This window comes from Aptenodytes patagonicus, chromosome 2 (genome assembly GCF_965638725.1).
Source record: "Aptenodytes patagonicus chromosome 2, bAptPat1.pri.cur, whole genome shotgun sequence".
In the NCBI taxonomy this organism is placed as follows: Eukaryota; Metazoa; Chordata; class Aves; order Sphenisciformes; family Spheniscidae; genus Aptenodytes; species Aptenodytes patagonicus.
The window spans coordinates 39,344,218-39,621,530 of NC_134950.1; the positions used below are offsets into that span (position 1 = coordinate 39,344,218).

At 41.4% G+C, this 277,313-nt stretch overlaps 4 protein-coding genes, 1 long non-coding RNA gene and 25 other non-coding genes across 38 annotated transcripts; 25 read left to right on the forward strand and 5 right to left on the reverse strand.

Annotated features, from left to right (window-relative positions):
- The first annotated feature begins 13,498 nt into the window (after nucleotides 1-13,498).
- TRNAR-ACG (transfer RNA arginine (anticodon ACG)) lies at nucleotides 13,499-13,571 on the forward strand. The gene has a single exon. It is a non-coding gene; the product is annotated as a tRNA-Arg (tRNA).
- A 2,029-nt stretch (nucleotides 13,572-15,600) lies between these two features.
- TRNAY-GUA (transfer RNA tyrosine (anticodon GUA)) lies at nucleotides 15,601-15,691 on the reverse strand. Its single transcript is given in 2 exon segments — nucleotides 15,601-15,636; nucleotides 15,655-15,691. It is a non-coding gene; the product is annotated as a tRNA-Tyr (tRNA).
- A 178-nt stretch (nucleotides 15,692-15,869) lies between these two features.
- On the forward strand, nucleotides 15,870-15,942 carry TRNAR-ACG (transfer RNA arginine (anticodon ACG)). Its single transcript has one exon. It is a non-coding gene; the product is annotated as a tRNA-Arg (tRNA).
- Nucleotides 15,943-17,036: 1,094 nt separating this feature from the next.
- Nucleotides 17,037-17,109, reverse strand: TRNAR-ACG (transfer RNA arginine (anticodon ACG)). Its single transcript has one exon. It is a non-coding gene; the product is annotated as a tRNA-Arg (tRNA).
- Nucleotides 17,110-17,485: 376 nt separating this feature from the next.
- Nucleotides 17,486-17,576, forward strand: TRNAY-GUA (transfer RNA tyrosine (anticodon GUA)). Its single transcript is given in 2 exon segments — nucleotides 17,486-17,522; nucleotides 17,541-17,576. It is a non-coding gene; the product is annotated as a tRNA-Tyr (tRNA).
- A 5,103-nt stretch (nucleotides 17,577-22,679) lies between these two features.
- DNAJC5B (DnaJ heat shock protein family (Hsp40) member C5 beta) lies at nucleotides 22,680-51,262 on the reverse strand. The gene is made up of 4 exons (XM_076332201.1): nucleotides 51,156-51,262; nucleotides 32,566-32,779; nucleotides 28,379-28,553; nucleotides 22,680-22,774 (listed from the first exon to the last, which is right to left on the reverse strand). Exons 1-4 carry the CDS (start codon nucleotides 51,260-51,262, stop codon nucleotides 22,680-22,682), a joined length of 591 nt encoding a protein of 196 aa, XP_076188316.1.
- On the forward strand, nucleotides 35,511-35,599 carry TRNAY-GUA (transfer RNA tyrosine (anticodon GUA)). The gene is given in 2 exon segments: nucleotides 35,511-35,547; nucleotides 35,564-35,599. It is a non-coding gene; the product is annotated as a tRNA-Tyr (tRNA).
- TRNAA-AGC (transfer RNA alanine (anticodon AGC)) lies at nucleotides 35,927-35,999 on the forward strand. Its single transcript has one exon. It is a non-coding gene; the product is annotated as a tRNA-Ala (tRNA).
- TRNAY-GUA (transfer RNA tyrosine (anticodon GUA)) lies at nucleotides 36,743-36,831 on the forward strand. The gene is given in 2 exon segments: nucleotides 36,743-36,779; nucleotides 36,796-36,831. It is a non-coding gene; the product is annotated as a tRNA-Tyr (tRNA).
- On the forward strand, nucleotides 37,159-37,231 carry TRNAA-AGC (transfer RNA alanine (anticodon AGC)). Its single transcript has one exon. It is a non-coding gene; the product is annotated as a tRNA-Ala (tRNA).
- On the forward strand, nucleotides 37,975-38,063 carry TRNAY-GUA (transfer RNA tyrosine (anticodon GUA)). Its single transcript is given in 2 exon segments — nucleotides 37,975-38,011; nucleotides 38,028-38,063. It is a non-coding gene; the product is annotated as a tRNA-Tyr (tRNA).
- Nucleotides 38,391-38,463, forward strand: TRNAA-AGC (transfer RNA alanine (anticodon AGC)). Its single transcript has one exon. It is a non-coding gene; the product is annotated as a tRNA-Ala (tRNA).
- TRNAY-GUA (transfer RNA tyrosine (anticodon GUA)) lies at nucleotides 39,207-39,295 on the forward strand. Its single transcript is given in 2 exon segments — nucleotides 39,207-39,243; nucleotides 39,260-39,295. It is a non-coding gene; the product is annotated as a tRNA-Tyr (tRNA).
- Nucleotides 39,623-39,695, forward strand: TRNAA-AGC (transfer RNA alanine (anticodon AGC)). The gene has a single exon. It is a non-coding gene; the product is annotated as a tRNA-Ala (tRNA).
- Nucleotides 40,439-40,527, forward strand: TRNAY-GUA (transfer RNA tyrosine (anticodon GUA)). Its single transcript is given in 2 exon segments — nucleotides 40,439-40,475; nucleotides 40,492-40,527. It is a non-coding gene; the product is annotated as a tRNA-Tyr (tRNA).
- TRNAA-AGC (transfer RNA alanine (anticodon AGC)) lies at nucleotides 40,855-40,927 on the forward strand. The gene has a single exon. It is a non-coding gene; the product is annotated as a tRNA-Ala (tRNA).
- On the forward strand, nucleotides 41,671-41,759 carry TRNAY-GUA (transfer RNA tyrosine (anticodon GUA)). The gene is given in 2 exon segments: nucleotides 41,671-41,707; nucleotides 41,724-41,759. It is a non-coding gene; the product is annotated as a tRNA-Tyr (tRNA).
- TRNAA-AGC (transfer RNA alanine (anticodon AGC)) lies at nucleotides 42,083-42,155 on the forward strand. Its single transcript has one exon. It is a non-coding gene; the product is annotated as a tRNA-Ala (tRNA).
- Nucleotides 42,899-42,987, forward strand: TRNAY-GUA (transfer RNA tyrosine (anticodon GUA)). The gene is given in 2 exon segments: nucleotides 42,899-42,935; nucleotides 42,952-42,987. It is a non-coding gene; the product is annotated as a tRNA-Tyr (tRNA).
- TRNAA-AGC (transfer RNA alanine (anticodon AGC)) lies at nucleotides 43,315-43,387 on the forward strand. Its single transcript has one exon. It is a non-coding gene; the product is annotated as a tRNA-Ala (tRNA).
- TRNAY-GUA (transfer RNA tyrosine (anticodon GUA)) lies at nucleotides 44,131-44,219 on the forward strand. Its single transcript is given in 2 exon segments — nucleotides 44,131-44,167; nucleotides 44,184-44,219. It is a non-coding gene; the product is annotated as a tRNA-Tyr (tRNA).
- On the forward strand, nucleotides 44,547-44,619 carry TRNAA-AGC (transfer RNA alanine (anticodon AGC)). The gene has a single exon. It is a non-coding gene; the product is annotated as a tRNA-Ala (tRNA).
- TRNAY-GUA (transfer RNA tyrosine (anticodon GUA)) lies at nucleotides 45,363-45,451 on the forward strand. The gene is given in 2 exon segments: nucleotides 45,363-45,399; nucleotides 45,416-45,451. It is a non-coding gene; the product is annotated as a tRNA-Tyr (tRNA).
- On the forward strand, nucleotides 45,771-45,843 carry TRNAA-AGC (transfer RNA alanine (anticodon AGC)). The gene has a single exon. It is a non-coding gene; the product is annotated as a tRNA-Ala (tRNA).
- Nucleotides 48,325-48,413, forward strand: TRNAY-GUA (transfer RNA tyrosine (anticodon GUA)). Its single transcript is given in 2 exon segments — nucleotides 48,325-48,361; nucleotides 48,378-48,413. It is a non-coding gene; the product is annotated as a tRNA-Tyr (tRNA).
- TRNAA-AGC (transfer RNA alanine (anticodon AGC)) lies at nucleotides 48,749-48,821 on the forward strand. The gene has a single exon. It is a non-coding gene; the product is annotated as a tRNA-Ala (tRNA).
- Nucleotides 51,263-67,203: 15,941 nt separating the features above from the next.
- On the reverse strand, nucleotides 67,204-73,559 carry LOC143156328 (uncharacterized). The gene is made up of 3 exons (XR_012994610.1): nucleotides 73,441-73,559; nucleotides 71,966-72,111; nucleotides 67,204-70,674 (listed from the first exon to the last, which is right to left on the reverse strand). It is a non-coding gene; the product is annotated as an uncharacterized LOC143156328 (long non-coding RNA).
- Nucleotides 73,560-74,120: 561 nt separating this feature from the next.
- PDE7A (phosphodiesterase 7A) lies at nucleotides 74,121-152,966 on the forward strand. 3 transcript variants are annotated; one of them, XM_076329628.1, is made up of 13 exons: nucleotides 74,121-74,293; nucleotides 116,893-116,953; nucleotides 124,583-124,666; nucleotides 137,855-138,006; nucleotides 139,711-139,774; nucleotides 142,098-142,193; nucleotides 145,295-145,395; nucleotides 147,274-147,405; nucleotides 147,736-147,827; nucleotides 148,452-148,596; nucleotides 149,467-149,563; nucleotides 150,576-150,656; nucleotides 152,002-152,966. In XM_076329628.1, the coding sequence occupies exons 1-13, from the start codon at nucleotides 74,156-74,158 to the stop codon at nucleotides 152,211-152,213; spliced, it is 1,455 nt and encodes a 484-aa protein (XP_076185743.1). In that variant the 5' UTR covers nucleotides 74,121-74,155; the 3' UTR covers nucleotides 152,214-152,966. The 3 variants fall into 3 exon arrangements, with proteins under 3 accessions (XP_076185743.1, XP_076185745.1, XP_076185744.1); XM_076329629.1 differs by lacking the exon at nucleotides 74,121-74,293 and adding an exon at nucleotides 109,309-109,439; XM_076329630.1 differs by lacking the exon at nucleotides 124,583-124,666.
- Nucleotides 152,967-156,014: 3,048 nt separating this feature from the next.
- Nucleotides 156,015-182,847, reverse strand: MTFR1 (mitochondrial fission regulator 1). 3 transcript variants are annotated; one of them, XM_076329637.1, is made up of 8 exons: nucleotides 182,772-182,847; nucleotides 175,711-175,853; nucleotides 172,152-172,250; nucleotides 166,057-166,175; nucleotides 161,816-162,054; nucleotides 159,741-159,993; nucleotides 159,389-159,557; nucleotides 156,015-157,737 (listed from the first exon to the last, which is right to left on the reverse strand). In XM_076329637.1, the coding sequence occupies exons 2-8, from the start codon at nucleotides 175,774-175,776 to the stop codon at nucleotides 157,678-157,680; spliced, it is 1,005 nt and encodes a 334-aa protein (XP_076185752.1). In that variant the 5' UTR covers nucleotides 175,777-175,853; nucleotides 182,772-182,847; the 3' UTR covers nucleotides 156,015-157,677. The 3 variants fall into 3 exon arrangements, with proteins under 3 accessions (XP_076185752.1, XP_076185753.1, XP_076185754.1); XM_076329638.1 differs by lacking the exon at nucleotides 182,772-182,847 and adding an exon at nucleotides 182,367-182,443; XM_076329639.1 differs by lacking the exon at nucleotides 182,772-182,847 and adding an exon at nucleotides 182,337-182,349.
- Nucleotides 182,845-218,923, forward strand: ARMC1 (armadillo repeat containing 1). 5 transcript variants are annotated; one of them, XM_076329634.1, is made up of 7 exons: nucleotides 182,845-182,880; nucleotides 186,089-186,292; nucleotides 190,504-190,595; nucleotides 212,164-212,353; nucleotides 215,851-215,967; nucleotides 216,055-216,129; nucleotides 216,698-218,923. In XM_076329634.1, the coding sequence occupies exons 2-7, from the start codon at nucleotides 186,101-186,103 to the stop codon at nucleotides 216,887-216,889; spliced, it is 858 nt and encodes a 285-aa protein (XP_076185749.1). In that variant the 5' UTR covers nucleotides 182,845-182,880; nucleotides 186,089-186,100; the 3' UTR covers nucleotides 216,890-218,923. The 5 variants fall into 5 exon arrangements, with proteins under 5 accessions (XP_076185749.1, XP_076185751.1, XP_076185747.1 ...); XM_076329632.1 differs by lacking the exon at nucleotides 182,845-182,880 and adding an exon at nucleotides 183,586-183,881; XM_076329631.1 differs by lacking the exon at nucleotides 182,845-182,880 and adding an exon at nucleotides 183,586-183,881 and having other exon boundaries at nucleotides 186,092-186,292.
- Nucleotides 218,924-277,313: the final 58,390 nt, after the last annotated feature.

The following is a 277,313-nucleotide window of genomic DNA, read 5'->3' on the forward strand; positions in this document are numbered from 1 at the left end:
TAGCTTAGTTAAACCTGTTTGAAATCACACCTTTGCTTTGACTGCCTGGTGCAGACAAGAGCTCAGAGCCGAGCGGGAGAAGCTGCTCTGGCAGCTGAGCCGTGGACAGCTGGGGCTTTGGCAGGGCTGGCGGGGAGCCTTTCCTGGCAGCAGCAATAAGATACTTCTCTTCTTCCCCTCCCCTCTGTGGCTGGGTCAGAGGTGACTTTTGCATCTGGAGGAATTTGAATGCCTCATTCCTACCCTCCTAACTCTGAGTCAGCTGCCCCTTGTGCATCAAAACCTGCTTTAATAAGGGGCTTTGAATTAGCTGAGGAAAGCTGTCCTCTCCTGGCGAGGCAGGCACTTCCACCTCACTGCACAGGCAGAAACAGAGAGATTCTGGGAGGAAAAGCTGAAGGTTAGAAATGTCAGTACACAGAAACACCTGCATATGGTGATGTAGGGAAGGCGGTGTTCACGGTATGGAAAAAAGCTGGGGGATCATGCCATTGTGTTGGCCCTTTGGACAATGAACTGAGGCACCTCTCAGGGTGTAACATGCCTCTGCGATGTAATTCTGGTGAATTTATACTTACCTGTGTTAGCCCACAAAAGCCTTCTGTTAACAGGCTGAGCGTGACACCTGATGCCTCTACAGAGGCATCTGTGGCATCAGACTGGCCACAAGGCAAGGGACAGTCTGCTGCTGGTTTTCCCCTTTTCTGTGTGCTGAAGCACGCTAACATGGAACAGATAATAAACAGCACAACCACAAAAAGGAGCCCACAAAACAAAGATAAACCCACCTTCTGCAGCCAGGCCTAAGCTGAAATATTTTTCTGACAGGAATATGTAGTTCAGACTTGTGAAAAATTAGTACAGCTTTTCCTGTCAAAGTATTATGAACCGCAGCAGTGATTGCTAGGTAAGGAAATGCAGAGGCTCGGCCACGCTTGTGAAGGCTGGATGAGAAGTGCCAGGAAAGCCACGTGTTGTACGACTGCACTGCAACATGGAGGAAGAAAAGAGCAAAGCCCAAGAAGCTGTGGTGCCACAGGACGATCCTGCAGCTGGTCTTCAGCAGGGATTGCTTAGGCCGGACTTCAAAGGACTCACACTGAGAAAGAGCCCAGCACCCTCCTGTCTCTCCCTGGCAGCCCTGTCACCCTCCTCTTCCTCCCCTTCCACACCTGCAAGGGAAGACCACCAGCATGCACAGCTGTCCACCTCCAAAGAGTCATCAAGCCAAGCCATCTCTCAAGGGACTAACAAAGGGCAAGAGGATCTGCTTTAAGCCCCCTCCTGGACAGAAACTCTGGATGTCTGCCAGCCATCACCAAGAAGAAAATATCATTTTTTAATGATTTTTTTTCAGTATTGTTTGCCCGGGAATGTTACCTGATTCGTTGACGCAACCAGAACACTAGTTCCTAGAGATACGCTTGCTTTTACAGACATTGCTTCTAACTTGTCTATTTTTGCAGCTGAGTAACTGCTTGTGGGTTGTGGACTGATGGCCAGGAGAGCCTGGAAGGCTGGCTGCAAAGCACTGGGTTTAGGAGAGGGATTTAGAGGAGGAAGGAGAGGCTGAGCAATGTCCAGGTTCAGGTTTCAATGCCATAATGACATCCCTGAGTTTTGCATTCACAGAATTCCCCTCTGCAACCTCTTATCTTGTACCAGTGCTGTGAAGCTCTCCTGTGTCAGTCACAGAAAATCTGCCCTGTGGCTCCCTTGCATGACTGGAAAACAAAGAGAAAAAGCGTATTTTTGCCAGAGGATAACTCCCATGTGACTTACCTCCTCACTGAGCCCAGCAGAGACAAAGCCGGCTCTGCAAGCATGAGGCTCCTTGCTCAGGCATCCTCACCTGGACATGGTGGGTGGCATGGAGCATCCTGGTCCATGGGGTGACGGTACCCTGGCCTGCCACCACCCCACCTCCTGCCTGTTCTCGGGGATGAGCGAGCACCCTGCCACGCCTGCCACCCAGCCCAGGGGTGGGCAGACCCCTCCACCGGCAGCTGCCTAAGGCAGGTGGGCAGCTGCCCATCGTCCCCTGGGCAGGGATTGACACCTGCTCCCACCCTGCTGCCTCCAGCAGCTCCCCGCACTCCCAAGGCTGGTGGGGCTCACCCAAGCGCTTTGTGCGAGAGCTCACCTGCTGGAAGAGGACAAGGCTGGCAGGCACCCGTGTGGGGCAAGAGAGGGGAGCAGCCACTGCCACTGTGCGGGGGGACCCCCGGACCCACCTGCCTGTCTCCCTCCAGCTTTGCCCTGCCTTGCTCACCTCTGGCGAGAAGTCCTGGCTGCCCAAGCAATACAGCAAACTAATAAAAATGAGGCTGCTGCCTCCATTTCTGCCCACCCGAATGTGAGATTTAGAGTAAAATGACAATGCGGCGTTCCCCTCTCCCCATTCCTGCTAACTCTGCTTGTTGTTTTGACTTTTACATTTTTAGCCAAGCATCCCTCGGGGGGCAGGGAGGAGGCTCTCCACCCATCTCACCTTTCGTCTGTGCCCATTTACCCTGCAGTGAGCAGTCCTCAGCAGCGGATGGTGAGCACCGGCATTCCCACCTACAACAGGCATGTTGCAGAAACTCAGATTTCACTTACATTTGCAACAACTTACTAAGCAGATGAGCCAGCTATAAGATGAAGCACTCCTACCTATACAAGTGCAAACTGCAACTGGTATCTTGCATTTCATGATTTTACTGTGATCACTAAACATCCCACGATAAATACCGAAACTACCCTTGTACGTGACTCAATTTATGCAGCAAAGGAGCCTTTGCAACAGAGACAAGTGCTTCCAAAAACAGTTGCCTTTTGAGACTGATATTTTCCCACTCAACATATATATTCGTCTTTGCGTACCTCATGTACGATGATAGGCCATATGCGGTCAGTATTTGGAGACCTTCTAAAAACAATCTGAGAGATGGTTTCAGGTCTCCAGGAAAATGGACCAGCACAGGAGCTAATGACATCTTCCAAAATTTCCTTTTGCCCATACAAAATCACAGCAGCAGGGGCAAGCTCAAAGCATTTCTAAGGGTGAGTCACTGGGAGCACATCAAATGTGCAGGAGCACACAATTTCAGGGACAAGCTACAAAGACCAGTCAGAGGGATGATGTCTGCCCTTTTCTTTTGAATAGGCGATGGACACTGACCTGAGCTGAATCGTGCTCAAAAGCAGCCCTCTCTGGGCTTATCCATGCTCAAGGAGCTTCCATGGTTTGCAGCAAACAGACAGAAACATGGGATAAATGGGCAGATGAACTACATTATAATTTCTGTTCCAGATTCATCAGCAGTACCAACATAAATTATAGTAGGCAAACCTCAGAGATTTGGATAAAAAGACCCTGAAACAGGCAGAGTCCATGGATGAACTCCATTGGGGAATCACCTCCACATGCCGTGGCTCTGTTGCCGGCAGGACGCCAAGCCATGGTGTTGCTGCTCCCAGCTGCCTGCCTGGGAGAAGGATGGTCCTGTGGCTTCCTGCTGCCCCCCAGCAATGCCAGCAGGCCAGCATGGACCTGAGTGTCACCTGGCTTCAGGGGCCACAGGGAAACAGAAGGCCCTCCCAAAAGAAAGTCCTGGTTTCCTCACAGTCCTCGAGGTCAGGATGAGAAATGGTGGTCAGGCCATACCCTTCAGGGAGGCAGGGCAACCTCGAACGGTGATTAAGACGAGGCGTTTATCATCTTCCCTGCAATTATCTGTATTCTCAAAAGTCTCAAAATCAGTGAGCCTGAAAAGACAGGCTGCCGGTGCTGTGGAAAAACAAACATGAGATTAGCGGTTCAGCATCTCCCCGAGCAATACACAACTTTACAAGCCCAGAGGTTCCCAAGCCCTCATCTCCTCAATACATTACTGCTAGAAAGAGATCTACATTTCACATGCAAGGCATAACAGTATGTCCAAAGCACTGCATGAAGGAAGTGCTGCATGTGGGGAAGAAATAGCCCCGCACTACTGCCTACCTAAAAATAGGTCCTCTCCAGGGCTAGGGACAAGTTTCACAGATAACAGGCACAGGCTTGCTTTTCCACACCCCCAAATATGCCCTGCGATGAGAATAAGACGTGAAGGAAGAAAGGATATAAATAAAACAAAACCAGTTAGAAAAATGGGAGAACACACCGGTTGGAAAAGTGGGAGAATCCCACTTCCTCTTGGAAAGTAGTGACCAAGTGCTTTACTATTTTGGCACAGTCCCCCGCTTTTCAAATGCAGCCCTGACCCTTTCCCCTCTACTTTGCTATCACAGCATCCCATGGGAGCCTGTTTGTAAATCATCGCTACATGTCTCCCCTGCTAGCTGAGAGGAAGGAATGATGGCTCCTCCCCGAGTTCCTGCATTTTTCAGAGTAACACGGCTGTTTAGTGCTGGGTTAGCAGTGGAGGAGTCCGTGCTGTGACAGAAGGGCTGGACACAGGTGGCACAGCCAGGACAGTGCTAGGGGGCCTCCCGAGCACAGCAGAATTTAAGGAAAAGGTAATCGCAGAGTTTTAATAGTAGGAATTTTGACTGGGGGACAGATCTGATTTCTGACCTGGCCTTAACAGGCCGTAGCACTCCCCTTTAAACCCTGCTGCCATGACCCCAGCTCTGTCGTTAGGAAAGGAGAGTGATGTTCAATAGAGAAGCGACTTGCATGTCACAGCACAGATCCAGCTTAGGCTTCCCAGCTGGTGTCAGCTCATCACTTCGCAGAGATACAGCCCTGTCCCAGTGTCATGTTTCTCCCCAGCCTTGGTCTGCTCAACATAAGCCACTCTTGATGCTATTTCAGTATGTCCCCTCCATAGCTCAGCTGGCAGAGCAGAGGAGCACGGGTATTTTTTCTCCAGGACAATGCTGAGTTCTGTAGTTCAAAGGAGAGACTGGTTTTAAGGTTATATTCAGCACATGACTTTACACCATGTCAGAGACCTGCTGAGACTCCGTCCCAGCTCCCTAGGCTGGTCTAGGTTATGTTTTCATCCATCCCCATCTTGAGGGTCATTCCTCCAGGACAGAATAGAGATTCAGTGCTGGAAGATAAAGGATAAAACATTATGGCGTTACAGCTAAACAAAAATACTGTGCGTGTGGGCAGGAAGGTTTTCACACAGCAAGGCATTACCTGAACCGGTCAAGCGCCCGCTTAGCACGTGACTGGTGACAGATGTGGTACCTCTGTCCTTTAGCTTTTTTTTCAAACTAACTCCTCCGTTTTCCTTTCATGTGTTCCTTTGCCCTGTAAATGCTCTTTAGGCATATAGCAAAACCAGCATGACTATTCATTTCTGAGTGCCAATGTCTTTTTTTCCTTTGAAAGTCGGATTAGAAAAGCAAGTTTACCTTTTGGCCATTTTCCAGCCAAGTTCTTTCCCCCACTCCCTCATGTGAGATTCACGTGAGCATAGGGGAGCACAATGCATGAGAGAGAAATGCAGGTGTTTGCAAGGACAACAGCAGCTGGAAAAGCCTTCAAGCTGGGCAGGAGCTGAATGAACACACTTTAAGCTATGATCAGGGATGCCATCTGCTGTGACATTGTGTTCATTGTACCAAGCAGCAGTCTATTAGGTTAACGTCCTTTTGAATTATCACTTCAAGAAGCATCTCAAGCACGCCGGCCCACATCCACATACATGGTGTTGCGTCCCCCTCTCCCATCAGGCTGTTCCCCAGGAGTCAGACTTTCTGATTCTGGCTGAGTTTAGGGAATGTAAGGTAAGAAAGGGCAGACAGCAAGTCCTTTTGCCACAAAACAAATCAGATTTTGGGTGCCTTTTCAAAGTCTTTGACCTTGCCAGCTTTGCAGTAAAGTTTGTGTTTTGCATGGAAAACCAGGGTCGGGCTGCCTGAGGGTGCACTTATTGCACCGTGAAGTCCTACACCCCTGCAGTCAGGGTTGGGCAATATGAACATGTAGTTCATGGCAGCAAACTGCATCACAGTAATCTGTTAGCATGATCTGCGGAGAAGACAAAGAGTTTGGGGCTTTCTCTCCTCCCTCACCCCCATTCTCCCCCTGCTTCTACCTCACCTAGCCAAGCACAGCCTGCCCCCAGCCCAGAAGGTGACTCCTGGTGACTCCAGCCATCAAGCAGGGAGGGAGGCTGCTCTGGCGCTGTGTGCAAGGGAAGGAGTGCTGCTGTGAGCTGGCAACGCCTGACCTCCCTTGTCCTACCTCTGTGGTCAGGAAGCTGGAAAAACAGGGCACCGCCGACCCCATGTCCCCCTGCCACAGCCACACTTTGGATCAGGAGAAGGCGGCTGGGGGAGGAGAGGAGGGGCATGTGCGGGGTGCAGGGAGGGCTGGGATGTGTGGCAAAGCAGAGCGTAGGATCGGTGCCAGCGCTGCTGTGCATTTCCGTTATCACAGCACTTACAGTTGCGCTGCTAGCGAAGCACATGGCCGACTCCATGTAGTCTGCAAGAAAGAAGAGGTGGTGCAACAAAGTCAGTTGTCTGATGGATCTGCTTATTGCAAGTTTTGCCTCTTTGTGTCACTTGCGTCACTGTTTTTCTAATGCCATGGGGTCGTATCTCCCTCATCTCTGCCCTGTTGCAGGTGTGCAGGGAATCTTACTTCAGGGAAACCTTGGGAGGTGACAAGCTGAAGCTGTACACAGCGTGTTTCTGCTGCTTCAGATAATCCCAAAGACTGTAATGCAAACATGAGAGGGGTGATAATAGATTTATGTATGAGTAGACTACTGTGCTGCCTTTGGCTGGGATAATTTTCTTCATAGTAGCTGGTATGGGGCTATGTTTTGGATTTGTGCTGAAAACAGTGCTGATAACACAGGGATGTTTTTGTTATTGCTGAGCAGTGCTGACACAGAGTCAAGGCCTTTTCTGCTTCTCATACCACCCCACCGGCGAGTAGGCTGGGGGTGCACAAGAAGTTGGGAGGGGACACAGCCGGGACAGCTGACCCCAACTGACCAAAGGGATATTCCACACCATATGACGTCATGCTCAGCATAGAAAGCTGGGGGAAGAAGAAGGAAGGCAGGGATGTTTGGAGTGATGGCGTTTGTCTTCCTAAGTAACCATTGCGCGTGATGGAGCCCTGCTTTCCTGGACACGGCTGAACACCTGCCTGCTGATGGGAAGGAGTGAATGAATTCCTTGTTTTGCTTTGCTTGTGTGGCTTTTGCTTTAGCTATTAAACTGTCTTTATCTCAACCCACGAGTTTTCTCACTTCTACCCTTCTGATTCTCTCCCCCATCCCACTGGGGGGGAGTGAGCGAGCAGCTGGGTGGTGCTTAGTTGCCAGCTGGGGTTAAACCACGACAACTACAAATCATATCTCTTCCAGTTACCTACGCAGTATGGTCTTGGTGCTACTTCCATCCCTAATCATTGCTATGAAGCACTTCACAGCAAGGCAACAGCTTCACAGCAGCATCACCTTGTGCAGAAATTTGTATTCAAGGTGCCTTTTAGGCCTTGGTTCCCCATATTCCAGAGTGATGTGTCTGCCACTTGCCATCACGCTGCTGGGACTGGGGCTGCTACGGGATCCCACCAGGAGTCAGTCTCCGGACCACATCTCTCATCCTTTGACAGCTCAGCTCCCAGGGTGGAGGGCTGTGGTGCTTTCAGGGTAACCTACTGGTTTAATTCCAACTCAAAGGAGAGGGGGTTTTGGGGTGGGCAGGAAGGCTTTTGCTCATCAGTGGGCTGCTTATCCTACCCCCGACAGACACCATGAGGAACCTCAGGAGTTGCCAGCGCCTGGGGCCAATCTCCGATTCCACACCAAACAGCAGAGGATGCCTCTGCCATCCCTGACCTCCACCAGAGGTACTCACCAGATACCTCGCTCCTGCAGCCAAAATGGGGCAGGCATGGCTACTGCTATCCTTCAACACTCTGGAGAACGTGCCAGGGAGCCCGATATGAGTTAGGTGGCCACAGGGTAACAGTTCATTCAGCAAGCAATGCCAACGGGCGACCAGTAACACTGAAATCCCACTTAATCCAGGAGAGATGAAGCAAAAATGCAAATAAAATAATTTATCCATGAAAAATCCATTAATATCCATCCAAAACAGATGATATTTATGGAATACTTAAGAAAGCTAAACACATTCCTACTCTTACCCGTCTAAACTGGCAAGACCTCTGTCTCTCTAATCACCTGTCACCGGCTGGTGTGCAGGTGATTGCCCTGAGAAGGTACAGTGCTTCCTACAGAGTAATTCATGGCTCAGGTTGCATTCATTAGGGTGGTCCTAATATGTTAGGTCTCATAGCCAATTCCTTGGGCTTCTGGCAGACTTTAATCTGAAATGCATCCAGACTGGCTACTCATTCCCAGGAACTGAAGTCAGCCATCGTTCACTTCCAGGGAAGTATAAATGTCTCTATATCAAGCCAGGTGTCACCCAGTCAGGCATCAACTTCTTGCCTTGAAGAAAGTGGCAACGCTCCCATCCTTCCTCTGGTGATTTAACATGCTCCCGTGTGAAATGCTCTTTATGCTGACCCTCACAGGTTGCACCAGGCTGGAAATTGAGAAATGAAGTGTCTGAAGATGTGTAGAGCAGGAAGCTCCACCTTTTTCCACCTTGGTGATCCCATTTTCATCCTTTCCCTCACTTTACAGCTAGGGAGCAATTCTGAGGGAAGTGTGCCCATCCAGCATGTGGGAGGCAGTGGGATCGGTGTGTCTGCTCTCCAGCCCCAGGCTGGTGTTGTCCCCACTCCTCCCCTGGCCCCACGCACTGCAGGAACTATGCAGGGGGGCAGAAAGGTGCCTGGGCCGTTTCCTTCCAGTTTAGGGAGGAAACTGTGCTGCCAGTGGGCTAATGGGTATCTCTGTGTGGTCCCTATGTGGGGCCACTTCGTAAAACTGGAAGGAGAAAGTTTGCAGAGGCAAGTAGAAGATGTGAAGGGAAAAAGACGCAATAACAGGGTAAGAAAGCAGTAAGCACACAGTAGTCCCAGGATGTCCTCTGTGTTGAATAAGAACTGCTGCCTTTAAACTGATTCCCCACAGCCCAGCACAATCCCCCCATCTCCTCTTCTACTTCACAGCACCACAGCAACCCACTTTTCCTCCTTCCCACATCAACCTTCAGCTCCTTTATCCTCTACCATGAAGGGAGTGGACTGTCTCACCCTCTCCCTGAAAAGACAAGTCCCACAAACCAAAGAGTAGCCTCCACTCGTGCGGGCAGAAACCGCTCCCCTTGCTCCTGATCCCAGCATCAGCTTCAAGCAAGACATCCTCTCCAAACCAAGGCTGACTAGCTGCACACAGTTTGCTGTGTGCCCACCAGAATAATGATAGCAGGCAGGGCAAAGAAGAGATGTTTACATTATTGCAGAACAAAGAGGTTGGGGGGAAAAAAAAAAGAAAAAAAGAAAAAAAGAAAATGGTGGCATTCAGGCATTGAGCCAGTGCCTTTCCCATGACAGCACTCCGGCTGAGCACTTGAGCCAAGGTATTGTTAGTGGGCCAGGTAATGCTAAAAGAATGAAATCATTCGAATCTTTGCCAAGAGGAAGGGCCAGCGCATCTCCTGGATAGGGAAGAAATAGGAGGAGCTCCATGCTAAAGCGGTGGACCTCCCTGGAAGGGAAGAATTTGTTTCTTTAGGAGGAAACTAGACATGAGAGGTGCTTTGTTCCCCCATGAGGAAATACTTCTCGGTCAACACAGCCTGAGGTGTAAGGTGTGGAGGAAGGTAGGCTCTCTGCTCCTCACTGTGTCAGAAGAGCCTGCGGCAAAATGCCTGGATATGAGGGAATGGCCTTGCTGATTTAATCTTCAAAGCCAGTAACTGAAGCCTGGTTTTCTCTCATTTCTCCACCTACCTCTTTATAAGTTTATCTATCTTGGCAGCTGTGAGTAGATGTTTTTATTTGCTTTTTGTCTTAACCTGTCTTGAATTAAGTATGATTTTGGTGTAATTGGATACTAATGACTTGTTCCTTGCCAAAGGATGTGGTAAATCTCCACGTAGAGCTTCAGGCACCTTACAAGCACTCTGGGTTGCCAGCTTGTTCTCCATAATACCCAAAGCATTACTGAATGCACCCTCTGTCAGCAGTAGGGCCCCACTGGACCCACAATAACCAGGAGGGAAGAAGTGTCTTCCAGGGATGGGAGCAACCAAGAAGACCTGAATCCCAGGGGCTTCTGCAGGGTTTGTTGGAGGATTTATGATTTGGTGAAAGACCACGTGGTTCTTGCACCATGTGCTGAGCAAGAAGAAAGGAGAGAATCCCCCACCAGCCAGAACTGAACCGGCAACTTAAGTTTGTAAAAAACTACATATATTTGTAGCCTGCCTCGCTGCCAGGAGAGCTATCAAAAGAAGTTAGGAGCAGCCACCAAAGGTAGGCTTGGCATGCTGTCAGGCAGACTCATCCTTCCCTACCTGCCCACCCCTTTGTATCACCCCTTCTCATTTCCAGCTCTTACCCATATTCATCCCCTCCCCGGGCCACTAGCCTGATTTCCCAGCTCTGGCTCCAGCTTCCTCCAGGCATGAGGATGGTTCCCTGCTTGACCAAGGTTTTGCCTCAAATCATTATTCCTGGCTGCAGCCCTGTCCTGGGTTCGAGCAGGGCCCATCTCACTGGGATCTGCTTTCCGAATTGCAGTGCACCACAACACAGCTGTTCTTGCATGCAGTACGTGCTCCGTCAGCCAAAACTGAGTGGCCTTGTTTGCTCAGAGCAATTCTGTTAGAAGTGCATGGAAATCTGAGAAACTACTCTTTTCTGACATCATCCTTTGTCCCATCATCGCAGCAGGGGTGATCCCTGGGATCTCTGAGCAAATACATGGGAGCCCTCTATCCTGCCTGGCCCGGGCATGCGGTGGATCATCTCTCTGGCTGCCAACTGGAGGAATAGGTGCAAATCCAAGCTGCCCAACTAGAAAAAGGCATTACCCCCACCCCCACAAACTCCTGTTTGCAATTACATTCTTCCTGTTGTTATATGCCCACCAGCCATTTGGACACACTCACCCCTTTAATTCACTTTGTGGCTTTTCAAGGTTAATTCAGGGGAAAAAAACAAAACCCATCTGCAAAAGAGGACCCATTTGCAAGTCTCTGCTTATGAAGGAGCTGCTCCCCTCCATGCTTACCCCTCTGTGCTGGCCTGGGGCAATCAGGAGCAATTTGGCCTTGTCTTCACCGCCCACCTTACTAGCACCTGCAAAAAATAAAGAGAGCAAGAAGGAAAATGAAGAGAGGGTGGAAATAACAGATGGAAAGTGAGGTGTCTGTGCACGCAGACAGCAGCTCTACCTCTCACCCACTGGATACCTTCTCCACTTCTCACACCTTGCTCCCACTCCATGTCTTGTGCTTCATTGTCTCAGCACGACACTCCTCCTTCGGGCTGCAGTTTGACAAGCAACTGCAGGTGGCTGAGCTGCTCTGGGCAGTGGGATGGGGCAGCCTGTGCCTCTCACCTTCCTCGTGCTGGCCCTGGCTGCAAGGTCTGGTCCCCTCGTTTGCACCAGCTGAGCTGATTCGCCTCACTGACCGTTAGAAAATTCCCCGCTGACCGTTAGAAAATTCCCCGCTTCTTTGCTGGATTATCAAGTTGACTCAGGTGCCGGGGGTGACCACAGACCAGTGACAAGGCAAGTTGTGTAGCTGAGCACAGTGGAGAAGAGGGGAGGAGAAGTGAGACCTTGTTGCTTTGGAGCAAGGAGCTGCTAAACTGGCTCATCCTCCTTTCAAACTTCACCCTCAACATCCTCATTGTTATCCAGAATGTAATACCTTCAGTACCCCACAAGATGGTCCATGACCTGAAGGAGCACTCACAAGCAAGTGAAGCCAAAAGCCATCACTTATCACCGTAGTCTGGCAAAATCACCGCTGCTGAGGGAGGTATGGTAGCAATGCGTGTTCAGATAGGGTTGTGGTGATTAACGTTCGTCTCCAACAGCTCCCGGCATTTTCCCTGGCAGCAGGTTAGGTGAATCCCATCCTGCTCCTAAGGAATGGAAAGAAGAGTCATTCATGTTTTTCCATGCTCCCTAATGTCCAAAGCCAGCTAACTGTTTTTTTGTCTGTTTTTTTGTTTGCCTAATGAAGCTAGGGCTAACTAAGCAGAGTTTGTTTTCAGTAGCCAGGCTCTCTTTGGTACAGACCTGTTTATGAGAGCCTGAATGGACAAGTGTCAGGCCAGAAATCAAACAGCAATCAAAGGCTATCATCGGAAAGAACCCAGCAGCTCACCGACACCCAGGTTATTATCAGTGATGGGCCAACACGTTTGGCTGCCGTAAGGTCAGTGAAGGGCTCAGAAAAGCAGGCAGCAAGTGTCACCAAGAAGTCCTGAGGCTGAATCCAAAATGTTACTAATCTGTGAGGTGTTCCCTGGCTCTCCCTGGAAAAGCAAAGCTTACTTTGCATCTGATTGACAAGGAAAAACTGGAGCACAAGTTCTGGGATGTTGCGGCCTTTGCAGAGCATACCAAATGACCAAGACCACAGCCACCGGGGCACTGGTCTCCTTCCTGAAGCACCAACATGGTGCTTTGTATGGATTCAAAGGCAAAGCCCACCTTGGCAGTCCAAAGAGAATTGTCTGAGCTGCAGGAAGAAAATACGGGGTACAGACCAAGAGTAACTCAGAGCTTGGGGCAGGAACTAACATGCAGGCGTGAGACAGGCACGTCGTAACGGGAGAGGTATCGGTGTGACAGTGGAGTGGGGGTTACCTGGAAGACAAGGTGCTGATGCTATCTTAGTACCTTCAGAGCTGCCCTTATCCCTCTGAATAGATCAGCTCTGCGCTGCGCCACACAGCCTGTCCCAGCCCTGCAGGCCTTGTCTGTCTGCTCTGGGCCCTTATGCAGAAGCAGGACCAAGCGTGGGGTGAAGGCTACAAGGCTCTTCTGCTACAGCATCGTGGAAGCAGAGGCAGATCCCACCTCCTCCTCCCAGCAGCTGGAATTCCTCCTCCAGACACCACAAGAGCAGACAGGCTCTGCTGGGGTTTGGGGGAACAGAGTTTATGAGCAAAGGGGCATGACACAACTCCCAGCATTTAGGAACTGGATGATATTATGATGTTTGTCTTTTTTCCTTTCAGCATAGATATTGCAGCAGGTGACATGATGTGACTTGTTCCCAGCTTGTACTTGCAAAGCTCTTCATCACGGTGGAGCAACATCAGATACGGAGCTTGGACCCGGATGCCGGGTGGGAAAGCGGGATTTCCACCACGCAACCTTCACCCGCCGCTGGAGAATTTCGGTGTGTGTCCTGTCCCCCCGTCCCCCCCCAGCCCAGGAACAATGGTGCGGCAAAGATTAGGGATGGGAGCAGCATCAGAGACCCAACACTCGGGGACTGTGTGTTGGCTGTGCAGGACTTTGCTCCTGCCCTGCAGCCCCGCGTTTTGGCAGTGTTGGGCGTCGGGGCCGCCCCCCCCGGGGCTCCCGGGGGGAGCCCCGGGGGGGCGGCCCCGACGCCCAACACCTCCCGCGCTGCAAACCACTGTCGCTAGGGGCCAGTGGCGCAATGGATAACGCGTCTGACTACGGATCAGAAGATTGTAGGTTCGACTCCTGCCTGGCTCGCTTATTTAACTTTTACGCCCCCTCTCGCCTTCCCGGCCCCCGTTTCCCCTGAGGTTCCCACCCGAACCGGGCATGGATAGAGGGAAAATTGGGAAGCTCGGGGGGTGTGTGTGTGGAAAAACAGTTGGAAAGCGGGAGGTGTGGATTTCCTCATTAAGGGATTCGTTTAATTAAGTTGGTACCCACACATCCTGCTCAGCATCCTCGGGAGCTTTCAACTGGGTCAACTCCATCTCCAAAGAGATTTATTTTAAAAAAATCTTGCTTATTATATGGATCTTTCCCAACCCCACCAGGAATCTCCAGCACCCAAGTCTATTCCCAGCATCTTCCAGTTTTCCACTGTCATGCTCCGACTCGGCTGACCCCAGAGGGTGCCTGCTCATCTGGCTCCTGCTGCTGAAACGAGGTAGGTTTGGCTGCTCTGGGGAACGTCCTGGGGAGCTAAAAATCATGTCTAAGTGCCCAGGACGTCAGTCGAGAGAACTGCTGTTAGCTGAGTGATAACTGGATAGATCTGGTGACCCTGAAATCCCACTTAACTCAAGCCAGGTGAAGAGTAGGTACAGATAGAAGCGTGTGTTTATAATATCCAAAATAGATTCACTGACAAGAGTACCTAAGTCAAGAAATAATAAAGTTTCAGATACTAAAAAAAATCAGGAAAGATGCGCTCTCGTTTCCAGGGGTTTCCCACCTATGTGGTCAGCAGGACATCTTGTCCATGCACATGCCACATATCTCAAACTGCATCCATCAGCCAGCACCTCGTCATACAGGAACATTTTCACCATCTCTCCTTGGAAATCCTCCAGGCAGTCTGAAAATTTTCATCCTCATACTCTTAACTCCCCTGAGATTTGTTCTATTTCCCCTTTCTCCAGGAGAAGAGACAGCTTTTGCTTGAAATGCAAACAAACCTTTTCTTACAACACGGGAGCTGAAAAGTTCTTTTCGTTGGAGCAGGTGTCCCCTCCTGTACCCGTCAGGCCATTTAACAACCCCTGATGCATCTGTTTGCCTGCCCGCCACGCTCTGGTGACCCAGTGTATCAGAGTGAAATGTCTTATGAATGGGGTTTATATAATCTCTGGCATCTTCCGTTATTAAGTGCTACAAATGATTGAATAGGATACATGCACACAGCTTGTTATTGGCCCTTGCTGGAGACCAGATACAGAAATAATTAAACACTTGCAGGTGACTGGTCACCAATACTTTGCTCCTAAATGAAGTATTTAGTAAGCTACACTATCATCCAGGCACTGTAATAGGCTGTTATTGTAGTAAAAAGCATTTAGTACATTTAAAAACATGAGCATGTCCTAGAAGAGTGGGAAGCCGAGCCAAGCAGTTACATTAATGTTACAGGGCCATAGCTCAAGAGGCAGAATGGTTGTTTAGCATACAGCAAGTCCTGAGATTGGTGCCTACATTTTTCCAGGGTTTGAGTTTAGTTGTTTTGTTTGTTTTTCCTGGCTTGCATTCTGTTTTATTTTTATCTTTTTTTTTTCTTTTTCTCTGCATTCCTTTTCACTTATTGGTGATAGACAGTTACACAGAAACGCATGCATGTCAACACTTTCTGGGTGGGTGGGAGAGAAAAAATATCTCGGAGATGGACATGGAGGGGGAAAGGAGATGGTCCCTTCTCCAGAAGAAACTCTGGGTGTGCTTTTATTTTGTGAGCTATCCTTTAGGACAAGGAAAAAGGGGTGCCACTGAATGAGTGAAAAGGAGTGAAGGAGTTTGCATGAACTTCTGCAAAAAGTAGGAGCAGAGACATTTATATAGGAAGGAGTGAATCGTAACCAAGAAAAAAATCAGTCTTGTAGCCCTGGATGGAGTCTGTGCCCTGTCCCACACCGGGGAGTGGCAAAGGGATGCGCTTTTGGACTGTGGATTCAGGTTTGACTCCTAGTTTATGCAAACGCGTACCCGGCGGCCGCGCCCCCGGCCATCACCGAGGGGCCGAAAAAAGTCAAATTCCCCTGGGAGGGGAAAAAAAAGAAAAAAAAGATTCAGCGTCTCCTTCGAGCCGGAATCGAACCAGCGACCTAAGGATTCCCGCGGGGCAGCGCCTCTACAGTCCTCCGCTCTACCAGCTGAGCTATCGAAGGGACCCGCTTGCTGCCGCCCAGCGGCCGCCCCAGGTGCCACCCCAGCCCGCGCGGAGTTTTGAGCATGCGCTTTGCGAGGGCAGCGGTCGGGCGGGCTGAGCAGCGCATGCGCGCAGCGTGCCTGCGGTGGGAGAGGGGTTTGCTGAGCGGGCGGCGGCTCGGCTAGCGTCCGCGTGCAGGGCCAGTGGCGCAATGGATAACGCGTCTGACTACGGATCAGAAGACTGTAGGTTCGACTCCTGCCTGGCTCGGGTACCTTTTGGTGCCTCGGTTCGCCTCGCCAACGCCGCGTTTTCACTCGCCCGCGGAGAGGAAAACCAAACCGGCCTGGCCTCTCTCCCTCCCCGGCGGGCATCCCGGGGTGGGCGCCAAAACCCCATCGTGCTTACATAGAAACTTGCAGGGCACGGTGCCCTTAGATGTGCCCCTTTTTCCCTTTGAAACAGACGTCCGCCAAGTTACGTGTTCCCCAGGAGGTGCTCCTGACATGGCTCCCAATGGCGGCTACATGAGTCTGAGCACCAAGCGGAAAAATGAGGGTCTCCAGGGCTGGTGGGGTGCCCTTTCCTTGCGCCGCCTCTCGCCTGCCTGCACATCCTTGTATCGTGACCGTCACCAGCGCCGTTCACAGACGTGGCAAAACAAAGGATGGCGATTCCAAACGTTAGCAGCACTAACGAGCTACCTCTCGGTTATCTGTTCGTAACAGCACGAACCAATTTTTATAGTAAACTCGCACTGAATCCACAGACTGCGGTTACTCCGAGGCTGTGGACTAGTCTCAAATCTCATCACTGGGGGTGCCTTCCTCGCCGCTCCCGGTTGCGAGCCGTTCTTTACGCGCCGCGTAGCCTTTATATAGGTCAAAAATGGGTTTTTGCAAAATCACACACTTTTCATTCAACTGCACAACAAGGATGCTCTCGCACTTCTCACGACTAACGGATAATCACTCTGAAAACAATAGTCTTCATCACAGCAGTGCTGCTTGCTGCCTTCAGAGACCTCGCGGTTATTTTACGTGATGTCATTCGTAAGACTAACCGTACTGTGTCAGGCCAATGATGAGCACAGTGCTCCTCTCCCAGGGCCTAAAGGATTTTTCCCCATGTGAGTTAATTGGGTTAATTTGTTGGCACAGTTAATGCATTTGACAAGGCGTGTATTTAGATCGTTTGAGAAGGTTAAGCCTAGATGGCGTTTTACAGTTTCTACAGTTGTCTTTTCTGCTTTGGGACACAAAATAATCCCGTGATGTGCCGGGCGTATAAAAGGTGTTAAACGATGAGCTCAGACGAAAACGAACGATCCCCCCGTGCGTGCGTGACAGGATGAAAAACGAATGCGAGCCAGGCAGGAGTCGAACCTACAATCTTCTGATCCGTAGTCAGACGCGTTATCCATTGCGCCACTGGCCCCGCACAGCGGCACCTTCTCCTCCCTCTCCTGTAGACCCCAACACCCGAGCGCAGCGCCGCGCCCCGCCCCGGCGGACCCCGGCGGACCCCGCCGGACCCGGCCGGACCCGGCCGGCCGCTCTCCCGCCCCGCCGCGGCAGGCACGGGCCCAGGGCCCCCCCGCCCCGCACCCCCGCACGGCACAGCGCAGCGCATGCGCGCCCCGCCCCGCCCCGCCGGCAGGAGGCGCTCGCGGCAGACCCTGCCTCGCCCCGCGGCGAGCCCTGGCCGGGGCTGACGCCCGCCCTAGCGCTGTGCGCCCCGCGCATGCGCCGCGCGGCGCCTACGCGAGCCGTGCTGTGTTCTTGTGGCGTGGCGGCGGGACGACATGCAGGCCCCTTCGATAGCTCAGCTGGTAGAGCGGAGGACTGTAGAGGCATTGCCCCACGGGAATCCTTAGGTCGCTGGTTCGATTCCGGCTCGAAGGAGATGCCAAGTTTTTACTTTTTCCCCCTCATGCAAAGGCTTTTCTTTAATCAGTTGCAGATACGGTTGTTTTTCTCTACGAGATCCAGCTGCGTTGCAAACCGAGCCTCTTCTGCTGTGACTCGCTGACTTTCAGCAGGAGCTGTTGCTACGGGAGCAGAGGACGCCTGCTGTGTGACTGCCAACACCTCGTTAATTTTTAAAGGAAAACAAGATGTATGTTGTTCTTACTCCAGCTTACCACAAACCCTCACAAAGCAAGTTAGTGCAGGAGGATACCTGTTGAGATCCCTTCGTCTCATCGCAGTTAATTAAGTTGTTGAAATTCGGAGGGATTTTTTTCCAAACCTCCTCTCCTCTCCCCGAAATGTCTAGACACTATTTTTCCAGGCTAAGGAAGTATCTGTACATTTACATACTGCCACAATAGGAATACATTGTCAAATCCAGCCAGGTGGTACTTAGCACGTGTTATCTCTCTCCACTAGTGGGAAATCGCGTGTCTTTACCAGCATCTTTCTGAGATTATCTTGTAGGTGTGGGTTACCACGCAGTTGTCCCATACTATTGCCTTCCCAACCCTGGGACAGGTGACACTGGCACGAAGGACTGAGTCCTCTTGTATGAAATTCCTGCACCCGTTCGTCCCTCTCAAAGTGAAAGGAGATGCTGGATGTGATGATTTAGCTGACTTCAGTTCAGGGAGAGAAGGAAGGGGATTACTTTCATCCGCGGTCTTTCTCCTCGCTTTGTAACAGCACGATGAACATTTTCTTGTCTATAGAAAATGATAGTATGGAAAAAGAAATCAGTAATTTTAGCTGTGCTCAGTTTTGCATGCTTCATAATTTTTCTTTAATAATTTTATTCTAAAAAGAGGCAAAAATGTAATTTGTTTTGACTGAAATCATACCCATACTTTGGGTATTAATTCTTAGGGAAGGTAAACAATGAAATTAAATGACATACAGTTATGTTTGATGTTTTTTGGATGAAGCAGAGTGGTTTATCCTATCAACTTGTTGTGGGGAGAAACGTGCACAAACTACCTAAATAACTGGTTATGTTGATGGCAGGCCTAAATCTTCTGTGATTTTTCTTCCATTCAGTATTTTGAGTGAGTCAGGGTATGAGTTAATATCTAAGCATGCTAAAGGACAGCTCTTTGAGAATACATCCCGCTGAAACAGCTGCCCCCTGTCCATTTTTCAAATGCTTGGGCTTCTGTGGTCACAGAGACTGGATACCATCCTAGTGAGAAATATTCCCGTCCCGTAGCAGGCCCAGTCTATCTGGCACTCTGCACTGGCTCTCAGACAGCTGCAAAACCCCCGAGTGAGACGCTGGCCCCAGGGAAGTTGACGGGACATCTGCCATTGTCCTCTGCAGCATCACGGTTTCACTCTCTGCGCGCACCCCTTGCCGGGGGAAATCGTTCCGTATAGGAACTGATGCCAGTAAAACTACTGTGTTATATCACTCCATCACACTGCTGAATTTTTTTATGTAGACAAGCATTCTGCATTATAGAAAGGATTTGCAATGTGCGGCTATACCTTTGGCTGCTTTGCATAGGTAGGGTACATCTGCTGCAACCCAAGACCCGGGTTCCTCTCTGAGGAAACCCTGAGTTGCCGCTTGCCACTTGTCAGGGTGCAAAGCCGTAATTTTGGACAGCTGTCTCAACAGCTTTTCTACCTGTTACTGGAATGAAGTTGTTGATCGCGTGGAAAAGTAAAGGGCGTGCTACAATTCATACATACAACCTTTATTAGTCAGAGTGGTTGACAGCAAAGGTAGATCTGAATATGTAGTACTTTACATATAAATAAATGCGGCAAAACAGAACAAAATTTTGAGGATCTGTACATTTTGAGAAAGTTAATGGGTGTGCAACTGAACTTTACACAGAAACAGATCATGTAAGCATAGCTATGTTCACGTTAGGAACTTATCTGAAAAGCAAACAAATGAGTAAAAATCACATTGAAGAGCCAAGTCCTGAAATCCTTATTCATCCTTTCTCCACGTGTCCCCAGAATAGCTAGTCCTGACAGCAGCGAGAGGCAAATGCTCTGGTACTCTGAAAACTAAGTTTCCTCTTTGGAATTAAACCATGGGTTCAGACACTCAGATTTTTAAGCTGCAAGTCCTGGAGAACCCACTCAGAGCCTTGGTCATTGGTTTGTTCTGAGGTTTTTGGCTAACTGAGATAATACATTGTGGATCTTCTGTACAGATCCTCATGTCAGTAAAAGGGCTTTGCAAACATGCGGCAGCTTGTCCATCTTTGCATCACACTGTGAGATCGAGTCATAAATCTTTCCCAAGATTTCCCAAGAAAAATCTCTCATTTAGAAAGGGTGAATAAGAACCACCATCTTGAGCCCATGGACATAATTTTCTTGATTTCAGTAAGCTTTGGCTCTGGCCCATAGAGTGGGGTCTGGAGGGACATCGAAGGTGTTGCATATGAAAAAAATTCCCCAATTGCTTTTGCTAATCTGGGATTTACCTTTCCCTCCCTGGCTTTAGGCCTGATCTGTAGCTGTTGTTGAAATCAAGGGTGCAATTCTCAGTGAGTTCCATGGGAGCAGGAGGGATTTCACGCGGGAAAGGATTCCACGTACAATGTGTAGCTTTACACTAGACTTCTCTCCAAATGCCTTTTCCATCTCTGCTGGAAATAGTCACTACATAGCATGTGCACACTGTCGCAGTGAATGTCTCTACCAGACAGCAAAATTTAAGAAATCACTTAGCCTGCAGATATGTCACATATTACGTGCTCTCCCTACTCCTTTGTTGGGTGATAACATCTTACACCAGAGTAAACACCGTGCGAAAGGGAATAGCGAGGAAAGCCAAAAGACGTGTGTGTGCGCGTGTGTGCGCTGGGGCGAGTGGGTGCTGGTGTCCCCCGGCACGTACCCAGTGGGCTGCGCCCTGCCCGTCTCGCAGCACTAGCACCCTGACACCCACGCCGTCTGATCTGGCCACCCAGCGGGAAGATCTGCGGCACTCGGCTGCCGCTGGGAACGTGCCTTCTGGGGTCACGTCTCCACAGCGGCAGGATGGTGTCGCCAGCTCCCCTCCCCTGGGAGCACCGGGAGGGATGGGCACATCCCCCTGGTGCCGCTGGGCAGGCAGGACGGCAGTCTGGATTTATGTACGTAGGAGTGGCCTCCAAATTTATTTGCAAGACGCAACTGAGGACAAAGAAGAGCCCATGGGTAGGAGGGGAGCGAGTGCCTGTCCACAGCCCCAGCCATGCCGGGACTTCCCCTCTCCTCTGAAGCAGAAAAATAGGGCTATTTCTGACGGCAATGTGAGCATTAGCTGGCCCAGGTGCCTGCGCCTGGGGAACAGATACATAACCTGAACTGGAATTAATGGCTTTTAAAATGTCCATGTGTTATAGGAACTTTAAAGAAATGTTAAAAGTACTATTTCCTGACTTTGGAGTTACAGCTAGTGCGATGAAACACACTTTTTTCCCATATATTTAGCTGCCACTGAATGACATTTGATGTGAAAGGTGAGAATAGAAGGAAGACAATAATGTTTCACAACCACAGAATCCAATTTTAAGGAAGGGAGTAACACTTTTGACTAGCTATATATTCATTGGTCTATATAATTCAGTGGTACATTACGTCCCCCTTTGGACTGCAGCACTGTGATTAGAGGAGCAAAAATAGCAAATGCACAGAACTGACAATGATTGATGTAACATGATCAATAAAGAGAAATTCAGCTGTCTAAGGCTTAAACTACTATGTCAAACCAGTGAAGTGCTAAGTTTAAGATCTCAGAGGTATTTCTTTAGCTCTTACAAATTAGAAGCCTAATTTCTTCATGCTTGCTTTAGCCACACCACACTATCTCCACTGACTTGTGCAGCGGTACACCTGAACGTACATCTCTTCCCTACCTCTTTATTTATAATCACGCCATGTGCTCTTAAAGCCCCTGCGCCTGGGGCAGAGGGGAGGACCCAGGCTCACCCCGATGAGCCAGGCTGAGGAGGACGGTCGCTCCTCTGCTGCTTGCCTGACCTGCCAAATCCTTGCTGCTCCTGCAGCCCCGGTGCCAGTGCTGGCGCGATGGCTCCTAGCCCAGTGCCAGCGGGGCAGCGGAGCTGGCAGCCAGGGGCATGGCGGAATAAGCAAGCCAGCAGAAAGCTGTTGGCTGGGGACCAATTCCCAGCACATTGCAGCTGCAGCCGGAGAAGCCGGGGCTGCCCAGCATGGGCGGCAGGCCCGTCCAGGCTGGAATGGGGGAGATTTGCCATGGGACTGTCACCGGCTACGGGGAGAGGAGAGGGGCTCTGGGGCAGCCCAGGGCCAGCCTCCCCCTCCATAGGGTGTTTGCCCACTGTCTCCCAGGTTTGCAACTTGTGCAGGGGAGGACACAGAGCCTATGTGTGCTTCTGGTGCTGGATGAGGCTCCTGGATTTGGAGTGGCCTGCGTTGTAACCACCAGCAGAATGATCCCCGAGCACTTTGTCCTGGCTTGGGTTTATAATTGCTGGGGCTGGGCCCCAGCAAGCTGCCAGCTGCTTTCCAAAGAGCATTTCTTCTCTGGGAAGGACAGCCGCGTCTGCCTCGCCACCGACTTTCCCTCTGAGATCTGCTAAAGAGCGTTTCCAGGGCTCTCTCACAGGAACATTTCACATCCAGCAAAACTGCTGCACGCGAGGAGCGTTCCTCGGGCAGGGAGAGACAGAGCGGTGTGTCTGGAGAGGGACTCGGGACTGTGTCCGAAAGGTGAAACCTCAGCTGAGGGCAGCGAGGAGAGCAATCATACCAAAGGGAGTATTATTAGAGGGAAAGACCATGCTGAGCCTGGCAGTTTGAAGCCGTGAGAGACCAGCGTGTTGGTCTGTAGAGCTCTGTACTGGCCACAGGTATCTCCTTGCAGAGTGTAGATATCAACCTACTTGAAGCGGCCTAGAGAGAGATTCTGCCTTGATAGGAAATTACTCTCAGGTTACTCTTGATTAGCTTAAAGACAACTACAAATACAGGCTGCACAGCTTATCACGTGTTTTTTTCTCTCTGTGACACTTAGTGGGAAGCACCAACAGGTCGTGTTTGCCCGCTCTAGGAGTCTGTGCGATAGTTCCGATGGCTGTCCCCTATTAGCTGTGTCTTCTCGGTTGCGTTAGTCGGCTGAAGTACGATAGGAGTTTCTCCATCTAAATTGGGGAGGAAGACAGAAAATACTTTACAAATCCTTCGCTTGCTACCAAAGTCAAATTTGTCGTTAGCACCACAACATTTCGTCTGCTGTTGTGGCTATGGCTTAATCTTGGCTTCACAGACAGCTGTGTGCGCACTGAAGAGGCAGCAATGCCCACACCGATTCTACAAATGCTCTTACTCCTTGTCCACGTGTAATGGCAGATTTCTGGGTGACTATTGCTGTTGTTACTAAACTGGACATTAGCTGTACCTGGTGCTTTGCAGAGATTGCAAGATAAGGGTCCTTGCCTGTTCCAATTGCAAGTGCTTGTTCCTGCAAATGTCTGAATATAATGAGCGCTGTTGTGAGTCAGCAAGCACTAACCTTGACAGTCTTCGCAAGAATGGGCCAGAAATGAGTCTTGAAGAAGGCAAAGTTAACAGTAAAGAAAGAAGAGAGTTAAAAGGAAAAAAATGCATGAGCAGTAATTCACTTGAGAGGGAAGAAATCAGATATATCCTGAAAGCCAGCTAGTTAAATAAAAATGTTAAATTGCATTTTGAAGTCTTATGTAATATATATACAATAGGATTTTGAGAATTACTGTTTTAATGAGTTTGGAACTGCCAAAACCTCATATTATCACTATATATATAAATCCTTACTGCTTTGCACTTTCTCATTCCGTGCAGTTACGTGTTTGGTTTCCCAATATACCTGTAAAAAATGCAGTTGTTGTAGAGCGGAGGAAAGTGAAGTCCTTACAGAGTTCCCTGACGGCTGTTGTGTTCCCTCTGATAATGAACAAGGTTTGGCTGCCCTTCTCCTGGGCCTCTTTCCAACCCACCATTTTTGGGGGAGGAGGGGTCTCAAGACTCAGAGACTGACTTTTAAAGGTTCAGCCATCCCAGTGAAGTGTTTTCATATGAAAAATTCTGGACTATCTGTATCTTGATACTAGCACAGCCTTCACAGTAATTGAATACAAATGATGACTTTTTTTGCCGAATGACCGAATGTTCAGAAGAAAACTCATCTGACATTTCCTCCTGTTTACATGACAGTTGATGGGATGAATCATGGGCAAAAGATGTAATGTACAGGAGTAACTTTACCCAGAGCAGGAATCTAATTGCATGCCATACGGCTTTCCCTCAGTGGGGGTAGAACAACTTTGACTCTGTCAAGGTGAAAGGCAAGAATGATTAAATGCCAAGCAGCTTCTCTGTATGGGCAATTCCGTATTTAGACACAAGGTCAAAGACAGACATGTTTCGTAACTTCTAAAATTATATGAGTAATTAATGCTTAGAGCTCAACTCAGGCGCAGATCAGTTTGGCAGTTCCAATCCATTTTTAAGTTGCGATGTATTTTCTAGATTTCTGAGCAGTACTCCCTCCCACCCGCTCCTGCCTCCAAGTTGTTCATTTTAGGGAGGATTGTTGACGGCGGGCGGAGGCTAGCCGTTCATTTTGCTGTGATACCCAGATGTGCAACAAAATAGGACCCACTGCAAATCTGCCGCATTGCTTCCAGCTGATCTGCAGACAGTTCTGAGCTGACACCTTCCCCAAGTATTTTGCTGCCCACATCCTTCTAAGATTTATGATTTTTTTTTATCAGAACAAGGACCCATGGTATAATAAACTGTACAAATATAGCCTGCTAATGGAGAGCTGCAGAATGGAGGTGCGGCAGAATTCACAGTTTAAACTGCTTTCTATAGATAGCTCTTGCCCACTGTTCGCCTACATTGGTATCATATGGAGTGCGGAGGAGACAATGAAGTGCTAGAAACTTATTGCTTCTGAGTTGGGAAAGTATTTTGTTATTCAGGTTCTTTTTTCTTTTTTTTTTCTCCCCTCTCCCAGATGTCATTTTCTCTAAAATGAAAGTTGGTCTAGAAATGCCTTGCTTTGTTGTTACGATGATAACCAAACAGGAGAGGAGGACAAACCTGCCAAACTGCTTGAGTGCATCATTACAGCCTGAAGTACCAAGGCAATCCAAATTCCAACGGCACCTCCTCTGGGACCACAAAAGTCAACAAAAGGTTTGCCATCGACTTCTGTGGAAGCAAAATCTGGCAACCTGCCCCGTGTGTGCGAGTGAAAGTGATGAACCGTTGCATGTATCCGTGCTGCAGACAAGCGAGTGATACTTCCCTCTGCCAGTGCATTTTTGCAGGTCACCCGTAACATCATGGCATGATACCACAGATTACCCTACTTTACACTTTCTTAATGTCATGTTTGATCTGAAACCCTAAAAAATGTCATGTTGAAAATGTAATAATCCAAATGTAAGACTTATTTTGGAAAGTGATCATCCATTGTACGTTAGGCCACAGTCCTCTGTGGTACAAATCAGTAGTCGTGAGAAGAAATCACTGTAACCTAAGTACAGGCCAGGGCTTGCAAATCCCTAAGTTCCTTTCGTTCTGACGGTCATGCTACCCATGGAAGTACCTGCTCTAAAACAAATCTCTCACGGTAGATATTCAACTAGCTGAGCATTAGAACTAGTCAAATATATTTGGATAAAACTTTCTTCTAGAGGAATATGCCATTTTATCAGAATTGAAGCCTTTGACATGGTTGTGTTGATTTCAGTGACAACTCACTTTGCTTTTACATTTTAGGGAATGGATCACTGAATTTTTGGCCTCACATCTCTTTTTTTCACTAATGATTATGTTTTATGGTATGTTAATTTGAGGGATGAAATCAACTGTGTAACACCTTAATTTTGTTAAGGAGAAATGTGAGGGACTCTGAAAATTATGACTGTTGTGCCAGCTCAAAAGATGAAGTCTAAATCTCAGCTCCCACAACATGCATATTGTCTCTTCTGTGCAGGACGGCCAGCTCCAAGTAGCTCCCACTGAGCGCAGCAACAACTGGTGGAGACCTGCTCTCAGAGGTTTTTAGCATCAGGAATGCTGATGTTTTATCAATGTTGCATTCCTCAGAAAAGCAATGACTGACTACAAAATATTTGGATAAATTAAAGTATGGCCTTAGCTTGAGAATACACATTTTGACCTTAGCAAAAAAGTTCTGGCTAGCAATAACATAGATACTGGGGACAGCAGGAAGAAAAGAAATTAATTACCAGGTAGAATGCTCAGTCTGTGGGCAGAGGGCATGCGAAGAATTTGGATCCTAATAGGATTTCCTCTTCCAAAATGAAATCTGCTGCAGGAGTGATTACAGTTTGTTTCTGAATTACCTGCAGGAGCATTTCTATAATTTACATAAAGGAAGCCATGAGTATTCATTTCTATGGCCCAACATTTGAAAATGTCTGGTGGAAAAGCCCAATCTTTGCCATTCTAAGTCAGCTGCATCTTTTTGGCCAGCATCCCTAAAATTTGGGGGGGGGGGGGGGGAGGGAGAGGGAGGAAGTGCAGTTTGAGCTGGTTATCATTCATTTTTCTAAATGCGGTGCCTATTTTCCTTTCAGCTGCAGAAAAGATGCTCACATTATCCTCTGTCATGAAGTTTTTACTTTTATTCCTGATACATTGCTCTTTTTTAATCTAATTTTAAAATATAGAGAATTCTACTCTACTGAGACAAGCTGGTTTTGATTGGTAGGAAAATGTAGCAAGACTGAAGAGAAGGGTAGGAAAGGTAGAAATATCTAGTTTTCTCCAGGCCCTACCTATATACTTAATATTGTCTTCAAAATACTTAAAACACATAATTCCACATTCTGTTTATTTTTCAGACTGGTACTTCGCTAAACATTTTAAATTATTTGTTAAAATTGATATCTCAGTGAGACTTTGTGGGAGTAAAGGGATGGGAAGGTGGCCTAAAATTACTGAATACCAGTAAATACCACCTGTGCTGGAAGGAGGGAGAAATTTTTTTTCTGCCACTGCGGAATTTTGTGCTGGATTTTGAGAGAGAGCAAAATACCTGCCAGATTACAAAAAAAGGCAGAATTAAAAAATCCTTATTCTTCAAAGTTCCATCTTCATGTTTCAAACTTGGCTTTGGTGTCACAGACCCATAAATATCAAGACCCATTTTAGATTTGCACTTTTCAGGTGCCTCATGTTGTAGACTATATTACATTTTTTTCACATAACACATTGTGGTTATAAAGCTTTCACTAATAGTTTTTATTGCCTTTGCAGAGACAGAACAAGTATGATCAATTTTTAAGCTGACTGTATTTACCTTGATACGCCTCTAGGCAAAACCAATTTAAAAACGTCACCACACGTTGGCATATCAGTTATATAAATAGCATTTGTTTCAGCTACTACAAGTGTTTTGTTGCATATTTAAGGAAGGGTAAATTTGTGTGAAAATTTTTTGGGAAAAAAAAATTCTTCCTGCTAAGGGAACATGACATTTGCAATCTGGCAGTGCTAATTTGAGCATAATAAACATAAGAATATAACAGCGTAAGACCTTCCATAAGAATGGAAGAGAAAAAGAGTGAGCTGACTGCTTAGGTCTTTCCTCATAAAAAAAGCATAATCCTAATCATAGTTTATATAAATTTGCGGCTGAAAAGTGGCCTAGGTCTTCCCCTAATACCTTGGCCTCTTATTGCTGGAGCAAGGATCATTGCCTCTCTCAGCCTGTCCTGCAAGTGTCCAAATCTAACCAGTTTGAGATGTTTCTGCTCCCCCTGAAGATGAAGGCAAAACTCTGCCCCACTTCAGCAGATTAGGACAGGGCTCTTTGCTCAAAACACGTAAGCCATGCTAGTGTCAAATTAGGAAATCACCACCATCATCTTTTGGTATAGCCAAAACCTGAGTATGCAGCCGGCGGATGCAGCAAAGCCGAGAAAAGAGGGTGACATGCTGCGAAGGGGGTCCTGCTGCCCCCAGCCCGTGTTCCCAGCTGGGTGCTCTTGCTCCCTTCTTTGAGCTGGCATTAGCACTTGGCCTGCCCCACTGTGAAGCACAGCAGGGAGTTAAATGGGCAGGGAACTACACACATTTTTGAGAGGATTAGTTTTCACCTGGATTGAATCCAAGATCTGGCTCCTGGTAAGGCACTACAATTGCTACTGCCAGTGCAGAAGAGAGCAAGCAGCTTGGGGGCTGGATGGGAGAGGGGCAGACCGCGGCAGCTCGATGCAAACTGTCTTAGGTTACTGCACAACCTTACTGTTGGAAACTTTGCATCTTTTCTTGAAGCCTTTTCTTGAATGGGTACAGTTGGCCCATCACAGTCAGTGATAAATTTTACATGAATAAAAACCGAATGACAGTTCAGGCAGATCAGATGGGGCAAGCACCAGTCCAGGCAGAGCCTAATCTATAAGTACAGGATCTAGGATGTGAAGCAACGTGGGCATGGGGGCTAGAGGGTGAACATTGTCTCTTAAGAAGAGCCCTGAGACTTGCAATGTTTAAGTGTCTCATAAGAGATACAGGAGATATTTAATTGTTAGTGCCATAAGTTTAGTTTTTCATTAACACTCAACTTGGAAGTTCATCAGGTCATGGAGTTAGCTGGAGTGAATTGGCACGTCTCCACTGATGTCTGGAAGCAGCCTCAGGATCGTGAGCAGAACATCTGGCCTACAGGCTTTAAAGATTGTTTTGAACAGCTTTGCCACACAGTAAGCCCCTATAATACACACCTCTTTCCATGTCGTTCTTAATTTGCTCTTCCAAATCTTCTGGAGACACACAAAACTCCTGCTCTTCCCCTTCGGGTGCTTTGGGTTTACACTTTCCACAGCAGCAGTTGAAGCAGCAGCAGAGGCAGCAGCAGAGGTAGCAGCCCGTCAGCAGGCCACAGACTGCAAACAGGCCCTGGGTTAAACACAGCAGGAGGAAAACCCCGTAAGCAATGACCTTCCTGAAACTTGTGGCAGTCTCTTACAGCTGAAGGCAGATTGTCAAAGGAACTCGGGTTCCCAAGTGCTTGGCACTCAGAGGAGTCCAGCCACTGGCCAAGTGCCTAAACAAGGGCCAGATCTTCCAGAGTCCTCCTCATCCACCAGCTTCTACTTGCCACTCAGGACCATGTCCACAAAGAAGATACCAACCAACAGGCCCCTGCATGCTCAACTTTTGAAAGTCTGTCTTCAGCTGATGGCCCTCAGAAAAAACTTCCAGGCGGTATGCAAAACCCCACCCACCTTAAAATGACTCATTTCCATCTTAAAAATGACTCATTTGCCCAAGATCTTTTTCACAAACACTTATTTACTGGCAGGTTCTTGTCAATAATAAAGCCAAAAGAAAAAGAAGCAAAGACCCAGATGCATCCCACATAACTTTAGGCACTGAACTAAGGCATCCAAATTAGGACTGTAATGCCCGTGGGCTCCCCGATGGTAAGTTGAAAGCCCTTCCAGAGTGTGATTCAGCCCCAGGGGGATTTGAATTGCCCATTGGGGGTGTCTGTCTCTCTCCCCATTAGCCTGTGCAGGAGCATACAGGTGACAACTCCTAAATTAGACTCCTCGGGCTGTGGTTTCTTGATCTGGGGACTCAGGCAGCAAGAAGTTCCCACCTGCATCGCCCTCTGCTCACTCCTGTCCCTGTGGCACAAAGCGTGGAGGCTTCAGCAGAGCCAGCACAACTGCTGAGACCAGAGATCTCAGCCAGATTCAACAGCCAGAAGATTTTAATTTACAGAGCTTTTCTTCCTCCAGACCAGCTCACTGCCTGGGTTCACAGCACAGCTCCACAGCTGCTTGCGTTGGGGGCTGCGTGCCATGTCGCGGCAGTGGGACGGGGGCCTGCAGAAGGGGAGCCCTTAGGCTGGCATTGCCGCCCCATGCTCCATGGGTGTATGACAGCAGCCTGGCTCCTGACCCGGGGTGGATCCAGGCCTGCACTGAGATGTTTGTGGTAGAGGAGAAACCTCCACATGTCATCGTGGACATAGTGGTGTAAGACTAAAGGAAAGCCAGTGACAATCCTGAAAGGGGAATCAAGGCTGATATGTGGAACGTGTCTGTAGAGACAGCACAGCTTTGTGGCCACCAGCTACACGTAAGTTAACGTGAAGGTACACCCAGGCTTTAGCATTATAGTTATACAGTCTGCCCTTTACTAACTATTTGTTATATTCATAAGAAAACATGCCACTGAGGAAAAAAGCAAGCACAAATGTCAGGATATTGTCAAACTTTGACAATGAAGCTATGTAAATAACACTCAGTTATGTATGCGTGTCTCAGACGATGTTAGTGGGGGCCGACTGGAGCATCTTTGAAGGTAATAAGACTATTTATGTGCCTAATATTAATACAGGCATGCATCAAGAGTGAACAAGGTGGTTTTAAATGAAAAGAAGGACTCTGACTTTTTCTTTTAAAATGTTTTCTGTCCAACGGACACCCAAAACTGTTCTAAATGCTGTAACCCCTAAAATAAGTTATCTGACTGTTTATCATTTATGTCATAACGAAGAATAAATCACCACAATGGATAGAATGAAAAAAGACAAAATAAAAGTGTATAGAGGGAAAAAATACTTGAATCTATTCGTGATACCTTAAATGTTTCAAGATTTCTTGTGCTTATATTATCATAGTTAGTAAATCAAGAATCAGTTTATTGATGTGATCAATAAACTGTCTTCATGGTAGAGGGAGAATTGCTTTTTGCTAAAACAGTTAAATGAACAGTGCCTATGCCTGCCAGTGGAGAAGCAGTTAAAGTTCCCATTACCCATGTCAGTATGTTCCCAGTTTAATATGCCTGCTAAGAAGTCTGGCACTCCGAAAAAAAGTAATTTTCACTTTGCGTTTCTCCTTTCATTTGAGTTTCGTTACTTCTAATGATACACCTCCTCACAATCGTCGGATTTTCTGAGTATGAGTGTGATAGGAAAGAGGATTTACCAGGAATGTTTGTAGTTGAAGAGAAGATAACGAGTGAAAGCTGTGGTCCCTACTGTCTTCTACCTGAATGCAGGAAATTAAGGGTCCAGAGGTCATCTGCAGATGATGCCTCAGATTCAGATAGTATTATGATGGCCAATATAAAAATCTAAAACTGACCCAGCATTTGTGCATGAGTTAAAAAGAGATGAGGAATAGTGAGCTCAGCTTGCAAAGAACACTTGGTGGCCCGTTTATGCTTTGGAGGTGGCAAGATTTTGGGTTGGGGGAGGGATAGAGAGACCACCTGTGACAATCCTCAAATGAGTCTATATGCATATTTTGGATTTTTTGCACCGGATTCTTAAAAACCAGGAAGCAGTGATTACTTTTGCTGGGATATTCATCATATCTCACCTCACCTCTGGGATACAGCTTCCTTGAAACAATCCACACGTTCCTCCTTTAGCTGCTAGGGACTTACTAGCTTCTCTCTGTACTCTCCAGTGCTCTCATGAGTCAAAATCACAGCAGTTATTTCTGTTCCTGATTTTCTAACCACAAAGGATTTTATACTTCATAAAACCTCCATTAAAGATCGGTAAGCAGAAGAGGAAATGAAAGCTAAAAAACCAGCAAACAGTGAAGAAAACCTTGTTTAGCAAGACTGTTAAAGGAGTCAATACTGCTGCTCTCTCAGCTCTAGGGCAATGCTTCCTGGCATCTGAACCATGACAAAGAGGCCGAAGGAGAGGGTGGAGAGCAAAGACAAGAGGGAATGATCCAGCAGGAGAAGACAGTGACTGTGGTGGGGAGTCCAGCCTGCAGCAGGAGCCAGCTACAGCAGCTGCCAGCAGGCAGCCGCCAGCCTGCTTCTGAGGGTGCGACCGTGCCTTTGAGCATTCATTAGTTTCACTCACTGTTCTGCATTTGAGCAGCTTCCATCTCATCCTGATTCAGCAGACAAATTATGCTTCTCAGACCCAGAAATTGCCCAAGTGACTTCCCAGTTTGAAAGGGGACTGCGGGGCAGTGAAGCACTGCCCTGATCCGTGCTGAATACAGGAATCCATGTTCTACGGTTCTCAGATCAAAGCTGTCATAGTGTGATTGCCTCACACAGTACAGGTCATGTTCCTAATGTATTCCACGGGAGTCCTTGCTTTCCTGTGCTTCTATTGCTGGAAATAGGTGGGGACAGCATGGATTTTGCACATTTGCAATTCTGTTGGTTTGTTACATTTCTGTAACATTCCAATAATTGCTGAAACACTCGAATCTGAGGTATGCAAACATCAGAGGACACCAGTGACATAAGAGAACACATGAACACAGCTCCTTCATGACTAGAACAGCCCATGATGTGTTTTGCCTTGAGCAATATGCCAGTTTTTGATGTACCATTCTCTTCCTTTCCTACTCTCTTCCTCCACTCCACCCTTCTCACCTTTTCTTCCACTTCCTTTCTCTCACCCCCTCGCCAGGGCACATATATGACACCACAATCACAGACTGTAATGTATTATTATTGCTTACTTACGCTCTGTGCTATATATAGCAAAGAACACAGCTAAATTTGTACTGTAATAGCTTATTAACTGGTTGTCACATAAGCGGGACTTCTTGGTTTTGAACAATGAGTCATTTTTATTTAGTCATTGCTGAAAAGAAAGTCAAAATTAACCTGGAGCACTAGATTCAAATTTAATTAATGTCTGAAAGTGTTACAAAACATGCACTCTATTTAACTATTTACCAAGTTAAAAAGAAAACATTCTTTATTAGCACTATTCTGAGCTGATGTTACATTCTGCCACTGTCGATTTTCCAGATAATGTTTTTTAATTAAGCTTTTAGTAGCGGTTTAGATTCAGATCTTACTATTTGTTAAGCCTGGAGAGAGACCATGTTTTTCAGGGGGTTCCTTGTGTGTGTAATTGTCTGTGTGCGTTGTAACACTTGATTTCCAACAGAAAATAACAGCTTACCTTTGCCCACCAGCTTGAGAGCATGAAGTAGGTGTTAACATTTTCCTCACCAAACTGTTCTGCCACATAGAGCCCTAATGAACCATACTTGTCATATATGTTTCGCTTGGACAGATCAGTCAGTGTTGCATGGGCATTGTTAATCTCTTTAAATTTTTCTGCAGCCTCTGGGTTGTCTGGATTCTTGTCAGGATGATATTTCAAAGCCAGTTTTCTTAAACATGGAAAAAAAAAGAAACCAGAAGGAAAAGAAATCATCTGTATGTGTGCATGTATACAGACACTTACAAAACATTACAAAATATTTTAGTAGAGATATAATCATTCTGAACAGTGTGTCCAGCCTTCTTTTTTCCAGCTCTGATGTACTCAGTGGAAGAAAAGTGACACAAAGTGACTGAACGTGAGAGTTTTGGTAAAAGAGGTGTTCCTGTTACACTGAGCATGAACTTTGTGTATTGATACCTAGTCAGCTACCATGTTAAAGAGACAGTGATATATGCTGAAAGCACAGATTGCAGCATGATAATAAATCACACGCATTTGCTGCATTATGATTGCCAACTGATTTGCATAATTTAGCAGGTTTCAACAAAGATAAAGATTTTTTAAAGGTTGTTTGAAAACATGATGATCACACTGTTTACCCCATCAACATTACCTTCTTTATAGCAAAGGAAATAATTCTGTATTTGATTGCCTATCAATAGTAGCTATATTAAAATTTTGTAAACAGTGTCTGTGTTTGCAGAAGCCCAGACAGTGATGATGGAAAACACACTTAGGAGTTGCAATAGAAAGGAAGCATCTTTCTGAAGCACAAGGTGGAAAAGCGTAGTGAGTTAGCCCCAGTTTCAAGTGTCTGTCTTTGGGCCTAATTCTCCACTGTCACACTTCTGAGACAGTCCTTAAAGCAGTGGAAGCTGATTGTCAGCTGTTTAGGGCTGGTTATGCTGGTGGGAAGCCCTTGCTGGGACAGGGCTTAGTACTGTCTTTTTCCCGACTATGCAGCGCTACGGCATCTGAGGACAGGTACAGCTTGAAAGGAACAGTGTGGGACTATTGGCTCACGGACAGTGCTGGGGAAGCACAGCTTGGAGAAGAAGGGTTTGGAGCACTGGCAGTGTGAGTTCACACGTTCTTGCAAAACAAGCATAGACAGCAGTGTATGTTTTAAAAAATCTGCACTCCCTTTGAAGAACTGGCAATAAGATTTTTCCAGGACATTTATTTAATGACTAGTGCTGACCTCTAGTGGCATCAAAAGTGATTTAGTAGTGTTTTAAATTCCGTGATCCTCACCTCAGTCAAGCTATGTTGCATTTTGTAAATATTCTCTCCAAGTGTTTCAGGAGCTAACCGTGACTGTTACACCAAAAAATATTATTTGTGGTGTGAAGGCAGTGTGTCCATACTTCTAACAAATTTATCCTGAGAGTAGGGTCTTGTTTGACTTTCCAGTTAAGTCCCTGTACAGGTTATTCCCCCAATAAAATATAACTGCTTTGCTCCTGATGACAGTTCCTGCCTTGGAGACATTCTGACAGTATCAAGACTGATATGAGCCTGGGAACAGCCTCTGCCAACAATCTCTTCAGTTCTGTATGCTGAACCCAATTCATCTTCTCATAGATAATAAATAAATCCTTAAACATGTCTCTGATGGCATGAAGGGGTTCACGTTCAGTCATATTTAATATACTGTGCCTGTGGTACCCTAAACATAAATTTTCAGTCATATTTAACATGTGGTACCTTCAATATAATAAAAGACGAAATAGGAGAACTGGAAAAACAAGCTAAGTCTTGCATGACTAATGACATTATGTGCCATCCAAGTTTTTAAGTAGCTTATGCAATCTATCCCTTTTCTTAGCTGGAAACAAACCCCATCAATTAGAATTAAAAAAAAAGGGAGAGGTATTACTTTCAAAACCCGTGCGTGGTTGCAGGCATTGGACAGTCAATCTCCAGCCTTTCTTTCTTTTCCCACAAACCCAAAGACATCTTCTGCCCTCTCCATATTCCAAACAGTCTCATAAAAAATAAGAATTTGAACAAAATGCAGTTTCCAAAAGGTGAAAAAAAATTAGTTGCACACTCACTTTACTTAGTATTGTTTTAGAATACTAACAGAATTACTTTTAATATAGTACAGTTAACAAAAGATGAGATATGTTCTTATTTTGATTTTGGGAAAACTGTCCTCACAAAAATACTACATTAACAAAACAACTCCCTGCACATGAAGATGACATATACTAATTGTAGATGATTTAGTAATGTGAAAGATCTATATACTGGTAGTGCAATTCATATGAGTGAGAAAAAGCACTCCGTTAGGTCCAACCCAAGAAACAATAAAAGTAAGGACAAGAACTATGTGACATAAAAAAAGTATCAGCTCTACAGAAGCTTCCCCCTGGGTGCCTGAAAAAGTGATGTTCTTAGTTATGTGATAATTGTGGTTCATAATGAGTAAAGAAAAAGTAAGAAGACAAAAAACGGAAAGTGAAATGAACAAGGAGTTTGTTGGCTACTTCCCATACCAAATGCATGGATTTATATCCATTCAGATTTTGCTCATGATGAATGGCCTTCTCCTTCACCACCTTGGGACCACTGGCAAATGCAGCCTTTCACAGCAGCAAGCAATGTGACGTGTTTGGGAGAGCAAAGTGACAACAAGCAGAGAAATAGCCATGCCACAAGATGGATGGGGCACTCATGGAAATGAAGTCAGAGAAATAGGCTCAGCACCTCTGTCAGTGGGAGGCTTAGCATAAGAGGTGAGATCAGGCTAGATTGTCCTGGAGGGGTGGGTCTGATCAGGGTACATCTGCATGGAGGGAGCAACATTTTGAAGGCAGGAAAATATGTTGCAAAGGAAGAGAGATGGCTGGGATATGGACTATTGAAGAGGGTCAGACACAGTCTCACCATTCCCTTCGATAGCTCAGCTGGTAGAGCGGAGGACTGTAGGCTCCCTTGCACGGCCATCCTTAGGTCGCTGGTTCAACTCCGGCTCGAAGGAGTGCCCTTTTGGCTCTGGCCCAGACCCTGCGGCACCTCTGCCTTCCGGCCCTGCCCGGGTGGCTCCCCTTCAAGGGCTGCCCAGCCTTGAACTCTTGCCTCTGGTGGGGAAGACGACCAGCCAAGGCGGTTTTGGATTAACCCTGGGCTGGGGGTGGTGGTCCCGAGCATTGGTGTTGTCAGCACCAGCAGGAAAGTAAGTGGGTGGGTGGGTGGGTGGTGGTGTGAGAGCGAGGCGGACGGGAGGCCCAGGCTTTGGGTGCAGGGCAGCCTGGGTCAGGGGTGGGCGCCTGGGAGGGGAGAGGACCTCAGGCAGAGGCCGTGGGCTGGGGAATTAGCTCAAGTGGTAGAGCGCTCGCTTAGCATGTGAGAGGCAGCGGGATCGATGCCCGCATTCTCCAACGCTTTTCGTTCCCCTTGCCTGGACGCGGGGCCCTCTGCCTGGGGTCCTCTGTCCTCTGGGGGCCGTGGGAGCTCGCAGTGCACCCAGACAGCAGAGAGTAGGGCAACATCCCGGGGTGTAACAAGAGCAGCACGGGCAGTTTAACAGGGGACCTTATTTTCTCCCTCCTTGCTTGACAGACAGCAGTTGCCATCTCAAGTGCTGCGTCCAGCTTTGAGCTCCCCTGTACGGGACAGACGTCAATGAAATGGAGCAACTTCAGTGGAGGGCCACCAAGAAGCTCAGGGAATGGAGGGGTTTCTGTGTGAGGACGGGCTGAGGACACTGGGCGTGTTCAGCCTGGAGAAAGAGAAGTTCAGAGGGCTTCCGCGAGACCTTCCGGCACTTAGGAGGAGGTTACTGAGCAGAGGAAATGCTGTCCTTTCGTCTGGTGCTTGACCAGAGGGCAAAGGACAGCACAGTGAAACTGGATCAAGATAAGTTGCATCGGGCTATGGGTGGGCTTTTTTTGGGCCTGAGGAGAGTCCGGCTGTAGAAGATGAGGTCCAAGGAGCTTGTGGAGTTTTTCCGTTTGGGGGTTTGCATGATTTGATGGGCTAAAGGGTTGAGCAAGGTGGTGTGATGTTGGAGCGGAGGCTGTTTGAAGCAGGATGTTGGAGTAGAGGCATCGTTCGACGCTTTGCGCGGAGAAGCGTTGGATGAGCGTGTGCTGGGCGAGGTGCTGGGCTGGGCCCCATGATTCCTTCGATAGCTCAGCTGGTAGAGCGGAGGACTGTAGGCTCCCTTGCACGGCCATCCTTAGGTCGCTGGTTCAACTCCGGCTCGAAGGAGTGCCCTTTTGGCTCTGGCCCAGACCCTGCGGCACCTCTGCCTTCCGGCCCTGCCCGGGTGGCTCCCCTTCAAGGGCTGCCCAGCCTTGAACTCTTGCCTCTGGTGGGGAAGACGACCAGCCAAGGCGGTTTTGGATTAACCCTGGGCTGGGGGTGGTGGTCCCGAGCATTGGTGTTGTCAGCACCAGCAGGAAAGTAAGTGGGTGGGTGGGTGGGTGGTGGTGTGAGAGCGAGGCGGACGGGAGGCCCAGGCTTTGGGTGCAGGGCAGCCTGGGTCAGGGGTGGGCGCCTGGGAGGGGAGAGGACCTCAGGCAGAGGCCGTGGGCTGGGGAATTAGCTCAAGTGGTAGAGCGCTCGCTTAGCATGTGAGAGGCAGCGGGATCGATGCCCGCATTCTCCAACGCTTTTCGTTCCCCTTGCCTGGACGCGGGGCCCTCTGCCTGGGGTCCTCTGTCCTCTGGGGGCCGTGGGAGCTCGCAGTGCACCCAGACAGCAGAGAGTAGGGCAACATCCCGGGGTGTAACAAGAGCAGCACGGGCAGTTTAACAGGGGACCTTATTTTCTCCCTCCTTGCTTGACAGACAGCAGTTGCCATCTCAAGTGCTGCGTCCAGCTTTGAGCTCCCCTGTACGGGACAGACGTCAATGAAATGGAGCAACTTCAGTGGAGGGCCACCAAGAAGCTCAGGGAATGGAGGGGTTTCTGTGTGAGGACGGGCTGAGGACACTGGGCGTGTTCAGCCTGGAGAAAGAGAAGTTCAGAGGGCTTCCGCGAGACCTTCCGGCACTTAGGAGGAGGTTACTGAGCAGAGGAAATGCTGTCCTTTCGTCTGGTGCTTGACCAGAGGGCAAAGGACAGCACAGTGAAACTGGATCAAGATAAGTTGCAGCGGGCTATGGGTGGGCTTTTTTTGGGCCTGAGGAGAGTCCGGCTGTAGAAGATGAGGTCCAAGGAGCTTGTGGAGTTTTTCCGTTTGGGGGTTTGCATGATTTGATGGGCTAAAGGGTTGAGCAAGGTGGTGTGATGTTGGAGCGGAGGCTGTTTGAAGCAGGATGTTGGAGTAGAGGCATCGTTCGACGCTTTGCGCGGAGAAGCGTTGGATGAGCGTGTGCTGGGCGAGGTGCTGGGCTGGGCCCCATGATTCCTTCGATAGCTCAGCTGGTAGAGCGGAGGACTGTAGGCTCCCTTGCACGGCCATCCTTAGGTCGCTGGTTCAACTCCGGCTCGAAGGAGTGCCCTTTTGGCTCTGGCCCAGACCCTGCGGCACCTCTGCCTTCCGGCCCTGCCCGGGTGGCTCCCCTTCAAGGGCTGCCCAGCCTTGAACTCTTGCCTCTGGTGGGGAAGACGACCAGCCAAGGCGGTTTTGGATTAACCCTGGGCTGGGGGTGGTGGTCCCGAGCATTGGTGTTGTCAGCACCAGCAGGAAAGTAAGTGGGTGGGTGGGTGGGTGGTGGTGTGAGAGCGAGGCGGACGGGAGGCCCAGGCTTTGGGTGCAGGGCAGCCTGGGTCAGGGGTGGGCGCCTGGGAGGGGAGAGGACCTCAGGCAGAGGCCGTGGGCTGGGGAATTAGCTCAAGTGGTAGAGCGCTCGCTTAGCATGTGAGAGGCAGCGGGATCGATGCCCGCATTCTCCAACGCTTTTCGTTCCCCTTGCCTGGACGCGGGGCCCTCTGCCTGGGGTCCTCTGTCCTCTGGGGGCCGTGGGAGCTCGCAGTGCACCCAGACAGCAGAGAGTAGGGCAACATCCCGGGGTGTAACAAGAGCAGCACGGGCAGTTTAACAGGGGACCTTATTTTCTCCCTCCTTGCTTGACAGACAGCAGTTGCCATCTCAAGTGCTGCGTCCAGCTTTGAGCTCCCCTGTACGGGACAGACGTCAATGAAATGGAGCAACTTCAGTGGAGGGCCACCAAGAAGCTCAGGGAATGGAGGGGTTTCTGTGTGAGGACGGGCTGAGGACACTGGGCGTGTTCAGCCTGGAGAAAGAGAAGTTCAGAGGGCTTCCGCGAGACCTTCCGGCACTTAGGAGGAGGTTACTGAGCAGAGGAAATGCTGTCCTTTCGTCTGGTGCTTGACCAGAGGGCAAAGGACAGCACAGTGAAACTGGATCAAGATAAGTTGCATCGGGCTATGGGTGGGCTTTTTTTGGGCCTGAGGAGAGTCCGGCTGTAGAAGATGAGGTCCAAGGAGCTTGTGGAGTTTTTCCGTTTGGGGGTTTGCATGATTTGATGGGCTAAAGGGTTGAGCAAGGTGGTGTGATGTTGGAGCGGAGGCTGTTTGAAGCAGGATGTTGGAGTAGAGGCATCGTTCGACGCTTTGCACGGAGAAGCGTTGGGTGAGCGTGTGCTGGGCGAGGTGCTGGGCTGGGCCCCATGATTCCTTCGATAGCTCAGCTGGTAGAGCGGAGGACTGTAGGCTCCCTTGCACGGCCATCCTTAGGTCGCTGGTTCAACTCCGGCTCGAAGGAGTGCCCTTTTGGCTCTGGCCCAGACCCTGCGGCACCTCTGCCTTCCGGCCCTGCCCGGGTGGCTCCCCTTCAAGGGCTGCCCAGCCTTGAACTCTTGCCTCTGGTGGGGAAGACGACCAGCCAAGGCGGTTTTGGATTAACCCTGGGCTGGGGGTGGTGGTCCCGAGCATTGGTGTTGTCAGCACCAGCAGGAAAGTAAGTGGGTGGGTGGGTGGGTGGTGGTGTGAGAGCGAGGCGGACGGGAGGCCCAGGCTTTGGGTGCAGGGCAGCCTGGGTCAGGGGTGGGCGCCTGGGAGGGGAGAGGACCTCAGGCAGAGGCCGTGGGCTGGGGAATTAGCTCAAGTGGTAGAGCGCTCGCTTAGCATGTGAGAGGCAGCGGGATCGATGCCCGCATTCTCCAACGCTTTTCGTTCCCCTTGCCTGGACGCGGGGCCCTCTACCTGGGGTCCTCTGTCCTCTGGGGGCCGTGGGAGCTCGCAGTGCACCCAGACAGCAGAGAGTAGGGCAACATCCCGGGGTGTAACAAGAGCAGCACGGGCAGTTTAACAGGGGACCTTATTTTCTCCCTCCTTGCTTGACAGACAGCAGTTGCCATCTCAAGTGCTGCGTCCAGCTTTGAGCTCCCCTGTACGGGACAGACGTCAATGAAATGGAGCAACTTCAGTGGAGGGCCACCAAGAAGCTCAGGGAATGGAGGGGTTTCTGTGTGAGGACGGGCTGAGGACACTGGGCGTGTTCAGCCTGGAGAAAGAGAAGTTCAGAGGGCTTCCGCGAGACCTTCCGGCACTTAGGAGGAGGTTACTGAGCGGAGGAAATGCTGTCCTTTCGTCTGGTGCTTGACCAGAGGGCAAAGGACAGCACAGTGAAACTGGATCAAGATAAGTTGCAGCGGGCTATGGGTGGGCTTTTTTTGGGCCTGAGGAGAGTCCGGCTGTAGAAGATGAGGTCCAAGGAGCTTGTGGAGTTTTTCCGTTTGGGGGTTTGCATGATTTGATGGGCTAAAGGGTTGAGCAAGGTGGTGTGATGTTGGAGCGGAGGCTGTTTGAAGCAGGATGTTGGAGTAGAGGCATCGTTCGACGCTTTGCGCGGAGAAGCGTTGGATGAGCGTGTGCTGGGCGAGGTGCTGGGCTGGGCCCCATGATTCCTTCGATAGCTCAGCTGGTAGAGCGGAGGACTGTAGGCTCCCTTGCACGGCCATCCTTAGGTCGCTGGTTCAACTCCGGCTCGAAGGAGTGCCCTTTTGGCTCTGGCCCAGACCCTGCGGCACCTCTGCCTTCCGGCCCTGCCCGGGTGGCTCCCCTTCAAGGGCTGCCCAGCCTTGAACTCTTGCCTCTGGTGGGGAAGACGACCAGCCAAGGCGGTTTTGGATTAACCCTGGGCTGGGGGTGGTGGTCCCGAGCATTGGTGTTGTCAGCACCAGCAGGAAAGTAAGTGGGTGGGTGGGTGGGTGGTGGTGTGAGAGCGAGGCGGACGGGAGGCCCAGGCTTTGGGTGCAGGGCAGCCTGGGTCAGGGGTGGGCGCCTGGGAGGGGAGAGGACCTCAGGCAGAGGCCGTGGGCTGGGGAATTAGCTCAAGTGGTAGAGCGCTCGCTTAGCATGTGAGAGGCAGCGGGATCGATGCCCGCATTCTCCAACGCTTTTCGTTCCCCTTGCCTGGACGCGGGGCCCTCTGCCTGGGGTCCTCTGTCCTCTGGGGGCCGTGGGAGCTCGCAGTGCACCCAGACAGCAGAGAGTAGGGCAACATCCCGGGGTGTAACAAGAGCAGCACGGGCAGTTTAACAGGGGACCTTATTTTCTCCCTCCTTGCTTGACAGACAGCAGTTGCCATCTCAAGTGCTGCGTCCAGCTTTGAGCTCCCCTGTACGGGACAGACGTCAATGAAATGGAGCAACTTCAGTGGAGGGCCACCAAGAAGCTCAGGGAATGGAGGGGTTTCTGTGTGAGGACGGGCTGAGGACACTGGGCGTGTTCAGCCTGGAGAAAGAGAAGTTCAGAGGGCTTCCGCGAGACCTTCCGGCACTTAGGAGGAGGTTACTGAGCAGAGGAAATGCTGTCCTTTCGTCTGGTGCTTGACCAGAGGGCAAAGGACAGCACAGTGAAACTGGATCAAGATAAGTTGCAGCGGGCTATGGGTGGGCTTTTTTTGGGCCTGAGGAGAGTCCGGCTGTAGAAGATGAGGTCCAAGGAGCTTGTGGAGTTTTTCCGTTTGGGGGTTTGCATGATTTGATGGGCTAAAGGGTTGAGCAAGGTGGTGTGATGTTGGAGCGGAGGCTGTTTGAAGCAGGATGTTGGAGTAGAGGCATCGTTCGACGCTTTGCACGGAGAAGCGTTGGGTGAGCGTGTGCTGGGCGAGGTGCTGGGCTGGGCCCCATGATTCCTTCGATAGCTCAGCTGGTAGAGCGGAGGACTGTAGGCTCCCTTGCACGGCCATCCTTAGGTCGCTGGTTCAACTCCGGCTCGAAGGAGTGCCCTTTTGGCTCTGGCCCAGACCCTGCGGCACCTCTGCCTTCCGGCCCTGCCCGGGTGGCTCCCCTTCAAGGGCTGCCCAGCCTTGAACTCTTGCCTCTGGTGGGGAAGACGACCAGCCAAGGCGGTTTTGGATTAACCCTGGGCTGGGGGTGGTGGTCCCGAGCATTGGTGTTGTCAGCACCAGCAGGAAAGTAAGTGGGTGGGTGGGTGGTGGTGTGAGAGCGAGGCGGACGGGAGGCCCAGGCTTTGGGTGCAGGGCAGCCTGGGTCAGGGGTGGGCGCCTGGGAGGGGAGAGGACCTCAGGCAGAGGCCGTGGGCTGGGGAATTAGCTCAAGTGGTAGAGCGCTCGCTTAGCATGTGAGAGGCAGCGGGATCGATGCCCGCATTCTCCAACGCTTTTCGTTCCCCTTGCCTGGACGCGGGGCCCTCTGCCTGGGGTCCTCTGTCCTCTGGGGGCCGTGGGAGCTCGCAGTGCACCCAGACAGCAGAGAGTAGGGCAACATCCCGGGGTGTAACAAGAGCAGCACGGGCAGTTTAACAGGGGACCTTATTTTCTCCCTCCTTGCTTGACAGACAGCAGTTGCCATCTCAAGTGCTGCGTCCAGCTTTGAGCTCCCCTGTACGGGACAGACGTCAATGAAATGGAGCAACTTCAGTGGAGGGCCACCAAGAAGCTCAGGGAATGGAGGGGTTTCTGTGTGAGGACGGGCTGAGGACACTGGGCGTGTTCAGCCTGGAGAAAGAGAAGTTCAGAGGGCTTCCGCGAGACCTTCCGGCACTTAGGAGGAGGTTACTGAGCGGAGGAAATGCTGTCCTTTCGTCTGGTGCTTGACCAGAGGGCAAAGGACAGCACAGTGAAACTGGATCAAGATAAGTTGCAGCGGGCTATGGGTGGGCTTTTTTTGGGCCTGAGGAGAGTCCGGCTGTAGAAGATGAGGTCCAAGGAGCTTGTGGAGTTTTTCCGTTTGGGGGTTTGCATGATTTGATGGGCTAAAGGGTTGAGCAAGGTGGTGTGATGTTGGAGCGGAGGCTGTTTGAAGCAGGATGTTGGAGTAGAGGCATCGTTCGACGCTTTGCACGGAGAAGCGTTGGGTGAGCGTGTGCTGGGCGAGGTGCTGGGCTGGGCCCCATGATTCCTTCGATAGCTCAGCTGGTAGAGCGGAGGACTGTAGGCTCCCTTGCACGGCCATCCTTAGGTCGCTGGTTCAACTCCGGCTCGAAGGAGTGCCCTTTTGGCTCTGGCCCAGACCCTGCGGCACCTCTGCCTTCCGGCCCTGCCCGGGTGGCTCCCCTTCAAGGGCTGCCCAGCCTTGAACTCTTGCCTCTGGTGGGGAAGACGACCAGCCAAGGCGGTTTTGGATTAACCCTGGGCTGGGGGTGGTGGTCCCGAGCATTGGTGTTGTCAGCACCAGCAGGAAAGTAAGTGGGTGGGTGGGTGGGTGGTGGTGTGAGAGCGAGGCGGACGGGAGGCCCAGGCTTTGGGTGCAGGGCAGCCTGGGTCAGGGGTGGGCGCCTGGGAGGGGAGAGGACCTCAGGCAGAGGCCGTGGGCTGGGGAATTAGCTCAAGTGGTAGAGCGCTCGCTTAGCATGTGAGAGGCAGCGGGATCGATGCCCGCATTCTCCAACGCTTTTCGTTCCCCTTGCCTGGACGCGGGGCCCTCTGCCTGGGGTCCTCTGTCCTCTGGGGGCCGTGGGAGCTCGCAGTGCACCCAGACAGCAGAGAGTAGGGCAACATCCCGGGGTGTAACAAGAGCAGCACGGGCAGTTTAACAGGGGACCTTATTTTCTCCCTCCTTGCTTGACAGACAGCAGTTGCCATCTCAAGTGCTGCGTCCAGCTTTGAGCTCCCCTGTACGGGACAGACGTCAATGAAATGGAGCAACTTCAGTGGAGGGCCACCAAGAAGCTCAGGGAATGGAGGGGTTTCTGTGTGAGGACGGGCTGAGGACACTGGGCGTGTTCAGCCTGGAGAAAGAGAAGTTCAGAGGGCTTCCGCGAGACCTTCCGGCACTTAGGAGGAGGTTACTGAGCGGAGGAAATGCTGTCCTTTCGTCTGGTGCTTGACCAGAGGGCAAAGGACAGCACAGTGAAACTGGATCAAGATAAGTTGCAGCGGGCTATGGGTGGGCTTTTTTTGGGCCTGAGGAGAGTCCGGCTGTAGAAGATGAGGTCCAAGGAGCTTGTGGAGTTTTTCCGTTTGGGGGTTTGCATGATTTGATGGGCTAAAGGGTTGAGCAAGGTGGTGTGATGTTGGAGCGGAGGCTGTTTGAAGCAGGATGTTGGAGTAGAGGCATCGTTCGACGCTTTGCGCGGAGAAGCGTTGGATGAGCGTGTGCTGGGCGAGGTGCTGGGCTGGGCCCCATGATTCCTTCGATAGCTCAGCTGGTAGAGCGGAGGACTGTAGGCTCCCTTGCACGGCCATCCTTAGGTCGCTGGTTCAACTCCGGCTCGAAGGAGTGCCCTTTTGGCTCTGGCCCAGACCCTGCGGCACCTCTGCCTTCCGGCCCTGCCCGGGTGGCTCCCCTTCAAGGGCTGCCCAGCCTTGAACTCTTGCCTCTGGTGGGGAAGACGACCAGCCAAGGCGGTTTTGGATTAACCCTGGGCTGGGGGTGGTGGTCCCGAGCATTGGTGTTGTCAGCACCAGCAGGAAAGTAAGTGGGTGGGTGGGTGGGTGGTGGTGTGAGAGCGAGGCGGACGGGAGGCCCAGGCTTTGGGTGCAGGGCAGCCTGGGTCAGGGGTGGGCGCCTGGGAGGGGAGAGGACCTCAGGCAGAGGCCGTGGGCTGGGGAATTAGCTCAAGTGGTAGAGCGCTCGCTTAGCATGTGAGAGGCAGCGGGATCGATGCCCGCATTCTCCAACGCTTTTCGTTCCCCTTGCCTGGACGCGGGGCCCTCTGCCTGGGGTCCTCTGTCCTCTGGGGGCCGTGGGAGCTCGCAGTGCACCCAGACAGCAGAGAGTAGGGCAACATCCCGGGGTGTAACAAGAGCAGCACGGGCAGTTTAACAGGGGACCTTATTTTCTCCCTCCTTGCTTGACAGACAGCAGTTGCCATCTCAAGTGCTGCGTCCAGCTTTGAGCTCCCCTGTACGGGACAGACGTCAATGAAATGGAGCAACTTCAGTGGAGGGCCACCAAGAAGCTCAGGGAATGGAGGGGTTTCTGTGTGAGGACGGGCTGAGGACACTGGGCGTGTTCAGCCTGGAGAAAGAGAAGTTCAGAGGGCTTCCGCGAGACCTTCCGGCACTTAGGAGGAGGTTACTGAGCGGAGGAAATGCTGTCCTTTCGTCTGGTGCTTGACCAGAGGGCAAAGGACAGCACAGTGAAACTGGATCAAGATAAGTTGCAGCGGGCTATGGGTGGGCTTTTTTTGGGCCTGAGGAGAGTCCGGCTGTAGAAGATGAGGTCCAAGGAGCTTGTGGAGTTTTTCCGTTTGGGGGTTTGCATGATTTGATGGGCTAAAGGGTTGAGCAAGGTGGTGTGATGTTGGAGCGGAGGCTGTTTGAAGCAGGATGTTGGAGTAGAGGCATCGTTCGACGCTTTGCACGGAGAAGCGTTGGGTGAGCGTGTGCTGGGCGAGGTGCTGGGCTGGGCCCCATGATTCCTTCGATAGCTCAGCTGGTAGAGCGGAGGACTGTAGGCTCCCTTGCACGGCCATCCTTAGGTCGCTGGTTCAACTCCGGCTCGAAGGAGTGCCCTTTTGGCTCTGGCCCAGACCCTGCGGCACCTCTGCCTTCCGGCCCTGCCCGGGTGGCTCCCCTTCAAGGGCTGCCCAGCCTTGAACTCTTGCCTCTGGTGGGGAAGACGACCAGCCAAGGCGGTTTTGGATTAACCCTGGGCTGGGGGTGGTGGTCCCGAGCATTGGTGTTGTCAGCACCAGCAGGAAAGTAAGTGGGTGGGTGGTGGTGTGAGAGCGAGGCGGGCGGGAGGCCCAGGCTTTGGGTGCAGGGCAGCCTGGGTCAGGGGTGGGCGCCTGGGAGGGGAGAGGACCTCAGGCAGAGGCCGTGGGCTGGGGAATTAGCTCAAGTGGTAGAGCGCTCGCTTAGCATGTGAGAGGCAGCGGGATCGATGCCCGCATTCTCCAACGCTTTTCGTTCCCCTTGCCTGGACGCGGGGCCCTCTGCCTGGGGTCCTCCGTCCTCTGGGGGCCGTGGGAGCTCGCAGTGCACCCAGACAGCAGAGAGTAGGGCAACATCCCGGGGTGTAACAAGAGCAGCACGGGCAGTTTAACAGGGGACCTTATTTTCTCCCTCCTTGCTTGACAGACAGCAGTTGCCATCTCAAGTGCTGCGTCCAGCTTTGAGCTCCCCTGTACGGGACAGACGTCAATGAAATGGAGCAACTTCAGTGGAGGGCCACCAAGAAGCTCAGGGAATGGAGGGGTTTCTGTGTGAGGACGGGCTGAGGACACTGGGCGTGTTCAGCCTGGAGAAAGAGAAGTTCAGAGGGCTTCCGCGAGACCTTCCGGCACTTAGGAGGAGGTTACTGAGCGGAGGAAATGCTGTCCTTTCGTCTGGTGCTTGACCAGAGGGCAAAGGACAGCACAGTGAAACTGGATCAAGATAAGTTGCAGCGGGCTATGGGTGGGCTTTTTTTGGGCCTGAGGAGAGTCCGGCTGTAGGAGATCATAGAATCATAGAATCATTAAGGTTGGAAAAGACCTCTAAGATCATCGAGTCCAACCGTCAACCCAACACCAACACCCACTAAACCATGTCCCTAAGTGCCTCATCTACTCGTCTTTTAAATACCTCCAGGGATGGGGACCTAACCACTTCCCTGGGCAGCCTGTTCCAATGTTTAACCACTCCTTCAGTAAAGAAATTTTTCCTGACATCCAATCTAAATCTCCCCTGGCACAACTTGAGGCCATTTCCTCTCGTCCTATCACTTGTTACATGGGAGAAGAGACCGACACCCACCTCGCTACAACGTCCTTTCAGGTAGTTGTAGAGAGCGATGAGGTCTCCCCTGAGCCTCCTCTTCTCCAGGCTAAACAACCCCAGTTCCCTCAGCCGCTCCTCAGAAGACTTGTTCTCCAGACCCTTCACCAGCTTCGTTGCCCTTCTCTGGACACGCTCCAGCACCTCAACGTCCTTCTTGTAGTGAGGGGCCCAAAACTGAACACAGTGTTTGAGGTGCAGCCTCACCAGTGCCGAGTACAGGGGCACGATCACTTCCCTACTCCTGCTGGCCACACTATTTCTGATACAGGCCAGGATGCCATTGGCCTTCTTGGCCGCCTGGGCGCACTGCCGGCTCATATTCAGCCGGCTGTTGACCAACACCCCCAGGTCCTTTTCCGCCAGGCAGCTTTCCAGCCACTCTTCCCCAAGCCTGTAGCGCTGCATGGGGGTGTTGTGGCCGAAGTGCAGGACCCGGCACTTGGCCTTGTTGAACCTCATACAATTGGCCTGGGCCCATCGATCCAGCCTGTCCAGGTCCCTCTGCAGAGCCTTCCTACCCTCGAGCAGATCAACACTCCCACCCAACTTGGTGTCGCCTGCAAACTTACTGAGGGTGCACTCGATCCCCTCATCCAGATCATCGATAAAGATATTGAACAAGACCGGCCCCAAAACTGAGCCCTGGGGAACACCGCTCGTGACCGGCCACCAACTGGATTTAACTCCATTCACCACAACTCTCTGGGCCCGGCCGCCCAGCCAGGTTTTCACCCAGCGCAGAGTCCACCTGCCTAAGCCGTGAGCCGCCAGCTTCTCTAGGAGAATGCTGTGGGAGATGGTGTCAAAGGCCTTGCTGAAGTCCAGGTAGACCACATCCACAGCCTTTCCCTCATCCACTAGGCGAGTCACCTGGTCATAGAAGGAGATCAGGTTGGTCAAGCAGGACCTGCCTCTCATGAATCCGTGCTGGCTAGGCCGGATCCCCTGGTTGTCCCGCTCATGCCTTGTGAGCGCCCTCAAGATGAACCGCTCCATAATCTTCCCCGGCACCGAGGTCAGGCTGACAGGCCTGTAGTTCCCCAGATCCTCCTTCTGGCCCTTCTTGTAGATGGGCGTCACATTGGCAAGCCTCCAGTCGTCCGGGTCCTCCCCTGTTAACCAGGACTGCTGATAAATGATGGAGAGTGGCTTGGCGAGCACCTCCGCCAGCTCCCTCAGCACTCTCGGGTGGATCCCATCCGGCCCCATAGACTTGTGAGCGTCCAGGTGGCGTAGCAGGTCATTGACTGCTTCCTCTTGGATTATGGGGGGTTCATCCTGCTCACCGTCCCTGTCTTCCAGCTCGGGGGGCCGAGTACCCTGAGGATAACTGGTCTGCCTGTTAAAGACTGAGGCAAAGAAGGCATTGAGTACCTCAGCCTTTTCCTCATCCTCGGTGACAATGTTCCCCCCAAGATGAGGTCCAAGGAGCTTGTGGAGTTTTTCCGTTTGGGGGTTTGCATGATTTGATGGGCTAAAGGGTTGAGCAAGGTGGTGTGATGTTGGAGCGGAGGCTGTTTGAAGCAGGATGTTGGAGTAGAGGCATCGTTCTACGCTTTGCGCGGAGAAGCGTTGGGTGAGCGTGTGCTGGGCGAGGTGCTGGGCTGGGCCCCATGATTCCTTCGATAGCTCAGCTGGTAGAGCGGAGGACTGTAGGCTCCCTTGCACGGCCATCCTTAGGTCGCTGGTTCAACTCCGGCTCGAAGGAGTGCCCTTTTGGCTCTGGCCCAGACCCTGCGGCACCTCTGCCTTCCGGCCCTGCCCGGGTGGCTCCCCTTCAAGGGCTGCCCAGCCTTGAACTCTTGCCTCTGGTGGGGAAGACGACCAGCCAAGGCGGTTTTGGATTAACCCTGGGCTGGGGGTGGTGGTCCCGAGCATTGGTGTTGTCAGCACCAGCAGGAAAGTAAGTGGGTGGGTGGGTGGGTGGGTGGGTGGTGGTGTGAGAGCGAGGCGGGCGGGAGGCCCAGGCTTTGGGTGCAGGGCAGCCTGGGTCAGGGGTGGGCGCCTGGGAGGGGAGAGGACCTCAGGCAGAGGCCGTGGGCTGGGGAATTAGCTCAAGTGGTAGAGCGCTCGCTTAGCATGTGAGAGGCAGCGGGATCGATGCCCGCATTCTCCAACGCTTTTCGTTCCCCTTGCCTGGACACAGGGCCCTCTGCCTGGGGCCTGAGTTCGACATGTTTCCAGAGGAGCAGAGCATACAGGACTGTATCAGGAGTAGCACAGGCCATTGGCATAATCATAGGTAAGTGTTTATCCGTCTTCGATTGGCAGCCATTAAATGTCATTCAGTGTACTGTACACATTTTGTAATAACATTCTAAATCACCAATGTGTACTCTCTCATCGAGGTGTCTATATATATGTTTTTTTGTAAATAGTCCATCAAACTAGATTGTTTCATCCTCTGACGAAAACTTAAGAAATACGGTATCTTTCTGCATATTACTTCACTATCAGACGGGAAAGCTGAAGTCAAAGCACAGTTTAAGTTATTACGCTAAAAAAGTTTCTAAAGATTTTTTTTTGTAGTGTATTGGACATAAACAGATCTCCTTTTAAATTCTGCTTATTAGAAGCCTGTTAGCTTTACTCCTTGATAAATTAGACTCTGCCAAACTCCAAATAAAAGCACAGAGAGGTACCTCTGTCATGTTTATTAAAAAGTAAATTTTGCCCTGGGCTGTTGTAGTATGATTAATACTGACTTAATTAATAATGGCAGGAAACTCAGAATCAGGTATTGCTAGTTTTATACCTTGTACTAAAGAATACCAGTTCAGCAGCAAATTTTTGGATTAGCATAAATTAAAAGATAATTAAATGAAATCTATGAAACTGACTCATCATTTTACCTTGCAAATATTTACAGCTACTCCATTAAAAGTGAATCCCTCTGACATTTCCACTTTAGTCAGAAGCAGCCTTTTTTTTGCTATAATTACTAATAAAGATGGATAAAGCACCACTGTCAGTTTTACCATAGATCACTTTGTAAATCATCCTTCTTCATGTTCAGCATTAAATATAGTTAATTCCATTCTACATTCTTCCATGACAACTCTCTCCTTCGGGGATTAAGGAAGGCCTCTTTTCCATAAATTTACATGTAAAAGCAAGAGGAAAACATAAAGTTTGATACAGAAGACGGTTTCTGCAGCCAGGCTATACTACAGGGACACGGAAGGTGCAAGTCATGAGTGAATTTGATACTGTAGTAAGTTTATCCCCCAGTGGTATAGTTATGCAAGACAACAGAATCATGAGATGTCAATAGTTTTCCTTCCGTGGTGTGAAGAGTTTGAACATTCACTGCTTCTCCCACTTCCTTCAAATATATGCCTTTAGGAACAGAAAGCAGGAAAGATGCAATTTGTTCAAAAACACAGAGGACTGAGTCCCAACAAAATTCAAACTAAACAATGATGCAAGTAGATCTATTTCACAACCTCTTTTTCAGTTCAAATATATTCTTGTATTTGATAGGAAAAGCAAGTTGTGTTAAAGTTTGACTGGTAATACAGTGCAACCAACAACACCCAGAATTATGCTGTAATAAAAGTTTTACTATATTTATTAAACCTGCCAGTACGTGTGGCATATTTCGATGTCAAGAACATCTATTTGACTCATGACATTTAAAGTTCTTTCGCTTTTTAATAGCAACAGCAGATTTAAGAGCAAAATGACCCATAAAATCTTCTAGTCTTACTTCTAGGACTTGTTACATTTCAGCAATAAAGTACTTTTCATCATTTTGATAACTTGTGTTTGAGTAAAACTTATGTTAAAGTCCTCTCTTCTTTTTCAATAGAGAATCTACCATTTCCTGTGCCAGCATGTTTCAGTGGTTGGCTATGCTCACTGTTAAAACCATGTACCTCTTTTTCAGCTCAAATTGCTTTCAGATTCCGAGCACTGCTTTTGGTTATGCCTGCCTTCATAAAGTGAAGAACCCTCTCACACCTAGCATTTTTCCCCTTCAAAGGTATTACACACTATAATCCAAAAATCTATTGGTCGTCTTCTTTATGACAAGATAAACTGATCGAACTCCTTATGTCTCTTACTCTAGCTCTTGAATCGTTGTTATAGCACTTTTTTGCATTGACTTTACTTTTCAACATGCTTCAGGAAAAGTTGTTAACACAAGAACTGGGTGCAGTATTCAAAGACTGCACTTTGCAAGCATAGTCTGCATTATCTTATCCTAAGAGTCTTACCTCTCATTCAGCTAGATAAAAACATTTTAGATGAAGCACACAGATTGCTTGTGGGATGAAATCAATAGATTCACACTGCATCATCTCTGATTCTTTTCAGGCTCACGGTGCAAAAAAAAAAATTGTAACAATGAATGTCTACAGTGCAGGTAACTCAAAAGGTTTTACCATCATAATCATGCCAGACACACAAGCATTTTTAGACATGTTGCAAAGCACATTTTACATACCTGTAGGACTTCTTAATCTCATCATGTGTTGCTCCCTTCTCTAGGGCCAGGATTTCATATAACGCTTCCCCTGATGTTGACAAAGCACGTTGCCTTTGTTCAGCCATGTTAGCAGTGCATTACTAAAGCTGCTAATGTAGAACAGAATTTAAAATAGCAGGGACTGCCAGTATGTATAGATAATATTTTTTATTGTTCATTTTAATAGATTTTAATCAGGTAGTAAAAGGTTAAAAATATGTGAAAGTGAAACTAGAATAAAATCTCCTCTAAATTATCCTTCATCCCTTAAGATATTTTAAAATTATTTGAGAAAATGGAAAAGCAAAAAAACAAAGAAGAGAAGCTCTTGTGTTAGGTATCACTGTTCATATTAAAGGCTTGATGTTGCTCTCACTGAAATGAATGGCTAAATTTCCTGCAGCATTAATCATAGACACATAGAATCATAGAATAGTTTGGGTTGGAAGGGACCTCTAAAGGTCATCTAGTCCAACCCCCCTGCCGTGGGCAGGGATATCTTCAACTAGATCAGGTTGCTCAGAGCCCCGTCCAACCTGACCTTGAACGTTTCCAGGGATGAGGCATCCACCACCTCTCTGGGAAACCTGTGCCCGTGTTTCACCACCCTCAGCATAAAACATTTCTTCCTTATATCTAGTCTCAATCTACCCCCCTTTAGTTTAAAGCCATTCCCCCTTGTCCTGTCGCAACAGGCCCTGCTAAAAAGTTTGCCACCATCTTTTTTATAAGCCCCCTTTAAGTACTGATAGGCTGCAATAAGGTCTCCCCAAAGCCTTCTCTTCTCTAGGCTGAACAACCCCAACTCTCTCAGCCTTTCTTCATAGGAGAGGTGTTCCATCCCCCTGATCATTTTCATGGCCCTCTTCTAGACCCGCTCCAACAGGTCCATGTCTTTCCTGTGCTGAGGGCTCCAGAGCTGGACACAGTACTCCAGGTGGGGTCTCACCAGAGCAGAGTAGAGGGGCAGAATCACCTCCCTCGACCTGCTGGTCACACTTCTTTTGATGCAGCCCAGGATACGGTTGGCCTTCTGGGCCAATGCCTGCCATACTAATGCCTGCACATAGTATTTCCAGCTAGTTTTATTTGTGTTTGTTTACATGTACCTTTTCTAAGTCTTAGAAGAATAATTCTACCATTTGTTAAGGCTATTGGCTTCTTGCAGTGGGGTAAGAGCTTTGTACCTCTGAGTATAACCTAATGCAACACAGCAGTGAATTTTTCCTTTCTCAACACAAGGACTCAGATTCAGTCTAACCAATCTTAGGTGCCTAATTTGAGCGATTAAGTTTGAAGCTTAGTCAAACTAGACTCCTTATATTGTCAACAGACAGACATACATACTCAGAGGACAATTAACCAAGCACTTTCTCCCTATTACCTCTACAGCGTGCTCAGGATGACTGCATTCCCAACTCATGTGCCTGAGGACAGGTGGAATGAATCTGGACCTAGGCAAGGAGACTAGATACAAAGAATTGACCTCAGTATTACAAAAGTAACCATTTATTGCAAACTTATGCATGGGAAATACTGACGTCAATCAGGGTCCTATCTTATTTGAGGTACAAGACTTGGGGCTGAATTCATGAGCTCGTGATAAATTTAACAAGGTGCCCTTACAGTATAGTGCAAATAAAGGCTAAGCATTGGCTGACAGATTTAGTCCACTTAAGATCTATCATTCATTCCTTCATGCATCACAGAGGCAAAGCAGACAAACAAGTGATTCTCCACTGAATGGCTCTACTACCTCCTTACGGTTCATAGATCATCCTTCTGGATTTGAAGAACCAAACATTTTAAAACCAGACCTAGCTAATGGTAGGCAACGACATGAAGAAACTCACATAAACCATAATTTAAAACACCAGGTATGGATACCTATCCTTCATAAGAGAAAGCTGCAGCTCTTTGGTGGCAGACTTGCCACAACAAAACTCTCATCACAACCTCTTTATTTCTTTGTATGTTGCACCCTTCTCCAAACGCTGAGAAGTGATCACAGAAAAAGTCTAAAAGTGAGCTGTAACCCCAGCCATAAGAAAAATTTCTGAGAACCTGTTTTGTTAGATAAGACTACTCACTCTGCTATTTCAACCTTCTCATTGCTGAGCTAGAAACACTATCTTGCCATTATTCATATATTATTTACTAGGCCACATTTTGGTTCAGAACCAGCCATGTAAAACTTTAAAGCTCTTCAGCTTTGTTCAGTACCAAAAAGAAAGTCAAATACCATGTAAGTACACACAGAAATATAATAAACTGAGTAATTCTGGCACATAGTATCTGATTTACTAAAAGACCTAAATTTATTCATATTTACTTTGATATTTTCTTTTTCTTAGTAAGCTAACACACAATTTAGGGTCTTGTGATCTGCTGAAAAAAATGCCTTTCTACCTTTAAGTGTCATACACAAAACTTCAACTAAATGGACTGAACTTTTGTTTTTAAAGTAACAATTAAGAATGAAATTATGTATGAGCATACAGATATTACTTTACCACCTGCAGTAGTTACAATGCTACTTGTTAATAATGGTATGTCCAGAGCATATTTAAAATAATCCTGGGATCTATCCTGGTCACACTAGAATCATGCAAGGCACATCAAGCCTGTTAATGCACAAGATAATGGTAGGCAACCATGTGAAGTCACAGATACAGAGCATTACTTAAAAATTCCATTACACAATACTGATTAGCTACATGGCAACCCTGAAGCATAAAACAAAATTAAAGTTATGATGGATTTTATTCTGAAGAACTAAAAAGTAATGTAATTTGTACTTTCTAATAAAATAATTTTAAAAACCCAGTCAGCTATGGAAATTTGAACTCACTAGCCTATTCAGTCTTTTAGTGATTAATCACCTTGAAGGTCTAACTACTCAAAGTTATTTCTTACTTATTTAAAGCAGTCCTATAAAATACTAAAAGCACAATGAGATGACACTTTTCTAGAAAAAAGTTATGCTCTCTTTATTAAGGAAGATATAACAGTTACAATTTTAGTACTAGATCCATTCCTGATGGCTGAATTTACATTAGAATCCTATTTTCAAGCTATGTATTTTTGTTCCAGTGGAACAAAAATAGAAAATATTGCTTACTTCTTTGACTGACAATAAAATATATTAAAAGATAATCCAAATTCTGATAACAATTCCATATCTCCTAAGAGGACGGGACCTCAGTTAACTTCAACTTTTTCTGTGCAAATTTTATACTATCCAGGATGAACTATCTTATACAGAGGCTGTAATAATATGCATTTTTTCTACCATACCCATAATTCATCTGGATTTGTGCTGAAAAATAAGGCAAGGTGAATCAAATAACATACCTGCTTCAAAAAGTGATGGAACACAGTCTGGCATGTACGAACTCACAGCATTATCAGTTCAGTGCCTTGATGTCTTTATGCTGATATAATCCAAAAGGAAAGAAGCAAGTGCCACCAGAAGCCCCGTTCCATGGAAAGCGGCTGCTGCTTTTCATCCTTCACAATCAAGGTTAAACAGGTCAGTGGAGTCTGATTACTTTTTGTTTGTTTGCTCGGTATCCAGTTGGTTATCTCTCAGGAAGACCTATGAAAGAACGAATAAAACATTCATGAGCCTAAAGGCTGATATATCTGAGAGTTAATGACACCAAAAAATATGGGACATCTGTGTATTTAGTTAGTTGTTCTGTGCTTTACTCTTGATGGGGTCTTGAGTTTGTCTTTTTTTCTGCAAACAAATGTATGAAATTTGTTTAAAGATACAACAGCCTTGTTCTAAAGTTCACTTCTCTGAGACCAGCCATGGCTTAGGTTTCCTATATAGTTTCTTCCAGAACAAGATTAACTGAAGAAGACCCTTTAGGACTCCTGAGTTCTTGTAAAATTTTATATCAAAACAGAAGATGTATTTCTCTTACTCTGATAGAGCTACTCCTCTAACTTATACCATTAAAAAGCCTGGAGAGCCATTCCTTTCCATTTGGAATAGGGAAGACTGCAAATGCTGGAGACTTAAAAAAGAAATTGTTCTTGGGGCATCATCCTTGGAACCAAATAGTTCATCCTTCAAACTCAAAAAGTTCATCTCCCAGTGTCGTGGTTTAACCCCAGTGGGCAACCAAGCACCACACAGCCGCTTGCTTACCCTCCCCTCCCCCCCGGTGGGATGGGGGAGAGAATTGGAAGGGCAAAAGTAAGAAAACTCGTGGGTTGAGATAAGAACAGTTTAATAATTGAAATAAAATAATAATAACAACAACAATAATAATAATTAAAAAAATGTAATGAAAAGGAAAACAACAAAAAAAGAGAGAGAGGAACAAAACCCAGGAAAAACAAATGATGCAACCACTCACCACCCACCGACCGATGTCCAGCCAGTCCCCGAGCAGCGATCACTGCTCCCCGGCCAACTCCCCCAAGTTTATGCACTGAGCATGACATCACATGGTATGGAATATCCCTTTGGCCAGTTTGGGTCAGCTGTCCCGGCTATGCTCCCTCCCAGCTTCTTGTGCACCTCCTCGCTGGCAGAGCGTGGGAAGCTGAAAAGTCCTTGACCAGTGTAAGCACTGCTTAGCAACAACTAAAACATCAGTGTGTTATCAACATTATTCTGATGCTAAATCCAAAACACAGCGCTGTACCAGCTACTAGGAGGAAAATTAACTCTGTCCCAGCTGAAACCAGGACACCCAGATCACCCAATTCCAAACAATATGTTTTTGTGGTGGATTGACCTTGGCCAGCTGCCAGACCCCCACCCAGCCACTTTCTCACTCCTCCTCCTCAACAGGACAAGGGGAGAAAATAAGATGAAAATCTTGTGTTGCGGTGAGTTCATATGCTTCCGCCTCACAGTCCTCCCACCCTGCTCCGGCGTGGGTCCTTCCCACAGGCTGCAGTCCTTCACGAACTGCTCCACTGTGAGTCCTCCATGGGCCACGGTTCCTGTCAGGAGAACCTGCTCCTGGTGTGGGCTCCTTTCCACGGATTGCAGTTCCTTCAGGAAATATCCACCTTGTCTGGCATGGGGTGGATGGGCTGCTGTGTGGATATCTGCTCTGATGTGGTCCTCCCCACAGGCTGCAGAGAAATACCTGCTCCACCATGGCCTTCTCCACAGGCTGAACGGAAATACGTGCTCCACCATGGTCTCTTCCATGGGCTGAAGGGAAATACCTGCTCTACCATGATCCTTTCTAGGGGCTGCAGGGGTATCTCTGCTCCGGCGCCTGGAGCACCGACTCCTCCTCCTTCTTCTTTGACCTTGGTGACCACAGGGCTGTTTCTCACACTTTTTTTCCTCGCTCCTCACTGCCGTGCAGTTTTGCTCTTTCTTAAATACGTTTTCCCAGAGGTGCCACCAGCTTGGCCGATGGGGTCAGCTGTGTCCTGCGGTGGGTCTGTTGTGGAGCTGGCAGTATCCAGCCTGGGGCAGCCCCTAACCTCCTCCCACAGGGATCCCCTACAGCCCCCCGCTACCTAATCCTTGCCACAGACATCCAGTACAGTTTTACACAGACTGCATTCCTGCAAACAGATTCATGGAGCCCCATAACCCAGGTAAAGTCTGCTTCAGCAAGAGTCAGTGAGTTTGTGCTTGGATTCTACTGCAAGACTGGAACAATAAATCAATAAATTTTTGAAAACCAGGCATAATTTATTACAATCACATGAAAATACTATTTATGAAAAAGGAAGCAAACCGTGTGACAGCTGATGAAAAAAATTAAGTGGATGCTTTTTAATGTGAAGCATGTGATTTGAACATTTCTCTTGTTTTTAGGTATATTCTTTATTTTCAAACATTCCCTCAAATTTCAGCTTTGGATGAGGATAAAGCAAGGCATATTTCAACCTAAAATGTGAGTGTTTTTCATAATTATGAGAAGTCAAAATAGCATAGTCAAAATATCTTTTCCAGGACATTAACAACAGATTAGGTACAGCTAATTCTATTATGTTGTATGAACACAATAAACCAGATTATTCAATCAGCTTTGTGTGGTGCTCAGTTTCCAGCTGAGGTTAAACCATGACACTTGCAAAACAAACAAACAAACAAGTACATGTTTTAATGGTAAGAAGAAATTAAGGGGAAAAAATATAAAAGGAAGAAAATAAAATCACTTTGAGGTTACCCAAATCCTCTGTACTTATAAACATCCTTTTGTCAAGAAAAACATCACTCACTGTTCTGCAATCTTGTCACATAGCTAGACCTACAGTTCTGTGTGAATACAGCTCCCTCTGGTGTGTTGAGCTAGCACTGCTCTGGAACCTATACTGCTTTTCTTATAAGCACTCTTGTTTTGTTTGAAGGAAATGAACACAATCTCTGCAAATCTGCTTCTTTTCCTTTGGGGATTCTACATCCTAAGCACATCCTAATGAATCTTTAAAAGACTCAAACTTTAATTAGTTGTCATAACTCTTTTGTCAGATCAGCTATATAATTTTGAAGAATAAAACGTATAATTTAATACCTATTCACTCTTCTCATTAATTTTTATTTTTTGTATCATAACACCTAATAGTGCACCACAACCCCACTGTGGCAGGCAATGCAAAACTAAAAGACAGTCCTAGTCCCAAAAGACCTTGTATCTAAAAAGTCTTACTTACACTTTCCATTTAATTTATACGTTGTATGCATTTCAAAACAGACAAATCAGAACATGCCTGGAAATGTAAAGTTGCGTATCAGCCTATAAAAATTTGAAACATGGCCCAGACAGAGCAGGAGGTCCGGGGTTGCTTCAGAAGCCTCCAGTTGCACACAACCAGAGCTCAAGGTTGAAGAACTCTGAGTCACTCCGGTCCTTCCTCCCACCGCTCCCTCCTTTTCCTGGCTCATAGCGAGTTCAGGAACTAAGAGCCTGGAGCTGAAAGACTGGTAGGTACACACACATGCATGAAAGGACTGGCATCATTGCCCAACAGCGGTGTGAATTTTTAGCTTCCAAGGCAAGGAAAGACAATTTTTAAAAGCTGAATTGTGTTCTTAGTTTGTTGAATCTGGCAGTGTTAATATTGACATCATCAAAGCATGTAGGAGATACAAGTGGTCAGATAGAGCACTCCTGACCTTCATGGAGAACCTACAGCTTCTGACTCTTTCTTCCAATGGTGACAGGGAAAGAGAATCTCTGATTTTACTCAGAGGAATTTGGGGAATGAAATAAATTATCTTGCTGACGTGCTTTAGTAAAGCCAGCAGGTTAAGGGAGGTGATCCTTCCCCTCTACTCAGCACTGGTGAGGCCACGCCTGGAGTGCTGTGTCCAGATCAGGGCCCCCAGTACAAGAGAGACATGGGCATGCTGGAGAGAGTCCAGCAAAGGGCCACGAAGATGATGAAGGGACTGGAGCATGTCTCCTCTGAGGAAAGGCTGAGAGAACGGGGACTGTTCAGCCTGGAGAAGGGATGGCTCAGGGGGATCTCATCAATGTATATAAATACCTGAAGGGCGGATGCATAGAGGACAGAGCCAGACTCTTTTCAGTGGTGCCCAGTGACAGGACCAGAGGCAACGGGCACAAACTGAAACACAGGAGGTTCCCTCTGAATATCAGGAAACACTTTTTCTCTGTGAGGGTGACCGAGCACTGGCACAGGTTACCCAGAGAGGTTGTGGAGTTGCCATCCTTGGAAATCTTCAAAAGCCGCCTGGACATGCTCCTGGGCAACTGGCTCTAGGTGGCCCTACTTCCTTTCCCCAAAACTTCCCTATTGTGATTACTATTATCACTAATTTCTGTGCCTTGTTCTGCAAAAAAGGTGATAAGAACATCAGCAAGGATGTTGGAATTTATATTGGTGACTGAGCAGAAGCGACAAGAGAAAGAAGGCAGGTGAGGAGACTGAAACAAGAGCTCTTCCTAGTTGATGACTTTTCACAGGTGAATGAATGGCAGTGAAAAAAACAAAGACCCAAAACAAGGACAGCGTGAGGATATGAGTAAAGTACAGTAAGCTGATGAGATGAGGGAACACGTACACTGAGAAAGGGTGTATACAGTGGTAGTGTGTACTGTTTTTTCACTCTTTGGGCAGGATCTATCTTTTATTTTATTTTTGAATAGTGTGCTATGGTGATGTCAACATTAATAACACCCAGCTGAGCAAGATAATCAAAGGGCAAAAGACTGAGCAAGTGGAAAAGGGTGCTTCTGCCAAGATGTGCTGGGCCTCTGGCTCAGGCACAGGGATTGGTTTTTGTTAACAAGGGAAGAGTACTTCTGAGGCAGCTATGTCCCAAAATGTTCTTGTCATTTCTTTTTAGCCAGTTCTGCTTCACATGCTCCTGGACATGTATTGTCCTGCCTGAACTGTATTGCATGCTGCCTGTTAGATATTCAACCAATCTCCTGAAGAGAGGATTTGTTTAAGGTCCGTTCTTCAGAGCGAGCCTTTTAAGATTTCAGATGTGCCCAACAATTCTACAGCAAGAAAGTACATTCCTCTTGCCACACTTCTGTGTTACAGAATAGGTGGTGTCATTATGGCTTCAAAAGTAATAACAGAATTGATTTAAATAACATGATTGCATTGCATCCTTTTTTAAATACATGTAACTATATTGGAAGGAAGGTATTCCATCTGGTAACCCATCTGCAACTCCATCTATACAAGAAGTAAGTATTCATAAGAGAACATTCATATATTTGAATTCTCTGAACATATTGTGACCTTCTGTTACTATTCACATAGAGCATCTCAATTTAAATATATGTTGGGTTTTTAATATCTTTCAACAACTGCAGTATTGGAAAAAAGTAGCAAGCTCAAGAAGTATGAACCTTAAATGAACAGTCTGTTGCACATCCAAATTGCTCATGCATTTACGTGGTCAGTTTGACACAGAGAAGCAATCCAGAACTGTAACTTCCTACCTCATTCCAGCAAATCCAGTCCAAAGGCTTGGTGGACTACCTAAGTGATATGCATATAAACATTTTTTCCCCCTGAAAATTAAATTAGAGGCTTAAAAATGAAGTTTTAAGTAATACTAGTATACTTAACTTTTTCAACAAGATACTCAGTGGAACACTGGGAATTTTATTTTCATCTGCAGTTTGGGAGAAAGTTCCGTCTACCCTCCCTAATTTAAAGTGGGTCATGGAGGTAGCCATAACTAAGACGTAAACCATAATAATCTCTCTGGCTTTAATTTAAATTTCTTTCTGAAAAGCAAAGGATAGGAAGTCCCTAGTTTATATAGCTTTGACAACTCAGAGGTGAGTTACCTAGGACTTCAAGTAAAAGTGAAGTAAAAGAGTCCCCTAGTTCCTTATTTAGGCAGTGCCTTGGTAATTTATTTTGCAAACAGCTGTAGCACTTTAAGGCATTATTCTACCACTTCTTATCGTAAGTTAACAAACCGATAGTTTTGGTAGCAGGGGTATTCATTTTAGCACAGCCTAATCAGCTACAGCTAAGAATCAGTAAGATTAGCTTGAACAGTATAAATGAGTGCTTTGAACTACTTTTACGCTCATTTTACCAGAAATGAATTAACAGTGCCAGTACCACATCTTCTCGGTACCTGCTCCTGGGAATCAACAGCTGCTTTCAGTCCTCCCCACCAGGTACAACCTTTCTCCAGCACCTAACAGTTCTCTCCACCCATTCCTCCTTCACATAGTTTTCTTAAACCACTCTTTGATACCTCCTGCAGTCTTTGTCTAAGCAAACTCTTTCCTGAAATCCCCGACATAGCCCTCAGTTCCATCCTGCACCAACCTCCTAACTATTCTCTCCCAAATTCCTACAAGCTGGCTCCTTACCAAAATTGTCCCCAGGAGGGAGGGGATGCAGCAGGGGAGATGGCAGTCAGTAGCCGTTTCTTTTTAAAGCTTCATTAATCCTCACATAGGATTTATTACCCTGTCTTAGAAAGCCTCACTTAATTGATGGCTGAGAAAGGTAAACTCTTTCTAAAGTGCTGATGAGTAACTATCTTATCTGGCTATCCAGATCCAGATAGGAATGCCTACCCAGTGGCTGAGTTAAAAATCAAAGAATTAAAGCAATATGCAATCCCAGGAGTAGAGGAATTACAGATTAATGAATGAGAAGACAAAAGTCTCAGATATATTTTTTTTCTGAATGTCACTTACTGGGAGAAAGTAAAAATTCCTAAAAATGTATTTAATTAGAATAAATATTTCACCAATAGAGTAAAGAAGCAAAAACATAAACATGAATGCTATTCTCCACATACTAGGCGTAGAAAAAGCCACTGGAAATATTTCCCAATAATTCAGCAGACTAACATTTCAGTAAATTAGTGGCTTCATTGTTAACCATTTATCACAACTGTTCTTAGGGTTTTTTTTTCCCCCCCTTATTATGACAAGACCTTTCAGCTGGAAAATACTCAGAGACACTCAGAGTCTGAACCCGTGGGCTTACAGTTGGCTCAAGTCAATCTGAGGGCTGCCATCAAAGGAGCGGTCCAAACTTTCACTGATTTTTTTTCTTATTATTATTTTTTTTTCTTAGTTCTCAGTTAAATCAGCTTGCTAGTCTGACTCACTCCATGATGGGCACCATTACTAGAGCTGATGTGATGGAAGTGGTGACATCACACCTTTTCAGCAGCAGTAGTGTCTTATGTTGTCTTCAGCTCACCACAAAACCGCACCTTAAAAAGTATATAGGGGCCAGAATACCGTACAAGTGCGAAGCACAAGTAAATTCTGTGGAAAATAGCACGAATTAGAAGAACTAAGACCCCTCCGGACTAGTCTGTCGCTATAGGATAGGCCAATGTTTGACAGCATATTAAACATTTTGGAGGCTTCTGCTGCCAGCTTTACCGTGCCATGGATGCGTGACACAATGTGCTGTTCCCGTTGAAACGCTCTCTGCCAATTCAATTTGTTCAAAAAAAACTTTGACAGGACAACTTTGCCCCGGCGGGATGACTGCTACAACAGGCATCGGTTGCCCACACAGCCCTAACCCTCTGTGGTTCCAGCACCGCGTGTTCCTCTCCAACCAGGATAAAAGCAGACAGGCAGCATAAAATCCTCATGAAGCGCTCTGCTAATTTGACAAAAATGTAATCATGTGCCCACACCCGATCCAGATCAAATTTGTACTGCTGGGTGATGTGGCATGGCCCAGAGCCAGCGGTAATGATTGTGGAACCACAGCGCTCGGCTAAGGCTTCTCCTGCAGATGAATTACCTGTACAGGAGACTGTAAATACAGAATGTGGCCTATCACTGTGGAAACAGTTTGTGCAGGCTCTCCAGGACATGCCCCGATCCGCACAAGAGAGACCTAGCATAATCCCTTGCCAAACCACCTTTCTTTCTGCCCTTAGAGGGAGGGTGCTGGGTTAGCCTCTGACAGAGAGCATTAAGCAGGGGAGGGGAAAAAAAAAGGAAATTACATGTCTGAGGTTTTTCTTTCGGGCAAGTCTCTTATAAAAATAAAGGAGTGTGCAAATGTCTTTGTTTCCCTGCCAACTTTCATAAGAACTAATTAAGACCAAGGACAGCTTCATTTTCCTGTTTATTTCACACTGAGAACAGCTAAGGAATTTAACCTATTGATGATTTTGCAGCTGCCTGCTCTAATTTGTGTATACAATCATAGAATCATTTAGGTTGGAAAAGACCCTTAAGATCATCAAGTCCAACCGTTAACCTAGCACTGCCAAGTCCACCACTAAACCATGTCCCTAAGCGCCACGTCTACACGTCTTTTAAATACCTCCAGGGACAGTGACTCAACCACTTCCCTGGGCGGCCTCTTCCAATGCTTGACAATCCTTCTGGTGAAGAAATTTTTCCTCACATCCAATCTAAACCTCCCCTGGCACAACTTGAGGCCATTTCCTCTCATCCTATCGCTGGTTACTTGGGAGAAGAGACCAACACCCACCTCGCTACAACCTCCTTTCAGGTAGTTGTAGAGAGCGATAAGGTCTCCCCTCAGCCTCCTTTTCTCCAGGCTAAACAACCCCAGTTCCCTCAGCCGCTCCTCAGAAGACTTGTTCTCCAGACCCCTCACCAGCCTCGTTGCCTTCCTTTGGACGCGCAAATGACTGAGAAACAAAAAGTTACTGTAACAGCAACGAGTTGCCAAAGCCGTGGAGCGGTCACTGGTGCGTGATCCAGCTGTGTGATCAAACTTCAGTTAGGCGGCTGTGACAACAAAGCACGGGCTGTCCTTTGGAGCAAGAAACCAGTATTAAAATTATGGCCGCTGCTTAGTAGTTGCTTATTTCCAAGTTGGCTGATTTGTCCATAATAAGGTCAATATAATTGTAAAGGTATAGAGTGCTGGCATTTATTCCCTGCTAAAGAACATCATGCACTTTACAACTTTATGATTTATCTATTGATTGCAGTAGAAAATTCAGGCCATAAAATTCAGTGGTAATTGCTATCAATACATGAAGAATTATGCTTTACCAGAAAACAATCTTCAGGGGTAAATATTCACAGGCCTTAGCATAACTCCTATTTCTTATTTCAGGCAAATTGATTACAAGGCATTATATGATATCGAAGAGTCCTATGGACTTTATGGAAATCATACAGAATTCAGTGAAGAATTTTACGGCTGCTATAAAACCTATAAATTAATTTTTAATGTCCCTTTGATTCAGAAGGTGAGATCCCAGCCCTCTATAAATCAGTGACAGAACTCCCGATTGAGATTGACAGAAAATGAACACCCAATCATTTGCAGCTCTCATTTATAAAATTTTCCATAAATTACTCTACGTGACCGGGGAACCTTACAGCTTTTACTCACACTAAATTCTACAGGTCTTTTTTTCAAAAGTGGGGGGGAGGATGATTCATTTCAGGGGAAGCGAGGTGCTTTATTTTCTTGCTTTCCTTAAAAACCAGCTCTTCAAACTTTTAGATGTTATTTCAAACTATTATTTCAAAACAAGTTACGAATATTAGACAGGGATTCCCAAACTGCGGTATCCTAGCACCGGAGTACCTAAGCTACTTAAGAAGACATGTACAGTCCTTGGGAGCTACAGCACCACCCATCCCCAGCCAGGGTTAACCCTGCGTCAGCTCACGCGTGAAGCTTTGTACAATTCTAACAAATGGAAACTAGAATATCGAATAACAGCTAACTCTCCAAACTTGCACTGTTACATGTGTATTCTATTCCAGACTCACAAACCTGGAGATGTGAAGCTTCTCCTGGGAAGCTGGGCAAAAGCCTTCTCCTTACAGCAAGCAGAAATTGGCCACCAGCACCCTCTGGCTGGAATGTGGCAGTATTATAAAGGCTTCCAGTGTGTGCATGGAGTCTATGCCATGGAAAGGGGAAATGACTTGCTGCGGTATGTATGTCGTATCAGAGCAGAACAGAATCCATATCATGTATTACTTGGTAACAGTCTGCTGCTAGTGTTCGGTCACATCGCAATCTCCCCTGCTGGTGCTAGGCACCTGCCTTTGTAATCTTTCATCATCAACTTTTGATGTCACAATTCAAAATAGACAATTTGCAATAACGGATTTCACCAGTTCTTCCTTTTCCTATTTGCATGTTATTTAAAAGACACGGGCAATTTAAATTAATCTATTATTACAAATTACATACAAAACAATGTTTGTTCCTACACTTGATGTATGGCAATTATAAGTAAGTCTGCATGATGAACATTTGTTCATTTTTTTCCAAGTGGCGTTTAGAAAGATCTATTTCATCAATTGTTTCCGCAAATGGATATTCATGCATATAGACACGATAAAGTGACAAGAAAACAAAAATATATCTGAAAATTGAATGACAAAGCAATTATGCTTTGAATTTATATGTTGTTTGGGAGCGTAGCTTCACGCTGTACATTTTTTTCCGTATCTTGCAATAAACCAGTCACTTGTAATGCAAATGGTATTGACTTGCAGTGTTTTAGTATTAGTTCTGACTTCTAACAAATTAAAGTCAATTCTCCCATTATCTGGGAATTGATTATCTCGGCTACAGATGCGATGATGTGTAGCTTGCCCACAGATCATCCAGTTCAAGGTCAGCAGCAATATAACCAATCTTTCACCAAATTAAGCTATTTGGGCCTATTGGTTCTCAAATATTTGTGCTCCGCAGTAAAGTATCAGGATCTTTCTTTGGAAGCTTTACACTCTTTTTGTCTTTTTAGACAAATTACAGGTACTGCAGAATATGTTTTTTCTACTTATTTTGTGTAATCATGAATTGAGTGTATAAGCAAAACCTCCTGCATACAACTGAGCAGATGTCACGGTTTTCCCTGGTTTTAGGTATTCTATAAAACATGCTGTCTTGCAGGTTTTGAACAATTTGCAAACTAGTATATTTATTCACTTTTTTTTACATTTTAGAACGAAATTGCTTAGTGAAGAATTATATTAACAAATATTAAGAATCCAAAGTGAGATCAAACATTATAGAAGTTGCTTATGTTCTTAGGCCTATCCTTGAAAAAAGTATTCTACAAACTTCTAGTCACATAATTTAACCTAGAAAAATGCTGACATGGTATTGATTTATGTAGATTTAACTGATGTTCTGACACATGACTAGAGGGTGTTCTCCACAATCCCAACTCAGCGGGAGCATGTAATAACATGCATAAAATTAAGCATATACTTTGTACCACTAATACTTTATGCCAATTAACCCATCTTTTTGCCGCAAATTCTGCTATGCCTGTCTTGTATCATGAACATATGTTACATATATATTCCACATGTTACATATTCCATATATATGTTATACATTCCACATATCTGTTATATATTTCAATACATTATACATATATTCCAAAGAATATCTTTACGTGAGATTTTTTAAAACTAGATTTTCTAAAATGAACTACTTTTTGAATTATACAGTATCTGAGTAATCCCTTACATAATCCTAATTTACACCATGTAGGTGAGCTTTTATGATACAGACGATGTGGTCTAACTGTGGGCTGACTCCAAAAGGGGCACTCCCATCGCCAGTTATATATCTGCACCTTGTACCAGCTGTGCTGTTTGGCTGGCCCCACTTTTTTGGGAGGGAGCTAAGGTTCATCTTCTGCCAGCTTAACTCCCTAAACTCTCTTGGCTTACCCTAGAGCTGAGCATCAGTACTAGTACGTGCAAACAGCCAGGAGGAGTGAGACGGAGTGGCATGGCCCCTCGGCATAGCAGCATCTAACTTAGCACCGATGTATTTTAAAACCACATTTCCAGTGCACTCCACACCATTAAGAGGCCCAGCCTCTGCGCTTTAGTGCTTGCAGTAAACAAACCCCCACCCTCAGCTTTTAAACAAGAGACTCGTCTCTAATTAAATGCAAAGCTGCTTTTAAGAAATCGATTGAAAAATGTTCTCCTAGTACTCAGACTGGCTTTTATCTGAACATTTTTTATCAGAGTTAATCCTTTTAGTATGCACTTGTTTTACAAGAACACTTTTCTTTCATTTGGTCAAGACAAAGGAATTCAGGAATTTCTGTAAACTAACCCTCCCATCGCTTTGTTGCATTTTTGTTGACATATTGGCAACATTCCTTCCAGTTTTAATTCGATTAAGCACACAGAAATTTAGTGAGTTGTAAATCAGACAGGATTCCAGCTACCTTTTTGCTATTGTTAAAAACAAAAGGTCTAGCAAAGAATAAACCTAAATAAAACCAGAGGTAGTCTCTTGAAAGTAATGAAATCTTCTCGCTGCATTTGCTCAGGTAGTTAATGGGAAGACTGGCAGAATGACAGATGTTTTTCCAGACTTTCAGGGAGAAGTCATGCTAATGCTAACCCCGACACATTCTTTCCTTCACGAAGAAATGTCAGGATGCTACATGGTGGAAAAACATGAGCCGCTGCAAATATTAATCCTCTCACTTCTGTTCATCTGAATGGGATTACCTTCTACTGCTATAGGTTTTGATAGAAGAGCAGTCCCACCAATTAGCTAAAAAGCAAGCACAAAAAGATGAAACACCTGATTCATTTTTGATGCAAGCTCAAATTTAATGGAGAAACTGAAGTACTATATTTGAGCATCTTTTGAAAAGGCAGAAAAAATAACTACTTGGAATATAATGGAGTAATTTAATTCGAATACTAATTAGTATACATTTTTACTACTAATGTGATCCTCTGAATGCAATTGTTAATTCTAATCGTAGTTAATATTTATTTCAACTTAACTCTTTTTGTGAGGGAATAATTGCACAAAATGACACTTCAGTAAAAATAAAATTGAACAGTAAAAAAGCCAAAGTGCAAGAGGAAGGTAGACGTAAGAGAAAGACTGCTAGGTTCCTGGGGGTAGTCATTCAAATTATCAGATATGCAAATGCTGCAAGTTACTCCAGTTCCCATTTCTGATTTGCTTCATCCACCAAAGGGAGACTGTTGTTAATGTGTCCTTTTTGTTGCTAGAAATTTTCCAATAATTTTAGCGTATATAAAAAAGCAACTATTCTACATTCTCATACAAATAAGCTTCTGCAACAAGGGAGTGTGCTCATCTTTAACATAACCAGAAATAAATTAAAATGTTCTTTGTCTGAAAAATTCTAGTGTTATTAAGAAAGGTCTCATTTTTGAGCTTTAGATAACAGACTGCTTTCCTTTAGTTTTTGACAACACAACACAGTGAGCTTAATAAGACACTGTTGCCTCAGCCTCGTTGGTAAGCAGGAACTTTAGCTCATTATTTCACTTCTAGCAGTATTTGATATTCTCAGTTTTAATATTACAAGACACATTTACCATATGCCAATAGGCCAGTAAAGAATCAGATGGGACACCAGGAATCTTTTGAACCTAAAAACAACTTCCAAAGCCAAACCTAACTCTCAGTCCCTAATTATGGGACTGCTTACTTAATTTTTTTAAACACACCAGTCAAAATTGCTTTAAAAAAATCCTTAAGACTGTGCTGAAAATCACACCTTCATGTAAAGAAATCTAGACAGGATGTGCAATTTTAATGAGGTATTGGGGCAACATATAAAACATTAAAAAAAGTTACAAAGTCAAATAAAAATAAATCACTACATTTTCTAAAGACAGAACAGGTGATTGATGCTCCACAGCTTATCACGGAGGCTACTAGGTACTGTATGCTGAATGGCATGTTGAGAAATGATTCAGCTGACCAACGTGCAATGCATTCATTACATCTGTTCACAGGGGTCCAAACCCACTTCCATTACCAACACAAAAAGCTGTGAATTTTCAGCTTCTACTAACACCGTTAAACTTGTAAGCTGCACCTCTGAAACTGCACCTGGGGTTCTCATATCCTCCCACTCTGGTATTAAAAATATTCTATGCATCAGCTGTTATTATGCATGTAAAGATGACACAAAGAGAAGCTTTCTCCACAGGCTTATGCTGACACCAACGCCCTTAGTCACTTTAACACTACTGTAGTATGAGGATTTTTGTCCAGACAACCGTAATCACTGAGAAAACCAGAACTTCAATGGCTGAGACCATTTAAGCTGTGTGCGTGCTAGCAAGTTTTCTTCAAATGCTCCAAGAAAGGCATTTAAGAAAGAATAAGAGTGTGAAAAGAATCACCTTTTCACGCTGTTATTCCCAATAGTATCTTCAGTGGAGTTACAAAAAGCTGTCTTTGAACCGGTATTAAACTTTTGACAGTCTGCAGCTGTGTTCAGAACTGACTTTTGTTAGCCTGTTTCCACAGTCAGTCCCTGTTTCTGGAGGCTACAACTTGTCAGTAAAACTCTAGTCTTAAATTAAGCACAGAGAGGGATTCTTAGGGCTGGAAACAAAGAAAAACTGAAATCCTCTGGGATCGCTTTTTTTAACTTTCTGCTCCAGTTTGCTGGTTTTGGCGCAGAATTGGTACGTGCCCATTAGCCAATGTCAGTTTACTGAAATTGAAGTTATTACAAATATTGAAAATATTCTAAATAGTTTTCAATATAATATTCAAAATACCAGAAATTGAAGTAAAAGCAAACAAGCAGTCTGCCCAAGGAAGTCAAACCAACTTAATATGCCTCTCCAGCAGGGTGACAAAACCTGTAGTTAATGGGAACACGGTACATGTGACACAGCTCGTCTTCACCGACACTGCCCTTCTACACGGCCCACCCTGACACTACCATAAACAAAATCACCTATCCCACTTCATCTGATAAACTTCACGGACACAAACCGAAGTGTCTAAATTAGGAGCAAGGCTGCGCTGTGTTCCTTCTTTTCAGTGAAGAGAAAGGCAACTTCAAAGAATAACTTGAATGGCCTGCTGTCTTTCCCTTAATTATTGACTATGAAATCAGCCTTAGGCAACTACTCTCTAGGTTAAGCCTCTAAAGTTAGGAAAGATGAACCTGGGCCACAGAGTAGATAAAGCTACTGCAATATGGGTGCAGAAATGATTGGAAACCATTCCCAGAGGAGTTAGCAAGCGTTGACAGGATATACTAAATACCATTCTTCAGGTCTCTTCCAGATCTTGGACTCCCTCATTCATAGAATTTTCATTGCTGACCTGACTGTTTTTGAGAGCATGCTTATTAAATTTGCAGATGACAGAGAGCCAGGAAAGACTGCAAGTATATTGAAAGACAGGACCAGTATTCAATCTTGACCAACTGAAAAAAACGGGTTGAGGAAATCACAGTGCACTCAGGTAAAGGCAAGTGCAAATTATCCCACTCAGGAAGGACTAACACACTGAGGGTATGGCTAAAAGTTCTGCAGAAAATGATCTGGGCGTGCAGGGGATGGCAAACCAAACAGGAGTCAAGGATGTCGTACTGCCACAAAAATTCAAACAAGCCCGACGCAGACCCAGGGCAAGGCAGAGGGAAGGGACACACCAAATAGGGACAGGAGTACGCTTCAACTGGGCTGCCAGATGTCTGGAAGTCCTATGGAAATATATAGTGTTCACTCAGACAGTAACTCTGGGCAGAAAAAAAGGATGTATCTGGATATGTGCCAGAGAAACGGCACACGCCAAAAACAATGTGTAAAAACGCAGTTACTGAGGACATAACAAATGAAAAGACATTTTCCTGTCTATAGAAATAAACCCTGCCTTTTATACCATGTAACTTCTTCAGGTAAGAAAAGCTAAAAACTCTCTTGTGCTTGTCTTCATCATGTACCTGAACAAATAAGTATTTCCTGTGTTCTTAGGGTGTTTTCGAAGTACAAGCATGTTATGCCTTTGAGGATCCTTATTTTCTGTTTTGTGTAAGAACGTGGGAAAAGCATCCTCTTCTGTTCAGACTGTTCAGTTCTGCCAGTGTTAGCTGGCTGTGCCCCAGCGGCACTCCATGCCGTGCGGTTAGCCCAGCAGAATGTCTCGCTGGTGTACCTGTGTGATGTCATCCTCTTTTCACAGTAACCAGGAAACTAAACTAACTCTGATTTTGTGATCTTCCATCTCTCCGGTTTCACGAGTGCTCCTCTTTGTGATAAATCCAGTCATCAGTAACGCTTCTTCCTTGCTGGACAGCACCCTGAAAATGAGAACGATGCGTAAAAGACATTAACTGTAAATGTGAAAAGAATCATTGAAACTTTATTGATGCTCCCTAAATTAGAATAAATTCTGATGGGTAGTCTCTATTAAAGGCTGTATCTGCCACAATAAAGCAGCCACAATACACAGGCCGTGTTCACGTAGGTGAACTAGGGCACCTCATGATGTCATATGATGCATTTAAGGAGTGCAGCACCGTGGTGCTCAAAGAACTCCATGGTTCACAAGGAAAAAAAATTAAAACAAAATGTTGTGAATGAACACTTTGGTGTTGCTATGCCTCTGTAACAAAAATAAATAAAAACCTCCTTCCTGTGCTACAAGCTCTTAACTTGCAGCAAGACAAGACAGCAGACAGAATAGGCAGGATATAAGGTATAGAACATGTATTCTTTTTGTAACAAATGTATTTAGGCTGAAAATATGTGACTTACGCCGTAATTCTAAGGCTTTGTCTATCATCCTGAGGTGGGATTCTTCCTCATAAACTTGTACAAGAAATCATCACCTGGCTAATATTAGTAACTTCTGTATTAAAAATAGTAATTTGTGTCCTGAGAGCAGAACACTTATGGAATCAGTCACTGCCTAGAAAAATCTATGCTTACTTCATAAGAATGTATTTCAGATTCCTTAAAGGTGTTTATGTAACATTAATTAGAGATCAAAGATAATTTGATTATTAGCGAGGGAAAATGCTGATTATGTTATTTAAGGATATACTGGCTCAGACTGACTGCTATATGACCTTAAAGAACTAGTTTCAGCTAGTCAGATGGAAAGTATGTAGAGCTGATAGGAACCGTAAAACACATTATCAACAATCTTTATTTATAGTTTGACTTTGTAGGATTGAAATATATACTATGTATATGCAGTGAAATTAAGATTATGCTTTTTTTTCCATACAAAACATGATATATTGTTCATAAATTCGATTTTAGACTGACTAGGGTAAAAATCCTCCTACCTGAGTACAGAAAACTGATTTGTTATTAGCAAGAAAGAACCAAATGTAATTTTGAAAAATGAATAGGGGAGAGAAATCCTGACTCCAGTGAAGCTGGTGGAGTTCTATCAGTAACTTAAATGCACTGTTGATTTAATGTAAGCAGGCCAAATATGAGTAAACTGTCAGAGAATGCAGAAGAAAACCTGACATACCTTAATTACTGGGGAAAAAAAAAGGCCGAGTATGTTGTTTTACTGTGAATTATTACGTGATTATATATTTTGAATTATTGCATGCATATATTATAAAATCATACTGTGAATGCTTGTAACATTTTTATTTCACGAAACGGGAGAAAAACAGCTGAAGAAAGCTTTTAAGATGAGGCAGTTGATCCAGTGTCCTCTCTCATGTGTCCATACGTCCTTGTGGCCCGCCATGAGACAACGTGGGGTTGCCGTTCTGCAAAAGAACAAGGTGCATTTGTTAACTTCGTAGCTCAGAGTAAAATGGCCATCAGTCCACATCTATAAAACCTCATTTCTACAATTAGTTTAAACAGATGAAAATCCTCCACACAAACCACCTATTCTTTCCAAATGGGTTCCTCCAAAGCCATGTCATTGCCTATAAATAACCATTATCATGTGAAATCTAAACCTTTCTGCCAGTAAGCAAGCACTTAGAAGAACAATGTATTATGCAAAATTAAATGACTCATTTTGCAAAATCTGATTTTTAAGTGGGTACAGGCACTTCATATATTATTCAAAGAACAGAAACGTTCCCTTACCTATCACGCTATATTTAGGATTTTTTTATGACAGAGAAATAAAAGAGATGAAAGGATGGAAAAAAGCAGCTGCAGGGAGAGACAAAGGGAGGCTTAGTCCTAAAAAATGAACCAAAGTTTAGTCCTAACTGTCCCAGCTAATGTGATGTACATTAGCCATGGACCAGATCACCTCATGAATTATTCTACTTCTTCCTTAAAGTCCAATTCCCGGAACTGTGTGGCTTGCCAGGAATTTAATTTTTTACCCTAACAAAAATTACATGGTTTTACTTCTTCGTCTTGCAAAAAACCACCCCTCCGCACTCTAAAAAATGAACAGCAAGAATTCAAATGCAAATACAAACTCCTCCGTGTATTGCTTTTGATAGATAATGCATTTTAAACAAAACCGTCTTTCCGTGTTCCAGTTCCGAGTAGCCGCGCAAGCCGGGCGTTCAAGGGCAGGCCGTACCGACCGGTGCCCAGTCTCCCGCGGAAACAGCCGGAGAAGCCGGATCCCGCCCTGGGCAGACCGCCGCCCCCTCAGCGAGGCTCCCCCAGCCCTCAGGGCACAGCCTGGTGGGGGGTGACCGAGTCACGCCCCCCCCCGCCCCCCGCCACGACCGCCTTCCCCGCCCGGGGGCTCCGACCCTCGGCGTCCCCCGGGCCCGGCCCCCTCGGGCCTCGCCCGAGCAGCGCCGGGCACGGCACGTGCTCATCCCGCCGGGCGGCCGGGAGGAAGGAAGGGAGGGAGGGAGGAGGGAAGGAAGGAGACGCCGGCTCCCGCCCCTGCGCGGGCAGCGCTGCCGGCCGTGAGGCGTGGCGCAGCCCGCCCGCCCAACCGTCCGTCCCCCCCCGCCCAGCCTCGGCCCCGGCCTCGCCACCGGCCGCGGCCGCCACCGAAGGCGCGAAAAGGAGGGCGCATGCGCCTGCCGCGGCGCGCGGGGCCCGCTGGCGCCGCCGAGCCACCCTGCTGCGCACGGGCGGGCGGGAGGAAGGGGAGAGTGGGTAGTTACGTGATGACGCTCTGCGTGTCGCCAGTCGCGCGACCCACGCAGAGTCCGTCGGGCTTGTGCCTCCTCCTGGGCCAGTGCGCTCGGGGCTGTTCCGAGTGGGGGCGGGCGGGGCGAAGGCTTCCTCCTCCCTCCTCCTCCTTCTCCTCCCCTCCTCCTCCTCCCTCCTCCTCCCTCCTCCTCCCCGGGTCCCCTCTCCGAGGGCCCGGCCCCTTCCCCCCGGCGGAGCGGGGCCGTGCGGCGGCGCCTCCTCCTCCTCCTCCCGGCCGTGCCGGACAATAGGGGCGAGCGCGGCGTGTGTCTCACCCAAAGCGGCCCCCCCAGGCCGGCCTCGCCTCCATGCGCGGCGCCGGGCAGCGGGGCTGACAGCGGCTCCCGCCGGCAGCAGCGAGGCCGAGGGAGCGGCGGCGGCCGCGGGCTCCGGGCCGGGACTCGCCGCCTCGGGCGCTGACAGAGGCGTCCCGCTTCGCCGCCTCCCCCTCGCTGCCGGCGGCGGTTCCCGCCAGGCTTTGGCGGCGGAGGACAAAGGCCCGGGGCCCGGCGCGGCCCGGCCCGACCCCCCGGGGGGTGCGGGAGCGGTGAGGAGGCGCCGGGCCCCCGCGGGGTTTCGCCGCGGGCTTCCCCCCCGCCGCCCCGCTGCGGCGAGCCCTGCGCGGGCAGGTGCGGCGGCGGGCGAGGCCGCTGCCCTGCGGGGGGTCGGCTCACGGAGGCTTCTTCAATGGAAGTATGTTACCAGTTGCCGGTGCTGCCGCTGGACAGGCCGGTGCCGCAGCACGTCCTCAGCCGCAGGGGGGCCATCAGCTTCAGCTCCAGCTCCGCGCTCTTCGGCTGCCCCAACCCCCGGCAGCTCTCGCAGGTAGGCACCGCCACCGGGCCCGCCGGCTCCCGCCTCTCCGCGGCGGCGGCGGGGTCTGCGCCGGCTTGGCGTCCCGCCGGTCCCCTGTTCGGGCGGGCGGCCCCGGCCAGCCCCCGCCGTGCCGCTGCCGGGGGCCGGGGCCTGCTTTTGGTGTCAGTAGGGGGCTGGTGGTGCCGGAGAGGTGCGGCGGGGGTGGGCTGGCGGCGGAGCTGCCCCCGCGGGCGCCCGGAGAGCTGCGCCGGGGGGCGGCGGCGGCAGGGGCGAGCGGCCTGCCTCCCCGGCCGAGCCGCCGGTCGCGCCTTTCCCGCCTGCTGCCAAGTACCGGTGCCGGTGACGAGAAAATACAGCATTTTACAGGTTTATGGCTAGTTATTGTCGCGGTTATCTTTTTAGCATTGGTTGTAATGCGAGCGGTGAACTCCTTGGGGTTTCTTTCCAGAGCCAGTGAATTATTTGTTTCTTCTCTGATTTTTAAACTAGGGTGGTTTTCGAGCTTTTTAGCTTGGGCTTTCTTTGAAGGGTCTAAGTTTCCTATGGGGTTGCCAAAAGCTGCAGTGACTTTATTGAAATAATGAACATGCACTGCAGTGTTTTGTTTGGGATGCTAAGCTATTTTTCCCTCCAACTATTAAGACTTGGCAATCCGTCTAGAAAGAGACAAAGATCCTTGACTTTTTCATTTCCACGGTATTGTTCCCTGCCCACATTACATCAGTCACAAGATGAACTATACTGTATTTTGTTTCATCTGATCGTGTTGGAAATACTACAAAAAGGGTCATTATAACTCAGGACAAAAGGGAGGTTTTTCTTGTGAACACTGTCCTAAATTTCTGAATATGCATTAGTATGGTTTCCCAGCAAACAGTGATAAAATTATATTCTGGCAGAAGTCTCTGGAGAAAATTTGGAATTCTGGTGGAAAGCATGTGTTTTGGTGGGAAGTCAGCCGGTTTTGGCTTCTAGGGATTTCCTATGATGTCTAGATTGAGAGGTCTGTTTCAGTGCTCTGAAGTATGTTGTCCTTACAGTAGATGTTGTCTTCGCTCTTTGCATGTGTAATGGTCATTTTTTGTTGTTGATATTTTTGGGGTACCTTACTAAGTTATTCTGCTTTTTCATGACTTGCTCTGCTTCATATATGCATATATAGAAAATATAGAGCTACCAGTCTCTTTTGGCTTTGTCCCTGGTTTGGTAGCAGTGAAGCTCTGTGTGTATGTGCGCATTAGGCATGTGTATGTTTAGGAAGGAAGAATCAACAAAATGCTGTGTTAATGACCAGGAATTTGAATGCATATGGAAATAATTATTAGTAAGCAAATGAAGATGAACATATGTTGACAACCCTCTCTTCCCTGAGTATGAATGTAATAATTGACAAAAACTTTGTTTTTATGACAAATTAGTTTTCCACTTAGCAACTGGGTTAGGATGTTTTCCATTTGTACTGCTTGATCTGAGTTGTACTTGGTGATGGTGAATTTTCCATACGTATAAGTCGTCTTGAAAGTCCAACCTAATGTAGCATGTTTTGTCCTGTGCAAATAAGAGCAGAGTCTCTCTTGTTTGAAGTATTCATGGTCGTCTGGGAAAAGGAATAGGCAAAATGGTCAAGGTGATGTATTGTATTTATTCCTTTTCTGCGTGGTCTCCAGAGCAGGTGACGCATGAAGTCTATACAAGCTTATCAAATGAAATATGGTATTGACATTTAAGTATTTTTTTTTTCCAACTTTCAAGCTTCTCAATGGATTCCTTGTTTTCTGACCAATATGCTGCAGGTACATTAGAGTGAGTCACAGGGAGAGGTGCTTGAATAACTTGTAAAAAAGTGGAAACTATATGTATGCTTGACGAAGTAGTATTTCCTTTGAGTAAACCAGAGAAATAAGCTTATGCATTAATAAAAGGGAATTAGGATATTTAAGTGAGGAAATCTTCGCTAATATCAGCCAGTTGATTAGAGTACAGCTATGTTTTGCTGTCTTTTACCTTTTTTTCCTTTCCTTGAAGTCTCCTACACATAATAGGATGTGAATGTCTACCAGGCCTGCAATCACAGGCTGGTGTAAATGGTGGAATAAGAAGCATCAACAGTGAGATTAATGATTCTATGTAGCTTCTGAACTTAATTTCACCTTGCAAGTCTCCTGTAAGGCTCCTAGTATTCCAGTTCCATTGCTGGTCAAAGAGGTCTGAACCCTTACCAGTCGTTTTAAGTCTTCTGCTCGGGCGAGCTTTGAGCAATAGGAGTAAAACTGGAGATGTGTATTAGCAAACTCAAGAAGTCGGTATGTACAGCCAGCATTTTACAGTTAATACACGTTTGGCAGATTTTCTTAAAAGATGTAAGGTCTTGAAAATTGAATTCACACTTATAGATTAAAAGTGAAATGATTTAGGCATAAGACATTTTAGGCTTATCCTTTCAGCAAGGGGGTATTTACATGGGAAACACAGGTGAGACAAATGCATGCTACATTAGACATAGCATTTAATTGTGATAATGCTAAGCAGGCAAATATTTATCTCTTTTAATAAGTGAAATTTCAGTTTAATATTTTGTTAAAAGTTTCACTAAATGGGTTCAAAATGGGCGCTCTGTTGCTTTTTTAAAGCTTAAATAAAGTGGTGCTGGAAATGACCTCAAGAATTCTGGTCTACTCCTCTCAGCCCCAGGAAGGATAAATTGTACTTACAGATTTATTAGCAGATGTTTGTCTAATCTGTTTGCTTAATCTGTTTTTTAAGATACAGTCCTATGAGATGTGGTGAGCTGACATAACTCATTGTTGCTGAGGGTTAAAGTCCTGACATTGGGCATGTATTATTACTACTTCCTTTGTGCCATCTCTGATGCTTGTCAGGTGTTTGCTGATTCAGTTCACTAAACCAGCAGAAAACTAATATAAGCAGGAAACTGGGTAGCTGGCTGCCATCTCTTTGAATAAAATAGGCTTGCTTGGTGAAGTTTGTCAGAACTGATTTAAAGGAGGCTTTTGAAACCTATAAAAGCCTCAGATAATAGAAATTACGCAATCTCACTAGGCAACTTAACTGTTGTTAATAGTGCTTAACTGTTCTTGTCATGAGGGTTCTTTCCTAATACTGAATTTAGATCTTCCTTGTGGCAATTTACACCTGTTACTATCCCCAGTAAATGTAGAGAAAAACTTATTCCTTTTTTCTTTGCAGTTTTCTTTTATGTATGAATTATTTCCCTGTAGTCATCTTTTCTTTAATTTCAAAGTGTTAACAGCAAAAATAGTAAAAGTGACATCTGTTACCTGGAGGTTATGTGTGATATTTATTGTTCAAGTCCAGTCAAGTGAAAAGCTGCTATTGTACAGGTTTATACAATTGTTTGAGTTAATAATTGTCTTTGAACATGAAATAATTTTAAATGCTAGTGTTAAAAGCTGTTTTTAAGGGCACTTGAATGGGTAACTGTTGAAATGACTAGGACATTTCACACTAGTGAGTTTGAATTTAGGTTCACTTGTGAGATCAAGTGGATGTTAAGTAGTACCTGGGATCATATGCTTAGGGTGTTGTCGTGGTTTAATCTCAGTCGGCAACTAAGCACCACACAGCCGCTTGCTCACTCCCCCCACCTGGTGGGATGGGGGAGAGAATTGGAAGAGCACAAGTGAGAAAAAACTTGTGGGTTGAGATAAAAAACAGTTAAATAATTGAAATAAAATGATAATAATAATATGATAATAATAATAATACACAAAGCAAGTGATGCACAGTACAATTGCTCACTACCTGCTGACCGATGCCCAGCCAGTCCCTGAGCAGCGGCCCCCCCGGCCAGCTTTCCCCAGTTTATGTACTGAGCATGACATCACATGGTATGGAATGTCCCTTTGGCCAGTTTGGCTGTGCCCCCTCCCAGCTTCTTGTGCACCTCCAGCCTTCTCAGTCGGTAGAGCATGGAAAACTAAAAAGTCCTTGGCTAGTGTAAGCATTACCTAGCAACAACTAAAACATCGGTGTGTTATCAACTTTGTTCTCATCCTAAATCCAAAACACTGTACCAGCTACTAGAAAGGAAATTAACTCTATCCCTGCCGAAACCAGGACAGGTGTTCATTCCAAATGTTACAAAATTATGTTTTTTAAATTAAAGCTGAGCTTTCGGAGGATGATTTTGGATTCTTTGCCTCATCTGGTTTTTAACTTGTGTTGTTAATAGTAGTAAAAAAGAGTTTCTAAAACTGTCCTTACTTAGTGTGAAAATTTTTAGTCTGATTTTTTTAATGAATAATGGTTTATAATGAAAACCACTTTAGAAACGTAGCTGCAAGCACTTTCAGATTATATGTCCTGTGTTGCACTCCCCCCCAACCTCCCCCCAAAAGTTGAATTGACATAAACATATCACAAATGAGTAAGAAAACTTCCTAACCTGCTATTTTTGACTAATTTCTAGCCTTCTACCTTGTAACTGGTTCTGCACTTTCTTCAGTACCTCCAAAAATGGCATCAGCGGTATCTAGTAGCAGAGTCTGAATAGAAGTAAAGATCTAGTTTTGGTCATTCTGTCCTTAAACGTTTGAATTTGATGATGGTAAAGGAAGATACCTCTTAAGGATGAAATTGCATGAAGAGGGAATGGAGCATATTTGCTATTATTAGAGAAGACTTCATTTGAATCTCAGAAATGTAGGCACTAAGTCTCTACCTGAAGTACCAAGTATTACTGTGTACCAGGTAGTACCACATACTGCTGCCCTGGCATTTGATCATCTAGTTCATGATCCCCCTTTATTGCATGTCCATTTCATGCATTTAAGCAATATAGCATCATGCTTTGTGGCTCTCCGTGTTATATGCACCTGAACAGTAGACTGCAGACCATGCACGTGGAATCATAGATTTGGCTTGAAGAGGATGCAGTGGGGAAGAGAGTTGCTAAGAGCAGCTGGAAGTGTACTACACTGGTGGATTCTTCAGTGAAGGGTACACACTTCCTCTGAAAAATGTATTCCCTGACATCAGCTGAGTGCTTTGGCTACCTTTTGCTGTGTAACTCCTCTTTTCAGTGTTTGTCACCTGATGTGATCCAAATGTGTTTCGCTCTGCATGTAGCATTACAAGTTACAAGACGATAGTTTTTATGGTCTGAACATAGGCATTGGTCTTTAATCCCACGGTTGCACCTTTTTGTTGGGAGAAGTGTTGGCATGACCTATTTTTCCCTTGCAGCTACTCATTTCTGCTCCTGTATTTTCCTCCTAGTTGTGTCAACTTTTTTTTTGATCAGGTTATTTTTCAGCCCTAGCTGATTCATAGTACAGTTTTACAAATGATCGTGCCTGTTAGTAAGGAGGAAGCAGTACACCACAACGCTAGACCAGGAGTAACGAGGGGTGGGGAGACAAAAGGAATGCCTTAGGTTGGCTCTGCTATTGAATGTGGAACCTTACCCTAAATCCCTTTCTTTCCTCATCCGCTGTTTTTCATAACTTTTCTTTTATACCTTTCTAATCCTCTCCGTCAGTGTTTCTCAGTTGCTTCCTCTTTTATTAGCTTTCTCCTGCCGTTTCCCATATCTCTGCTGCATGAATAATTAACAAGTTAAAATAATGAAATAATTTTTATGATGTGATTCCTAGCCTCTGGAATTAATTCTGTGTGTTGCTGCTATGCTTGCCATTCCCTTCTTCTTGTATTTATTGTGTCTGGTTGCTGAGATTGCATCTGTTCATATGAGAGGCAGAGACTGACTCTGACGCTATGCACAGCACAAGTTCTGATTGGGGATTTCGTGCACTACAGTAATTTTATGTGGCTGTTCATTTTTCAAATGCTCTCTGAGTTTTATGACCAATTAACTTTTTCATATGTTGTAGTGTAAAGCAACATTGGTACTTTCATTCTGCAAAAGGTCATAGCAGCTTATTTCATGGCCTATAATTGCCTATGTAAGATCTAAGCAGAATAATAGTTTAAAGTCCCCATTAATTAGATTGTCTTAAATCATCAGAAGTCAATTCTTCTCTGTCCAGATTTCGTAATAGTATGTCTTGTGCTTTGTATGAACCTCAATTTTCTGATGCTATCTTTAAAGAGAAATTGGTTTGAAAAGAGAGATTGTAGCTATGTGCCCCTAAGTTGTGAAATACTGAATTTTAACCATAGAACAATTTAACAAGAAGTTGGCATTAGTATATGAATATTCAATATTCTATATGAACTAATAATGTAGTAATGTAATGCAAATACAGGTTGTTGGAATTAGAAGTGTTTTGTATGGGATGTCTGTTTCAGCAGCTTTTCTTTAAAAAAACAAACAAACTGTATTTGCTAAGTAAGTCTGGTTTTTTAGGTTGCTTTTCTCAAGCAACCATATCCAAATTGGATTAATTCTGAGTCAATATGGTAATATGCTCAATTATGAGGTAAAATAAAGTATCATAAAAATCATGTAATTTTCTGACATTTCTGTCGTTCTACTGTTTTGGCATGTGGAAAATAATGTTGAGGACATCTGCAGTTTGAATCCTTGTTTCTTCAGTTCTTTTATGCAAAGCCTGTGCGGGGAAGAAATCCCTGGTAATAGTTAGAATGGTGATTTGTTAGAACAGTTCTCAGTCATGTCAATGACCATTGTCTTATTGTTTTCATGTTTCCCTCATCACTCAGTATCTACAAATTTCCACTTGTTTTCAGCTAAAATTGTAGGTTTCTGAATATACTCAGTCATTTTCTAGCATAGAGGATCTCAGAGTCATGACTGTATTTCCAGATCCTGCCAGGTTATGGCTCATGTATAAGAAACACCTTTTGGATTGGACTAAACCTGTTGTATTTGCCTTTCTTAAAAATTCACTGAATCTGCATTAAAATAGTGAGTAATTTGGCAGCTCAAATTGGATTTCCCCCGTTGCCTCCCCCCCCTCCCCCCGAACTGTGAAACCAAAGTAACTTGGTTGTCCTTTACTGTGTAAATCTTTGTTAACACACTTCAATACTTTCCACATGTGAATTGGTACAGTTGGGTGTCTAAGATGTAAATTCATGTATCTCATGATATGATTAAAGGAATGTGGTGTATTCTGCTAGTTAGAATGTCCTTTCCTTGTAAGTGAAGGACAGAGGATGGACATGCTAAAAACTTGCAAGAGTTTCATCTTAATCTTGGAAGTCATACTAAATAATGTATTTAGTGCAAATAGTCCTTTGTGTGCATTCACAGGTAAATGACATGTTCAGTTCTGCTTGAGAAAATTCTTTTGTGTGAGCAAATACAAATGCTTGGTGTGTGCACACACATGCACGTAGGGTCTTACAGGAAGCATGTGTCTGGGGCCAGGAATTGAACGTAGACCTCTCAAATTCCAGTTCAGTGTTATGCACAGAAACCCTCACAGGAAAACTTGGAAGAATTTGTGTTTCATTAGATGTGAAGTTTTCCTCAGTTTGTTCTGATTATGTCATTACCAAGTAACTGCAGTGTAAATAAGCACCCCTTGTAATCCAGCAAGGCAGCCTGCCAAAGACAAAATATTTTATTATAAAAATGCAGTTCTGGAAAACTGGATTTAAGGGTTAGCTGGGGAATTGTTTATTTGTATGTTTGCATCCTAGGTGTATTGTAAGGAATTTGTAGCCAAATATTTTGTTTTCTTTCTGGTCAAAAATAAATCTGTGGCTGTTACCTCACCTTCCCTGCCCTCCTCCCTTCCATACCCGGAGAATTTTTTTATTTCTGTTGCAGCAGTCTAACTCCTGTTTTCCTCCCACTTCCCCTCGCTTTGTACACCTGTGATAACAGCAGTCCGATTTATTATCTTCCTGACCACACTCCCACAATAATTATAATTAAAGAGATTCCTGGAGTCTGCTTTTCATTGCAAGGTAGAGGGCAAATTCTTTTCTCGTCTCCTAGCTGAAAGCGTGAAGGAGCCAAAATTTGCAGCAGGCCCTCCTTCTCTGCCTGCCTGAGCATCAGAAAGAGTATGCTGCAATGAGAATAACGAAGACAGCTCTGTATTAGCAGAAGATTTTACTATTTCTCCCACTCCTTGCTGCCAGATGAGATACGTGGAGAGAGAGAGGCTATTTCCTCTACCAGTGATTTCCCCCCCCCCCCCCCCCCCCCCCATAGCAGGCATAGCTGGAGGCTAGTCTGACTAGTAAAATTGGGTATTTAATACATGTGAAATACAAGCGGTTGCCCACTTTAGGGCAAGGGGTCAGTTCTATCCCAAAGGGAAAAAAAAACAAAGGAAAAGATACAGGAACCTATTCCAAGGCTGTGAGGGAAACGGCTATAATGGGAAGCTTGAGACTTCAGTAGGCTGATCAGCCTTGGTACAGGAAAGGTTTAGCATCTTTGTGCACAGTCTGTCTGATGTGGTGGTTTAGTTGTCTTAGAAATTGAGGTATGTATGGTGTTGGGATGCTGACAAGCAAGTGATTTCCTGAGAGACTCAGTTATATATCTAGATCAGAAAAAGTTAACACTCTTACAAAAAATACTCTGTTTTTTGATAGTGTAGTCCGGTAGTGGAGGGACCATAGCTGTCATGGCAGGAGTGACGCTGGCCTGTGTTATTTCTTGCTTTACATTTGTAGCTAATACATTCTATATATCGATGTTGCAGTTAACGGCGCGCTGAGGAGGTTTCACATTTAGTCAGGCACGAACTCGCACTTCCATTTTTTTTAAACTTTTCAGTAAAGTTCCTGTGCAACAGTAATCTGAAACGTGTATGAGTAGTGGGCGTCTTGTCAGTAGTGCCCTGCCTTAGCTTCTCTTTTGGAATGGTAAAGCCTGTAACCAGTTTTCGTAAAGTCTGGAGTACTTAAATTTCCTTGATTTGTTATCTGTGGAATTTTAGACTTCAGATTTCAGCAACTGCAATAATTGAGCTCTTTCTGATACTGGGCAAAGAAAAATCTATACAGTTTCTTTTACAGCTGCAAATGTGGTGTGAGACTGCTAAATACAAAATGTCTACGTATGGAAGTAAAGGCGAGGAGTTTTCTTTGATGTTCTTGCTTATTGTGAGAGATCTAGAGAGTAACTTTATGGAGTTTTGTTCTGTCATTTCTTATGTTGTAAAGTCTGAGCTATGTTTCCTTTAGCGTGGTGATAATAGGAATTGCTGCACTTCTCACTCGACTTAAACAATATATTTAATCAGCTTTTCCTAGCTTGTTTTCATTTGGACAAATAAACTGATTACATCTTTGTCCAGATAAAAAGTCTAGTATTTAGCCCACAAATTGACAGAGGAAATGGTAGAACTTTATCTATTGCCTGAATTTAAAAAAAAGAAAAAAAGAAATGAACTTGAGTTTTTTATCTTGAGAATCCCATAATGTCCCAAATACAAAAAAAAATTGTTGTCCACCCCAATTTTTTATCTTCTCCTTTCAAAAAGGATACTGGTTCTCTTCTGAATATAGTCATCCTGCTTATATCTTTGTCACTTCAGATTATTGTGAGAGTTTTGCAACCTACCATAAATGAAGACTAGAAGTTAAACAGAGAAAATTGCAGGTACTAAATTCCTTAAGTTTTGCTTGCAGGGAATGTGTTGGGCTTGTACTCTGTGATCTGTATTGAGTTTTAGGCTCTCTTAAGGAGGAGAAAGGCTTCATTTCCCTAGGAGTGTTGAATGGTTGAAGCTATGGTTACCTTGGTGTTTTTCTTTTTCATGTGATATTATGGCATTATTTTTGCCAGTGCCCTCCAGCTTAAATTGAGGCCCAAAGGCATGTTTTGTGTCTTAATAAAAGGCCCTTGGTTAAAATTCTTTGCCTATCACCTTTTGATACAATAGACTGTAAGTGAAATAATCTGCTGTGCACTACAAGGCTAATCCATTTTCACGAGCTTTTTAGGAAAGATGATTTGAGAGGATTAGACGAGTTATTATTCATGAGTGGTTGACTAAGTAGGAAAGACTATTATGACTAATGAAGTTTAAGACTTTTTTCTTTATCCTTAATAATGTATTCAAATGAAAGCATAGGAAGGAGGCTATATACTAAAAAATCTGGTTGTACTGAAACCAATTTGGGAGCCAGGAGGTCAAATTTTTTTCTTATGCTGAACGTGGCAGATGGTCTGGTTAGGGTGGAAGGAGCCAAAGATCGGTAAGCTAAAGAATATATCTTAAGCTCATTTCTTACTGTAATAATACACGTTACAGAAGGTTTTGTTTCTGACACTCCTCAAATTAAGATTGTTAAAGTTAAGTACGATGGTTTTTGTATTTAATGTGTCATGAAAATAGAGGGCAATTTCTTTAATTCTACCTTGTTTCACACTCTGTGCTGCTGCGCTTAGTGCTTGGAGAGGCATGGTGGTTGACGATTATCGTTGACTGGAGCCATAGTTTTTATTACTAATATTATTTTAAGCAGAAATTCTTCTTTTTCAGAGAAGAATTTTATTTAATGTCTGCAGTCATAGTTCCAAGGTGCTTTTAGTGTTAAATGTAAGCAGTATTGCTTGCACAGTAATTGCTTTTAGCTGCATATCTTTACTCCTCTTGTGCTGACATTTGCACTCCTCTGACCCCACAGAAAGCCAGTGTACCAAGCTACGGCAGCAGAAAGCCCTTTCCTTTTTGTAGCAGTAATTTTCTGCCTATTTGGCTTTCCCTGGCTTTCTTGCAGGATCTGAGGAGTGTTGGTGCAAGGGAAGGAGCAGGGACGTGCAGTCAGAGGCAGCACAATGTGTGGCAACACTGACTCAAGTTGTTACCACTGCAGTTGGAGGAATATCCAGAACAGCTGACAACTGTGTGGAATTGTTTCACTTTCTCCCCAAACAGGAGTGGGCTGAATAATCGCCTGGTGTTATTCAAATTAACTAATGCACTGTATTCTGCTATTTAGTAGTATTGAAAAAGTGTTGTGCACCCCTTGTCTTTTATACATTAGTATTCACATAACTTCAAAATCTGTAATTTCATCTTTATTAGATAAGTCCATGCTTCTGTATTTTTCAGGTATTGGATAGACTTGACTTGGTAAAAAGAACATTTTAAAAGAGCTGTTGTTAACCTTTGAACAAGTGCTTGATAAAGTACATTGTCAGAAGAATCTAGATTTCTTCCTCTTTTTTTTAACCGTAAAACATCCAGTTTGGAAATTTGGTTTAATAGACTTCTTCAAAACATGAAATTTTGTTTTTGTTTTTCTCATGTGTATGAATAGTACATTTAGAAATAATGTGCAAATGAAAGGTTATTTTCATGTGAAACTGAAAGTGTCTTTCCTCTCTGCATTTTTTTACTGAAAAGTAGCTATGGTTGTTACAGTTTATAAATGAAATCTGTCAGAACATGAGGATCAATACTGTCTTTTGTCTTTGGAGAATTGCTTAGAGTACTTAAAAGGCCTGCTTGCGTGTGTGTGTGTATATACATGAAAATAAATATATAGATATATATGAAAATGTGGTAACTGAACAAGGGTATGGTGGGTGCTGCATAGATTCAGAAAAGAGAAAAATGGTATTCATTGTACCATTTGCTACTGTGTTGTCCTGTGTCCAGCAACTCACAGGACAAAATCATATCCTAAATGTATCAATTTCTGGAAGACTTGTTGCTTTCACTTGATTTTTCTGAGCAAGAACTTCATACTTACTGTAAATGATAAAGGCTAGCAATCTAGTAAGGTTTTAGAAGCACTTGGTCAGAATGAACAATAGATAAGGACGCATAGTTTTACACTGTTGTAAGTGCTTCAGGATGATGTCAGGTAACCGTTGACGTTGTTCTTTTTAGTCTCTCCCCCCCGCCCTTCCTCCAGATTCCTAGTTGCTAGATATCTCCTTCAAACTTTGTAGAGCTTGCCCTGAAGCATGTCTTAGGCCAAGGACAGTCGTACCATAATAGCTGTTCTCTATGTTACTGAGTTGCCAAGTCAAACAAATTTGGATTGACTGAGTACATGTGTGCACAGTTGTTCAGCCATCCGTTTCTGCTGAATTTAGTAGAGCACACAGTATGCTGATTATGTTGATTGGCAGAATTATTTTGAATCCCAGCCTGAAGTGCATCCAGTTCTGTGGAGGTATTTGTGGTTAGGTTCATTAGGGGCCTGTGTGGAACTCAACCCCTGTCCAAGGAGAAGTGCCTTGAGGGAGTTCGGATGCCATATGCTGGTCTGCCCAGTGCAGCACCGTGAGAACATTACCGGGAACTGTCAACATACAGGAGATAAGATAGGCTGTACTGCTGATACATTTGCTGGATCATGATAGAAGAGAAGAAGCTGCGGTGATAAATGTATTGGCTTCCATTTCATGCATGCTGGCATTTGTGAGAAGAGAATTGATCAGTAGCACATGATTGTTCTGCAGATGAAGTAAAACTTGAGGGTGGAAAAAGTGATGTGTGTGGGCATCCTTTCTTAGTAGCTCTTCACGTTTGCTGTAGAAGATGCCGTGTAAAGGTCTTGCCTGAAGTTTCCTTTGTAATGTTTGTGAGAACAAAGAATCAAGGACTGACTAAAGGCAGTGTACTAGAGTTGTGCCACCAGCACCTTCCGGGGTTTGTCCCCCTTCAGAGAAGGTGAAGACTAGATAATTTGTGTGAAGTGCTTGATGGCAGACTATTACCTCTGCATTTTGTGAGATTGTTTTGAAAGCAATATGGTTTTGTTGAATGCACACATTGATCCCCATCTGTTTCATCTGTTATATTTTCTCACCTCTACTGCCTGGTTTGTGGCATTACTTTCTTCGCATTCCTACATGGTGGCCCAGGCCCAGATACAGCCTCTCAAACCCTCTGTGAAAGTTTTAGGTGTCTTTATGGGGCCCAGTACTTCACCTCACTCCAAAAGTGCCAGTGAAAACAAGTTTGGTAAATAAAGGAAACGGATCCATTGCAGAAATGTGGATTATTTATTATAGTAATATGTAATAAAATTTTAAGCAGATCTCTGCTTTTTATGAATTCCACTGATTTCATTGCTTTGGGAAAAAGAAGGAAGCACCTCTGGTCAGGAGTAGAAAATTGTGAACTTCTAGGGCTTCCATGGACGCCTAGGCTTGTGTGTGTTGTCATGCAGCGGTGTATACTTTCATTCCCGCTTCTCACGAAGCAATATTCTTTGCTGGCTATGGGCTGTGCCACTAATTCTGTGCAGGGGATGAAAAAAAGATCGTGCTGCAGAGAGTATGGCAGCGCCTACACACTACAGAAAGGCCTCTAGTGAGGCAGTAGTTGCTGAGTTACGGTTTCCAACATTGAGCTTGCTTCTCAATCGCTTCTTCAGCGTCTCTGTATCAATTTTCTCACCCTTGTTGAAACCATATAGTGGCCTCCAGCACTGCCGCAGCAGTGAGACAGCTCTTACTCTTTTGTTGCAGTGGTCTTCTAAGCCTCTCTTGCAGCCTCACAAGGATGCGAACTGCTTCACTTCCATTTGGTCAGTGGTATTGTCTCTCAGTTGATATAATTATCTGTGCTCCCAGTTTGGGCCCCCTGTGCTGCTGCTTTGCCTCACAATTCCAGCAGATCCAGGACTGCTGCCTGCACGCAACTAGGATAAAGGGGCTGCATTTGAGGTATGCCTAGCACATAATTCACTGGCAGTTTCAGTCGCCCTACCTCTGGATTGTGGGCTGACTTTGCGTGGGCGCAAGATACAATACTAGATGTAAGAACTTGTGCTCTAAGTATGGAGTGACAGTGTCTTTTGGAGCATGGTTGTTAAAGTGCTCAGTAATTGGGGAAGAGAGGTAGTTGTTGGTTAGAGTTGTAGTGACTTAACTTGAAAAAGGAAGGACACAGGGAGAGAGAGAATCTTTGTTTCGGAAGTGAGCCTGATTCTACTGAGCGTTCAGATGGAGAGTATGGTTACAGTTTCTAGTTTCTGTAGCTTTTTCCAAAACCTTACTCTTCCTTTGACTGCCGTGAGTCTTCTGAACACCTAAGTCAACCAATAGAGAGTATAGGCCTGAAATAGTTTATAAAGGGGGACTGTGAAATGTGCTTTTGTCCTTAGTCCACAGTTTAGCGATTGGAAGGGGTTTGGTAAAAGCACCAGAGCAATGATATCTGGAGGACTAACAAGGAAGCTGCCAATGTGGGTTACTTAGACCCATAACAAACTGAAATAATTCAAAGTAGGGTTTCATCCCATGAACAAACTGACCTGGCAAAAAAACCTTATATGCAGGCAAAGGAATTGACATCCTATTGTTGCAGTACTTTTTTTAATACCTTCTTTTTTATATTCAATCCCAGGCATCCTGCAGGTTTTTACTGTTTTATCAGTCCATGGTCCTACACTTTCTAGTTCAGGAAAAAGAAACAGTGAAAACTCATCGGTGCATTCACAATGTAACATTTGGGTTTAACAGAGATAGGAGATTTGCAATTCTGAAGGCATATGAAAAGTTTGTGTAGTTAAAATGGATATTTAGTGGTTATGTTCTTTAGTTTTGTAACATGCAGGTCTAAATATTATGTGAGTTTTACCCTACCTAAATACTTTTTTTTCAGTTTGCAGTTCTGAACTAGATGTAAGTGTAACTAGCTAGCACGCACACTTGGCTGAAATGTGCAAGGGTTGTCTGTGTTTTAAATCTCTCAGCACTGTTATGAAAAATAATGTTAAAATAAAATCAGGAATCAAAATACTGTTAAACCTCTGCTCTAGGGCTGAGGAATTATACAAGAACTGTAGGTGAAATAAGGGACTTTGTCATCTCTGCCCTAACAGCAGTGACCTCTCATGTCCTGTGTGATCTGATTGAAAGGTGCTGCTGAAGCGTCCATCTCCTCCAGCATCTCTGTTCCCATCTCAGCTATGCAGATACGCAGAAGTGTATCCCTTCACTTAGCTGTTTTTGGAATCTTTCCTCCTTCAGAAATCCCCTTTCCAAGTCTTACAGGCTCTTCTATAGGCTTGTCTGTCTACCATAGAATGTGGTAGTTCTGCTCCTATACTTTTGAGGGGAAGAGGGACTCGTGCTTAGGGGAAAAGAGCCTGGTCAGTCTGTAATCCTTCACACTGCTGTTTGAGACAAAAAAGGGTTGAGAATCATAGAATCATAGAATCATTGAGGTTGGAAAAGACCTCTAAGATCATCGAGTCCAACCGTCAACCCAACACCACCATGCCCACTAAACCATGTCCCTAAGCGCCTCATCTACACGTCTTTTAAATACCTCCAGGGATGGGGACTCCACCACTTCCCTGGGCAGCCTGTTCCAATGTTTCACCACTCTTTCAGTAAAGAAATTTTTCCTTACATCCAATCTAAACCTCCCCTGGTACAACTTGAGGCCATTTCCTCTCGTCCTATCACTTGTTACTTCGGAGAAAAGACCAACACCCACCTCGCTACAACCTCCTTTCAGGTAGTTGTAGAGAGCGATGAGGTCTCCCCTCAGCCTCCTTTTCTCCAGGCTAAACAACCCCAGTTCCCTCAGCCGCTCCTCAGAAGACTTGTTCTCCAGACCCCTCACCAGCCTCGTTGACCTTCTCTGGACACGCTCCAGAGAATGAAGACATACATAAATATTCTGGGGTCTGATGATGCAAGCTGGGGCCCAGGACCAGTAATACAGAATTACTGGTGCAGATACTGTAGTAGGCATTAGTGCTCAACTCTTTGGTTTTGCTTCCCCTTTTAACTGCAGTGTACTCTTGTAGTATACTGCTTTTTCACTAAATGAAAATAATGCATTTATGCTTATTTGTGAAAAATTACTCTGAGATAAGGACATGTCTTTCATAATAGCTTTTTTATGCTAGATCTCTAACACTTGCTTAAGCCTCCAGCAGCAGCCGTGGGTTATTCTGATTCCTGGGCATGCTTTTTGCTACAGAGAGCAACATGATGACTTCTACCTCTTTAGATCAGAGAAAGAATCTCTGGTTGGTGGGCTTTAAAATAAAATGTTATCTTAGTATTCCATGGACATTAAAATGCTGTTGGCCTGCTAAAGGAACTGCATTTATCTTTCATGAACGTTCATCTTTGAGTACGTTTCAAGTATTTAAGTACCAAATTATTCTGTTTGAGTGTTTTTAATAGGCATTCTGCTAAGGGAAGACTGGAGGACTGCCAAGCTGCTTGTTTCTAAAGTTCTCAAGCAGTGTTTGTGAAGCTAGCTAGTGGACAGATGCATAAGGGCTGTGCTTGGTAATGCTGACTCTTCATCATACTATGCGAAAACTCCAATAATCAGTCCGTCATACTCACAAAATGGAGCACATAGAAGTTTGCATCTCCTACTGTCTTGTCTAAGAATGCTTTTTTTTTTACCTCACAACTTTAACTAGAATTCATCAAGCAAATATGTAGTGTTTAGGAGGAGTGTGAGCTGTGCTTTTTGACGTTAAAGACACAGAGGTAAAATATTTCAACAGTAGTGTGAAGGAGAAAAAAGCTGTTTGAATGTGTAAAACTAGCAGGAAAGATAGGTAAAATGCATAGCAGAGCCTGTAATGTAAAAGGAAAAAATTTTTTGGGGGGGTGTTCTTGTGTAGGCTTTTCAAATATTTGAGATAGGAGTTCCTATATAATGGTATTTAAGAACTATGTATGCTTTGGTCTTGCCCTTGATTCCTTGTAAGGGTACAAAAGGTGGCCCAAGTGCAGCCCTCTGCTGGTTTCTGTTGCGGGTAGTAAGGGGACAGAGTAGATAATTCATTCATTCTCTCTGTCAGGTGCACATACACAGGCACACACTTCAACAAGAAATAAAGGCAAAAAAAATGTAGTGTGGATGGACAAGCTTTGGAATTAAGAATTTTCAGGTTTGCTACTTTAAATTGTCCTGCAATCACAGACCAAATTATGGCAAAAGGATGCCTTCTTGAAGATGATTAAGGAGTTTTAAGTATTCGAAGAGCAGCTCTTGAGGCCATGGGGCACAAATTAGTTCTAATTAGCCCATGGTGGAATGTGTCATTGAGGTTTTTAAAACTTTCTGTTCTATAAGGTAGAAATCCCAGCATGTTTCTCAAGATGTCTCTCCATGTTAAAATCCACACAACACCACCTGGAGGGTTGTTCTTTAAATTGCCAGTCTGCTTTGTGATGTGTATCTCCAAAGCCAGCTGACAATTCAAAGCGGTTGAACATCTGCAGGGACCACATTACATGAATGTCGGTTCTTCCCACGTGTTCAAATGAACCTGGTGTGGCTGTACTGTATCTTCTTAATCAGCTTTGTCCAGCCATCTAGGTGATTTGTCTTTGGAAGTGATGTCAGTTACTTAAGAATTTGTGGTACCTCATGTATGGGCAAGGAAAGTGCGGCTGTAAGAAACTGAGCAGGAGGAACGGAAGCTGAAGAAGCTGGTGATTAAGTTCCCTTCTGGAAGATGAGACCTACAGAATGTCTACAGTATTGGGTCTCCCTGCAAATGGGTTTCAGAGTGTGCAGATTAAGTGGAAAAAAAAAAAAGTCATTTTCCTCTGAAGTGAACTTCTAGGCTTGTTTTTGGTGGGTCTGTGTTGTTTTTTTTGGAAAAGCAAAGTAACTGATTTTATGGGTAATACTAGCTGCCTTGGTGTTGCTTGGAATATAGGCACGACTGTGCATTGAAAGCTTACAGAGCAGCACTCCAGAAGCTGTATCTGTACTGACAAATGTAAACAACTCCAGCTGCAACTTGAATATTTTTTACTGTCTCAGAGTTTCCAAGTTCACATAAGCTGGTTAAATTCTTTCCTTAAAAGTTAACTGTTGTACAAGTATGATACATTCATTATAATTTGCAGATAGTATTGATTTAAATAACTTGATTTAAAAAATGCTTTATGCGTCACGGCAGATAAAAATTATTTTTGTATCCTATTGCTTTCATTCAAGTACAATAGGTAAAGCATCATAATTACAGCTATTGGAATACACAAGTTTTTTGTTCCCAGGCTTTTATTCATATTAGTGGAGGGCATTAAGGTTAAGAGAATGCTCTCTTATTTTTTATTCAGTCCCCCTTTTTTTCAGCTTTCATTTAAAGATTGCATGTTTTCAATAACTCTTCAGATTTCAGATCAAACGCTCAGTATTTCTGTAACAATTAACTTTGGTTAGTGTTTTTCTGTTGGTGGAAAAGGGAAGTGAAAGTCTTATTTTAGTGTCTTTAAATTACAAACATTGATAGATGTTGCATCATCAAAATGGTGGGTAATTATTACATTTTCAGGTGTTTTATGCTTTCTCAAACAGGTTTTTATCTTAGCCATTATATTATAACCAAGTATATTATTCCGATAGTATTTTGGCATGGGTTGGTGCTATTTCTGAAAGCAGTCTCTTTATAGAGGATTTCTAAGGGAGTTTGAGGATCTGTTCTTTCAGGGATGGCTGGGGGACAGAAAGAGCCTTAGCAGTTAATGCCTGACTACACTTTTTCTGTACTGTTACAAGAAGCTTTTTGTGTGGATTAATGATTTTGGTTTCATCAACAGAGAGACTGTTCTTTTACCAGCACAATAAAGAATCTAATGTAAAATCATCACACAGATCCAGAATCTGGCATCCTTGATATCTTAGAGACCTTCATTCTGACATATGAATTAAGTTGTGAGCTGTTGATATTCTGCAGAAATCTAGACAGGAGTGCAAGGAAAAAACCCGATGGCATACCTGAGGAGGATTCTGTAGATTTAGAAGGCACCTAAATCAAGATGCTGAAGATAGTTTTATCAATTTTGTTAAAGATTAAACTGTCTTTGTAGGTAGTGAATTAGCCTTTTATATCAACAGATATAATGGGCCTGTTACTTCATTGACGATCATTAGAGGATTGATGTGCTGTTTAGGTGTATTACAGTTCTTGGCTATTTGGAAAGCTTAAGATATGAATCTGTGTAATACTTGACATCATGCATTGCTTCTAGCTATTAATTTCTTTTCTTGCCTGATCTGATGATGCTTTGATGCGTTTAGTGCTGGATACTTTTTGGCAGCTTGCCTGTCAGTTTTGACCAGAGGTACAAAAAAATGCTATTCTAGAAAGAAAGATTACCTTCTTCCCCGTTGCCTCCCCCTCCCCCAAAAAATAATTTTTTCAGGAACGTGGATTAATATCAGATATGGCAAGGTCTCTTACCTACACTGAAATGATGCACGTACACATCAAGGAAATGAGTCACCTAGTATTCTCTATTGGAGTAAGTGGTTAGGAATCTGAGGAGCCTTCTGCGCATATAGCAGGCTTTGATGCACAGATTTAGTGCATACATGTAGGTTGTTCCCATAATCATAAGCTCACTGAGTCTGTTCTAGACTTTATCACATCAAATTATCTCAGTGCCCAGAGCGTGCTGATTTGCTGTGTGTGATACCAAGTTGCTCTCTGAAGAATATCCAGATATCTGGCAGTCCAGATTGATAAATGTAGGGAAATTGGATAGGTTACTTTTTAAGAACTTTGTCCAAACTGGTGTGGTTCATAGATGTGCTATTGCATATGCATGCCAAAATGGAAGCTGTCAGGCAGGGGGGAAAAGCAGTCTACTTGCTGCTTGTTGAGGGGGCAAGAGTATGCCTGGCTTCTCTTCTGGCTCCCTGTTTGTGTGAACTGTGAAGTGGAGCCCAAGTTTCTTCTGGATTAATCTGGTGGTGGTGGTGAGGCTTAGCTCCTACCTCAGTTAATTGTCATGAGTGGCAGTTAAAGAAAAGCCCATGGATGTTGTCTCCTCCTTCATAGGGTACACATGCTGTGTACATTTATGGATTCATGAATTCAGTCACTCCTCTGAGCTCCTGCAAAGAGTTGGGTTACTCTTTGACTTTGCAAAATGTTTGCTCGTCTTATTTCAGGAGAAGCTCTTAGGCCTTGTTACAAGCCTGAGGTGGTTTTCCCCAGCCTTCCATTTTCTAAATTCTTGGTTAATGAACTATCTTACTGTCAGGTTTCCTGAGCAGTTTGCAGACCTTGTTAAAAAGAAAGGTTTCACTGCAGTACAAAAGCTAAAAGGTAAGAGCAACTAAGTAGCACTGTTGAATAGGCCATCTTCTTTGGGCTTGAGGAACATTCATGTATATTCTTCAGAAATCTGTAGGTTGGTTGTAGTTTTGCTAGTGCAAGAAAAAGGTAGGAAGTGAAACCCATTGAAGTTGAAAGTGAGTAAACAAACCTCTATCAAATACATAATGTAACCTGGGGGGAAAAAACCCAAATATGGTTCCTTGAAAACTATATTTCTGTCTCAAAAATTTGTTCAGACCTTCCCCCCCATTTTTTCTGTCTTGAGAGCAAACAAAAATGATAAGCAGTTTTGATGTTGAGCTTTCTCACTTATTTTTAGTTTCATCTGAAGTGCAGCAGGGGTACTTTCAGTTCACTGGGTTTCTTACATTTCACCCTTTTGTATGTTTGAAATAACAAAAAACCTGGCAGTTATAGAAATAACCACCCTTTCAGTTTTAAAGGAAGAATCTCAAACTGTTGCACAGAAATTAACCATAGATGTTAGGGGAAAAAAATACCGAAGCAATTAATCAGGTGAGTTTGTCAGGATATATTTTATAGTACAAAATGTCCAGGAAAAAATAAAGTAAAATAAGTATGTTATGATAATTTGGTTAGAGAATAAAAGTTAAATTCCTCTTTTGAGGGGTTTGTGATGTAATTTATATGGAAGAGGGGGTTGGGGGCTGATAAGCTACTTGCTTAATTTTGCGTATGGAATTCCATTTTATATGGAATGATTTTCATGAAAATATTGTGAGATTATCTAGCTAATCTCATCTGCCAGTGGAAAATAGCTTATTGTCCCTTCACCTGTTTTTGTGGGGGATGTTTTTGTGACCTTCATAACTCTGCATTCAAAGAAATTCTTTAGCTTCTAGATGTCTTTATTTTTTTTTCTACAAAAAAAAGAAAATGCTGTAGTAAAGAAAATATAGTGTTTCGATGCAAACTGAAATTTATCCTGAGTGTTTCACAGATGTATGCTGGTTTTTAAACATAACCATATTTTTCTCTAATGCAATGATAGACTTGCCTTTCTAAGCCTTGAAGAAGTTACAATGCTGATTTCAAAGCTGTCTTTCCGTTATCTGTTCCAACATGTGATAATAGATACCTACTTGCAAAAAATTAAGTTTTTGACTCCAGTGCCTCTCTTCAGGAGCCCTGCATTTGTATGAGCTTATCCCACTCCTTCTCAACATGTCTGGAATCAGGAAGAAGTAGAATAATATATATTGCCTTAGGGCACACCATGCCTCGGTGGAAGGCTGAAAGCTGTGCAGCTGAAGGGGGGCAAGCCTCCTGTGTCACTCGTCCACAGTACGTGGGAGGCTGGAGCCGGGAAAGGAGTTCAGCTTATTAGTTGTACTTCTTCCTACTTCTCAAATGTTGAGTGTTGTTACATTGAAACCTGTTTTGCAAAATTAGGGAATAAAAAGATCTAATAATGTCAGTGCCTTGAGGTGTGAGTCAACACCAGCCCTGGGTGTTGTACCCCACACATACATACTGTAACAGACAGCATAGCAATCTCTCAGTTCAAGGTGATCTTGAAGCGCTTACAATAGTAGTCTTGTACCGGTAAACACAAGCCATAACCTGACAACGAGAGGTGTCAGTTTTTCAGATAAACTGCCCTATACCTGTGGATTTGAGAGCATTAAGCAATTATTTTTATTAAACAAGGAAACTTAATTATAGCGATGTTTAGTCTCATTGTAATTATTACAAAGGTTCTTAGGAGGCTTTCCGGCACTCTGCTGTGCTCTTGCGGCTAACCTGTTCAAAGCTTTGTGCAATGTTAAATTTGCAGAGTCAAAGGCATTTTGGTGTGAACTGTGCACTTGAAGACTTATTCTCATCGCTAAGGACAGATTGCTTTATGGCTAATGCCCTGTCCACGCCTAGCCCCGATTACTTTACCGCTTACAACTCTAGTAGGCATTGTGTGTTGAACTAACCTGCCTAGAGGAAGCCAGTTCAGAGAAGTTCTAAACCCAGGAGTTTTAAACGTTTTTATTGAACTTTTGAGTTTGTAGATAATAGAAGCAGCCAATCCAGTGCAGAAAGTTCAGTTGTTCAGGTAAAAGCGTAAGTAGCTCAGGTCAAGAAGGATAAAAATGCATCAGTATACATAACTACTTTAATTTTTTTTTTGCATTGTACTGCTTTCTGTAAAAAGTTGGTACTCGCTCGTTAAGAATGATTGCTTTAAATTTGTGCATTGGTTTCCAAATACAGCTTATATGCTGAGTGTATTTGTATATCTCTATGTAAAGATTTATTGCTCTATTGCTTGGGATACATTTTCAATTTGTTAATTTTTAAAATAGATTTTTAATTTGTTTTCTATTGTTAGAACGTGATAATTTATATAGTTTATATCTTAAAACAGCAGAAGTGGCCTCTGAGATGAATCTAGAGTTTGCAACTTCTTTGGGAAGTTATGTGGGTAAAGTGTGTTCTGACCCAATAAAATTTCATAGTTTAGTTGTTTGTTGGTTTGTTTTTTTTTTTTTTTTTAAATTGAAAGAAAACAAAAAACTATGACACAATGGTTTTCTTCCCTTATGGATATAATTCTAAAGAGAAGCACAGCATTTAGGAAATATGCATTTGGATTGCCTGTGCAATCCATGTTAACATCCTTAAATTAAAACCTCACAATGCATTAATGTTGTTAATATTTTCCAGGAAATCTCTGCCTCCTTTATGGCACAAAATGTACTTGCTTGTGTTGTGAGAAGCGTTATAACCATTCCTTGTGTTTTTTTGTTGAAGAAGAATGGAGGATTGTGTGTACTTATAAGGCAGTTAAATGCCACTCTGGAGAAAAAGATATTTCTCATGCTTCCATCTTGTAATTGCTTATTAGTGCAGACATGTAAATTAAGCTTTTCCTCGATCATGATTGTGTGCTTCTCATTTGTTAAGTGCTTGATGTGAGATCTTGCAGCCTGATTTGACTTTCCTACCCTCTTCGTCCCCTCCACCTGCTCCCAACAGAGGAGAAAGCTGAGGCTGTGGAGCTATGCTTACATGAGGGCTGTATGTGATTAAAAAATTGGAATAATACAATTCTAGCAGTCTTAAATTGGGTGCCCAGAGGGACTGATGTTTGGGCTCTGATCTCTTTGTGCTGGGCTGGGGTTTTGAAGATGAGTACTTGTGAAGTGCTCTGGCATTTCTGATGAGTGCTTTAGAGAAGCCACTGAGAAAATTAATTCTGCCTTTGGAGTTTGAGCATTTGGCAATACGTGAAGCCAACTGCCATTTCAGACCTCTCACTTTTCTTTTTAAGTAAAGAATTGTGACTTAATTACGGGAGTAACAACCTATGTGCATAAATTGACTTGGGAGCTCTGTGGAAAACCAGCATGAATCTTACTCTTGGTCCATTAAAAAAAAAAAGTATATGGTGTAAGAGAATTTAGTTAAGATGCACCAGTACTCTTTTTTTTCTTTTTTTTTTTGGGGTGTGTGTGTGTAAAATTAAGGACATCATAAGTATGAATTATAAGCAGCTGACTATGTTGGCTAATGATTTATTGCTATGAATACCTTTAAGTTCAGGATATTTTCAAAAATGTCTGTATCATTTGTCTAGAAGGACGTGTCTGAAACACCCTTGAAAGAAGTAGAAATTACTTAGTAGCAATCCTCATCTGTCTCAAAGCAGAATAAAAGTTCAGTGTTGAAAATCAATTGATCTGTTATCTTCAGGATTTGAAAAGTTTTTGCTTTTCACAGTTCAGAAAGTGAATGAAAGACCAAGAGTTAGGCTTTTCACCAGGCTGATGGGTCAGCCACAGTACGTGGTACTTTTCCTTCCCTGTTCCCCTGCAGTATTATTTGGTGGGATGTGATACAAAAGAGGGGACAGTAGGATGAGAGTGAGTTCTTTCATTACACATGGAAAATTTTGGTTAGAAGCATGAGGAACGACTTGTAATTTTGTGTAGGAAGCAGTAAAGAAAAAGTTGGGTTAATTGTGGTGGAAGCAAACCGATTTATAGCATGGGAAGCAAGGCTCTGCTGTGTATGTCACAGGTTGGCTCCCCATGTTACCTCCCAAAATCAGGGATCTTGAGCTACAGGCTAGCGTTGCATTTCTTTCTATTTTTTCTAGTAAGTCTTTGGGGGTAGGCTCAGTGCTTCCAGTACTGTTCCCTTCAGGAGCAATGACATCCATATTCAGTAACTATTTTAAAGCGAAGAATCTTTTTAGTGTTTTCTATTATTCTTTTGTTCTGATCTTTAGTTCTACGTGCTCATCTATATTTCCATAAGTCTTAAAATTCCTTCATAAGGTAAGAAAGGCTTTAATTATATTGAGGCTCGTGTCTGTCTTCCATCATATTTGGAGAAGCAGCTGACAGCAGATCCTCCTTCCCCCCAGAGAATGGAGCAAGCGGTGCTGTACGCCTCTTGATCTGCAGACTCCCAGCTCTGACGGAGTGATGAGGAGCCTGGAAGTATGCTACGGTCGCGCAAGTTACTCCTCTCTTTCTCTTCCCTCATTTTCCGAATGTGTTTCGGAGGATGATTATGTAGCTTAATTGTTTTGCCATTCTGCTGCTTTCCAAAAGTCCCTCTCTAAAATTAGATCACTACATTCATAAGGAAATTATGATCCGATATACTAGACTTTGCCCTTACTGCCTAAGTCATGTAACATTAATGAAATTGTGTCTTAATGTTATTAGTTTGTCATGCATAGACAGCACAAATTTAGTACTGGAGATAATCCCGTAGCAAGCTGAAATGGCTTCTCACAGAACAACGGGATGATTAGTGACACCGAATTTGAAGACAAAACTGGGATCTGGTAATAAAAACTTTTGTGACTTCTGAAATGTTAAATGCTTTCAAATGTACTAAGCTGAACTACTATTCAGGGTTCTCAGTGAAAATGAAAGGTTTTAACACCAGCTTGTGTGCAAACAGAATACTGCAAGCGGCCTAAACCCAAGACTTCAAATAATAAATTCACCCGAAGTAGCTAACTGTTGCCTTAATTAGATACAGCTTCAAAGCGTATGCTAAGATTTTTCCACTACAGCTTTTCATCACTTCCACAAGTTCAGCACGCCCTATACAGATGCTTAATTTGTATGCTGGGCCCTGTGATAAAGCTATTTCTGTCGATGAGATTCCAAAATTATAGGCACTGATGTCAATGCAGATGAGGTTAGCCTAATTTGGTCAGGAGAGGGCTATGCCATGCAAAATCTTCTTTACATGGGCACATAAAGGCCAGTGCCAAGACTGACAGGTGTCCAGTGGGTGGCAAGGAGCTTCAGAGATAAACATTCTTGTTGCTACTGCTACAATTCTTGCTTCTTTAAGAAACAATGTAACAATTATATGGCTTATTTTCAGTATCCCTGCAGGATAACTAAGTAAAATGGAAATGGAAGTTAATTTTACAAATGTAAATCTTTTAAATCCTAACAAAATAACTTTTTTTTATGCTAGGTTCTTAAATTCAATTTCTGTGTAATGTTAAAGCTCAACAATGAAAGTAGCATCTTGTTACCTTCAAAAATGGATTATTAAGTTCAGCGGTATTCTGCTGTGAAATCCCTGTAAGAAAAATTACTTGAAAGTGGTTTTTAATTGTAGGAGGTCTCGGAATGTTGTAAATGCAATAAAATGCACACTCAGGTTGAATAATGAGAACAACTGTATTTTTGAGAAGGCTGTAGAAGGATACTAGTTGTAGTTGAAGTCCCTGAACTTTTTTCCTGCTAGCTTTCCACCTTTTTTCTATGTCAATGTGTCAGCTGTGAAGTGTATCAAAAATGTGTTATTCTATTAATAGAACACTTTCTTTATATGCCTGTTCCCGTACCTCCTTCCATGCCTCCCCCTAATAGGAGATTGCAATCATATGGATATTTTTTTTTGCCTGGGAATTTTTTTTATATTAGTTTTGAGCTTGTAATTCTTCTGTTCCTTTGTCAGCTATCTCTGTCTTAGTACTGATGTATTTAAAAAAAAAAACCTAAACAACTCTTTCTTTGTATCCATAAGAAAAAATATCTTATGCTGACATCTCTGTAACAGAAGGCTGAACCTTTTCAGTGTATTTCAGTCTCAAACACAGTAGTCTTTTTCAGTTTAACACCTGCAGACATAAGCCACAACACTACTAAAAAACTCTCTCTGTTGCTGGGTCAGCTTTATCTATAGTGGGGGTGAGATGCTGAAATAAGTAGATTAGGTTTTTGATGAAAAGTGTTTGGATGCATGGATTGCTGGCACCCATGTGCTAACAGAATATTAATGGAAGGGAATAACTATGTTTTACAAATGTGTTAATGTCTAAAATATCTGTTTTGCATGAAAATGCCTTTAAAAACTTGCTAATAAAGCTTAATAAAGCATTCACTGTAAGAAATTTGCATCTGCTGCAGGTCAGAGAAGGAGACTTTAGAAGTACGTAAGATGGGGTTGTATCGGTAGCCTGGAAAGTGAGGGAAGGTGTTGCAATGGCAGGTGTTGAACTGTGGCATTTGGAAGGTTAGGGTTTTCAGCTTACAGTCTCATTAGAGTCCTTCCAAGTTTAAGTAGTTCAGCTGAAATTGGTCTGCTTAACCAGTTCAGTTGAAATTGGTCAGCTTAACCCTAATGCCATCGGTTTAATTGGTTCTTGGGGAAAATGCATGGAAGACTGCAAGCATTTTTGGGTATGGTGCGTAAGCAAGTTCTGAAATAAATGATTAGTGCAGATGACTCTCCAGATGAATTTTCTCCGGAAAGAATATTGTAGCAAAAACTAACTCTGCTAATGTTGTGGTTTGTTTTTCGGTTTGGTTTTCTCTTCCCTGCCCCCCCCCCCAGTTTAAAATGTTACATTTTTGAGGTGGAAGATGATGAATGTAGTTGGCCAATGTAACTTCACTTAACCTTTTTTGTACTTCAGATACTATGTGATGCTGCTTAGTTATGTGCTTTGCTTTTTTGTGAAATGCTTGGACACGGCCAGTCTGATCTTTCTCTGAATCTCTTTAATCTTTATAAACTCTGCAGTGACTGTTTAAGTTAATTATTATTTTCATCTGTAATGCCATCATATTTTAAATAAAATACTGTATTGATTTGTGGATTTGACAGCAGATGGTGTAACCAATTTCAGTGTTTGTCCTGTGTAGTCATTGAGTTATTTTAATGGAAATGATTACAGAATAGGAAAATAAAAGCTAGGCTTGATTTATTTCAGATGTTCTGTTGCCATCTCTGCTTAATTTATTAATGTGAAACTTCCAGCTTTCCTGTTGAAATTTAATCTTTTTTGACAACGTAATATTTTCATGTTTTTTGTGATGGCTAACGGAACTAGAAACAAAGATGATTTTATTGCTGCCTTTTTAATGTTTAGCATATTTTTGGAGCTTTAGCATATGCCTGTGTACCTGGGGAAATGCTGAAATGTGTTTTTTCTGTGGGAACTCTTAAATTTTTTTAAAATAAAATTTGAAAATTTTATCTAAAATCCTTGCATAAATACCTGCTTGTAATAAAGGGAAGCTGTGTTGCCTGGGGAGTCTCAACAGATGTCAGTATTTTAATTTTGTGTAAACTACTCTTTAAATACTTCCTACAAAGTGAATTGAATTGTGTATGAGGGGGTTAAAAGTACCTTTTAGCAGTGTCGGAGTAGTGAAAACGTGCTAGTCAAGAACCAGGCAGGCAGATGTTATTGAGGCTGAGAGGGAAGTGAGCCCCCCTAGTTATGGGAGATTACCCATCACCTGGGAGCTGAATAGAAGCTCTTAAGTTTTTTTTTTATTCAATCTATTAATTTCTGTTTGCTTTTCATGTCTGAATGAGAGAGAAGTCAGGGAGCAAGTCAAAAGGAGCAGCTCACGTTGTACCCTGCCCTTTTAGCCTTCATTCGTTGCACTGCGTTGCTCTCTTCTCCGAGTTCATGAGCTAGACAGACACATCTGTGGAAATTCATACATACAGCTGCTGTCTGGGGAGGCCCCGATTGCTTCCTGTGCTCCCCCTTTCCACACACAGGCTTCTAGGAGCTGTGAAACTGCAGAGGTGAGCTAGTAGTGTTCATATAAGAATAAAAGTTATTGGAGAAGCTTCTCTCCAAGGAAAAAAGCTTAAGCCTTGAATTTAGAGGACAAACTTCTTGTGTCCTTTGCGTCTTCTGTAGATAATTTATGAAGAATTATAAGATGCAACTACTGTGACTTAAATTTCTGTAATTTCCTTTTCTGATGTGGTGATGTGTTGACAATTTTGTGATGTTGTCTTTCTGTGAGATTGTAACCTCAATGTTTTTTTTATTTAGGTTTCCAGTTAAGACAGACAGTAAGACAGTCTTTCACTGTTCAAAGGATGTGCTTCAGAAATAGAACATAAATGTTTTATTACAAAGTCTAAAACATTGGTAGCTTTTCTTGTCACACATTACTATTCATCTGTTTTCACTTACATAGCCAGGTTACTTGAAATATGTGAAGTATGTGGGAATTGAAATTAGGCTTTATTTGCTTCCAATATACCATTCAATCTTTGAAGGTGTGTTTAATAGTAACTCATGGTAAACTGGTAACAGTTTAATTTTAATTAACAGTTTAATTTTAATTAACAGTTTAATTTTAATTAACAGTTTAATTTTAATTAACAGTTTAATTTTAATTAACAGTTTAATTTTAATTAACAGTTTAATTAGTTACAGGTAACTGGTAAACATAGTAACATGGTAAACATGGTAACTCAGAGCAGCTAAAACTCAATTTCTTGCATCTCACCTTCTCACCTTCAGAACAGTCTATCAATGCATTGCAGTCTGAGGCCCTGATGGTACTTTGCCTTATAACAATGGTGTCATTTTTTAACTCTTCAAAATCATGGATGAAGGCATTCATATTGAACTCAAACTGGTCCAGTTTCTTGCTGTGTCACAGACCTTTTGTGAATGAGCAGACGACAGTATCTGCCAACAGGTGTGGACAGACGCAAGCTGATGTAGACCAGCCCTGGCTGAGCATCTGTACAGCCGTGCTAAAATGGTTCTCTGTCCAAGGTAATAAGCCTCACTACATCCGACAGACAGTTGAAAAATAAGTATTTCCTAAATAACACATGACAAATACATGTGTGTAGACTGTTACCTCAACTTTTTAATACTTTTTTTCTTTCTTTAAAGAGCGTTTGGTAAAAGTGGAGTATAGCTTCTTGCCAATATCTCTTCCCTGGAGAGAAGCGGAAATCTAAGTTCTGTGGTTTTAAACAAAGCCCTAAAATGCAATAGTAAGTAAGCAGACTCAGAAAATGGGTGTCTGAAAAAAAATTGAGAAAGAATATTGTAGAACTTCAGTTCTTTGGCTGGGTACATTTTCCTAAGAACAAGGGTTATATGGTACAAACCGGCACAGTGACAAATGATCCAATTTAGATCCTTTTAAATGTATAATGGTATGTTCTTTGTAGAAACTCTGAGATTTACTATGTTAGGCAAAACAAATCACCAGAAGATTAACTAAAGTTCATGAGATGACAGAGGCACTGAGAGTATTCTCATTTGTATTGGAAAAGAAGCATTTTAGAAAGAAGTAATCTGTTTCTAGATGTTTAATCTATGCAAGGAAATTAAAAATGCTTTCTTATCCACCCCTCAACTAAGATACGTGCATTTTTGCCATATCACTTTTTCAGAGTTACACAGCCATTTCTATTAACCTGTGTAAGTATGATGTTGAGCAAATAAGATGAAAGGTTAAAAATGGCCATCAGAAAAATGCAGTGTTTAATAATGTGCTTACTTTGGCAAAGACTTATGTGATTTGTTTATAAAATATAGAATACCTCTTACCCCTTTTGGAAATGCAGTGCATGCGGGATGATCCTGATAGTTTTCTATTGCTACATTAGAGTAGCTGATGAATGAGTGGTGGTATGGAAATACAGGTTGTTGGCTTCCTTTCACTCATTGAGATTGGATCCTTTCTTTTCTAAGGGGGGTTCTTTCTTTTTCTATCTTATTGAAGACTGAAATGGAAGAGTTCTAAAAATGAAAAGTGGTCTTTAAGGAAATTGCCAAATTCTGCCTTCTGGATCTGTAGCCGTCCTTGGCTTTGGAAGTTCACGTTCTGGAGTTCTAAGCCCTTGGTTTAAGATCAGCCAGCCTTTTGAGTTTAGTTGCAATGGGTTAGGAAGTAATGATGATTTATATGTGTTAACGAAGGTGAATTTTGCCACCTTTCTTTAATTTTTCATGTTTGCTTATTGCTTACTGGCTGATATGTAGCTTTATGTGGTTGTCACCATCCCTGGAGATATTTAAAAGATGTGTAGATGTGGCATTTAGGGACATGGTTTAGTGGTGGACTTGGCAGTGTTACGTTTACGGTTGGACTCAATTATCTTAAAGGTCTTTTCTAAACTAAATGATTCTATGATTTTATTAATAGCAGCTAGAAAAGTTGGAATCTTGTACCTAGTTGCAACACAGGCTAAGATGGCAAATCTTTTAAATAAGAAGCTGACTTGAAAGTAAAATGCTTAGATAACATTTTAAATTAAGACATAAACAGAAGTAGCATTTGTAAAAGTTGGTCATTGTGTATACGTTGTGAAATTCTGAAAGGTCTGCTCTCAGTATCTGTAAAAATAATGGTGTATTTTCCTCTTATTTTTTCCTTGAGTGCAGTGTTTAGTGGTTGGGTTGGGCTGCAGCAATAGCTACCCACATTTGTACAAGAATACTTCTCGCAGATTACCATTTAATTATTCTTTGTAGTGAAGTCTGCTGGAGAGAGAGATCACGCATGATAGATAATGAGGCAGGGAGAAAAGCGAAGAAAAGATGGAAATTATTTGAGAGCTGTGTGGGTTGTGTTTTTTTCACTATGTGCTGATGAATTGGTGAATGATAGGCTTATTCCTCTGCTGTCTTTACATGCTGTTAATATAAATACGGTTAAGTTCCCCGACTGGTCCATAACAGGTAATATGCCAGTCAGGAGTGTATCCTAGAAATCAGTGTGCCGCAAGCCACTGTTCTGTGCCTGTTCTGGAAGGGGTTTTTGAAGGGCAAAGGGGACTCCATGGAGATCTCATTTCTGGGCCAGTTGTACAAGTACATGCATGTGAAATCAGGTCATTCTGGCAAGTAGGAGTGATTAGCGATGGGCCTCAAACTTCTGTGTAAAAACTCATGTGGTGATGGAGATCTGTGAAGCCCTGCTGCGTTTAAACAGGAGCATCATGTGAGACCCAATAATGTCTGTGAAATACGGTGCTGTTGCTTCAGCTCTGGATTTCCTGTAGGTGTTATTGAAATGTTTTTTTTTTTTTTTGGGGGGGGGGAGCATTTAAAGACAGTTCTGTACATATAGTAGTTACTGAGGTTTGTAAGGCAATGCTGAGTCATTATTCAGGACTGCTGAAATTTATTTAAAAAAGGGTTGGAACAGATGGGTATTTAGAAATACACAAGTAAAACTGGGATCCTGTACTTGGTACTTCAAATAAGAGTACGCTAATAGGAAATACTGGGTTTCCATGTGGAGCCTTGAAGATATCTAGGAGCGTATATGGAAATAATTGGATCCTTGCAAATCACTGTGGCACATTAATGGAAAGCTGCTTTTAATCGGTGGGAGCTGATGCCATGTGATGCTAGTTTCACAATGAGAGCAAACTGGTATCTTTAGCAAATTCCTTAGTGGAATCTTTGTAACAACTGTTGCAAGACCCCAGGTGCTTTCTGCTGTATTGATAATGAATTCCTGTCTTACAAGGAATTACACAGAAAGGTTTACTCAGCAAATGCAAAAATTGTAGCAAAACATGCCTTTGACTGCTTAGATGCCTCTACCATGTCATCAAAGTCATTGGGATATTTATGTTTGTTTGGAAATGGGAAGAGACAGCAATTGCACATTTGAGCTGGGAACTAGATAATGACTTGTATGCTATATTTGAGTGTTAAGTACTGGAAATCTTGCCTTATCAAACATGGTATTTTTGCGTGCATTGAGAAAATGAATTTTAGAAAAACTGAAAAAGAATATCCTAAAAAGCAGGGAAGAAAAAGAGAAGAAGTAAGAAAATGAAACAGCCTTAGGAACTTCCATAATTTTTAAAAGACAAAAAAATGCAATGTATGATAGCCATTCTTTCTGGTGTGCTCCTTCATTTCAAGATGAAGCTGAGACTGATGGTGATGCCCACAGCCCAAGGGTCACTGATTGCACTCCAGAACTTAGGTTACTACCTAAGATAGATACATGATAGATAACGAGGCAGGGAGAAAAGTGAAGAAAAGATGGAAATTAGTTGAGAGCTGTGTGGGTTGTGTTTTTTTCACTACGTGCTGATGAATTGGTGAATGATAGGCTTATTCCTCTGCTGTCTTTACATGCTGTTAATATAAATACGGTTAAGCATGTTATCATGCTTATTATTAATAGGTAGCATGTTATCACAGAGGGAATTTAGTACTATCTTATTTTTATGTAGACTTGTATCTGAGGGTTTACCATACTTGATAATGACCTTGAATAATTTCTTTCATATACTTGTAAAACATCATTTATTTCACCTTCAAATTGTTAATGGGATTATTTAAAGCAGTACTTTCCCCAAAAGAAGCACTTTAGCTTCTTTGTTGATTTCTTATACTTCTCATACAAATCAGTGCACTTTTTGGTCTTCTGTCTCCAAATTAAGAATCCTATTTCTGAAACAGTCTTTCCATTTCCAAGCCATAGTTAAAACAAATAATGTTGTAGTGGCGCTTAACAGATGGGCAGATATTTTTATTCCTGTGTTCTGGTATTAAACTTATGCATGAGACAATAGTTTTAAGAAAAACTTTCAGTAAGAGAAGGCTAATTAATTAAACCACTTACTATTGGAAGACAAAAGAGGAAAGGGTGGTTACTTTGTATCACTGTTTTCTAAGATAATGTTGTGTTTCCGATATTGGTGGAAGAAGGGCTTGCTCCATGCACCCAGGATAAGACCATTCACAGACTCCAAGAACATCTTCATGTGTTTTGAGACAGGAAAACAGAGAAGGCTGATCAGGGATTGAAAATAGTGGTGACGGAGAGAAATGCTTGACCTTTCAAAGAGTATAAGGCTATTTGTGTTAGAGTTTTATTTGGAGGAGAGTTCAGTCTTGAAGCAAATCACCTCATTGTCCCTGTTTGTCATGCCCATTTATTTGTTTTCCAGAGTGGTTTCGGTATGTGCTAACTAGGCTCCTTTCAAAAGAAACTAAGCCATTCCACTCCTTGCGTGCACCAAATGTACTCTAATCTTTGATAGGGTCATAGAGGTTTGACCAGTTATCAGTCATTTTTGGCAGCTTTGAACCTCCTGTGGTGGGGTCCAGTTCAGGAAGTTTGAGTAAATGTGGCCTGCAAAAAAAGCCTCCTGGGCTTCATATAGTATAGGTGTAAAGACCTCAGCAGCAGCTGTGTTTTGATCTGCTCCAGTTGTGCCAAATTGCTAATGCAGATATAGCCTAATGCCATTTATTGTGGGTTTTTGTTTTTTTTTTAAAGTAACATCAGACTGGTGATGACTAATTGTCAGGGTGTCTTAACCTTGTCGAGTGTTTGGAGATGGTAATGTTTTTAAATCTACCTCAGTTTGTATTTTGGGTGGAACTTGGCAGACCTTTAGGTAAGTGCTGTATTCATTAAGTGAGGTACCAGAAAGTCTATTCTGAATGTTCTTGCCTTTGTTTTTGATCTGACTGGTTTTCAGGGGCATGGGGAGGGGAGAGAGCAGAAGGTATGTGTTTGGAATGTAATGGTGCTGTAAGAACCCACAGCTGGTGCCGAGATCGTGATTATGGCTTAGCCAGCACAAATATTTGGGAATCATATTATAAAATAACAAAAAGCCCTATCCCAGTTACTGAGTCTTCTCCTTCATTCAGTAAATATCTGCTGTGGTATGTGTCCCCTTTTCCTGTGGGTAGGAGGAAATTCATTTCTCAGTGCTAAAGTTACTCCTTTTGTAATCTGTGCTAACTTGTATTTTGCGCACATATTGGAATTTGCAATATGATCATCTTATAATAAAAAAATAATCATAGGAGGAGCAGAATCTTCATATAATTTATCTTTCAATTATTCAACTTCATCCTTTTAAACTCAGTATCCCACACGCTGTTCCTTTTTTCCCTCCGTAGCTGCTTTTTTTCCAAACTATTTGAGATTTCTTTGTATTTCTGAAATGAAACATTTTGTCAGCTTAAAATGACGAAAATGGAAATGAATCTCAAAGCTGCACCAAGTACATAGGACTGCTTGGCTGCATAATCAGGGCTCTTAGAGGAAGTTAGTCTGCTTTCCAACCCTGGAAAGTGCCGGGGGGTGGTGGGGTGGGTGTGAGGGGGATTGTAGGCAAGTTCAACCCTTGGAGCAATAAACCGAAGCAACATGCCAGTTCAGGCATGAGTATGTGTGGCTAGAAGGGTAGTGTGAAGGATGGCTTGGTATTTAGTGGACAAAAGAAGAGATCAGAGAATCATGACTGGTTTCAATGATTGCGTGTATTCAGTGCGTTAACTTTCTTTCATTAACATTGCTTTTATAGCAACCTACTATAAATAATCTTGAAATACGTTTTGAAGTTCAGTTCATAGCAGTTCTCCAGGTGGCAGAGATAAAAGGAACTTCTGAGTATCAGCTGTGGTGAAATCTGCTGGAAACAGGCTCTTGATAGCATTTAAAGGCAAGGCAGTATCCTGAATTAGCTCAGGTGGTTTGAGTACTGGAGTTTGATCCTGTAGTCTAGCACACTTTGCTGTATAAAAATGTGTTATAAAGGCATGTAATCGCAGTTTTTCATTTCCCTTAGCGTTTCTGTAGGGTTTCGCAAGGTTTTACTATTTGCCGTGTCCTCCGGTTGTAAAACTCTCTCGTTGAGTGGGGAGTTGGCAGCGGGGCGTACGGGGCAGCGCTGCTCCGCGGAGCGAGTGGCTGGGCGGTCAGACGGCTGCAGCCTTCGCGCAGCTGCTGGCGGTGCAGGCAGCGCGCGCCCGCCCGCCCGCCTTCTGCCTTACCGCTGCGCGCCACTGCTCGGGCTCTTCAGCCCTCACACAGCTTCCAGCCCTGGCGGGGATCGGGGAGGAGAGTATGCTTCAGGTCTTCGGGGTGATCCAATGGGAATTGCATTGATCTGGTGTTTAGCTCTGATCCTTATCAAATGGGTTACTTCTAAGGTAGGCTGGTTTATTATTCTGTTTTGACTAACTGGGTTTATAAGTAGCCTGAGAGAAAACAAGTCATTAAGAACTTCACGAGTACTTATTTTTCCTTTTTATAGCTAATCTGTTTTGGAAACACATCATTCGTCATTTAAAATTGTGTTTCTTAAGTGTTCATACATGATTTTGCAGCTCTCGACTTTTGCCTGCCTTGAAGTGGGAAGAGTGTATTTGTAGCAGTGCCAGTTAGGAGACGGGGAAAAGGGGACTGAAATGGCTTCTGAATGGCAGGCGTTTGCTTGCCTCCTTTACTAACAGATCTTCAATTTTATAGCTCTTCAAAGGCTTTGTGAAAATAAGGAAAAACAATTTTAAAGATAGTGAGAATAATACAAATTAGTGTGTTTTGCTTCCTGGACAGGATATCCTTTTTGTGTTGTTGATTTCAGGGTTACGGGAGTGGAACCTACCAGTTTTGTTTGCTTAGGTGAAGAACTGGCTACTTCGCTTACTTTGTAGCCTTTCCATTTGAGATGCCTGTGTTTTGAAAAATGCGTGCTAATGTTAGACAAAATTGGGAGTTCCTATTCTCTCATTCTAAAGAACGTAAGTGTCCCCATAATGTATATTGTGGTAGTACATAAAGGTGGGATTGGTGCCTGGAGATGAGACCAGGCTCTTCTCAGCATAGCTGTCTAACCTGCAATTAATTCCAGAAGGAGAAATAAATTTAAGTTTAGGATTGTGAAGGAGGGCCAGAACCATTGGAGAGAATGAGGGAAACTGGGGAAAAAAAGAAAAAAAAAAAAAAGACTTCATGCATTTATATATAGATAGATTTTTTTATTAATACACAATTTTAACATTTTTGTACAATTAACAGGAGAATCTGAACAAATATGAGTTTGAATTTGTTGTCAAAACAAGCTTTGCCAGGTATCCATGCCTGAACTCTCCAGTCATTGCCAATGACACAGTTCTAAATTTACTTAAAGCCAAAACGGTCAGGCTTAGTTGCTAGTACTTGTGATAACTTTTGTCACATCAAGAAAAAGATCAGGATACCCTAATGGATGTTCACTTGTGACTGAAGGCATATTCTAAATGCCAAAGTTTTACAGCTGGTGTGCTAGCCTAGCACATCATCTGCATTTTACTGGTATACTGTCAAATTGCTGGTTTTCTGAAACTTGACATAAAAAGCCTGCTCAAGGATTATGTCTAATTCAGTTCGGTCAAAGATTCTGTTAGGTGGGAAAAATAGGAATTCCAGGTAGCTGACATAACACGGTTAAGCATAAAAACCTCTGCTACTTATGGTTGTGTTCTTAAATGTGCTAACGGTTGTTTCTTTTAAATAATTTTTTTTTGTGTTCATCCAATTATCCTATTTTTGCTGTTGCTTTTGAGTCCTTCTGCCATTCTGATTTAGTTTCTAAAGGTAATACCCCTGTGTGTTTCTGTCCTCACTTAAGTCAATCACTTATGCTTTTTTTTAACTATGCTTTCTTTTCTGATCAGTTTTCAAGCTTTTGTTTTGTATATTTTTGTTAAATCTTGAAGTTTTTATGTTGATAAAACTTTGGGCAAATCTTACGATGCCACATGATATACAACTAAGGTGTATAAGAGAAAATACCTTACAGATGCTTGTTAGATGTCTATATCACTAACGTTGATAACTATCATTCAAACAATAGCTAAGTTCATAAATGATTGCCATCTGTCTTGGGAGACGATCATGTGAAATAGCTTTATATGGAAGAAAATATTAAAATTATCACATTCAGATATTTGAAGGGGTGTGTGTGTGTGTCTTATTGCTGATTATTATTGCCTTCCTGAAATTAACTATATTTTCTTATCGCTGGTTTGATAAACTTTCAAAATACTGCTTTGAACTCCAGTGAAATACTTAGAAAATAGTAGTAGGACTGTTTTGCAGTGGCTTGCCTGAGTTCAACGACGGTTTCTTAGAGTGCTTTAAAAGAACATTTTCCAGTACTTTAGTGAGTAAAAACTTGGTGATGTCTTGTGGAAAACTGTGGATCTTACATTAGCATGGAACTTTTAATTACTTGAAATAATTCTAAGAATTATAATAAATGACAGTCTCACTTTTGAAATCCAATATTAGTTGGAGAAATCCGGTCTAATTAGTTTGTCATTCTAGGGACTTCTAGTTGATGAACTGTCTTAGAATCTTAAATAGTTTCCAAGTGTGTATATTTGGGGCAGCATAACCAATAAATTGCAGGTGCCATGATATAACAACTTCTCCAAACTTGTTCTCAATTTCTCTTCCTGAAAACAATCCTTTGATTGTTGGGCAAATAACTTGGGCAGAAAAGCCAAGTAGGTGAAAACACCTGACTGGTTGTGTTGCTGTCCTCTGGCTTTTCTTTCCCAGCTTCTGAATAAACAACTGAGTCACAAAATGAGGGTGTTGTACTCCATCAAAAAGCATAGAGAGTTCTTTCTGATGCGAGGTAATGAATTTTGAAGGCCAACAGCTCTACCAGTTTCTTTGTGCTGTTACAGAATGAGACCATGTCCTGTTTTCGGCTGGGATAGAGTTAATTTTCTTCCTAGTAGCTGGTGCAGTGCTGTGTTTTGGATTAAGGATGAGAATAGTGTTGATAACACACCGATGTTTTAGTTGTTGCTAAGCAGTGCTTACACTGGTCAAGGACTTTTCCGCTTCCCATGCTCTACTGACTGAGAAGGCTGGAGGTGCACAAGAAGCTGGGAGGGGGCACAGCCAGGACAGCTGACCCAAACTGGCCAAGGGGACATTCCATACCATGTGACGTCATGCTCAGTACATAAACTGGGGAAAGCTGGCTGGGGGGGCCGCTGCTCAGGGACTGGCTGGGCATCAGTCAGCAGGTGGTGAGCAATTGCATTGTGCATCACTTGCTTTGTATATTCTTTTATTATTCTTGTTATTATTATTACTATTTTATTTCAACTATTAAACTGTTCTTATCTCAACCCACGAGTTTTCTCACTTCTACTCTTCTGATTCTCTCCCCCATCCCACCGAGGGGGGGGGAGGGGAGTGAGCGAGCGGCTGTGTGGTGCTCAGTTGCCAGCTGGGGTTAAACCACGACAGACCAGCAATTGTTTCGCTTGACAGTCTGAAAGCTGGCTAGCTGGCGCTTGCCAAAATGAAGTGCTCGACCGTAATGCTGGTGCTCTGCTCTGAACTGGATCGGGAAGGCTTTGTGATAAAACTGATACATTAATGGAAACATTTCTGTTTGGCACAAACAGCAGCAGGTGCTCTGTTTCCAAGTGTTATGTGTATATGCTGTACTCCCTAGCATCACTGAAGCGGTTTCCCTTTGAAGATATATCTGTGTGCTATTTTGGCATGTCGTTCCCGTTGCATGGCCTTTAATAACTTCCTATACTCTTTGAAAAGATTTTCAGAAAGATCTGACTTGAATCTATCTTTTGGCAGATACTCCCTTCACCTATTTTTGTGAAGTTCCTTGTATTGTTGTTGTTATTCAAGGATTAATGGATCTTCCACTTTAGTTTGAACTTCTTCCATTCACTTTCCATAAAGATGTGACAAAAGAGAGGAGAAATGAAAGCTTTTCTTACTGTATTGCCCTTTGGAAGAATAAATGACCTTCTAATATGAAACTGAAATTTAAGGTGAGGTTTTCAAAGTGGAAGTCCAGTGTAAACAATCCTTCCCAGTCACGTTTCTGACATGTCTTCGCTGCTGAGGCAAAACAGCACACCCAGTTCAGATGGCTGTACTCATGTCTGGAAAAGAGCGGAGTGGTTAAGAACCTCACCTAATCATTTGAGGAATTTGTTGAATCACTTGGAGTCCAGCAGATATTCCCACCAGACCAAGTTGTCCTTGTGCTTGAAAAGGGAACCTGCCTAAACACATGAGGACTGTCTTCAGTTTGAGCACTAGTAATTCTGTCTGCCTGTTGGAATGATGCTTATTTGTTTGAGACTTGTACAGAGGGTCAAGGAGTTCAATATGCTTTACAGTTGTTAACAGGTACAAAGCTTCAGGTAGATGAAAGAGGTGGCAGAGATCTAGAAATAAAATTTTACGCTAAATGAGTTAACAATATTAACAATAACGTGATATTTTGAAGTGCCGTAAGTCAAGCTCTGTCTGTGAAATTTTTAGCAAAGGTTTCTGTAGGCTGATACAGTGAACGCTACAGTCATCTCGACTGTGTAAGGAAGGTAAATTTTTAGTGTAAGTATAGTCTTGATGTCTTGGTGTAGGCTACAGAGAGTGGGCCTTCTTTGATTAGCAGTGAGGGAGGAGGCATTTGTGGCAGTCACTGAGGGTAGAATCCTGGTGGTTAAATTGTTTGAACCGTTGAGTGCTTTACAGGAACTTTAGTTCTTCTAGATGTATTTGCCTTTCCACTTACAAATTCGCTGCACGTGACAGTTCACATCTCAGTAGAAGCTGATGTATTAAATCCGGTCTTTGTTTGCTGGATTTAAAAAGTGGAATCTGGGCAGAGTATCTTAAAGAACCACAGGCAGGGTGGATCGAATTACTTGTCTTTTTGCCTTTTTTTTTTTCTTTTCTTTCTAGAGTGGTGTAGGGGGGTAGTATAACTAATATGCTGACAGTATTATTTGAAGTGGGAAAATAGGTGATATACCTCAACCTGGGGTACATAGTCTGTTACCTATTCAGAGCGTGAGCTAACACAAAGCAATCCATGGCTGAGTGAGCGTAATATTTAATTTACCTACCTACCACACATTGCTAAAAACCTCTATCATTAGCTCCCTCCTCTGACTGTCCACCACAGTGCTCCTAACTATCTGTACCTCGCTTATTTGCCTGATCTAACGGTATGAGGTCTGACCACTCATCACCCACCCTGTATCTGTCCCTTGGTGGAGCTTGCTAATAAGTGTTTTCCTCTTACCTATTTTATTTAACAAATTTTAATGAATGAAGTATGTTTAGGACCTCTACCCTTTTAGCAAAATTAGCTGAATGGTCCTACTACTTTTGAAGTATTAATAAGGTTTACACAATAAATTGTCTCTTTTTCCTTAGGAAACCAAATTTTAAAAGGATTTGATTGTTCAAAGATTCCTATGAGATCTTTGAGAGTCCTTGCAGAACGAAATCACTTGTTTATATATGCTATTAGTTTATGTTTTTAAAAATGTGCTTTGTGTTTGATATCATACATGGATGTACTACTTTAACTAGCAAATGATATTTTAGCTTTTAGAGAGCAAGTAATATTTTTAGAATCAACATATCAAAAGGATTTATTTTTCAGTAAATTCTTGCATATTGTTTTCCTTCTCAGAGACTAATGCTCCATTTGGGCATGGTTCTTCTAGCTGCATGTGTGCTTAGCTTTCTCCTGTATTAGATTACAGAACTGTACTGGACATGTCCAGAAATCTGTGATAGACAGGTGCAAATTGCAAGTTAGCACTAAATTACATCACTGATTGTGCCTAGTCAGTGATACGAAATGTTCCAGGCTACTGAAAATATATTCAGCTGAGTTTTGCTAAAATTCAAAGGTAGGTTGTATGAAGAAATTTGAAAATGTTAGTGGGAAATCAGCATCATTTTCTGGCTGATGAGATGATTGCTGCCTATCCCATCAGGACAGGCACATTGCTGTGATAAATGCTGTACAAACGTATTTCAAGGGAAGGATTATTTGCATGGTTTATGATCTTCCAAGAAAATACAGAATAAAAGCTAAGACAACATAAAAGTGCTGTACAGGGAGTTCCTCCTTGTAGTCTTTACAACAGCTACTATAATTGGACCCCATTTGGAGCTAGGTCTTTGGTCATTTCTGTAATTAAATATTAAGCTTGCCTTTAGAAAAACTTTTCTGACTTCAAGTATAAGGTTTTTTCTTGTTTTAACATTAAGAATATTAAAAAAATGAAGTGTAACTTCTGGGTTTGGAGTCAACACATCAGTTGTACAAATCATGCTGATAGAGGTTATTAATCTCTAGTCTTTCTTTGTGTGCATTCAATTTGCTCTATAGATAGATATTTGTAAGTAACTTTGCCTTTTTTCCCCCTTCCAAGTAATTTGTTTCTTTATCTCTTTTTCTTTCTTTTAGAATTCTTCTCAATGTCCAACATCTATTTTTCTGTCCTGTTCCCTAACATCGTTTGGTTTCCCATCTTTTGAACTTGTGCATTTTCAGGCTGTTGTGTGTCCCTGGTGTAGTGTTGTTCCTGCTACACAGAGGAAAAAATGGGTGACTGCGTTCACCTCCAGGCTGGCTTTTATCTGAAGTTCTCAAAGGGGTATGATAACCTTTTGTGGCACCCAGGACTTCACTGTCCTCAGTGTAAATAAGAAGTGTGGTGGACATGGAAAGGTCATAGGAATTTTTAATGTGCACACACACACACAAAATCTTATTTCTTTAAAAAACAATTGTTGTGAACCGGCAAAATTAAAGTCGGGTTGTGAAGGTGATTCTCTGATCCTAGGGTTAAGAAATAACATTAATGAAGGCCCTAGGAAGTGGCAGGAGATGGTGAAAGTACAGTAAAGGCAAGGTGTGAGGCTGGGTGCTAGGTTGTACCAAGCTTTGAAGACAACATGATGCCAGTGTTGTGTAACTATGAGAACATTCCCCCAGTTTTTAGCTGGGGGGGGACCAGTTCACCACACTTGTGGGAGACTTCCTGAATTATAACTATTATCGCATTAGCTGAATAAGTATGGAACATACATATTTTTTGTAGGTAAGAAATACAGCCTATATGGGAGTATTTCAGTGTCATGCACAGATAGCTTGATGACTCTTTTAGACTTTTATCATCAAATGTGAAATACCACTTGCTTATTTTCTTTAAAATACCTTTATGTATTACATCCTGCCTCAGTGGTACCTCAATTTGCCTGTAGAAGGTACTGGGTAGAATGAAAGTAGCATGTGGCAGCCAAGTCCTGCCCTTGCAGAATATAGGTTGAATTCCTAGGACTGCAGTAATGGTGTCGTTTGAGTTCTTTTACTACTTTTAAATCTACTTTTAGCTTTGCAAGATGGAAATACCCATAGGTAAAAGTAAATAAACAAATAAACCAGGAACTGCAAGTATTTAAGTATTACATTCTAGAAGGCTATGAGGAGCACATTTTTTGTCTGCGTAATCTTGTTCTGTGTATTTTTTTTATTGTGAGGAATGATTGAGGAGCATCAGGAAAGAAATTTAGGGGGGATATTTTTTTCCACACTCTGGTCCTGTTTTTCATAATCTCTTCACTACCAATTCCTGTCCTTCCTTTGTCCCCTCCTAAAACAAAATCAGTATATATATATATTTGAAAGATGTATGTTCAAATTTCCAAAATTAATTTTGAGAGTTAAATTGGAAATGGACAACTGATACTTTATTTTCATTTCAGTTTGAAAGTGATTCAGTTCTAACTTGCATAAAATATACCTTTTTTCTTTTGCAGAGACGTGGAGCAATCTCCTATGACAGCTCTGATCAGACTGCGTTGTACATTCGTATGCTAGGTAAGCATAGCAGTTTCTATATTGCAGAGTTCTAATGTTTATGATTGATTTAAAATAATTATTTTTTTATATTTGAGTATTGAATTCTTAAACTTATGATTCCCTTTCTCCTGGATAATATTCTGGTTAGATTCTTTAGAAGAGTTTGGGTTCTTTTGTGTTGACTTGGGTTTTTTGGTTGTTTGCCTTTTTTTCTTTTTTTTTCCCAGTTAACCGTTGTGTCAGTTGTTTTACTCCTATATTTAAAAAAAAAAAAAGTTCTTATAATTAATGTAATGTGTTTGGTAGAAGTTAAGTTTTCCAGGTGACTCATGATTGATCTTTATTTCTGTGATGGAATTTATCACCTCTGCGTGGTATCCTTCTGGTTAAAACTGTAGCTTAGAGAACATTTGTGTGAGAGTTACCACACACTTCTAAAAACTTCAATACTGCGTCTCTGAAATGTTCAAGGTGTTCTTAAAATAATTGTATGATTTTAAACAATACTTCTCTTATTAATCCTAGAAGATGACTTGAGAAGTGAAAGGACACATGACAGGGCCAGTAGTTTAGTCAACTTACTGAAGAATGTTTCCAGAGTAGCAACTAAATAAAGGGTAAAGCCGAATTAAAATGAAAGAAGAGTATTGGGAGGGGCAAGCACCTGGGGGAGACCTTCTGTGGTAGTGAGTGCATGGAGGGAGTTGAGGTCAGTCATTGAGGGGAGAAAGATGCAAAGCTCTTGCAGATCTGGCTGCCGGATTCAGTACTTCCCGCACCTCTTCTGGAGGCTGCCAGTGGTGCAGATGGCATGGGGACTGTGTATATATGCTGAGTCTGTTTCACTGCAAAATTATGCCACTTAATTTAAGCCATCTTGAGCTATGATTTTGTGTTGAAATGGACTATGAATGCTTGCATGATGTCTCGAATGGCTCAATGAACATCAACAGCTAGTGATTATAAATTCTTAACTGGCTCCAACTAAATCAGCCAGAACATGTCTTTTTATGCCCTGAGTCTTTTCAATTTAGTTGGGTATTGTACATATGAAAGTCCCCAGAAATTCATAACTGTGTTGTCTATGAATTTAAAGTCGTAAGCTATATGCATGTGTACACATGTGTGTGTATATATATGAATTTATAGTCACAACCTACATATGTAGGCATACGTGTGCGTATGTATATATAAATCCAATTTTGACTTAGCATTTTTGCATTTTTGTTTTTCAATTATTTTGATTTTTTAAGTTTGTGAAGTTGTTAATACTATAGCACTGACTGTCTACAGAAGGATTTTTGATAAGAGAATGTAATTACTTTGGAGATTTAAGAGGAGGAGGACAGAAGATGCTGGCTTCTAAATGTTTATTGAAAAAGCTGCTGTTTTTTTTGTTGGAAATAGGTTTATTTCATTTTCAAAAGTTAAAATAACTTTTTCATTTTTAATCATCCTTCTTGCAGGATGAACACTAGAATTCTTCAAAATGGGATTTTTCTGCTCTAGTCATAAGAATAAGAAAGTAAATTCAGGCCTAAGGTAGTTTTGTTTCCTTCATTTTGTGATACTTTTTTTTAAAAGCTAAATTTATTTTGTGCTGTAATTAGAAAATACAAATTTTTTTCTGCTTCAGAATCCTACAAATTGAGTACTTTCAATTCCACAACAGGGGAAATATGTATTAATTTATTTAAAAAAGGCACTGATATACTTGAATTAAAGTTACTGTAAGTATATGTGTGTTTATCTTTTTAAAATTAATCTGCTAGTGATAGAAACTCAGCTTGTAAGAAAATAATTCTTAATTTCTGGGGAGAATAGTCTGATTTCTTTTGCTACTTTGGAAGTTTAACTGTACCATGAAGTAGTTAGGCCCATCATTTCTGCAGAAGGGTTTGTGGTAATACTCAAGAAATCTAGAGGAAAGCAAAGCATGACCTCCTGGGGTTCTTGGTATATAGACCTGAACTGAGGGAAAAATCTCATTTGTTTTGCAGTCTTTCTTTGACTATTCTCATAGGCGGAACTGGAATATATTCAGAACGTGATGCTAAGTAAATTAAATTTTCACTTGTTCTCTCACTGGAATTAATTACTGGACTATGTGATTGGTGCTTGTTACAAATAGCATAACTCTTGCTGGCATTTGTTGCTTTTCAATGATGCTAGCTATCCAGAGGCAGTAAGTCTTTTAAAGTATTGACCTCTTCTAACTTTGGCTGGGGGGAGGAGGGTACCAACAAGCAAACAAATATTGCTCATTGGATGTTTGAATCAGTATGTTAAATTTTTATTACTTTCTCACTTGTTGGTGATCGCTTTGTTTTCCCGAATGTTACGTACACTATACTGTACAAGTTAGCAACTATTTATAGATTTATTACTGTTGTATTTGTAAATGGACTGTAAAAAAGACCAGCCTGAAAGCTGAACAGTTGGACACATGGGTATGTAGAAACATTCATATCGGAGTAGATTCAAGAATGAATATATTCTGTTAGAATTTTTTGCAAGAAATGTGAAGTGTTGCATTGCCCATACAGTATTGTGAAGGTTTTGGTTTTTTTATTTATCTTAGTACACTTTAGCAGAGTAAGCTGTGAGGAATCCTCAGCTGTAACTCAATGGGAAGTTAGGCACAGTCATGAGACGTTTTGCCTTTTACTTGGTTGGTTATTATTCCAAACAGACTGTATCTACTAATAAAATGTACCTCGATAAGGTGTTTATTTTAGCAGACCAAAAATATAAAGCTAATGGTATCTAGGACACCTCCCTCTGCCTCTGTTTAGTTGTGCTGGCTGTAGAGTTGCTTCCTTTTATGTTTTCAGGGTGTTCCAATGGGAATCTAATGCAAATTCATTTGCACCAAGTAAATAGAAATTCCTGTGGTATGGCAGTGTTTCCAGGTTCAATTTAAAAGATCAAATTTTAGGGGCACACAAAATAAACAACTGTCTTCATCAGTATCGATATAAACAAACAGCATTGAGTCTAATGACTCATCTGTCATACCCCATTCCCAAAATATACACTGAGCCACTCCCGAGTGGCTTATTTACTATTTTTAAAATATAGATACAGATGCGGCATTGTAGAATTTTTCTTTTAAGACCTTGGAAGGGCTAATATATCTGCATCACCTCAGTCAGCTACTTCTCTCAGCAGCTATGAGGAATTCTCAAAATTTCTTGTAAGTGCTTCTGTGTAATCTTGATACTTTATTGATTTTTCTCTTCTTTGCTCTTCTGGTTTCTTGTTGTTTTATATTGCCTGCAAGTTTTGCTACTGTGCATGGGGTAGAAAGAGTGGGGCGCTGACTGCTTGCATTGGTGAGCATGCACCTCTCAACTAAAACTGGAGGATTTTACCCTCCTTTAGAGGTCTTGATCACTTCAAATAGGAAATAGTGGAGGCCAGCTACTGTGTAATGCAGGTGCACGCTCTTCTCCGGTAGCGGTTGTTATGTTGTATTCCTTTTGCTTTAATTCCGGAATATTCGGCTGACCTGTCATCTGTTTCTCCAACAAATTTAATAGGAACTTTAATCTGTGAAGCTAGTAATTCTTTCTGGAAATCCTGCTCTCCACAACTTCATGGCTTTGGCTTGGGTGGTTTACCTTGAGGTGGCTGTCGTAATTTCTGCTCCCAGCTGTCCTCCGTGATCTCTGAGATTTCTGCCCCTGCTCCAGAAGGCCTCAGCTCCCCAAGCAGCTGCTGCATTGTTACTGTGCCACACTGGAGTGTTAGGGTAGCACGAAGTATGTGCTGTGTAACCCTAATGCCCAGGGATGTCAGCTATGGCATTTCAGCTGCCTCGTAAGTATCAGAGCTGTCCTTGCGGTGTGAGCAGGAATCTGAGAGGGGTGGGAACTAAATGATCTGTCTCAAGGTAAGTTTTGTTACAGCCCTGATTCCTTTTCAGCTTTCAGTTGTAGCTGCAAACCTCCCTCTTACATTCCTTCTTCCACTATTTATTCAGTCTTCAATTGAGTTTCTGCCTGTATGGCCTTTGTCTTAAAAAATGCAAGCAATCCTGGTCACGTAGAACTATTCTGGAAAAAAATCTGTTGGCTGAGTATTTAACTAGATATTTTGTCATGTTTGTGCACAAAATCAGATTTTGAAAGGAAGGCTTCATGTTTTTTAAATCTTTCTCTTGATTCTTTGGATTTACAGAAACTCTCAAAGAGGGAAAAAAATTGTTCCTGGAAGTCCACTGTCATTAAGATGCTGAACGTTAAGGTGTTCCCCTTAGGAAACAGGAGTCTTTTCAGAGTGGCTAAAGAAGAGACACTTAAGATAAAAACTGTCAGCTTGCTACCACTTCCGCCCCCCCTCCCCCGCAAGGGAATTTACCTATAAGCAAATGGTGCGATCTGATGGTTTCAAAAGGTTTTGTAACCACTTTGATATTTTTTTAAAAGGCCTAAATAAATGAAAACTATTCATAAGTTCTTTTGTTTTAGGTGTTGAATTTTAATTATCTTTCAGCTACCATAATAACGATTGGCTCTGAGGTTGGACTTCTGTTGCTGTTTGAAGGAATTATGTAACAGCGTCTTTTTGTCTGATAAAAGTAATCTTAAATCTGAAATGTCTTGTGCCTTTTTTTAAGTTACCTATGATAATAAACATGTGTCTTCCTTAAAATTAAATTCTGTATAATTTCAGAGTCATAGGGTTACAAAAACTTGTGCAGGATTTCCCGAGCAAATCGATGCGAGTATGTTATGTTGTGTGCAAGCACAATGAAGTGGGTGCATTTGGGATCTACTGATCTTTGCAGGTCAGATTAACTGGACAGTGAATGCATAACGATGGTCCAGTATTTCTGGATGTTTTGGGACTAACTATACATATGCAGTAGAAATTAATTTCACTGTGCTAATAGCACATCATTTCATAATGTGCTAATGTGCAGCCAGTTTAATGCTATTCCTTTTTATGCTTCTATATACATAGAAACTTCAGACGGACGTATGGTATCTTCAAATTCCACTCGTACCAATTTTTTCCAAGCACATTTATTGTCTGAAATCTTGAAAAGTAGTTCTGTACAATGATAATGGAGACAGCTCTTCTGCCTTTTTGGCTCAACAGGAATTTCTACTTTGTTTACTGTGATAAATTCCAGTCCTGTAGAAGTGATTCCTCCCCCCCCCCCCCCCCCCCGAATAAATCCAAATGTATTCTAAAAAAATTCATCCATTGTTGAGATCTGGATTCTTAACAAAATACCCTCTGCTTCTACCATGATCAAGGAGAGAGAATTTTGTTTAACAACTATTTAATGAAAATATTTTGCTTTCCTTACTGGGAATTTCTCATTTCATATATACGCAAGTAAATACCCTCATTTTACCTTTATGCTATTGCAATTGCCTTTTTAATAGTTTGCCATGTGCATTTTTAGTATATCATTTCTTCTCTTGGCTAACTATTCCTGTAAATAGACATTTTAATAATTCCTTTTAAAAGCAGTATAGTTAGTTGCACTTCTGCATTTCACTTGTAGACAATTTTTCTTGTTTTCCTACTCAAAATCCACAACATTGTGGGCATTTGAAGGGTTACAGGGATATTCTATCTATGCTGTTAGACTAGGTACTAGTAAATAAAAAAGAACAAAGCAGAGAGAAATTTTCTGGATATCTGCTTGTTTTGTTATTTGCAGAATTCCATGTTAGTCTTGAGGTATTTTTCTGTGAACTTTTCCTATTCTTGACACTTTGAACAAGTAATATTGTTCACCAAAACCTAGTAGTACACTGACTGAAACTATTTGCTAATTCACGTTATGGTTGGTAAATTCTGAAAGCTGACTGCCTTGAAAACTAAATAAAATTCAGAAAAGTTGTATCACCTTTTCTGTAAAAAATTAGCTCAACTAAAAAAACCTCTTTTATTTTTCTTTTAATTCAGCTGGTGAACTCATTCACATAGCTGTAGCTATGACTGATTTCCCAGATAAATGAGTGAAAGGTAATAAAAGTTGCATTTTCCTCCATGTAAACTGATATTTTCATACACAGCTACTAATGCATTTGCTTCCTCTTTTCCAAAATTTCCTCCCTTTTTCCTTTTTATTAATTTATTTTGTAAATAAAGTTCACCAGTTGCTTGTGCCTAACAGAAGAGTTCTACAATTTGCTGCCTCTGTATTGCCTGGAACAAGACAAGCCTCTTGCACTCTGCTCAGATGAATGCTTGAAACCTTTATAAGTAATATATTGTCAGTGGTCTGAAAAATAATATTTACAGGAAGTAATTGGGTTACTTTCCCTTGCAGCTCTGTTAAGGTTTTCAGTTTCAAAAAAACAAAAGGAGTAATAACTGAAAACCACATGTATTTGGTATGTTTTTACTGATATGTAAACTTTAGACTCATTATTTGGGGAGCCCTGGGCCTACTTATCTTTTTGTGGTCCTTCCAGCATGCCTCACGAGGTAACAGTCATGTGAAGTGTGTCGCTATAGATATGTCAGTGTTTATAGATATGTATCTCTAGAAAGATACCTGTTCAGTATTAAAAGTATATTACTGAAGTTTTAGTAGCTTTAGCTATTTTCTGACAAGTTGTGCCTGCTTCGGCATTACAAATTAGTAGGTTGGAGAAGAAAAGGAAAAAACACTCTCAAGATGTCATCAGTTGCTGGAAATTAAATAGCTATATTTTTATTTTGTTCTTATAAAATCAGTCTGAGTTCCTGGTGTTAAATACTTAGTTTTGATTCATGTGAAAATCACTGTGTTTGAGGAGAGGAGAATATGACACTAGAAGGATTTTCATAATTGGAAACCAGAACATTTTCACATCTTAGATTTCACTTTTGTGTTAAGTTTTGAGGAGGGAAACACTATTGCATTTGATCCTCAAAGGTTTGCCCAAATTTGTAATTGCTAAAGGATTTTAAGTGAAAGCTTTTAATCCAGCTGAACTACTTCCATTAATGCATACAAATACCTAACGAAAGAATACTGATCAGCTTTCAGTTGGTAAAATGCATAAGTAGAAATCAACTAGCATGCTAAAAGATTCAGGTTGAAGCTAATTGCAGTGCAAAACAGTCTGATAAAATTTTAATACTGAGTTTTGGTATTTTAATAGGCTCTTGTGTAATATTCAAACAGCTGAGCACAAGTAAGTAAATGCTAGTGGGAAATTATTCTATTGTGTAATATAAAACCATGTTGTAACTAGCTTATTTGCTAAAAGCTACCATTTCTAGAAGCTGAATCTTTTTTGTATTATACAAAATGTTATTGTTTTATGTGTGTTACTGAGGAACAAATCAACTTTTAATGTTCTTGTTTCCTGTCATATTAAGGTGCATTTTTACCATACTGGTGTAGCAAGCTGTTCCTAATTTCATCTGAATGCTTATCACATGCTTCTGGCAACGTATGCTTAGGCAGGAGAGATTTTGACAAGAAAGCATGCAATTGCATGTTTAACAAGTCTTCAAACTTTGTTTTGAATTTCACCTTTTTAAAAAAAAAAAAGCGTTGAAGTAGGCCTATTGTTTGAATAACCCTCCTCCATTAAGTACATGAATCTTTACCCCTCCAGGCTATGTTCATTTGCATTTTATCTCTGCCACTCTTCCACACTTTTATTTCACTCTTGACCCTGTTTCTAGGAGATGTACGAGTAAGAAGTCGGGCAGGATTTGAAACAGAGAGAAGAGGTTCTCATCCATACATTGATTTCCGTATTTTTCACTGTAAGTATTTAAAAGCAGATAAATGACAAATAAACAAAGGCTTCCATTAATTTTACCTACTGAGCCTCTAAAAATAAAGTTAGCAGCTTATATAGCAAGACCATTTTTTTATACTTAAGAAAATCTTTCATGCTACTTCATTACCAAAAATAGAAGAGGAAAATCTTCACTGCTAAATTTTTGTTTTTAAAAATATAGTTTAAACTCATTGAATTTAGACCTGAATCCCTATGGAAATGGAGACTATCTTATATACAGCTACTGATGTGTGTGCTGAGTTCTTACTTGGCAGACACAATCAGTTGAGAAGAATACTTTCCTGCTTTTATAAAGCAGCAGAAGGGCCTGGTCCAGGATGATGTTTGAAGAGAATTACAGTAGATGTCAATATTCTTGACCTTATCATAATCAATTAACATTACATTTACTCAAACATGTAGCTAGGACTTAAAATTTTTTGGACATAGACAAATCTTAAATAAAGATTAAAGTGTTATAAGAAAAGAGCAGAGTAAATTTTTTTTACATGTTTTAGGAAACATTTTTTCTCAAAAGTGTTACAAGAAGAATATTTTTGGATAATTTAACTTTTTTATCTACATCTATATTGTTATAACTATAAATATGTCAGTAGTTGTTGTAATATAAAAGCTTCAATAACCACCAAACCAATATGCAGCAAAAGTGCAGGGGATTTAAGTCTTAAATTATGCCAATAATATTAATACATTAAGTGTCATAAAGTATCTCTACCAACATTGTATCAGCACAATTCCAAGTATTCTGAATGCAATGGAGAGATTTAGAAAAACTTATTTCATGGTAACAAGTGTGGTTGTTGTAATTACCTTATTAATAAAAATGAGTGGCAGAAACTGGTCTAATTAATATTCTGATCTTAACTGAAGTTACTCTTTTTAAAAGTAGACCACTACTTAAATTTAAAACTCTTAAACACTTAGTTTCATTCAAAAGTTAGTTTCATAAAATAGGTGAGAAAACAAAGTTTGAAGAGTATGCTATATTGATTTTTTTCAATAAAGAGGATATGAATTCCGTCTCAAGTCCTGATAATTCTGTTGAGTATAATAAAAATTCTCTGTAGAAATAGCATGCAATTTATGAATTACATAACTATGTCTTTTTTTGTGTGTGTATATATGTGGCATTTCATGCTGATACGGGAAAATACTAGCAGAAGTATTAAAAGAACTACCTGTTAAAAGGCAGTCACGTATGATATTATCACTGCTGTCAAATTAACTGTATTTTCTATGGTACTCACCACGCTGTTTCTTAACATCCTGATGATTGTGCATCAGGCACATCATGACTAATCAGGAAAAGGATTTTCACACCCTTTCTTCTTGCCCCTACTTGTTCAGGCACAGACACCAACTTCTAGCAACATCAACTGTGGTGTCCGATGACAGCAAAGAATGTTGCTAGGAGGCCCAAAAAATTCTTTGGCTGTAACTTCCCTCTCGAGTCAGCTGCTGTGGCAGTTTTCAGAGTTGCCATCTTATAGCCAGATTTTTTTGCACTTCAGGATTGTGGCCTGTTGCAGCGTTCCTCTTTGACTTCAGACTCCTCCTACTTTGTGGAGTTTCTTTCAAAGTCAGTAAGGAATTCAGCCCCATCTCTCACCATATCACTAGATTATCTATTTATTTACAGAATTTTTTTTCATCAGTAAAATGTTTTCTTTTTCTCTGCAATGCAAGTTGAGTCATGATCAGTGTTTCCTTAATTGTTTTAAGCAAAAGAGTTTTAGTATCATACTGTCAGACTGTGGGTAGAGAGAAGTTATGGGAATCAGATTTGACCTCATTTTTAGGATATCCTCCCCGCCCTCCCCCGGTAACTCCAGAAGGATTTTTCCACATAGAGCTACATGGCTGAACATATGAACAGTAGACAGCATGTGAGAGGAGCCAGCCGGCTTTTCTTTGCTTGGGGCAAAAACTGCACTGAAAAGGGTCTCTTCTGCTGCTGAAGTAGACTAAACCATCTGAATGTTGGCTTTTTTTTTTGCCCCCCACAGCTCCATACTGAACATCAGTAATGCATGGATATGCTTCCTTCATGGTGTTTGTAAAGTTTCACTGTAACTTTCTTCTGCTATCCACTAACTTTACTCTGTGGTTCTAAATATTTTGCAGTGATCATTGTTTGCCTGTTTTGCAGATGACTTATACACTGGCTATCGTTCACAGTGCTGAAGCATTATTGCCACTTTATTTTGCTTAGCTAACTTCTGTTGTTTAGCATTATTTTCTTTTTCTGTCAATGATGTTTTGTGAAGAAGTTGAACGTCTTTCAGGAAGTCCAGCTAATCTGCTGACCAGCTCTCTTTTTCCAATATTTTATTAATAGGCTCTTAACCCAGTATTTTATTGGTAGGTTTGAAGAATACTGAAGTTTAAATGCATTACTCTATTTTCAGGATGCTACTGGGGTTTTTTGTTGGTTTTTTTTGTTAGTTTTTTTAATAATCATTTCTGTTTCATAATGTTATTTTTACTTGCAACTTTGTCGTGGTTTAACCTCAGCTGGCAACTGAGCCACCACACAGCTGCTTGCTCACTCTCCCTGCCCCCCCCCCCGCCCCCGGTGGGATGGGGGAGAGAATCAGAAGAGTAAAAGTGAGAAAACTCGTGGGTTGAGATAAGAACAGTTTAATAATTGAAATAAAATAGTAATAATAATAACAAGAATAATAAAAGAATATACAAAGCAAGTGATGCACAGTGCAATTGCTCACCACCTGCTGACTGATGCCCAGCCAGTCCCCCAGCAGTGGCCCCCCCAGCCAGCTTTCCCCAGTTTATGTACTGAGCATGACGTCACATGGTATGGAACGTCCCCTTGGCCAGTTTGGGTCAGCTGTCCTGGCTGTGCCCCCTCCCAGCTTCTTGTGCACCTCCAGCCTTCTCAGTCGGTAGAGCATGGGAAGCTGAAAAGTCCTTGACCAGTGTAAGTGCTGCTTAGCAACAACTAAAACATCGCTGTGTTATCAATGTTATTCTCATCCTCAATCCAAAACACAGCACTGCACCAGCTACTAGGAAGAAAATTAACTCTATCCCAGCCGAAACCAGGACATGGTCTCATTCTGTAACAGCACAAAGAAACTAGTTCTTAAGACCACTTCTGTTTCTTCTTCAGGATTATAAGCTCAGTGTCTGCATCTTCATCCCAGCGTTCTGTGATTGGCACATGAATATTCAAGTTTCTAAATTGGCTAGAAGTATTCTCAATGGTAACTTCTTTCTACGAAATTCAATTTTAAAATGATTGTTGGAAAAATGTCTTTATTGCTGTTGCTAGAGATGGTGGTATGGGAGTCATATCTGAGGATTATTAAATGCAGGGTTTGACTGATGATCAAACTAAGTTTGTTGGGTGGTAGTTTTCCTTCTGTATTATCCGTTATTCTAGAAGTCACGTTTTTATAGCTAATTGCAGGAACTAGCCAGGAGGAATAGCTTAATAAACAAATTTTTGTTTCGACAAGACTGCTTCCCGATGAATGGGGAAAGTCAGGATTGTATTCTTGTGTGTTGGCTGGTAATTGGTTAACATCAAGACATCAATTAGTAGTTTTTCTGTTACTGTGAGATCGTCTGTGTGTTTATGGGCATAAACTCAAGTTAGCAGCTAAAAGCCACCATTTCTGGAGAGGAGAGAGCAGCCACATAACTTTCTTCCTCAAGTAAATTTTTACCTTAAATATAGCAGTTTGGTTTTGTTCAGTGGATGTACGTATTTCACAGTTGCAAGTAAATTGCATACAGTCTAGTATTCTATTGAGTTGAATATAGAGCACTGGATCTACTTTTCACTCCTCAGGTAACAAGGAGGGAGTTTGGCAGTTTACTGTCTGACAACCCAGCATGTACTGTTTGGTTTTCAGGGAAGTTATTGAAAAGGTGATTGCAGTGGTTATAACCACTCTTGCTCTCTGCTGGTCTACAAATAGACTACAGTTAATGTGATTACTTTTACATTTTTTTATATTACTCAAGACATTGTAGATTCAGTCTGCAATGTTAACAGAACATGTTGATAAAAGCTAATGCAAAACAAAATTGTTGGTAGAAGAATTGACAGTATAAAAATACTCCCTTTTTCAGAAATAGCAAGCCAGCAATAAAATTTTAGGTTTTGTTTTTTTGCTGTTGAGAGGTTGTCAATAATGTCTATTGTGTTTTATACACGCGTGCATGTGTGTGTATATATACACACTCTTAAGAAACCTTGATTATGTTTTTGAGGATTTTCTAGCATGCACAAACAAAAGAATATATAATGTGCCCCAATCACTCACTGTTTCACCTGAAAAAAACCTATCAGCGAATGTGCTCAGTGATGTGTACAGTATGTTATAGTGAGGAAGTGAAGCCAAAATGAATAAAGTGAAGCTAAAGTGAAAATAAAGATAACAGCAAAAATATTGGGAAGTGTCTCATGGAGATATAACTTAATACTTTCAGACTTCCTTTTTAGGAAAGGGTTGTTGGATATAGTCTGGAAGAACCGGATAAAAACCAAATACTTTGGTTTTGTGGAGAGGAAACATTTTTTCTTCTTGCTTTTCCTGTTGTATCTGCACCAGACTAGATAAGATGTTGTCAAAAGGTTTTTAGAATTCTCTCATGCCACTCCAGTCTGAGCATGCTTCTATGGGGAGATGGTGATGTTGCCAACACATGTGGCTCTATTTTGTAGATAACTGAATATGTCACATCTGTGAGTTAAAATATCTTAGAAGGAAGAAAGGGTTTTCTGAGTTAATCAGTAAACACTTAGGAATGACTCAATTTTGAATCGAATTGATGCTTGCATACAGTACAGTGCTTCACATAAGAGAGAAGATGATGTGATGGGAACTTAAGACTTCATGGATACTTAGATGGTTCTTCTCCTTAGTTGTATATGGAGCCTTTTTAATGGGGAAAGGAAAGAAAGGAAGAGTTTAGGTGATGGATAAATCTAATTCTCTTTCTTAAGAATGGAAACACATGAAGAAATTCCAGAGTTTATCTTTGGTCTACAACTTTCAGACTGTTTACTTGGAAATTGCAGTTCATGGAACATTTTATATGCTACTTTGAGATCTGGCAAAGATGTCAGCATCTACTGTTTGCAGTGTTGTTTTGAACTTTCCAGTTTTTCACTCACAAATCATTGGAAAAGGTTTACCTTGGACAGTGAATTTGGACTTCCTTTGGGTGAGAGGCCAGAAGTCAAAGAAGAGAGAAGAGTTCAAATCCAAATTGATTGCCTTAAACAATTTGGGAAATCTTTGTGTAACAGCACCTGATCATGCTTTTGACAATACCATCTAGAGGTTGAGATAAAATGAGCATAGTCCAGATGAAGTTGAATGCCTTTTTTTGTTTCAAGAAAATAGAGAAATTACCTAGCTGAATCTGGTTAAGAGTAATTGTCTGTCTTGTTCAACAGTCTACTGTGAAGAAGAGTGAGTTCCACAATGAATGAAGTCATGCAAGAAGATTTCTGTGTGGTCATAGGTTGAATGAAGTATTTGTTTCCCTGTGAAAATACCAGCACTGAGAAGTGAAAACATCGTACTCAAGAGAGTTCTCTAAAAGCTGCCTTTCTGTGAAGGATGCATTCTGAAATTGTCATCTAATTATTCACAATCCAGATTATTCAAATAAATTGTTTTCCTCATTGTGAGAGAAATTTTGACTTCGGTTTAGTGTGGAGAATGCAGTCACACAAGGGGAAGTCACAGAAAATGTCCTAAATACAGCTTTGGCCAAAAGAAAACAGTGAAGATAAACTTGAAGTGAAAAGTGAGCTTGAAGTGAGCTTGGTTAAGGCAGATTTCACGGTAAAAGCTTCCAATTGAGAATACAGGACAGATTTTTTCTTTTTTTTTCCTTTTGCTATTCTAGATTGTTTTTCCCTACAATTTCTTCTTTTCAAGTTTCTGTAAAATGGCATGTGTGCTCTGGAGTCTTGCACTAGTACAGCTCACTCAGTGTTTTATTGCTGAGGTAAGTTTGACCTTAGAAGAAGACACAACCACATTCTAATTTTTTTCTTTTCTTTTGAACCTCTCCAATGCATTCCTTCTCCAAGAAGCTTATTTTGAAAGGCTTTTTTTTTTATGCTGGACAATTTGGCATAAAGTATGTGAGAATTCTTTTGTTTTCATCTCTGCTCCCAGTTTGACTTTTGTATTGACAGTCATACAGACTCTTAAGGGATATTCTTTTTCTGTCAACCATGATGTGTTACTTTTGAATTCTTTCATTTCTGAGGGTGAAAAATAGCCAAAAAGGATTACTTGATTGTTCTGTCATTCCATTGCCATAGAACTGAAGATTTCTAGAACACCAAAGAATGGTGTTTTTTTGGAAGACATCAAGAAAAGGACTTGGTGATGGTCTGGAATGTATTATCCTTCTTTTGGGAAAAGAGTTGAACCCTTATGTGTTGTGTACTTGTTCTTCAGGAGCATCAGTATCTTGATTAAAACAGCATAACCCATTTTTGTAAGGGATATATGTGTATTCTGACGATATTCCTCAAAATATTTTGCTTCAGTGAAGTTTGTTATTTTACACTATGCTGTTGTGAGCTACAGATTTGCCTTGCCCAATGGGTGGATTCAGGTAAAAAAAAGTACACAACTGCAGGATTGATGGGGTTATGATTCAGTAAATTGGTAGGGAAAGCATATGCCTTGTATATACTGTTTCCTAGTCCTAACATAATTGCAAAATGTTATGCAGTCTAGCACAGGAATGGCATTGTTCAATTTACTTAATTTTGTATCCTTCCTGAGGTGTTTACAGAAATATTAAGAGGAGCCAAAGTTCAAGAGAATTATAGGAGTAGAATCCTTTAGATACCTTTTCAGTGTTTTCTTTACATTTCTTCTGCTGTGTAATGGCTTACAGTGCCATTGGAGAATTGGCATTTAATTCGTACTGAAGTAGTCTAATCCCTGCACTGAGTAACTTCTCTCAAATTAGCTCTGCTTTGAGCAGAGAATTGGACCAAAGGACTTTCAGAAGTCTCGTCTGTCCCTTCCAACCTAAATTATTCTACTGCTCTGCGGCTCTATACTTTGCTAAGGCAGTATTTCATTCTGTAACTCCTTTCCTGAAAGATCTTACTTTGGTGGTGGTGATGCCTAGTAGTTGCTCTCCATCAGGGAGGATCTGTTGAAAACTACTGGAGTTTTTATTAGAGTTGTGGTACTACTAGAGTTTCTTGAAACTTAACAAATTTTTCTGATTCCACTCAGAAGACACTTGCAAAGTCATGTTTATTTAACTAATCCTTAACCCACAGCATATTTTTTGGTGATCATTATTATTTGGGAAAAAATGTATGAATGTGTATATAAATACACATATATAATACATTAAAAACAAACCAGTCTGGCTTATTTTTTTCTTTTAAGCAGAAGAGGGCGTATAGTGCCTTACAGTGATGCTAAGCAGGGCTTCAGAGTGGTTCTAAGGAAGACAGGAAGTAAATAAGGTAATTTAGACACCAGCAGTCTTTATATGTAACTTTAAAATCCTTGCTGAAATTATCTTCCAAATAATCTTCCAAATGACATCGTAGTTTTATATATGACTTTAGTCATATATGTCTTAAATGTCTTAATGTCTGAATGTCTTAAAAGTACTTTAAAATGCAAATCATGAGTGGAAAAAGAGCTAAATAACAGGACTTAAAATATTTTTTTAAAAATGTGCACGGATCTAATATAATGCATTTCTTAATGGTTTGAGGGGAATAGATGTGAAATTAGAATGCTTATGGGTCCCTCTAGTGGTGTGAAATGCTAGGTAATACTTTCAGATTATTCATAAATAGAAAATTATTTGTATCCTGGAAGGCCTTAGAAATATGGTTATAATTGGCATGTGAGATTGAATATTTCTTTCAAATGTATATATTTACAGGTAGTAGAAACTTTCAGATATTATGTCAGGTTTGGTGATAGTATCTGCTAGGTAAAAATGATGAATGTGTAGTTGGGTTTAATATGAAAAAATTGGGAGAGATTACTTCCATGAGAAGAAGAGATTTCCTTAAATTTTTTAGGAAAAAAGGTCCTCTGCTGGACCTAGGCACCTCAAACTTCAGGTTTCACGTTCAAACATAAGAAAGATCCATACTCTCAAATATTTTCTTTAAATTCCTTTTTCTGTTAACAGCAGTGATACCCGAGATCCTCAGTTAAGCTCTTTCTATTGGTAATAGCAAAATTCAATGATTTTTTTTTTTTAATCATGGATAATTTCCTATTTACCTTTTGGGCTGTAGCAGGGAAGGAAATGGAGGTATAGTTCTTACACTGGATAGCCTTGTTTCGACCAGGACCCCATCAAACAGAGGCTGTGAATCTTTATCTTTGCATTAAAAGATATCTCTGCGTTAAAAGAAAGTTGAAGGATTTTGCTAGGATTTAAGGTTTCTATTAATAAAAAATTAAACCAAACCATAATTAAGTTGTCATTCTTCCTTTTGTTGTCTGTCCTTACTATACAAAAGATGCAAAAATTCTGAGAATAAATATATCAGTATGTTATGATTTTCTAAGTGATTGTCACTTGTCTTTTCTCTACTTATTTTGTATTTTTATTTCAGCATGAGAAAAATAAATATTTAATATCCCTGTGAAATGTGATAAAATTATCTTTTTAGCTCTTCGTGAAGTACAACACACTTAAAAGATTGGGAGTGGGAAGAGATTAAAATAAGTGTCTTGGAATACAGATGAAATCTGTTGCATGAAGACAACTTGCATTATTTTATTTTATTGCTGTATATGCATAACATTAGCAAAATAACTGACGTTAGTAAACAGATTTATTCCTTTTTTCTTTATTTTAGAGAAAGGCATTTCTTATTATACCAGCATCTCACTTTAGATGCTTAGAAACAAGAATATAATTTTTAATAAAAAAATAACTTGGAAGTAATAAATATTTTGGGTGATATTCTAACTTTAAGTGGGGCGTGAAGAGTTAAGAAGGGAAGAAGAATGTCATAGGAGAGCTGCTGTTGACTAGGCACAAAGGCCTACAGTTTCAGTCTTCTGGTTCCTTGCATTGAAGGCACTTCTGAATGCTATAGCTTCCTTCTTAACATTCCCAACATGCTGATTTTGCTTTTATTTCGTTTCAGTTCTCAAGACTGTAAATGTCATATACATTTATTTTTCTCATTCTAATTTGTCCTTAAACTGTCCTTATTTCTTAAGAGCAAATGGTCACTATTGGATATTAGAAAGGCATTTAGCACACTACAAGCTCCAAATTAAATGAAGGACGTTTGGGCTGGGAGGAGGGATGGTTTTGCAGCACGCTTTTTCTTGAGCAAATGTGTGCACTCTTCACCTTCTTTCCATTATAAATACAGTATTGAACTTTGCTTTGGTAGGGTGTCTGAAATTAACATCTTGTTTCGTGACTCATGATAGAAGGGGGTAGGCTGACATTCTCTTATTAATCATGCATATAAAGGGAATGAGCTTTCCGCTTGTGCCAGGAGGGAAATACCAAGTTTCCATTGCACAACTGTATCGTTCAGTTTACCAGTCCTTCCCATGAACTTGTCTTTGCTGATCTGCCAGAACCACAAAGTGGTTGATTTTTGTATCCTTCATAATAAATCATCTGTGAGGAAAAGGAAACTGCAAGCATGGATGCTATCAGTGTTCCTGCAGCTGAAGAACCTACCCCCCCCCCCCGCCCCGGCCCTTCCTTGAAAGCTAGCTGTTTTCTTTTTCAGCCTCCCTTTTAAATTAATTACCTGTCAAACCTCCACATCTGACTCACCTATTCTGAATGTTTAGCAAATGTTTAGCTGTTATAGAGAGCAATTTACTTTATGGGTTGGGGTAGTCCCCCTGAGTTAGGTGTTCTGGAACTGCAGAGGGCTGGAAGGGCTCAAAATCTCGTTTCTCATTTGGAAGTTATTCTAATCATTCTAATCTAAATGATAGGATGTTTGGTCAAGCTGTTATTACCTAACTTGGGCTATACATGTGGAATAAATAGTAGTTCAAAGGGAAGCGCAAAGCCCTGCCCCTGGGGAGGAACAACCTCAGGCACCAGCACAGGCTGGGGGCTGACCATCTGGAAAGCAGCTTGGCAGAAGAAGACCTGGGGGTCGTGGTGGACATGAAGTTCAACATTAGCCAGCAATGTGCCCTTGCAGCAAAGGCGGCTAATGGTATCCTGGGCTGCATTAGGAGGACCATTACCAGCAGGTCGAGGGAGGTGATCCTGTCACTCTACTCAGCACTAGTGAGGCAACACCTTGAGTACTGTGTCCAGGTCTGGGCTCCCCAGTAACACAAGAGATGGACGTGCTAGGGAGAGTCCAAGAAAGGGTCAGGAAGACGATTAAGGGGCTGATGAGGAAAGGCTGAGAGAGCTGGGACTGTTCAGCCTGGAGATGAGAAGGCTCAGGGGAGATCTTATCAATGTATATAAACATCTGAAGGGAGGGTGCAAAGAGGACGGAACCAGGCTCTTTCCAGTGGTGCCCAGTGACAGGACCAGAGGCAACGGCACAAACTGAAACATGGGAGGTTCCCTCTGAACATCGGGAAATGCTTTTTCTGTGTGAGGGTGACCGAGCAGTGGCACAGGTTGCCCAGAGAGGTTGTGGAGTCTCCATCCTTGGAGATATTCAAAAGCCATCTGGACGTGGTCCTGGGTGATGTGGTCTATGACCTCCAGAGGTCCTTTCCTACCTCAGCTGTTCTGTGATTCTGTAATAGCAGCACTGCTGCCAAGAAAGCTGGAATGAAGTAGGCTTTCTTGTTTGTTTGAATTACATCAGCTGGAGCAGTGCTCTTTTCTCTTTCTTTTTTTCTTCTTTACTTTTTTTTTAAAATAAGGGGGGGGAGTAGGATTAATGTGTAAGAGCAGTGGTTTACGAACTATACAAACTGATGATAATTTAGAGAGTTTAAGAATATTTTAAAGATGAATGTCTCAATAGCATATTGCAAAATAAAGAGTAATGACTCTTCAGCTTCACAGAAAACTGAGTAATTCATTTGCCTCTGTACCCACACCATCATCAGAAAAAATACTGAAGCAAAAACATGTGCAACTCCCCCCAGATGACTTTTGAACACAAATATAGGTTGAACGCAGGCCTATACTAATATACTATTATCGCAGTTCTGTGGTGTTGTGCGCTTTGCTGACAAAAGCTGTTGGTTTGCTTGTTTTACCTACATCATACTGTTCTGCTAAAGATTAATGGGTGGCATCTGTGACAGTGAGACTTTTTTGTAGCGTAACAACAAAAGTAGGTTTTTGTTAACTATTGATCTGTAAAAGACTACTTATGATCAAGAAAACTATCTGTACTTCCAGAAGAGTGCCGATTTCTCCTACTTAAAATATTTCATTTTACTGAGATTTAGTGAAGTTCCTGGATTTTGTAGTGACTTTGTGGACATTTTGGATCATTTTATGACCTAAATATACCCATTTTATATTATTTTATTTCAAACCTAATGACTTCTGTTCTGAAAGGAGGATTTTAAGGGACTGGATCAAGATGCGGGGGAACGACGATGACTTCTTACCTGAAACCTATGCTCTGTTAACAGGAACAGCTGTATCGCTCCCTGCTTCTCTATTCTGCAGGCTGGCAGTGCTCAGACTGTAACCTCATGTTAACAAATGTGATTAGAAATATTAGTAGAGTAATGCAGCATGACAGAATTTATTTGCCTGCTGTATGTGTGAATGTTGCTTTATAAGCAATCTTTATCATATATAGTACACCTGCTTACGTAACTGGGAGAGAGAGAGATACACATATGTACCAGTGTCTCCAGAGGAAACGCCCTTGGCCTTAATTGTGATGACCTGAAGAAAGGTATCTCATGTGAAGTTATCTGTGTTAGCCCTTTGAAACTGATGGGAACTTCAGTACCTTGATGAAGTGTTTCAGGCATGTGTGAAAGAATATTCCAGTCTTGTCAATTTAGTCTCTGTTAGCGCAGACTGTTGATGTGAAATGCTGCTGCATTTGATTAGGTATTGTATGTTCGTGCAATTGTCAATTCTGTTCAGAGGCATCTTATTAGTGTAGATTGGAAATTAACATATTAATAAGTTAATGTAGAACAGAAGGTACGTTGGAACTTTTGCAGGGAGAAGAATTTATATGGCTAAAGATTTATCTTACGTAGAATTAAACTGCTTTCACTAGAAATCACTGAGGTTTTTAATTGAGGTTGTTAATAAGGCCACACCTTCCCCTGTACAATATTTTAGACTGACTTTAAGAACAAAAATTGTAACAGCTTACTTCACCAATTTCTAATATGCCTTGTTCTTGTAAGGGCAAGAGGTCTATACTACAAAGTTGGGCTCATGTTGGTTTTGAGGATCTGCATTTTTGGATCAAGTGGAATTGAACATAAGCTAGCATCAGTCATTTTTAACCTAATAAGAGTAAAGGAAAATATTTGGATTAATCTTTGCAAACAGGCTAAAACAGTTTTCTGTAGTCTTTTCACTGCACTGGGAAATGGAATTACATATGCTGTGAAAGTAAATGTGGTACTTGTTTGGCAGAGGAGAGGTTCTGAGCATAATTATCTGTAAAAGCACCAAAATCACTTCAGTGTGTTTAAAACTTTGCCAGTAAAGTTAAGAGAATTTCTGAGTTTTAAAATCCGTGTAAAAGTTATTTGTATGTGCTCAAAACCTACCTGTAACTCCTGTATTAACACACAATTACTGATATTCTCTTGCTGATGTAACATCTCTTACATGATTTGTTAGGGACATGGATCGGATGTGTATACATGAGCGCAGTTTTCCAAAAAGAACTTGTTTGGAATACTGTGTGTGTTTTTACACAAGTTCCATAGTATTTCTGTCCTTTCAATAACAGAGTTCCTTAAAAAGATAAGTTTCAGCTATGATTTTTAAATATTTGTTTTTCTTTACAGGATGCTTACATAGAAAACTTTCTTTTCTAAGCCATGGCTCTGTACTTCTTATTAATAAAAATCTCTGTGACTGAAACATTTGATACATCAATAAAAATAAAAATTGCAGTGCCTTTGTTGTACCAAACTTCCCTGAACAGTCTTTTTTTTTTTTGTAAAGGTTTATTAGAGAGTATTTATTGTCTTGTTTTTTGTAGCAAATTCTGAAATCGAGGTGTCTGTGTCTGCGAGAAATGTGAGAAGGTTGCTTAGTTTCCAGCGATACCTGAGATCTTCCCGTTTTTTCCGTGGTATCACTGTTTCAAATTCTTCAAACATTTTAGATGATGACTATAATGGACAAGCAAAGGTTGGTTGCTTGATGATTTTTTTTTTTTTTTAAATTATGCTTTTAAAAATGTTCGCTAGTATATAACTGTATCTTATATTAAGCGATAGTGCAGCCAAATACAAATTTTAAGCATGTATTTTTTATATCTGTGTGTGTGTGTGTTTGTGTGTGTGTGTATATATATTTGTCTATATCTTAATATAAGTCCAGCCAAAATTACCTGGTTTCTGACAAACTCCTTCACCTCCCACAAGTTTACTGGGATGATTTTTAGAGCTTATATGGCTAGCAGTTTTTTTAATAACTCTAGTGAATGGAGGATGCACTGTAATAACTGAAGAAAGTGAAGAAAGAAAAATGTAACTATTTAAGAAATGTAATGGAGCAATTTGGACAACTATTACCCCTCCACCCCCCCCCCCCACCCCTCCACCTTTCCTTTTTAGTCTAGCCTCATTACTGAACATCTGGAAGAGTGACTACTACTGAATACTCAATAAAATGCATAAATGGATTTATCAGAAGATTATTATGCCAAACTGACTTTTTCTTTGGTAGGCAATTCTTCTAGAAAAGAAAAGTGTGATAGCTCTAATATACCCACACTGCAGTAAAGCAAACTGGGAAGATGGGCAGTACTAAAAGAATAGTTGGATGAAGGGCTAGTGAATTGGGGACAGAGAATGGATAGAGCTGAAGGGGACTGAGCAGGCAAAGTTTACAGGTTGTGTTCAAGATTCCAAAGGCTGTGTCATCTTAATGATTGTGTGTAAAGCTTCTTGTTCATAACCTTGACGCAGAAAAGGAGTATGCTTATAATGCAATGTATCCGTATGACACACAATCAGGCTGCAGAGTAGGAAGAACCTGATAACCTGGAGGATGGATTTTTAAAAAATGTACATTTAATTAAACAGCAGAAAGATCTTGTTAATGCTGTTTGTTTCTTCTGGCAGCTGAGTTTTAGTGACTGGTGGAGAAAAGCTAGAACGTAGTAATTGGATCACGAAACAGCTCTACCAATCTAATGAGAATAGGAGAAGGCAAGTATCCCTTGTAAAACGTGCTGGGCAGGTATTTCTGATAGAGGTAGGGGAAGCAAGGATTGTGACTGCTGAACTCTGGTGAGGCCTCGAGTGCTGTTTGCTGTTCTTGTTCATCCCTGTTGCTGGAAGAACAGTTCATGTGGAGCAGCTGTGAAGGAGTGCTAGCTCAGTGAGGTGGAAAGTCAAAAGCCAGTTTCTTAAAAAAGAAATTAAAAGCTTGGCTCATACGTCTGGTAAAGCATCTAGATATTATTTCTCTTCTCTAAACAACAAGGGAAACAGAAACTGAGGTGGAGGACTACACAGAGATTAACTACTAGCTCATTGCAAAAATTAAAAGTGGAAGAAGTCTGAACACAGAGTTATTCTGTCATATGGTTTCTGTTTTTAACCTAATTGTTTTAAATTGTATTTCTTTTAAGAAATTGACTCAAGGATGAAGGGAAAATCTCAAACCAGTACTGTCAAGACACTTGTATTTCAGTTTTTCAATTTGCAACATGTATTTTAAAGTTTTCCAGTTATCAGACAAATTTAATTATTATTTTAATACTATTTTTTGTATATAGAAATCCTAAGACTTGCATCAGTCTCTGAAATCTTAAATACTCCTCTGGGCTATGGGAAGATAGGCATATACTGAGAAAAAAGTGACAGCTTTTGTGTTTTCTTTCAGTGTATGCTGGAGAAGGTTGGAAATTGGAATTTTGATATTTTTCTTTTTGATAGACTGACAAATGGTGAGTTTACTTTTCCTATTTCATTTGTGTTTTATCTCTTAGCATAACTTAACTATTGCTCTTATGTTGTGGTATATGATTGCTTGTTCGCTAAAAAGCACAAATTTTATCGAGTAGTACTTTTTGATTTAATAGTCTTTAATCTAAATCCTAGTTTGCCTGGTCACTCTGTTAAAATACCGTTACTGTCAGTACTGATAATAATAATTGATTTGTGGAAGAGGCCCTTCTTGTACTTTGTAGGTTGCTGTTCTCTCTTAGTAATTTGAAGTAGTAATTTGATATAAATTAACAAATAGTTTTGCGAACTTAGTCTTTTTTTTTAATTATGGAATGCTGGTAACTTATATGGTTGTGTCCAAAAGGTCATTTATATTGAACAAGTATTTTTCTGATAAATTTAATGTTAGATAGAATAGTTCTATTACTTTACATTACAACAAGAAGGCATGTTGGTATGAATGTATTATAATTATGGCATATAATACCTAGAGAATTAGGAGTTGAGCAGACAGAAGCTGCTGTACGCATAGCTTGCACAAAATACAAAAAGGAAGAGAATATTATGGTTAGTTTAGTGCACCCATTACAAATAGTGGTAGGAACTACAGAAGTAGTTGGTTTAAAAAAAAAAATAATCAAAGTATTGTTTAAGTTATGGACAGTTAGAAAAGAGATCTGTAAATGTGCTGGAAAGGAAGAGGGAGGGCTGCTGCACTGGGTACGGTGAAGTTTTGTATTATAATCACAGCAATGGAAGCTGAGTTTTGAATAGAATGGAAGGAGGAGATGAGCGAGTCCAGCGCCACAGCAACATTTGTGCCAGCGTGGGAAGCGAATGGAGGGCAGCTCTTGCAGGTTTTACATCAGTCAAATGGAGTTGGTAGCAGAGATGCAGTCATAGTGTTTAAAGTTGGCAGAAAGAAACAGAAATGAAGTTCGGAAAGGAAAATACGGCACTAAAAGATAACTTTCTCTCCTGTTTTCTTGAAGGGATGCTTGGTTTAATCTAGTGCAAAAGTAGTATCCTCACAGTTTGATTTAATACAGAAATGGATATAAAAAATGAAAACAGTGAGGATTTTTACAAATAGAATGTTTATCTATCTATATAAACTTGAGACTAGTTAACAATGAAAAAAAGCTATGTGTGCAAGTTAACCTGTTTGTAAGCATAGCTTATATCAGATTAGTTTGTCAGACAGGAGTAATCTGAAATCATCCTTTTTATATGAGGCCTTCTCTACCTTTTAAATATGCTTTTTTCAAATACATTTTTGATACTACCAGTGCAGCTTCTATTGTGGAAGCCTTTCTATACCATCCTCTTTGCATCCTAATTTAGTCATTTTAGGAGGACATGTTGAACAGGCAGTCTTGTTCTTGAAAGTTTGTAAGGGGAGAATGCTGTATATAAAACTCTGCTTGATGAACTGCTCTGGACGAGCCTGTAAGAAACAAGCTACTCAGTAAATGTTGTTCAAAGAATTGTGTATCTTATTGTGAGAAAGTGGTGTGCGCACGCAAGTACTTCAAGCATGCAAGTACAATAAGCGAGACTTAGCAAAAATTTTTGTCCTTTTGTACCTCAGTTTCTGTCTGTGCTAGGTTAATTCCTGCTAGATGAAGATTGTCAATGTACCAAAACTGAGTTATCTGCCACTACATATTGTTTGCAGAGTAAATAAGCAAGCTATTTCTCTGTCTCTTACAGTTTTACTTGTTTTACCACTGCAAGTGATTGTAATATTATAGCTATGAGTAGGTGAAGTATATTGTAAGCTTGTAAGAGTATACGTTTCCTAGAGAAACTTAAAACTTTTTCTTTTAGTTCTGTGTGAAATAAGGAGTAGTTTAGCAAAACACATGATGAAAATGAGAGATAGCATATGTACAATGTACACTAATTGATAGTGTTGGTTAGCTTTTTCCTTCGCCTGGTTATTTTTGTATTCGGTTTTAAACTGTATGTCTGTTTATAAAAATCATGATGTAACATAACACAAAGTTGAATACTGTTGTAACAGGTTTTGCACATTGAAACCTGTTGCTTTTTTAATGTTCAGTAACATTTTCCTCTTATCAGTTGACAGTGGACAATTGGTGAATGCATTATGATTATGCAAAAACACTGGTGATTACTAGAGGAGATAGCTAATGGAATCTCGTCATGCAGTAGGATTTAAATATTTATCATAAATTGGTGTAGAGACATTTGCTTGTGTAATTTTTGTGACCAATTTGTTTGAAATTCTACATTTCTTATGAAAGAGTCACTGATTTCATGGCTTCCAATGAATTAGTATTTTCATCTTATTTTTAGGAAACAGTCTAGTCAGCTTAACCTTTCATCTGTTTAATCTTCATGGACTAATTGAACACTTCCAGTTAGATACGATGAAACTTCGTAGATTTTTGGGTAAATACAGCTTTTTATTATGATGAATATTGCTGTTTATCCGCATTTTTATACCTTAACTGAAGTGCTGGTTATAGTTTAGCAATAAGGTTTGAAGAATACTGATGCAGTCCAGATTGTGCAGTGATTTAAATTACACTGATTGAGACAATCTCTCAAAGTTTCTATGAGTATAGAAATCTCCATGTCAAATCTAAGGAAGTATTACCAAGTTTAGTAGTTTTGTAGCAGATGCTGTATTATACTTATTAAATCTAAATAATCAGGCATATATATGACATTGTGTGACATTTTTATTGGGAAAGGCTAGACAGCTCCTTTTTTTGTTTTGATTTTCAGTTCTCTCTTAATCTTAATTTCTGAAGTTCATGATATAGTTCCCTAACTGTATTGAACATGCCAGCTTGGCCGTATTGAATGGTGCCAATTTGATGCTATCTCTTGCTTGCTCAAACTCTCCTACAAATAAGCACTGTACTGTGTGGGCATACTTTCTCCATAGACAGAGCGCAAGACAATTTTACTCGAATGTTTGGGCCTGCAGCAGTGGAATGCTTCAACAGAAATAATTGTAAATGTGATGTAGAACATTCAAACCAAACTTGACAGCTGAAAGAGCTGTCTTTCTGCATCCCCATACCACAGACACAGACGCTGGTGTGAGACTTTCTTCCTTTGGTGGTTCTGTGACAGTACCTTTTATTTAATTTTGTGGAGTGGGATGCCTTTTTTTAACTAAGCAGGAGAAACAAGTTTCTGGTCCCTTTTAGCAGGCTTTCACAGTTTCAAAGAAAACAATTTTGTGGTTACAAAGCTTGTCATTTAACAGACAAGAAATCACATTTGGAAGGCTTTTCTCCCCTTTCAAATAAGGGAATGTTTTTGTTTTCATCATTTAGTTCTCTTTCAGCTTTAAAAAATTTCAGTTCTGTCTTGCATTTCATGTTGTTTTAAAGTGGACACAATTCCTTTCAGTTTCAAAAAAGTAGATCAGCTGACCTTGACTGATATATTGGAATGTGAAGAAAATGATTATAGAAATCTGGTCTTAGGCTTCTCAAGTTGTAACTGAGTGTGTTTTGTCTTTCTCATCTTGCTTATTTCCTGGTTAGTACTTGAAATGAAAGACCAGTTAGGAATGACTGGATTAGTTAAATGGTTATCAAAAGACAACAATAGTCTTAACTACGTATGACTACTCAAAGCCATAAGTCACTAAAATGAGATTAGACTTGGAAGAAGGCAAAATTTTGTTCTAGCTTTGAAATTCGCAACTTTTCCCTTTTTGTTAATGCCTTCTACTTAATAGCAGTAAGAAAACCATTTCTTAGATCTGTCCTAGCCTATCTGTCCAGTCAAGGAACCTTCTTCCGAATACAGCTTCTTAGGATGAACCCAGTTCATTCTTTGCTTTTGCTACCTCTCATACCCTAGTCCAAAGTAATCTGAAGATCAAATTCCAGAAGACTAGGGCAGCTCAAGTGGTCCATAGTGCCACATAAAATTCACTTTATTTGAGAACTTACTGGAATCCTTTTAAGGAGAGAAATCTGATTTTAGTCCTCAGTAGGATCACAACATTTTATTTTTGTGTGTGTATATATATATCACCTATGTATGTGTGTGTGTATAAATGTTTGTTTATACACATACACAGTCTTTCTGTGACTTCCAAAGGTTACTTGGAGACCTGTCTCCTCCTACTGCGTGTTTTCAAGTTCTTATTCCAGACCTGAACGGGGGGGAGAGAAAATCCAAAGTACTACATTACTGGAAACATAGGATTGTTGTGCCATTCTAGTTCTGGCAAACCACGATCAAAATATTGTCCTAGGTCTGCTTTATTAAAGTAAGTAAGTTAAGAAAATTGTTGACTTCAGGTAGCTGGACCAGCCTATGAAGCCACAAAAAATTGAGGAGTAAGCCAAGGACATCCTCATTCATGCAGTGGATGTGAGGAACAGGTGAAAGGGAGATCTACTGCAGGTTAATAGAGCCCGAAGATGCTTATTTTCATTATTTTCCATATGAGGTGTCAGCTATGTATTGACTACTATTGAGATTACACGATGGTTACAGTATTTTGACTTTTCATGAGCCACAGCTCTTCACAAATACCACGGCAGTAATGCTATAACGTTACAGTCACAATTACATGGAGGGTACTGGCTTGTAAACTGAGTAGGAAAAGAGGTTGCGGGCATGTTTGTTCGAATGGGACTGACAGACAGTAGCCAGCCAGGAAGATGTTCTTTTGAGGTTTGCTTGAAAGAGCTAACGTGTCGTATCAGGCAAAATGTTAGAATATAGTTTGATTGCTGGGCTTCAGATCTTCTCCCCCTCCATCCTTTTTAACATTATAGTTCTTTTACTCTATGTACTCAAGCTAATGTGAATGTCCTTTAAAGTATTCTACCTATAATGTTTAAAGACAGCCAGGAAGTTGGAGGATAGAGGAGGAAAGGAAGGAAGAAGTTAAATAGGGAATATTAAATCTAGGAGTGGTTAGTCAGACCATCATCTAAATGAGATTCTTTTCTAAATTGCATATAGGCTTAAATTTGCCTGAGTACAAGTATGAGAAGATGCCTAAACTATGTAGAGGTGGCTTCCCATGACCACTCTCCTGAAGGGGAAAGAAAAGCACTTCATATGACAGGAAAGCAGTGCCTAATTCCTCTGATCCTGTCTGTTTTCAAGGCATGATATGAAGTCATCCTGATGCTTTGGTAAATAGTATCATCTTCATTTTGTGTTCCAGGTTGCCTCAACATTCAGACAGGCTAGATTATCAAAGGGAGCCTTTCCTAGGAAGTTCTGAAAGTCAAAGTATCTCAGATTATATATTGATTGCAAGTTGTTTAATTTTTGCTCTGAGATGACTTTACATGTAGTTGATTTACTTTAGAAAATACTGTTTCTTCACATAAAAATCTTTTATACCTGGGTCTTGGTTCAACTGACGATTTATTGACTTTGACGCTTTTATGTGTATGTAACTTGTGATATTGCATATTTCTGTGCCTAACAAGGACATATAAAATGGTACTTGAAAAAATTGCTATTTTATTTAAATTTGGATATTTGTTATTTTCCTGCAGTTATGGTTCAAGAAGATTATCACAGTCAAAACCCTTATCATAATGCAGTTCATGCTGCTGATGTGACTCAGGCCATGCACTGTTACTTAAAAGAGCCCAAGGTAAGGGAGCGTTCTCACTTTTACATCACATGTACATATAGAAATACATGTATTTGTGCATGCGCATATAAATAGATTGTGTGCACATCTATACATATATGCGTATATGCACACACTTTTTATTAAAAACAAACAAACCCAAAAACCTAACAGAAACCACTTTTTGAACACAAAAAGCCAGGGGAGGAATCTCCGTGTTGCTGAGGCTGTGGGTTCATGCTTAGCAGCACGCTTTTCTTTTTTCCCCTCTTCTGAGCTGGCATTGTCTTTTGTGTGACTTCATGTTGAACCAGAGTAAGGAATTAAGATTGCAGCTGTTTAGCATAGCACCGTGCCCCAAGACATTTACATAGAATCACAACCTGAGTTAGAGCTGGCAATAATAAACGTGTATTCATGGTTTGGGGTGTTTTTTTTTTTTTGTTTGGTGGTTGTTCCTCCAGAAACTACTGTTACCTTGCTTTGCTCATCTTTGATGTTAATGAATAGTATGCTTCTGCTAGAGGCACCTTATAGCAAGACATCAAGGGTTCTCTTTGGCCTTTCTTTCTAAAAAAGGGCAGCGTGACAGACCTTAAAGAGCTGAGCTAGTTGAGTGTTTGTTTCTTATTACTTGGACTGCTGGCAGTCTGCTGTAAGTGATGTCTTGGACAATTTCAGGGCTAAATCCTGTCCTTCTGTATTAAATTGAAAACTGTAGTGCTCTCTAGCCAGGTGAGAAGTTGTCTAGCTTGATGCAGATTATCACCAATCTGGTATTCTCTTGAATAGCATAGCTCTGCTTCTGAGGTGAAAACAAGTAAGTTCTGGCTCCGTGGACGTTTTTCAGAGGCTCTTTGCGCACTCCTCCCACTTAGTTTCTCAGTGCTGCTCTCAGATCAATTGTTGGTGCAGTGAGCCAAATCAGAGCTGATACATGATGAGCTTTTTTTATGGCATGCAGTTTGGAAGCTCTGAGCATTTTTTATTTAATACTCGTGATGGAAGTTTTGTAATGCTTTGGATACAAGTATAGACTTTGTATTTTTAGTAACATATAAAGCTACTGGTTCTGTTGCACCAAAGTACATTATAAACATGTGAGGCATGATAGATGGCAAATGCAACAGGGAATATGAACTTCTTTCCTTGCATGGTGTTTGCTGCATTTCACTTTTGTGCACGCAGAACTGTCCTCTCTGTTTTAGTGCAAGCTAGACTTTGTTACTGAGTTTAACTCACAGACCAGACTCCCAACCAGAAGTAGTAACAGCTATGAACAGTGAAAATAACTCAGCATGAAACTGCATGGACTTAATCAACATGCACATACTTACTGAAAATACTTATTTTTGGCAGATTTTCCTCCTTCGGTTCTTTTCCTGGTGGACTTTGAAATATAATTTTGCGCAAGAGTAGAAATCCATTCTGAACAGTTCTAAAGTCTTCCAGAGCATTATTTTTCTTCCTTTTAAGATGAAAGTTTTTTGTTTTTTAAAATATACTCCGCATTTAAAGCAGAATTGACACATACAGACAGACTTGGTAAATGAGATGGAGAGCTAATTTTAAGAATTTGCTGCTTTTACAGGATCTGGTTAGAAATAGTACTTCATTACCAGCCAGAAAGTAGCATTTTGTGTGCCAGCATTTTTAAAGATTGAACCTTCCCATTCAGAAAGAATAATGCTTAAACCATCGTTGAAATTTTGTAGTTTTTGGGGGGAAATACTGTGAAAACTCAGTGGAATATTAGATTTACATTATTAAAATTTTCTCTGAGTTTCTATTGGCTTTTAATTACTGAAAAAGAAAAACAAAAACGTGACACTCATGCACTTTTTCTAAGGGCATACTTGCATTGCTAACAGAAATATATTTGTGGTTATTATCTTACAGCTTTCCAAATCTTTAACTCCATGGGATGTTCTGCTCAGTTTAATAGCAGCTGCCACACATGATTTGGATCACCCAGGCGTTAATCAACCTTTCCTAATTAAAACAAACCATTACTTAGCAACTTTATATAAGGTAAGGACAAAATCGGTTGCTTTGTTAAAACCAGGTTTGGAGAATGTCTGAGGAGTACAGAAAAGGAGTATAAATTGTGATGTGTTTAGCTAGTGGTAGGTTTGAATCCAGACATTGTTTCCATGCCACTGGGATAAAAAGAAGTGCAAGCTAACAAAGTATTCAGGATTTGTGAGTTTTAACCTCCTTGGGAAAAAAAAAAAGAAAAGAAGAAAGAAAAACACCCCCCCGAAAACATAACAAAACTGTCTGGTACCACTCTTAGTATATAGCTCTTCAGTTTAAGAAAAAGTCATTGATTGATACCTGTAATACCCTTTTCATTCGCAGAATACCTCAGTATTAGAGAACCATCACTGGAGATCAGCAGTGGGGTTGCTGAGAGAGTCTGGTTTATTTGCACATATGTCATTAGAAAACAGGTATGTTTATACAAAATAGTATGGATTAGTTTAAGATGTAAGCAAGCTGTCACTTAAGACAGCCTTGCAAAACAAGCTAAATTATTGCATGGCAGTTCTGAATACAAAACGTAGGTTGCGATCTATTTTAAGAATTCCTGGATACCATGCTGTTGGAGTAGAGCAGTTCATGGTGCAATGTGATATTCGGAAAATAACATTTACTGCGAGCACACTGAAGAAGTGTGTTCATATAGTCAAGCACCTGTTTAGATTAAACTTGGCAGCCTTTTCTCGTTCTGCCACCACAACTTTAAAGTAGACCCTCTTCACCTACTTTAACAAGAAATAAGCTTTAAACAATTAGTTTGTGTATTTTTAAGGAAAAAAAAAAAAAGTGGGTGGGGGGAGGAAGCTAAAAACTGTTTTAGTCTTCCTGAAAGCTGCCAGTGAAACATCCTGGTATTTCTATGGATGTTGTAGGATTTTTCAGAGAGGGAAAACAAAAAAACAAGAAATAGTTCAGTGAAATTGCTGATTATAAATCTTGTATAATAATGAATATAAGACATGACATGTAAATCTAGTGATGGCTGTTGTTCTTAATTGTTATGCTTTTTGAATGTTTGGTATCGCTAATTTCAGACAGCTGATGGAAAGCCAGATAGGTGATCTCATTCTTGCCACAGACATCAGTCAGCAAAATGAGTATCTGTCCATGTTTCGATCCCATTTGGATAGAGGAGACCTATGTTTAGAGAATGCGAACCATCGTCACTTCATTTTACAGGTGATCTTTCTGGTAATATTTTTGAACACATCATTTTAGCGTCAAAAATAATTTACTTAAAATGCTAAATACTACTTCTTCCAGACTATCTCCTACTTTCAAAATGAAGTAGAAATATTTTTTTAGTCATTTTGTTTCATTACAAAAAGGTTGTTCCCTCCACTTCAGTCTCCCCGCCTCCCAGCAGTCCTCCCAAGTGATGTTGTGTGTTGGTTAAGTCTGATAACTCAGAGCTGCTAAGCCAAGGAGAGTTGTGTTTCCAAGACAAGGTTTAGTTCTTCTGATGACTCCAGTGCAGACTCAGAACTGTGAAATGCTTTGTCAGAATCTATTTCAGGAAAGGAAAGCACTGTTGCTGTGAATCAGTTTGCAGCTGTGCTAGAGAGAGGTTTAGCAAGCTTTAAAAACAAAAGCCTTGAGAGTCTCTTTAGGTTTATAGAAATTTTTGTTATTAGGTTCATATTGTGGACTATAAAAGAAAGTGGACAAACAAATAAGTTCAGTCCTGTGCAAACAATTATTAAAAATGTGAACTTCAGAGCCAGAAATGGAAAATACTGTTTGCTTACTTTGATGTTTCTTTTTCTGAATTTGTTGTCTCCTGTACTAGTGAATATACTAAATATCGTGCCCCCGACATACTTTGACTTGACTTAATTTCCATATTACTCAGAGATGATCATGAGATCCGATAGTTCCCGAAACGTTTTTTAAATATGATGATAGAACATCATTTTAGAGAGAAGCACAAATGGTAGGTAGGTTTGTTATTCACAAAACTTAAAATAATCTGCTGTCAGGAAGTAAATAATTACAGATGCTTCTGTTGGAGGGAGAGGTGATCTAACGCTGTATATGTTAACTTACTAGATGGCTCTGAAGTGTGCTGATATTTGTAATCCGTGTCGGACGTGGGAGCTGAGTAAGCAGTGGAGTGAAAAAGTAACAGAGGAGTTCTTCCATCAAGGCAAGTAAGAGTAGAAGTATCTGTTGGTATTTATACTGTGGAGAGAGCGACTATGAGTCATGGCTGCTTGCAAATAAAGGGATTTATATTTAGGACTAACAGAGATTTACAGTACAGTATGGGATTTTTTTACTTTCATGGGTCGTACTTCTTGCAAAAGGTCGGTGTTACTAAAACCCAACGAAGAATCTGCTTAGAATCTGAATCTAGAATGGCTGGTTCAATAGATCCTTCAGCCTGAAAGGTGCTTCAGATGAATGATTATGCTCACTTTACATTTACCTAGTGGTTTCAGTAAATTATTTAAAATATTCATCATGTATCTTCAATATTTAAGCTTTGGCCGTGAGGCCTGTTGGTAAGCAGGTAAGAGCTGAGGAGGAGATTTTTAGTTACCATGCAGTTAAGGCTACTTATGTAAGCAGTTAATAAAGCTTTTAATTGACAAATGGAGTGAATTTTCTTCATTGTTATTGTTTTAATAATAAAGTGTGCTTCTCCTTTCTTAAGGCTAGTTTAGCTGACTTGAGACATGCTAATTTGTGCATGGATATGCTAAATGGGGAACGGTGCTTTATTTGGTGTTTATCATGTGAAGCTTATTCTTAGATAAAGGTGATGGGGAAGCAGAACAACAAATTGCCTTCAGTGAGACATTTCTGAAGGCTAAGCTGTTCTCTTCCGTATTGCTAAGGGTGGGAGCTTAATTTGTCATTTCTATGGCAGTCTAGGAGGTTTTGCAAGGAAGCGTGTTAATCCTTCAGGAAACCTGTGATTTGATGTTTTTTCTTTAATGATTGATTGATGAAAAATACAAAGTACTGTTAGTCTCACTGACAGACCTACTTGGTTTTTTTGGGGAGATGGGGGAGAGACGTAAAGGCATTCAGCCTGCTGCAGGATACCATCCTTGTTAACCAACTTGCACAACTCGCCTCTATCAGTGTTTGATGATTCCGTTTGGGTCTGGACTTGGTGACTTAATAGTTGTATTATACTTTTATTTCTTTAGGAGATATTGAAAAAAAGTATCACTTGGGTGTGAGTCCACTTTGTGACCGACAGACGGAAACTATTGCCAACATCCAGATTGGTAACTGCAGTTCGATTTATTTTAGTAGATTTCTTTCAGGATGCAGTTTGAAAAAAGTACCTTTTAGATACGTTTCCTAGAGGTCATAGATGCTCTGTGTGTGTGTGCGCGGCAGCACTTTGTAACAAAGAGGACTTTTTTTCAATTTGCTGTGTAACGTTTCTCCCTTGAATTGAGTGTTTGCGAAAGGTGCTGCACCGACAGTCCTGGAGACCGAAGCCCCTGTGTTTTCTCACAGAGCAGGTACAGCATGGGAAGCAGCTGTCTGACTTTTCCTGTGCTGCTGCCCAGAACTTTGCTCACCTGAAGTGGCCAGTTTGCGAAGAGGAGGAGTGTTCATTCCCTTGTCCTCGGGTGCCTTTCACAGCGAGGTTGCCACAACAGGGTTCCAGCTCTCTGGGTTTAGCTCTCTGGAATGTTAGCGTTCCTTTTAAATGCAGCCTTAAAAAGGGTGGTGGGCAGAGATTTGATGGAGAACCGTGAATAGCCATTATATTACTTTTTTGCTAACTTGAGTTGGATTTAAAGTAGCAAGAGGGCTGACTTCTTATAGTTACTGTTTTAATGAAGTTGTTCATGTAGATTGAATGGGACTCAATTAAAAACGTAGTGAAGAAAATAATTTGACAAACGTAATTATGACTTCGTGCTTGAAATTAGAGACAAAAACTGATCTGTTCAATCAGCTGCACTGTTTTCATTTGGATTGTTAGAAAATCATACATTTCTATAATTGACAGATTCAATTTTGGTATTCTTACCACTGAGTTTTTGGTTCATGGAAATAGACACTATAAATAAGCGCACATGCGCGTACACACAGACGTGTATATAAATGTTTGTATGTTGATGTTCTGTGGCCTTTGTGTTTAAAAATTTCTCCAATTGGTATTTTTCAGTATTTTTAATCAGCTTAATATTGTGAAAAGATTGTTGTTCCCCCCCCCCCCCCCCCGGTGTAATACAGTTCAGAGTGTCTATGGGTAATCTGTTATAAAATCTGTCTCTTAGAAATTTAGGTTTTCTAAAGTAGCTGCTGATGTTTAGATTCTCCCCCCATGTTCTCCAATATTTTCCTTTATTTGGTCATTGTTGTGAAAGAAAGGAGGTTAATTTGTAATCCAATATAATGCTGTTCTTTTGACTGACCAGTAAAATCTTTTACATTTTGAGAGATTATTTTGTAAAGATGCCCGAAATATTGAAATGAATTTTTAAATGCACACTGGAGAATAGTCTGTTGCATTGGTTTTTTTTTGCTAAATTTTATTTAAAATATTTAGTTTGAGTGGTTTTTTCCCCCTGTTTTTTTCACTTGGATATGTTTGTTTGCTTGTTTTCAAAGGTTTTATGACCTACTTAGTGGAGCCACTGTTTGGGGAATGGGCCCGGTTTTCAAACACCAGGCTGTCGCAGACAATGCTTGGCCACCTGGGACTAAACAAGGCTAGCTGGAAGGGAGTGCAGAGGGAACAGTCTGGCAGTGGTGACGATGTTGACCCCGCTTTTGAGGAAATGGACTCAGACATATTACCTCAGGAACCTCGATTGTCCTGACCTCAATCTTCATGACAAAACTGCCTCTTCTCTTGGTATCTGCACGGTTGGATTAAAGGAGATACTTGCCTGCCCAAGGTTGTGGTAAAATGGTAAAACGATGCCAGCATTATTTATTTCCAAGTTTTCCTTTGACACAGACCATTTGAACCAGAATTTTTTTAAACTGCAAGATCTGAACATAGAGCAATATGCACACGCCTCAGTTGGTTTTCGTTCGGAACCTTGAATATGCAAAGCACAGCAGTGACTGAGCCTTGAAGGAACAGTACGAAAGCTTCATTGTGCCACACGGTTTTGGTTTTTTGGTGACATTTGGAATACGGTCTTCGAATCTAAGACTTGAGATGGATTGTTCCACTTTCCTGGAATTTAGCAAGACTTGCATAAATGTGTTCAAAGCATACCTTCCACTCAGTCCCTGTTTTAATACGGAAATGTGAAGTGCCCATCCTCTGCTGCCTCTGGCAAGACTTGATGTTTACAAATGTACTCTGAAACTATTGGTTCTAGACTTAACCTTTGCGCATGGCTGTGAAGGAACCACTAACTTGGTTTTTTTGCTTTTTTAAAAGAAAAAGATCAAATCTGAGACTGCAGCTCTTGTTTCTTTGGATGCCAGAAAAGCCTCCCATTTGCCATTTTTGTTTGTGCACTGGGAACTGAGCATTCATCATAGAGCACAGCCAAGCTTTACTCCAGTGCTGTATGGGAATGCAATTTTTTAACGGTGGAAAACACTTCTGAATTTGGGAAGGGAAGGGAGGGGGGGTGGGGGGGAAGCGTCCGAACTGCATTGCGATTCTGCAGTGGAAACATTGCATGTTGTTTTCACTATTGTACACTTGAACTGCACATGCAAGAAAAAGGTGGAATGTCTAAACACCATAATCAGCTCAGGGTATTTGCCAATCTGAAATAAAGTGGGATGGGAAGCGTGTCCTTCAGAACAAGGGTACAAATGCCCCTTTCGCTGCAGCGTGTGTGTATGTGTGGGTGTGTGAGTATGTTTGGGACAGGGGAGGGCGGGAGGGAGGGTACGGGGAAGGGTTTGAACGGCAACATTTTTTTTTTTTATTTTATTTATTCTTTCAGAATGTGACAATTTCATGAACAGCCACATCGGGGAGGAAACTGTAACAAATTGCTACAGATGCCTTAAACTATGCACAAAGCTAAGTGACCAAATTTGTTTTTGATTTGAAAAATAATAAAAAAAAAAGTGCATTGTTTACGTATTCCTCCCTCTACTGAAACATTACCCACTAATGGGTTTTTGATGGGAAAAGGAGAAAATGTTTTTTAGGACAAAATTAAAGGACTAATTTTAAACTTAAAACATTCCATTTTTGTAATTTGTTTTACATTGTTTTAAGTACAGTAAGCACAACTGTAATCTAGTTTGAGAAACTGGTGCTTTCTTTTAGTTCATTTGTATTTCCCTGTTATTATTGTAAAAGACTGTTTATTAATTCTGTTTACAGTTTGTTGCAACAGCCATTTTTGGGAGAGAGCTTCAGCGTAAAGCCATTTGTAAAGGCTTTGCCATATTCATTTTAATATGTGCCTGTTGCTGTTAACTTTTAATTAATAAAAAAAATCTTTTCACATTATGCTCCTGTACATTTAAGTTACGACCGAGTCCAGCGTTATGGAAAGGTAGCTAAGGTTGCAGTCAGCTTCCACTGTAAAACGAAGCCAACTTTTGGATCTGAAAATACAAGTCCTCATTTGCCAAAATTTATTGCCTCTTGGAGCTTGGCCTTTACCTGATTGTTTCCCTTCCAAAATTAAGTTGTTTATTATTCTTTCATGTTCCCTGAAGTAGTATCATTAATCTCAAAGTGGCCATGTTTAAAGAAATAAATTTATAATGAAACCATTTTTTTGAACCTGCGTGAACTTCCTTCCTTTGCTGTCAGTGCAAGTTCTTCCTGTTGTCTGACTTCAACAGAGAAGGATCGAATGTGATAACGAGCTTTGGTTATAACTTGCAGTAACAGAAAAGCCTGATTTTAACAGGTTGTCGTTGAAAGGGTGATACTTGCCAGTGGTGGCTGGAGCTGCCAGGACAAAGCGGTAACGGCTGTGTGTGAGTAACTTAACTACAGAGAGACTGCAGCTAAGCTTCCTTGCAGCCCGTACAGATTCGTAGGGTTAAGCGTGGAAAATTCTTGACTCCTCTTCGACGTTTTTGAATAAAGCATATTCCAAGCCTGCAGCTGTTTTCAAAACAACCACTAAAATCAGCGTCTGATGATGTCTTCTGTGACTTTTTTTTTTTTTAAAAAATGTGACTTGGTTTAAAGACAGGGCCTCAAAAGCAATATAAATTTTGCTACTTGTTACAGGCTATTTATAAGCATATTTTAATATGCATTTTAATGAAAATGAAAACTAATGAACTTACCAATACGTATATAGTAATATTTCAATATAATATCTATAAACAACCTGTGATTCTTGAACTTTGTGCAATCTTGCTGTCGGCAAGATTGATCCGCTCTGACAGGAACCAGTACAGCTTGTCAAGATGTTAGAGTAAAACATGAGTAGTTTTGTTCTGAGCCACCTTTCCTGGAAAGGGGCTTCTACCTTTTCCTGCAAGACTGGATTTAGAAAGGCTGGTTCTAATCCCATCTATTAGTGTACCTGGAAGCTTCCGACATTTGACTGATTTTAAAAAAAAAAAAACACCTTCAACATTCCTACAGCTTAAATGGTTCATGTGAAAGCTGAGAGCGTACGCACGCCAGGAGCGTACCTAACGTGCTACAACCGCTAACAGCCAGTCAGCCCACCTGAGCCCGGAAGCGTGTTACGGGGTGGAGGCCGGGGCCCCACCACAAATTGTTACGGCGATGCTGTTCGCTAACACGCACTGATAGACACAAACAGGCCTTGGGTGACGTCTAAGGTCTCTGCCCCGCGTGCGTGAATGTCCTTAGTTCCAGCACTTCGCTTGAGATGTTTTTCTGTGGGCAGTGGCATTGTGCACATAAAAGATTTCAAGTAGAAAGATACAAATTAAGGTGCAGAAAAGTATGAAATAAATTATTTGATGGCAGCTTTGTGATTTTATTTTCTTGTGCAGATGGCATTTCTTTCACCGTAATTTTACGTCACTAATAAGGGTTGCCACGAGTTTTTGTATTTCTGGGGTGCTGGATACCTGCACCTCACATCAGCAGTTCAAACTGTCAATGTTTAGTGTGGTTTTTTCCCCACGTTTTAGCCTAGTTTAATAGGTCATGTGATGTCCTGAATTTTACAGTTAATGTAACTCAGTCCAGTTGAATAATTATTGCAAATGTCTAGTTGCAGCATGTTGCATAATAGTTCAAATGAAGTAAGCTGAAACACTTTCGGCAGAGGTTTTGTCTCTGAAGGAAGACGAGGACTTCAGCAGAGGTCTTCTGGGCCAGCTGTTCTGAAGCTGTGGCCCTTTGGGAGGGGGACGGCTGTGCCACACCAAGGGACTGCCAGGGGAACCCAGTGTACAAGGGGATGGAGAGACGGTTAAACGAGTACCTTCCTGCTAAGTTTGTGGTGAGGCACAAACTTCCCACTGGTTCCTGATCTTTTTTGTTTTTATCTGAGTGTAACTGAATTAACAGCGCTGTGCTGGTCTATGGCTAATTCTGTTATTCCTGCTGCACAGCAAAAGTAAGTAGTCCAGTCCTGAAGGAGCTGCAAGTAAGCTGTCACTACGTTGATTTATAGTCACTGTAATAGAAATGTAAACTATACTTTATTCTGGCTGCTATCGTTTGTAGAGTACCACAAATCACATACACAATGTTTATTTTAACAGCTTTTAATTTTATATAGTGGCAACAGAGCATTAAATACAAAACTTGAAACCAAAATTAACTTTCAAAAAGGTGTTTTAAAGGCATTTAAAAGAACACAAAGATTTAATGGCCTATCAGTAGGACTGATGGCAGAGTTTTGGAAGGAAGTCACATTGCGTACATATTAACACCGTCAAGTTTCACACCAGAAAACATCCTCCTCGATCGTACAATCTAGTACGTACAATCCAGTTATAAGCAGCAAAGCTTCAGTCATCTTCAGTAACCTAGTCAGAGCCATTCACTGTCTTTGTTTAAGAAGCGCTGCTTTTTTTCTTTTCCTAGAAAACAGAAGCTCTAAGAGGCACTTGTACTTGTTCCAGCAGCCAGATCAACTCAGAACACTGAAATACGCAGACTCAGCTTTTTCTACGGTCATCTACAGTCAGAGCAAACCTTGGCTTCATTTAAGTGTGCAGCTAAGTTGTAGCTCTCCGGTTCCCGAAGAGCTTTTTTTCAACCTGAGTTTTACTTTCAGCTTGAGCCCTTTCCGCAGCTGTGGTTGGAGACGTGAGCTCAGGTGGGTGGTTAATGAACTAGCTCCGTACAGGTCTGGCAGCAAATGGCTGCTCTGGGATGACCCCAAAAGGGCTTCCCCTGGCAAACAGGTTATGTGCAACAGCTTGTACCGTCTCTTCCCTGCAAATAGGACCATGAGGGCTTGTGCAGTCCCCAACCGCTTAGATACCTGTCCAGGCACCCAAGACAGCTGGGGATAAAAAGGTGTCCATGAGCATCTCTTAGCACAGCTGAGATGAGCAATATACTTTTGGCAACTTGCACCCCACAGTACTCCCTACCTTTTCTTCTTATCTATACCACTTCTACGCTAGTTAACACATACTCTGACGTTAATTATTTTACTCTGCTGCTATCCACTGGTTATTTCAAATTCATCGGACTACCTATTCACAGAGGTTCCCACAGCATAATTTATTCACTTGTCATGCGCTCTTTATGTTGGCCACAGGATAGTACAAGTAGGTTTTGCTCTCTTACTCTTGCAAGCTCATTTGAAACAAAAAACAAAACAAAACAAAAAAACCTGCACGAAAATGTGCTACTACTTAAAATGTCTCATACCAGGTGACCTCTGCAGCAGATTTAAGTTTTCACTTTCTCTCAGCAGGAAGCAGAATGCATTCAGGTTTTCTTTGGGCTAAAAATTGCTAAAATTAAGTTTAAAAGAAAGACTTCGACATGAAAAATTCAGTATCAAACTAAACGTTGTAGTGCAAGTTATAGTTAGAGCTCAAATAACTGATATTAACTTAAGGGTGCATCACTATCATTATTAACATGTACACAAATTTTTACGGTGGTCAGTTATGCACAAAGAATGTTGTATATTTAACTTAGTGTTAATAAACTAAAACCACCACGTAAGTCTGAGTAGAAAGCCAGGTTTGAATATAAAATTAATACCTGAGTGTAATGGTCAAATATATTCCCCTTGATAAATCACATACAAACATGTTTAGTGCCTCAATTCTACATTTCACATTAGGTTTTTCCTGTGTTGTAAGAGACCACTCAGTACTAGCGCTATTTGCAACATAAAAGATTTCAGACAAAACAGCTTAAGTCTTTCGTGTAGTGATTTTAGTACATTAAGATTTTTCAATTAAAGTCTTCATTTTTCCTGTAGACTTCAGCATGTGCGGTCCAAACTGAGAAGGAAACCAGAAACATATTCAGACTGCTTTCAACAGAAACCTAGTTGAGCTATTATCCATCCAAGTTGTAAGTAAAACTAGAATTTGGGCAGAGATAATTTCCTTTATCAGCCTGCTTCTCTGCATGTGGATTTCACCCACTTCATAGCCACAGAGTAAAGGGAAACTTGTGTCAGCAATCAGCTGAAATCACTCAGATTAGGCTTAGCTGCCTAACCATCTGCCGGAGCAGCTCTGACTAGAGATAGTTCACTCTACCACAGCAAAGTAAGAAGATGGACGTAGTTATCTTTAGAAGTTGACAACCAGTTGCTCTAGCGGCAGTTTAACAGGATTTCTGCTCTTACTCTATCTTGCGTTTTTGTGCAAGTCCTTTTAAAAACTGTATCATACGAGGATATCATACGAGGACTGAGCTAGCAAACAAGTTACATATTGAAAAGTAACTGGTGACAGATGTTTATTAGCTCATTACAGATCAACATTCTATCATTTAACAAATTAAAACCTCCAATTTTCTTAGCTCTTGAGAACCTGATGATCCCTAATCTCGAAAGATGGACCGTACATTTCAAAATTGGAAAGTCATGAAAAAACAATGCGTGAATAAAACATTGCCAACTCATGTTCTTTTCCTTAAAGCCCCAGAGATGTGGGGAAAAAAGTGATTGATTCTTGGGGAATATCTAGCCTTTTGGTTATGAAGAACAGCCTGAACATTACCGGAATATACCTTAAAGGCCTAAACCAGAAGGCAAGTAAGTCAACATTAATAAGCTGAAGTACTCGGAAGCCCTGAGGTCTGTGGCTTGGGAATCTTATTTTCCTCAAAACTTAATTCAGGGAGCAGCCAGCTTTTGGAGTTTTATGTGCATTTTTCCAAACGCACAAAGAGAAAAATAACTCTTTACTCCTCTGGCTCTGTAGCACAAGGCTTCAAGGACTGCTTACTAACAAAACTGATCTATATTAGCCTGTTTTTTAAGTAAGTGTATATTGCTAGAAACTTGCATCTTGAACACTCACCGCTTAAAAACCTCTTACTTCAATTTCAAATCAACTAGAAACCATTAACTTGTACCATGATGTGACTTCTAAATACAGTTTCACTTTAACATTCTCACACTATAAAGAAACTGCTTTTATTTACTCAGCATTTCCAATTATTAGAAGAAACCCCCTATACCGAGATCCAGCAGGCATTCTGGACAATTTGCTTTCTGCATTCCTAGGAATGGCTGACATGCTTCAGGATCTTAGTGCATGTGAAATTCTGAAGCATCTGAATGGTTAAGGTTGGTAATAGCAGGCAAACTCCGTTCAGATTTGTTTCTGGTATGAGCCCTTAGGAATTGAGATTTCAGAATATCACATGCTTGTGGCAACAGAAAAGATTTTTGTTTAAAAAAAACAAACAAGAAAACTGTAACAGGGCTTTTTAAACCTAGGGCCAAAAGAGTACACAATCTTGATACTAAAAACATACGATTGCCACAAATCCTGGCATATCAGCAGTACTTCATAGGGTTTTGTGGACAGGGATGGTAACTCGTAGGTATTTGCATACGTTGGCAGAAAGACATACGTTGGCTTTCATGATAACTGCAATTTACTCTAAGCGTGTGTTCAGAATCGCAATACTCACCAGCACTACCTCAGTCTTTGTCTTTGTTTCAGTCTTTGGAATCACTTTTTCTGTTTCACTTTGGCTATCGTTTTGGTATCGATAAGCAAATTTCTTTTTGAGCGCTTCTGCTATTAAAGCTGCAGGATCTGTAGGGTCAGCCACTTTAGACTTTGTACCTTCTGATGATCTAGAAAAGAAAATGAGAAGCATTAACACAGTCCAAAACAAAGCTTTAGAAGTTGTGAATGCTTTTGCATTCTGTTTGTCAGATGTTACATCAGCATCTGTCTCACCTTGAAATAGTTCTGAGTCATAAACACAAATCATTAATGCAAATGTTAATACATTGATATTTATTTATAGTTATTACCTTTTCACTGAGCGTAGCTTCACATTGTTCATGTCTTTGAGGATTTCTAGCATGTTTGGTATTTCAGACTTCTTTGGCCCATTTCCTGTCAGATTCTGTCCAGAGTTCATTTTTTTGTTTTTCCTTTCTTTAATGAGCTCAACTGCAGACATGCTCTGTTGTAGACCTGGGGGAGGGAGTGGTGGCGGAGGAGGAGGTGGCGGTGGTGGAGGTGCAACAGGGACAGCAGCTGAAGCAACTGGACTTGACCCAACTACAAATAAAACATGTATTACCCGTCAGTCTACTTGTAAATCCCCTTTATATCTCACAAATGCTCAAGTAAGAATATGACTGTAATAGCTTCAACTGCCTCCTCTCTGCCTTCTTTAGATTATCACATGACTTCTTCATTCCTAAACCACCTAAGTAGACTCAACTGAAAAGCCACATAAAAATCCTTCTCAAAGGGTGAGAAGCGTTCTTTGAATTTCCAGTTCAAATTCTAGGTGCCTTCATGTCTTTACTGCAATGGGATGGATGTCACGACGTCTTTTAGTTATGTTCTGCTCCTACTGTTACCAGTATTTCACTTTCTTCCGAGAGGCAGGTACTGAGCTGGAAGTCACAAACAATCTGCCATGCGAGCAGTGTTTCTTCCTACTTATCATCACAAATAAGAAATCACCATACAAGATTTTTAAATGTAAATTTCAGAGCTCAAATAGTGCTTAAACTGACGCTTATTCCAGCTCTCTGAGGTTAAGGATTTTTAGGCCAGCTAATCATCTGTCTGCAGATAGAGATTCTGACTATAATCTTGATTTCAAGTTCCCTGTACTCTTCAGGTAAAAATTGATGTTATAAATGTAATAGCAGTAATAACTTGACAAATAAATGAAGAAACCTCTGCTCAAATACACCTTTGAAGAAATCAGCAAAACCAGATCAAACCGGAGTTTTGAGGCTTACAGTATAAAGTATGTAAAGATACGTATATAGATAACACAGAGGCATCTACTCTGTGTACATGTAGGCATACACACAGTGTCATTACCATATTCTACCAGAAGAGGGAGGTAAAGATGATAAAATCAAATCAAACCTTAATTTTCCTAATAAATAGAGGTAAAGAGAAAATGATGACAAATAAGTTATTAGTTATTTCACAAAACCCCCACAAAAATTACAATTCAAGAGTGAAACCATGTGATCCTTAAAACTATTTCATAGTTTTGTACATGAACAGTTAAGGAAAAATAAAGTAACTGCTATCAGTTCACAGAAAAAAACTAAACAAGAGCATCTGCAGAATTAGAATATGATTTTATACATAAACATAGGAAAAACACTGTACTTGCTAAGTGACCTTAGGAAAGAGTGAAAACTGAATAGCTGTCAGCTCCAGTCGACAAGGGTCATCTCCCACTAATCTCTGGAGATGTAGATGTAAAACTGGAAGGCAGGCAGAGGTGAGGGAAAGAGGGGAAAGAAACTCAGGAAAAGAAGAATTATTCTGTTTACTACCAGAAACAGCGCACCACTTTTGGTACCATCTGGACAATGTGTTTGATCCCAGAGATGATTCCAGTAAACAATTAATCTCCTGTTCTGTTATTTATTTCATAAACTTGAGATGTATATTACATATTCCAAAAGCGTAATTAGCATCTTGTATGATTACTTCATGATATCAGAGAGCCTATTTCATTACTGGATGGGAAGACTTAGGTGTTAGCAATTAAGTTACATCCTTTTAGTTTGTTTAATCCATCGTGTTTACCATGAGCTTTGCTCTGAAAGCTGTTTAATACTTCTTTACTTATCCACAGATTCAGAATTCTGGCAGACTTTCACACAGACATGAAGACTTTTGGAATACTAGGAAATACAGAAAATCTGGCAGGTCTCTTGTCTTCAAGACCTATTCTGTATCCCTTGGTTAGTATGCTATGTCTGTCTACCAAACTAACCAAAACAATATGGAGAAGTGTTCAGTGTTACAGTATCTCACAAAAATGAATTAGCACATTATTAATTATAAAAGGGACAAATTCATTAACTAATTTGTGCTAAGAATACAGCAAATTTAATACCTGCTGTCAGGTTCTGTTGTTCTTGCAAGATTACAATTTTGGCTATTTGTGCTCTTAAAGTGGCTAGTTCATTTTCTAGAGCACTAATCTTCTGCAGAGCTTCTTCGTTTGCAGTCACTATGCTTCTGGACACTGGTTCCTCTTCCAACGGGTTTTGTAAGGACATCTGTCTGCACGGGGACTTTCCAGAATGTAGTCCACCTGAAAGAGGCTGGGCTGTTTTTGACCAAACTTCTGACCTGTAACAAAAATATCACAAGATTCCTTTTTTAAAGGCTTTGTTATAGATAAAAACTAAAGGACTGTTACATACAAACCAGGAATACAAGTTGAAGGCCTGACTTTAAAGTTGGCTTTACACAAATCACTTCCATTATATAGCTTAAAGTATAGAATCATAGAATCATTAAGGTTGGAAAAGACTTCTAAGATCATCGAGTCCAACCGTCGACCCAACACCACCATGTCCACTAAACCATGTCCCTAAGTGCCTCATCTACTCATCTTTTAAATACCTCCAGGGATGGGGACTCAACCACTTCCCTGGGCAGCCTGGTCCAATGTTTAATCACTCTTTCAGTAAAGAAATTTTTCCTCATGTCCAATCTAAACCTCCCCTGGCGCAACTTGAGGCCATTTCCTCTCGTCCTAAAGTAAACAAGAGCTTCACATCCTTTCTGTTTGCATCACGAGCTGTATTTCTTCTCTTCCCCTAGCCAGCTTTTTGTGGAATCCTTGATTTCAGGAGAAAAAAGGAATACATTCCCTCTCACCCCCCATCTATTTTTCTGCCTCGTATCTATTGTATTTTCTGTTGGAATTAAGATTTTTTTTTCCCCAAATGCTACCATTTTTCCCCAGTGGGCTGCAAATAGTCACTTGTAGTTGATTCCTTTGAAGAAGAAGGAAGAGTTTCTTAGTTCCACAGCACGTTTTTGTACTTTTTGGATTTCTGAAGGGACAGTCCTCCATTTTAGCAGTGTTGGGAGCATGGAGTACGTGAAACAGCTTAGTAGCACAGAGGCTGCTTATCAGTAAATGGTTTCTAACACAATAAATAAAACTGTAGAGAAGAAAACTTCATACAGTTTTTGAAGAGTCCATAAGCTTCCCTCCTCCTTCTCACAAGAGCAAGAAAATGCAACCGTGTTGCCTTCCTTTATTACCCACCAAAGCTCAAGCTATGTTAAACACTGAGACATTACTGAGCATCTGCAGTCACGTCAGCACTTACAAAAGGTTATACTCACTGAAGACACCAACATTTTTAAACAGTTTATCTCAAGTAGAATTGATAAGGATTGATGACAATAGATTATCATAAACATTAGAACTGCAAAATATGACCACATACTTAACTCCTCAATCCTCCTTAACTTCAATCCCAAAACTTCTCAGGCAGGTCAGGATTCCACTATTTATTCAAACGTGAGAGTAAGAACAGTGGCTAGTGATACGACTTTTCAAAATGTGTGGAGTGGCTCCAGACTAATACAGCTTAAGAGCCCCATCGCCCTGGATGCGCATCTGCAGTTGTGCTAGACTTAAAGCAAGAGCCAAGATTTAAGGCTAGAACAAGCCCTGTGCTCTGACCACCTCAATCCAGGATTAGAGGCACATTTGAGTCTTCCACAACACTGACAGAAAACATTAGCACAACTTGCAGAATTTTGATCAAGCAGAATTGAATATTATCAAGGATGTTAAAAATTTAGGTGCTGTTATCTAGATAGGAATAGAGAGCAACTAAAGCTGAGAAGAGAGCAGGATGCTTCCTATAGCAGCCATCTCCCTGCTCTCCCTAAGTAAGTAAGGTGGAAGGAGCCAGTGGTCACTTCACTCTTTAAAACCCACCTTCTAGAAACTCTTTAACGGAGCAGAATAGCTAAACAACAAAGGGTATTTTCAGCTCAGAGCAGTAATGGTGTTTTAGGCAAATGCCTTTATTGGAATCTACCGCTGTGGAAAAATCCTATGCCTGAATTATCACTACTGCTGTGACTAGGGATAGAGGAAAAATGATTTGTCATTTAGTTGCTTCCTCTATAAAACTGCATTCGCAGAAAAAATTATGTCTGCAAGACTGTCTACTGAATTATACAGTGAATATATATTTAACAGTAACACCTATGTGATCTTGTCAAAACAGAGAATTTCAAATGCCTGGAAAACACCTAATGCATACTAGCTCCACCACATAATACTGTGCATAGACGTAATAAACAGTGCACATCGAAATACTCATATTTGCTAAGTAATTCACTTACCAAGCTCCATTATAAGCTGTTTGCCTTAAGGTCACTATATATCTGCAGGATTATTTTAGTCCCATCCCGCATGCATCTGTCCCCCTTTCCCCCTTCATATGCGGACGTCTCAGCAAATACGCAAGTCCTACATCTTTCGTAACAGGTTCTTTGAAGCAACAAAAGGCTATTCTCCCTGTCATCTCCATTAAACATAATAGCTTTACAGTTCGATCTTTAAACAAAATGTTTCTGTGCAAGCAAAAGTAGTATTGGCCAGTTAATTTCCTTTGCATCAAACACACTTTACAAATAGCGTTTCCCAAACAAGCGTTGATACCTGTGACTCCCCTCTGAGTTTGTGAAATTAATGTGGCAGTGCCAGAATGTTTGTTATGCAAAGCTTCACTGTGGCAAGTCATGTTGGAGGGCATCTAGGTCATTACTAACCTATTTCATGCTTTCAAATTAAGAATGGTATCCTCCAGTAATCTTTGAAGCCAACAATCTGTGCCTTTCTCTGGAAGGTTAGTTTATTTAGAAGAAAAACTTCTTCTGCACTGCAGAACTGTACCTTTGTTTCTGGCTAGTCTGAGCAGCAATTTGGGTAGGCTGGAATACAGAACTTCAGCATTTCAGCCAACCCGTTTCATGCAGTTACAGTGCTATGCAGTACTCTTGGTCCAACACAACGGTACCTATCCCGTCATTCTGGACTGTGGTGGTGTGCTCCCCCTCGCCCTGCGTAAGCAACGACCACCAGTGGGGTCATGATGGCTGCATCCAGGTTATGCTGGACTTTGGGGATGGATGACAACACAGTAGCCAAAGGCTGTCTGGAGCAGTGACCCAAACGTCTTGCTGGTATGCAAACATGACTGTAAGTCAATCATCTTACTCTATAAATAGTGGACAGCCCAGAGCCCGTTGAGCTCTCCTGCACGGCAGCGGGCTGCATGCCAGGATCTCCCCTTGAGTAGGGACGCCTCTCAAGGTTACTCCTCGAGGTTGAGAGATTCCTTACCGCAACAGATCCTCGGTAAGTGACTAATAGTGTGCTAAAATTTGAAATCCTAGCTAAGTGATATAAAGGATTGATAATGCATATCTAACCCTTTAGACATAAACCGCTGACCAAGTCTGCAACTAGGATTGGATCCAGCCGCACCTAGACTCCTGTCTGAGAAGTTTATAAAGCAAGGGGGTCCTTTCTGAACCTCGTGACTCAATGGCAGGGTCTCCCTGACAGTTTTGTCTGACCCTGTCCTCTATGCAGTAAATAATCAAGTGTAGCTTGCCATCAAATCTTGTTAAACCGCTGTCACATTTACCACTGAACTTTATTGATATAAAACAGTGAGTTAACAAAGTATATTTTTGCTTCTCTCTTACAAGTGAAGTGCACTCTCACTCCATCTGCAACATGGACACAGGTGCACAAACGCTTCCCTGCCAGTTTTTGTTATGAAGATTAAAGATGAAATATAAACCATAATTTTTTAATTGTCTTTAGCAGACTGCAGAGCTTTAACCAGAAAGGTGAAAAACAACGTGCCAATTATTGGATTGTCAGAATGACCATTGCTGCCAATTAGGAAGCTGTACAGTACACTGCCCCACATTAATGAAAATCTCGGGAGAACTGGAGAAGAATCAGTGTTAGCAATTGTGCCATACCACAGCAGACATTTTTGTGGGGACAAGGTTGCTTGAAGCTGTCACATGCAATTCTTCGCAATAAGTAAATAAAAAACAGTCTTCCCTGTATAAAGCCACTCTCCTGTACGTTCTCAAATGAGTCTTTCATTTATAATCCTGTTAGTCTAACCTCTGCTACTGCTTTTCCAGACCCTACCTTTTCTATCCTTCCCTCTCTGTTCTCCCAGCTTTCAAGTCCTCTCCATTAATTGCAATGCACAGTAGGTTATCACTGAAGAGAAGCTAGGCTTCTTCCTCTCAGTTCAGAAGTGCAAAGAGAAGATTTGAGGAGCATACCTGAGCCTTGTAGAGACTTCACCTTCTTCTTGAGCAACCCATCCCACATCCGCAAAGGAGGCCACTGCATCTTCTCTAAGTGGATTAGGATGGTTTCCTTCTGTGGCATGAGAAGTAAGCTAAATTTTAAAGACAAGATTGAAAGTTTTAGAGTTGCTATTCCCAGCCCATGTCACAGTTATTTTACCCGATACTTTTAGTGAGGCCACATGTAACTATTGACACATACATGCACAAGACACATCTATAGATTTAGCACGCTTATTTCTGTCCTGGGCTTGGTCCAGAACCATTTCACTGACTTCAAACTATTCAATCTAGCCTGCTGAACACTTTACAGAAACTATTTTTGAGGTTCACGGCTAACTACATATACTATCACGTGACACTACTGAACACTCAAAATCCAATGCAAATTGTTACCTTAAAGACTAACAACATCAACATTCTCGAGTAGTTTGCTATATTAACTCAAATAATATGTTTTTAAATTATATTCGTAACCAGTAGTTAATAAAGACATTAAGGCTACTAGTACTTCCGAAGTCTTTTGCTCTGATTTAGTATTGTTTTGAAAGTGAAATTCTGTTGGAAATGTGTTTCCCTTCACCTACAACTTCCAGAATTTCTCTACAAGAATGAAGGTGTGTACATTACACGGGGCGGGGAGGGGGAAGCCATTTCTACTAGGTCAGTAATCACAAAGACTTGGAGTGAGGGGGTAGGATGCAATCATAATGGAACACACTATTTCCTAACAATCTCATTTACAGCATGCCAAACAAATTGACCATTTTCCAGCATGGTTCTGCCATTAGCTTTATAGCTGTTTGAAGCCAAAGGTGAGCAAGGCTCCAGAGACTGGAACCTTAGATTTACAGTTAAGTGACCTGAATGGAGATTTGAAAAATTGTTTGGCCCATCAGTATATGCTCCACAGCCACAACTATACAAAATGGTTTCAAATCTACTTTGAAATACTGGCTGCTTCCCCGGGTTAGACAAGGGCATGTGTACTCAGTCACTGGACTACTGAGCAGCCTGGTCTCGGTATCTTAGCAGATAAAAGCTAGTGAAACATCTTTCAGTAATTTATTCTGCTCAGTCTCTCACCTTGAGTTGCTTATCTCCAATGCAACTATGCCACCTCTTCTGCTTGTATTACATACAATCCACAGGCCAATTTTGCACGAGCCATTGCAGCTGTTTAAGTGCTGCCTGCTGCTGTTAGTGGCCAAGAAGCTAGTAATACTGACAAAGATGGTGGTAGTATGTAACAGTCTATGATGACAGGTTTGATCCAGTCTGTTAGCACTTAGGTCAATTTTCAAGGCAACTCACTTCCGTAAGGGGAAACTATTATGTGGCAGCAACTATGAAATGTTAGCATTAACCTGAATTTGTAGCGGACCTATCACAGTAGGACTGTAGGTTGGATGAGGTGAAACCATTTCTGAAGAACATTCACAGATATTTTAGTTGTAGCCTTTGATACAGAACTCCCAGGAAGGTAGAAGTTGTGGGCTTGGGGTTGTTTTTTCCCCAGGAGTTGTTACAAACAAGCTTTGGAAATCGAAATTACTCATCTTCACCTCACACTCTCGCAACTTGTGTGTGAGCCTTTATCACAGCTCCCAGGAGTGTGTATTGGCACCATCAGATCATTTGGAAACAACAGGGTTTTTTCCAGGTAGCATCAGCACAGATGGTAGTATGTAGTATCACATTAACAGTTGTGCCTAATACCATCACAGTCTGCCTCTCTTTAAAGCAGTCTAGAGAATACTATATTGCATGTTAGGATTTTCATCGTTTGAGGTTTCCTTGGCTTTTTTCTTTTTTAAAATAAAAAGAAATTTTCATGACCACAGCATCTGTATTTATTAATGTTAATGGCAATTTAAAAAAATCCATAATACATGAGCCACTTCTTGCAGGTGATACAGATTTTCCTGATGGTAATGGCCACAGGAGGAACTATTACCATGAAAAGACTGAAGGCACATTTAAATAAAGGCACTACAGGTATTTGCATCAAAAATAATTTTATAAATCAACAGTAAGGAATGCTTTTACCACTGCCAGGTTTCCTGCATTGTGAGGTAACTAACTTCTAATCCAACATTTAGTAGCAAGCCGTCTGTTATATTGTGATGCAAGTTTCTTCTTACTTTTTTATTTGTATTTATATGTAAACATAATCTGCTTGTTACCCCATATATAGATGTTTCTTTTCTCTATCTCTAAAAACAACAAGGTCTTCTACAGCAGTGGATTTCAAATTTCAAGTTAATGCAGGATTTTTACTTTAATTTAAAGGTTAAAAGCCAACATCCCTCTCTTAAAACCTTTGCCTGTTTGTAGAATGATGCTTAAACAACTCTGTGACTACCCTATTCCTCCAGCCAATCTCAGCTGAAGAAAACTTGGACAACTGCTCTGCCAGCACCTGAAATGGAGAAGAGAGAGCTGAAAACAGAGGCCCAGTTCTACTGGATGGCAGGAACTGAATGAAACAGTGAAAGTAGCCTGCTTTTCTTTCTCTGGAAACTATGTAGTTGCTTCTCCCGCTTCTTCCTTCACAGGGTTTTTTTGCCTGTTTTAGTGTGCATGTATGCTGCACACACACACATGCACGTCTGTGGGTTTCACACCCATTACTCCACAAATTTCTGAAGAAAAGACTACATGAACTGTACGGTTTTGGCTGATGTCATAGAATCATAGAATATCTTGAGTTGGAAGGGTCCCACTCCCAAAGAGTCAGCCCTGCCGGCGTTTCCACTCAGTTTCAAACTGGGGACCTTTCACGTATCAGGCAACTGTGATAACCACTACACTATGGAAACACTGCTTAGGAGGATGTCAAAGCAGGATCCCTAGTTTTTGTTTGCTCCAGGAAGTGGAAAGCAGAACACATATTTTTATACATTTAAAGATAGAATAAAAACTCCAATTTCAAATTACTAATACAGTTAGATATTAAACACTTGGAAATACTTCTTCAAGTAAGACAAACTTGCTATGATTTTTCAAATTAGCCCAGTAAATTCTGATGTTTGCTATGTGCACACCAATTCCTTAGGAGACTTCTACTGAGTTATCAGGTTTCCATCAGACAAACAGGAGAAGCATGGGACTAGAACAGAGATGCTGTAGCTGACGGACACTATCTTGTCTTGTAGCAGGTTGTACTGACAGTACTGTAGGTTTGGTTGAATCTACCTAGGCTATATTGGTAAGTTTAACTTTATTTTCTCCTAAAGACTACAGATAAACCTAAAAAATACGACATACAAAAGAACTCTATGAACCATTTTCATTTGTTCATGCCATATAGACTATATAAGGTAAGCTCTGCCACCGCTTATGGAATACATGAGCAGCATTTAGCAATTAATTTAAATGTTGACTATGGCAAGATCCATAGAGACAGATACTACAACAGTCAGTAGACCTCAAAAATCAAAATGTTAGGCTATTTTTTTTGACTAGCTGAACAAAAGCATGCTAGAAGAGAAGAAAGAATGAACATAGAGAGAGATTCTTTCAGTATCTCTTATCCATTTATCATAAGGAAAACAAAGACCTGTGGAAAGTTTGTTGCTCAAAGTTAGAAACACTGATGATATACATGCACCCTCAGATGAGGCAAGTAAGGTTTGCTTTGGGTTTTGGGTTTTAAATAAAGTGACTTACAGCAAGGTTCAGTGCATGGTCCTTTCATAATATAGCTAAAGCTGGCAAGAAAGAAAGAGGAAGAGACAGCTATAGGAAAGCACCAGTTGCAACAGCATAAAAACGATCGAGACCAGTATTGAACTTCACTATAGAATCTTAACGCTGAGATAAAGACATAAAAAACAGATGTTAGCACCACACTTTTACATGTTCAGCAGTTTATATATTAAAATAGTTTAAAGCTTGCATAAACCATATAAATTCTAATGTTTCAAGGCTCCGATTTTGAGATTCGTATTTCTAATTCAATCAACTGACAATTGTACTTCTATTTTTAGGATCCTTTCCTTTCGTCTAATAGAAGATGAATGTTTATTAGGGTGCATAAAATCTAAGCAAAGCTAACTGAATATCTCTTTAAGAGGAAAAAAAGGCAAATATTTTATTTATTCTAACACAGAATTCAGATGAAGACATATACATATTTTTATTTCAACACTAAAAATATTCAGGAACAGATTCCCCACAGCTCTTCGCAAGTACATACAACAGAAATGTCTTCTTTTATGTACCATATTAAAAGAAGGCAGTATTTGGCTAACTATCTGCAAATGAGCATCATCTTCCCTTGTATGGCCTTTACAGTACAGAAAATCAGACACGTTATAGGAAGACTTCACTTCCTTCCAAATCTGAGGCACACGGAGGCTTATCGCTGGCATAACTACTATTAATTATATATCCAAAAGTTTAAGTCCAGCATGTCATTTTGTTGTCCTTCTCACCTGCACAAATCCCCCCCCCCCCCCAACGTATGTATTTATTTTTTAAGTTTCACCAAGCCACTAGTAGTGGGAGATGGTTGCGCCCTAGTTTCTCAATGTAATTATTTAAGAGAGGCAAAATGTTAGTATGGCTTTTACTATCGCACCAAAAAGGCTCCTATGGTAATCCGAACTATCTAATTTTGCTACTGTAATTTCAAGTCTAAATATTGCTCATACATTTCATATAGGATAAAGAAATTAATTTAAACAGTGAAAAATGTAGCTGTGTGGAAATTACCTTGTCTTAGCATGGGTGATGATTCCCACCATTCGTCTTCACGTTCCCCACCCTTGCTCAGCCCAAGAAACATTCCTCTCTCAGCTAGAGTTTCAAACACTAAATTTCTCCAATTCTATACCCACCCCCTATCCCTAACACACACAGAGTTGAAGAGATTATGTGTAACAGCTTCCATCTTCCCATCTGTTCCTGAAAGACTTGTTATAAAAAGCAAGGGTTTTCTCCTCAAGCTTTTACCCTCACTTTACCCTCCCACTATATGCAGTTGAAGTTAAAAGCAAACAAGTCAGAAAGCTGCACAGAACTGATGTTCCCCTTTCACCTATACAGCGCTAACCTTGTATTTAAAACAAAAGCAAACAGGGTACTCATGTTATCTTGTTACTAATTTTTTACTTTCTGATAAAGTTGTTTATTTTCCCAAATATTTTTAAGTAACTGTTCATCTTTGCATGCCTCTTAAGCCTAGCTTATAAGCACTGTTTATAGAAATGTTTCAAATATTTTTTTTAATCGATGTATTTTTTCCCAAGAATAACTTTTTCATAGAATCATAGAATCATAGAATCATTGAGGTTGGAAAAGACCTCTAAGATCATCGAGTCCAACCGTCAACCCAACACCACCAGGCCCACTAAACCATGTCCCTAAGCGCCTCATCTACACGTCTTTTAAATACCTCCAGGGATGGGGACTCCACCACTTCCCTGGGCAGCCTGTTCCAATGTTTCACCACTCTTTCAGTAAAGAAATTTTTCCTTACATCCAATCTAAACCTCCCCTGGCACAACTTGAGGCCATTTCCTCTCGTCCTATCGCTTGTTACTTCGGAGAAAAGACCAACACCCGCCTCGCTACAACCTCCTTTCAGGTAGTTGTAGAGAGCGATGAGGTCTCCCCTCAGCCTCCTTTTCTCCAGGCTGAACAGTCCCAGTTCCCTCAGCCGCTCCTCATAAGACTTGTGCTCCAGACCCCTCACCAGCCTCGTTGCCCTTCTCTGGACACGAGAATTTTTAATACTGTATTGCCTCATTTTAGAAGTTCCAATTTCCTTAGGAAAAAAATTTGTTTCAGGTTTCATTATGTGTGTTACAGCAACACGGATTTAGGTTTTAGGCAGTACAGAAGCTGAAGAATCCGTATCTGGAAAAAATGTGAACTGGAAGTGGGAAGAACTGAAGGAAACTAATTCTCCTATGTGCCCGGTTTTATCATATTCTGCTTTTACAAACCCTCTAGTCATTTATTTAAATGAACTGCATATTTGCTTAAAATCTTTTGATGCAAGAGCAAATCCCTGTATCAGCATAATGAAACACGTATTCTAAACTGTTGAGAATACCTACCTGAAACTGAACTCTTGGACACTGTATAAGAGAGAGGTTAGTACCAATTTTTCTTACAATACTTCGAGATGAACCATAAGGTTTGCTTGACCAAAGCACCTAGACGGGAAGGAAAAAGAAGCCAGCTGTTAGGTAACTGATTTTTATATCATATTGGAACAGTTTTCTCTCATCCTTCCGTACCATGCTTGTGCTAAATGTATTTGCAGTTATTCCTTTCATGCTAGACTAGAATATAATATAAAAAATATAATACACTGTATCGGTGAACTCCTTACATTCTATACCTGAATTGGCACAAAATTTGGTTTTGTCATTACAATACAGCTATGGCTGTTTAAGTTCAAGACAGCCTTTACATTAAGTTTAAATTGAAAGCAATAAATCGGGTAACACAGAAGGATTCAAGAGTTGGAAGCATCTTCAAAAGCATAATTTGTCCATTTTCAAGACAATAAAGAATCTGCGTTGGGTCAGACACCTCTTTTTAAGTGGTTTCAAGAAAAGCCACTCAATCATGAAAAGTCTGTAAAGTTATGTAATTCTACATTTCCCAACATATCTTTTTTTCTTTAATTTAGATAAAGAAAAGGAAAGGGGGTGGAATATATGAGAATGAAACTTTGTCCTAAAAAAAAAAAAATACGTTCACCTAGATAAAATTGCACACAGCACCTCAACACACCTGGCTTCATCGGAACTGCTTCTATTGCAATTCAGATTTCTTCTATATTGTTTCAACAGGGATTGAATTTGCTTTCTTTTGTTGTACTTAAATGACAGGAATGTTTGCTCTACTATTTACCATAGTTGTATGAAATAAAATGATACTTTAATCCTAGGAGAATAGTACAAAATGAGCCAGAGCAGAAGCAAAAAAACCCCCAAAAAACGGGAGAGAAGTAGGAAAGATTTCAACACAAGGAAAGCAATGCAACAGAAACAATGCAAAGAAGAAAAAGAATAATGGGAAGACTCTAACACAGAGAACGTTGTTAGTAAAAAATAAGAACACTGTATGGTAATCTAAAAAACTTGGACAGTGTTTACTTATAGTTGTAGATATGAATTTACTACTCAGATCTTAGTTTTTAAAGGCTCATCGCTTCAAGCGAACTCAACATCCTGTTAGAAGGTTGCCCAACAAAGAAAACTTAGATAGAATCCAGGCTATTAATATTGAAACAACCCTCATCTGGCATGGCAATATTGCCTGTGTGATTAGTGTAGTGCAGCTGTGGGAGTTTCACAACACACAGCTGAATAACATTTTGATATACTGAGCAAAGATCATTACCCTTAGATTTTGAAGGTTCTATTAAAAAGAAAAATTTATGCTCCATGGTATTTATCACCAGATTATATTATCTCAGAAACTACACAAACATTTTGCCTATTTCTAAACAAGTATCCCTCCTTCCTCTGGCTTTACTGGAATGTATAAATTTTGACAAAATAAATGTGCACTGCACATATGCTATGCTAGAGCCTCACATCAGAGCTGCAACTTTGCCATTAATCCACTCAGACCCATTTTTTCCCCTCTATGAAACATACATTCTCTTGCTTAATACGCTGCTAAGCTTGAACACAAATTTTTTCAATGCAGAGTTCTCTATTGATCCTGCATTTTGGATGCCTCAAAGACCTCACGTTCGTGACTATCACATTACTGTTTGTCTATATGTCTGAGAAAATAGCAGGTAGATCAGGAGCCTTCAAGAAAAAGTCACTGACAAACAGTACCACAGTAATACAGCCTCACTATTCACAACATTGGAATTTAATTCCAATTTCACATTGGAACAGGCTGCCCAGGGAAGTGGTTGAGTCCCCGTCCCTGGAGGTATTTAAAAGACGAGTAGATGAGGCACTTAGGGACATGGTTTAGTGGGCATGGTGGTGTTGGGTCGACGGTTGGACTCGATGATCTTAGAGGTCTTTTCCAACCTCAATGATTCTATGATTCTATGATAACAGATTCTGATGTTAGAAGCAGAACTGTTGGCAATAGCCTCAAAGCGATGTTGCATTGGAAAAAATACTAGTCAAGGGAAGGCTTAATTAATTACAGAAGTACTTCCACAACAGTGAAAGAGCCTAGACTACATGCTGTATTGCCAACATAAGTGCAGTGCATTTCAAACAAGTGGCAAAACTTGTTTAGAGATTGCTCAGACCACGGACAACATGTTGACTAGCACCCAGATCCTCAAAAATACTTGGTGCTCAAGTGCCCTTGGGGTTTTTCAACAACAGTGGTTTGGTGCACCAAAACTTCTAATGACTCAGTTTTGGTAATTCAAGATACGCCTGGACAATATTTTCAGAAAACTGCATACAAGCTGTGCCACAAGGTATGCAAATAAAGTCAGCACACTGCTCAGCTGAGCTAGTAAGTCTCAGCACTGCTCTACCCAAGTTCACACAACTTGTTGTTGCCTTGAAGCACTGGCAGAGCAAGTCTGCAAAATATTACATAGTCATACCCTCTTATTGCATCAGTGTTTTGCTGTTGTCCAGAACAGCTGACATTTGGAAATGTAACTGCATTATCGCAAGCCTGATACAAGTAGAGAATGGGGGGAAACGGATTAAAAACTTGTTCCCCCCCCATTTAGGCTGAAAGATGTTGCTGAAATAACCACAGCAACACTCCAGCATATTCTCATACTTTGAATTTTCAAAGTTACACTGCATGAAATCTCAGATCCAAGTTTGAATAAAATCCTAAAATAGAGATTCTTATTGGTAATTTTAATTTACAATGTATAAACAATTTACTCTCCATAAATTCCCAAGATTGACAAAAGGTTCTACCACAGTAATTCAGAGTAAGAACTGCCCTTCTAAGTACTGCACATAGCTGTTAAGGATTTCCCTATTGTTAAAACATTAAAATATTTTGACAACTTACAGGGATTACTGCATTGAGGTCAATACTTCTACTCAAAACAGCTTCCTAAAGGTCCCAGTGACAAAGCAGTTGATGTGTAGCAGATCTCTCTCTCTCTCTCTCTGCTAAGCATTCAAAGAAAACTCTATATACACTTTCCTCCAAGAGGAGAGCTATGCATGCACCTTCCTCTGTTTCCCCAGTAAAGAACACAGCTGTGTTGCTCTCACGTACTATAACATTTTCAGGAGAGGTAAATATAGCACAATTATCATCATCTGAGTTTCATGGGGCTTTTCATATTGCCAAGATAAGAGCAAAGAAATAAGATTATTTAAGAATTAATATCACTGTTAAAAATCAGTTGAAAATTTTCCTTCAGCTTCAAAACACACATAGAAGTCCAGCATGAAAAGCAGTGTTTACAATGTAAACAGTTTGTTCTCAGAGCTAGAAGGAACTGCACAGTATTTTTAACACATATATTACTCAATACTTCAGTGTCCAAGTAGCAAACTTCATACTTTTTCAGCAATGCAGAATCATACAAGTATTGAGTATACTTAAAGTGTTGTGCTGGAATAGACAAGCACAAACTAAAATACATTAAGTGCTTTCTATACCTGATTTTCTGAAAACATGAAGCAAGTTTGAAACACTTACTGATTCCATGTTTAATCCAACTTGTTCAAAAGCCATCCTAATGAAGCGCTTAAGCCAGCAAATCATTTGGAATGGAAAAGGCCTTTCCAAACTTGGATTTAAGCCTTCCAAATCTACAGGGCTGCGGGGGCTCCATAGCACTTCTGAAATGAGAAACACAAGAATTTTAGATGCATGTCATGGAACATATACAGAAGTAAACTGCTACATGTATTCCTAAAATACAAGCTTTAGAAACAGTTTCTGAAAACAAGACATGTACGTATTGGCATTCAGAAGGCATTTACTTAATACAGGTGACAAAGATTTTTAGTAGTGTCATTTTTAAGAAATCAGCGCTGTTGCAAAGTTAACGATTAAAACGCTGGGGAAATGATTGCTCACTTGAGCTTGGACAGATGATGATGTTCAACAGCTCTAAGTGAGCACCGCACACTATGGAATGCCTGCAGCTGGGGACTAGCACTAAAATTAAAGGCCCATACTCCTATCTAAAACTCATTTCTATGCAGGAACAAACTACAGAAAGCTGATCACGTCTCTTCATTCACATTCTGACAGCTTTGTTGTTTCCTCCTTTTTCCCACAACTGAGGAAAGGAAACATGGAAAAATGGCTAATGCAAGAAAATGACAGGAAATAGCGTAGATGTGGGACCTGAAAATATTCAGGCGATTTATAAAGTTGGACAGATTTCAGATTGCATCTATATGTACTACCATTCACTTAAATCAAGATGCTTTTATTGCTCCTCTAGTGAGGAGCAATAGTGTAGCTTTTCTTTAGCTGTGTTCTACACCAGTCATAACTTTGATGCCACTGAGAAATGTATGCCACCAAAACCAAAAAGGAAGCCATAGATTTACATTTACGTTTGTTTTGTGTATCAGGCTAGAAACAACACTTTGTTGAACCACCTTGAACAACATATTTGTAGTATGAACAACAGCGTTGCTGAAGTCACTATATATATACAGAGTGATGACTAAAGCAACGTAGCAGCAAGGTACGGGTACTCGGGAAGTCTGAAAGTCAGGAGATGGAAAAGCTATGCTGTTTGAAAGTGCCCACAAGCATTACAGTTAAACCATCACTGTTTCCATTACAAATGTTTTTTTCAACAGTTTAGAGTTCCTTAGTAATAACCTGCTTCTTGTGGAAACTTGGCAGGAACAGTGCAACTCTACAGTTATCTTTTTTTAGACAGGCTTAAAAAAAGAAGTTGGTATTAGTTTCTCATCACCACAGAAAGTAAAAGACATTTCCTAACAGGATTTTCTTTTGTTTCTGAATAAACTAGGAAGAAACTACTAATCTATCAGCTAAAGGAGGACTAATGAAAATGGAAGATAACAAAAGTTATTAAAAGAAAAGAAGTGAACCAGCCACCACGAGATTAGAACGGAAACCGCAATTGCCATAAGAAAAACAATAGGGAAGAATAATAGGCTACCTACCAAACAGCCACGAATATAAGCTATAGTCGTACATAATAAATAAAAAAGTCATGGACTTATTTATGGAAAGCTGGAAAAGTCTGTTAGGGAAGCATTCCCATCTACTTGATCTATTCTTCCTTTAGGCATCTGTTATTCTTCCCTTAGACGAGCTACTGGACTGTATGGATCTTTGATCACATTGCACCTGCTGTGTTTTTATAACAGGAAGAATACCAGTCTTTCTACATATTAGATTTGGCATCATATCTGGCACCGCAGACATGCAGTGACATAAAAGAGACAGGGATGCTCCTTTGAAAGGGTAAACCTGTTCCAAAAGTGTGATACATGTGATGCACTCCGCCTCATTCCAAAGTTCAGACTTGTTGAACATGTAGTGTGGAAATCAAAGAGAAGAAAAATGGAAGCCATGTCAAGACATTCAAACAAGAGAGAAAAAAAGGTAGAAACCGTATCGCTGAGCAATTGCGAGGACAGGGCTGGCTGGTAAAGGCAAGAAATAGGACTATAAAGGGATGACTGCATCTTGATACACTGCTCTTCCAACAGATAGACAGGTCATTAGTTTAAAAATCCCAAGACGTAGTCAGAGTCATGTTTTGTTTCAGGAAGTGAAGAAAAGGTATTTTGTTTCTGATCAACTGGGAGGACTGAGTCTTTAATAACAGGGACAATTTGGGCAGAAGTGAAAAGAGAGTGTGAGAACTTCCTCTGAGGAAATCAGAGCAGGTCTAGAAAGTTTCCATGAACTCAAGAAACTGAGAGGCTAAAAGAAGTAAAGGATTGACACAAAAACTGTCAAGATAACCAATTAAAGGCACAAAAGCAGATGCAGAAAAAAGTAGCATAATATTAGGATGACAGAATAGTACAAATATGTAGTAGTAAGTTAAAAAAGGCTAAGGTACAAAATGCATTCCAGCTTACAGGCATAAAAAAAATCCTACATATGTATTAGGAGTAAGCAGACAAGAGAGAGCGCCAGGATTTAACAGGAGAGGAAAGAAAGCAATGAGTGATATAGATAGCCAGTATATTCTGTGTTTTCACTTGAAGATGGTAGAAAAGACAAGAGACAGATGTTAGAACGGGTTATAGACAACAAAAGCTACAAGCATCCAGGACAACAGTGTCTAATGAAATTCACCCTGAACAGCTCAGAAATTAGCCAAAGCAATTTCTGAAATATTAGTGATTACTTTTAAAAACTTGTTCAATGAGATCCAAGAGACCCAGGAATAAAAGGAGCATGATGACACAAAGCATTGGAAACAGTCCAAAATACTTATCTTGCCCTGAAACATTTAGGTGACCTTTTATAATTCCAGGTTCCAAGACTTCGATGAGCGAACACGAAAGATCATCCATTCAACAAAACAACTACTTCAGTAAAATGATTATTTATAGTTCACATTACAAATCATTGTTTCTTCTGTAGCCTAAATACTTAAAGTACCTAAGACTGGGATCATCAACTCCTTGCTCTTGCCAATGTCCTGTTATCTGCTTTTGCAGAAGAAAGTGACAGAAGTCAGTCTGTAAGAGTGGAGAGTACCAACCAGTTCCTGGATTAGTTTCCTTAGTTCCTGGCACTAAAGAAAATCACCATGTTTTAACAACCTCCGGCTAATTTGTTATCTAAAAGGAGATCTAAAATGAAAATACTTCTAAATATATCAGCTTGATGCTTTTATGAGATCTATTAGTTTTCCAGAATTATCCCCAGACAAATTTGATACTCATTTCTTCCGGACTATATTGCACTATACCTTTCTTCATAAATCTCAGTTATTTCACAATTATTTTATGTGCCAAGAACAGAAAGGGTTCATTCCAAATGAAACTGCTGGACAGCAAGAATGAAAACATTAGCAAATTTTTCTCTCATGCTCTGTATACATGCCAATTTCAGAAGCAGGAGTTAGATGTTTATTGCTTTTACTAACCTAGAACAATACCTCTTTTAAAATATTGATGCTTGCTTCATTTATCCTCTATCTTCTTTATGCTACCTAAACTAAAAATAATAGTAGTTTAATTCCCCTATAGCTTCCACAACTCAATTAATACAATAAAATGCCCTGAGTGATGGTAATATTGCTATAACACATGGTCCTTCTGCTGTGCTTAAGCAAAACTATTACAACGATAAGCAGTAGTCATAGGCAAGATTCCCAAAAGAGGTTAGAAGAGTAATAACACAAAGAATTACATTTCACTGCATAAGGCAGGCGGGGGTTGGAATTTCATGGGTTCATTTATAAGACTATTTACACAGAAATTAGCAATGCTGAAGAACTTTCTTTCTGATATGGATACATGCAGGAATTCCCTGGTTGAGAAACGAGGAGGTCTACATTTCTGCATGTCAGGGTTCTCACCTTAGCCTCCCTGAACTCTCTTTTGCCCCCACTTTTCCCAACCACTTCTCCAGGTTTAATTTAATACTGTCATATCAAATACCAGCCTACAAAGCAGAGAGATAATACCATTATAAATTACAAAATGTTCATGAAATAAATATAAAGGCTCTGGAGCATGTACACATAAGGCACACTACTCAGTAAATATGAAATGGAGGCCTTTGCCAGGCTTCTAGTAAGTCCTACCCATGAGAGATGAAAAGAAAGAAAAATCAGATGCAAGTGCTTTCAAACTGAAATTCTTCTATGTGTATTTCCCTATGTTGTATTTGTCCAAGTCCCTTTCAAATTATGAGTTCTTGCTCTTAAAAGGAAATACGATATTCATATTTTTCTTACTGAAGAAAATTTCTCTCATTTATGTAAGATCCACACAAAAATAAAAGAGAATGTCTTATTGGGCTTGAAGCAGCAGATCAGCCTTCACCAAGAATAAATAAATGCATGAAATCTGAAAATGACATGTCTAGTCTCTAAATTGAAAGGGTATGCATAACATAAAGAAGTACAAAATTTTCAAAGAAGCATGGTTTCAAAGGAATACCAACCACATCAAAAATCACACACAAAAAGAGTAGGTTCCTCCTTATTTTAGCAGGAAACTAGGGCACGCCTATCTTCACAGTCTTTAAGACTGACACATGACCCAAGCTCATCTCATGAAATTATATCCATAAGGAAACATATTAAAGAAGTAATAAAGAAAGATAAAACCAACAAAAAATTATCACAGCAACAGCAAGCCACGCAGGCAGGGAGAATCTTCTGATAAAGGACTAGATCCCCTTGCAAATCAACACAGACCAATTATAAGTAATGTAAGCATTTGGCAGTGATCACACAGCCAACTACAGAGGTCTATTTTTTGGCTTGGAAGCCACAAATAATGAAGTGCCCTATTACTTTCAGAAACGCTTGTTTGGAAAGACACGTCAAGAGAGAAAAAAGTCAGTGAATACTACAGAGACAATCAAGGGCTTATCTAAGCTAATATCAGCATGAAATCTAAAGCAAGAACTGAAAATAATACATATTTGCAATGGAAGTTGTTAAAGCTTTCTTAAAAATATAGCCTAGTCTTATATACCTCGAAGTGCAAAACCATATTCATCCCATCTTACCCATGTTACCATATCTTGCCAATTAAGGATGGAGAACAAAAAAACCCCATGTTTAAACACTAGTTTAATCAAAAGCCTTTGCTCAGCAGAGTTTATATCTACACGGTGCAATATGATACTGTGTAGAGGTAAATGAAATCCTTCAACATCTCTAAACCATACAGTATTATACTACACAGTCGTAACCATATACCTCCACTTTCCTGCCAGGCGTACAGACCTCCCTAGTCATTGCTGTGAATGCCAGCCATTCTGCTACGTCTTTGAGAAACAAGAACATGCAAATTTTATTAGCAAAAGGGTGTCTCCGTCTGAAAAAGCATTTAAAGTGTTCTATGGTTTTTCCCTCAAAATCTCTCTTAGTAACAACACGGAGTTCCTACACGTGGCAATCGTGTTTCAGCTAATGACCTCTATGAAGAAAATTATTTTGATTCAGCAACAGTTAACTGGAACTTTTAGAGCCGATGTGCAGAAAACTCAGCTCCCTACTTTTTTCTTCATCACCTAGGTAAAAACCAGTAGGTAGCAGAAGACAGAATTATTTCCTTTTCATTTAGTCTTTGTAATTCTTGTCTTCACAAGAGCTGCAAAAGACTACGGCTGTCTGAGGACAGCATGTAAATATTAATGAAATCTTGCTGATGCTATCAGAGATCAATACACTACAGTTGATGCCAGCGTTCAAACTCTACTCACACTCAGTGTTTGGAACTTCGGTAGCTTGCTAAACAAAATAAAGACAAGCATCTAGCAAGTTACTTATTTATGACAATTGCGGAAGAACCTGAGCACAGCAGCAGTATCACTAAAGGTATACAAAGTAAGCATCATAAGTTTACAGAAAAGGAAAATAAGCACCAGACCCCTTAAGACTAGGCTCCTTTCCCCTCTATATGCTACCTCTGTATTTTAAAGCCTCCTTAAAAAACTTCCCTGAAACTTCTCCAGATTTACATGATTTCCCGCGACCTGTCACTCCCATCACAGCAACGTAAGAGGGTTTCAGTTTCGGTCAGCTTGCCTGCTGAAACGACAGCTTCGACCCCAACACCCCGAGCCGCTCCCAGGCTGCTCTGCTCCCCTGGAAAGGCGGCGCAAGCACGGCACCTTCGCAAGGCCGTTGCCTGCCCGGCACCTGCCCTGCCCTGGATCGGCCCTCGGCGCTGCCACGCTCACAGCGGGAGGCGGCGGCTCCATCCCGCCGCCCTGCCCGGGGACAGCAGCCATGAGCGGGGCCGCCCTGAGCGGCCTGTACCCACTGCCAGTCGAGCAGCACCCCTATCTGCCCTCGGCGCCGACTCGGGAGCTCCTAAGGGCAGACACCAGAGGAGGGCGGGACACCCCCTCAACACCACCCACACACACAGGGCTCCCGGTCTGAGGGGGCCACGGCTGAGCCGGAGGAGCGGAGCGGAGCGCGGCCCAGCCCGCCGGCGGCAGGGGCCCACGGCAGACGGGGAGAGGCGTGCTAAGCGCGGCGGCCTCCGGGCCCGGGTCGCGCTCCCCCTCGCGCACCGCCCTCGACCCGGGACCGGGCGCGACGAGAGGGGCCGCCCAGGAGGGAGGAAGGAAGGGGAAGCCCACGGGCCGCCTCGGGGAAGGGGCCGCCCTCGCCTCACCCGCCGTCCGCCGCGGCCGCGCTCTCTCACCTGCTTCTTCCACCGCGGCTCCCGACCCCCCCGCCTCGGCAGCCGATCGCGGCCGCCCCGGCGCCACCCCGACCAATAGTCACCGCTCCCGCGGGAGGCAGGACCGCGAGTGCCCTCCGCAGGCTGCGGCGCGGCGATCTACCCGGCAACCACTGGGCCCGGAGGAGACGGGTGAAACCACCCCGCCCCTCTCCCCCACTGTGACCTCCGGGCCACGTGACCGCACCCCTCCAATAAGAGGGGGCCGCGGGGTAGGGGGGGGTGGCCGGCGGCCGCTTATGGCGGCGGCTCCGGTCCCGTCGGGGCGGCCCCCCTCAGCGCGGCCCCCGCGGGCGCTGGAGCAGCGGGGAACGGCGGCGGCGGCGGCCCTGCCCGGTCGTTACCGGCCTGGCGGCGGCGGCGTACCTGCCTGGAGCAGGATGCTCTGGAGCGCGGGAGTTGCCAGTGTCGGAAGCGCTCGGGGCCTGGCCAGGGTGGGGGGGAGGCTGCCTGGCGTTGCTCTGGAGCCTCAGCGGTAACTAACGGCGCGCTGGGGTGCGGGTGTCGGCCGCAGCGCCGCCGGTGGCTCTGTGGGCGGCGTCGGCCGCGTCCCGTTAAAATGCGCGGGAGAGGAGGGCCGGCGCAGCCGTGCGTACCAGGCGAGAGGCGTTGCTGCGGCAGCGGCCGAGGCGCGCGTCGAGATCGCCGGGCGCCAGCCGGCGCGGGGCGGGCTGCCGGGGCGTAGGGAAGCTGGGAAAACGCTTCCCCGTGCCGAACCGAGGCTTAAGGGTTGCTGGGGAGGCGTTCCCGGTTTGTAAGAACTTCACTAGGAACGCTGCTCCCTCAAAACTGAAGAGGCTCAACGGCCGTGGGCGGAGCAGAGGAATGTGACAGTGAAAAACCTTTGTCGCTTGGGGGGGGCGGACACCCAAACCTTCCGAGAGGATTCAGACGTCCTTACAGTGAAATGAACTTCATTCCCCGGCCCTGGCGGGGCGGGGACAGCCTGCTCCGGCTTGCGAAATGGGGGACGGCGCTGTGTCTCCGTGCAGGGTCAGGTGTATTCTACACTATATTGTTTGACGGTACACTTTTTACTTGAGCCGTAAATTCAAGCTCTGGGGGTGACCACCTGTGGGGAAAAAAAAAATTATTAAAACCAAATCCAGCTAAGGGGCCGTGTTTCCCCCCCCCCCGCCGCTTCCCTCCGGGAAGGGGCCTGCGGCCCTCTCCGAACTGCAACTCCCGGCGTGCGCAGCGGCGCGGCTGCCAGAGGGCGGGGTCCCCGCCGGCAGCCAATCGCGCCTCGTCAGGAACAAAGCGCGCCACGAGTGGTGGAGAGGCGTGGGTGGGCCCGCGCCAATGGGGTTGCGGGGTGCTGGACGGTGCCGGGGTCAGAGCGGGCCCTGGCGGGTGGTGCGTGTGCGGTGGGCCCTGCTGCCGGCCGCCTCCCGCTGCCCTCCGCAGGCCGCGCCGCCCCCGCGGGCGATGGGGACACGGGGCTGAGCTGCTCGGCCGGGGACGTCTTTTTCGGCGGTACGGGGCCGGGAAGGGGAACGGGCCGCGCTCGGGGACGGGGGACGCTGGAGAAGGGCGGGATGGCCGTGAGAGGGGGGCGGCGAGGCCGGCTGAGGTCCCTTCTGCTCTCCCCGGCCGCGTCCCGGAGCTCACGTCAGCCGGTCGCTGGAGGGTTGTGCCTCCGCCGGACGAGGGGCCCGGGAGCTGAGCCCCGGGGCCTCGTCGCAGCCGGACTGTCAGCTCTGCCGCTTAGGGAACGCTCAGCGTGGCGGCGGAGGTGTGAAGCTGTGGCGGTTCCTCTCCTGGGCCTCCCCGGTGAGGACACAGAGCGGAAAGGGAGACTGGGAGAGAGGTCCGCGGTGCCCTCTGTGAAGCTTTTATTTCAAAGCAGCAAGGAGGAGAAAAGAGCCGGTACCTGGCTGGCTTCTCTGCTAGGCCCCCAAATTCTAGATAAGCTCTTAAAACTTTTAAAACAGCTTAATTGGTTTTTCATTAAAAAATGCCGGGGGTCCTAGTTTTCATAAAATTGGTTGTCGTAGGTGATGGAGAGGGTAAGGACTTCAGCTGTCTTCTCAGTTGTGGCTGAGGAGAAAGAGGGAAGGGTCTGGGGAGGACATGAGTGTGGCCGAATGGGATAAGAGGGGGGTAAAATTTGCCTTCGTGCTTTTTCAGGAGATTAGAAGGAAAAAGGCAAAAAGTGATCAGGATGGAGAGAGTTGTAGGAATGATCTGGTGCTCGGGACACAAAACTGGAAGTCAGAGACTTCGGTTAGCATCAGCTCCACAACTGATGTGATTTTTACGTTTTGAATAAGTTCCTTTGCCAGCTATGAAAAGGAATTAATAATACCTAACAGAGAATTTTTCTTTTTAATTTAGAGTTGTCTGCTTTGGAAATATAAATTATTGTTTATTGGTTGAGCTGCTGTATCTCCCAGTTGATCTCTTTCGGACTGGTGATAGTCAGGAAAAATAGCCTGGAGACTAATCATTGGCATGTACTTTTCACATTAGCACTCTCTTTCCTGAAGGAAGGACCAGTGACTTGATTAACAACATTTTTTTCTCTGTGAAAATGTCAGAAATTATCATAACCAAAATTCATATTTGTGGTTCATTTTTTTTTTTATGGGTATGATTAATTTGTGTTGCTGAAAGGCCTGCCTTCAGTAAGAATCTGTAATATGTTTGTATGATATTATTTGTTTGGGCAGTGATGTTAAAAGAACGTAACCGCTTACAAATTTGATTTGTTTTATTTTTATGCAGGGGAAAACTGAGAGAACACAAATTAACAATATGTATTTACTCACACTTGTGCCTTAAGAAAAGTTACTTGCATGAGTTGGTACGGGCAACACCAGGACCACATTTAGAAGTTTCAGAGGCACATAATCAGTGTTTTGAAGGAAACTAGTTTTTTGCACCAAGATGTAGCATTTTCTCTGAGTAAACCTATGCTTTTGGTGCCTGTTAAGTAGTTATTCCTTATTAAACAACTTTGGAATCTGATACTCTCAAGCTAACACGTGTCTCCTTTGAAGTGGAGGTGGTGGCTTGGACTTCAGCTGGAGCAAGGCGTGACCTGCTTTCTTTCTTTTTATTGAGAGGGTACTAGTGAAAAGAAAAAAAAAAAACAAACCCCACCCTCTAAAACCCTTTTTACCTTTGAATGAGTATGGCATTACACTAGTTACTTGATATGTAGATCCAGATTAAAACTTGATGTTCACTGTTCTTGATGCAGTGTTAATCTTTTGCTGGCTTTTCTGGTTCATTTTCGTGTAAAATTTGATTATTGCAAAAGGTACTCTGAAAATACATATTTTGATTTTACACATTTTTGTACAGAAGGATGTTTATAGACTTCTAGGGTGCCTTGTTGTGAGAAAACTGAATTTCTCAGAAATATTTGTCAGTAGTGTAAAAAATCCAACACAAACATACTCCCATAAAGGCTTATTGGTCTGAAATCATATATAGGAAACAAATCAAAGTATTATTAACCAAACCTACGTGTTTTCTGCATAGGAAGTTTAGATTTCCAGTTTACAAATTTCAAGATCCACATCCTTATCAATTCCATCCACATTCCATGAATTCTAGTCCTTGGTTTTTTATACTTTTATGCTTATAACAAATCGGTGCCTTTGTGCTTTAGTCTTATCTGTGTTTTAATTGATGATAAATGTTGTGGTATTAGTAATAGAGATTTTTTTTTCCAGCAGGTATTTTGTATGCATGGTGCAGAAAAAATGAATTCTACTATGAGTGAGGAACCTGATGCACTATCTGTAGTTAACCAACTCCGAGATCTAGCAGCTGACCCATTGAACAGACGGGCCATTGTTCAGGATCAAGGATGCCTGCCAGGTCTTATTCTGTTTTTGGACCATCCCAACCCTCCAGTTGTTCATTCAGCTTTACTAGTAAGTATTCTGGAGATAAATTTGTATATCGGTAGGACGTTTTGTAACTTTGTTAATACGTCTTTAAAAAAGTAAAAATGTGAAAAATAAAACCTTGTTTTATGTTATGTTGATATTCGTTATATGTGTTTTTTTAAAAACATGTATTTCAAAAATTGTTTAGAAATGATGCATTTTTCCAGGGGAATCTATGTTTTTTGGAAGAGATTAATTTACTTTGCATTTTTTCCCTAATACAGCTATTTCACTTTTTGTGTGGAGGGAGGTAAGCGCCCTTAAATCTTTTTCTTAAGATGAAGTTATGGAACTTGGTAAATACACATGGTGATTCGACATTCATATTGTAAAAAAAAAAAAAAAATTAAAAAAATCATAGGATAATTTAGGTTAGAAACGACCTCCAGAGGTGATGTAGTCCAATCCCATGCTCAAATTAAGTCTCCTTAGATCACGGCTCAGGGTTGTGTCCATTTGATTCTTGAACACCTTGAAGGATGGAGATTCCGCAACCTCTCCGGCAGCCTGTTCCAGCATTTAACCACCCTCATGGTATTAAAAACAAACAAACAACCCCCAAAACCCACCCAAAATCTATTAATATCTGATACAACTTATTCCAGCGTTTGTCTGTTTCTTCTTGTTCTAAATCATAAACGCTAAAGTCCTGATTTCTCATCCTGAATCTAAATACTAACTTTAAAAAGTGTATTTCTTGCTTAGAAACAGGACAAACAAATGTCCAGATTTTGTTAAAAGTCTAATTCAATTCTTCTAATAAGATTTTAAGTTACTAAAATTTATGCGGTGCTCTTTTTTCCATTTTTATGTCATTATTGAATTTTAAACACTGTGAAACTAAAGAATAAGGAGCTCTGTCTTTTACATACAAGTATACATTATTCTTTATACCATTAAGACCTATCTGTACCATAATTCTGTATTTTTCATTTATTTTACTTTCATAGTGGATATTAGTGAACTTCTTGGAATTAATTCAGCATCTCTGATACTCTTCTGCATTCAGGGAATAAGGTTCCTGTGCCCTGCTAATTTGTTTTTAGGTTAGCCTTGCCATAACATTTGCCAGACTTTAATGTTCTTCACTGGAAGAACTTTGAGTTGAGTTTACAGTTCTTGGGAATATGTTGCATTGGTTTTCTTCCCACTGCAGTTTCCTTAGGTTGTGGTCTTAAAAGAGGATCTTGTTTGGATGTCTCACTCTCTTTTTCCTTCATTTGCTCCTTTGGGCTGCGTATTCTCACTTCCTGCACGAGATTCGATAATCAGTCTGTGATCACGTTACAAAAATTAACTCTACATAAAAAGGACTGACTGTCAGATTGATGGGGGCTAATCCAGTTTGCAGTGTGGTTCCACAGGCCTGGATATTATTCAAGTTATGTTGTAAGAACATCTCATTGGGTGGGAATGGGAGACAGCCATGTTGTTCCATTTAGTGATAACCTACAGTTAGAGTGGATTAAGAATCAGGATTTAGAGGAGACCATGCTATATCCCAGGACCCTGGCTGCAGTCAGAAATGGATCAGTTTACTGTGAAAACATGTTTTTGTCTGCTACTCAAACTCCTTGTGTTCACGAGTTCTTGAACGTCTTAGGTTCTATAGCTTTTAATATCTTTGCTGATAACTTTATAGTCTTCATTTTGATATTTTTCCATTCTGAAAGGTCGTTTGGTTTTGGTTTTCTAGCCATCCCATTGGTCAAAAAGGTGCTTCCATTTGAATGGGAATCATTACATGTAATTATTTTCCATTAAGTTTATACCTAATAAAAGGATATACAGCACTGACTTTAAATTTCTTATTGTATTATTCTGTGATTCCAATAGCTGAAATTATAAATAATCTGTATGCATCATAATAGTTCCCTATTTAACTTTTTTGATACATTGTAGAATCTTTCAGGGAGGGTGTTTTCCTCCCCACGTGCAGTTTGAGTTCAGTCCTTTCTTCTATCTGATCAAGAAGTGGTATATTTTTCTATAGTTTTCTCTAGTTTTGATTCCAGGAATTCTTTACAGTACACTTCAAAACTTTTAGCATTTGAATGTTCTAAGTAAAAAAAATCAGAAGTAACCCAGGCAATACTATTTTTTTTTCTTTAAAATTTGGACTGAAATTTTCAAAAACAGGACTCTGAAGTTAAGAAACTATATTAACATTTCACTTATAAAACATCAAAGATGTCTTTTGTTATTAAGATTGACAACTGTATTTTTGTATTCAAGTATGGAGATAGTCCTATTGATTATGATGAAATTACTTGTGAGCTTAAAGGTAACGTAGATAAGTGTTTTGCTGAACAGAGGCTGAGCCAAAGTCCGTAATAGAAATCATCCTTACGCCTTCAGTAGACTGCGACTTAATAAGCATAAATGATCTCACTTCTTTGAAGGTGCGGACCTTTGCATCTCCCATGGGGAGCAGGGGGAATAGGACTTCCTGCTGTTGAAAAGTCAGGTCACTTAAGTCATTCTGATAACTTTGTCTTTGGTCTTATTTCAGTGGAAGTTACATTTGTGTGAAAAGGGTATGTAACAGATGGAAAAGAAACTGCCTACATTTTGACTCAAATAATTAGCTGTTAAGATAATGGGTTTTTCTTTGTGCAACACCGTTACATCCTTACTAAATTGCCTGAACAGCGACTAATAAAAATGAGAAACTTTTTCCACCGGTAAGGATACATTTCTTAACATGAAAGTTAGTAGTTCAGAACTATCATTCAGGTTTTTCCCCATAGTTGAAAAGGAAGAAAATAAATGCATATACAACATTTATAAACTGCAATTATTGATACTGAACCACATCAGGAAATAGCAAAAATCACATTTAGAGTTTTTATCATGCCAGACAGCAGACAGACTTTCTCAAAAGGCAATAAAATGGTCTTGAATTTTACCTAATAAGTGCTGAAGATGATTTAGAAAAAATCACAGATAATTATTTTCTATCTCTGAAGGGATTAAGGAGCACGTTATTTTTAAAGCAGCTAGTGAGCAGCATAGCTATTATATGACTATATTTAAAGAATTGGTGTACTTCTAAACCTTGCTATTACAGACCCCATTTTATAAACCATTGTATTTGTGTATTGCAGGATTTTGCAAGTGCAGTTTTTGTACCTACATCAATAAAACACTGATTAAAGCACAATGCACAGTAGACCTTTGGAGGTTCCTTCTAAGAAAACTTTGTCAGCACTAACACTAGAGAGACGTCTCATGAAAAGGACTGACATTTTAACTGGACGAGTATTATGTTAGGAGGATCGTGCAAATATACAGTTGCTGACTGGGGTCAGCAATGTGAAGTTGTGTGAAGAGTGTCCCTTGAAAGTCAAACAAACAAAACCTTGGGCAACAAATAAGTGTAAATTCCCAGTTTAGGTAACAATAACCTAAGCAGCTTGCTGCTGCTGGTATTCTTATTCCTGCATGGAGTGATGAATATTGCAATTAGTCTTCAGAAGCTTATAAATGTGGTGGACCTCTTTCTGTGGACAGCAGAAACTTGATGGTGGTGAGTTTTCTAGTACTGGAGGAGCCCACAGATTTGATGGAAACATTGCTAGAAACATGGTGTATAAAAATTACTTTAGATCTCAGATCACATAAACGTTTGTTGGAAGGGACTTCTGGAAGTCATTCACTTCAGCTTCCTGCTTGAACTGGGACTGTCGCCAGCGTTCAATCAGGTCAGTTGTAGCTTTGTCTCGTTGATTCTGCAGTCCCATTAGGTCATCTGTTCCAGTGTTGAACTACCTTCATAGTGCAAACGCTTTTTGTAATATCTGATTTGAACTTCCCAAGCCGCAATTTGTGGCTGCTCCCCCTTGTTACGTTGTTTGCTGCTGTAGAGGAAAGTTTGGCTTAATCATCTTCGTAAAGGCTTTTTGAGTAGTTGTAGACAGCTGTTAGATTGTCCCTTAGACTCTCTTAGCTGGTATAAACAGACCCAGTCTCTCAACCTTTTCTCATAGATCAGATATTTCTCACAGATTGGATATTCTATGCTTTCTGTGTATTTATAAGAATAAAACAGTTTTTTAATGTTCACAGTAGGTGATAATACTCTTTATCTTCTTACTAGAACTCACATTGTGAATGTTTTGCAGACGTGCACTAATAAAAATGAATGATAATGTACTGGACATATTGGTGATTTGCTGTGGTCCTCTTTCTTTTAGGCTCTCCGCTATTTGGCAGAGTGCCGTGCCAACAGAGAAAAGATGAAAAGTGAATTGGGTATGATGCTCAGCTTACAGAATGTAATACAAAAGTAAGTTTATGATGGGTTGTTGGATCCAAAGACAGTGTAAACATAAGATTCTGATGCAAAGTAGAACTTTGATTATGAATTTGTATAGCGAATTTTTAATACTGCTTTCTTCCTTGTTGAAGTTGTGTGGCTGCAAGCAATTAATGTTTTTCATTGTATAGTATAGTAAAGTAATTAGACCATAGTCTACAAGAAATACTCATTTGAAAGTCATTTGCCAAACAACAGATTTCTTGCCCTTGTTATAGATAACTAATTTTGTCTCTTCCCTTTAGGTTCTCTTATAATCCTTCTCATCATTGTATAAGGGTGCCTTGCACTAGTGCATTTAATGAAATTGGTTGGCATCTGCCACATTTATTCTTTGATTCCCACCTTTGGGAAGGGAAATTGTATATGCAATGTATTTTTTTTTGATGTATTTTTGAAGGTATGTATCTGCACTTTTGTGTTGAGGAAACATCTTGCAGGTGGAGTAGAAGTTAGTGAGGTTTGTAGTGGTGTCTAATTTCTTTGTAGAATGTGTCAACTGGGTTATGTCTCCTAAAATTTGCGACTGTTGGATTTTGTTAAGATTGCTAACTGTTCAGTGTTGAATACTGGAAGATGTGTGGGTATATGCACACTGGAGAAGATACACATATGCACTTATCAATAGAAATTAATATGATGAACTACGATGAATCATTATTAGCAAAAAAAAAAAAACCCAACCTCCTTCAAAGATTAGTCTGTCATAGCAGAAATTAATTTGCCATCAAGATATCAAAAGGTGATTATTTTACACACAGTTCAATAGCGTTCTAGTTAACTGGATTTTTCAGATGTGAGGGACTGTTCCTTGAGAGAGGAGAAAAGTCATATTGCTGCACTGAAATGTGTTTCAGATGAATGTTTAAAACAATTATTTAGAAAAGGATGAAACACAAGTAAAATTGTATATTAAAGATTCAAGTGGAAAGGTTTTGAATCTTTAATACGTTAGTTGGATCTCTAATGTATCACTTGTGGTATAAGTTACAAGTTTCTTTTAGAAAAAAACCAAGGCTAGACTTGCTAGTTCCTTCATCCCATAGCCCCTCCAGTTTTTGGTGGCGTACCTTTTGTTGTTGTCTCTCTCTCTGACACTGCTTATCTAAAGGTGTGAACCTGAAGAATTGGAGGGGAAATTCTGGTCTGTTCACAAGTCCTACGTGATATGTGATCTAAGAAAGATTAACACTTTTTACCTTTAAGTACTTAATTAATTCTGCTGAAACTAACAAGATTATGTATTGGCATGAAATTCAGCATTGTGCCTAAATATCATCTTGTTGTTCACCAGTTACCCAAAACACAAGGATTGAAAACAAATGTCTTAAATAGGGTGATGAACTAAATGACTAGAATTCAGAAGAGAGTAGTTCTCAATTTTTTTGAATAATGTAATAATTATAACTTTTTAAAATGATAGGTGTTTTTAAGAGGATAGGAAAATTTAATAGGGGAAAAAATTGAATTAAGTCTTACAGTATTCACCTTTTTTAAGGACAAGCATAATTAAGGTAAAATATACAGAAGTCTGTGCTTGCTACTTTTATAATGACAATAAGAACTGAAATGTTTAGGTAATAACAGAAGCATGCATTTCAGAAGAACTTACTTTTAGTATAGATTACATGTCTATTTAGAGCACGGAGACATCCTTAAGTTGTTGAAAGGGGAATGGTAGTTCATTATCAGTCTCTGCAGCTTACAAATATTACTTGGGAAACAGTCATAATTAAAACTTTTGTTTAGAGAATTTTACGGAAATCTCTTTGACAACATTTTTTTTCTACATTTCAATTTCAAGGACCGAAAGAGTGTGAAGTTCAGAAACGTGCGGAAAAGGAGAGATAAGTCAGTAAAAACTGGAAATCTTGTAGGTGTTCTTTTTTTCTAGAAAGCTCTTTGGCAAGAGTAAGAACATACATTTGATTTGTATGCTTGTAACATTTGGAAAGTGTGATATCATGAAAATTTAAATACATAGCATCTTCAAATACAAGACTTTGTCATGTGCTTGTCAGGATTTTAGGCTTTAATGTTGACAGGAAATGCTGAAGCTAAGTTTTGTATTGCCTGCAGAAATATGGAGAAAGATGGTAGAAAAGTACTGAGAAGATAGATGTAGAATTATTTTTGTCACAAAAACCCAATGGTTTGGGGTTGTGGTTTTTTGTTAGAAAGTCTGTAGGGGAGAAAACAGGTCTCCACCTTCTTCAGATTTGCTTTACAAAATGTGAATGCTAGCTTTTAATGTGATTTCAGTTTACCAGAAGATATTGTAGTCCTTTGAACTGAAATTAAGCAGTAATAAATGCAGTAATAAATGCTGTGGTCTTAATGACTTCATGCTGTGCGTTCCGGTGTACTTTCCAGATTCCGTGTATCTGGCTCATCGCTCTATGTAATCTAAAAATCTTTTGATTATTTCCACGATGTAATTTGGGGCTTAGATTGTTTTTGGTGATGTGTCATAAAAATGCAAACAAATCATATAAAGAGATACGAACTTCTGTCAGTATTCTGCTTTTCCAGTTATTGCACAGTTCTTTCAAGTGAGACAGAACCCAGCATCTTCTGGACCAGAAGTTGTAGTCACTGGCTTTTTTTTGCTCTTGACAGGTTAAGCACATCCTGTGGTCTGAATCTTTCCCTTTCATCAATGATTTTGTAACTCTCACTGTTCACTTTCATTGACTTCTCACTTAACTAAATAATATCCAGTGGCTTTCCCTATTCAGTACTGAATTGTGAAAAACTGTATTCTGCTACTGATAAAGCTGTGTTATGTCTTTTCAAGCAATGAAATGGAGCTCATGTGCACAAAGGCAAGTCACACACTGAGTATTTGTCATATTTCAGACTTAAGCTGATATTCAGCAGCGCTGAGCTGTACTTAGGAAGTCAAGAGTTTGTTTAGAATTCCAGTTCTCTTTTTGCTTTCAGTTATGTAAATCCTGAAATTGGAGGGCTTTTCTCATCATGTGAGTGTCTTTTTATAAGTCTTGAAGGTCTCTGTATTAGAGACCTCAAGTTCAGGTGTGGAATTTCTTATTGTAATCTGCCTACAGCTAAACAGTCTAACAGACCTTTAAACGGTCGATGCCATCAACTGGAAAATGGAGTTGGTTTGCTACTTACGATTTCTTGTGAGTACATGGGAGCACAGGCCAAAACTCTTTTGCTACAAGTAATACACAACCAATGGAAGAAGAATATAGCACTTGCTTCAACTTGTTATCGTGAAGGTAAAGTACTATTTCCTTCATAAGACTACCGAGGATGAGAGTTAAAATTGAGTGCCACCTGTTCATCCAATAATAGGCGTAAATTATACCTGGTACTGCATCATGGAAAATGAGTAGGAAATATTTGAGAGACATTCAAGTTTAACTGTAGTTCTTTGAGGTACCTTCATGTCTCATTTCACGACTTATCAGTCCCATAGTATTATCTGATTAGCTTTTTGGTATTTGCTTATAATAAGCATCATAGCTCATTTGTGAAAATCATTTTGCTGCTTAAAATGAATGCTCGGCTGAATCCTTAGTTGATACTACATTTCACCTAAGGAATAAAGGATAGGTTTTAAGTTCACTGTGACAGTGACTTTCAAGATGTATGAACACTAGTTTTTGCTAACAGAAGAGTAGCAGATTTTAGATGTAGAGGCTGGAGCTTATAGGCTCTAGAGCAGAAATATGAAATGTCAGCTCTGAGGAGTACAGAATAAAAATTTGAAGGCAGTGAGATATTTATATATTTAGGATTTTTTTTCAGTCTGAACTTCATTTGGAACGTGTATGACTTTCTGAGATACTTCATATGAAAGGCTTTATACACTTCCACGCTTTCTAGGACATATGAGAAGCTGTTCAAGTTTCATGCAATACTTCAGAACATTTTTCAAATATAAAAATTTCTGTTGCCCTATTCTATACTTGCTGGTTTTTTTCCTTAGCAGGGGAGGTTTCTTTTTTGTTCATCCACATCTCCTTATTTTTAAGTGAAGCTTGATGCATCTTTCCATGTTATAAGCTAGAACTAGTAACTGTGTTGGAGAGAAATCAGACCTTTAAAATCCCTACCTGCAGGTTTCCAAACTTTTCTTTTTCTTTTTTTGTGGCTGATACTGCTTTATTGCTATCACAAAAATGTTTCACTCCCTTGCCAGGTGACTGAGTACCTGTAAGTGTATGTGTAGAATTGTTTGCATAAATAGGTAAAAAGGAGAGGAGAAATTGAGGCTCATTGGAGAATGGTGTTTCATTGTATTCCAGCAGTCATCAGCAGTTATTTAATATCAAAAACTGGTTTAGTTGCTGGCTTTATGGATTGTATGGCAGACTTAATATGTCCGTATGAACTTTATAAAATGTTATTAGCAGCTTCTAGAATTGAAATTAATTAGGATTTATAGCCTAGAAGGAAATGCACTAATTTGTGTTCAGAGTGAAAGTGACTTTTGATGGACAGTAAAGGTCAAAGTTCATAATTTTTCATAATCTTTATGAGCAGCATAATGGTACTGTTTAAATATAACTAACGTATTTAAAAAAAAAAACTGATGAAGAGTCAATATACTAAATAGCTCTTATTATGGAACAGCAAATTACTGAGTAAAATTCCAATTACTTAGCTAAAAGAGCTTTTCAAGATAGTCTTCCTTTGCCAGGGTGTCAGATTTAACAAGCTGAACTAAATCCAGTGCATTAATCAGCTCTTCCAATTTATTACTTGCCTAAGAAGATTAGGGCAATTAATATGTGTTTAATTAGAGTCCCTTGCAGATCTGGTAAAATACATGCAGTCTATAATTGCTGACTTCTTACTCAATTTTAATTTTTGGTAGTCTTAATTACCTATACTTTTTGAAAATTTAATTATTCGTTGAAACCAGCAAAGTTATGATGTCTGACGAAAAAAATAAGCCAAGTATTTCAGGTAGTATTTGCTGAAATTGAAATTGTAGGGATGTAGCATCACAATAGTTTTATCCTTTTTGTTGTGTGACATACTTTTTCTCCTTTGTGAGAAAGGAGGAGTGGTTGGGAGAAGACAGGGCAAAGGCCATGTATTAATTATCAGGAAAGCAAACTACATATTTGAAGGGATATCTGATGATGAAGGGGATGTTGCCATATCATAACTGGCTTCAAGATAATACTTTGAGAAATTATAGCTAAAAAATTCTGTAAACTTCACATTTACTGCATTTATATATTTATGCTATTGATTGGAATACTTAAATTCTGATCTGCAGAGGAGAAGGAAATAGCTTTTCACAGACTGTAGAGATTTTATTTTTCTATACCTGAATCACTTAGTAATGTTATTTTTTTAATCCTTGGTATGTGGGGGTTTTTTAACACATCAAAAGAGAAATAGTTGAGATTGGGTAATGGAAAGCATTATTCTGTTGCATGGTTGTTTTTGGACTTTACCATACTTGTGATTCTTTACTGAGAAGTTGTGGTTTTGGAGAAAAACATGGTTAATCTATGTCTTAAATATTCCTGTGAGCAGGAGGTTCCAAAAACTTTGTTTTTAGAAATGATTTACAAATTGCAGTGTATCACCTGGAACAAGAGTAATACACACATCTCTCTGTCTATTCCATGTTAACTTTCCTGGCCTTTCCTTTCCGGTTATTTTCTCAAGCCTTCTTATTTTACCCACTTTGTAACATTTTGTCTATTAGAGGGTAAGTGCTTCTAGAAAATTACACTATTGGTTGCCGGTGCATCTCTTTGGGCTGTGGGGCTCCAGTCTATTCAGTGCTGTAGTAATGTGCTTGTTAATAATAGATGGTCACAGCAGGAAGACATCTGCAGGCTGTTTTATTCAGCATTGTTAAGCAAAGTGGCTTAATATTCCCCTCCCCCACCCCGAGTTTCTTTAAGGAATGTTTTTATTGTATATTTTGTTAATCTTACAAGTTTCAGAAATGGATTGTTTTTTAAAGTCATTTTTGAAAAAGCATCCTCTGCCAAAAAAACCCCAGTGAATTATTAGGAACTGTAGGAAACAGCAGTATGTCCTCTTTAAATATACCATGTTATTTGTTCTAAGTGGCTGAATGCTCCTTTTGTCTGTCAAACAGCTTCCTGGTATTTGGAGGAGATTATATATAGGAAGGAGTGGAGGGGCAGGGGAGAGGATGGGTTCAATGCTGTGGGCTACCTAGATCACAAAGGCATGTATTCAGTAAAAGTTCGTGCTCTTTCTCCGTGTGGGTCATGGCAAACTAACAAGAGTTCAGACTTTCTCTCTGTTCATCATTTTTTTAAAAAAATGTTTCAAGACCTTTTTTTGTATTCCTGTAGTATATTTAGTGTTATGAAGGACATAGGAAGTCATGATCTCAACACAGATATGCAGGCAAGGGGACAAGTGGTAACAATAAATAAAACACAAAAAGCATTAAGTAATGAAATGGTGTAAAATCCTAGTTTTACAGTACTGGTCTTAACCTGGACTTTAGTCATGATATAGTGGGCTTTCTGGGAGAATCTTACAGTTTTTGTGAGATAAGAAAATAAGGTTTAAAGGTTTGGGAAGATGGATGTCGTTTATAGTCAAAGAGGTATTACAAAGTCACCGTTTCTTCTTGCACGCAACTTACTTGCTTAGTGAGCTCTATATAATCAGGACTGTTTCTGTACTCAACAGTTTAGGTCACTGTCAACCTCTAGATTTGGCTTTTGTGTGTTTGTATTATTATGTTTTTCATTCTGTCATATGTGTGTAATTCCTATTATAATGTTTTTGACTGCAGTCAGGAATACAGTTTGGTTTTGCTTTTTGCTCTCCAAGCAACTACTTTTACCTTATAACATTACACTTGGTATCTGGCATCTCTATCGGGAAGGTTGGTTGTGCAGCTTTTCATCATCTGGTGTCTGTCTCAATTTAATTCAGGTACTATACATCCATAGACTTTTTAGTATACCAGTTCAATACAATACTAGTTCAATAGACTAACTTTTAGTATACTAGTTCAATACATTTGCATGCTCAGTGAAACAGCGGACCAGCTATTTTTGTTACTGGTTTCTGTGCAGCACTTGTACCAAGAAAGCTGTGCATTAACTGCGTCTCTGACACTACATTTCTTGCATTTCAACAGTTTTTGTCCCTTTTCTTTGATATAAGTATTTAATTTTCTTGGTATTTAGTGAATTCCAAGTTAACTAATGACAAATAGTGGGGTAACAAAGTAAGTAATTGTTAATGCAGTGGTTTTAATTGGTCATTTACGTAATGTAAGATTTAGAGACTACCTGTAAGTTCTTCAAAATCATGGCCTTCAGCTGGTTTACAATGACTGGCTTAAGAATGCGATAACAAGTAGTGTAAGTTTCATGCCCTGTTACCTAACCATTGAAGTACCCAGGTTCTACAGTGGTGGTTTATGTACGATATCTGAAAAGCCACATGTTACCAAATTACAGGTTCCTAAACCTGGAAAAGAATTTTCAGTACCTGTTACTGAGTGAATAGGCATTATTCTGGTGTTGCTTTTTTTGGCAGAGAGAGGGCCACAATCATAATTTTTTTGAGTGCTTTGTATTTAAATGTGAAGAAATCAGTTGGGAAGCTAGTAGCTTTTCATTATAGGCAAAAAACATTGTGATGAGCATTGCAGAATAAAAAAAAAAACCACTTTGAAACACTGAAAAAAAAGTGTGTGAAGTATAAAATTACTTTGATAAAAATGCATATATTTGAAAGCCTTTTGTGCTCAATGTCATAGCCAGTTTCTTCTTTATTTAGAAACTGGCTGGAGCAGGGAGTCAAGTATTTTAGAAAGCAGTATAAGCTTAAAGTGTTTGTACTTCCTATTTTTTCTTGCAGGCTTTATATTAAAACAAATGTGGGACTCTGAGAAACATTATGATTTTGAATATTGCCCTGGTTTTGGCTGGGATAGGGTTAATTTTCTTCCTAGTAGTGGGTATAGTGCTGTGTTTTGGATTTAGGATGAGAATAATGTTGAGAATACACTGATGTTTTCATTGTTGCTGAGCAGTGCTTACACTAAGTCAAGGACTTTTCAGCTTCTCATACTGCTCTGCCAGAGAGGAGGCTGGAGGTACACAAGAAGCTGTGAGGGGACACAGCCAGGACAGCTGCTGATCCTAACTGGCCAAAGAGATATTCCATACCATGTGATGTCATGCTGAACAAAAAACTGGGGCGGTTGGCCACTGCTCGGGAACTGGCTGGGCATCGGTCGGCGGGTGGTGAGCAATTACATTGTACATCACTTATTTTGTATATTCTGTCATCATCATCGTCATTATTATTGTTATGGTTATTATTTTTATTTTATTTTCCCTTCCTTTTCTGTCCCATTAAACTGTCTTTATCTCAACCCATGAGTTTTACCTTTTTTCTAACTCTCTCCCCCATCCTACTGAGGGGGAGTGAGCAAACGGCTGTGTGGTGTTCAGCTGCCTGCTGGGTTAAACCACAACAAATAAAAAAAAATGAAATGGCTTACAGAGTGTGGCACAATGTTCTGATATGTTAAAAAGAATAGAATCTGAATTGGCATTTAACTAATTGCTGACTGTATGATAGGGGGAAAAAAAAAAATACTGTCATGCTGAACTCAGTGCCTGACATGGCATGCCAAAAGGCAACTGTCTTCTCTTTTTGTGGTGGGGTTCAGTACTGAGGTGGGAGAGAAGAGGTTTTAAGTAGCTTGGCAGAAGAGTCAGGAATAATAATGGCAATACAGGGTGCCTTTAACACTCAATAAACCTTGTCATCAGTTGGTGTCGAAAGCATTTTAGGAATAGTGACCTTCACTGGTTACTATTGCGTTTACAAGAAAAAGTGCTGAGGTAGGTTCTTTGATATGCTGACTTCTTCTGACAGCTTACTAAAATAAAGAGCAAAGAAAGCTTAAGATGCTTTGAAATAAAAGTAGCAGGTTGTGTTGTGAAGTATTTAATACTTACCGCAGGTGCAGATTGACAGTATTGTAGGCTGGAGCCATTTATCTATGAAAAGGGAGTTGATAGATACTTAGCATTGTGAGGTTTTTCATCTTCCCTTGCCAGTATCATATATCTGCTTTGGGGTTACAGTGAGCTTGTCCACAGGTGATGCTTGTCCCTGGTTTTTGAACTTTATGCTAAGTGTCCCAAAAAATTAAAGATTTTTTTCTATTAAATCATAAGTGTCTGGATTACCCTTCCCCCTGCCCCGCTGCCCCCAAATGCTCTTCAAGCAAGAAATGTAGTAAGGTGCTGGTGTGTGATTAGACCTTAAATAGTTTCACATTGATATTACAGGCAGTAAGTGCCACAAAGGGATATTCCTCAAAAAATACTAATGATGAAACAGTCTCCAGCAGCAGTTTTTGAATGGAGCTGTTATTTCAAAAGAAAGTGAATTTTACTCTGGAACAACTAATGCAAAGTGAATGTTATTCTGAATTAGACCTATTTCTATTCAGGAATGTGTTTTTATACTTAGTTGTTTTGCAGTACATGTTACAGTATCTTTTTCTGCAAGATTTCCATTGAATTTTGCAGGTAGGAAGTCCTATGTAATAACTTGGAACAAATTAAAATTGTTAGCACATTCTGTAATTACACAGTACATCATCAACTTCTCACAACTTTTTTTTTTTTAAACCTTGGTGCATGCTTCAACCTATTTTGTATGACTGCTGTCCCTTTGGCTAGCAGTGAAGCTGCTAATACTGGCTTGCTTTAAAAAAAAATAAATCCATTGCCAACAAATAAGTAGTTCAAGAGTATGAAAACAAGATGTTTAAATAGTTGTTGTTTTCAAAGTTACCTACTTCAAGTCTCTATATTAACTATATTAGCAAATGAGTCAAATACAAAGCTTACACATAAGCCTACATAGACTAAACATGCATTTTTTTGCTGTGGTACAGGTTGGTGCTGTGGTTTAATTCTTAATAATCACACAGGTTTTGTTTAGGGAAGCCTTTATCTGTAAGTTTGCAACCCCCCCTTTTTTTTTTCTTCAGTAGATTTCAGGGAAATAATCAGATGAAGCTTACTTCTCAAAATAAAAATAAACTGTGGATTTTTTGAAGACATAAAAGATTTTTCCAGATAATTATATACTATCATCATATATTATTATATGATATACTTAATGCTATTAGCATGGTGATAGTACAAGCAGTGGTATTTGGCTTCCTTCAAGATGCTCCTAAAATGCTTCAGTACGGAGCCTAATTCCAGCACTACCAATCTGGTCACTACAGCATTATTACCGGGAAGGATTGGCTTTTTAATGGCAGTATTTGCTATCTCCCACTGGAAAGGACTGGAGAGAGTTGTTACCGTTAAGGTTGTTTTATTTTTTTTTAACCCCGATGCAATTTGTTGAAGCCATATAATAAACATGATTTCTGCCATATAAATGCATTAAATGATTACTGTTCATTAGCAGGCAAGATGTTGGAACTAGCTACTGTGAAATTCAACATGGAGTTTGTGTCTGTTATGCAGACTCTTGTCTAGCAAATGCTACTCTGAAGCCTTTTGAGTTTAGTTGAGTAACAGGCCTTGATTTTTTTTTATTTTTTTTTTATTATTGAGATGGAGAATATGTCCATATGGTAGATACCAAGCTGTGGAAGATCAAAAGTTGATCTTCCATTTAGCATATAAATAGCAGGAGTTAAACAAAATTGGATGAATAGCTGGGTTAAACAGATGGCATATGTTCAAATCTGTTATCCCATTCTTGAATGTTCGTTCTCTTCTTGTGATCAGAGGACAATAGAATGAATCAGGGAAATGTTCTAAGCATGGGTAATTACTCAGTTTGTTACATGTTTACGATTATATCACAGTCACTGATTTTTACAGCAGTTAATGGTACCGTACTGTGATTTTACTCAGATTTACAACTTATATTTAATATTTAGGCTTTTTTTTTGTTTTTCAGCAGTCTGCCAAACATCCCAACGTTTACATGGGGTTTCTCTAAATTTCCAGGGTCTGTAGGCATATGACTTAAATTGAGCTGGAAGTGGCACTGGGAAATCCAATCCTCACTCCTAATTGCAGTGAGGTATCTCTTTGTTTAGTAGAAAATCAGCTTCAAGACCTCAGGTTTCCTTGTTCTGTTCTAAACTTTTCTTAGTTTAGTGCCTCCTGGTCAAATTGTCACAGCTAGTAGTGTGAGCAGAGTCTGGAAGACTTGCCAAGTGGCAGGCATCTTGCAGGTCTAGAAAGCATTCTAGGAAAGTCTGTTCTGACCTTGCCATGTTTCCATGGTGCAACAGCCTTGGAGTAAATAAAGGTGACATGTAGCTAGCACACGGTTGATACCATTGGAGTGCGGTCATATAACGCAGCTGCACTTAGGCTGTACGTAGGTTCATCGAGCAGTCCAGCTGCTTGGTTTTTGGATTGGGAGATTCATAGTGCTGCAGCTCAGCATGTCACTTCAAACTTGCCCAGTCCTACAGGTTCTATTGTTTTTCCTGTTCTACACGTATGAATTATTTTTCCTATTGTTAACCCACTACTATGCTCGATACGTCGTTGTTGGCCAACATAAGCATCCTGCTGTCTACATTCTTGAGGATTTTGACTACTTTCTTTTAAGAAAGCAGGTGGTAATCCTTTGTCAGCTGCTGTATAATGTTATCTGGTCTTTACTGGGTGTTTTGGGGCTAGAGGGAACTGAGGTGTACTGTAATGGGTAGCGTGGTAATAGCACCGTACTGGGTCTGTGAGAAAGTGTGTGCTGAAGTAATGCTCTTTTTCAAGTTGTTTTCAAATGAGTTGCCTGTTGCCTGGAAAGAGTCAGGAGAGCAGCCATATGCTTGTGAGCCCACCGTATCATGGGATGCACTAAAAGCTCACAAGAAAGAGCAGCATTCTTGGAGATAAGAAAGACTCTTGCCCTGGCACCGGAGCAGAACAGCCAGAAAAACAGCCAGATCAGATAACTGTCTTGAAACAGATTGCTTTTTCTCTAATACCATGCTCTTTCTTTAGGCTTGTCATTCATGCTCAAAGTTTTCATCAAAACGATGTCAATCACTGTGTCTCACTTCCAGAATCAAGGATTAGTGATTTCCCACCCCCCCCTTACAGAATGTAGCAATTCTTTGCAGCTTACTGCTCCCTTTAGTTATTGCTAGAGACAATTTCTGTCTTTAAATATAGGAAGAATGGGCTCTGAAAGAAGTTGGTCACCTGGAAACAAACACATCAGTGGTCTTAAGGCATAGTTGATATGAATATCAATTTGTTAGCCGTTTTTTAACCATAATTAAATCAAGTGATAAATCTCTACCAAGTATATGCTTTACAGTTTCTAATACAGCTGCATTTACCCAACAATGTATTTAGGTAGAATTCATGCCAATCCATTAAATTCTTACTTGCGCTTTTTGTGTCATATAGGATACTATGTTTATTGCAGTGAATGGGGTTCATTATGGAAATAAAATGATGGTTGAAAATATCACTACTTAGGATCCTAGGGAAAAATATTAGTTCTGCCATATAGGGGCAGTACTTGCATGTATGAAAAGGATTGGGATCAAGTGGAAAATACCTACTTCTATGTGATCATAAGTTTTCTCAAACTTTTTGGAAAGGTGCTTGGGTCATTCTAGAAATGGAGTCTCTCAAACTAGTATTTTGAAGAAAAAATCATGCATTCAGTCCTTTGTTACATTCACTAACTTGCTTAGGATTTTTCTGTGATAAGACAATGTTAAATCTGAGAGTTGTTTTTACTTTTAATTTATGAGTAGGTTATTTAGTATGGGATTCAGCTGAGATCTTGCCAAATATTTCAGCCTTAACTTGGATTATGAAGACATTTTTATTCTTCAAACTCTTCGTATTTGTTAGAGTTGAATTGTGTGGTGGATTTCTTTTTTTTAAGATCTGTGCTTTAAGGTACTATTTTTCCATTAGTATGTAAACTCTTTGAGATGTCAGTACAGGAAATTTTACCTGAACTGACTTTAAAAGGTTGAGATTTATTTCCCTAGTTTTGTGGGTTGGGTCAATCTTTCCTTCACCATTGCTAGCTTTCTTTGCTTTTACAGACCTGCTCTTAATATTTCTGTGTGCTGTTTTCCCAAGTACTCGTGAGCAAGAGCATAGTGATGAGCCATACAACGCATGTCCACCTTTTCTGCTTGGCTGTAACAGCCTTTCCCCATGAGCTGTAAGGCAGTTGTTGTGGTTTAACCCGGCAGGCAGCTAAACACCACACAGCTGTTCACTCACTCCCCCCCGCCCCTGCAGTGGGATGAGGGAGACAATTGGGGGAAAAAACAAATAAAACTTGTGGGTTGAGATAAACACAGTTTAATAGGACAGAAAAGGAAGGGAAAATAATATAATAATGATAAAAGAATATACAAAACAAGTGATGTAGAGTGCAGTTGCTCACCACCTGCTGACCGATGCCCAGCCAGTTCCTGAGCAGTGGTCACCACCCCCCAGCCAACTCCCCCCAGTTTATATACTGAGCATGACGTCACATGGTATGGAATACCCCTTTGGCCAGTTTGGGTCAGCTGTCCTGGCTGTGGCCCCTCCCAGCTTCTTGCTGGCAGAGCACGGGAAGCTGAAAAGTCCTTGACTAGTGTAAGCACTGCTTAGCAACAACTAAAACATCAGTGTGTTATCAACATTGTTCTCATCCTAAATCCAAACCACAGTGCTATACCAGCTGCTTAGGAAGAAAACTAACTCTATCCCAGTCGAAACCAGGACAGCTGTATGCCATGCCCCCTCCCTTATGGGGCCATGCATACTGAAAATATATATAGTACAGACACTCTGTATATGAATAAGTGTCTATTACATGTGTATAAGTGGTGTACTGCAAATGTACTGTTCTTGTATATCATTGCCCTTGCTTGGATCTTAACAAGAGTTTTGGGGAGAGGACTGTTCTATGATAGAAAGAGTCTGCCTCTAGTTGCCCTCTTCTCACGGAGGTTTCTCAGCCTTGTGCAAGGCATAAGCTGTAGCTCTTCTCTGTGTATCCTGAGGTGTAGTGATGCCCTCTTCTAAAGCTAGAAGTTGAGAATGGTTTGTCTGTCTTTGGATCTCTTATTCCTGAGCAACCCTGGGGGAAAAAGGTTCATTGGTACGAGGCTGAAATTGGTCCCTAGATTACAAACTGAGTACTCTTGAACCCATCGGATTTGGTTAAGAGAGAGAGTAAAAATGTAAACTCCTGAGTGATCACTTTAGGGAAGTGATCGTGCACCTGTACTCGGCACTGGTGAGGCCGCACCTCGAATACTGCATTCAGTTTTGGGCCCCTCACTACAAGAAGGACGTTGAGGTGCTGGAGCGTGTCCAGAGAAGGGCAACGAGGCTGGTGAGGGGTCTGGAGAACAGGTCTTCTGAGGAGCGGCTGAGGGAACTGGGGTTGTTTAGCCTGGAGAAAAGGAGGCTGAGGGGAGACCTCATCACTCTCTACAACTCCCTGAAAGGAGGTTGTAGCGAGGTGGGTGTCGGTCTCTTCTCCCAAGTAACTAGTGATAGGACGAGAGGAAATGGCCTCAAGTTGTGCCAGGGGAGGTTTAGACTGGACATGAGGAAAAATTTCTTTACTGAAAGAGTGGTTAAACATTGGAAGAGGCTGCCCAGGGAAGTGGTTGAGTCCCCATCCCTGGAAGTATTTAAAAGATGTGTAGATGAGGCGCTTAGGGACATGGTTTAGTGGGCATGGTGGTGTTGGGTTGACGGTTGGACTCGATGATCTTAGAGGTCTTTTCCAACCTTAATGATTCTATGATATACATTGCCATTTTGATCTGTGCTGTGAAATGACTTGAGATAATGTCCTGGTTTCTTTGGTATTCCTGTGTGATCTCAGTTTTGGCTCTATACTAAATTTACTGAATACAATTGTTGTGCTAAGTAAAATTACAAAAAAAAAATGCTATAGATTGAGGGAGAAAACTTGGAGCAGTGTTTTCCTAAAATCAATGTCGTGTTTGAACCAGTACACTATTGGATTTTTAAGTTTTGTATTGAAAGTTTCTAAATTGTTATTATAAGATGTGATAAGCTCAATAACTTTTCCTTGATGACTGTGGGTCGTAAGATCATGCTATAAGTTAAGGTGAAAACATTTGAAATACCAATTGGCAAATTGTTTAATGACTTTGAGAATGAAGGCTCCCCTTTTCCATCTAGCCTTGCCTTTCATTCATGATGCCTTAAGATAAAACAATTTAGGACTGAGCAGTGAACTGTAAGTCTAAATATGGGAGCAGGAAATTTCTGAAATCAAAATAAAATTACACAGCTGTTTATATTTCAGCCTTTCTAAATTATTAGGTGCATTAGAGTTATGTAAGCTGTCATGCAAAACTCTTTGGAAAACAATACTGAAGGAAAATAGTTGTCAGGAAAATAGTTTGCAGGAAAATTAAATACATTTTTGCTTTACTTACATAAAAGCCTAACTTCTAAAATACTCTTAACCTGAAAAAATAGATATCCACAATTAGATAAAAATGGATATGCTCCATGTACATTGCTGTTTGAATTTACCTAATGACTTCTGAATTTCTAATATGTGTTCACAGACTCACAGAATGGTTGAGGTTGGAAAGGACCTCTGGAGGTTGTCTGGTCCAACCCCTCTACTCTGGCAGGGTCACCTAAAACCACATTGCCCAGAACTGTGCCCAGATGGCTTTTGAATATCTCCAAGGATGGAGACTCCACAACCTCTCTGGGCAACCTGTGCCAGTGCTTGGTCACCCTCACACTGAAAAAGCGTTTCCCGACGTTCAGAGGGAACCTCCCATGTTTCAGTTTGTGCCATTGCCTCTGGTCCTGTCACTGGGCACCACTGGAAAGAGCCTGCTTCCGTCCTCTTTGCACCCTCTCTTCAGATATTTATATACATTGATAAGATCTCCCCTGAGCCTTCTCATCTCCAGGCTGAACAGTCCCAGCTCTCTCAGCCTTTCCTCATCAGCCCCTTAATCGTCTTCCTGACCCTTTCTTGGACTCTCCCTAGCACGTCCATCTCTTGTGTTACTGGGGAGCCCAGACCTGGACACAGTACTCAAGGTGTTGCCCCACTAGTGCTGAGTAGAGTGACAGAATCACCTCCTTGACCTGCTGGCAATCGTCCTCCTAATGCAGCCCAGGATACCATTAGCCGCCTTTGCTGCAAGGGCACGTTGCTGGCTAATGTTGAACTTCATGTCCACCACGACCCCCAGGTCTTCTTCTGCCAAGCTGCTTTCCAGATGGTCAGCCCCCAGCCTGTGCTGGTGCCTGAGGTTGTTCCTCCCCAGGGGCAGGGCTTTGCGCTTCCCCTTGTTGAACTTTATGAGGTTCCCGTCAGCCTGTTTCTCCAGCCTATAGAGGTCCCTCTGGATGGCAGCATAACCCTCTGGCATATCAGCTGCTCCTTCCTGTTTTGTGTCATTTGCAGATTTGCTGAGGGTCCACTCTGCCCCATCATCCAGATTGTTAATGAAGATATTGAACAGGATTGGACCCAATATTGACCCATGGGGTACACTGCTAGATACTGGCCTCCAGCTAGTTTTCATGGCCCTGATCACCACCTGGCCTGGCCATCCAGCCAGTTTTCAGTCCGCCTTGCTATCTGCTCACCCAGTCCATACTTCGTCAGCTTCTCTATGAGGTTTGTACAGGAGACAGTGTCAAAAGACAACATCCACTGCTCTGCCCTCATCTATGAAGCCAGTCATTTCATTGTAGAAGGCTATCAGGGTGGTCACGTATGACTTCCTCTTTGTGAATCCATGCTCGCTATTCCTGGTCACCTTCTTGTCCTTCATGTGCCTGGAGGAAATGGTTTCCAGATTTGTTCCATCACCTTCCCAGGGGTCGAGGTGATCGTTCGAAGATTATCATGAGCCTTGAAATTTCATGAATGGGTAATTAACTTTGTTGTCTTATTGTGGCTAGTGGACAAACTGAGCAAGTACAACCAAAAGCAGCATCACTGTAAAGTGAGACTTTTGGAATTAAATGACACAAATCTCCTTTTGCTAGAATCTGGAATGTAATTAAATCTCTGGCAAAGAAAGATACCCTCTTTAGTTTGAAAACCTCCTGTCTCTAGGTTATAAACTCAGTGGCAACACTCTAATGAAATGCTGTTGTAGTATGTTTGTTATCTGTTTGGCTAATGTGTCTTTAGAGTACAATGTCTGCCACTAAGGAAATGCATGTAGTAGTTTCTGTGCTTGTGCACAGGGTCTGCTGTACTTTGAGCAGGGTTATAGTTGCATCTGTTTCCTCTGATATAGGAGTGTGTATGTAATGTACACATATGTATATGCACATTTATGTTTATTTGAAAATATAGACATAAAATGTTATAGCTTTAAAAAGGATAAGGTGGTCTTTTACACACGTGTATATATATAAAAAAAACCCCACCAGATATATATTTATAAATGTATTTATATCTTGTCTTTCTCCAAAAGGGGAAAATCCGCTATATTAGTCTTTCTCAGCCTTTGAGCTTTTCCTAAAGGAAGAAACATAAGTTTCTATGTTACCTTTACATCAGATGCAGCTATGCTAGGAGGATTGTCAGGGGCCCTCTATTGTCATTTATGATGCTGTGTGTGTATATACTTAAGTCACATGCTGGTTGTACAGTCAGAATGCTATATGCTGCTTACACATTCTTTCCAAGCATGCATACTCAACCCACATCACATACGCCTTTGGAGTTGTAGCCAGTAATTTTCTTGTCCTTTAAGTTTAGGTAAAACTTTAAAAAAGTCTTGTTATGCTAATAAAACCTCTGCAGCATTTGGACCATGTTTACAAAGTTACTTTTAATCATGAAGAAAATGAGAACTATTTCTTGTATCCTCTTCTGACAGATACAGCACATGTCACTTGGATTCTGTGTTCATATCACTTATACAGCCAGCCTTGGGTGAACATAATGGAAGGACAGGCAGCAATCTAGGATGACAGGAATTCAAGAAGACAGTGAAAATTAAAGGTTTGGGTTTCTGACAGGCATCTTCTGAATCTTGCTGAAGTAATGTAAGATGTTACCGCCTCTGAAAGAGATGGTAACCAACTCTTACCAACTGTTATTCTGCTCTAACTAGAGACTACCGTTTCCTTAGCAGAGTAGCAGAACACTAGTCATAGAATCGTAGAACAGCCGAGGTTGGAAGGGACCTCAAAAGATCATCTGGTCCAACCTTTCCTGGAAAAGGGAATCTAGATGAGACTATCTAATGCCCTGTCCAATCGCATCTTGAAAACCTCCAGCGATGGGGACTCTGCCAGGTCCTTGGGGAGGTTGTTCCAGTGATTGATTGATCTCAAACAGTATCTAACTGCATAGTGACTTTATAGTATGTACCTGCACCTTCAGTGGTGAATAAAGTGCTATACTAGAGTGTGAATAGGGGTGGCAGAAGGATGAGCAAGAGTTCCCTTCTGCTGCTCTGATGTGGGCCAGACAGTTGTGAGCAGTGGTATCTGAAACTGCTGACGTGCAAGTGCTGGGAGGGCCTGTGTCAGTACCCTCAGAACCTTCTTCTCTTAAGGTTGCAATTTTTTTTGCATTTCAGGCAACAAAACCACAGTCTGTGGTGGTTTTGTTATTTTAAAATTTTTACTTAAAGATTTATTTTTAAATAAATATTATTTTTAATTTTTTAATATTTTTTAAAAAACTTCCACTATTCTACTATGTTTTAATTTTACATGTAGCTTCATTGTATTTATCTTTTTGTTACCAATATGGTGTATAAAGAAACAGAGTCAGCATTGAACATCACCTTGGTTTTACAATGGAGAGGGTTTATTATACTTACCTCCAGATAGATATTTTTTTCTTTAAAGATCATAGAATAGTTTGGGTTGCAAGGGACCTCTAAAGGTCTTCTAGTCCAATCCCCTTGCAGTAAGCAGGGACATCTCCAGCTAGATCAGGTTGCTCAGAGCCCCGTCCAGCCTGACCTTGAATGTTTCCAGGGATGGGGCATCTACCACCTCTCTGAGCAACCTGTGCCAGTGTTTCACCACCCTCATCATTAAAAATAAAAAAAAAAAAAAAAAAAAAAAAAATTCTTCCTTATAGCTAGTCTGATATTAAGGTTTCTATTCTTTTTATAGCTCTTGTATAAATTACTTAAAGTAGTAACAGATTGAAAGAGTAACAGATTGATGCAAAACTTGTATTCACTCATTTTACCAGTACACTAAAAATTGTAGAAAGCTTTGTGTGGAATTTTGTGTATCTTTTTTGTTTGTTTTAACCGAGTTGCTGAAAGTGTAGTATTGCATTACTGCAGAATAAAACTGGGTTATACCTTTATTGGGGATTGTTTTGTGATCTGATATTCTTACGTGACATCCATTGTTCTTGCCCTTGTGGTATCTCAGTTTCATGCTGCTTCTTACTACACAGTCAGTTGCTTATTTTGCAACAGATTCTCTTTATATAAGATTAAAATCTTGTGTTTGGGATTTTTTTTTTTAAATGTAAGACTGGTAACTAGAGTTATCATCTGTAACTTAGCAGTAGATAGTAGTAATCCTCTATTTGGAAAAATACAGGGAATTATTTGAGTAGCTCGTTTCAGTGTTTGTGCATACACATAACATTAACCTGTATAGACTTGTTTTAGGAATATCTTAGAATATTTGTATTGAATAAGAGCAGATTTAAATTTGTGTTTTCAAATCAACAGGTTGTTTCAATAGTATGGTTAATCTTAGGTCATTAGTTTTCCAAGAACTATGCCAACTATAATGTTGGGAGCACAAAACATGTATGAAAATCACTGAATTTTTACTTTTAGGCACTTGCATATTTTATATTTGCTGACACATTGATAACTTTACATTCTCTTTCTTTTGCAAATGTATGTATATATATGCATATATGTATTATGGCTAATATTAAGTATATTTTCTTTCTGATTTTTTTTTTTAAACTCTGAGATGCAATAGTACAATTGTATTTGAGCAAAAACTCTTACCAACAGCATAGTGGGTGCTGTAGGTGTGATAGTGACATTTTCAATAGTGTGCTTAGTTAACTGTATTTAAACTTACAAAAAAAAAAAAGGCCTCTATTGTAAATCACTTGATACGGACAGGATTTTTGTTGTTGTTGAAAGAATTTGCCAAAACTAACGGGTGGGTAAATTTCTTAGTATCTTGATAAGATGTCACTTTTGCACAAGCTAATTTATTACTACCTCAAGACATCAGTTTGCACGGCTTTATCATCTGTTCTATTACTTTAATAAATTATGGAAGGTTGAAGTTGAAATCTTTGTGAGTTCCCAGCACTTGTTTCTGTGAATTAACATAAGCGTTTTTTTCGCTGTAAGAAAGCAGAATGTAAGCATGTATTTAAAATTGAACATATGCTGAAATGCTTTGCTATTTTAGGTCTTGGTTGTTTGCTTATTACCCCTTTTTTTTGTCCCCTTTTTTCTTTTTTTCTTTGAATGCTATCAGTGTACTAATGATCACAAGAACTCACGTTTTTCTCTCCAAACGGGTGCTGTTCAAAACAAGGCACAGAAAATTTAAAAAAAAAAAAAAAAAAAAGGGCTAGCTGGGACCCCCACAAGCTGAGAACTCCTAACATGCTTGCTTCAGCGTTCTTTCTTGTCCATATGATAGGATGGAAAATGTGTTTAATGTACGGTAATTAAGGAAGTCAAATGGAAAAAGAAAAAAACCTAAAGGTACTTGTTACTTACTTAGTGTTTGCTAAACAAAGCAAAGCTGTCATTCATCATGATAAGATTAATTGCAAGTTGATGCGGTAATAATTTTGTTTCTGCACATAGCTTTAAATCACTGGCATAATTAAAACAGGGCTGAATTTGGACAACAGATTTATATTAGTACCTTATTAAAATTAGTTTTAATTAATCATAAGAAGTTAATATATGTTCAGTCTATTATCTACATTTTTTTCTATCTAAAAAAATGCTATCACAGTTCATACCATAAATTTTAGTCTAATCAGAAATAACCTTTGGATTCTTTAAGAAAATCTGGGATTCTGTTTTGCTGTTGATGCTGAGTAGCTTTAGAGAAGAAAACATTTGGAAAGATTACAGTTCTACGGAGAAATTATTTTTATTATGTAACAAGGAAAGTGGGAAATGAAATGTATCACAAGACAGTTTGAGATCTTTTGTTTAAAAAATAAAAAAGCTCAACACAAAGTAACAGCGGTGTACTGAGCATCTACTACCATGTTTTGTTTGGAGTTGTCAAACTGATGTAAACTGCATTTGTGTTGTTTGAGAACACAGACTTGTTTATAATGATATTAGAATTAACAGATTGACATAAACATTGGAGTATGGGAAAGGAATAGTTTTACCTGATTTCTTCTCTCCCATTTTAAAATTTTTGCTATGTATTGACTGTATAATTACATTTCTGTAGCACGTGGAGTATTCCAGTTGCAAGGATGTAATCAGCAGCTGTTTGGAGTATAATGTAAAAACAAATATTTACAAATCTTAATCCCTTTTTTCTTTAAGGACCACTACGCCGGGAGAGACTAAACTTTTAGCTTCTGAAGTCTATGATATCCTTCAGTCTTCCAACATGTCAGACATGGACAATGTGAATGAGATGAATTATCGTCGACGGAAAGCACAGTTTTTCCTCGGCAGCACAAATAAGCGTGCCAAGACAGTGGTTTTGCATATAGATGGCCTTGATGATTCGGTAAGGAAACCTTCAGCATTTATGTAAATAAGGCATGCTGTACGGAGATGTATTTTGCCCACAAAAATAATGTATTCAGGCTACTTGTGTGGCATCATCAGTTGTCAGCAATTTCTGTGAATCGTATTTTGAATCACAAGATATGTATAAAATCTTGCATAAATTGAGCTTACTCAGAATATCTAAAGAAGATGTTTTAAGGCAGTTTCCTTGATGGCTTTCTAATTACTCTAAAAAAACTGTTCTGTTTCCATTCCGTTTCCACCTCTCCTAATTTTCTTTCCTTTTTCAAGAAAGAATGGAATAAATAAGGTACCTTCAGCAGGTTCACTTAAGGATATCTTGTGGTTGTATTGGTGTGTGAAACTAAAAAAAAGTTTCCTTTTAGTTATGAGAGATTTCAGACACTGGTGGGGTTTTTTTTATTATTATTTTTATTCTTAATTTAGAAATGCTGTATTTTCTTTGAGCTGGTTTTGCTACATCTTTTCATTGTCTGTGAGATCTTTTCTACTGTAGTGACCAGAATGGCATTTGAGTTAATGAGGTCTCACGGAGTCTTTATGTAATGTCAGAATAACTTCTACGGATTTATCTACCGTACCCCTGTAGATAACACCCCAGGGCCATGTTTGCCTTTTTACGGCTGCCAAACAGCATGTAGACTGTTTAAGCATGTTATCCACAAGTGCCCTCCGGACTCTGTATCTTCAGTTTTGTACCCATTTTAAATGATCAAACCTGATCCTTTGCTTTGTTGCTTTACATTTTGCCAAGTAAGCGTGTCCGCAGGCCCAGTTTATCAACAGCATACCCGTCGTACTGTTTTCATAAGACCATAGTTAATTCCTTTAGAAATAACATGCTGCTCTAGCTCACTTTATACAAAGTAAATATTTTTTACAGTTTTGTCCTTCCAGCACTTGCTCTGTCTAGAAAGGCAGTGCTTTGTCAACACCATTGGCTTTGGTACTCTGAAGGGTTTTTTTAATTCAGTCCAATCGGTTGTCTCCTGTTAAATTTGTTCTATTTTGTTTTTAAGCTTGTAGTTGATTTGTTTGTTCACAGGTATCTCCAAGCAAGAAATTTAATCCAGTTCTACTTTGTGAGTTTAGATATTCTGGCTATAGTCTGATTCTATCTTAAAAGTGTTTCTTTGTGTTCTTCGACAAATGGAATTTAGCGAGATTTGTGGAGCTTCTCTCTTAAATGCTGAGGCAAAGTTATTCTGAAAAAGTGTAGGATATTTAGATACTCGGCTCCAGAGAACAAAACTGCAGGCTTCTGTAGTTGCCTAGAACACGCCAGCATGTTTTCTTAGCTCATTGTTGAAGAAAAGAAAAATCTGACTGTGTGCTGGCTGAAGGTGGCTAGTGTACGTAGCTCTGTATTTCATCAGATGATTAAAGAAATGTAAGTGATAGTCCAGATACCCACCCAGCAGTTAAACATCCCTATAATGCTGTTTTAAATGTCAGGATAAGTTGGGACTGGGAGAATGATGAAGGATGTGAACAATAAAAGCGGCTTAGTTCCATTCAACAGTTTGTTCCCAACTTAACTAGCAAAGAATATTAGGTGGCACATATGAGTGGTAAAAGGCATAATAAGTAAACACAGGGTTATAAATGCTGTGTTCTCAGTTTGCCTGTGTTTTGTCATTTAGATTTGAAACAAGAAGCTGCTCTTAGGAATGACTGCAAATCCTACAAATGCTTGTGGATTTTGAAACCTCAAATAGTAGATATTGATTATTTCAGGAAGGGAGGGGAAAGGTCGGTTGTTGTTTAGTGTGGGGTCAGATGTTTTTATTTTAAGATCTGAGTATCAAATTTGATGATAAGCTTTAAAAAACAAAATGAAAAATGAAGCAGTACATTTTAGTAGTATTTATTAGGGTATGGTAATCAGTGTTCAGTAGTCTAGCAGGACTACTTACTAGACTACAAGGTGTGCAAGAAAATAACCTAAATTTCACCTGTCCTACCCTGTACCTGTCCTACCCCATACCCACGCTTCAGAAGTACCATGCAGAAAGATGTCTAGATGTGCATTGCTGGGGTTTGTGCCTAATTGCCGTAGTTAGACTTACTTTGCAAAAGACGTTTGTGCAGCAAGGCCAGTGGCTGCCAAGCTTCCAGCTTTTTACGGACCTTGGTAAGTTTTGTCTTTAAGGAGTGATTCACCAGTTATCTGATCACTGAAAGCCTCATTTTGAATTAAACTGAGGTGCCTGTGACTTAACCTGGGATCTCAGAGTAGCAAGTCAAATTCTGTCACAGAATTGCTATACACCCATGTAAGCATAAATTATTTACTTAGGCTAACAGGCTGCAAATGTGTTGCTTCTTGTATCCAAAAGTAGTTTTGACTTTCACTTATGCAAGGCAGCCTATCACCTTTGCATCAAATATTTCCTGTGTATGAGAAATGTAGCCTATCCAGCAATGTTATTTTTTTAACTGTCAAAAATATTAATTATTTCAATACATAAACTTACACAAATGAATTGTTTCAATATATATGCTAAACTGCTAAAAAAAACCTGCTTCAGTTAGTTCTTCCAGGTATTAAAAGGATTTAATGTACTTGTTGTACATGAAACTGTCCCAAGTACTGACCAGTAATTATTTTATAACTAATATAAATATGCTTTGAAACAGCTTACTATTTAAAACCTTGCAGAAACTTGCAGTAAAAGTTAAATACATCATTATTCTGAACCTGCGTAAGGTCAATTTATTTCCGGTACAGTGTTACCTTTTCTTTTTTCCCCTTCTGTGCTAGCAGTCTCTCCAAGTATATTTTAATCCTTTTTGTTACAACCATCTTGTGCAAATATTAAAAGGAAAAAAAACCCAATAGAACATTCTAAGATAATGTAGCACAGATGCATCTAGTACAGGTCAATGTAATGTTACAGCACAGTAGGTGATGTCATTTGCTTTAAACATAACATTCTGTGGGTTATCAACCAAATATTTTCCCTTTGAAATAAGAATTAAGCTTATGCTGTGCAGTGATGTTCATGAGCTGCCACAGATGAAGCAGCTGAAAGATACAACAGCTGCTTTGATGCATTCAGTCAGTATGGAGGCAAGGTGTCTGATAAATAGCAACTTGAACACTAACTACTCATCAATGAGCACTTCAGTCAATCAGAACTTAACCAGAGGGGACTGTTTAGCTGATCATATGAAGAAAAACATTCTTTGCTTTTCAGCACTTTTCTCTAATTATTTACAGTTGATTCCATCCTTCTTTGATTTCTAAAGTGTAAGCAATTTTTTTTTCTTTTCCTTTTTTTTTTTTTTTGTGGCCAGAGAGTCTAGTATTTGTGCACTAAAATGTAAGTCTTAGTTTTTCTTTTACAAAAATGCTGTTGATAACCACTTGCCCTCAGACATACAGGAATTCCTTAACAATTAATTTGTTAGCATTTTCACATGTTATGTTATGCAAGTACCTTAGTTGTGGGGGTTTTGTTTGTTTTTTAGTCTCGAAGGAATCTTTGTGAAGAAGCCTTGTTGAAAATTAAAGGCGTTATTAGTTTTACCTTTCAAATGGCTGTTCAAAGGTGCGTGGTCCGAATTCGCTCAGACTTAAAAGCAGAGGTAAGTGCTCAATAACCCTCCAGAACCTCCCATTATTGCATTCTGTCACACTAAGCTCTTTTTTTTTTTTTTCCTGTGTTCTTGCAGGCATTGGCAACGGCGATAGCATCAACCAAAGTTATGAAGGCACAGCAAGTTGTGAAAAGTGAAAGTGGTGAGGAGGTAGGATACATATCTTTCTAAATACCGGTTGTTTTAGCTCAGCTGTATCTTTAATACCAGCACCTCTGTGCCTATAACATCTGATGCCAGGCAAAATTTTGTAAGTGGGAGTGCTACATATACAGTACAAGGAGAATAAAGGGTATCCTATGTCAGGACATGTATCCATAGAACAGTTTTACAGAACTTATTGTTCAGAAGGAGGACAAAAATATTGTAATTGTTTCTCTCCTTAATGATATGAAAAGGATCACCGTGAACCTTTTTTTTTTTTTTTTTGGCTGCAGTTGCTGAAGTGTTTTTATTTCACAACTACAGTAAAAGGACTATGTCTTTATTTATTTGATTTTTTTTTCTATGTTAAGCCAAAGTTTTTCTTGTGTGTCTTCTAAGTATAGTAGATTCCAGACACATAGTAGGTTCCATTTATATTCTCGCTGTATAGGGGGATGGAGAGGAGTCTCAAACATGCATGCCTGTCATCCTGAATGTGTATATATGTGTAACTTCAATTCATTCTTTTAAGTTACAACATTTGACATAATTTTAATCTGTTGTATTTTATCAGATGCTAGTTCCATTCCAAGATACTCCAGTGGAAGTAGAGCAGAATACAGATCTACCTGAATATTTACCAGAAGATGAAAGCCCTACTAAGGAACAGGACAAAGCAGTGTCTCGTGTTGGGTCACACCCAGAAGGTGCAGCAAGCTGGCTCAGCACGGCAGCAAACTTTCTATCGAGATCTTTCTACTGGTGACTTGTATTTGGTGTTAAAAGACTGTGTGAATGAACCAACAGGGGGGCCAGTTTTCCATTGGTGTGGTGAACTGCCAAGTGCAATTTGCAATAAATCATCACAGAAATTTTAGATGAAGCAAATGTATGCTGCATTTTACATTTTATTGGACGTTTAACCTGATAGGGCAGGGGTCGAAGGACAGAGGCCTCCAATCAAATTGTTCTTTCATTTGTTTTTCATGTAGATTTTATTGCTTCACTTTTTAAAAATGGGTCCACTGTTATATACCAAATGTTTATGCGTATAGAGCTTTAAGTTTGACTTCACATGAAACACATCATAGGGAGAATCCATTTAACTCAAGTCTCAGGGCCTCTGTGAAAGAAAATTCTTAATAGCTCTAGTTGTGCATTAAATGAAATGCCCTTTTTATTTCTGCATCCCTTTGGACTAACAGTATTTTGTTTCATTTTCTAGATTTTGACTCCAGAGAAAAATATAGTCTGCCTCTTTTTTTGCCTTTATTTTTGCCAACCATGTTCACAGCATGAGCACGACATTCCCCTTTTGCTGTTAAACTAGAATCACTACAGACTTGAAATTTATAACCCTTTTATGTATATTGATTTTTTTTTTCCAGCCTGCCCTTAACCATTGGAGTGCTTGAGATTAAGAAATAAGGGATTGAATAAACACAAATATGTATACATACATTGTACAGTAAATAAACTAAACATATTTGTAATGATGGGTGTGACTGATGTATATAACTAATACATACCACTGCTGTTAGGCTAGCTGGGAAGGCTGCAGCAAAAAATGCTGTGGTCTAATGTAGCAGTGACCCGTTGCAGCTCTGTCTGCAGAGAATAGAGGGATGTAGACTGTATTTGGTTAAGAAATGGTGTTCGCTGTTAGCAAATATTTAATGGTAACTGAAACTTTAAACTTGAAGAATAAAGCAGAACTGAATGCCTCTTTTGCCACAGTGCCACACTCATAAATTTTGACTTTAACCCTTTTCATTTTTTTTACCTAACAAATCTGATATATAATTACTGTTCCCTCCTAATGTCTTTCATGAGACTCCCGTGAAAGTACATCAGCTTGGATACATATGCAAACAATTGGCTTTACCTTGTTACTTACAGACAGTATAGGTTTAAAGATGTATTGGTAATTTCTGTGACCAAAAGTGGTAATGAAAGCAAAACTTCTGTAGGTAGAGAATAATACATATCTGAGCTGTTAGTAAACACTGTGTGCCTGAGAGGATTCAATACACAGTGCTTGAAAACTGCAGTGCCACTGCTTTGTTGCAGCTGAGAACTTTAAATAATGTTATAAACCTCATTATACAATGCTTTTTTGTGGTAATGTATTTGCTATAATATTAATTATATTTACCATTTGGAGACTCAGAAAAAAAATTAATGCATCATCAAAGTTATTCCCCCGTGCCTATGCACAAGGAATAAAAAAAAAAATTCACAGGCTGTCATAATACTACAGAAATGCTGAGGAAATGATAATGTAAAATAATAATGCAGGTCAGAGTTCACCCACCCAAGTTAATTGTCATTCTAGGATAAAAAAAAGAAACAAAAGCTTGTTGGCAGACTAGATGTCTCATGTTTTTTAATATATCTAGTTTATTTTTGATTCAGGTTTACTACACGCACAGATTGAAAATACAGGCTTTTCAGGGCATGTATTGCTTTAAATATGTAATACTACTCATATTGCTGTCTAGAATGTTACAGTACCAAATGTGTTTGAAGAGTCCTCTGTTCTATAGCCATGAATGCAGAGTTTTATTTTTCTGCATTAACATCTGTTTGCATTTGCATTACTGCACATCTATTTACTAAAAGACTACACCCTTTGGATATTAATGGTTCGATACCAGTAGGTATTACAGTTTGTTTGTGCACTCGGTCTGTAGGTGTGCTTTTATGACAGTATTGCAGCTCTTGTAGAACAGTTTAAGGCATCTGTAAAAGTTTTTGAAATATATTGTAAAATAATAAAGGATAATATAACTAAACAAAATATGACTGGTGCCTTTTTAAATGACTAAACAAAGCTGGTGCCTTTTTAAATGTTCTGATGTTCTTTTAAGCTCTCTGTGGTATTAGAAGTACATCTTTTTCATCTTTTAACAGAGAGGAATGGAAATGTCCAGTCATAGTGAGACCTTTGCTGCATATCACAATGGGCTTTTGTGTATGTTTAGAACATGCTTGCATTTTAAACAAAGTTTTTGTAGAAAGTCCGTAAGTAGAAGCTACTGAAGGACATCGTCTCAAATTCATTCTTAGGGGGTTTTTTTTGGACATTAGCTTGCTTTTTTTTTTTTTTTTTAAAATAACTGATGCTGTGTAGGTCATCTTTCATTAGGGAAATTAAGAAGATTCAGCATTCCTGGAGAAACCTCTTATTTTGAAAAAGTAAAAAAAAAAGACACAGCACACAGTCATTAATTTTATGCTTATACTTTTTCAGAGGTCAGATTAAGGATAAGAAAGCCCCTTTACTCTGACCTAAGGAGATGACTAAAGAAAATTGCTGCAGAATTAGAGGCTTCCAAAAAGAAGCTGCACTGGGTGACAGAGCACTGGTATCGCGTTGCACTAGTTGCAAAGTACTCGACTGCCAAGGAAGCCACCGCATACATCACGGTTTAAGCTCCTGAATTGCCCTAGGGTTATAGCCGTGTACAGCATAATAGAATAATCACTACCATGTTTCTTCATAATAAGAGTAAATGCTGACGGGATGGGTAGAGGCAAAATTGAGGCTCATGACTGTGCCTCTGTGAACAGCTGTCAAAGCACTGTAAGCATTCCGCAGCATCGTGAAATACAATATACTCTAGCTTTCCCACTCCACAATCACCTATGGCTTATTCCGTACAAAAATAGCTGATGTTGCTGAGTTTTGCCATAGGCCGTGTAAGCTGATGGGGAGAGTACCGTGTGGGACTAATTCGGAAGAAAATACTGAATAGCTAGGCAGATGCAAACTGGCAGGTGTGAAGTACTCCTGTAACTGCCTGCAACGTAAAACAAAATGTGGGTCCTCCTTTTTTTGCCTGTGAACAACGCTCCAGCTGTCAGCTAGCGGAGTTTAAGAACATACCTAATAAAAATTAGCAGCAGCATTCCTTGCTGTATTCATTTTGCAGAAGGCTGGACCATACAGTCTTTCCTGTTTCTTCATCTGTACCTAATTATTCGGAGTTCCTAAAATGTGAACAAATCTATTTGTTAAAATTAAGGATTGAAAATAAATGAAGATAGAGATGAGGAGAACCTCTCAACCCATCTCAGATTCTGATTGTGATTCTTCAGGAAAGGTTGAGAGCACGTTATTTGGTGAAAGGTGGTGAGTGGTGGGGTCGTGAGACTTCTTCAGTGAGGTACGGCATCTAATTAGCCTCAGGGGTGAGACTGGCTGTTAAGATTCCTGCTCTAAAGCTTAATATAAAGCTGTTACCAAAAGAAATTGTACTATTTCTTGTAGTTTACACAGAGCAGGCAATGCTCTGCTTGTTTAGCCTGCTTTACATGCAGGTTTTGAATAGGGTTGAAAAAAGCTGATTTAAATTTGCAGTACTTTGCATGTGTATTGGTTAAAACATGGAGAGCAAGGTCTACCTCTGTAAGCTGATGAACGTGCCACATCACAATTTACATTTTTTAAAAATTTCTTCATGTTATTGTTCGTTTATGTACATGTTGCACTAGTGACTGGAAGAGTTAGAGCTTCCCCTGTGGAATAAATTAAGATCCATTAAAGCAGTTAGAAGTTGTCTGGAGATACCAAAACATCTCAGAGGAGACGCATGCTCTTGCCATATTTTTGTGCCAGTTGTCGTGGTGGAAGTTGTTTATTATGTTAGTACCTGAAGGCTGCTATCTGGATCAAGTTCCCAGCAGCTCGGTCTCTTCATGGCATGAAGACTTCACAGAACTTGGTAGCTAAATAATTTCCAGCAGCACCCCTGTGTTTAATACTTGCCCAGTGCCTACAGTTCAGGTCAGCCGGCAGTGCTTGTGCTAATCTGACCAGCATTTCTAAGGAGCTCAATAACATCGGAACTAGAACCAAACTTCTTACGTGAAAAGCACTCCTGTGCCAGCAGTGTATGGCAAAATGCCTGATTGGCATGAAAAGGGTCTTTTAAATAGCGGATATAAAAAAGTGAATACCGCAAACCCACCATATGAGAGGATTGTTGCTTTCATTTCCTATTGGAGCACCGAGTTAAGCGTAAATACTGAGAATAAGGGAGTACTGCTGGTTTGAAGTAATGCCTTGCTGTTTCATACCTCTTCTCGTCGAGGTCCTTCAGGGACATGGGCATGCTAACCCACCGGTGCAGGGAATTGCCGTGTCAGCTTCTCCACGGGAACTGCCCCTCTGGATGTTTGCTCGTGAAAGGGGAGAGCAGCCTACCATGTGAGCGCGCAGTGAGCTAGCAGGGAGCAGCCGGCACTCTGTTCACACCTAGCATCCCACAGAAAGGCGAACATCCCTAACACGGGGTCTTTACAAAGGTGTTTTTCTACTAGCCTCATTTTACAGACTGCACCGCTGAGTCCGTTTACCCAAACTGCTCAGGAATCCTGGGAAGTGCCAAATTTTGTGAGCTGTCTCTGATTCTTAGTTCATGCTGCATTACAACAATAAGCTGAACTGCCCTCCATTTTAAGAGAAGCCTTTGCACTGTGTGAACTCTGGCCCGGAGTAGAAAAGTCAAACCTGTCATAAGCAACTTTCCTTATTGAGTTATACGTAGGATTGCATTGCAAGCCAGGCATGGTTGAAAGCCAATTTTCGTCTCAAAATAGTCCTTACTGATTTGTTGAAGTTCTAGGTAAGGAAGAACTTTTGGTAACAAATACCCTTTCTAGTTGGTTTCACAAAAAGTATTTAGCTATCTTTGCATATGTTATGGTATATTTCAAAAGCTTTGCTGATTTATTTCAGCAGTGCTACGTGCAATACGTGCCCGAGGCATTTGCTGTCTTCACATATGTTAAAGCATCACCCCGACAGTGGTGTTACGCCCTTTCCAGCAATTAATGTCATTAGTGATTTTCTATCCCTGAACACTTCTCCAAGAAGGTGCGATCTCCTTTGTAGACTCCCCATATATACACCATCATGTAGCTGATGTGAACGTGATATTTCTTTATAGTTACTTTTCAAGAGCATGTTTTAGGTAAACTCCCCTCCTCCCCCTGGATCACAGGCTGAAAATGATAGCACAACAAGATGTCCTGTTTGTTGTGTGACCTTCCGTTGGTTTGTATTGAACTTTGAAGGGCAGGTAAGATCCAGCATGGGGATTCCTTTTTTGGGAAGGGTGGGAGGGAGGGAAGCTGGAAGCGGGTTCCCAGAGAAACAGGCTTTCCACTTGCAAAAGGCTGCTCCTCCTGGCCAGAGGAACAGCACTAACTTAACATTACATGAGATTGCCTAAAGGTGATGGTTTAATTTGTATTATTGCAAGATTAATTTTTTTCTGAATAAAAACTTAAACTACCATAATAGATTTTTTATTATAAACCCCTATATTGTTAATATGGAAGTCCCATGTTTAATATTGACAAAGCCATTCATGTTCATTACCTTGGTATAAAACTAAAAGCTTATACGTTGTCCTTGGTTTTCATGGCTTTACCTTCTTTGCTGCAACAAATATGTGCTGTAATGTTTTAGCAAATAACCATTATTGTTTATACACTGTAATTCAGTGGGATGTAGTAAATGGCATATTTTAAGGAGCCTATTTCTTTGCATATAAAATACCTGTAAAGCTTACTGAAGGTGAAGAGTGGCTACTACTTAGCTCTCAATTGTTGGCTACATTACTGAAACAATGAAGATATATCACCCACTATAATAGGGAAATAGCAGCCATTTAACATAGTTGAGCATTAACTCTGTCATTTAGGCTGCTGAAGCAATCTTATTATTATAGTTAATGTAGCTGCTTTTGTTTCTCCATATGTGTAGATGTTCTGGTGTATAAAATGCATTGCTGTTTGTAACAGTAAATTACATGTGCTTGAAGGCTACTGTTGCTGTTTAAATGAAGTGATATCCGGACCCTTCAACAGAATAAGCAAAGGTAAAGTAAATAATGACTGGTTTTGAAATCGCTTTCACTGTAGTGGTTTCAACAACGAAAATGCTCTGTGCCATCCTGCAAAATTTTGTTCTAAGAAAAAAAAATAGTGCTTTTGTATGTAAGCCTTCACTGTGAAAACAGCTTCTTGAAACATGACTTTGCAATGCTTATTACCAAAGAGGTGCATGTTACCCATTTCAAAGCTAGGACCCTGTAAATGAAAGCTGGTGATGGCTAGTCCTTCACCTGGGATGTCTCAAATGTCATCACCTCTTTAATATTATGTTTGCAGTTTATATTTGTGTGTCTGGGGTAGATGCGTTGAGAATGTCATGTTGTGCTCTGGTTTCTTTTTTCTTCAGCCTTCCACATACGTATATACCACCCTCAGTATAATGAACCCTGACGCAGATATCACTAGTGCTGTAGCTAGTCAGGTACAATTCAATCAAGGGTCTATAAATTATGAAAGGGAAATGGTAGTTATTAGGGGAAACCTCCCAAAATAGCTTTAGAACTTTTAAAAATTGTAACGTATCTACATTTAAAAAAAAATGCTTTATTGAGACACTGTTCATAATATACAAGATAATACATAAGGAAGCATGATGCTGACCTCTCTGTAGAGTGGATTGACATCTGGTAAACTACAGTAAGAGCTAGACCTGAATATTGCTTGTGAAGGTCCTTCATGTGTAAAAGTTACCTGCATTTAAATTAGTTGGAGTAGGAAGAAGAGAAGAAAAAAACCTGATGCCACAAAATGAAGTGAAAGCTCGAATGTAGCCCAGCCCTCCCTGGTCCTTTTCTGCCCCTTGTCCGACACCATCACCACCAGACTGCAGCAGGGCCTGTAAACCGAGAGATGTGGGGAGGAGTGGACCCTTCGCTCATGTGAGACTACCATTAAGTGAAAAAAGATGGGGCCCACAGGTGTCCTTCCCATTAGCTCTACAGCAATTACTACTTGAATATTCCAGTAATGATAGCTCATCAAGACCCAAATCCTGAAAACGGGCTTTTGTCTTTAGAAGCCCCTCTTTGGCCAGCCAAAGCGTTAGAGCTCCAAGAATGGTGTTTCTCATGCAAGACTGATGTCCTACTATTCTGGCTAAACCGCGCTAGGGTTGTCTGTGTGTTTGACTTGTTGGATAGTCAACCACCACAGGGGGGAGGATAGAGAGGGTGGTCTTTAAACAAATTCTCCTGTTGGAGAGCTGTAAGGATACTCAAGTCTGGCCTTCACCTGTGTGCTGTGTGCCCACATCTAAAAAGCTTTGTTCTTAAATGCCACCGGTGAACATTTTGTGTGTCTCCTTGAGAATGGGAACACCCAAACCCAAAGCGTCCCACTGAATCCTGAGCCGCGAGCCAGCTCTCTGGGCCGTGGGGGCCTGTGAAAGGCTTCCTCAGGGAGCAACCTCCTCGCTTAGCCAAATGGAGCGGCAGCAAAAGCTGTAGCTAAAGCACTTCTGGGGCTTACGGCAGCTGCTGAGTGATGATTTGGGGATCACCTAAATGGACGATAACAAGTACCCAGCAAACTTTCAAAATGTGGTCCCGGCGACTACAGCCCATCTCAAACACCCACCTACTCCTAGACTGAAACGGCAGCTGGCATCAGCTACTCAACCAATCCAATTTACTTTCAATCACACCATTACTACAACCTCCCTCCTCCATCTGTGTAAACATATGTCTTTGTTAAACACCACCATTTGTACAGGATAAAAATTGTCAATGCTGACAAAAATGCCCCCACATAATGCTGTTGTGATTGCAATGTTGTCCTTAAGCTGATTTTAAAGAAGAAGTCTGCGAGCTGATCAACATCTTCCACTGCTATTAGTGGGAAACTTTCTTCGATAGAAATAAATCTGGTAAAAATGGTTTTATTTTGTCCATGGGTAATGCAGCCTCCTTTTTCTAAGATTCAACTCTTATAAGCCATATATTAATTGTTAGTAGCGGTTTGTAGTGCCACAGTAATACCCCAAAGCAATCGCTGTTTCATGAGTAGTCTTTTCTAATATTAGTGTGTAACCTTGGCAAGAGCATACTTCCCTCATACCTTTGTGGAGCTGGCCCTTAAATCTGGAAAGGGAAAGCGTTACAACTCTGAAGAAACCATTTGGTTATTAGTGATTGCTCCTTGCACCAGCTTTTCTTCAGAAATGATCGCTACTGGCCTCTGTGCAGGAGTTTTCCCTCTTCTTTTTCCTGTAGTAGAGTGCAGGACAGCTAGGATGGTCCTACAAGATAACTGAATCCCAGCATAACCAGGGGCCTCCACTCTCTAAACCTGAGCATTGTAAAAGGATATGAAGTGGATGAAGGTAGCTGTTTATACAAAGAAAGCACTAAATTGCTGTGCGAGACATCAGAATGAAAAACTGAGAAACAAACCTCTCCCCTGCCAAGGGGAGAGCTGTTCAGCAAAATGGGCACCCACCAAAATTGTGCAGCGCTTCTTGCTGGGCCATCCTGTAAACACTGGCTTGATCAGCACTAAGGCAGGGAAACCGGTTTTGGTTTCTGGACCTGAGCTGCTCACTGTTTGGGACTTTATCTCCAGACACTCAAGATTAACAGTCCCCTTCATAGAGCTAAATAAATCCAGCACTGTTATGTCGGGACTTCTCATCTTGGTCCAGCATCGATCAGCGCAGAGCGTGAGATCCTTAAGCAACTAAGTAGGCATCTTCTTTTGGGCAAACCTGCTTCCTCTACTGCACACTTTGCTCCTTTCTTTTGCTCTTATTACAATACTCGTGTTGTCATCATCATTGTACTCTTCCATCTGTTCAGTCCTCGTAATACTAAATATGAAATTGTAGTTAACAAAGTCCCACCATGAACTGGACTTAGATTCCCTGAGGATTTAAAAAAAATCATTTTGTTTCTTGCTCATTTTCTCCAGCCATTTGTGTATGCTAGAGTGCAGTTCCAAGCTTTTTTCCCACCTTCTCTGCAGCTGTGAGGATTAGGGATGTTTGGTTTTTTAATGAAAATTGAGGCTTTGTAGAATTGCTTCCCTTACAAATCAGGGCTTTGCAAAAACAAGCATCAGAAAAACAACACAAAGCAAAACAACCAAACCCTGTAACAAGATTAAAACAGCTTTCCACCCTTCTTTCTTCACTAATTCACCAACTTCCTCACTGGCCCCTGTTTTATTCTGGCGATCTTTCTGCTCTTCCGCGCTACCTTTTCCTGTTTCCCTGGCTCAGTGGTTTTGTGAAGCATTCAGGGTCTTCTGTATCCCCCCGCCCCGGCTTTGCTTACCATAACTCTGCATCTCACCTTTCAACCAGGCAAAGCAGAATAACAGGCAAAGAGTTTCCCTCTGCTCTTTTGGGATTCGGTCAAGTGAAGTGCTTGCATCGAGTCAGAGGTACTTGACTGAGCAGCACTGATGTAAAGGCCCAGATGCGGAGGGGTCTTGTAGCAAATCTTACCCCACGCATCCTATGAAACTGCAAAAAGTTGTTTCTGAGATGTGAAGATTATGAAGAGAGGCTGTGTCACCTCCCCTCCTGGATGATTCTTGTATAAACTAAAATGTGGGATGTCAGGAACCTCCTTTATTCTGTGTTTCAAAGTATTGGTATCTCCCCCTGCTAGGGACCTGGGTGGCTGTTAGTGCAACCCACCAGCGCCGACAGTAAGGACTCCTGCCTTGTACTACTACCAATCCAGCTATTTTTGGTCGTTGCTGATCTGGCCTTATTCCCCAGGCTGCTACTTAGTGGTTTATGATTGTTTTTGTTTCTAAGGAGGTGCTTTTTTATGGGCTAATCCTGCAGTTCTGATGAAAAGGGGAAAGTCCCACCCTGGTTGTGCGGTGGAGGAAGGGTGGTTTCCTCCTCTGCCGGGCCTCTGAACGCGCAGCGCTGCCTGGACTTGAGGCTCAGTCTCCACTTCGGCGACCGTGCTTCCACCACCTGCGTGAAGGAGCAAAGGGAAGGTGAAACACACAACCAGGTGCTCGCAGCAACACCTTCCCCTGACGTGATTTCACTCCGAGTCTCTGCTTCAGCCTTTGGAGTCCTAACGTGTCTTTTTTGCCCTTATTTTAAAAGGACTTTTAATTGCCTGCGTGGCCACGCAGATCTCCTGCTGTACGGGAAGAAACTCCGCTTGTACCGTACCTCAGGTCTTTGCACTTCTCTCGGCTGCCGCGGTCTGCGCTCATTCCCACCGCTGTTTGTTTGGTCCTGTGTCAAACACAGGAACTGTAGGCCCAGGCCTTGGCAATGCTATCAAACGCGGTTATTCCCTCCTAGCCAGCGGCTGATACTGCCCGCTTAAAGAAGATATTTCATCATTCTGTCGAAAATCACTCTGCAAATTAAGCATGAAGGAATGCTAATTAATTCCTCTCAAATAAGCTCCTATCGTCGTTATTGCCCAGACGGGGGTAGAGAGCGTCCGTGGCAGGGTAGAGCCGCCGTGCGGGGCTGGGCCGGGCGGGAGGAGGGCGCGGGGGAGCCGCGGCGGCGGCGGCGGCCTGTGCGGCGGCGGCGGCGGCGGCGGCGGCGGCGGCCTGTGCGGCGGGGCGGGCGCGCTAGATGGCAGCATGGACGTGCCGTTGGGAGGGCGGGAGCCGGGGGGGAGCCGCGCCGCCGGGGGGATGCTGCCGCCGGAGCCCCGGGCCGCCTTCCCCGGCTTGGGTGCAAGGCGGTAGATGACTCCCCGTCTTTAGCTCCTATTTTTTCTTTTTCTTTTATTTATTTTTTTTTTTTTTAAATGCGTTCTTTCACCTGGCTGCTGAATTTTGTGTGGTTGTGAGAGACGGAGTAGTATACTTTCTTTGTTCTCACATGGCTCTCGCTGTTGTTTTTTTAAAAACTTTTTTTTTTTTTTAAAGATAAACTTCCTATGGAAGTGAGTTTTTGTCTCTAACTAAAGATCACTGTTTATTTTTTTACAATTAATTTATTCATAACTGCATATACAGTGCTACAGACAATCCTAATGACCCATGAAATGGAATTGATAGTGGGGTTTGTATGTTCATGTGTAAATATCTGCATATTTATGCTCCACGTACCACCTGCTTGAGTGGCAGAAGTCCTGATCTGATCTACCTAACAGCAGTGCAAGCACAGGCTAACTTAATCTTAGTTTTATCCCGAATGCGGAGGATCCTGCTGTAACTGAAATCAGAATTTATCCCAGGCTCTTTGCAAATAAGTGCCCCCTTCTAGGTCACGCTTTGGTTACAGAGCAAGGGACATTCCTTTTGTTCCAACCTCCAGAGCAGCGTTTGTGCACAGACCCCAGGTATTGCCCAGGAGATTGCGGGTTTAGTTTGTATAAGCAGCGACTGAGGCTGGTGCTCTGCTCTCAGACCTGCACGGCTCACAGACCTGCTAAGTCTTCTGCAACAGGTCTTCACCCGATACTCCTGGAATTCCCTTGCCACTAGTTGCCTTCAAAATACAGGAATGTGAGCAATGCCCCTCTTCTTCACTTATTCTGCTGTTTCTCATGGCAATACGTATTGGCAGAGCATCCACATAAGTGATGAATTAGTATCCTGAAAAGCGGTCAAGGCTTAGTCTGTGTGTGTTTACTCTTATTTTGGACCGCGTTGTGCCTCGTCCCACACTGGGAGCAGGGAGGGCAGCCTGGCTCCTGCCCCTTCCCAGGGAGAGCTGATTCCCCTGCCACGATGGCGCCGGCACTACAAGTGCCTCCCTGCTGCTGCGGCTGTGGGGCTGGTCCATGGGTGAGTGGAAGGGCGAGTGGGGCAAAGGAGAGGCCTAGGTAAACGTCTGCACCCTTTAACTATGCTGGTATAAATAAAGTTAGGTCCCAGGTTAATGGAGCCAAAATTTGAGATCCAAGTTGCTTCTTCAGAAAGTGCTGCCCTTCCACACCGTTGGTCTTAGCCTCCAAAAAATAGAGGAATTAATTGTGAAATTAGAGGAAATCATGGAGACAATGAATGTAGAAGAGGTCCAAAAAGATATTTTGATTTAAAACCCAGAAGAGATGCACTGATCTTTTTCACAGTGCCCTGTATGCATTTTATTCCAAAAGACAGCAAACAGAAACAAATATTTTTTCCTCTTGTAGGCCCCATTTAAAATGGTTTGCTGAAAGATCAGTTGACTTGGTGGATGTGGATGAATTTGTGTGTAGGAGAGAGAAATGCTATGGGTGTTATTTCAAAGAGCCCTTCTTGTTACCTGGACTTTCCCGAATAGACAACAATCTGTTCATAGACTTCCCCCCGCCCCCCCAGTGCCTATTCAACGACCGTATCCTATGCAATACATAGAAAAGTTAAATTTCATCAAACTGCTACAGCAGTAAATGCTTTAATATTCTAGCAGCATGTAGTACACAAGGCACACGATCATGGTTAGCGTTATTTCCCTCATGGGACTCTTCCAACAGAAGTCAGCTTGGTGTGTGGGCAGAGCTGCTGACCAAGAAGACCGACCTACAGTAATTTCAGGAATGCCTTTGTCTTATGGTCCTGTCTGGCCTCATGCCAGACTCGCTGACCCTGGTTGTAAGTGCAACTGGAGATGTTGGTGTAAAGCCTACTGATGCGTGTAGCGGGATTAAATACCCTTCTCACGTCTCTAGACGCTTCCCCAGAAAGGGTCTGACACATATTACTAGAATGGACTGCTCAAAACTAGGATTCCCATCACTGAAGTAAAAAATAGGGATAGAATAATGCCATGTAAAAGTGGATGACGATACCAATATTCCATAGAGAGAGAAGCAATAAATGAAAGTTGTGGGTGTTACTGACTATGCTACCAAATATTTTGATACCAATTAAAGTGTAGTGCCACTAGAGATGTTTTCATCACAATATGAGACAGAAGTACAAATACTGACTCAGAGAATGACAGTGGGGATATGAGCTTGTGCCACAACAGATGTATAACAGCAGAGAGGCATGTATAGCAGAGTGATTCAGAAAAAACAGGCACAGGATTGCCTGTTATGGAGATGACAGAAGTTGAGGTTTCTCATGTGGGGACAGAAAAGAGATCTTCTCCCGGCAGTCAGGCAGAAAAGAGAATTCAGTCTCAGCCTTTAGAAATGTCCCAGGTGGCAAGGACTCACGGCAAGTCTAGATGGTTGCGAACCAGTGACTTGGATTGAGTTTCATAGAGCAATACTTGGTTTTTTTTTTTAATTTTTCCATAGTAAGTCAAACATAGTCATCATATGAAAACCTCCAAGATGCCATACCCAAAGAAATACACTTTTGGGTATTTTGTTCAAAATGAGATTTGCGGTCTGGAGCTCAAGACTTGGAAAGTCCCCTCTGACTTCTGTCCATCTTATATGGGCATAATCAAAAGGAAATTTAAGGGGTCTGAATTCAGTTTGGCTTCAAAGGGACAGGCTTCCAGGGTACACTGGTAGAGGAAAAAATATGTTCACATCAGCCTCTATGTTGTCCTCTTCACAGTACACATCTAACAGTTCAATGCACAAAGACTACTAGTTCTTCGTTTATGCCTATTGCTATCTTACTAGTAAGATGAAGAAGCAACAGTGGGAACTGAAAACAGGAACAAACTATTGAACACAGGCATTCAGTGAATCCAGAAGCAAAATGAGCATTTTTTCATTAATATTTTAGCAAAACTGAATTCTTTTCCCAAGTAAAACAATGCTATAAAATACCACAGATTCAACATCTGCTGGATCTTCATTAGTTTAAGTGTTATGGTTTGATTTCATGAAATCAGCAACACTTAAAACTGAAGTAAAGAGAGTGCTTTTTCTACAAATATCAACACCTTTGTGCAATAGAAACTTGGGCCTGTTTGCTGATGGTCTTTGTGGTACTACTTCAGGATTAATTCTTACTGCTTCTTCTCTCTCCAGGTAGAAAAGTTGGTTGTGGTGAGCAGTGACTTTCAGTTGGTGATCCCAGGGCTCTGTTCCCTGCTGTACCTGGGTGACTTGAGGAAGTCATCAAACCTTTCACACTTCAGCTCCCGCCTGGGCAAATGAAGGCATCGTTGTGTTTTCCTCCTGGATGTGGAGGTTAATGACACTGTTCAAGACTGGATGCAGCTGCAGTGGGAGTTGGATTGCTTGGTGGATCCTGTGCCGTGTGAACTGATGTACGCACACCAAACAGGGAAAAGTTAGGAGAACAAAGCCCTTTGCAGCAGTGTGCCCACTAAGATCACACATAATAAAATACACACATACTTGTACAGCTATGCAGAATCTGTATAAATTCCTCAGACTTGTGTCTGAGAACTTGTTAAAGGTTAATCTACAGCTTTTTTTGTTTCCTCCTCAAATCCCCCCTAATTGGATCAGACCAGCCTTAATCTTCTTTCCAATTGACCCTAGAGATGATTAGAGACACTAGAGACTTCCAGAGACTAGTCTCTTCAAGAGACTGCAACACTAGAGACTTCTTCTATAGCAAATATCCTTCCATTTATTACCCTAAATAGCTATTTAGCGTCTAACAGGGACAAGCAAGTGATGATCTTTGCACTGAGAAACACCAATTCCACTGGTGTGACTGTGTACCCTTCATGTTACGAGCAGAGGAAAAGGAAGATGGTCAGTCACATAGCTCTTCACTTCAGGTCAGTCAGACATGTAACAACCTCTCCCTCCTTTTTTGTCACAGGTATCTTCCTAGCACCAGAAGTTCCAGAAATAGGGTTTTTAAGGAAGTTTTGTGAGTTGAGGTAAAACAGATGGGCTGAGATCTGGGGAGGTCAGACCAAACAAAGGTGCCACGGGAGGGCAGGGAGAGAGGGGGACAAGTAGCTACCACTGGGTTGCTGAAGGTGGCAAAGTCAGTGGAGCAGGGTACCCCAAATAATGCCAAAGATGACAGGATGAGGTGGCATATCTGTCAAATCCCAGCTTTATTAGGTTCAGAAAGGTTTGGTTCACTTAATATACAGGCAGTTGTAACTTGGAGAAATGGGGGTCATTAGTTGCAGGCAGTTCTCTCTAAACACTCTTAATTTCAGTAAGCAGGATCAACTCTTTTGCCATGGTTTCCTCTTAGAATATCCCATGAGGTTCATGGGTGCTACCTATGGAGTACCAAAGTAAATACGTGGGAAAGAACATCAAACATTACCGAAAATAGGGACAGAAGTTCAACTTTATTGAGCTGTGCAGCAGTGGTATATAAAGAAAAGTCAGAAAGGAAAAAAAGATGGTGCTTTAATGCATTTCGACTCTGCACCACAACCTGCTTGCAAATCTGCAACCACTAAAACACACAAATACCTTAAAATAACGCGGAATCAAAAGAAACTTGAACTGACCTTGGCACCTGGGAGACAAGGAGGTGGCTGAAATGGAGAATGGGACAGCACCATACAATTATTACTCCTTTTGCTAACTTTGTGCCTGGATGAAATAAATTCTCAGAATACTAGAGTTTCATTAACCATTTACTGATAAGCTGTCTGACTGCTTGCTTCTCATTCGGCTGGGAAACAATTTGTTTTTCACTGCCTGGCTTGAAACGCTGAACAGGTGAGCTTACTATTTTTTAACAATATACCACCAGGGGCCTGAAGACCCTTTTCCTCGATTCCTTCTCTTCTCAGAGTCGTGACAAATGCTGCTGCGCTGACTGTACACAGCCAGACATCTCAGGATCAGAGCTCATGGGCTCACATAGGGACAGGATTTTAAGAAACACTTGATACAGAAAGCAACGCTGGGCTGTCAGTAGGTGGTGTGTCAGCATGAAGTTGAGTAAGGCGTAACACACATGAGTGAAGCCCTTTAGGTAAAGTACAGAGTAAAAATGATCCTGTCTATGAGACTCTAGAAACTCTTCAGTACCCCTTGCAAAAGCAGAAATAGAATTAATGTCCTGGTTGACAAGGTAGCCCATGGAAGTACGTTGTGTGCACATGCATGCGTGGTTTCTAGTGTCATAATCCAGACCTGATCTGCACGTTAAAGGCTTTCATGCAGCACTCGCAGATCTCATAGGCATGCCTCTAATAGGTAGAGCGTTGGACCACTTGGTTGAAGAGTCCTGTGTATGTGTCATAATCACATAAGTTAAATTCAGCTTGCTGCTTGCAGAGCTGTCAGCCCGAATGCTCTTGAAATTAAGCTTTCACAGTTTGCCATCTGGGTCCTGTATGAAGGCAAAAATGTTTCCCATCTCTAGTACCACATATTAAGAGACAAAAATTGAAGTTTTCTATACACCTGCCAAACCCACATCTTGGTACCAATTATGGTTGAGAGTTTTCTTGGAAAAACATCCATATAACAAAACGAATCTTTCTGATAGAGTATTGGATGCATTTAGTTTAGAGTTTCAAGTTATGCGTGACTAGAATTGCATGCTTGTCTTCATAATTGTAGTTCAAAGTCTTGATCTCTTTACTCAGTTCTTGTTCAGGCAAGAATCCTGCTCACCTGAGTGGTCTGAAAGGCTACTCTCTTCAGTACTTAACCCTCCAACATTAGGATACGTTTGTCACTGAGGTTTAATTCAGGCCGGCTTGGCCCACAGGGGTGATTTTGAGCAACCTTAAGGAAAAATGTAAGGTGACTTTTGTGAGTTTTTGACAGGAATGGCCTGCACCTGGTAAAATAATAGCATTTTGCATTTTTTAAAGAGATGAGATGATTGGTATAAGTTTTGTACAAATTGTAAATGTTTTCCTGCTTTTAATTTCCATTTCTATCTACAATTGACAGTCTTTAGAAGGTCCCTTTCTCCTTCTGTATTTGTGCAATAATGAACAGGCCTTCTTTATTTGAAAAATAATCAAACACAGGCCTGTGTTTGATTTGGTTGTGTGACCAGATCTAACTTCATGAGACTGCAGGGAGATAAAATCTCTTCACAGCCATCCAACAATTCACCTCTAAGGTATGCACATGAAGGACGTGGCTGAAATGGAGCATGGGATAGCACAATGCAATTGCTACTCCTTTTGCTAACTTTGTGCCTGGATGAAAGAAATTCTCAGAATATTAGTGTTTCATTAACATGACTACAAAAGGTAGCTAGATAGGAGGGTGAACATAGTCATTGGAGAGCATTGTTGTAATACATTCCTGTTTCTACATTAATAACAGATTTAGCTCAGAGGCGTGAGGTGAAGTATGTGCCTTGCTTCACTGCAAGCTATCTCAGTCCCTCCATGCAGACCTTGCAAGCTGGAAATCCCATAGCCTTGGTACAGGTAGATGGGAGCCAGCTAACAGGTGGTTAAAACCACTTTGAATTCCTGATTTTTGTTGTCTTATGGATGTGATGTTTTGTCTTATGTAGAAGAAGTCACTTTTCTGGGTGGCAGTACGCACCACTGACACCTCCCTCCTTCTCTAACAGTGGTCCCATATCCCCTGCGTGGCATCGGGGCCCTTCTAATGGCTGGTATCCCTCTGCTTCAAGTGTCTAAAGATACTGAAAACATGGTGATTGCTGGGATGTTATACACTTTATGATTGTATATAGGAGATATTTTGATAATTCTGCAATGGACCTCTCAGCTGTGGGTTTTTTTTTTTTATAATTAAAGCTTGATATTGTATACCTGAACTGTAGCCCTAATAATTGGTAATATCAGCAAGTGTAGTTTCATGAGAAGAGCTACAGCTCTAGAGGTCTCCAACACATCAGTGATGGTTCTCACAGATACATTTGCATCTGGTGGGAGCTGCATAAGTATTTAGTTGCATATTTGTGTCTTTGCTGGTGACAGCATATTAATAAGCACTTGTCCACTTATTAACAGGATCCCGTTTTAATTCAAAAGGAGAGAAAAAGCAACGAAGGTTTATGCGCTTAAACTGTAGCAGCAAAGAAACATATAATCAGAAAGAGGAATCGGCTTGTGAATGAATCCTTAATTTAAAAAAGGCAACATCGTTACATGATTATATTTTTAATTGTTTGACTAATTATTGACTAATTGGCTATAACATGTGAAGGCAGTGCTAACAAATCATGGCTTTGGGAAGTGTTTACTTTCAGGATCAGTATAACACGTATTTGCACAAACAGTAATGCCAAATTGAAACATCTAGACTGCCTTAAAGCTGGGTATCATTGGCGAAAATAGGATGTGAATCTCAGTTGATTTCTTTAATTCTTTCTTCTGCAGCACATTCTTAAAATCAAAGTGTAAATATTGGGAGAAAGAGCAATTTTGATTTGCAAATGAGTATGTTTTTTCAGAAATGATTAGGATTTATTTTTTTCCATCCATTTCTGTATTTCTTCTAGAATCCTTGCTGGAGATAATATAAACCACTATAACACTATATTCTCTCTCTTTTCTCTAGTGGAATATTTCACTGGGGTTATTATCACAACTATTTTGCTACGTTCAATGAAATTAACATTGATTCCATTTGTTGAAATCATATGGAGACTGCAACTGCACTCTGCCTTATTACCAAATGAGTACAGTGTGCCCTTCAATAATTCTCTAAACTCTCAAATGCCTTGGAAATAATATGCTGGAGTGTTACCGAACTGTGACTGAAGCACCATTTGTGCGAAGTGTGACAGTGCACGAATGATATTCCACAATAAAAGTTCAAACTACATTAATCTTTCACAGAGGTTCATTGACTGGGAAGATGCCTCAAATACAAAGTAAAGACACTGTGGCCCCACTTCAAATTATGTTGGAGCGGTTCCTCTGTATGAGTCCTTTAGAAATGTGTACATTAATTTCTCTGTTATATACTTAAACATAACTAGTGAGGAATTAAAAAATGTAATAAATTATATTATTTCTGCAACCACAAACTTTACATCTGCATTGACTGTAGAGAAATCCCTCTTGGCAGTGGTACCATTAAGTACGTAATGATAGGCAGAGTAATACACTTATTTTCATTCCTCGTGGATGATGGTGCGTAACTCATTTTGTGGTTTTGCTTCCTTCTGCCATCTTGAATTACAGCCATTCCTCAGTCAAAAAAGGGTCAGACTCTGACCACAGATCACCGTTATTTTCTCTCTCTTCATAAGATCCCAGTACAGGGAAGAGGAAACAGTGCTATCTAAAGGGAGATTTAAATTGTTGGAAATTTAAGTTGTATTAGTTTTCGAAATAGAAGGAGTGACCTCTGAGGGACCGTGAAATTTGGTGGTAAGAATATGGGACAGGGAGCTGGGTTATTCCACTTTCATGCCCTTCTCTTTTGCTTACTTGTTCTTGGCCCTTGGGCATGTCCTCTCACATTTCACTTCCCTCCCTGGTGAACTGGAGACAAGAAAGGCATTGCCCCTGGTGTCACACAGGCATTTGATAATTAATTACCCAATATCTGCACAATTCTTGTAGTAAAACTTCCTGAAACCTGGCAGTCAGTGTCCAATCTTGACTTGAAGAATTAAATTAATGGGGAAAATGTAGACCAAAGTGATGTGGCCGAGATCGGTCAGTAAGATTGTGCCACCACTGTTTATCAAAGGTGCAGTTCTCCCAACTCGTGATCCTGCAATGTAAATATCAGCCCATTTTTTCCTCCCCTGATTTCCATCATTTATTTAGCTGCACAGCACTGAGGATTCTGTACTCCTTTGAAAGCCAAGACCTCATCTAAACTTATCAGTGTCTTCAGAGGCCAGAATTCACCTTTTGTGGCTGTGATTTTGCTAGGAACAGGGAGAATAAATGCAGGTCCCGGCAAGAGCACATGCTGTTTGGTGCAGCAGTCCCTTGCTCAGCTGCTCGGTGCCTGAAGATGAAAACAGCCCCCGGGGACCGGTGGAATCCCATCCTCATCTTGGAGTAAAAATTGATTTACTTTTTCATTTATCAGCAAGGAAATTGCCTTCTTTGGCCGTGATGACCCAACCTTCTGACATCATGTCAGAGATTAATTGCTTAAGACCAGAAGGGACTGCTATGACCATCTAATCTTCCTTCTTGCATAACATAGATCTTTGGACGTTCACTAAATAACTCGCACTTGAAGGCCAGTGCATCCCCAAGGAAAACAGCCAGACCTGATTTTATTGCCAGCACCCACTGCAACTCTTAGCACATTTTCCAGTGGAGCTATCTGTTAACTATTTTGTGGTCTTTTCAATGTGTGCTGTGTTAATTGTTTTTTTTTCTTTGAATTTTTTGATCAAGAGCTAATCAAAAAGCTTCCTCTACAGCACTGGCGAGGAGGAGACTTTTTCAAGGTAATCTGGTTCCTGTTCCAGAAGGCTTCATAGTTTTCTTTTGAATTGATGAGGACCTCTGAGTGACAGAAACTATGAACCAGACCTCTTCCCCTTCTTCTGGATGGCACAGGCAGGTTCCCTGTTTGTTCTCTGGTGCTACGATTCTTGCACAGAAGCATGTAGTGGGACAAGAAGGCATGGTTTCAACAAAGGCAGGGAACATCCCCTCCTGGTGTGTAACCTGCACAGTGGGGTACTCCCAGGGAAACAGGAGCCGTGGGGTTGATTCCCCTCAGTCTGAAGTAGAGTTCAGATTTTAGGTCTTCTCTTCCAGGGTTTGGGAACCTGCCACCATGTTGTCATGCAAAGGCAGGTCATCACTGCCACCACCACCTCCATCAGAAGAATATTTAGACTGCTGAGTCCTCTCTGAGCAGGTGGTGTTGTGAAACTGCCCTAAGCTCCTGTGCAGACCCGCTAGGAACCAGCATTTCCTACCAGCTGGAGGTAGGCAGCTCCGTGTTCGGCATTCAGGAAGCCTAGAGGACCAAGGGGAGAATAAGACATTTGATAAGCTGAATCACATTCCCCACGGACTAGCTGGTGAGCCTTTGCTCTTATATAGGCAGCTTGAATCATCAGGCTGGGACCAGGCTTTTATTTTTCAGGTGTTGTAACCCTTAAAATTAAGTGCCTATAAGAGGTGGTCAGAACATAGTTCATATTGCTCTTCAAATCCCAGCCCTCTGCTGTTGTTAAAAATGGTGCTGGAGTGGTGCTGGAGTAATAATTATGGGATGTCTGGTAGTGCAAGAAGACTCTGGCAGCCAGATGAAGGAAATCACAGGGGGGGGGGAAAAAAGGCAGGAGAATGCAACAATTATGGATGCTTGCAGCCAGGTTTGCCGGTGCAGCTGCTCTTCATGCAGCTGAGTCGCTGTTCTTGTCAGGGATTTTGCTTACCTATGAGTCTCAGTCATGGTATTTTATTGGTAAGGACCATCTCTGCCCACACTCTATAGAGTCAGCTGTATTTGCTGCGACAAAGATTAATAAGCTACTTGGTGATGAATAAATATTTAACAATATTTTTCTTTGCTTTGCTTTACATGTAAAATAAATATATTTGCAGAATATTCATTTTCCCTAGGTCTGGCAGCTTCCTAGAGTCTTTCACTTTTGACTTTTAGCAGATATGTTCATATGCTGTATCTAAAAGGATGGTGAGGCAATCTTTATGTTTTGCATATAGCAAACATTATGTTTCATCCCCCTTTGAGAAAATCCCTTTCTGAGGTTTAAACTAAATGTGTCTCATCTTCATATTCAGTATGGCTCTACTTATGCTGTAGCTTCCAAATTATTCTAACCCTTGCGTGCCTTTTTTTAGTGGGATTTTTCAAGGATTTTCAAGTTCCATTTTGTTCATAGTAAAATTTCTTGATGAGACAAAAGGGCTTCCTTTTAAGGACTGAAATAATGATACTTTTATCTTAATCAGTTTTCCTTATGCTATAGTCCACGAAGTATATTACGCTGCTGAAATCTTTGTTCTCTTAGATGAACCTTGTTTCCTCTACTGTACCTGATTGTCTTCAGGAAGAAGCACACCAAACAAACTATTCTGAACAAGGCTTAAAAAAGGCCTTGTAAGAGGGATTTGTTCCAACTTCTGTGGAAATTATTCCCCAGGACTATATTTGTCCTTGCCACTGATAATTGGACTTTAATCTTCAACTTTTAAATTTGCTGCATCTCTTCTTCTGAGTGTTCTTCAGCAAAATCCCATTGGTGACAGTCTACTGATTCCCCATGGATGTGCTGGTATTTGCTGAGATTGCAAGTACCAAGAGGTCAAAGACTTACTTACGCTGCACCAAAAAACATTATAAGGGGTTGTAAAGAAATTTCATCATCATGGAGAAGTGGTGAAAGACATTGCAAATGAACTCCATTCATGGAATAACCTGAACAGTCTGAAAAAACTAACAAATGGTTAATCAAGGAGAATTCACCCCTGATGGTCTCTCTTCCATGCCTACAAATACTTGAATTTCTATCTAACTTTGACAGCAAGGGGCCCAGCCTGTGGAAGTGGTAGAGACAGAGCTCCTTTCTCTCACAGAGGAAACTAAGAGAAGCTCAAATTTAAGAAATAATTACATTACAGTTTTCTGGCATTATTGAGGGAATTAAACACTTCCTCATCACAATGAGGAAAAGATTATATGGGAAGGGTTGCTGTACTGAGACCAGGGCTACATAGACTCTAATGTTTGAATAAAAGATTTAATAGTCCCAGTGCTGAAGAAGGTTGTACTGATGTTGTTATACCTTAGGAGGGAACTGCCCACAATTTTATGAGTGGTGGTGGTGGGATTCTCCCCCAAAAGTGTAATCAAATAAGAAGATCCTTGACAGCAGTCTGATTGGAAAATCTAACTAAGAAATCTTTGAATTCGTGTATGTTCTTCTTTCTTTCCATTCAAATATAACAGACCTGGACCTGTATCTATATCCTTGAGTGGACCACAAATTTAAAATTATGTCCATTGTAACTTTGTTAACTACCTAACTTTTATAAAAAGCAGTTTGAAAGTGTAACATTGAACATCCCTCTGACAATAATAAATAGGATGCCAATAAATCATATTCTGTGCTTGACCTGTACTAACGATATGTCCATTGTAGAAGAGAGGCTTCTTATTTTTCAGAAAGAAAACAGTAGTTTTGGGGGCTTGATGATTCACTCTAGAATACCGTTTTTTCACCAGATAACCTTTTATCCATAATCTTTCTTAACTCCATCATCAACAGATGAAACCAGCCTCTGTCCCCTGCAGTTTAATAGTATGGTGTAACTAGTTAATAAGAGCTACTCAACCGCACCGCAACTTTTATTACATGGCAGAGTCATCCTGTTAGGTTCTACCATTCTTACCAGTTACTTCTAGCTCTTTGTTTTCTAAATCCTTCAATTATCATATATAATCTTGTCAAGGTCACATCAGTAGGGAAGGGGTGGATATGTGGCTCTTTGTTCCTTTCCTTTCTCCTCTCCTCACACTCTACTCAGTAAATATGAGCAGTGTGTGGTTACTCCTGAGCAAAGCTCATGGACTTAACACAGAAAATCTTCGAGCTGCTCAGAGGGAAGGCATGGCAATGCATCAGGTACCTAAGTAGCTTGAAGGACTTCTCTGGTCTGAGTGCTGGTTAGCAGACAGCGGTACAATTTACAAAACACAGAATTGCCCCCAAGTTGCTCACAACACTCCTGCTGCCTCTCGAAGCATCCCCTGTACGTGCATAGGGCCAATAAAACCAGCTCCCAATAAAAATAATACAGTTCACCTGATAAAAATCATATTCTTGGAAAATAATATATATTGAGATTGGCTTGTAAGTTCTTTGTAAGTACATTACCACAATAAATGATTTCTCCTGTGGTCTGCTGGATCAGGTTTTCTCCCAGAACAAAATCAATTCAAATGTTTCAGTGAACAACGATTAGAAATACCACGAAAGACTCCAATTCTCACTCTGTTTTTGTTTAAGGTTGTATGAGTTTTGGATTTGTGATCAAAACACTACTGGTCCCAAAATTGTCTGTACCAGTATTTCTGTACCACATCAAAAGTACAAAGGGAGGAAGGGGAATGTTACAAACATGGATGTAGCCCCACTTAAATAATTCAAGGACTAGGACAGTACTCGGTGCAGTAGCCAGGAAACCTTAAGGTAACTCTGCACGCTCTTCAAAGTTTTGAGGTCAAATTCTACTCTGAGTTACAAACACATAGCCTTCATTGAGGAATGTATGAGAATAATATGGGCACAGGGAAGGCTCAAACTCTAGTTAGAGGAAACGTTTCCAGAGTGTTATATTCTGAGTTGCACCCTATGCTTTTTTTCTAAAACAGTTTAATTGCAGAAAATTCCAGACTAAGGGGGAAAGTACAGTTTAATGGGAATGAAGGGACCCTGCTCTCTTAATTTTCTTCTTTCACCTCCTTTGCTAGTTTTTATACTTCACATCCCTTAAGAGTTACATTTGGTGCAATGATTTTTGTTCCAATTTTCTTTTTAAGTGTCATACTGAATCCAGGGCTAAAAGATAACCATTGGAAATGTGACTATATTTGAAGTTCTTATAAGACAATCATAGTTTAATGTGAAAAAATGGGGTTTCCCATTCCTGATCATTTATCACAAGTTTTATTTGATCAAATTATACACTTTCAAATGGTCATTTATCACAAACTGTATTTGATTTAATTGTACACTTTCAAATTTGAAAGGATACTGTCCAGACATGCTGGGTCTTGTTTCTGTTGACCTAAGCTTTTTGTTAATGACCTATCTTTATGAAGTAAGTGTTTTCCTTCTCTATTTTTGGCTTTTTTTAAAATTTTTTTTTTCCCCCAAGGAGAACAAAGCAAAATGATTGGTGCTTCATGTCTCCTGGAAAGAAAGCAATATATCACAGGGAAATTCTTTACACTAAAGAAGGAGGAGAACAAAGCCTTTGAACAAAAGACTTGAATTCCATCTGTCATTTCCACCCACTACTAAATCTACCAAAGACTGAACATTTATCCCACTGAGCTGAATACGCTGGTATCTAACTGTGGTGCTATTGATCACTGCAGAGCATAGGCCTGGCTTTTTAGTTTTTTGAAACTGTTAACATAGATTTAAGTGTAACAGAGGAGGCATGAAGCCATGAATGTTTTACTGGAGTGTTCCAGATCATCTCTCAGCAGGTGAGTTCAGTGCTGTCACTTAAAAGATTAACCTCCTATCCCTACAACAGCAATTACGACAGGAACTGCCTTATTAGGTAAAGCATATTAGAGAAATTGAAACTCTAACTCTGTTGATAAATTCATTCGGTAAAGCTGACCTCATGGCTCCCAGGCTACACGGGAAAATCTGTAGTCTTTGTCCTTTCATGCATAGGAATCAGCAGGCTAATGAAGAATTAGTGAGTATCCATGTGTCTTAAAGAGCATATTAAGAATGTGTCTGTTTTGCAAATATCTCACCTTTCCGGGTACCATACAATCTTTGGGGTCTCACTTCAACAGTCAGGCTCAATAAGACAAAGCACATGTCCATTCCCTTTCCTAGGAGGAATTTGCTAAGCAATCATTCTTCTAAGGCAGCTTCTTCCAAGAGTCTTATATTATTTCTAAGCTTTGATTTCAGCTTCATAATGCCCTGGTGTGTTGAGCAGGTACAGCATTTTTTCTCTAGAGGGGAAAACTCAGAGGAAGGGTTGTTAATATCCAAGTTTTCAAAAGCAGTGGTGGATTTTCATGCGTGGCTCTTTTGTTCTTTGATCCACTTGAGTCTCCTCACAACCAGTTCTCAGGGAAGTGTGATTTGGCTGTACCTCCAGTTAAAACAGCATGAATCTGGAAGTGCTCAGTGCACCCAAGCCTACGGTGTCTGAGGATGTACAATAAGATATCACCATGGAAAACACAGACCAGTGTGACTAGTCTTAGGAAACATGAAAAGTCTTTGCTAAAGCTGAGAACCTAACTGCCCAGTTCCTATTCTACAGATAGCCCTGTAAGATTACATTTTCTTATTGACGTCAGAGAGAAAAAGGCAACTAATTTTTCTCTCATTTCTTCTTAGCAGGATAGAGCATCTTATTTCCCAGACAAGAAATATTGATGAGTTATCAGCAGTTGTCTTTTTAGAGCATTGAAAGTTAACGTGATGGTTTAGAAGCAGGTGAGCAAGGTGACTGTTTTGAGGGTTTCCTAGTTTAAATGAGGCATACGCTAAATATTTGATTGTGGTGCAGTACCTTTAAGAGGAAGGAGAGAGGATGAGGGGACAATTTCTCCAAAGTAAAAACAAAGTAAAGCAACTTCAGTTCTAAAGGATAGTTGATGCATTGGAGGGATTGGCTTAATTTTTAAATTCTCTAACTTCAATGGCAGAACAGCCAACTAAGGGACAAGGAAACCCCAGAAAAAAATAATTACTTAATGTCCAAACCTTTGTTTTGTTGTCATGTCATGCTATTCACTGTATTTACCATACATGAGAATTGTGAAAATTGAAAATCCTTTATATAGGCTAAGGAAATCATTACTGGACTGTGGAATTGAAATATTAGTTCCTGTCAGAGCTGCATATCAGCTGAAATTTTGGCAGTAATGATCTTGGGGCACGGGCCCACTCTGATGGGGAAGCTGGTGCTGCAGCTGGTCTAGAGTGCAAAGGTTGGAGGGAAGCGGGTGGGTCTCCATACAGACCGAGAAGGTACCTACACGGCTTACAGTGTTCCTGATTGCGAATTTGGAGCATGCCGTTTCCTCCCCCCACAGTCTCCTTTGCTCTCTCCCCCAGGAAGAGAGGGAGTGGGAATATCCCCTGCCCCAGGTGCCACATCTGTGGCTCTGAGGACTTGGGATCTGGAAAGTGCTGGGTATGGGAACAGGCAGATATGCCACTAACAACAGATGGCTCTTGTACTTCTCCCACCAACGTTTTTCAGATGCACTCAGAGTGTGCATGTGTGTGTGTGTGCATATGCGTGTGTAACATTTGTGGACACCCCCCCCCCCCCCAGCTTATTGGAAAAGTCAGAGTGATGGAGTAAAACTTTTGGAAATAATATTGTCTTGGAAGGTCAAATGAGGGATCTGACTGACCACACAGATGCAAGATATTAATGAAGTGCAAGAGTCAAAAGTGGGAAATATTTTATTTAACTATGCTTTTCAGTGACAAACCTGCACCATCCACACATAATAAGTGATTTTAAAATAAATGCCTTCTCCCCAAGGCGTGTTGCTTTCAAAGGAAAATATAAAAGTTGTTACTGTCACACCACCCCCCCCCATTCAATTTTTTGCGTGTGAGTATCCTTTATCTTATGCCTTCAAGGAGATTTAAATTTGAATGGGTCACATGAATACACGTGAAGTGCACATTACACCTAGGTCACACCTAAGTGGTTTATCATGAGAGAAAACTTCAGATGATAAGATTTCTTGGGAAAAAATGTGTTTAGATGATCCATATGGGATTGTGAGGCTCCTTGGCAGAGGTGGCAGGAGTAGCAAGGCTGGGACAGTGATCAGCGTCATGGCTGGGAGAAGGTGCATGTGGGAATGGGGGCAGGAGGACCTGGAGTGAACAATTAGGTGGTGCAATGAGTCTTTTCTTTTCATATAACTGATCCATCTCCCCTTAAAAGGGCCAGTCTAACAGCAGGAAGAGGGTCTACGTGTGAAGCTGTAGACCAGGTATCTGTGCATCTGATGAAAGGACTCATATGTGCTTGCCCTCCTGTGGGCTTGCTGGCTCCAGCTTTGCTCCATCAGCTCTGGTGGGACTGATGTATAAGCAGGTTCCTATAAACTTTAAAGGAACTTTAAAAATCTCTTTCTGGGTCTGACAGTGTCTCGCTCTGCCTGTAGTGGCAGTAAGTCTTAAAATTCTGACAACTCTCTCTAATTGTGGCATTGGGTTATTTGTCTCTTGACTGATGTGACATCGAAAATGTTAGGCAGATGTTATGGCTCTAGTGCTGTGTGTTATTACAGGAAACTTTCAATAGCTTCATTTACTATTACCGAGTGCTAACATTCCAACTTTATAGGGAAAGATTTGAGGTACACAATCTTTAAATGGCTTCCTGAAGGCCAAGCGTAAAACTTGTGTTTATGGAGGTATTTAGGTATTTAAGTTCCGTTGAACTTAGTGGCACAGGATACCTAAATATGAATGTGGATATGGCCCATGAGTTTTAGTAGAAGTGAAAACCAAACTCAATGCTACCTGATTGGAGTTTCTGCTGTGACTAGACTACTGTGACTGCGGTAATCTTGTCCACCTCTTTAGCACCTTGGATTGCCAGAGTCCAAAATATAGTGACTTAAGTTCTGCACGTAACAGCAGAAAGGTTTGGAGGACCTTCACAAATGTTCCTCCTCCTCTCAGAAAACACCACGTATGTCTCTGGTTTATGGGTTGAAGCTGTTCCCCTAGTGTCTTGCTGGATTTGTGCTAGCATAAATGCCTTTTATAGGGCAGTGAACTGAAAAACTAGAGACATAACAAGTTATAGACCAGTCAAGCACTAGACTTCTCCCTGTAATTAATTTGCGAGGTGTGAGAATTGCTGTTTGTGTAGGAAGGTGCGTGACAGCCTCCATGTACCATGTGTCTAGTCAAACTTGTCCATGGTTGGTTTGTCTGGCTCTCAGAACATCTGAAAGTTTTTCTTGGTATGCAGTCCCATTGCATGAATGTATCTCTCTGCCTCATCAACTCTCTCTCTTTTCAAACCTCATCTTAAAACATATCTTTTTGCTTTGCCAATGTCTTTTAATTTCTCTTTCCCTCGGTCATTGCCCTTATGACTGAATGGTTTAATTTATTCACCGTGCAATATCTTTATGACACTGTTTTTTGTAATTTATATCAGATACAAGACAGTGGACAGTGTTATTTAATTCCATAAAGGGCTTTAGGATGTCATTTGTACAAAAGATACTTATGAAATAAAGTCGTGAGTCTGCAAAAGACTTATTCATGCAAATAGTTACATTAAAATCGATGGTGCTGCTTATGTGAAGAAGTTGTTTCCAGGTTGGACCCTAATATTTTGTACCTGGATACCTAAGCATCCAAAGTGGATTGTCTTCTGAAATTCTTCTCGGGAAGTTAAATTTTCTGGCAGCTGATTGACTTACAGCTGGTTGATTTATAGCATACTGTGAGTCCAGCAAGGTGCTATTTTATGCTCATGTTGGGTGATATTTACTCTAGCCAACTTTAGGTGTTCTGGAAAGTTGCGTAGGTTGGAGGTTGGTCACTGTACAGTCAGCTGCCTTCAGGAGGCAAGCCAGAGCATGGACGTTCGAAGCCTGCTTTCCCCCATGTACTTTATAGGAAGATTACCCTAAAGTCTGATCTCCTTGCTGGCCACAAGTAGATGCTTTCTGGAGGCTTACTAAGTCTTAGGCAGGTCTGGCTTAGCTTGGGAGGATTTTCCTGTTACCTCATTAAAAAAAAAGCCGCATGCTTTAAATTTAATTTAGAGCCAATGCTTTTAAAATTTGTGGTAATTTTGTTTAACGTTAGATAAATCTTTTTTTGGAGAGTGGCTTCACCTCCTGTTAGGTGTCCAGTGGGTATTTAGCAGACCAGAATTACAGGAGGAAAAAAAAAACAACTCAGAATTAAAGAGGAATAGAAAGCCCCAAGACTCTGTTTTTTTCTCTGAGTGTCCTTTCCATGTTACACCAGTCTCAGCTGTGTTAAAATATTCCCTGTTGGCATGTTTCTTCTCCCAGAATATCTCCACTTCACTAGTCTCGAATTATGACATGTATCCCTGAATATGAAAGCTTTTGGCTGAGCGTGAATAAGCTTTCTGGTAAGACAGATGTTCACTCTTTGGATATGTAATAGAAAACTCATCCAGTGTCTCATCAGTACAAAACTGATGATGTGATCCAACTTCAGGTGCTTTGTCTCCTACAGAAACTTTTATATCTATTACCTGGAAAATGACATGATGATTTCAAATTGGATTCTAGACGCTGATGGAGGCTGGGCCCTGATTCACTGACATCACCAAGTCTTTCCATTTATTATCTCTCTGTTGCAGGTGAGGGGGGCAGGAAAGCAAAAGGAAGAAGGAAACCCATCAGTTGCATTTTTTTTCCCTTTTTTTTTTTAACCTTTCTTTTTCTTAATGTTTCCCTTGTCCTAAAGCAGACACCTGATTTTTGACTCTGCTGCGTGATGGAGGAGCAAGCCCCAAAGCAGCTCCTTATCCTGACCCTTGCTTTCATGTGTCTGTTGTCTCACAGGTGACTTCCACTGTCTCAGGACATCTTCTTAATCACACTGATTATGCTAACTAAAATCCATCAGTGTGCTTCATGGATTCAGGGCTGGAGAGGTAGGAAGAAAAATTTAGCAGCTCAGAATAATAGATCAGGCACTGTACAGACTTCCCATTTCCCTGACCAATGAGCCAGAGATTTTGTGAACCAGCTTTTGGGGGTGGCATCGAGTAGTCCATTCAGTAACTGGTCTGTTGTCTGAATTTTTTTTTCCCCCCATAGCTTCCTATTTTAAGATAACCAGGAAAAATAAAAAATAATTCTCTACATTTTGAAGTAAAAATGTTGAGCAAAATGTGGTTTGCTGAGGGTTAAGGAATGTTATAATGTCCCTTAAAAATGAGACCTCTTCTGCAAGCAACAGTGACATCATGGGGCTCAGAAGGATGCTTTAGATGGGTGGACATTTTTGTAGCCTGTGTTAGGCCTCACACAAGGATTATATCCAGCCATGACATATAGGTGGTTTTAGATAACTTTTCATGAATTCTTCTTTCATAAACACTTGGCTATGGAAGTGGGGGAAAAGCCAATTTTTAACAATCTAGGTACCTGTCAGGTGATTAATTGTAAACTTATTTTGGAAGTGGTATATTTTGCTCCTCTGGAAAAAAAAATCTTTGTTTTGAGCAATTCTGTGTGTGTGTCTTCCAACACAATCATCTCATTCAACTATTCCTTAAAATAGCTCACTGAGGCAAGGAAAATAAGAAGTATTTCAATTAGGAGATAAAAATTGCAGTCATGGAACAGACTAATGCTTATGGTAAATATTGTATTATCTTTTACATTCAAACTTGGTTTCAGGGGATAAAGAGATTGGCTGGAATGTAAGCTTGTAGTTTGAATTAAACAACGAGGCATTCAAATGCACAAAGGAGGCAGAAAGCAGCTCTTCTTTCCTGGGGCAGACGAAGGCAGCCTGCGACAGAAGGGGTCCCAATCCCTTGTGCAGGCGTTCCCAGGTGGAGCAGGGAACGTGTGTGCCCTGGCAGTAGGGATGCCGAGCAGCATGGCTTCAGGAAGAGTGGACCTATGTGGCTCGTTGTAAATGAGTGCTAATAAGACTAATATACCACATGTTACCCACACCATTTTACCTCTGTCTGCCGTTCCAAGGAGAAAAGCGAAGTGGAGGAGAACAAAAGGTGGGAGTGACAGGGAGAAGAAAAGAGGGTTGCTGCTGTAATCAGCATTTCACTGAACTGTGAATTTTAACAGATTCTCTGTAGTTCAGACTGTTATTTTGTCCACTAGGTACCTGTACAAGATAATGATGATGGCTGACAGAATATTGCAGTACAGCCGAATTCTCATGGACTTTGCAAACGGGTCTCTTGTCCAATATGCTTCAACCTATATGATCGCAGCTTAGTCATATTGCCACATTGGTTTTGATGCTACATTTAATTTTATGAATAAACTGGTTTCTAAATTGCTAACCAGTTGTCTGATTAGCTGCCACAGATACCATTTAATCTAAGTGCTCAAGTAAAGCGTAACTGTTGCTTTTATGATATTATCAATGCCCCTGTCATGTCCGTCTAACTGGCATTTGTGCAACCTATGGTCATATGATAAAATTCGTTTAGAAATCATTAAAGAAAAGTATGGGCATTTGTGAGTAAACCCGATGGTTATATTTAGTTTTTTGTAAATAGTACATGCTATCCTATGACTTAATGGCTGGTTGAATTTCAGTGCAAAATGTGGCAAACTGTGAAGTATAGGAATGGATCAGACATCTTTTGTTCTTTCTCTTCAAATATCTACTCTTGATTCCCTGAGAAATGAAGGGTATATTTTTTCAGGGTTTATTTTCCAGCCCCCAAGAAGTGCTTATTTTAGTATTTGTGGGGTACAATCTGAAAACACAGGATTTAGCTTGCATTCAAAATGAGCTACTGGAACAAATTTAGATGCTGATTTTCTTGAGATCTTCAATTTGTTCCATGAAAGCAAACATTATGACCACCAGTCATGCCTGTAAACGGAAAGCTGATCATCTGATAACATGCTGGAATACTTGCAGCTGGTGAAGTAGTTCTTGTCATCCCCATTTCGTAACTAGAGACACAGAAAAATGAAGTTGCATTGTGCACTGGGAATGTGGACGAAGCACAGTAACACAAAGATGATGAGCAGGTGCTCATACTGCCCAGACTAGATGCCTGTGATGTGAGTTGTTTACAGTTAACAAAAAGAGAGAGAAGCTCCTCAGAGGACCATTCAGAGTTAGCCCTGTGAAGCTTGGTAGAATAAATGCTTTCTGACCTCATACTCTGGTGGCAGCTCTTCCATAGTTTAGGGTTAAGGAACATTGGAACAAGACACAAGAACCGAACAGAAGCTGTGAACTATAATAAATACTACAGGCTGGTCAAGGTGGATACAACCTTGACGGATGTTGGGCAGCATCGCAGGAGGGCAGCTGCTCCCCTTCACAGGAGCGTGTTGTGAACCGGCAAGAGTTAATGTGAAGAACATCCCCTCCCCTGTCCCTGTGTTAAATCTGCGCCTACCAGCTATTGCATTTCTCAGTTTCTCATATGTACCTCTAATCTTGCTTGCTCAAGGTCAAAATATTGTCAACACATGGTAGTGAACAATGTGTGTTAGCTTGTATGGTTGTTTGTTGCAGGGGTGTTTGCTTTTTGCACAGCATAAAAAGGTTAAACGTGGTGTTTTGCCTACTTAACGGCTAGAGCTTTTGTACTTGCTTTATATGGTTACCTGAGTTGTTTTTCATCTGTTTCCTCGCATCACTTTCAACTGGCTTAATCCTACTGCCTGATTGTGGCACCTTCCACAATGCAGTGTAATTAACCACAGGCAACTATTCAACATATTAGAGATGAAAGCAACATAGCGTGTTTTTTTCTGGCTGTGTGACATGTGAAGGCCAAAAGAACAGCTTTATTCTCTCTAGAGATTCCCCACCATTCCTTGGTGTGTGATCAGAATATTTTTAGATGGCCTTGCAGGTATACAGATATACCTAGGACACCTTACAATAATATTGCTTTGGCCCCATAACCAGCCTCTCCACACTGAAAAGAGGGGAATGTTGGCAACCGGTTAATATGTAGCAGAAGAAATGAAATGCCTCTGACAGTAATTGCCTGAAGAAAATTCAGAAGATGAGATAGCAACAACACAGCAGGCACAAAATAACTAGATTAAGAGCACAATAGCCATATGTCAACATTATATTAAGAAAACAGTGCTTAAAATGGTGAGGTCAGAACCTTTGCCAAGAGCCTGACGTAGTTGCCAAACTAGTTTTGTTGGAGAAAGTAGTGTATGGAAAAAGTGCAAAAACCAGCCTCCCCCTCCAGACCCTACGATTTGAAATCTCAGTGTGGCCAACTGAGATTGATTACTGCAATTGATGAGGAGTACGAATGGGGGAGGGAAATGTTAAAAATGAAAAACAATTCTTTTTCCATTTCTCAGTCTACTTAGAACTAAATGATGCTAATAAAGCAAGCCATAGTTGGCTAACAAAGTAATTTTTTCCCCATGTAAATCTTGACTCTTAAAACATTTGTATTGCATTATGATCTCCCCCTCTCTACAACTAACGTGAGTAATAAACTGGTAGCTTGCATTAAAAATGAAGCTCATTTTGGGTTATGCGTCTCTGACAAGATTGAGGTTGCTGATATCTAGGGAGGGGGTTTAGTTTCAGGCCTCCTTACGCTGCAGTTAAACATGGTGACTTCCCCTACTCAGTCAAAAATATCCGTCTCTAGGAAGTGTGAATATAGAGACCACTACCATAATACCATTTTTGGAACAAAGATGCAGACTCTTATTTTTGTTATCATAGGGTGTTATATACCTCAGTTAACTTCTCTAAAATTTTGGTATATCGGTACATTTTATTGAATATCTGTACCCAACAAGTTTATTCTTCCTGTAAAGGTTCAGTCTGAACATCAGGAAACACTTTTTCACTCTGAGGGTGACTGAGCAGTGGCACAGGTTGCCCAGGGAGGTTGTGGAGCCTCTCTCCTTGGAGATATTCAAAAGCCGTCTGGACATGGTCCTGGGCAACCGGCTCTGGGTGGCCCTGCTTGAGCAGGGGGGTTGGACCAGATGACCTCCAGAAATCGCTTCCCACCTCAGCCATTCTGTGATTCTGTAAAGAGATGACTGATGCAAAGGGCCTATTAATGATCCTCTCTTTTTTGGGGAACCTCTGGGATATGCCTAGCCTTACATGTCATCTGTATTATTTTGATAAGAACAGATAACTAGGCAGCCTGCTGTAAGGTGCCATAGTTAAATAGTTTAGCCTGTTTATTCTAGCTGAAAACCAGAAAAAAACCCTCCTCAGTAAGAATAAGGTATCTGGGTACAGATTTAACCAGAGCTACTTCAGGTCTTTTAAAGGTAAATCTGTCGGCAAAATATCACACCCCAAACTGACACAGTTATACCAGTGTGAATTTTTATATGTAGGCCAACTCTTGCTCTACTATATGTAAAATGAATCATAGGCTGCAGTCCAATTTCCTTAACAAAAAATAATTGGCAGAAACCTCTGCTGCCAGATTTGGCAGTGCAGGAGCTGTACGGGCACACAGGCTGATTTAGTCCCGTTTTCAGAGGCGCTTCTTCAGAACAAGGTTACCCTATGCGAGTGAGGCATCATTAGGAAGTTTACCCTGCTGTTGCTCATTTTGTATCCTCACTGTTGACAGGGTATTTAACTCCGTGTGCCACTTGACCACTCTTGTGAGGACTCTATACCCTGGCGCTGGATATTACTCTGGATATTAGTCCACGAGCAGCTCAGTAGCACAAGTGATATTCCCTGTCTGACCCATCTTCTTTGCAGGTCCTGCTGCGGTGGTACCACCTGGACTCCCAGCAGCTACATCTTGTTGTGGATACCTTGAATATGTTTGTAATCTTAAGTTTTGCCCACCGTACAACACAAAAAAAGCGTAATTTTGAACCCAGCACATTGTGTTCTTTTTTCCTTTGCTGTCTGTTTTCTAAGGCGTTTGCTTCATATCAGCCTTTTGTAAATACAACACCTAGAATTGTACCTTTTTGCACACACCCCTGAAAGAAAAGAGAAATTACTGCCTAATTAACTGACTATAAGATCTGGGGCTTTATGAGAAAAACAGAGGATTCGTTAGAATTCAAAGTTTGGCATTATTGCAATGTATGAAAAAGCATTTTTGTCATTGGTTAAATTATCACTTACTCGATTTCATCTATCTTATTAAAAGCTACGTCGGAACAGCCTGTTGCTTAAATGAACATACTTCCCCATGAATATGTTGTTTTGATTCCATGGTTCTTTTTTTGTTAAATCTGTTTATGAGCTGAAGGAAGTGAAAGACAAGTGGAAAAAATTAGCAGTTGATATCTCTAGTTCTGACTAGATACTGCTACATGTTTAATATTTAGTTGATTTTAGATTTACAAATAATCTTGATATGTATGCAGTACTGAAATGGTAAATATTCCCTTGCTGGGTAAGGCTCAATAAAAATAACAGCGAATGTAATGTTTAATGGTGGCTATTTTTTTAAAAGGTTTTCTTGTCTTTGAAATACATAGGTGACTGCTTGGCTTAATAAAGGCTCACTGTAATTAGCGATACACACTTATAAGGAGTGGAAGTGTTCAAATTCAAGCCATGTTAAGGCTTTCTCATGTTTAAAATCCATCCATTAGATTAGGTGGAAGGGTCGTAAAGCATTCTGTGAAATCAGGCGCTGATATATCACTCTTGAAGGGTGTTAATTTGGTTCTCCAGTTCTGATTTGTTTGGAAGAACATATTAATTGCTTGTTAGACAGAATTAAACCATTTTGTACTACCAAAAAAAAAAAGAAAAAAGAAAAAAGATAAAATGGAATTGCTGAGAATAAAAAGCTGGATCTTTGCAGAGCATTAATTCTGATTACAGCAGCTTGTTTTGCAAAAGGCAGAACAGGATGATTCTGTCTTTTTGGATCTTTGAACAGCTCTGAGAAACAAAGGCTGATACTGCTGAGGGATGAGAAACAGAGAGAATTTTATTCCCTGCCAAAAAAATATTCTTAAGGTCATAGTATTATGTGGTCTGCCTCAGCATCTCTCCTGGCTCACAACTCAAGCAGTCAGGAAAATGATTGCAGAAAAGCTATTTCACTTGAAAGCAAAACTGCTTGGTTCTGTTGCAGCTGCAGAGGTATGATTGTACCTGGGGCCTGATCCTGCATATCCTGAGACAGGGCAGAGTCCCGTTAAAGTTAATGGAGCCTAACTTGGGCATCAGGACATACATGGATTAAGTCAAGAACAAAGTCATAACCATCAGGAATCCAGACAGAGGAGTCTCTTAAAAATGAGATTCTGCCATGACAGTGTCCATTTTAAAATACCAGCCATTTCCAGCAGATACGTAGGTTCATGCTCTGCGTGTGGCATGACTGTAGAGAAGACAGTGACTGGACAGGCAACAAAGTGAAGGGTAAATGTCCTCATGCTCTCATAAAGTTCTTTTTATTAGAAAAAACATGTTGCTGGATGAATTTTCTAGAAACACACAGAATTCATGCAAAACCACATAGAACATAACAGACCCATATTCCCACAGCAGAATTGTAAACGTTGATTTAAAAATGACAGGGCAAGGCTGTCCCTCTCTATTAAATTGCCTGACATGTTCTCATGAGGGATACCACTTCTGCCATGTATTACTCAAGTTTATATATGCGTAAGAGGTGTATGCTGGAGGAAGGACCTACCTGTTCACATGATCCTGTCCTGGTGCCTCGTGTTTGAACAGAAGTTCCCAGTGTGATTAGTGCAGTGAGGGGCAGCAAGAGTCACAAGAAATCTTAGGGAATATGGTGCTGCTTTGAGGTGGACGACGTGAAGCTGAGAAGTGACTTTGATTATTTTCTACAATAGTTGATTTCTAGTGTATTGCGTCAACATTGCACCTATCTCTTTAACAGCAGGTAGATGAAAAGAAAGCAGGTGTGTACATCTACCTGCAAATCTACCAAATACCTAGCCATTTCTTTTGCCTTGGTTGTTGAATTAGCTGTGAGACCCAAACTTCACCATTCCATTTTTTGGAAAGTTTTCTATTTGCTTGGTGATTATTCTGTGTAGTATCAAGTTTTCATTTTCCTTTTGTTTAGTTCGAATCTCTGGCTTCTTAAAACATGCTATGTTTAAAGCTGAAAGGACGCTAATCAGCTTTTCTTGATAATGTCAGTTCGCAGTGTTGCTTTCAAATGGGTGTGAAGAATCCACTTGGGAATTTTATGGATTCAGCATTTGTATTCAATAGACTCTACAGAGTTTGAATATGACAGGGTTCCCTTCCAAATCTGAAATATATGTGCATAGATTAAAAACTTACTTTTTGTAGTGGTCTTACCATATCTTGGCTCTCTGCCTTGCCTGATTCAATTCTTATGTCTCCAGCACAGAGCAAGCTTTGATATCTTAGAAACACCAACGGGAGACTTCCTTTATGTAATTTCCTTTTGTATGCCTTAAAACTAGTGATCCAAACCTTGTGCTTTGTTGCTAACAAGTGTATGTTTTGCTCTTTCCCCCTTAACTCTTTAACAGCGTACCAAACCTCTTGTTTTGTCTGCCTGCTGTATTTCTGCCTTATCCTCACCCCTGAGCTCTCTGAGCCAGGAGCTGTCGCCTAAACTTGACATTGTCACTGCCAGCCACTCAATCTTGGCTGTGAGTCCATGCATGCTACCAAATGCAAAAAAACCCACCCCAAAACCACACATCTCCTTTATTAGGCCTGATCTTACCCTTAGGTAAGACAATGCTAATTTTTTTGGGGTGTGTTTTTTTTTTTTTTTAAGGCATTTGAGATATTTGTGCTTTAGGAATGCTATGTATTGGCTGTAAGGGATTGCTGCTAACTTACATCACCAGGATTAAATTAAAGTGGTTAGCTCAAGCACAAATGCTGGAATTTCTTCATTGAAGGAAATAAAACAACTTTTGGCTTTTTTTAATTTCTGTAACTTTGTTTGTGAGATAAAGGTCATCCAATTTTTCAGATTCACTTGTCTAAACTTGTTTTGTCCATCTGTTTTTGTCCTGGCATGCACACCAGTAAATCCTTCATGTAAGTGCTGTTTCATTGTTCTTCCAGAACAGTGAGGATGAACACTCAGGAATATTATTGGTCTCTAAATAAAACAGAATTGTTCTCATTTTCTCTAAACAGGAAAATATCCATTAGCAAGACAGATAGGGATGTGAAGTCCATAGCAAAATAATGATACTATATTTGTTAGTAATCAAGATAAAATATGGCTTCATTTTTAAAATGATACCTAAGATACAATAAAACAACAGAGATGTAAATAATTAAAAATATTTTAACATCAATGTTTGTTCTTTTTAGCTTTTTTTTTTTTAATTTCTGAGGGACTCATTCATAGCCATCTTCAGATTTGGCCACAATTTAGTGGGCATGTATTTCAGCACTTTGCAGTGAAGTAAATTGCTTAAGCTTTTATATATTTATAAAATATATATGAATTATAAATATTGTATACTTTTACACTATAAAAAACTAATAGTCCGTGCTATTGTCACCCCAATGGGTAGGTGGAAATAGTGTAAAATTTATAAAGTGTCTGTTGATTCAAGGTTTTGGAGTCAGATTCTGATCCGTATTTAGATTTGCTAAATTACAGAAGAGTATCAGTGAGATGTGACTGTCAGAGGCTTACATGTTGTTTCAGAGAAAACTGAAAACAGGAATGCCTTAAATTGTTAGAAACTATTGACAGAGTCAGTGTGGGTGAGCACTGAACAAAGAAAGAGATAAGGCAGAACCAAACGCTTCAGAAATGTTGCTGTTTTCTGGCACTAATGCTTTTTGTACCTATGATGGGGAAAGACGGTGACCCTGTTGTCACATGAAGTTGTCACCACAGGAGCAGTGAATATGACTTTCAAGCAGGATGGGCTAGGTCGGGGTTTTACCTGAGGTGGCACATGAGGATGATGATGACAGGCAAAAATAGTTCAGCAGGGCATGGCACAGCTGCCACGAAGGACTGACTTACCTTCACCTGGCAGCAGCCCTGCTCCACTGCAGCGCTTCAGCTCACGCCATGGTACAAGGCATAGCAGAGCCTGGCTGGAGCTAGTATTGTCAATTCCTTCGGAGAAATGCTAGTTGACTTGAAAAGGTACTGCTCTTTTTAAAATAAAGAATTGTATTGTTGAATAACTGCTGTTGCATATCAGCATTTGGAGTGAGATGAAGGAAACTCTTTCTGTCTAGGATGCCTCCGTGAATTGTTGTTCTCTGGAAAGCGGTCAACTAAGAAGCAAAAAGGGGCACACCAAAAACATAGTATTTGGGTGAGGTTGAGGTAAAGACAAGCAAAAGACAAGTTAATGCATCAAAATTATTTGTGTAATGCAGCAGCAACATTTTTACATAATTTCCACAGGAGAAAACATGGCCTGCGAATTTTCCTTTTCCATGTCAATTAGCTTTCCTCATGCTTCACAAATGCCTCTAGCAGCACTGAGAATTATTGTGATAATGGAAGTTTAACTTGGCAAGAGGCAGAGGAACTCAGTCAAGGCCAGAATAATGAAACAAACCCTTCATATTGACAGGGGAGAAAACACCCCTCTCCCTCTGACTCCTGGGCTGTGGCACACGAGTGTTCATGCCACCTCCTCATGCAGTACACTGGCTTGAAGTTGTAGATTGTTTTTTTACAGGCTGCACTGGCCTGAACAGATTGTCCTGCAGTCAGACTGAGACAAAATGGTCTGGATTCTCAACTATATGGACATTGCTACTACATGTCTGGTTTTCCTTGAACATCTTTCCTTTTTTCACCTCGTTGGTAGGAAAATAGCACTTTGCCATTTGCTCAGTTTTTCGGGGTGGCTGAAGCCTGCCCAAGCTATTGGGTCTGCCCAGGCTTGTGAGTGCCCTGGATGGCGGCTGGGCACGCACAGATGAGCTCTAAAGGTACAGTGAGCCTCAAGTGCCAGGATACACTGGTATGCCTGTATTTGCGTAGCAGATTTGATATAATCCGTATGCATCGTCTCTCTTGTACCTGCATTATAGAATCAGGAGCAGAAATATGGCAGTCTTAGATATGGGCACCAGTTCACACACTGTTATCTTTCCATTGCTACTCTAAGTGGGAAAATTTCACCATATGCTGCTCTTAAGACTACCTTCAAACAGTGGCCACAAGAAAATTTTGTCTAGGTAGACCTTTTTGGTTTGCCATATTCAGGCCTTGCCATGCCAATGGATTGTTACGTACCAGGATAAGTTTTATGGATATTGCACTGGCGAGAATCCCCAAAGAAAAATAAACCAAAAGTGATACTGCCTCTCATTTTGCTTATACTGGAACACAACACTCAAGCCTCATCTTGTAAGTACTTTGAATTGAATCCTCAGCTGGTGCAAATTGTCTCCACTCCACAGAGGAACAGCGTTTCTGTGTGCCAGTGCTCCCAGTGGCTTCAATGGGAGCTCTTCATACTGCGCATCCGCAAAAGCAAACCTGCAGCAAATGAGCCTGACTTGAATGTGTTTGTGAGCATACATAGATCTTGCCACGAACCAGAGAACAAATTTTATTTGAACTCTGTCCCCCTTGTAACTTTTTCTTTGCAATCCTCAATATGTTTTTGCATTTAGGGACTGAAGAGACCTTCTGTAGCTGTGCTAACACATGCCAGTTCCCCTGGGTTAGACTATAAAGCTGTTTAGCCTAGTAAAATTCCTCACAGCTGTTAACCAAAGATTGTGTTGAATGAGGGGCATGCCCCATATGTCAGAGGGTGCTGAGTTCACATGTTGATAGGGTTTCACATTTTAATTTTGCTTTCTAGAACCACAAATAACAAAGACAAAACTGCAAGCCTCCCATGGTAGAACGATTGCAAATAAAGCAAATTACGATTGATTTTATTTTGACAGCTGAGTATTATTTTGCCTACCTAACCCAGGAGCACATAAGTATTCACCAGAGAAATGAGTGACCTGCCTCATCTTTCGCCTTGTAAAGTCATTTTGGCCACAGTTCTGCAAAGACAAGTACATGCTCAGCTTTCAATATGAGGGATGTGATTAAAAGTAGCTTTATCTCTTCCTGAACAAAGCTGGCTATGTACACTCGGGTATGAACACACGTCTGAACACACCATCAAGTTACAACACCTCTACAAGCAATGGCCCATCCTCTGCATATTGTAATCGATCGTGTGTGAGTTCTCTCGTTCCACAACTACTTACAAAGTAAAATGCATTATTAAAACTGTTTTTATTAGGATTTAAGTTGAGTTGCATTACCTCTCAATGCTGTTTCAAACTTTGATTGCATGGTCTTACAAAAATTTAAACAGTCTTTTCCCAGGATGCCAATATATGTTATAAAATGGTTTTGATTTAATTGAAGAGATTTTCTCCCCTTTTTGGGGCAGTTCCTTTTACAAGAAATTCAGAGGGTTACTTACTATGGAATGACAACAGCAAATCTGAACTACTGGTTTATACCAACCAAGGTTCATAAAACCCAAAGGGTTTTTAATTATTAACAAGAAACATATTGTTCAGGGTAAAACACAATAACGAATGTGTCTTCGTAGCAGTGTATGAGTTAATTCAGACTGACTTGGAAATGAGAACTATCTTGGGTGAATGAGGAAGGCAAAAGCAAGCCTAAATCTCTCTATAAGGTTGACAGCGGTTATACCGAACAAGCCCTCTTTCAAAAGCCGGTGGCCTCTCCCTCCAGTGTGGTAACTTAACAATGTACCAACAGCACAGGTAGGTTGTACAATTGTCTTAGGTTTAAAAGAAAAGTGTGAACACACCCAGTATATTGGAAGCAAATATTCTGAAGGTTGCTCACAGGCTTTGTTGGAACATGTCTTGCTCTCTGCAGCACGTAAACACCAACACAGGGCTTGATTTTAAACTTATCAAACTTTCAACCAAGTGTGGGTTTTCTGAGGGAAGTCACATATATTATTACCCTACACTGACGTACATCTTGGGACCCTTCCCTTAGCTCTACTGATAAATGAGGATGGTGGAGTCACTCCACTGGTCAGGGTATCAAGCAAGTTTTCAAGATGGTCTTGTAAAATTTTACATGCAATGTTTAAAATTAAGTAAGTTGTTGTAAATGCAGCAGAGTGCTATACATCCTTTCTCTTAATTGCCTTAAACTGTAGCATGAATGGTAGTGGTGGCTACCATTTCTGCACAAGGAAGGATGATTAAAAATGCCTCAGACAGAAAGGCGAAAAACCAGTCATTTTGTCCTTCCCTAACTTTCTTTCCAAGCTTAAGAACACTTATTTGTGTAGTTTAATTTAATTTATGTATCTAACTGTGATCTCATGGAGTCATCTGAATGAATCCTGTGAGCAAAATTAAGAGGTTTTATCTCCATTCTTCTTTTTCCTAATCACAAAATTATGTCCAATAAAAAAGAAACAAGATTTTAAATATTTAGGAGCTGAGTTTAGACTGGCAATACACACAAAGTTTATAGGCCAAAGTTTGCAAATATTCTGCCTAATTTTACATTCCAGATTTGCTTCTTCCATAAAAAAACCACGATACCTTTTGGCGTTAATGAGAAATAACAGGCACTCAGTGGTTTTAAGTCAAACCATTTGTGTGCAAATAGCAGATCCAAATATGAGTCTGGTCACTTAATTATTTCTGAGTCTTGCTTTAAATGTCCAAGACTATACCCCTAAAGATTCCTGCTGAGGACGTTACTCCAGAGCACCTAGCTTTAGGGGTTTAATGACTCCCCAAAGCCTGCAGTTCTTCCCTGGATGCTGAGAGCAATCTCCTTCCTGGCACAGCCGGCGGAGCTGCTCCGTTCCCAGCCCGTACCTTGGCACAACAAGGATCCAGCAAGATCGTTTTTCGCAATGCTTGGCTCCTTCTCTGTGGTAACAGCAGGTGCCTACTGAAATGCTGTAAGGCTCCTCTGCACAGGGCTTAACCCCCTTTTTTGGATGAAAGCTGCAAGACTAACGTGGGCTTGGGAGCCTGCCACCAGGCACTGCATTTGAAAACTTTGGTCCAACCTTTATTAGGTCATACTGGAATTGCAGATTTCTGGTACTGCTTTTAAAACGAATGCTCAAGTCTGTGTGATACACGAGCTACGAAATCTTTCTCTAAATTTGTTTTATTATTTTTATATATGGTATAAACTGCAGAATATTTTACAGTCTCCGTATTAAATTCACCAAAGGCGGAAGCAGTTGGAATTTAAGCAGGTTGTATTACATTCCCCACATGGCCATGAAGTTGTGTGCAAGTAAAAACTGCTCTTACTGCTGTACACTCTGCATCCTTAACCTTTTAGCATGGTAAGAATAAAAGATACAATACATTATAGGAGGGCAAAGGGGGAAAGAAAAAGATTTTACATGAGTTACAATGAAGAATGAAGTAATGGCTTAAGCTTAAACATGAGAGCTATGAATTGTTGAATTCCTACCCAGAATTTAAGGGTATGGCTTTTGACAGGTTGCTGACAGCCAGATTTTTACAAATTCCTCCAGTTTTTCCACTTAATTATTGTTGAATCACTTAGATGCCTAAATGCACCTATAAGCTGAGAAGGTAAATGCTGACGCACCGTATTTTGTGCCCGTAATGTTGCACTGCGGCTAATCATCAGGATTCAGATGGAAGTCATGTTCTCTGCTTTAAGAAGTATTGTAAAGAATCTGTCACGCTTGATTTCTTAAAAAAGAAAAGGCTAAGTCTGTACACATGCTAATGTTAATGAAGTACTCTGTGTTTATTTTAGTACAAATCTGTTGTACTGCCGTGAAAAAAACTGTAATTCTGTTGTTATAAACTAGAACATTCTTTAGACTGTAATATAAAGGGCTTGGCTCAAACTCTCTACAGGTGAATAAAACAAGCTAAGGTGTTACTAAAGCAACATAATATGTAGTAAATAAGAAATAAGAACCACTACAGGATTTAAACAACATGCTAATATATGCTGAAAGCCCTGGAAAATATAAGGAATCTGATCTGGGTCAGATCAGTTAACAACGTTGTTCCACTTTGGTAGATGTTGCTAAATTTGGCCCAAGATGATTTTGAAAATTCTGGGACTGATTCTTTGGAAACGTTATGGGGATCTAATTAACTGATGACAGTCTGTTGTGTTACTTGCTCATAGTCAGGTACTGTTCTGTAAAACAAAAATCCACCACTTACAAACCAAAAGACACTAGAAATACAGGTGGTTTTGATATTATCATTGCACATTATTGCATTGACATTATCATTGCATATTGACTTATGAATTTTTTAATCACAATAATGTAGAATTCAAAAGTATCTTAAAGAAGGCACCATATGAAATCTGTAACCCTATATGTGTATGTATGTATATATAACCCTACTGAAGACCTTCTCGCTAACCTGAAGAATGGCAAGTTTAGTGTTTCTTTTCTTACTGTGTTGCATTTTTAATTCCTTACTGACACACATGCAAGAATTATAACTTTTCAAGGGCTGAAAGGATTTTTCCTCAAGTCTAGCTAGATAAACCCATGATAAGGAGGTGATAGTAGTTTTCTGCTGAGTTTCAAAAGGGATATCACAGTCACTTAGGAAAACAAACATTTGGCCCAAAGAGAATAAAAATGGTTATAAAATAAATAAAATAAGGGGCATTGAAGGCAGTGGTAGGTTGTAGGGTGAGAGTGGGGGAGCTAAGGTGCCTGGGTTCTCATTTAAACTTTTTTAATTAATTAGTAATTTTCTCCTTTTTTTTTTTTGTTTCTTTTACATTAAAACTTTACAATAATTTGAAGTAAATTTTGTGCCTTCCCACCCATCCTCAAACAGGAGCAGCCTGGCACAGCCAGCGCGCCCCCCGGCCTCAGGCCAGCTGCTCACCGGTCCTTGGCCGTGGTGGAGAAAAATGTAGAGCTTGCATTCAATGTACAGCAGGACCCAGCCCGTACACTAGGCACGTCTTGTGATCCTCAGCAGAACAACGCCAGAATGGTGCCACTTGGCCTCCTGCCTTCTTCACTGGCCACAGAGGGCTTGTGGAGCAGGTAGCCATGAAGGACCTGGCACGGGTTTTCCTCCCACCAGCGACACCTTCCATGGGAGCTCAGAAAAAGCTGTGAATGTCCAGAAAATTCCAGCCTGCCTTGGAGCTGAGCTGTCTTGCTTTGTTTTTATGCTAAACCTGTTCCTTGCGATAGCCACAGTCAATGTAAAGCTTGTGTTAAAGTGCAGTGACTTTAATAAGCTGTTTTCTGAAGTCTACAGTGGAAACTGTAATTGAAGAGAAGAGGAAGGGGAGGACACTTGCCATTTTAAGCTCTTAGCCAGTGGTTACTGGTCTTGACCCACAACGTTGAGACTTTAGCTCCAAGTCAGCCATGTGCCATCCCTTTCAGAGCAGGGAGCACCATGATCCTCAGGCAATAAAACAACCTGCACTGTCTTCATGTCAGTGCCTTAAACTGATGCTGTTCTGTGTTAACCAGCGTTAACCAGCCTCGGGATGTGATCCAGCTCTCTTAATCCATAGCTGCGTACCACAAGCACTGATTGGCAGAGTAAGTCCCTCAGAACTTTGAATGACTGTCTTACTAGCCAAAGAGAGGCTGAAACGGTTCATGAGATATGAGAAAGTATCTTCCAGTTTGTTTAGTGCTGAGTGGATTTAGCTTCTCCTTCAAGTCAATCGCAATCGAAGGTTTCAACAGCCGTGAGGACCAGCCTTGATCCTGCTAAGCCTTACTTAAAAGAGAAATCTTAATTCATGCACGTCCCAGTGACTTTGACGGAACTGCTCACATGTGTAAGAGTCTGCAGGATCAGCAACCCTTAACTAACAAGGGAGTTGTGTAAAACTGAATGGCATCTGTAAATAAACACAACACTACAGACCCTGGTGTGCTGCTCTGCTCCTTTTTGGACACACTATCCTATCTTTGCTGAGGCAAAGTCTTCCTGCTCTCTTTGCATCACACAGATGGGATCAAAAAGCTGAAGAACTGCTTTTACATGACGGGAGTCCATCACAGGAGCATTGCTATTAGTCTTTGCTAGCCATCAATGTCTGGAAATTTCACAGTCAAGTTGCTAGTGATTGTATTGAAAGGGTTTGTGTGTGGGTGGTTGAAAATATGGTGCCTGGCCTCTGGTGCCAAACTCTCAGGCAATATCAGCTGTCTTTACACAAGTGATGAGGCAGAATATGTTACTTTAAGTTTAATATTCAGAACTTTGTCTGTCTTGCTGTCAAAAAGCTATACATGTGGAGGGGATTGCTGACTGCGGAAAGCACATAATTAAATACCTCAGCACAGAAGACGACTTCATGTAGTTTTCATGGGGGAAGATGGTGTGAAGTGGTTTTTTCATTGTTTATATTTAAATTAGTCTCCTCAAATGCTTTTTTAAAAATATATAATAGCAATTTGTTGTTATATCAGTAGTACCTTAACTTTAGACTCTCTGGATGTGACTTTCCTGTATTTTATTATGTGTACACAGACAGTCAGATGCTTGGCTTTTCCCCCCATACTTAGTAGAAACTTTCCTATTTGTTTTTTACTCATCGTATTACATAGCATTACTAAAAACATGGGAGAATTGAAACCGCCGGATTCTATCCCTGTTTCTGCTGGTGCTTCTTTTTCTGTTATGAAATTAAGTCATTTGTAGCTTAAATGTTGAGAAAAAGGGGAGCAGGTTTGAAAGGGAGAAAGGGAACCAAGGGAGAAGGGAAATCCTGAAGAGAAAGAGAGTGGAAAAGGCCTTGAAATCAACTGAGTGTAGCAAAAGAAGGCTAAGGATGAAAATATGGTATTATGTACGTGTAAGCACATGGACACTGGTCACAGTAAAAGTGAATGTCAAGGAGGGATGGAGAACAGGGGGAGGAAGTGTTGGGTATTTTGCAAAACATCACCTTTGCACCAATGTACATCTTTAACGATGTGCATTTTGTTATCTTCTTTTCTTTTATAATGCTTGTGAAAGCTGGCAATACTCTCCAAAGGACATTCAACACACGGCTGGCAGGACAACCTCTTTTGGGCCACCATTTATCCTTGGACGTAGGAAAGAGGTAAAATGGTGATTACTGGTCACCAGGAAGGGCTTGTGGCGTATTCTACCCGTGAATATCCATCTTTGAATGTTTATCAGTACTGATTTTTAGTTGAGAGTGCTCCTCTCCCCTTTCTCTCCAACATGCTTATTTGCATACCCAAGCTTTGCAATAATGGCCCCTAAGCTGCTTAAGCAAACAAAACAGGCATTTTTCTTCAACTTTTCTTAACTATTTTAGTTTACTTTTATGAAGTGGCAGAAAAAATTCAGTAACAACCATAGACCTGTCCCTTCAGGATTTAGTGTTAGCCTACAAAAAAGTTTAGCAGTGGGTAGTTTGGAAAAAGGATATTATATATATATATTTAAAGATAAACTGGTCTTTATTTCTCTCTGCAGCAAACCATATTGCTGATTAACCACTGCTTTCATAAACTACAAGTGGGCCATTTAAGCTGTTTCACTGCTGGTTAATGTACTGTATTGTGCTCCCTCCTTCTACAGTACCTAGCTAGTGTTTTGTTTTTATTAGAAATTCACCTATCCTTGTCTACTGAGGAGAAAAGAAATTACACTACAGAGCCCTACAGCCCATAAAATGGCAGAGATTCCTAAATAAGACTGGCCCGAAACTGAAACCTCTGTCTGCCTGCACTGTAATGAAATGCATGACTACAGGAGATAATAATAATTGCAGCAATAGCTCGTTACAGCTCCCAGATGATTTGGTGCTGTCAGGAGTGCACTGTCCTCTGACATCCCAGGAGGCGAGCAGCATCACTGACTGCAGGCCCTGATTGGTGTAGTGAAATATTGCTGGCAAAAATTAAAAGGTCTTGGTGTCAAAATAATTCATGATATGCATATCTTCCATTCTGATGAAACGGCTGATATCCGGATTAGCAAGATAATAAAACTGATCAGGCTACAGTTAAACAATTTAAGCTGGAGAGCTGTTCATTTTGTAGGTGTCACTTGTCAGATCAAGGGGTCAGAGCGGGATGAAAGGCTCTCCCCAGTAACCTTCTGATGATTTGGGTCTGGAATGTTCTTCATGATTTGTCCAAAGTTTTCATCACTGTGCTGCCGGGTAGCATTACCGCGGCAGGCTCTGTTCTGACATTCAAATCCTGGGAATGACAGGTTATTAGGAGAAGAGAACTGGCTGTACATACATTAAGTCCCGTATCTTTGACCTGTAATTTGAACTGATAGTGATATTGTAATTGAGTGAGTAAAAAAAGGAATTTTTTATTAAAACACAGGAAGATGAAGAAAACGTTTATTTTCAGAGATTTATGGGTTCATAAAATAAGCTTTTTTGATGACGATTTATTTTACGGCTCTTGAAATGCTGAGCTGTGTGCTTACTATTTATTTTATGGAACAGTTATTTAAAATAAGGCAGGTTCCCATATATTTCCAGCCTGTTCGTCAGTACCCAAGCCTGTGCAGATGGAGGGATATCCGTTTCATATGGGAGTTCATGTATTTGAATAGTTCAAGGATTATCCCAATAAAATAGACCTAGGAAAATATTGCACCCAGTTAATGCTCATTGCTTCAGAGACCCCTAATGTCCTTTCTTGACACCTTATTGCAGGCTATTATTACAGAATGGATCTTCAGTCATATGGTTATAGGGAGTGGGGCAGAGCCGCGCTATCAGGGTAATTGACTCCCGTGTGTGGCGGTGTTACACACTTGAGTAACTAATTTAATGGAATGTGTTTTTGTGTTCTCCCACACAGCCCTGCCCTGGCATAATTCTCCTCTTGGGGCGCCCAGCAATTTGGGACAGGTGAAGAGTGGCACAAGGGCTCTTGATTTCTCAAAGATGGGGCCAGAGGCTCAAAAAGAGCCAGCTCCTGCGGTAAATTTGCTGCCAGTGAAACAACTGCCTCTGAACCCAGTAAATTAATTGGGGTTACAAAGAATTCACTGCCCCTGATGAAATTGGACCTCCAATGCTTGTATGACAATTATTGTTGTTGCTGATTATTATTGTTTGTGTCTGCTGCTTTCTGTTAAACAGTACAGTGATAACGGTTTGGCATAGGTAAAGCACTTAAATGAGCCATCGATAGCAGGAATCAGGCTGTACAGCTGTTTGGTGCAGAGCTCTGCACCTGTGTGAAAAATCCCACTCCCTTGAAACTCAAAGGAGTCTTCCTCTATTTCAGTGTGAGCTGGTCCTCGCATAGATTCAGGTAGAGGCTTTCATTTTTTTCCTGGCATTTGGGAAAATGCAGAGAAGAAGAAATGGCCAGCTCTCTAAGCAAGGCAGCTGGACTCTTCAAACTCAGTCACAAAGGACAGTGATGGTTTGCTGATGCCACGTTTTGCTTCTGAACTGTTCCTAGAGGTGCAGTGAAGTGAGGATTAAAAATCACTGTCAACAAGTGTTTTTGTTTCCCATTTACTATGGTACCTTTGTTATCTAAATGCTTGGTCATATCATAGACGTTAATAGAGTATACTTGATTGTTGTGGGTTTATTCTCTGTTAATTTTCACAAGCAAGATTACTGATCACTGAGGAGTTACGGATTCACTGCATTTACATGATGGCTCCTTCTACATAAAGGTTACCAGGTCTGGTATTCACATACCAATCTTATTTTAACTCAGAAGCCAAATCCTGCAGACTTGTACAGTATTTTTGTCTGAGAATCATTCTCCTGACTTCATTTAATATTCAGACATTTGAGTAGATTCAAAAGAAAATACTTCACAGAAGACTTTTACTTAATTAGCCCCCCCAAGCATAACTACCGTTTCTTTTGCTTGTAATTACGTCACAGTTGTCAAGTGAATATTGATGCTTATATAATTAAAGAATGGATCCTTAAAGCATAATATCATTATAGTAATATTTGCATAATTGCATTAAAAAAGGTTTCCAGAATGTAAATTTTATGGCCCACCTTTCAGAAGGATTTGTATATGCTTGCCCTTACAGTTGGGTCAAGTACAACAGAAATTTGTGGGCTTACTCTCATGAGTAAAGTTAAATAAGTAAGTATATATTTTCCGGACTAAACCTATAGACTCTCTCCGATGCAGTCTCCCTGGACCACAGTGGATGATATAATGGTCTTTAGCCATAAACCCTTTTGTAGTTTTGAAAGGACATAGAGTTTAGACCTTGTAAGTAGTTTTGCTTTGCTCTGTGCCATTAAGATATATGCACAGTTTGCTTTTATGATGTTTGCTGTCATTTAATTACTGATTCATCAAGATGATCATCCCAATTCAATTAAGTTAAAATTAATGGTTATTTTGGGTTTTTTTCAAGTCAGCTGAAGATTTCGGGATGTTGCTTTCTCCACGCACCAAGTATGCTCATCATCTAAACTGAAGGACCGTGTGCTTGATGACTGTTTGATGGACTGCTAGATGTAGCCTTTCTTGTTAGCGTAAAAATTGGAACTGGCGGAAATTAGCGCAGAGTTTGGTTATATCTGCCATATAAACCAGAATGGTTTAGGAAGGTCTTTAATGAAGCTCGGGGGCAGTTTCACCTGCTCTTTCTCTCAGGTGCAGAAAGTCATCATTGGATAGGTCATCACTGGTAGGCCATTTACTTTCATGGGAGGTTTTGGTGGAGATAGTCAGAGTTAACTATTGTGAATATCTTTCTAATTGTGGTATAGAAGCAATATCAGCCTTTCTTTCTCCTATTTTTTTCTCCCTGTTAAGAATCAGGACATAAAGAACTCAAATTTTTCATTATGTAATACAGTTATGTTTAAAAATATATGGCAAGTCATACTCTGATTTTTTGCACTTTCGTAGGGATAGCCTGGTGGCTGGCTTTCCATAACTTTAAACATAATCAGTAAAAGAGAAAGGCAAACTGCTTTTGAGGAAAGGCTGTTGAAAATCTTCAGATTTGTGCAACAATCGATGGGATATTTTCCCTGTTAGCTTATCACAAATTTGCACAGAAGTTCAAGTGTATTCCTGATGGAGGCCAGATGAAAGGAGAGGCTAGGAAAGGCCTGGACTTTGTAGTATTTCCATTTTAAAATACAGTACAAACTGGATTTCATCTCTTAGATTCCAATTAAATCCAAGCTGCTTGATTTCAATAAGCACATGTTTGATTCAAATTTATTTCTCATACACAGTATGTAAACATAGGTCTCAACCTAGTTAGAAAACGGTAGATACTCAGTGAATTTTATATATCATATATATTGGTTGGGAATAGATGTTTGTATTTGACTCTACTTTGATACGTAATACAACCGGCTTGTAATGAGGACAGATCATTTTTTTTGCCCTTCCATTATCTTTCCTGTGTCACAGGCATGTTATGTGAGTATACACATACTGGCTATAAAGATGCAAGAAGATATGAAAAACAGAGGGAGATTGGTTGATTACATACGCAAAAAGATACGAATTTTTTGTTTCCACATCAGCTGTACATTTTGGGGGTACCTAAGAAATGACTCAGTAGCTTAGCTTATTTAATTCCCTTACAGGTTTTATGTCTTTACCCCATTTTAATTTTTCATTAGAATATAATAATAGCCACAGGAAAAAATGATTTGGTCTGTGATCTATTTCATTATGTTCTCATCATAAGGGGAGAATCTAAAGTGGGAGAGCATCACTAATTTTTCGGCACAGTAATTTATTCTACAGTATTTAAATGTTGTAATTTTCACACTGAGGCACATGCTGCCACATCTATCGTCCCCTGGACCAGTCTCTGTCTTGCTCTTTCCTTTTCATCTGTTTTGTTTTTGCATTTTTTTTCATAAATTCGACAGATGGCCTCTTGATGAATCCTTGATAATACTGTCATGTAAAGCAGCTAAGACTAGAAATCATCTCACAACAATTTTTCATTGCAAAGAGAAAATTGAAGGCAGACAAACATCGCTAAGTCCATAACAACAGCAACAAAATATCCACTTCATGTAAATAAAGAGGACAAGCTTTCCTTATAATGCTCAAACACTAATGCCAGTATCCTTTAAAGCCTCTGGATTTTTTTATGCTACATTTAATTAATCTTTCAAGCCTTGGGTTTGTTTAGTATTTTGTTGGTTGCATATTCAGAAACATTTTCCTGGCTCTTAATGTGTTCTCCCTCCTCCTTAGTCCCCCTCCTTTTAGGTCTTTATAATTGTGGATCAGGTGAAGTTTGCTTCCCCTCATTTCAAGGTCATGCACCACTAGGACCATTTTCCTGACTCAGAGGGCACGTAATTTCACAGCCGTGTACTCCTCATTAATCCACCCTGAGTGGGTGCTCAGGAAGTTCCAGATCACAGGTTTGTTTTTGTCTTGTTCTCTGACTCAGTGCTTCACAAAAGGATTAGATTAACCCCTTTTGATTGTATTTATATCTTACTGCATCGTGGTAGAAATAAAGTGATTTCTTCTTCTCCCCAAGTAACCTTCCCGCCCCTTCCACCTCTGCACTGGGGACCCACAGCATTTCTTTTCAAATAGGTTTCGGTTAGTTAAAGTGAAGCTTGTGGCAGACAGGGATAATTATTTGTTTTCTCTTTCCTCTCTTCATGCAGCTTTAATGCATGAATCGCTCTCTTCCCATTTTGCAGAGACTTGTTTATTAACTTTGAACGGTTTCTGTTTAACTGGAAACTGCTCTGAACCTGGTCTCATCTGGACCTGAATTGTCCTGGATCCAAACAAACAAGAAAACAAAAAAAAAGACAACACACGGACTACTGGAGGGGATCCATCCTTTTGCCCTTGGTATAGTGCCCCAGCCAGCTGCATCAGCCAGACCCCTTCACCCGGGAGTTCTCTTCTGCCTCCATTTGTTGGCCAACTTCTCCTTGGTACCTGCTGGTGGAAGGGATCCCCCACTCACTGCTCCAGGTCGGGGCTGACCTCCCAGGTGGGGTCTGCGTTCACTGGTGTGCCCTCAGGAGCAGGGAACCTGGCCTGCTGGGGGGGTCTGGAGGGTCTTGCATCCCTGTGCCTCAGTTGTCCTATGGCAAAATGCAAAGTATGTGGGAGCTGTGAGAAGTATTTTAAAATGGAGTTGAGCTGCTGTATTCAGCATCTTAAGGCAGCAAGGTTTGGTGTTCAGAGCAACCCATGGGGAGACCCTGAGCTGGCACAAACCTTAGTGTAATTACTTAATATTTGTCCTTTCCTCTCTCTGTAGTAGGAAATGAAGTTTGTAAGTTATGTAAAGCCATTTTTGAATCCTCCAGGTAGGGTTCGATTTGAGATTATAATACATAAATGTAGGTGTCTACATACAAGCTTTGTGTCTCAGATGCCGTTACAGTCAGTGGAGCCTGCAGGGTTATTAAGCGGACCGGCTGTAGGTGGGCAGCTCACAATCTTAACTACACCTCCATTTTTTGTAATGGGAGTTTAGGTCAGTGGTGCACTTGTAAACACCTAAATTCAGGCACCTTAATCTCAATATGAGTCCATCCTTGGTGTCCTTGTACGGAACCTATCTTAAAAATATGACCTATATTAGGAATACATACACTTAGTTTGTGATGGCTCTTGTTATTATTCCTAATAATTGTGTTTCCTATGGAGATGGCCATCAGCCAAACAGGAATGGAGCCCCCTAACTCTAGCTATTTGTCAAAATTAAAGTGGTAAGTGGTCCCAGATCCACCAGGACTATCACTGAAATGGATTAGATTCAAACTGTGTGTTGAGGTAAGGGGATGCTGACAATTACCACGGGAATTACCACAGGAACACCAGAGTTTCAGGATGGAGGATGGGAGAGGAAAGGTAAAGAAAAAGTTAGGCCAACTGGGAAAGAATAGAGAAGGGAAGGAAGTAGTAGGGCTCAAACTGAAAGGCAATGGAGAAAAGGGTAAAAGAAGACAGGGAGAGAAAATCAAAATTGATTTGCGTTCGTTGGTCAGATAAACAAAATTGAGTAGCTTCGAGGTTAATGCGCTCTACCCACCAGCTAGCTGGTGGGAACTGCTGTGGACATGTTCCTAGCTGGCCACAACTAGAGCACACTGGGGAGGGTTGAATCATTATCCTTCATTTTGCATTTGTGACGTTAGGTGTGTACATACCATAGGTCATTGTGAAGAGAGGCTGAGGGGACTGGGCATATTCAGCCTTGAGAGGAGACAGCTTCGGGGGGACCTAGCAACAGCCTGCCAGTACCAATGAGGAGGTTATCAAGAAGATGGAGCCAGGCTTTTACAACGGTGTGTGGTGGAAAGACAAGAGGCAACGGACAGAAACTGAAACAAGGAGGGTTGTATCCAAGCGCATACAAGGAAAAACTGTTTCACCATGAGGACAGTGAAGCAGTGGAAGAGGGTGCACAGAGAGGATGTGCCACCTCATCACTTGAATGTTTACAGGATCCCTCTGCTTAAAGCTTTGAGCAACATCATCTGATCTCATAGCTGAGCTTGCTTTAAGCAGGATGACCTATCCAACCTGAATTGCCCTCTGACTCACGCTGGATGGAGGGGAATCCCTACCTTGTTCTGATCTCCCTAAAGCAGTGGAGAGAAGCTTTCCTTTTCTGCAGCTCTGAGTCCAAGTTGGCACAGATAGGAGGCACGACCCCAGCTGAACCTCCTTTTTCCTTTTACCCTTGGGAGAGTCTCTCTCAGTACTGGTCCTGCAGGATGATGTTGTGAGGAATGACAGCAGAGTTTGTCCCTGTGGGCTGCAGCCAAAAGTGGCTGCACATCTGGAGACACCTACCCCCAAAGGGATGTACCCCCAGATGCTGCAAGCTGTTCTGCACAGAGAGCACAAAAGAAGCTTTATCTGGATATAAAGCTATGGAAATTTCAGAATATTTTTTTATGGCTTCTCTGGGTTTTGTCGAGGGAAGAGGGAAAGTCTCAGATGATATTGAGAGGAAGACTTGCTCCCAACTGGGACCTGTATCATGCTGAGTGCCATTCACTGTGGTGCAGATGGCTGTTGACTTCTTTCCATGAGGCAGGATAATTTTGGACTACCTGTGGGGTATGCAAGCTTACGAAAAATTAACAACATAGAGTCACTTGTTTTGCATAGGAGGGGACACTACACTGCAGTTAGTCTGCAGCTGAGCTGACTGCAGTGCACCCAGATACATCCTAGCTAGATTTAAACTAGCTCGCCTGGATGCTCCCAGTGGCATAAAAGAGAGAGCTCTGTGCAGACTGTAAAGCCTTTCTGAGGAACTCAGCAAACACTGGGGCATTTAGTCCCACTGATTTCTGTGCCACAAGAGCAATCATGTCCCAAGGACCCATACAGTGAACACAGTTCTCTCTGCCCAAACCGCAGCAAATGCAGTATAGGTATACCCTAAAATACTGTTTCTTTTAAAATGTGATTTGACAGGATTCCCTTTGTTGTAGGAACGTTTTTTGCTTTCTGCTTCTCCATCCCGATCAGAAGCCCCAGTTTCTTTCTTTGGAATCAGAGAGGGAAAAAGCCATGACAAGAACATGTCCGGCATTTAAATGATGTAATGAGAGAAAGGAGCAGAGCTGTGTGAAGCAACCAGCCTTCTCCCTTCCATGAGGCAGCTGCTCAGAACACTGAAATTCACTTGGAGATACTGAAATTGGGATTGTTGCTTACATTGCCACTTCTGGGTGCTTTTAGTGCTACAACATTTGATAAGGTTTTTCCCTCCGAACAGAGTTTGTTTTTCTGATGGTATGAAATACCAGGATTGTACGTAGATAGTGCCCTGTGGAGGGTAACATCTGTGACTCACAGGTGTTTTTTTCCTTAGTCATCATGCCAGTATTTTAGAGATAAGAGGAAGGTACAAGGTTTCCTAGGGAAGTTTTTCTATTACGTTGGCCCAACCACCAAGGGCATGAAAAGATTTGCAGAAATGTTGGTGTGAAGGAACAAAGCAAGAAAAAATCCAAAGTATTCATTAGGCATAGTGCAAAACTAACCATTTAAATGTGACTTAGGTTCTGTTTCCATAGTAAATATGATCAAAGTTAATCGCAGTTTCTCTGAGTTTCATGGAACGTACAAACTTCCAGGAGATAGGATTCATACTGGACTAGGCAATGCACAAACAGAAGGCCAAACTCATAGAGATTGGCACCACCTTCCACCACAGAACCTACGCCCAAACTTGGGACTCCAGGTCCTTGCTCACTTGCCACCCATCTTTCCAATGCCCTTAGCTATCTGCTGTATCCTCTGATCGTATGGCATAAACAAAATCGTATGGCATATACATTTTGTATATGGCATATACAAAATTCCTTATATAATAACTTTCTGTTAGACTAGACCTGGATTCAAATCTCTAGTCCAAACCAAGCAGTGAAGGGACCTGTCCCAGCTCAGGGGGGCACTTGCACTAGGTCAGTGCTCCAATGGACCTGGGGTGTAAGAGAGGCATTAGCATCATTTCAGTGTGCTGATACTTGTGAATTCCCTTCAGAAGTGCCAGACTCTTCTCATGCATTGCAAGAGACACATAGCCATCTCTCCTAGGGTTCTGGATTTGTAATAGAGCAGACAGGCTAGTGTTAAGTCTCCTTCGGTGGATTTGGTCCATGAAACTTAAATCCATCCACTGTACTTGCTCAGTGAAACTGTGATTAAAGGTGGAGGTGTGGTTACCATCTAGCTGAAGTTGAGAGGTTAATAATTGGGTAAGAATAGGATGCTTGTTAATAACTGGGGATCAATAACGGAGGCAGAATGGGTGTTTCTGGTGTGGACTTTGTAAATGGTACATCTATATAGATGGTCACTGAGTGTGAATAGATTATAACCATACCACTATTGAGTTTGAAGTTCTTGTACTAATTGAGCTTTAGAGAGTTTTTTATAGTATGATGTGGCCAAATACTAGATAAATCCAAGCAGACATTAATCAGTCAGAGCTCCCAGCTCACAAAAAAATTGTATTGAAGATGCATGAAGAGAGTCCTCCAGTCAGTGGTGAAGTTGTCTCAGCTTGATTTCTTGCTGTGCGGAGCACTAGGGAGCTCGGCAGAGGGTGATGGGGGTTGGCAGAACGCAGCCCACTTGGAGAAAGGGAGATGGGAGCATCTCATGTCTCAGCCTGTTAATACTAGTGGCTTTAGGCTCCTGTCTTGTGATGCACCTGAGAGCTGTGAGTAGCCTGATACAACATCAGCACTTGCTGCTTGCTTATCACCTCTCGTACAAGACCTTGATTAAGAGGAAAGATAAAAGAGTGCAGTGCCCCAAAATGTAATTTCTGTTAATTTTCATGGCAAACCCCCTGCATATAGAAAGATGAAGTTAGTTCGTATTTTCTTCCTCATGGTCCTTTTCAGTTTTCTGCTATATTTTTTCATGCAGGCATCTTCTTTATATGGCATTTGCTCCCAGGCTTTTATGCTACAAACAGGGAGGAATGGACATCATCATAGGCATTAGTTGCACTTTGGAAAAAAAAGAAAGTTTTGGGAAAATCCTTTCTCCCCATTGAACAGAAGCAAAGTAGGTAGTATTGCTTGAAGCAGTTTGGGAGGTGAAATGGATTTCTGCTTTGCAGGCTCTCTGGGGGTCACACTCTTTCTTCTGTGGGAATGAATGAGCTGCAGGCATTGCTGCAGTGCAAATCTCAGCTACTACTTGGATCTAGTGCTTCTTCACCAGTGCTCGGTGCTCAGCCAGGGAGCACACGGAGCAGAGTGCTCCCAGACCCTGTTCTGTGGTCGCAGCCATACACAAGGGGTGGCACAGTCGCCTTCTGGCACCCTGAAAAGTTCTCTTCCTTCCTTTTTTTTTTTTTAAGCACTTAAGCCCAACTGCTAATGGAATTTCATGATTTTAAATAATTTACATTTCCATCTGGTTTGAAAAACACCAGGTGGAGATTGCAGATTAGGATGAGTCTAAGTGGAAGGAAATGTTTGTTTAAAATATTAAAGCTAAAAACAAACATTTATGTGAACCACATTTTTGCTGTCCATTGTGCTGTGTTCTCATATCTTCTCTACCATCACTTCAAATGTGCAAATAGTATTTTGCTTTTAATCGGATGTTTTGCACACGTTGCTTATCATTATGATCGGGGGAGAGGAGGCCAGAGCGGGGTACAGGAGGGAAGGAGAGCCCATACCAAATGGTGACAGAATCAGGGATTGAAGGGTTTCTTCAGCGTGCTCCTTTGATCATTACATTTGTTCCTTTCTGCTTTTCTACTGGCCTTGCTAACTTGCTTGCTTGGAGGTGGAAATAAATTTGAAGCTAGGTTACACAAGGGTGATTTTAAGGGAAAACATGCAACTCCCAAAGACTGATGAGAGTTTTGTTAAGGTAAAGACTGAAGGTTTGCTGGTGCACAGTCCAAACCACCCACAAGGACAAGAACTTTCCTTCTCTCCCACTTGCCAGCTGGCAAGCTTTTATTTAAAATGGGGGATACTGAGCTGTGGTTTGTAAAACTGCTTCTAATACTTGATCTTTGGCTGCCAGTTCCTTGATGCACTTTCCCAAGTACAGCATGCAAACACGAACTCACAGTGAGGAGCTATTCTAACAGCACTGTTCCCAAAGCTGCTCTTCCACCTTTCCCCCTGTACTTTGAAATATTTCATTTTATGAAACCACATCTGATAGTCATCTTAAACCCTGCCCTTCTCCCCTAGCTAAGATCCTTGTATTTCAGTTCTCTGGAAATGGGATGTTTTTAATTTTGAGTAGAAGCTGCAAAGACATTCTGGTGGGTGCATGCCTTAGTATGACATGATTCAAAATCACACCTGCATTGTAATGGTAGCATGTAAGGCTAAAGCTTGCCTTTGCTGTACAAAAATCCAGGCACAATATTACGGAAACAATCAGTGAAAAGCATCAGTGACACAGAGTTAAGGTTGCGTGAGGAAAGCTGTATTTAAATCAAATAAATTAAATGTAGACCAATGTTGATCACACTTGCAAATTCCTGATTCAGAGACGCCAATGGTTCAGAGATAACTACCTCTACCAGCCTGTAATATGAGCCTGATTTACTTACCACGAGTAAAGCAACTACTCTAGCTGCTCCGAGCTCTGTCCAAAGATGGTAATACTGCTTTTTACCATATGTAGATGTCCTGGTTTCAGCTGGGATAGAGTTAATTTTCTTCCTAGTAGCTGGTACAGTGCTGTGTTTTGGATTTAGGATGAGAATAATGTTGATAACGCATGGATGTTTTAGTTGTTGCTAAGCAGTGCTTACACTAGTCACGGACTTTTCAGCTTCCCATGCTCTACCGACTGAGAAGGCTGGGGGTGCACAAGAAGCTGGGAGGGGCCACAGCCAGGACAGCTGACCCAAACTGGCCAAAAGGGTATTCCATACCATGTGACGTCATGCTCAGTATATAAACTGGGGGGAGTTGGCTGGGGGGTGGTGACCGCTGCTTGGGAACTGGCTGGGCATTGGTTGGCGGGTGGTGACGCAACTGTGCGTCACTTATTTTGTATACTCTTTATTATTATTATTATTATTATTATTATTATTATTATTATTATTATTATTATTATTTCCCCTTCCTTTTCTGACCTGTTAAACTGTCTTTATCTCAACCCATGAATTTTACTTGTTTTTTCCCAATTCTCTCCCCCATCCCACTGTGGGGGCAGGGAGTGAGTGAACGGCTGTGTGGTGTTTAGCTGCCTGCCGGGTTAAACCACAACAGTACGTAGTCCACATTTTCCCCATTGAGAGTTCTGTAAGGACATGTAAACTCTTTGCTACTTTGATCATATTTGAAAAAATTAGAAACAAAACATTGGCTCTTTGTCTGTGTACTGTGAACCCCATTGCCCTAAGACACTACCAGACAGCTGAAGAGTGAGTCAGACATTGAAAGTTATCATATCCCTTGGTAAATCTGAGTGTAATTTGTGGTGGCTATAAGTTGAACTATGATGCAAAAGACCGGAGTATGTTTTTTATTATATATGAAATACCAGAACTTACTTAATTTTTTTTGTGAGGATTTGGCTCTAAAACCAGCTAGTCTGAAAGTTTCTTAAACAATAAAATTGGTTTGTACTAGGATAGATGAATATTAGAATAGATCAAAATTGTCTGCAGAAAATTTACACGAATTTACCAAAGGAGAGGATGTATACTGTGAGCAGATTTTAATTTTGTTGAGTTCGTTACAGAGCAAGCTGACAAGTATAAAGCAGTGGATGTAATTT

Bases quoted from the DNA above. Each gene is read 5' to 3' on its own strand.
- DNAJC5B (XM_076332201.1), bottom strand. From the start codon at position 51,262: ATGGCTGAACAAAGGCAACGTGCTTTGTCAACATCAGGGGAAGCGTTA. The intron at 28,554-32,565 runs GTAAGCTGTTAT...TGTTTAACCCAG, and splicing joins TCTCAAGCTGGTGGGCAAAG to GGCCTGTTTGCAGTCTGTGG. The intron at 22,775-28,378 runs GTGTGTATTATA...TCCCCAATTTAG, and splicing joins TAAGAACGACATGGAAAGAG to ATGGAGAAACTCCTATCGTA.
- PDE7A (XM_076329628.1), top strand. From the start codon at position 74,156: ATGGAAGTATGTTACCAGTTGCCGGTGCTGCCGCTGGACAGGCCGGTG. The intron at 74,294-116,892 runs GTAGGCACCGCC...TTTCTTTTGCAG, and splicing joins ACCCCCGGCAGCTCTCGCAG to AGACGTGGAGCAATCTCCTA. The intron at 150,657-152,001 runs GTAACTGCAGTT...TTGTTTTCAAAG, and splicing joins TATTGCCAACATCCAGATTG to GTTTTATGACCTACTTAGTG.
- MTFR1 (XM_076329637.1), bottom strand. From the start codon at position 175,776: ATGATTTGCTGGCTTAAGCGCTTCATTAGGATGGCTTTTGAACAAGTT. The intron at 162,055-166,056 runs GTATGCTCCTCA...TTTTTGTTACAG, and splicing joins GAAGTCTCTACAAGGCTCAG to GTCAGAAGTTTGGTCAAAAA. The intron at 159,558-159,740 runs GTAATAACTATA...TTTCTTTTCTAG, and splicing joins AAGCTACGCTCAGTGAAAAG to ATCATCAGAAGGTACAAAGT.
- ARMC1 (XM_076329634.1), top strand. From the start codon at position 186,101: ATGCATGGTGCAGAAAAAATGAATTCTACTATGAGTGAGGAACCTGAT. The intron at 190,596-212,163 runs GTAAGTTTATGA...TTTTTCTTTAAG, and splicing joins TTACAGAATGTAATACAAAA to GACCACTACGCCGGGAGAGA. The intron at 215,968-216,054 runs GTAAGTGCTCAA...GTGTTCTTGCAG, and splicing joins GCTCAGACTTAAAAGCAGAG to GCATTGGCAACGGCGATAGC.